This window comes from Mustela erminea, chromosome 3, assembly GCF_009829155.1.
Source record: "Mustela erminea isolate mMusErm1 chromosome 3, mMusErm1.Pri, whole genome shotgun sequence".
NCBI lineage: Eukaryota > Metazoa > Chordata > Mammalia > Carnivora > Mustelidae > Mustela > Mustela erminea.
The window spans coordinates 143065431-143337968 of NC_045616.1; the positions used below are offsets into that span (position 1 = coordinate 143065431).

A 272538-nucleotide genomic window follows, 5' to 3' on the forward strand; every position below is an offset into this window, starting at 1 on the left:
CAGTGTCACTCAACTTTCCCGTCCTTAACCTTGTCAAGGTGTCAGGACTTTGAAGGAGACACAAGTCAGGGGCTGGTTTGATCCTCAACTCCAACCATGCCGTAGCCTCCAACATGTTTCATAAAAATAAAATGCAGTTGAAATTCATTTTTTTTTCCCTAGTAGATAATGCAAGTGCCTAAATGTAAGTTGAGGCATTTCTTGCAACAGATCCTTATTAAAGCATTCATGCAAACATACTATAGGGTAAGTATTACAGTTCCCTGTACTAAATCTCCCTTCTCCCAACTCTTTCCTTCACATGATCAAGTCTTTATTTATTTTTTTAAAGATTTTATTTATTTATTTGACAGACAGAGATCACAAGTAGGCAGAGAGGCAGGCAGAGAGAGAGAGGAGAAAGCAGGCTCCCCACGGAGCAGAGAGCCCGATGTGGGGCTCGATCCCAGGACCCTGGGATCATGACCTGAGCCGAAGGCAGAGGCTTTAACCCACTGAGCCACCCAGGCGCCCTGATCAAGTCTTTATTTAAAGTCATTTATATACCTGGTGTTATAAGCAGATGCTGGAGTTATCCTGACAAATATTCTAGACAAAATACACCTTTATTTTTTGTAATGAGCTCACATATTGGATTGCTTTAAGGAAATACACATCCATAATATCTCTCAGAATTATTCATGACAAAAACTCATATTCATAATATGATATCTTCAGAGCAAGCAGTATAGAAATTTAGTGTTAATGATAGTAATTTATTACAGCAGTATCACAAACAATAAAAATGCACTAGTTTCAGAAATATATAAATTTTGATCCCCCAAACTAGACATCGTACTTGATATTCAAATCTTTAATAGTTACTGGTAGTTAAAAAATTAAATATGAATAAGAGACTTTGAGGTTTTATTTCCTCTTAGAGCCTTTTTTCCCTCCTAAATCACCATGGACAGAATGCATTAACTTCTGTAATGTGCACAATTTCTCTTTGTGAAATGGCAAATGACATTGGAAATACCACTTTTTGGTTGCCAGAGGTTATGTTAACTCCCTCATTAGAACATTTTCCTTTTAAAAGTGCGTATATATTGGGGTCCCTGGGTGGCCCCGTTGGTTAAATATCTCTCTCAGGGGGTGAGATCAAGTCCTCCACACTGCCCTGGCAAGCCCCATGTGGAGTGGAGTTCCATATGTAGCCCCGTGCTGGGGGTGAAGCCTTCTTAGGATTCTCTCTCTTCCTCCGTCCCTCCCCCCACCGCAAGTAAAACTAAATAAAAATATGTATAGATAAATAAATAAATGTGTATATGTATTAAGAAGTGAGCATATAACAGATAGCTCATAAAATGAACTCCACTGATTCAAAGTAGCTGGAGAAAAGATCAGTCTGAATTAGAAGAATGGCTAAAATGTAGCTTTATGGCTTTCAAATAGAATAAATGAAAGAAATACTTAAATATTTTTCATTAATATGTCAATAAGTGGAATGTAAAAAGAGAGTTTTGAGTGCTGGCAGAGTTTGGTGTCTGATGTAACACCATCTCCCTTAACAATCTTGTTTGCAAATATGTGTTTCTTGAACAGCTTGACTTCATTAGATAATGATGCTATTTTCCCCCTTTGCTATTTCCCAGTTAAATATGAAAATCTGCCTAGTTTTGCATTAGTTTACTTTCTATTACACACTTCTTTTTTTGGTAACTCTTACTTAATGTATCCCAATATAGTTTCTAACTATAAAAATAAGATATATCCTCGGGTAGGGATGCCTGGGTACTCACTAAGTCAGTTAAATGTCTTCCTTCCACTTGGGTCATGATCCCAGGATCCTAAGATTGAGTCCCTTGATGGGCTCCTTGCTTAGCAGATGGTCTCCTTGCTTCTCCCTCTGCCTGCCATTGCCCCTCCTTGTGCTTTCTCTCTCTCTCTGACAAATAAACACATAAATAAAATCTTAAAAACAAACAAACAACCAAAAAATAAAAAAAAAAAAAAACAGATACATTCCAGGGTAGGATGTGGCTTTCCATCAAAAAAGGATTAAGGAACTCAAACCATTAGCCCTCCATCTGAATGTGTTACCTCTCTACGCATACAGAAGTTCATACGGAGGCAAATTGATACTCCTGGAAATGTCATCCTATTATTTTAGTCACATTGCATACAGCAAGATTGGGTTTTTGATTGGAGAAAAATGAAAAAAAAAAAAACAGCAAGTGCTATTTCTGGTGACATTTCTAGGATTGCTTCCAATTGATTTTCAGGATGACTTTAACTGATCTTCGGTCCGTCCCAAAGAAGAATTTCAGGAAGTAAAGCTTTGCATCACCTCCTCAGACTTGTGTCCCTATTTTATTTATTGTGGGTTGGAATTGCCTTAAAATAATTAAGAAATTTGCATGTGTTATCAGAAATGTTATACTAATACACAGTTACCTTTAACAAATTGTCTCTGAAAGAATGAACCCATCAAGAATTTACTGAAGCTGACTGATGAAATGCATCTGCTCAAAATATTAGTAGTCTATAATAGCAAAATGTCATCAGATTGCTTGATTTCAAGTCTGTCCTTAATCAGTAGGTAAAACTTTGAAAAATCACTAAGTAACAGCATCATTATCCATAAAGTGGCGATAATATTAAAGCCCTTCTTCTAAGACTGTTCCAACAACTAAATGTAAAAATTCTTAGACTAGTGAATTACACACAATTTAGAATCAGCAAATAGCAATCACAAAACCTGATATTCAGGGCATTGACACCTTATGTGATTTAAGTTCAAATGTTTAACATGCTAATATATTTCTTAATTATCCCTTAATTATTTTGCCACAACTTGATTTAGCTACAACTTGATCATTTGTTAAGCTAATTTATTTGAGAGAGCTGTAAGAATTCAGTAACTAAACTGTAGTGGTAATTAATGCAGACAATTTCCCTTAAATAATTGAAAAACAACTGCACATATGACATTTTCCTAGACTTTTATCAGAGAATACCAAAACACCAAATAAATTACTACCTTAGGCCACATATGTTACTATGAGTATCTAGAGGAAACGTTTTAGAAACCCCAATAACCTATGGGATATATATCAGGAAAACTAAGAGGTTATTATCCTCATTTTTTCACAGAGGGACGAAGCTCCGTTTGGAGCAGGACAAGGTGCCTTTTTAAAAATTGCTTTTGGGGCATCTGGTTGGCTCAGTTGGTAGAGCATGAGACTCTTGATCTTGGGGTTGTAAGCTTGAGCCCCATATTGGGTGCAGAGATTACTTAAAAATAAAATTAAAAATATATCATAATCTTTGTTTTAAAAAATTGCTTTTATTGTTGAACTTCACAAGAAAAATTGGAAGTGGAGTTTTTAGTCTTGTTCCATTCCAAGGCTCAAGTTATGATAAATATACACATAGTTATCACTTGTTCAACATTATAAAAATAGAAGTAGGTATGCATATAGTCAGTTCTAATGCAAAATGCAGATATCTTTAGTAGATAATGCCAAAGAGTTTTTTAAGGTTTATTTGTATTTGTAAGTGGTTTTTTTGGTTTGTTTATTTGGAGAACGTGGTTAATTCATAGTAACAATCATTTGTTTTTACACTTTTATCTATTAATGTAACATAGTAGTACCTTAATAAACATATTAGTGTTGAAGATTTTACAAAATTCTATAATAAAGTTTGCTTGGACATTTGATTAGTACTCTGATAAATTTGCTTTTCTCAATGCGTAATATAAGCTTTTTTTACAAAAAATATGCATAACTGAGTTTGTTCTAATATTTAACTTTTGTGTATCTGCTTTTCTTGTTTTGTTATTAGTACAATTCCAGTCTAGCTACATAAATTGAGAATATTTCAGTTATTATATTATTTTGAAATTTTGAAAGAATATAATTTCTTGTGTAAATAAATGCATGGTGGAACTATGTTAAATCTGGGAATAGATTTTTTTTTTTTTGCCACTACTATTTAAATTAAATGTTTTCTACTTGGTCTTTAAAAAATTTTCAGCATTAAAATTTCCTGGAAATAAAAAAAAAATTCCTAGAAATTCAATGATTATGGTTTTCAAGTGTAATCATACAAATGTATGTTAAAATCTCTGAAATGTTTAAAAATGATCAGTATGTAGAATCAAGTCTTTTTTTTTTTTTAAGTCTAATGGTGTGTATTTATGTTCTTCCCCTACGTGTTAAATTTCACTCTTTTTAGACAGTTTCTATGTGATTTTTGTTGCAGGGTTGCAGGATTCTTGTCTCAAAGAGTCAAAGAATGGGGGCGCCTGGGTGGCTCAGTGGGTTAAGCCTCTGCCTTCGGCCCAGGTCATGATCTCAGGGTCCTGGGATCGAGCCCCTCATCGGGCTCTCTGAGCAGCAGGGAGCTTGCTTCCCCATTTCTCTCTACCTCTGCCTATTTGTGATCCCTCTCTGTCAAATAAATAAATAAAATCTTTAAAAATAAATAAATAAATAAAGAGCCAAACAATGAACCACATGGACGCAAAAGGGTGACGTGATAGTTTATTAAGTGAAGATGAGAACAGAAAGAAAGCTTTCTAGAGTGAGAGGGGTTTCTTCATGGTCACCAAATGATGTAGTTTTGGAATATTGGTGAGGTCCAGAGCCCACAGCCAAGGAAGATATCTTTGGTGTAAAAAGGTGGCTTTATTAAAGCATAGGGACACGACTCAAGGGCGGAAAGAGTTGCACTGCAGGCATGAAAAGTGGCCCATTATGTACTTTCAAACTGAGAGGGTGTTAGGTATAGCACAAGCCTCCAAGGTATTTTGAGAAAAAGGCTTCCAGGACTTTAGGGGACTAGCTATTATGAGGAAAAGTCATTTTTTATGGTCTAACAAAACCTTAGTTAGGAGACTCTTCAGATGTATATCAGTGGGTCATATGCTTGAGGGATACATGCCAACATGTATCTTAGGAGGGGAGAGATCAAGGAAGTTTCCAAAGGAATGTTCATGTGTTAAAGTAGACTCACAGGATACTGGGGGTCGGGCTAAGATTGCCTTTTACCCTTAGCCAAGTGTCAACATCCAGGTAATTCAGTCATTAGAGGAGGGTCACTTTGCCTGTTTCAAGAACTTGCCAATGGGCTGTGAGTAATAAGGAAATGTAATAATTTTTTTTTTCTGCCTTTGTTTCCCGCATCACTATTATATAGAACCTGAAACTGACTTTTTCTATGGTATTAATGCTTTATCTTTGCAATTTCACACTGGAGTTATTTTGATAGTCCCTTTATTATTTGTTACGTTATGTACTTACTAGAATAATTTTTCAAGTTATATTTCTAATAAAATTTTGCTTCTATGGAATTTGTTCCTAAAATGGCTTTATAATATGCAGATCTGTTATTATAATTTATGTCTATTTATAATCTGCTTAAATTTCTAATTTTTGAGTTCTTCAAATTATATTTTTACTTTCTAAGTGAAAAGGATAAGTTAATTACAATTTATTGTTATTTTCTAATTGTATTGAATGGTTTTCAATCTGTAATATATTTGTAATTTAGAATATGTTAGATATAGTATTTGCTTTCTTTCTTTTTTAATTTTTAATATGCCATTTGTTTCTAGAATTATTTGCTTTTTAATCATGTCATTTAGTAATATTTGAATATATGTATGTATATTGTACTTTATTTTTTGCTTACTACAAAATGCAAATGTTCTGTCTTATTTGGATTGGTTAAATATTCTTTATTTCATTCTTTTTCTTTTATTTCTTTCATATAAGGATGGTAAAATTTTTACTTAAAGGGCAAAACTGTAAATATTCTAAGCTTTTTGGGCCACATGTAATCTTTGTTATATATTCCTCTTTTTAATTTTTTTTCTTTACCACCCAATTAAGTTGTAAAAATGATTGTTCACTTGCTGGACATACTTTGTTAACCCCAGCATTGGGTGTTTACTGTTAAATTTTAATACTCAAGCTTAAGCATTTCTCTTCCAAAATATATAGTTAAAAATGCTCTTTCCCCTACATAAAAATCTAAGAATTATTCCACTTTTATCATTTTTCCATACTTCCCTCTAATTTTCTAATTCCACTTTTATCATTTTTCCATACCTCCCTCTACTTTTCTAAATTCCATTTGAGATCATCTAGGGACCTAGGGTCTAGGATTGTTGTAAATTAAGTATTAAAGTATATTTTCTTATGGGTATTAACACATTCATTTTCATAATAATAGGTAGATGTGATTGCTCTATGCCATTTTACAAATGAGTAAAATTGAGAGTACATGCTCTTAACCATTTAGACTTCACTATAAATATTTTCAGTTTTCTTGCTTATCACTGTCTAAATCAATTGAGATTCTCCCCCACCTACTTCTTTTTAACCACCCATCTTCTTTTAATTTATTTAGAGAAGATCCATAGTAAATGTTATCTCCGTATTTTTTTTTTTAAGATTTTATTTATTTATTTGACAGACAGAGATTACAAGTAGAGAGAGAGAGAGAGGGAGGGGGAAGCAGGCTCATCGCTGAGCAGAGAGCCCGATGCGGGACTTGATCCCAGGACCCTGAGATCATGACCTGAGCTGCAGGCAGAGGCTTTAACCCACTGAGCCACCCAGGCACCCCTCTCCGTATTTTTAATTCTCATACTATTGTCTTTTATCCTTAAATTGGGTGATAGTTGGACAAAGACTACACACAAATCTATTTTCATTTTTTTCCCAAACCACTGAAGTTAATGATCAAGTATCTTCTAGCATGAATTGCTTCTGGGAGAAAATTAAAATGATACAGTTTTTATCATTGACTCTAGGTAGAGTGTTGTACAGCATATCTCTGGAGCTTACTCATCTTGCTTAATTGAAACTCTATGTCCATTGATTAGTAATGTAGTTATTCTTGGATTTCTTTGTGATCGTGTGTGTGTGTGTGTGTGTGTGTGTGTGTGTGTGTATAAATGTGCTGTCATTATTTTACTTCTGGAAACATTTTTTAATTTCTCTTGACTCATGTTTTCATAGGATGTGGCAACAATGGATCTTTAGGTTTGAATGCAGAAATAAGTATTATTTTGTTTTGTTTAAGTTAAAGAAAAGATCTGAGAATTTACTTTTCGTTTAATTTCAATTTTATTTTATTCTGGTTTATCATAGTAACACTTTCTTTTTTGAATTTAAAAATATTAACTGGTGTATTTTTGTACTTCTTTGAGTTGAATATGTTGTTGTTTCTTTTTGTTTCTTTCTTTCTCTAATGAATGCACTTAAGATATCAATTGTCCCTCTACATAGGGATTTGGCTGCATTCCACTGTCTTTGTTTTACTCTTCCCTGACAATAAAGCAAAATACATAAATTGGCAAATTGATACAGACAAAAAGCAGGGCTATATTGAATCAGTATAGTAATGCAAATATTGCCCCAATTTTCAATATAAAATAAGAGTGAAACTTAAAACTTACAGGCCCAAAGTGCTGGTGGATCCACAGCAAAAGTAGAGTAATATTTATCTTCCCAGTAGGAGTATTATATTTTACCATTCAACATGTTTATTTTTTATAATTCCCTTACTGTGGCTCATCTTTTAAGATTCAGCCAATAAGGTAGTATTTCAAAATTTGTCTTAATAATATGGAAAAAAGTTAAAAGTTTAAAAAAGGTGAATATAAATGAGAGCAGGGATAAGGACACCTAAAATCTACACTTATTTCAAATTCATATTGGCAGTGTAATCTTGGTCAACTACATATATTTTTAACATCTTCACAGTTGAAGTAAAAGTTTTTAATTATTTAATTGCTGGGCTTTGTTTCTCAGATGTTGAAGTTTAGGTTGGAGAAAGATTTATTTCCTTTGTTATGCAGAAGCTTCTTAGTTTGAGGCAATCTCATTTATCTATTTTTACTTTTGCTGCCTTGGCTTTCCGTGTTATATCCAAGAAGCTTTCTCATGTTTTCTTCCAGTAGTTTTACAGCTTCAGGTTTTATGTTTAAGTCTTTAATCCACTTTAAGTTGCTTTTGTATGGAGTGTGAGATAAAGGTCCAAATACATTTTTTCTGCATGTGTATATACAGTCTCCCTAACATCATTTATTGAACAGACTATCCTTTCCCCATTGGATGTTCCTGGCACCCTTGTTGAAGATCTGTTGTCTGTAGATGTGTGGGTTTATTTCTGGCTTCTTTATCCTGTTTCATTGGCCTTTATGTCTGTTTTTATTAGTTTGATTATGGTAATCATTCCATGATTTACACATATGACAAAACATCATGTACACCTTTAATATAAAGGTTTGGGGAAAAAGAACTTAATAATAAAATGGCTTGTATTGACTGTATTTTTAAAAACGTAGATTTACTATGTTATGGAACATAAAATCCAAGACCAACACCAGAAATTGCAATATGCTTAAAGGACCAAAATGCATACTCAAGAGGGAGACAACAGGACCTTGAATTAAAGGAAAGCCTGAGGTTGATCTAGGTGACAGAAGGACTAAGCAGAAGAAAGACACTCAAGAAACAGAATAAACATGGTAGGGAACAAATTAGAGAATGACACTTTCGGGGACTGGAAGTCATGTAGAGTTGCTAGAATTTACAAGGAAGTTGGAAAAAAGTGAGAGATGAGATAGAATAAGAAATGATAAGTGGACAGCTCTGGAGAATAGTTTAAGGTACAATAACTTAAGTGGACATTAAAGGCAATAAGAAAGGTTTTTAGTGGGAAAGAGGTAGAATTCATAAGAGAAAAAATAAATAAAAAAATAGAAATTCACAACGGTAATCATAGTAGACAAAATATTAGTTGGTTTTTTGTTTGTTTGTTTGTTTGTTTGTTTTGTTTTGTTTTTTCCCCTCATCTTTCCAAAGTTGGTGGCATCACAATTCCGGACTTCAAGCGCTATTACAAAGCTGTCATCACCAAGACAGCATGGTACTGGCACAAAAACAGACACATAGATCAATGGAACAGAATAGAGAACCCAGAAATAGACCCTCAACTCTATGGTCAACTAATCTTCGACAAAGCAGGAAAGAATGTCCAGTGGAAAAAAATACAGCCTCTTCAATAAATGGTGTTGGGAAAATTGGACAGCCACATGCAGAAAAATGAAATTGGACCATTTCCTTACACCACACACGAAAATAGACTCAAAATGGATGAAGGACCTCAATGTGCGAAAGGAATCCATCAAAATCCTTGAGGAGAACACAGGCAGCAACCTCTTCGACCTCAGCCGCAGCAACATCTTCCTAGGAACAATGCCAAAGGCAAGGGAAGCAAGGGCAAAAATGAACTATTGGGATTTCATCAAGACAAAATATTAGTTTTAAGCATTATAACCCAAAATTACTTTTTTTCCTCCAGTGACGATACTTATCTACTGAAGCTACATTGTAATAATTTATTTACATCCCCCACATATAAAAGTTGAAAGCTGTTTTAGCATCAAACAAAATCACATATACCTATAATTCATTTTGAGAGGCTATTTCAAAATATATCTTACATTTGGCAAATCCCTAAATTATCTTTTTGTAAGGATTATTAAAATGAAACATTATTTGGATAATTGGATGAAGAAAAAAACTTAGAAGATCCCATACTATTAAAAACAGAAAAGAAGGCACAGTGCAGATTTGAATATATATGTATATGTATTGATTTAATAAACCATTGTTGTGAGGTAATTTGCCAAGGGCTTCCTACATTCTAATGTGTAGGAGCACATTGATATTGCAAGGCTATGACTACTCTTTTATCCAGGTCCTTTTTTTTTTTTCTCCTCTGGATGTTTGTGCATCTAGAAATGCTAAAGAGTTGAGATAATGTCTCATTCTGGGCAAAAATGATAAACATAAAAATGATGGATTCTGTGACTCAGGATCCCTTTGTGTGCAAAAGCCCCTTAGTGTGCAATACACTGTCCACACAGGCTTTATCTGGCTGCCCGTGAAACCTCCCATGATATGGAAGCAAAGGAAACTTGCAGAAGTTTCTGCCATTCCTAGTATTGGTGGTATCATAAAGTCACTTTTCTCTGACCCAGGAGTTTCACATCTTCTGTCAGTATCCCTGGAACTATGACAGGCCAACTCATTAAGTTGTATGAAAGGTAAAATCCATCTCCTCATAATTATACAAAATAATACAATTAGATTTGAAAGCATAAATAAAATGTTTAATATTCTAGAAAATGCTAAGTCCACTCAGAATTTAAAATACAAATAGATTATTTTATTTTACAGAAATTAAATAAGTTATCAAAAAATTACCCTAACTGGGGTGCCTGGTGGCTCAGTGGTTAAAGCCTCTGTCTCTGACTCAGGTCATGATCCCAGGGTCCCAGGATGGTGCAGAACAACAGGCTCTCTGCTCAGTGGGGAGCCTGCTTCCTCCTCTCTCCACCTGCCTCTCTGCCTACTTGTGATCTCTGTCTGTCGAATAAATAAATAAAAATCTTAAAAAAAATATTACCCTGACAAATACCTCAAACACTGAACATTTTTGGAGAATTTTTAAGATTGAAGATTCTTAATGACAAAACTCTTTTCATGGTGGGGGGAGGGAGAAGATTAAGAAAAAGCATGGTTATTATAATACCATAAGTATTAGAAGGAATAAACTATGATCAATTCATAGTCTCAATTATGAACTTGACGATGAAAATAACAAACAATTATCAGTTTGGTATATGAATCAAATAATGATGTACAGTGTACATATGCCCTCAGGTATCAATTTATAAAACTCCAGAAGTATTCAAACAAATAATAATTTTAGTAACTGATTTGACTAGAGATATAGCAGAGATAATTCTGGATTGGGATTTGTGTCCGTTAACAAATATTCATCTTTTAAATATATTTATTAGTTAAAAATTCAGTTATAGATTTTACCAAAAATATATTTGGTTCATTTTCCTTAACATTTGGAAAATTTTTAGCCTTTAATATTAACAATAAATAAACTTTCTGAACATCTACTATGGGCCTCATGTTTTATTGAGTGCATTAAGCATTACGTATTTTTATATTCACTGCAGGAGACATAGAAAGTGAAACTCAGAGAGGTTATGTACACTTGACTTCCTCATTTGCAGTAGGAAGAATTTATGTTGTTATTTTTAGTTTTGCAATGCAAATGTTATATAAAAACGTTAATTATCTCAAATAAATCCATGAATCCAAAGAAATTCCATTAAAATTCTCATTAGGGATTTCTAAGATAACTACCACTTAGGTGAAAGATTAAAAATGTAAGAATATCCAACAACATGTTGAAAAAATGAAAAGGAGAATTTAAAGAAGAAAGAAGTGATGGAGGAGAAGGATTGGGGAAACTAAGGAGTAGGAAGAAATGGGACTGAGCCTGATTTATATAAAAAGTAAAATAAAACTAAACTCAGTGAACTGGCTAAAATGTTTCTGGTGAGTTAACTCAGAGCCCAGTGTACCTAGAAAATAAAGGAGCATATTAGAAAATAACAATGTATGCAAAAAAATACTTAAATTTTGTGGGCCATGTTAACATGTTAAGAAGACTATTTTTTTTTCTAAATATAATGAGAAAGTTGAGTTATGTGGAAGATAGTGTAGCATAAAATACATGTTTTGGAGAAGATAACTCCATCTGTAGCAAGTCAATAAGTTGAAGAGGAACAAAAGCACTTGGGGAAAATCAATTATTAGGCTCTTGTGGTAGTACAGATGAATAAACTATATAATTCCTTCAGGTTAATAATTAAACCTTTGAAGTATTTCTATATTTCTCAGACTTGAGTAAGGTCACTGGCGCTTTCTGGCATGTGGTATTGAATGAACGTGTTTTCAGTATGCTGACAGTTTACCTCGGCCCAAGATTCATTAACCAATATGTTTCATTTCTTTTGATACCATTCATTCAGGAAAAAAAAAAATTGAAATAGCAAAAGGCACTAAGATGACAAACAAATCTAGTGAAAATTTGAATATCAGCTGAGAACCTAGTGTTCATGATTGTGTCTATTTCTATTATTAATCAAAAACAAAGTTATAGTGCTTGCTTCGGCAGCACATATACTAAAATTGGAACGATACAGAGAAGATTAGCATGGCCCCTGTGCAAGGATGACACGCAAAAACAAAGTTATAAAGCATATTGAGTATGCACATTTGTCCACAGAGTTTACTATTTTAGGATATTCTGTTAGGTGTATATATTAAAGAAAGGATAAACACTTAAACTACTTATACGTACTGTGATTGAATGAGAACTATTTCTAGGGATTAATCAAGTTTCATCAATATGGGGAAAAAATTTCATCAATACGAGAAGTCCAGTGACTCTTTCACAGCATGACTTTCAGTCAATATCCTAAAAGTCAAGTAAATGCATAAGCAGGATCAGGGATATTAATTTCCAGATAGATGCACCTACAGTATAGTCTTATGGCTACATAGGGTTCTTTTGTTAAAGGGTATTATAAAGAGAAAATTATGGATGGTAAAAGCAAGACAGCAAGATCAGGAGAAATTAGTTTATATGTGACAGTCTAGCTTCTTAAATTTGCTCTAAGTTTCACATACAAACCTGCATGGGGATATTTATAGCCCCTTTACTTACAGTCATTGACAACTGAAATCAACAAAGAGGTCCAATAGCTGAATGGATAAACAAACCATGGTACATCCATTTAATGGAATGTTATTCCATGATAAAAAAAAAAAAAATGAACTACAGAAAAACATGGAGGAAACTGAAGTGCAAAAATCTGTATAAAAATCTGAAACTTCTGGGGCGCCTGGGGGGTTCAGTGGGTTAAAGCCTCTGCCTTCAGCTCAGGTCATGATCCCAGGGTCCTGGCATCGAGCCCCGCATCAGGCTCTCTGCTCTTCGGGGAGCCTGCTTCCTCTGTTACTCTGCCTGCCTCTCTGCCTACTTGTGATCTCTGTCAAATAATAAATAAAATCTTTAAAAACAAACAAAAATCTGAAACTGTATTGTATGACTGCAACTATCTACATTCTGGAAAAGGCAAAACTAGAATAGAGTAAACTGATCAATGATTACCAAGGGGGTTGGGGTGGAGGCTAAAGGATGAGTAGGTGAAGTAAAGGGATTTGGAGGGCAGTGACACTATCCTGTATGATACCCTAATGGATTCAGGGTAGATCCATGTCATTACAAATTTATAATATTCATAAATATGTACAACATAAAGAGTGCAACTTGATATAAATTATGGATTTTGGTTAATAATATATCAATGTTAACTTATTAATTGTAACAAGTGTACCACATTAATATGTTAAGAGTAGAAGAAACTATGTATTGGGGTAAGTGATCTATGAGAATGCTATTATCTACTCCATTTTTTGTAAATCTAAAACCTTTCAAAAATGAAGTCTATTAATATAAAAATAAAGAAAACCAATTTTTAAAAATTGCTCTGAAGAGAGGACTGGCTGTGTAATATTATGTATATTTAAACTGGGTAAAGCAAGAACTTGTTGGGAATTTCAGAGGCATGGATTTAAGTGATCCCATGCCTATCATTTCCTCCTTTGCACATTGTAATTAAAAGCAATTGGCTAATAAAAAAACAGGTCCAGTGATTGTTCAAATACTTTTTAGTTATAAGGAAATGCTGTAGTTATGTGTGTGCATGTGTTCACACACAGATGTGTTTTTTTTGGGTATATGTTTGTGTAATACAACAGAGGAATAGGTATATCATACCAAGTAAAACTACCACAGATTAAATATTTACTATGTTCTTAATTCTGGATATAGAGATGACATGATAAAACAGCTAAACTATTTTCTCTGGATCAGGTTTCTGTGCTTAACATGAATGGCTAATACATCCCTTTCAATGAGTCTGCAAAAAACTAGTAAAAGCCCTTTATGGCTTCTGCAGCATTTATGAAAAAGACATTTGTTGCGTGTCCTGTATTCTATTTTCACAAAAACTCAGCTGTCTAAAGATTCGATACCAAAATATCACAGAAATCCATATTCACACACATACACACTCCATTTTCAAAATGTAGCAAGTATTTATATTCCTCCATCTCTTTCTATGTTAGCCTCTAAGCTTGTTTCAAAAATGGAAATAAGTTGATTTGTAACAATTCTGCAATATCTAATGGTCATGTATCTTATTTCTATATGTATGACTTTTCCTCCATGCCCTATAACCTCATGAAAAAAGAGAATGTTTTAGCCAAAGGACGAACAGATTTGTTGCTCAGGGATGGAACCTACTTATTGTTCCTAGGTGTTCAATTACATGTGGTGGAAGACATAACCAATATTATAGCTTGTGAAGCCACACAGTTTGGAAAAAAAAAAAGAAAAAACATAAAATGTCTTCAGCCAGGTTTTCTAATCCCTGTGGTGACATGTAATAAAGAAACACAGCACACTGCCATCAACTTCAGTCACTTACACATACTGCTGAGGCTGGCTTTAAGATAGATCCTTTCTTCCATCTGAAAAAACAAATGAGCAAACCCAAACCAAACAACCACCTTCTCCCCGCCCCAAAACAAACAAACAAACAAAGCAAAAATCGAAGATCAAAAACTTGTTTTTTATCAAATTAATTTTTCTGGCAAGGGAAAACCTAAAGATGAGAAAAAGGGTTGTTCATGGGAATAAAACACTCATTGTTGCATTCCAAGCTCACCGCCTGAAGACTGACTGTGTAATATGTCCCCTTACTAGCAGATTTCTGGAGTGAAAAAGGCCATCGGGAATAAGGTCAGACCAATTAATACTGATACTTCCATCCTATGAATTAGGATGGGACCCCAGGCAATCACTCCCAAACCCAAGCCCTTCCCAACACGGTCTGCCCCTAATCCACAGAATCAACCCCATTATATCCCTCATCCTTGTATGCAGTAACCACAAGAACTCCCAGACTCAGTCATTCCTCATCTCCCTGAATCCAATCTTTTTTAAATCTTTGTAATTCCTTATTCTTCTGGTTATTCTACCGTCTAAGTTCCTGATACCCTTGTACAATGTCCACGGAATTACTTTACATTCTGAGATAAAATTCTTCTTTCACCATTCCTTTCAGATTATTTTTCTGATGGAAACATGGATCTATGACACACCTTCCACCACTGACTTCTCAGTGATAGATGATTTTGTTCCCATAGCTCCTGTGCCAGTGAATCTGGATATTTTCTTTACATTTTATTCATGGTATTAGGCCATTTTCCCTTTCTTCTCCCTAAAGACTTTGGTTTTGATTCTCACACATATTGTCAAATCCTTTGACCTACTAAGCCCATTGTTGCTTACATCTACAAATTCCTGGTTCCATTCCCATAGTCTGCTTAATAGCTCAAAAATTTTAGCACTGGTTCCATTGCTACTCCTGCCTTAATTATCTGTGATTACAACAAATACATAGATGATCCTTCCAAACCTGACAGTTCAGCTCCTTGAACTCCATTTCTCTAATTTTTTGTCTTCATCTCAGTGATAATCTTTCAATGCTTTACTCATTAGTCTATATCTTTTGATTACCAGCAATTATAAAACTCCATAATTTAAGTTTCTTAGATCTTATTCTTTGACCACCACCTCTTCTCCCTAATTCATTCCATCATGCTGACCTAAACAAAACTTCATATCCATTAAGACCTCCATTCCATTACCTTAAGAACTTTTTTATAAAGTTTTAATTTATTTTTTTGACAGAGAGAGATCACAAGTAGGCAGAGAGGAAGGCTGAGAGAGAGGGGGAAGCAGGCTCCCCACTGAGCAGAGAGCCCAATGTAGGGCTCGATCCTAGGACCCTGAGATCATGACCTGAGCCAAAGGCAGAGGCTTGACCCACTGAGCCACCCAGGTGCCCCTTGTTTTTCTTTTACTTGATATCTTACACTACTCATTCCTCAGCTTTAATTCCATGACCATTAATTAACTCAACAGATATTCACTATTTGCTAGGCACTATTTTATGTGCTTCAGACATATTTGTAAGCAAAGACAAAAGGACCTCCACTTTCATGAATCTTGAATTATAATCATATGTATTCTAGTGCATCAGTCATTTGGGGCTAAATTATCCTGTGATAACAAATGACACCCAAATATTTGTGAATTCTTAAAACAAAGCTTTGAATCATATCCATATTTTTGTGTATTGAGTTGGCTTAGGTTTTCATTCATCAAACCAGGATCAGGATTATTTGAATTTGTCAATCATAGTAGAGAGAGAGGAAATATGGCACATTGATGTGTCAGTTCTAAAAGTTCCTACTTCTGAGTGGAATGTGATACCTCCACTAAAATGTTATTGACCCAAATAAATAATGAGCCACAACTGAAAAGATAACACACTTAAGGATGAGGACCACAAGAAAGGGCCTGCTAGACTTTTTTTCTTTTCTCAGTGGTTAACCTTACTTGATAAAACTGCAGCCTTAACTAATTCCAACTATCTCTGCTTACTTTCATCTGCACTCATACAGCTAAATATGGCTTGAGAAAAGAAAAAAAAAAGTATACCAACTCATGCCTGGTTAAGTTTTAAGTGGATGACTATGAATATCGAATGGTTTATTAATGATGCCAAGAAATACAACCATAGATCTGTTATGTTAAATCTATCCCCCCTGCCAAAGTTCATGATGCTGATATCACAACCCCTAGTATGTCAGAATGGGATCTAATTCAGAGACAGGATCTTTACAAAATAATTAAGTTGACCCTAGGCATTACTATTTTGACCCTAATCCAATATGACTGGTATCCTTATAAAAAGGCAACATTTGGGGACAGAAACACACATAGAAGGAAGATGCCACATGAACACACACAGAGTAAAGACAACCATCTATAAGCCACATAAGGGGGTATGGAACAGATTCTTCTCTGATCCCCAGAAGGAATCAACTATGTTGACACATTGATTTGGGGCTTCCAGCATCCAGAACCATGAGATAGTAAATTTCTCTTTTTCAAGTCCCTTCCTGAAGCTGACTTCAGTGAACTGATGACTTCACTTCCTACTACTCTGACCATTGAAGTCATCAGAAAATATCAGAAGGAGCCCTCTTCAGTCTCTCTACAAAAGACCCTTACCTAACACCTACATTAACATACTCTGCATTATTGCCAAATGCCATAGATGGAATAGTCTTGTTTCTATCTAAAAATCAATCCCTTCACCTACCTTCTTTCATCTATTCAAGGGTGTCACTGTGGCCATTCTCTCTCCCTTCTACATAATCCGTTTTCCTTGTCCACTGCAGTATCTTCATGGCCACACAACCTTTCATCAAAAAAAGGTAATAATACTTTTATCTCACTTCCCTTATCAGATACAACCCTATTTCCTTTGTTTGTATTTGTAGCAAAACTCATTGATATTATCGACAATCCCCACTGTTTCCAGTTCCTCTTTCATTTTATTTTAAATTTGCTCATATCAGACTTTGTTACTTAAATCTACTGAAGCTACTCTCATCGTGATGGACACAAAATTAAAAAGAACCTTACAGTCCCTGCCTCCTAATATGTCCTTGTGTAATGTCTCCTCCTTCAGTGTGCATAGGAATTGTGACTGGCTTTTAATCATTACTTTGTGGCAAAGGCAGTGGGTTGTATGGGATTATATATACCCATCTCATGTGAACCTCTTGCTAAGAGGCTTTGTTGATGGTTTTGATGAAACAAGTGACCATGTTAAAGAGGTTCATGTGTCATGGAACTGCTGGACAACTTCCAGCTAACAAAAACTGAGGGCAGCCTCTGGCCAACAGCAAAATATAATGACTCTCAGTTTAATAATCCATGAGGAATTGACTTCTGTCAGCAATGACATGAACTTGGAAAATGAGCCTTTCACAGTTGAGAAGGGACCCAGCTGGCACCTCGTTTGTGTCAGTCAGATAATGTCATATAGCAGACAACCTAGGAAAGTCATCAGAGATTCTTGACTCTCCCTCTTATTCTCTGGTCTCTGTAGCCTGGCTTACTGTCTCTCTGCATCTCTGTCCCTACAGCCCCCTCTCCAACTCTGAGATCACTTTCTTCCCCCAGCTTCAGTGCCAGATATGCGTATTTTCTTATTCTAGAATCTGTGTAAAAAGCTTAAAAGGACTCCAGTAGTTTTTTCCTGGATGCTGGCAAGAGAAAGTTCACTTGGAAAACATGACTTTAGCTATAGGTAAAGAGAAGCTTCATGCAGCAGGAGTTGCACTTTGGCATATTAAAAAGAAAAAAAAAAAAGGAGAAAAGGGTGAATACCACATACAATAGTAAACTCTACTAATTTTTAGCTTTTCTCATCAGTGAAATGCTTAGTTTTGAAATATGCTTCCTGAAATCTAGAATAATAGTAATAACAATAAAAATATTATTTATATTAGCTTATTTTATCTCACTACACATCATGAACATTGTGAACATTTTATAAGTATCTCATATGATCTGAAGGAACCCTTAAAATTATAGATACTATTATTATTCTCATTAGCACATGAAGAAATCCAGCAAACTCAAGTAATTGTCCAAAGTTACCTCTTTTATTAATAATTAGAGCTGAGGTTTAAATATAGACAGACAGCCTGATGCCAAACTCATATGTTGTATATACTACCCTCCCCAAAAGTGTGCATATGTTGATGTCTGTTTCTTTGTTTATGAGAGCAGGTGTCTCCTAGCAATTAAAGCATGGGCTTTGACATCAAATAGTTCTGGGTTTTGAAATGCATCTTATGTTTCTTAATCATGTAGCTTAGTCAACTTTATTTAACGTTTTCTGTGTGCCTTATTTCTCAATAGGATAACTAGGTAATGGATCAAGACTGCCTACATATGATAAACTTAAAAAATTAATGCAGTTATAGGCTTTCTTACCATGTAAAGTGTTCACTATTAATAATTATTATTGTGAACATTAAGATGTCAGAGTCACTTTCTCCCAAGCAGGTGTATTTCACCTTTTCAATCTGTGTTTTTTTTTTCTTAAAAATAGAATTAATTTTTAATTTTAATTAATTTTTAATCACCTGACTAAATTTTAAGGAAAGTGCAACTGAACAGACACAGGTTGACACAAAAAACTGAGGAGGCAGAGGTTAATGGCAACTTATCTGAACACTGGGAACCAGTTATTTCAAGTCAATCAGACTGCGTTATAAATCTCAATTCGGCACCCACTTCAAACTATTACCTATCCTTTGACCTCATAGTATCTCATACTAAGTGATGAAGTTACATACCCTTCCCTTGACTTTGGGTTCAACCATGTGGCCCAGTTTAGTTAATAGAAGAACACGGAAATTATGACAGGCCATCCTGACCCATGGTCTCACATTTTACTACTTTCCTTCTTATGTCACTATTGTTTTCTATCAGAAAAACACATCAAGGATAGTTCATTTGATCCAAAAGGTGGGTAACATACACTTGGAACAAAATTGCACCCAACCCCAGTAAGGTTAATAAGCCTAATCAAGATCAGTGGACCTTCTAGCTAAGCTCAGTCAAATTCTGCTAACAGTCACCAAATCTATAGGTCCATAACATTAAATTCTCACTTAGCAGCTAGTTTGGGAGTGGTATGTTGCATATCATTTCTATGACAAATGGTATGGGTTAAAACTCTCCTAGATATATAAGTATATATAAATACAGAGATATATAGCTATAGATATACACATATACATATATTTATAGAATCAATGCATAGAAATATGTTTCTATAAGAGAGAGAGAATAGGTGTATGTATTATACATTATGTCTCCATGCCTAGTTACATAAACTCAAATCAAATAACAATATACATCACACTTTATAACTGGCTGGCTCACTAATTAAAGAAGATTTTTTTTTTCCTGGGTTGGACAGGGAGTCTTCAGAATATGGTTGACCTTACACCCAACTGATCAACAGCCATAACCACTACATTATTAAAAGTTATCTCCTTCATATTCAACCTCAGTCAATAATAAATAATGAACTTTGTTCATCAAATTATTGAATTTTGTTCAAATGTTAAACCTTTGCTGTAGAAAGTCACTCCATATGAAATTTGGCTTAAAAGTTTAAAGTAGTATTTTAAGTAAATTCCACTGGCTTTATAAACTCTTCTTTGCATTCTTTTTGTGACTAAACTAATCAAGTTCAAGTAACCATATTTTAAAAGACTCATATGGGGTTTGAGACCATCATCTTTACCCCTTAAGAATGGTGGGGGAGAATGGGATGATTTGACTAATTCATTACCTTTGCAAATCAGTAGCAATGAATTGAATTATAGACTGATGATCATGCCTTTAAGCAGAACACATTTTATTTAATTCTTTCATCAGTTTGTATTGGCTAATTACGTATGAGGAGTTTAATTCTTTTATTTCAAAGGCTTGTCAATGTGTGGGATGAAAGTACAGAGAAAGAGAGCAGTTCTTTTTAATTGCTCCCAGCACTGAATGCTCTTTTGTGCATAGTTGGAATTGAAATAATTTGATCCTCCTTGCTTCTATCTAAACAAATTTAGACAATGAAATGAAGATATATCAACAAATATACAAAGACACTAATGCTTTAACATGGTTCCCATTAATCCAGTAAGATAGACACTAAAATAAAAGCATAGGTACAGATGAGTTGGTTCAAATAATTGTTGGAGAAGAGACTGAAAATTTTTGTTGAAATTTTTCTTTGACTTTTATAATACAGTGACTCAAATGCCAAAGTCTGCTGTGTAAATAAGATCTAGTTAACTTAGAGTTCTCTAAATACTTACTTTTAAAAATTTAGATGAAAAATAAATGCTGGTATTCATGCTAAATGTTTCCTTGTGATTAATTTTACCATCCTCCAAATGTATTTTTTGCTTATGCATTCTTATTCGAAAACAGTCATCTAAAAGTCAAACTATAAAACTATTCAGTAATTTGAGTTATTTTTTAAAATAAAGCCAGTTCAATAATCTGTGTTGGTAAGTATATATAGAGATATATTTTCAATAACTTATTGAAATGGTTGGTACAGTAAATATGCTATGAAATACATGAATTTTAATTTAAAATGACTTTAATTTCTGGCCAAAATGACTATGATTTCCTAGACATCCCTGTATCAATGTACAGAACAAACAAACAAATGAAAGTTATAATGAAACTCAGCTTCTACTGAAACATTTTCTCCAGGATAGGAAAATCAGTACATTTTTAAAAGTTTAAGATGTACCCAAATAGTATATATAGCACAATTGACTCTAAAATGACAAAAGATAAAATATATATGATTTAAGTTGTGCCCTTCCTAGTTCTGGCTACAGTTCTTTGTGTCATCCTCATTTTTATGGCTTCTTAGTATCAGGCTATGTGAGTGTTTGGTCACTATTTTTATCTATTTTGGGAAGTAATTTTTCTCTCTGATACCTCTTACTCACTTAGCAACTGAACAGTAGCAGCCAACTCCAGGTTGACGTCACATCCAGTCTCAGCAATGGGAGTAGCTGAATTAATAGCCCACAACTCTATCTTCAGTTATTTAGGAAAATAGGTGGTTTGGAAACTCTCATATATAGCAAAACAACACAAGTAGAATTATATACCCAAATGTGTGTGTGTGTGTGTGTGTGTGTGTGTGTGTGTGTGTGTGTGTGTTTAAATCTCCAAAGCTTGTATCCCATTGCATCTTGTGATTTTTGTTCTGGTTTGTGAGTAATTGTTTCCTTTCTTCTGCTTTCTCTTTTGAAGATTTTACTAATCGTTTGTGTTTGTTTGCATGTGTCTATTTATTTAAAATTTGTTGACTTTTATAAGAAAAGTTATATTCAGAAATACTCTTTGGAACATAATTTTGAGTTTTAATTGTTATATCAAACCCCCTAATATTTGAAATTTGTTGATTTGCTCTCTAAAGTAATTATTTTCATGAGCTGTGTTTTCTTTTTATGTCCATAATTTACATTTAGAATTGAGCCACACAAGTTTTAATGTTCCATTCAGGATGATTTTACATGCAAGTAAACACAAAATCTGGCTCAAAGTGGCTGATTCAGTATGGGAGTTGATTTATGCTAATATTTTAGGTAGGAATTCATGGTCATTTTGAGGGAGCATTAACATTAAAGATCTATTATCTTTACTTTTGTCTGCCTTGCCTTTAGCTTCAAACTGGATCTTTGTGGTTGCAAGAAGACTGTATACAATTTCAGGACCACAAGATAAATCATTCAAGACTAGAAGAAAAAGACATTTCCCATTTAAAAGTTAAAGGAAGTAAAGGCCATGACTTTTCTCATCTGTTTCTCTACTCAACCTGGAAGCTATTGCTGTTATGGTCCAGCGAGGATTATGCTAATAGGCTATTCCAACCAGATTTATCTCTGAAGGTCTGGATGTGACCCACCATAAGCCCATAGTAAGTAGGGACATATGACAGTGCAAATTACATTACTCAGAACTGGTAAGAGATAACTGTAACTAACATTTTATAAGTGTTTCAATTTATTAACTATCTGCTGGACATCTTAAAAATCTTACAATTCGGGGCGCCTGGGTGGCTCAGTGGGTTAAAGGCTCTGCCTTCGGCTCGGGTCATGATCCCAGGGTCCTGGGATCGAGCCCCACATTGGGCTCTCCGCTCCATGGAGAGCCTGCTTCCTCCTCTCTCTCTCTCTGCCTACTTCTGATCTCTGTCTGTCAAATAAATAAATAAAATCTTTAAACAAAAAAAATCTTACAATTCCATCCTGTAAATAAATCCTATGACATAGATAATGTGCAAAAATAATTGTTCCAGAGATTATTATGAACTTTGTCATTCAATATAAGAATACATATATTTTTATCTATCTCTATATATATGAATTCTGTAAGAAATTTCTTTCAGATTTAGATGCTGGGAAAGATACATTTTCTCCTGAGGTATGAAATATATTATTTTCCCTCATAAATAATAAAAATATCTTATGTATAATTTATAATCTTATATATTGTTTTTCCTGATAAATAAAAATATCATATACAATACATATTATATATATAATAACTCCATAAGATAAAAAATAAAATTATTTAATTGACTAAATTTTCTATTGCAAGAAGCTCAGGACCAAATTTGGTGCTAAATCTTAGTAACCATGTGTGACCCTACTGCCTATACGTTAATAATGTAATTTTCCTTCAGTTTCAATCATCCATTAAGATGATATTTGAGAGCAGCAACAACCGGATTTAAAATTTGTTTCTTACCCTTTTGAAACAAAGAAAAAATCAAGAAGAGCAATAAATACCAGGACACAGAGTACACCACAACTCTAGATAATCTTTAAATAGAAGAAGGTGGGGGAAAAAAATCCCAACTGAACATCAACCACCATTTTAAGTCTGTTTTCATCCCATGGGTATAGAAAGCTTAAAAGAGGATGTGGAAAGACTCCATGACAAAGAGCAGCCAGGAGCAGAGGACTTTGAGGAAACATACAGTGCCATTCTCAGAAAGATGAAGTGAAATAATAAACATAAATCTACTGAACATAAGCTGAGAATTTGGTTTGTTCATAGTATTCACAGAGCTGGTTGCAGAATCATAGCAACAGCTTTAGAGAAACTCTACTTTTGGAGAAGAATCAGAGAAGAGATGGCATGCCTTGGAGATGAGGTAATGGAGAAAATGAAGAAAATGCCGGGGGATTAAGTCACATGCAGAAATGTAACAGAAAAAACACCAATTTTTCCTTTCTCATAATCATAAAATAAAATACACAGGATTGGGCAGAACTGATAGAAAACTCTTTAATAGCAACCTGCACTCTCCATAAGAATAGAAAAAGACTGAAAACATCAATATAAAACTTCTGTACATAGTCAGATTCTGTAAAATGCAGACTGTCTGCTGGCAGAAGATCTCAGCAATAAATAAACTACAAAGCTGAAGAAAACTCATACATTGCAAAGTGAACTAAATGTTATACAAATTTTAGAAATATAAATTATCAACCTGAATAAGAAATGTAAAATCTGGGAGGCCTGGGTGGCTCGGTGGGTTAAAGCCTCTGCCTTCGGCTCAGGTCATGGTCCCAGGGTCCTGGGATCGAGCCCCACATCGGGCTCTCTGCTCAGCGGAGAGCCTGCTTCCTCCTCTCTCTGCCTGCCTCTCTGACTACTTGTGATCTCTGTCAAATAAATAAATAAAATGTTTAAAAAAAAGAAATATAAAATCTAAGAACAGATATACAAAAAAGAAAGAAGGAAAGAAAGAAAGAAAGAAAGAAAGAAAGAAAGAAAAAAGGAAAGTTGAAATCAAGAAAGAAATATATATAAAAGACAAAATGGTATTGAGAATGTAGGCAAAATTACAAAATGTTCAAGATAGAATAGATATGAATGAACTCTTAATGAGGAATGTTGAATCAAGGCAGAAAAACAATCAAGGTAGTAAATCTGAGATTTAAAAAAGAGGTACAATGAACCAGAGCAAAAGTGGTTGAGATGGAAAACAGGGACAGGAGGTGGAACTTCTGTATTATTGGTTTCCCTGAAGAAAAATATCAAAATAATGGATCAGTACTAGTATTTCAAACTATAATCCAGAAAGAATTCCAAAAATAAAAGTAGATAATATTTGCAGTCTATCCTGTTATATTTGGATATTGCTATGCTATTCCTTCTGACCAATGGACTGTGCATAAAAGTATTTGGGGAAACATTTGGAAAATAATCACTTAATATTTTTGTGACTTTTCATGACTTTCCTCCTGCCCCAATGATCTTAAAATCCCATATCTAGACAGAGATGTAAAGAGATCAATGCCTCTTGGAATACCTAACCACGACATGGACATTTGAAGAGAGATTTGCTTAGACTCAGTCTGAACTTTGAAGGAAAGAAACTATTTTACTGTACCATTGGAAATTTGATGTTTCTTGTTGTAACACACCTGAACCTATTCTGCCTGATACAATTATTCACATTAAAAATATGAAACCCCCCAAAATGTAACTGACATATGATTTTGTGAAATAATTCATATAAAATAAATGGTAAAATAAATTTCAGATTCTAAAATTGCTGAACTCTGGCCTGTTACATCAGAATACCTTTGGGCAAAGCCTACGCACTGTTATTTTTAAAACCTTTTCCAAGTTCATAGCTATGGCTGAAGACTGCCTTTAGTGAAATGAAGTCTGTACATAATTATGAAATGTTTCAGTGAAAATCTGTTTCAAAACAAAATACATGGAAAATTTATCATTACAGAAATCGTTATTTTTCCTCTCTAGAAGATAATTATTTCAATGTGATTCCATATCATCATGTATGATTTGCACCTGTTGATGTTTTGCAAAATTCTCCGTTTCTAAGATGATTGCTTTGTGTAGTTTGCACTTCTGCTATTTGAATTTGCATCATCCTCTGAAAAACTACTTGTTTCTGAACTAGGGTTCTCATTAAAGTTTTCGTGGCTGATTGCAGTTGAAGTGTACTGTATAATCACAAAGCTTAGTCACATTGCTTGGAACAAGTATGGCATCTAGTCTTTCTTAGAAAGTAATTAGGTAAAATTTAACATCTTTAAAACTAAAATCGCCTTTTCTTTAAAATAAAAGCTCTTTTCCACCTGTCTTCAATTTCATTTTCATGTCACATTTTAGCTTTTTTTTAAATCCCCTTAATGATTCTTCTTTCTATGTTTTTCTATTTTTATTTGTTTTGACTCAGCATCTTCAGTAACTTCTGCATCTTTTGAAAATATTATATTTTATCAATTCCCTTGGAAAAATAACTTCAGTGGATTGTGATCTAAAAATTTATCTTAATTGTCCATCTTCTCTGTCATGAGAATTCTTCTCATTGATAATACCATCATTTAAATATAATCTTCCATGTAGCAGCTCCGAATAGTAATATTTTTCATCATTTATCTCATCCCATGTAAGATCTGGTTCCTTATTTAGGGAGATTTTCTTTCAATTCATTTATAAACAAGAAGTATACAAGCTTACCATACAATTTGTATGTTGACCAACAATTCAAAATGAGGACCTGGATAGAGTACTTTAAAGGGTGGTAAAGAAGACAATATTCCAAAGAATAATCCATGTCCTACACAAGCCAGCATGCAATTTCATGACCTTACTAGTATTTTCTAAGTCCATTGCATTTTTTTTTTTAAGAGAGGAAGAGGGGCAGAAGGACAGGTGGAGAGAATCTTATTTTTTTTTAAGATTTTATTTATTTATTTGATAGACAGAGATCACAAGTAGGCAGAGAGGCAGGCAGAGAGAGAGGAAGAAGAGGCTCCCTGCTTCCAAAGCCAAAGTTAGATGCTTAACCGACTGAGCTACCCAGGCGCCCTGACCATAGTAATTTTTCATCTTCTATGAGTTTTGAAATAATCCTACATATCTAAGGTTATGTTTTATAAATACTAAAAATAAAAATTTTTCACTGATTTATTAATGAATATATCTTTTAAATAGAAATGTTTTAACTGTTTCTAGAAGTTTTTATGCTTTGGGCAAAATTTTAAAAAGTCCCTTTTTTTAAAAATATGTTGGTCGTGTATATAATTAGCTTTCTCTGTGCCTGAAAAATTATTGTTATTATAAAATCTAGTTATACCCCAATAGATATCACAGTATTTGATTATGGATTGTATTAATAGATTTTACTTATTAGAATATAGTTTATTTTTCCCTATACACATTTGCTTTGTGTTAGATAGGAAGCAAGAGCTTCAGGGCACCTTTACATCTTACTTGAACTTTTGCAAAAATCTTTTAAATGGTCACTGTGTTTTTCACAACCTCACATTTCTAAACTCTTATATTTTACTGACAGAGCTACTTCCCTAAACCAGATATCTAATGAACCGTGTCATTATTCTGCTCACAAATCTCCAGTGATTCGTCGATGCCTACATCGGAGTGCAGACTCTCTCCTATGTCTGTCATATGGTCCCAGCACATCAGTTTTAGTCTCTTGTCTTGTCCTCCATCTACCCCTCCCATCGCTCTCTACTTTATCAAAAATAACATAAAAAATGAATATAATGGTATTTAAAGCCCTGATTCTCAAGCCCTCACATATTCATGAACATGCATGCATACACATACACCCCAGTGCCATGAACATAGTCAATCAATCATACCTTCTTTGTTTCTCAGGATACTATTTTTATTCTTGTTCACACCACAGTGGACTTCCTGCCAATTTCTACATATGTCGTACACATGTCTTTTTGTCTCTCTTTATTTGACACTCTTACCCTTGTGCCCTTACTCATCCTTCTCTGTGGCTCAAAATTCCACATGTATTTCAAAACAGAGCTATGTGCAACCCTCTCAATGACATTTGCTCTAATGATTTCTGCCAGGATTGTGCTTCCATGAGACTTTTTTCTTTTTTATAAACCCTTGCTATATCTACAATTCATGATTTTTATTTCATATTGGTGAATTCAACTGTCTCCATAACAGATTGTAAACATTGTGAAAGCAGAAATTATTCTATTTATTTTCTCTCTTCTATAGGGTAATAATTCAAATGTTCAATGAGTAAAAAGAAAATATACATATTATTCATCTCATCTATTATTAAATTACTATAGGACCCCAGAATCCATGATTTTAATACAATCTATTTTAGGTACCTTTTGGAAATAAATAAAATTGAAATCAGTTATGGAAACTGTGTATTTCAGAAGAATAGTCATATTTTATTTGGAAATGTTGCAATCCCTTTGATATCAAGAATGAATTAAATTCACTAGAAGATTGAAGAGTGTACACAAACACTAGCCGAGGTTGTAATTAATTCACATAAAAATCATCAGCATTGGCTTTTAACTATCTCCAAATCTAAAGACACCCTGAAGGCAAGCCATGTAGTATCTCACAGCCAGACCAAATGTTCTGAAACATTGCTTTCTGCTTCCATCTCTATATCAACTGTCATAACTCTTTTCTACCTAAATCATATAGCCCTACTAAAGCTCTAGCCTTCAGATCTCTCATAGCCAGTCTGCGTGTCTCCAAATTCATCACTCACTACCTCCCTAAGTGAATTCTTTACTTTACAAAATTGATTTAATATTTTCCCCATAAAATGTGCCACAAATCCCTGGCTCTGTTCCATTGCTTACTTCATTCCTACCACCTGGAACGTCCTTGCCTTTTCTCTTCTCTCATTAAAGTTGAACTCTCCATGGAAATTTCACTTAACTGGAGTAATCCACAGTGATGCTTCTCTACCCTGAACTCTTAGGGAATTTATTACCTGAGCTACTAATTAGTCAAAAACCATGAGCACTATCATGCAAGTCAACCTTTTTTTTTTTCCCCTTTGTGGATGTGTAATTTTCTGCTCAAATTAATTTTTAACAATAATTTCTATACTTTTCTTTTTATCTCCAGGCTTTTTTAAACACAGTGTTTGACATATAGCTTTAAAGCTATATTTGGAGAAATGTAAACACCTATTTTAAAACATCTGAGAATAGGATTTTTTAATTAATTATATGCTACTTTTCATGGATAGCTACTTAAATAATGACATATGGGTTTTGCACTACAAAAGGTTATTGACCAATAGTAAGAACATATAGTAAGTTGAAATCAAATAATGAATACCATATTAGATGTGCATAGAAACTGTGATAAATCTCACAAGTTGCGGAGGGAAGAAATACATGTAAAATTCCTCAGTGTGTCTGCAAACACAGTTTATCAGACTAGTAAAATCAGAGATCAGGAAAAAATATATGGATCAGAAGTATCAGAAGTAAAAAGAGAAAGAGACGAGGAAAATCAAAGGAAATATGGTTGTTTTGTTCACAGAAATATGCACGCCTTTCATTCTTAGAGTACTATCTGGCACATAGCAAGTACTCAGAAATTGAATGCATAAAATGGTGGATTACCCGAGGTCTGTGCAGGATTCCAAACTCTTGAGCTATATAGTAACTTGTTTATAGCTCATCACAACTTTGTCAGGTATTATTTCCACTTTACAAATCAGGAAACTGAAACCCAGTGAAATGACATTGCTCGAGGTATAGGTAAGAGGAAGAACCTGGATTATATTCAGATTTATCTAAATCCTAGCCATATGTCTTTACTATACATCATCCACCTCTCAGCTTGCCACAGGATTGTAAAAGAAGATGACATACACAAGCAAATGTGAAAAGTTGAATCAGTGTTTGCTTACATTACAAACAAAGCCGAGTTAAGAGCAGGTAGTCGGAGGCACGCTGTGAAGGCTGTGACCGCCAAGTGAAGGCACAGACGTTGTTTTATAGGCTGTGTCACACCATTCAAGAATTTGAAGGAGATTTATTTATGTTAAATCTCACTGTACACACTGTGGGAAAGGGACTAGTGAGGGAAGAGATTGAGGGTGTTAAGCCGTTAGGAGCATACAAAATGACATAGCTTTGGGGAGAAAAAGTAAGGGTTTAACTAAATACTGGAAATAGAAATGAAGAGAAAAAGAACCATGCTGTTTAGGTGGCAGAAAGTATAGAACTATGAAACAGGTCAGCTGTGACAACCAAGAGAGTATTGCAAATTTTAGGACAATGTACAGGCTTTAACACCTGTGTGGCAATAATGTTTAATTTAGAAAAGGACTGTAGGTGGAAGGATTCTAGTCTTGTAAGGTGTGCTAGCTTAGAGAGGATCATGGGATATTGGGCGACACTTCTAGATACACTGGGGAAATTTGGGTCTATATCAAAGTGGAAATATAAAAATTAAATGGGAGAATTAGGAGTATATGAGTAGTGCTTCATATTTAATTGAGTTCGGGGTACCTGGGTGGCTCAGTGGGTTAAAGCCTCTGCCTTCAGCTCAGGTCATGATCCCAGGGTCCTGGGATCCAGCCCCACATCGGGCTCTCTGCTCGGTGGGGAGCCTGCTTCCCCCTCTCTCTCTGCCTGCCTCTCTGCCTACTTGTGATCTCTGTCAAATAAATAAATAAAATCTTAAAAAAAAAAAAAAAAAGATTTGATTGAGTTCATCCAAAGGAGAGCATATAGAGAAGCTTCATGACCCATAGGTTTTAGATGTTCTCAAATAAATTGCGAAGAGGCAATCAAAGAAATAGGTGGAAACAGGGGTCACGATTTTACTGAAGAGAAGAGGTAGAGTGTTTCAAGGTGGGAATCCTCCGTAGTATATGTAGTTGCAATTTCATTAGGCACTGCAATGAGATTTACTTATTTTAAATTTTTTTTTATGAATAGTTTTTATTTATTTCAGTGTTGCTTCCAATTTATTAAAATTTTTTTAAAGGTGTTATTTGTTTATTTGAAAGAGAGTGAGCAGGAGAGAGCAGGAGAGGGGGGAGGATCAGAGGGTGAAGCAGAATCCCTGCGGAGCAGGGAGCCCCATGGGGTCTCCATCCTGGGACTCCATCCTGGAACTCCGGCCGGGATCATGACCTGAGCCAAGGGCAGTCACTTAACTGACTGAGCCACCCAGGCACCATGCAATGAAATTTAAAATGGAAAAATTTTAGAGGACATTGGTAACTTAGTAAGAGCAACTGTAGTGAAGTAATAGGAACAGAAAACTAAATGTATTGGATCGATAAAATGTTCTTAGAAGTAACTTGCTTGTAAAAATGGAAAGTAAAACAGGAAATTGGCCAGATTGGTATTAGAGAAATAAAAAGAGAATGGAAATGTAGCTTCAAAGCATCAGTCAGGCTTTAGGTTGTCACCTAAAAACAAAAAAAGAATAGTGAATGTATATAAAATCCTGATTTGGTATCTGAGTTTTCAAAAGGATGGCTGCTAGTTCATCAACTAATGAATAGAAGTGCTGTGTTGACAATATATTTATATTATCACTTCTATTGATACATTCTGTTATTTCAGTGAACAGTTAATATTCTTTTTGACTTCTCAGAATGTGAACCATTTTCCTATGCATGGAGAATTCTTCTCTTAAGCCTCTTAGTTGAAAACAAAGTTCCCTTTAAAGACTAGAGTGCAAGCACTAGACCAATGCTCAGTTCATTGCCTAAAAGGCCACGAACTTTCAGTCAGAAGACAGTTACACAAAAAAGTCACACCAGAAAAATTTATTTGTGGGTAGTAGTATCTGGGTCAACAAATTCAAGTTTGTAAAAATAGCACTAGGGCTGATGTTTGTTGTAGCTTTCAGTATCCAATGGCAGCTGTGTTGGCAGCAGAAAGAATAGGATTTGTACATGTGGAGGCTGCAGTAATTCTGTATTATAATTTCCGTGTTTTTTTGAAGGTGCCTCAAAGCCTATTTCTCCTGAACCCTTATTTCTCTTAAATCCCCATTTCATTTCTTTCTTTTTTTTTTTTAAGATTTTATTTATTTATTTGACAGAGAGAGACACAGACAGAGAGAGAGAGAGGGAGAGAGAACACAACCAGTGGGAGTGGGGGAGGGAGAGGCAGGCTTCTCACCAAGCAGGGAGTCCGATGCCGGGCTTGGTCCCAGGACCCTGGGATCCTGACCTGAGCTGAAGACAGCCGCTTAACCAATTGGGCCGCCCAAGCGTCCCGCATTTTTTTTCTATTTTAAATGAATAGACTATTATTTGAGCAATTTGAGGTTTATACAAAATCGAAGCAGAAAGTACAGAGTTCTCATAACCTCCTGAACACCACCATCCCCACTGCAGTCAACTTTGTTATTAACGTGTTGAATTAGTGTGGTACATTGATTATAACTGAGTAACCAATATGGACACACTGGTGCCAAACTCAAGTTCATAGGTTACATTGAGGTTCGGTCTTTGCATTGACTCTTCTGTGTGTTTTGACAGCGGTATGACATGCGTCCAGCATTAGAGTGTCACAGAGAGTAGTGTCACTACCCCCAGACCCTCTGTGCTCCATCTGTTCTTTCCTCTCTCCCCTCTTTCCAACCCATCAGCCACTGAATTTTTTGCTGTCTCCTTAGTCTTAGCTTTTCCTGAATGTTATGTAGTTGAAGTCATACAATATGTAGCATTTTCAGACTGACTTTTTCATTTAGCAGTATGTATTTAAGGTCAGTCTGTGTCTTTTTATGGCTTGATAGCTCATTTCTTCATTTTGTTGAATAATATCCCATTGCTTGGATGTACCAGTTTGCTTATCCATTTACTGTTGAGGGACATCTTGGTTGCTTCCAAGCTTGGACAATTATAACTAAAGCTGCTATGTGCAGGTTTTTGTGAAGATGTAAATTTTCAACTCATTTAAATAAATACCAAGAAGTGTGATTGATAGAACTAATCAATTTTTATATCAGTAATAAATTAATATATTTCTATAAATAACAATGTCAAGGTAAGGAAATAAGGCCAATTCTAATTATTCACAGCAGTTGTATTCTACAAAGTCTCAGAGAACACAGAATTAGTAAACACTGAATCATTGCTCTGAGGCGAAATATAGTATTAGGTTCTCTGGTCACAACATTTTTGCCAACCAATCAAAACATAACCTTTTATTTATTTATTTAATTTTATTTGAGAGAGTAGTCACAAGTAGGCAGAGAGGCAGACAGGGGTGGGGTTGGAGCAGGCTCCTCGCCAAGCAGAGAGCATGATGCAGGGCTCGATCCCAGTACCCTGAGATCATGACCTGAGCCGAAAGCAGAGGCTTAACCCACTGAGCCACCCAGGTGCCCCAATACATAACCTTTTGTTATGTGTGCTTCTGTATATAGATACTACACACACACACACAGAGTTGACTCATCAATGCTGGACTCACATCCAACAGTACTATAACTCCTGTGTATATGAGGCTTACCTGATGTACATATTTTCTCCATATGGCTAATTACAATCTACTTGTGCTTATACACTAGACAGTACCTCAGCACTAAGCTTGGGAGCCATTTTAAACAGTGAAATCACCAACAAAAATTTCATAATGTGGTACTAGCTAGGGTGCCTGGGTGGCTCAGTGGGTTAAAGCCTCTGCCTTCGGCTCAGGTCATGATCTCAGGGTCCTGGGATCGAGCCCCACATCGGGCTCTCTGCTCAGCAGGGAGCCTGCTTCCTCCTCTTTCTCTGCCTGCCTCTCTGCCTACTTGTGATCTCTCTCTGTCAAATAAATAAATAAAAATCTTAAAAAAAAATGTGGTACTAGCTAGACTGCAAAAAGGATATTCATTTATAGTGTGAGAGCTGAGATAAGAAGGCAAAATGCCACTTTGTTCCGTCTCAGCTGGGTCTGCTAAGCGTTCAGTGACTCAAGTTTTCACTGCATGTGCATGTCTGCAAATGGTCACAAAAGTGCCATGAAAATTGGTTTGGGGCAACAAACTAATTTTAGCAAGTTAGTAAATTCACAAATTCAGAATCCATGAATAAGGAGGATCAACTTTCCCAGTTGGTAAAGTTCCAGGATTTATAACACATATTATTTATCATACATTCTCAATGTGGACCTTTCTCTAGTAAAATTTTCCTACCCATTATGGCAACAGTGAAGAGAATGCCTCAATATTTCTTGTTAATATGAGCAAAATGAAGAGACTGAGTTGCTTCATCAATATGAGGAATATTCATTTGTTTATATTTTTTTATTCACTTATTTGCTTATTTTGCAACAGTTTTGCAATTACATATGACCAATGACTTCGTAGTAGTGCAGTCCATAAATACAATTTCATTTGCAAAAGTGGTGTGATTTTTATAACTGAAATTTTATAAATTTAGTTAGCCAAGACATGCTCTAGGAAAGTTCCACTGTAACATGTCATTTAGATGTGGCCACAAGTTACCAAATAATTTTTTTTATATATTTTCCAATGCAACCACATTATTGATTTTTTTTTTCCCAAAGATCCTTCAGATTTCCCATGAGTACATCAAATATCAAAATAATTAATAAATCAGGGCACCTGGGTGGGTCAGTTGGTTAATCACCTACCTTCAGCTCAGGTCATGATCTCTACATCCTGGAACTAAGCCCCACAATGGGCTCCTTGTTCCACAGGAAGCCTACTTCTCTCTCTCTCTCTCTCTCTTTCTCTCCCTCCACTCCTCACCATTGCCTGTTCTCTCTCTCCAATAAATAAATAAAATCTTAAAGAAAGAGAAGTATTTAATAAATCAGAATGATGAAAGCCATCTATAGGATTCCTACATGTTACTTTAGATTACATAAATGCATTGAATCCCTTATACAATTACATCATTAAATTCCCATAACAAATTAGATGAGGAAATTATGACTCAAGTATGTTAATTAACTTCTTAAAAATCATATGTTTAAATAATTGAAAATGAAGCTTTTTACTTTGTTCTCCTACATTCTATATGTTGTATTACTTCTGCAGTACAAAGCCCATATTTTTAGGTTTTTCAACTTGTACTGATTGGGATTTTTTGACACCACATAGAGTTCATGGCTGTCAAAGCCACTTTTGGAAGTGTGGTAGAGAATTGGAAGATCAGGCCTTCACAAATTGTTCACAAATGGTTCATTATTGGGAAAATGTTTACAGAATAAAGATTATGTATTCCTAACCTGAACTATATATTTGGAATTTTAAAAATAAAGTATCTGAGAATCAACAAAAAGTATCATAGGTTAAATAAATTTAGATATAAAAAATTTCTTAAAAATTATACTGTACTGGGCGTTATTTATACAAAACTTGTGAAATAAGATTTATTTTGAAACAATATATTAATATATAACTTATTTAATGTGTAAGTGTGTTTTGGAGGAATTTGATGGAATATTAAATTGAAAACCCTAACTTTTTGAGTATCGAATATTTAAAGACATTTTGGATATCCATAAAATGACAATCTCTTCAGTCACATTAGCACTTAAAATGTGATTGCTTCTTTCATAATTTGCTTCAGATTTTTGCTTCCAGAGAGATTAATCCTATAAAGAGTAGAGATATTCTAAACCTTTGACAGTTCTGCTGAACTTGTTGTTTCTCCCCCTAGAGTTTTATAATAATACACTCAATTAGCTTCTTTGTCCCAGATTTCATACAATAATTGCGAGAATTTTATCTGGTCCTTATGAGTCAGAAGCGTTTATTCTTTTAGAGGATGTTTTCTGGAGATTTTAATACTTTCTTTGCAAAGTAAAAAAATAAATTTAAATTGAAGCCAATTAATAGTTCCAATTTTTGAATTACTGTTTTATGTTTAAATTAAGCATATAAATGCCTGATACTTTTTATAAAAATATCCCTTTTCATATCCTCTTAACACAATTTTACTACCAATTTTCCCCATTATCCAGGACCAATGTACATTACTAATACTCCTGTGATTTTTTAGGCTAATTTTATTATTTTCAGAGACCTAGTTTTATTAATAAATACTATTCACATTCATTTGCAATACCAAGTTATAAGAATTGACTATCAATTAAAAAAAACAGATTTAGATGAAACAACTCAATGGATATATACATACATTAACATCAAATTCTATTTGCATTTGTCATTCTAAAAAAAACACCAGCTAGTTGATGTTTAGTAACCCTCTATAAATAAAGATTGATTTTCAAAGCCTCAATAAACATTCTACTCTTTGTAAGCAGGATGCCAATTTTATAAGCCATAAAGTTTAATAGAACATTTACTTATTAATAAATGAAAAGGGTTTAGGGACTAAAATATGCCTAAACAAGGATGAAAAATATGACCCTGTGTAAAGTAACATTTATCATTAACAAAAACTTCTTTTATTCATTTTAAAGAGCTAGACAGAAGTGCCATAAGAATGTAAAAACTTATCTCTCTTTGCTGGAAAAGATTATACTAACTTGTAAAGGAAGGATATTTTAAACTTTTATAATTAACATCCATTTTTAATTAGTATCACTGTTGCTGTTAGGAAAAATGAAGACCTAGAGAGAGTTCAAAAAGAGATGAACTATCCCAGTGTAATTACCACAACTCCCAGCAGGATCTTCTCTCATCTGATTAACACCACAGCAGGATAGTCATCCTAGCGCACGGCTAACTGCCATAATCACGAGGAAAATAACAGGGGTGAGAAGACTCAAAAAAGAATTTCTCTGACATTTAAAATTAAGAATCTAAACTTCTTCGTGTTGTTATGAGTAAACTCATAATTTCAAACATTTCTAGGAAATCCAAACCAGTAGTAATCTCAAACAATTTTAAATAAATTTAAAAGACCTAAAGATGACTGTTTCAATAAAATAAAACAGACCGTGTTAAAATGACTTATTGGGGTGCCTGGGTGTCTCAGTGGATTAAACTTCTGCCTTCCTGGGGTTGAGTCCCGCATCGGGCTCTCTCTCGGTAGAGAGCCTGCTTCCCCTCTCTCTCTGCCTGCCTCTCTGCCTACTTGTGATTTCTCTCTCTGTGTGTCAAATAAATAAGTAAAATCTTTAATAAAAAATGACTTATTCCTCTCATATCAAGGAAGTATTTTAACTACCAATCGACTATTCTGTTGTGGTTATTTGTACCTCTTATCAAGACCTGTACTGAAATCATTTCTTCAGTAATTCATAGTCATGGTTGTTCCAGCCTGCTTTGTGGAGGACATCTGCTGATGCACATTTGTAAGATTTCACGGGTACTTAAAAGTCTATTAATACAAACTCAAATGGCATTTCCAATGTTCATTGTCATATTGTAGTGATTGTCATGCTTCAGATTAGTGTGATACTACTTGAAACTCTACTCCAGGAAGCTGATTTTCAAATTGTTGTTTTGTGGGTTTTTAAAATTTATTTATTTATTTGAGAGAGAGTGAGAGAGAGCACGAGAGATCATGAGCAGGGGAAGAGGCAGAGGGCAAAGCACGCTGCCTGCTGAGCAGGGAGCCCAATGCGGGGCAGATCCCAGGACCCTGGGACCATGATCTGATCCGAAGGCAGATGCTTAACCACCTAGGTGACTTTTGTTTTGTGCTTTTATTTTTGTTTTTGTCAAGTCCATTTTTTCTTTAATATTTTATGGTCAGTTAACTATCTAACATTCTTAACTTTCAAAAATGACAATTTTAATAATGTGTTCCAAAAATGCTAGTCAAAATATTTGAAGACAGGTGTGAAATAAGCATTGGCCAATTCGAATAGTTGCTCAACAAAACATAGTGGGCAGCACCCAGTCAGTTATATTGCTATGCATTGTCTGAGTGTTCTACACATTAGTTTGATTTTTATTTTTTTAAATTGATGTATAGTTAACATATAAGGTTATATTAGTTTCAGGTGTACAGAATATAATGATTCAGCAATATTATACCTTACTCAGTGCTCATCAAGATTTGTGTACTCTTAATCCCTATCACCTATTTCAACAACCACCCCACTCACCTCATCCCTTGTAACCACCAATTCATTTTCTGTGTTTAAGAGTCTGCATTTTTGTTGCTCTCTTTTTTCTTTTTTCTTTTTTTTCTTAAATTCCACATAGGAGTGAAATCGTGTGGTATTTGTCTTTCCCTGATTTATTTCACTTAGTATTATACTCTCTAGGTCCAATTATGTTGCTGCGGATGGCAAGAGCTCACTTTTTATGACTGAATAATATTCCATTGTGTGTGGGTATCACATTTTGTTTATCCATAAATAATTTTTCAAAATTTATGCTTATGAAGGTAAATATAATTGTTGTATTACTAACATATTGTTATGATATACCCAAAACAAAAGCAAAAAGCAAAATAGGATAAACTGCAATACCAATGGAGTATTTTGGGGGACAGTAGCACCAAAAACTCCCAACAAGATGTGACTCAAACTGGATAGATTATTATTGTTAACTGGTGTATCAGTTTCCCAGGGCTACTGTAACAAGGTATGTGGCCTAAAACAACAGAAATTTATTCTCTCACTGTACTCAAGGCTAACCATCCAAAATCAGGTTGTTCAAAAGGCAGTATTCTCTCTGAAGTTTCTGCTGGGTGGGGAAGAATCTGATTTGCTCTTGGTTTCTGGTGTGGGAGTCTTCAGGATTCCTTGCCTTGCGGCTGTGCAACTCCAATCTCGGCCTCCATCAGCATCAGGATCATCGCCCTCCATCATCATCATCACATGGCATCCTCTTCATCTTCTCTTCTAAGGACACCAGTCGTACTGGGCTGTGGGCCCCACCTAATTCAGACTGACCTCATCTTAACTAATTACAGAGGCAATGACCTTATTTCCAACTAAGATCACATCCTGCTGTAGCATGTATTAGTAATTCATCATATCCTATCGGTGGCACAATTAAATCCATAACAACTGGCTTATTAATAAAACCTTGAAAAATTTATAGCTTCTAATCATAATAGACATCTTCAGGAGACTAATAATTCAACATGTGGAATTTCCCTTGAATTCATTATTAAGAAAACAATAGACAGGGCTCCTGGGTTTGGGTGGTTAAATGTCTGATTCTTGATTTCAGCTCAGGTCATGATCTCAGGGTTGTGGGATTGAGCCTCACGCTGGCTCCATGCTAGGCATGGAGGCCACTTAAGATTCTCTCTTCCTGGGGTGCCTGGGTGGCTCAGTGAGTTAAAGCCTCTGCCTTCAACTCAGGTCACGATCCCAGGGTTCTGGGATCAAGTCCGCATCAGGCTCCCTGCTCAGTGGGGATCCTGCTTCTCCTTCTGCCTCTGTACTCCCTGCTCATCATCTCTTACTCACACTCTCCCTATCTCAAATAAACAAACAAAATCTTTGAAAAAAAAAAGAAATACTGTAGTCAAACACATGTAAAGTCAAGTTATTCCTTTAAAGATATATTCCTCTTGGGTAAATATAAGCTTTTATTGGTGATGTATTGTTTTCAGTTCAACTATAAAATGTTATAAGAAGTATATTTTGTTTTTTATATGTGTACAATAATTTTGAATTCTGAGCAAATTCAAAAAGCTAAAATCCTCAACATAGAACTAGCAGTTTGTATATTAGAAGTGGTGATACCTTTATAAATAATGCATTCAACTGAAGTAGGAATGGGATATAACAAGCATGGATTGCAACAGTCCTTACCGATCAGCTACTGTTTCTGAGGACAGGGTTGTGGTGGTCAAATGACATTTCGTTGCCACTTAACTGATGGTGGAACTAGGACAAGATCCTAGGACTTAGCTCCTTCTAGGCTTCCTTTCTCCTTACATTGAGATTTTATGATTTAGATTGCCATGCTATCACCTAGATTTATATACTCTGTTTTAATTTGAAGAATTATTAAACCTCAAAATAATGTTTTTCCAGGTTTCCTCACTAAAAACAGTGTGTTTCATAATTAAGTAGATATTCTTTTTTTTAAATAAGATTTTATTTATTTATTTGACAGACAGAGATCACAAATAGACAGAGAGGCAGGCAGAGAGAGAAGGGAAGCAGGCTCCCTGCTGAGCAGAGAGCCCGATGTGGGACTAGATCCCAGGACCCTGGGATCATGACCTGAGCCGAAGGCAGAGGCTTCAACCCACTGAGCCACCCAGGCGCCCCAGTACATATTATTAACTTACTATTAATATGATGACACTTTAATTGGAAAGCTTTATTTTACCGGCACTTAAAAGAGTTAAAAGTTGACAAAGAAAATATAGGTTCAACTAATTTTATCTGTTGTAAAATCAAATGTTGTGAAATGTTCTTTATAAACTTGATAGTGTCTTCATCTTGCCAGTTACCTAATTTTAACTGCCTTGCAAGATATTTCATGGGTGTTACTTTTCATAGTATTTATTTTTCTTATAATTAAGGAAGAACTTTATTTTTTAATATAGTTTGCAAATGTTTTGCAAAAATATACATATGTCTTTCCTATCTTTAGAATACTTAGCACATAAAATTAACTCCCATAGATTTAGTTCTATTCCAGAAATCTTCAGCAATATTTTATGTATTGTTCTCCCCACCGTGTGGAATATATGCAAGGATTTATAATTCTAGACTTTTCCAGGCATACTATCAGGACTATAATAATTTTTCATTTGAATTTAGCTCTTTGATTATTTTCTAAAATGTACATTGTCTTTTTTTATAAATTTACATTAGGATTATTTGTACATTTTTTAAAAAAATATTTTATTTACTTATTTGACAAAGACAAAGACAGCGAGAGAGGGAATACAAGCAGTGGGAGAGGGAGAAGAAGGCTTCCTGCTGAGCAAGGAGGCCAATGCGGGGCTCGATCCCAGAACCCTGGGCTCATCACCCGAGCTGAGGGCAGACGCTTAATGACCAAGCCACCCAGGGCACTCCTAGATATATGTCTCTGTTTAATGGAATATATTTAATGCAAAGTGTGTGTATGTGTATATTGGTTATATATATGTATATTGGTTATATATATGTTATAACAATTATATATATGTATTATATACATGTAATTAGTATATTGGTAAATATATAATTGGTATAATATATATAGGCATAATATAGGGGTGTGTGTGTGTGTGTGTGTGTGTGTGTGTGTATATATATCCATGGATGGATATTAGGATACATATATGTATCCTAATAGATATATATATATATATAGATAGATAGATAGAGAGATATATAGATGTATCTATATATCTTAATACAGAAGGACAAAGATAAGGTTTATACCATCTTCTCATCATGAAAGTTGAACAAAATATCATTCCCATTCCCTTTCCTGAAATCATGTCTTCAGATAGTGTTGCCTGATGAACTGCTGGTGGAGTTACCTACTCAAGGGGGTGAAGACAGTGAACATGAATTATGTCAGTTACATTCTTGAAACTGTGCATATATGCAAACCACAGCTCTGCATGTGCATTACCTACTTTTCTTTTTAATGTTAAAGACAAAAGCTTATAAAGGTGAATTTTTTAACCAAGGGTTAAAATGAGAGTAAGAATTTGGAAAGCTGAGAGTCAAGCCCCATCTGTGGGGTTTCAGAATTAGTTTTCTTTTTTATCTTTCTACTGTTACCCTGACGCTGAAAATGAAAATTATCTGAATATGGTAAGGTATAATATTTAAGAATGTCTTATCTGCTTTTCAAATTGGGTGTATGCGTTGCTAGGGCTGCCATAACAAAATACCACAGACTGTCGGCCTTGAACAGAAATTTATCTTTTCTCATAGTTCTAGAAGCTGCAAATCTAAAATCAAGGCATGAGCAGGTTTCATCTCCTTCTGTGGCCCCTTCTCCTAGACTTAAAGATGGCCTCTTTTTACTGCGTCCTCACGTGGCCTTTCCTTACTGTGCGAACATATCTGATGTGTCTTTGTGAGTACAGTTTTGTTGTTGTGTTTTTGTTTTTGTTTTTGTTTTTTGTTTTTTGGGGGTTTTTTTTGAGTACAAATTTATTCTTCTTATAAGGACACCAGTCTTCTTATAAGGACACCAGCCTCTTTTAAACTTGATTAACCCTCCACAGGCCATATTTAAAAACACAGTCACATTCTGAGGTACTGGGGTTTAGGGCTTCAACATATGAATTTGGAGGGGACAAAATTCAGTCCATAATTCAGCTCATTCAGAATGTAATTAATTGTTAAGTCAAAAAGCATTAAACTTGAAGTCAGAAAATCTGTGTTAAAAAGTTTTCATGACATTTAGTAAGCAACTCAGCATCTCTGAAAACCAATTTGCCAGGATATGAGAATAATACCCATCTCAAGGTAATTTTTCTATGATAACACGTATAGAAAACCTGCCATATGGCTTTATCCATATTCATAATAGATTTACTAAGTGTGTATATTGTATCAATGTCACCATACATTTTCGTACCTCCTATGATTAAGGGGATAATATGATAGAAATGTTGAAATTTAAATAGTGTTTTCATTTTGCTTTTGTAAGCAAGACTTTTTTGTGTGTGAAGAATGAATTTGAGCATAATATATTAAATGTGTCCTAAAATTATGATAACATTTTTGAATAGCTCAAATTCAAACCCTTTATTTCTACTTAGTCCTTCATAAAGCTCTTTTCATGCATCATTGATTTGTAGACATTTGTCACAAACAAGATAGACCCATATGTTAAAAGCATTGCCATTTTTTTTTTTTTTTGTGACTGCCTTCAATCAGATTCAACAGATTAACGATTGTATCGGCCATCCTTATTTTCAACTCTATGGTCTTAATTATTTTACTATATCAGGTTTGTCCCTTTATCTAAATCACAAAACTCTTTAGGATTTATTAAAGCCTCTTTTTAGGCATACTGATCTCCATCTGATTTGTACCTCTTTTGTAATGCCTTTTTCTAGCTTGAATTTTCATAGCAAAGTATTCTTGTTGATTGATGTGTTGGTGTGTTGTTACATTGCTTCACCTTAAATGCCTTTTTTCCCCTCACCAAACCTCCTTGAGTCCACTATTCTAAACACTTTAACCTCTTATATGTCTTTGTAATGTCCTTCCATGTAAGATCAGGTACAGTGGGCTGACTGTATTTTCTAGTGCAAATTAAAAGCCCATTTGTTCAGCTTGACTTATGCTTAGTGACAGCTCTGTGTATTTTTATGCTTAGTGACAGCTCTGTGTATTCACATGTGATATGAATACATGAAGGACACAGCATAGAAACTCAGTGCATTATACTCCATCTGCATTGTGAGGTAAATGTGGAGTAATTACGACTGTCTAAGTTTTTATTCATTTTTTCATTAAAGCTGCTATCATGCCAGGGACAGGATAAATAATACCCAATACCTGGCTTTTATTAGTTTCTGTCTTTGTTAAATGTGAATGACATGAATGGCAATAAGTAAGGCTGTAAGAAATCATAAATAAAACATTAGCACATTTTTAATAGTGCAGGTGTAAATGTCACTAATGAAGTAAGAATAAATATGTTATGTTAATTACGCTGGTTTGCCTAAGTGTAAAATGTGAAAGGAAATGTACTTCTTGACAAGAATGAAAACAGGAAAATCAATTTTTTCTTACCATAGGAAATAGTCATTTGTTTTAATACTCACCATACAAGAGTAGATTATAATACAGATTTGGCCATGTGTTAGACCTGTTTTATACAGTGATATTCTGAGCACAATAAGTCACATATGGCCATTATACTTTCACCAGCTGGCCCCAAACAGTACCTACATATATAGACTGTATTCTAAAGTATGTTTTTCTCTCTGTTTCTTCAGGGTCAAAGAGCACATAGCACTTGCTCCAACAATGCTTCATATCCTTTTCTTCGACAAATCCCTTCCTGTTATATAGCAATTATTCTTTTTTCTAGTATGTAAAGAGACAGGAAAACCAGGTGTATTCGAATTACATCTAACCAAGTCAAAGTAGATTAGGAAATGACATTTTAAAAGCCAACTGATAAAGTTCATGAACTATAAACAATAATTTTAAAAAATTGTTTTATGTGTTCCTCTGCTTAATCTAGAAAGAAAAAAAAAAACTGTGTTGTTGGAGTTCATGGCTCACTTTTGAGTATCTCATTGTATCCATTAGCATGTGTTGGGAAGATAGACTACTACTTCACCCTTAGATAGAGTAGACAGAAACACAAAGACCAAATTTGACTAATTCCTCCAAGAGATTAACTTATTCTTATTAACCTATTCTTCTTTGCTCATCAAAAGCCACTGTATCCAGAAAACAAACCAAAACAAAATAAAACAAATAAAACAAAAAATCCAAGGGTCATTTCGCTTGTTTTATAAATTTTATGCTCTGTTTTATATGCAACAATGGTAAAATTGAGCAGGTTTCGTTCATATATAAATAAAAGTCCCCATTATAGAGATGAATAATCTTTGGATGTGAGGGGATTATATACTCTTCCAATTTCACAGAGTCACAAGTCTGAAAATCAGAATTCAATTTGGAATCAACACATTTGTAACCAACCTTCAAGGCTCATGGGCCCCAAAGGATTATCTCTACCCCAGACCTATGTCTTGAGGATCACGACCACTTACATATCATCACACGGCTTCTCAACATACTCTTTTGGATAGTGCAAGCATGTCTTAACCCTAAAGGGCTAAAAGTCTGTCTTCTTCAACTTTTACTTATGTCATTGAATGACACCACCATGAAACCAGTTTCTTAAACTGAGAATCCAGCTTTCACTTCTCACAACTCCTTCTCCCCTGATCACAACATCCATATATCACTTTGTCCTGTCATCTTTGTCTGACAGATATTTCTTACATCCATTCACATTCGTTCATAAACACGGACATCACTGATTCTTGCAGAACACTTTCCTCCTCTCTTTCACAGCTGCCCAGATACTGTAGTGGGTCCTAACAGTTCGCCACGGACATCATCTTGTCTCCTTTCAATCATTTCTTGACACTGCAGTTAAATGATTTAAGGCCGGCCATACCACTCCTCTTTCATTCTACAACATTTTTCTCCGTACTGTGATTCAACCATTCTAGATTTCTTTAAGTTTCTCAGATAAAACCCACTAACTCCTGCCACAGTGCCTTTGCATACATTGTCCTATCCGGAGAGGTGTTTGCTACCAAACGCTTACTTGGCCTTTGCCTACATCTATTCTTCTGTCTTACACAAGTTCAAATATGATTTGTTTAAGCTAACATTAATTGAGGTTCAGATTAATATAACCTCCATTTTGTACTGTCACACAATGAAAAGATCCTGTTTTATAGCATTTTGTTTATAACTGAATATTTACTTTTGTGATTTTTTTTAATGTTTACCTACTTTGTGTACTAATACAGTTTATGAAGAAAATGAACATGTCTTATTTTTCTCATTTTTATATTCAATGTGTTTAGCACAGTGCCCAGGACAAATTATATAATGATAAAAAACATATTGAAGTACTAAAGTCATGTTTTATGCTAAAGTTAATGTTTTTATTTTATATCTAATATTGTAAAAATATCAAGCTAGAAATATTGTCTATTTTCAACTGCTTATTGTGAAAATCTTTTCCTTGAATATATTTTGAAGGATACTGTGGACACTACTATAATGCTCACTAAATTTCATTATATTTTTTAACTTTAGGCAATACTTGCTTCATCTAGCTTCCTTTCTCATTCTTTTCTTTTTTCTTTTCTGAATCACTTGAAAGAAAGTTGTACACAGCATGACATGTACCTTATTCCTAATTACTCAAACATGTATTCCTTTGTTTAACTTAATATTAATTTAATTTAATTTAACTTATTTAGAGAACACAAGCAGGGGAGGGAGGGTAGAGAGAGAATCTTAAGCAGGCCATGTCCACCATGGAGCCTGATATGAGGATCCATCTCACAATCCCAAGATCATGACCTGAGCATAAATCAAGAGTCAGACATCTAAGCGACTGAGCCACTCAGGCACCCCTTGAACATGTATTTCTTTTTTCTTTTTCTTTCTTTTTCTTTAAGATTTTATTTATTTATTTGAGAGAGAGAGAGAGAGCATGCGCATGAGTGAGTGGGGAGGGTTGGGGAGGGGGAAGAAGACTCCTTGATGATCAGAGAGTCTGACATGGGGCTTGACCCTAGGACCCTGAAATCATATCATGACCTGAGCTGAAGGCATACATTTAACTGACTGAGACAACCAGGTACCCCAAACATGTGTTTCTTAAGAACAAAAATATCCTTATCTAGATTCTATATACCATTATCACATTCAAGACCTATAAAAATAGAAGATTATAATGTCTTGGAGGTTATAATAAAATAATTCAAATATGCTTTGGATTTCATTACAAATCTGTTATATAAGATACATAAAATGCATAGCATTATCTATATTACAATATGATAGAAAATGAAATTGATAGTTTAGCTTGCTATGAACAGACTAAGTGTCAAAAAGATTATTCAAATTGAGGTCTACACAGCTCCAAAGCATATTATTATTAAACTATATCATTAAAAATCGGGATGATGTTATTGACATTGTTTCTAGAATTAACTGGAAATTGGGCAATATTTTGAGAGTTTACATAGAAATACAGTGTTCTGGGGGGGAGATGTGGGGGTGACTAGGTGGCTCAGTCGGTAAAGCATATACCTTCAGCTCAGGTTATGGTCCATGCGTCTTGGGATGGAGTCTTGCCTTCACCTCCCTGCTCAGTGAGGAGTCTGCTTCTCCTTCAGCACCCACATCTACTGCTCTCTCTCAAGTGCTCTCTCTCTTTCATTCTCTCTCTCAAATAAATAAAATCTTAAAAAAAGAAAAAAGAAATGCTGTAGGAAGGCTTACTATGCACAACTAAAGGTCAAGTGTATAGTAGGAGACATTCCCAGTTCAGTAAGATATTTTCTTCTCTCAAACTGGCTCTGTTACTGTATGTGAATATATGACATTTTTCTGAGCCCACTTTAGTGTAACAATCACTGATATTGTCTATAGTTAGAAGTGGAATATTAAAATTTGTGAGATTAACATATAATTCAAGGAAGGAAGGAAGGAAGGAAAAAAGAAGGAAGGAAGGAAGGAAGAGTAGAAATAAAATACGGACTAAGAAACCAGAAAAGATCAATAAAACCAAGAGCTTGTTCTTTAAAAAAATAAACAAATGGTAATCCTTTATTTCACCGGACTCATCAAGGAAAAAAAAAAAAAAGAGGACTCCAATAAATAAAATTAGAAATGAAAGAGGAGTGACAGAACATAAATACAAAGGATTACAAAAGACTACTCTGAAAAATTGTATGCTAATAAATTGACAACCTGGAAGACATGGATACTCTTGTGGAAGCATACAATCTTCCAAAACTGAATCAGGATGAAATAGAACATCTGAACAGATAGATTGATTAGTAGTAACAGTTGAATTGATAATCAAAAAACTCCCAACAAACAAAAGTCCAGGACCAGACAGACACAAGAGAATTCTACCAAATATTTAAAGAAAAGTTATTTTTCTTTTTTTTCTTTTTTTTTTTTAAAGATTTTATTTATTTATTTGACAGAGAGAAATCACAAGTAGATGGAGAGGCAGGCAGAGAGAGAGAGGGAAGCAGGCTCCCTGCTGAGCAGAGAGCCCAATGCGGGGCTCGATCCCAGGACCCTGAGATCATGACCTGAGCCGAAGGCAGCGGCTTAACCCACTGAGCCACCCAGGCTCCCCTAAAGAAAAGTTATTTTTCTTAAAATATTTCAGAAATAGGACATCTGAACAGATAGACTGATTAGTAGTAATCTAGTAATCTAGATAGTAATCTAATCTAGACAGACAGAAGAGAATTCTACCAAATATTTAAAGAAGAGTTATTTTTCTTAAAATATTTCAAAAAAATAGAAGTGGAAGGAAAGCTTCCAAATTCATTCTATGAGGCTCACATTATCTTGTTACTCAAAATAGACAGACACCCCCCCCAAAAAAAAAACTCAAGGCCAATATCCCTGATATACATAGAAGCAAATCCAAGCAAATATTGGCAAACCAAACGCAACAATACATGAAAGGATTAGTCACCATATCCAAGTGGGATGTATTCTAGGGATGCAAGGTTGGTTTAATATCTACAAGTCAATCAATTTGATACATCAATTAATAAAATGAAAGTTAAGAACTACATGATCATCTCAACAGATGTAAGAAAAAGCATTTGGCAAAATTCATCATCTGTTTATGATTAAAAACTCAATAAAGTGAGTTTAGAGGGAACATATTTCAAAATAATAAAGGTCATATACGACAAACCCACAGCTAACATCATTCTCAATGGGGAAAAGCTGAAAGCTTCTTCTTTAAGATCAGAAATAAGACAAAAAAGTCTACTCTTACTACTTTTATTCAAAATAGTACTAGAAGTCCTAGACATGGCAAACAGGAAAAATAAATAAAAGACTTCTAAATTGGTAAAGAAGAAGTAAAACTGCCACTCTTTGCAAATGACTAAAGACTCAAGCAAAAAAGCTATTAGAACTAAGAAATTAATTCAATAAATTTGTGGGATATAAAATTAATATTCAGAAATCTGTTGCATTTCTACACACTAACAATAAAGTAGCAGAAAGAGAAATTGAAAAAAAAAAACATATAAAATTGCACCAAAAAGAATAAAATACCCAGGAATAAATTTAGCCAAGTAGTTGAAAGACCTGTATTCAGAATAATAAACCATAGATGAGAGAAACTGAAGACAACAAAAAAGAATAGAAAGATATTCCATGTTTATGAATTGGAAGAATTAATATTTTTAACATGTCATTACTACCCAAAGTAATCCACAGATTCAATACATTCTCTATCAAAATACCAATAGCGTTTTGGGTTTTTTTTTCCACACAACTAGAACAAATAATCCTACAATTTGTATGGAACCAAAAAAGATGTCAAATAGCCAATGGAATTTTAAGAAAGAACAAAGCAGGAGCCATAACAATCCCAGGCTTCACTGCATACTATAAAGCTCTAATAACTGAAACAATGTGTTATGAGCACAAAAAAGGACACATAGATCAGGAGAATGAGTTAGATTGCTCATCAAATTACCCACAATTATGTGGTTAGTTAACCTATGAAAAAAGTGGTAAGAATATAAATAGAGAAAAGACAGTCATTTTAATAATTGGTATTGGGGAAAGTGGACAGCTACCAGCAAAAGAAAGAATTTAGGTCACTTTCTTATACCACACACAATAAATAAACTGAAAATTTATCAAAGACCTAAACGTGAGATCAGAAACCATAAAACTCTTGGGGGGGGGGTAAAAACATAGGTAGTAAATTCTTTGACATTAGGCTTAGCAACAAATTATAGACATGTCTCCTCAGACTAAGGAAACAAAAGCAAAAAAAAATAATAATCTACTGGGGATATGGTGAAATAAAAAGCTTTTGCACAGAGAAGAAAGCCATGAACAAAAGAAAAAGACAAACTAATGAATGGGAGAAAATATTTGCAAATGATATCTGATGAGAGGTTAGTGTCCAAAATATATAAAGAAATTATATAACTCAATAGTAAAAACACTAACAATCTTATTGAAAAATGAGCAGAGGACCTGAATTGACATTTTTTTCAGAAGTCATACAGATAGCTGAAAGACACATGAAAAGATACTGAACATAGCTCATCATCAGGGAACTACAAATCAAAACTACAATGAGATATCTCCTTACAACTGTCAGAATGGCTACTATCAAAAACATAAGACATAACAAGTATTGGTGAGGATGGGGAGGGAAAAAAAAAAACCCTCATGCATTGTTGATGGAAATGTAAATTCCTTCAACCACTTGAAAAACATGTTGAAGTACTGCAAAAAATTAAAAATAAAAATAACATATGATTCATAAATTCCACTGCTGGGTATTAATCTTTAAAAAAACAAAATACTAATTCACAATGATATATGTACCCTTATATTTATGGAAACATTATTTACAGTAGCTAAGATGTGGAAGCAACCTAAGTGTCCATTGGTAGATAAATAGATAAAGAAAATGTGGTATATATGTACAATGGAATTTTACTCAGCCATAAAGAAGAATGAGTTCTTGTTATTTATGACAACGTGAATGGACCTAGAGGGTATTATGCTAAGTGAAATAAGTCAGACAGAGAAAGACAAATGGCATATGACTTCACTTGTATGCAGAATCTAAAAAACAGAAACAAATTTAAAAACAGATAAAGATCATAAACAAAGAGAACTGTTGGAGGAAGAAGGTTGGAGAAGGAGTGAAATAGATGGAGGGGATTAAGAGGTATAGACTCCCAGTTATAAAATAAGTAAATCCTATTAAAAAAGTACTGCACAGGGAATCAGCCAACAATGTTTTAATAACATTGTATGATGACAGACGGGGACTATACTTATCATGATGAGTATTGCATAATGCATAGAATTGTTCAATCACTATATAGTACACCTGAAACCAATATAACATTGTAGGTCAACTATACTTCAGTAAAAAATGTACTTAAACAATTACTCATTCACTCCTGGAATAGTATTGAGTAGAGCTGACCAGAAGATTCAATCCAGTAAAAAAAAAACCAAAAAAAAAAAACCAAAAAACAAACGCGTACTGCATTTTAAGTCATATCATCTGAAAGAGCTGTTGTTCCTGCCATGGGAAACTTTTAGTTCCATAATTCATAGAATTGAACACCCTCTTAAAATGTATGGGTCTCTACCGGGAAACTCTCTCTCCAAGCATAAATGCCCTTCATTTACAGTGAATCTCTGACTAAGGTAGAAGCTGAAAATATAAGGGTTTTTTTCGTTGTTGTTGTTGTTGTTGTTTTTCTACCACTCCATCTTTAGCAAGTAAAGAATGGTCTCTAGTTATGGGGGGGGAGGGGGAAGCAGATAAACTGAAAAATCAGAATGAAAAGTCTGTGGAGGAACATCATAGAATTAGACCAAGAACTCATAAGGACATATGAAAAGGGTGTTTCTGGGACGAATATATGATTATCACAGGACCCCAGAAATTTTGTTTTTATAAATTTGTATTATGCTTCTTGAAGAAGGATTCTTAAATTATATAAGCTTCAGGCCTGAAAAAAGATACATATTCCTATAGGAGACTTTAAAAATATTAATAGATGAATTCAAAGAGTTATCATTACTGAACTTTGAATTGCTACTTTGAGAGATACCTCATTAAAAAAGCACATTCCAAAAAAAAGAAAAAAAAATGGAAACCACAGGTAAAAAGCAAAAGAGAGAGTACATGTTCAGTGTAACTAATATAAAAATGTTAAGGTTTATGAAATGTCAGATTAAAAAAGAACCGAATTAAAAGAATGATCACATTTACAATGTAAGAAAGCTTCTTACTTGTTGAAAAACTCATCCCTATAGACTGAAAGTAGATAATGAGCACAGCAATATTTAATTGACTCATTGAATGAAACCATATTGGGCATCTTCAATTAGTCAAGCAGAATTCTAAGCACTGGGGATTCAGCAGTAGAGAAAAGAAGCCAGGCTTTCTCCTTTCACAGAATTGAATATACTCAGGGGAGCCATCAATAAATGAATAAAATATTGCACAAGATCATTTCAGGTCAGTATACATCCTGAAATAGGAGAACATGGTCTGAAATGGCAGCCAGTGGTTGGAAGTACAAACAATTGTAAAGTTGAAATATAATCAGTAAGCACATAGAAAATATTGAAGGGAGCCTGGAAAATGGGTTTTTCAGGAGTGAGCCTTACCAAAACAGACAGAAGCAAAGGGAGCCAGGGCTCCTGAGTGGATCTGTAGGCAAATAGGCCAATGGCCGACATAACATAGAATGAAGAAGAAAAACATGTGAGATTGACACTGATAAGAATTCAAGTGTGAAATATTAGATGGGGAAAAAAATAATACTAAATGCACAAGTTTACTGAAAATCTATCTTTTACAATGAGAAAAAATTTTTACTCACTGAGTTACAGTTTAGAGAATCTTCCAATGATAACATAATTCTCATCTCATTAAAATTATTTTGAGGGGCATCAGGCACCTTGCTCATGTACTCTCTCTCTCTCTCAAATAGATAATAAATATCTGTAAAAATATTTTGCATTCAAGAATTTTAAAAAACAATGTTAGGCAGTTATCATAAATTTATTAACATTTTATTAAACATAACTCAGAGTAAAAACATAATCCAATGGTATTTATGAGCCTCTCAGTAAATGGTTGGGTTTCTCTTCCTTTCTTGAGCTATAGAGGCTATTTCAAAAGATCTAAACTAATGTATTTCAACTGCATTTCATTCAAATCATGTATTTGTATGAAGGCTTATTTTTTTTCTTTCTTCCTGGAATGGTTCAGACTTTCTTTTATCTCATTCTATATCTTGTACATAAAAGCCCTTAATCTTTCTTTAAGGGCATTCTAGGATAGTATCTCAGATCACTTTAATCTGTTTGCAATACTTACTTTTTAGAGTTTTTTAATGCACATCTGCCACACTTTAATTAAAAGCAAATCTTATTTTATAAAATAAATTTTGCCATGGTTGACTTGAGGAAAAAACATGTTTTATAAAGTATTTAAGGCAGTAAGTGCATTTACTAAGTGCTCATTAAAGTTTTAATTTATATTTATGATAGAGAGTTTGAGGAACTTACTGAAAAACAAGATATAAAATTGCTACTTACTGGCCATTAGCCAAGAATGGAATAAGTTTAAAAATCCTATTTACAATAGTAACAAAAATCCATAAAATTACTTAAAAAATACAACTCAAAAATAGATGACTTATAAATAAATAACATTACTAAAATACCATTAAAATTCAATAAAATCCTGGGGCGCCTGGGTGGCTCAGTGGGTTAAGTGTCTGCCTTGGGCTCAGGTCATGATCCCAGCATCCTGGGATCAAGCCCCGCATTGGGCTCTCTGCTCAGCCGGGAGCCTGCTTCCCTTCCTCTCTCTCTCTCTCTCTGCCTACTTGTGATCTCTGTCTGTCAAATAAATAAATAAAATCTTTTAAAAAAATTCAATAAAATCCAGAATAGAAAGAGCAATTAATACTCCTAAAGATTTTAATATTGGAAGATAAGTTTTTGCAAATTGCAATTTATAAATACACATTAACAAAATAAAAATGTTAAAATAATTATTTTTTATGTTGGATTAAATTTTCAGAACTGAATATACTCTCTTGAAAACAGTAATTGAATTTCAGTGAAATATTTTTTTATGTGCCATAGAATGGATTTTTATAGTGTATAACTCAGCAATTCCATTTTGGTATATAATGCAAATAAATTTTCATAGAAGGAACTATGAAATACAAAAGAACATTTAAAGCATAAGAATTTTTTTTTAAAAGCAATATATTGGAAACAAACTCTTATGTTCATTAATAACAAAATGTATAATCATACAATTAAATACTATGTGTTGATATATATAAATTAGACCACACTGATGAACACCATAAACATGGTACTAATGATCAAAAAACTTTCCAAAAGCATACAATCATTCTAGCATTGTTTTCATAAGGTTAAAAATATTTTTAAAAAGTGCCATATGATATTTATGCATGTATTTAATTATATACATTATAAGATATTCAGAAATGTATGGTAATAAGAAACATCAAATTCAAGATAATTGTTATCTTTGTCAAAAGGATTTTATGAAATAAAGAGTGCAAAGATATCTTAAACTGACTTGGTAATATATATTTAAACTGGATGGTGGGTACACAGATGTTTTTAGAAATAATTTCACAAAGTTCTTGAATTCTTTAATATTTTATAAGGTATTTTTAAAGAACAGATCTCTTAATATACATTATTTACATACATACCTTAGATCAAAATTTAATTTTCAAGGGATTGGTAAAACATCAAAACTTATTTCATTTACACATGTGTTTATTACTATTGTTGTTATTATTGTCTATAAGCCACTTCTATGATGAGTTCTTGATAATGTATACCTGTTTCACATCCTATAGTCATGTGTGATGGTAAGAACACAGTATTTGGAAAGCTTCAGGTATAAATGCATGTCTTCTATGGTATCCCTAGCATTATAACATTTACTTTGGATATTCATATTAAATAACAAACACTGAAGAGGATGTGGATACGAGGAAGGCATTTTCTATCAGATGATAAATCTTTCTATAAAGCCCAGTAATCAAAAGAGAATGGATTTGTACACAAGCAAATAGATAACCAGAAAAGGTTGGTGCCAAAAGATGAAACTATATATGAAGGGGGGACCTGGTTGGCTCAGTTTTTTAAGCATCTGACTTTGGCTTAAGTCATGATCATGGGGTCCTAGGATTTATCCCTTCTCCCTTTGCCCCTCTCCCAGTTTGTGCTCTCTCTTACTCACATAAATAAAATCCTATAAAAGAGAAACAAACAAAAAAAAGTACATATGAAGATTTAAGAAACACAAATATTATAAACAGTAGTATTAATCTTAATGGAACTCATATACATATATGGGAAACTTAACATGACCAGACATTAATTGTTGAATGCATATTAAAACATTAATGAGTTATTTGCTGTTCACTAGGAAAGGTGATCTTCTGGGCAATAGCTAACCTCATGCATTCTACTGTTAATGATCATTGTTAAAACTCATTTGGAAAAAATGTGGGAGAGTATATTAATATTTAAAATATACTTTTTAGGGGTGACTTGGTCAGTTTGGCATCCAGCTCTTGATTTCAGCCCAAGTTGTGATCTCAGCATCCTAGGATTGAGCTGCGTGGGGTTCTCCCCACTCAGTGTGGAGTCGACTTGTTTCCTTCTCCCTCTGTCCCTCTCCCTGCTTGCACTCTCTCTCTCTCAAATAAATAAATGGATCATAAAATAAAATAAAATATATACTTTTTAAAAAATTGAAGTTCAACATTTTGGACTATCTACATAGAAATCAAAAACAAAAAAAAAAATTTCCTAAATGAAAAGATGCAGATTAATTGTTACCTAGAAAAGAAGTTTGTAAATGTAAAATGTGTATAACTACTTGAATTTTCATAAACAGGAGAACAATAGAGGATAGAGAACATTTAAAAATCACAAAAAATATAGAGAAAGAATATATCTGTTGAAAAATCAAGTTGCTAACTTTTGGCAAGTTACAGGTCAAAGATATTTAAGAGGGTAAGTAAATATTTAAGTCTATCTTTTTAAAATAAAATAAACTGGGCATGCATGTGTCTTTATGTGTGTTTGTGATCACAGGAAAAGGGGTAAGGGTACACATAAATCTATGTTCAATGGAAACCTAAGAAGTCTGCACTGCAAGGAGAAATGAATACATAAGTATTTCTATATATTATTATTATTTCCTTTATTACCATTAACATTTACTTGCTTGGGAATACTTTAAAAGTCAAAAGGGAGGGTACCTGGGTGGTTCAGTTGGTGGTTAAGCATGTGCCTTTGGCTCAGGTCATGATCTCAGAGTCCAGAGATAGAGCCCTAGACTGGGCGCCCTGCTCAGCAGGGAGCCTGATTCTCCTCTCCTTCTGCCAGCCACTCGCCCTGTTTGTGCTCCCTCTCTATCAAATATGTAAATAAAATCTTTTTTTTTTTTAAGTCAAACAACTACATGCAGAAGAATGAAACTGGACCATTTCCCTATACCACACACAACAATAGACTCAAAATGGATGAAAGACCTCAATGTGAGACAGGAATCCATCAAAATCCTTGAGGAGAACACAGGCAGCAACCTCTGTGACCTCAGCTGCAGCAACTACTTCCTAGAAACATCACCAAAGGCAAGGGAAGCAAAGGCAAAAATGAACTACTGGGACTTGATCAAGATCAAAAGCTTTTGCACAGCAAAGAAAACAGTCAACAAAACCAAAAGACAACCGACAGAAATGGGAGAAGATATTTGCAAATGGCATGTCAGAGAAAGGGCTAGTATCCAAAATCTATAAAGAACTCATCAAACTCAACACCCAAAGAACAAATAATCCAATCAAGAAATGGGCAGATGACATGAACAGACATTTCTGCAAAGAAGATATCCAAATGGCCAAAAGACATATGAAAAAGTACTCAACATCACTCAACATTAGGGTAATACGAATCAAAACCACAGAGAGATGTCACCTCACACCAGTCAGAATGGCTAAAATTAACATGTCAGGAAACAACAGATATTGGCGAGGATGCAGAGAAAGGGGAACCCTCCTACACTGTTGGTGGGAATGCAAGCTGGTGCAGTCATTCTGGAAAACGGTATGGAGTTTCTGCAGAAATTAGAGGTGAAAAATTTTCTACAGAAAATAGAGCTACTCTATGACCCAGCAATTGCACTACTGGGTATCTACCCTAAAGATACAAATGCAATGATCCGAAGGGGCACGTGCACCTGAATGTTTATAGCAGCGATGTCCACAATAGCCAAACTATGGAAGGAATCTTGCCATTTGCAATGACGTGGATGCAACTAGAGGGTATTATGCTAAGTAAAATAAGTCAATCAGAGAAAGACAATTATATGATCTCTCTGATATAAGGAATTTGAGAGGCAGGGTGGAGGGTCATAGTGGGTAGGGAGGGAAAAATGAAACAAGATGGGATTGGGAGGGAGACAAACCATAAGAAACTCTTAATCTCAGGAAACAAACTGTGGCTTGCTGGTGGATAGGGGCATAGGGAGAGGGTGGCTGGGTGATGGACATTGGGGAGGGTATGTGCTATGGTGAGTGCTGTGAATTGTGTAAGACTGATGATTCACAGACCTCTACCCCTGAAGCAAATAATACATTACAGTAAATAAGAGAGAGAAAAAAAAAAGGAAACAGAAAGTCAAATAGCACACAAAGTAAGTGAAGAGTCATGATCGTGATATACTTTTGAAGAGATCATAAGTCAAGTAGTTCAAAGGAAATTCATATGCTTTAGAAACAGAAGGATATAAAGTAAAATTTGTCTTTTACTGTATTAGTATGCAATGTTTAACTCTTTGGAATATACATATATTCTTCTTAAGACTTATCTCTGTAGGATATACATATATTCCTCTGTAGAATTTACATATATTCTGTTTCCTCCTGTTTTTTACTCATGCTATATGATGGTGATTAACATCTGGGAATGGAGATGACTGAAATGACAACTGGAAAACCAAAAGAAGCTTATATTCATTTGTCCAAATTAAGCCTTTTGATAATGATTGCAGACATGATGTGAAATGCTTATTGTTAGTGAATCATAGCTGGCCTGAGAATATTTTGCTACCAAAAAGCTTCTTGATTCTTTTTTGTAGTGCACACACTTGTGCACCTTTGTTTTTCTTAAAGATTTCATTTATTTACTAACTTACTTATTTACTTATTTATATTTCATTTATTTATTTATTTATTTATTTAGTAAGTGACCATATGTGAGCAGGGGGAGGGGCAGAAGACAAGGCAAAGAGAGAGAATCTCAAACTGACTCCACATGGAGTGTGGAGCCTGACTCAGGGCTCAATCCCTCCACCCTGAGATCATGACCTGAGCAGAAATCAAGAATCTGACACTGAACCGACTGAGCCATTCTGGTATCCCTGCTTCTCTAACTTTTAATAAGAAATAGAGGGCTCAGTCTGGCAAATCAAAAACTTGGAGTAGAGCAATATAACATTGCCTTTCCTGAGGCTGAACCCACTTAATAATGTACTCAATAAAAGTGAACCTAATGCAAAAAGGGTACAGGCCTGAATAAACAAAAAAGATCTCCTTCATTTTGTAAGCCTTTCAACAGAGTTATGGATTAGAAGCTAAATAATACAAGGATGGAAAAGTATCCAGGTTTACAAAGGCATGGGTTCATTCTTTGAAGACTGAAAGGGACCTCGCTGGCAAGGCTCTCACATACTCGACACTTTCATCACCTCATCCCGTCAGTTTCTACTTCTTCTGTACACAACTGAAGTACATTTCTATTTCCATTTTAAGCAAAATCCTTGAAAGGCTATCTGAAATTGTTGAGAAAGAGGGCTTTGGGGGAGTCGGCAGAGCCATTAAGTTTCAAGGAATAAAAAGATGAAAATAGATTCACAAATATAACAACAGCCATGATTTTAAACATCAGCATGTTTAGAAAATTGAAGAAACCAAGAGTGATCTAAAACTAAAAACAGAATGAAAGCCATGAGCCCTGCATTTCTATCTCAACGAGGTATATACTTCACATTTTCCTAAGTGATGAAATTCTTTGCTGTAGCTAAAATCTAAGGGAGAAAAATGAAATAAAATTTAAAATAAATATAATATTACAATTCATAGATTCCTTCAATCATGGAGATAGAATCATTGGAAAGGAGCTTAGATATGATTTAGCCAAATCCCTCAGGGAAACTGGGGCACAGAGAAGTGAAGAGATTTACACATATTTATGAGGGGAAATCAGTCATTATTGGAAAAGGTATTAAATGTAGGATTGCTAACCCTTTTTGGTGATATTTTGGAATGTATTTTTAAAAAGAAATAATAAAGCACTTTATTTATCCATTTAAAAAATAAATATTTATTGGACACATCTTATTAATCAGCTATTTCCCAGGACTGAGGATGGAATTGAGTACAAAGATATGTTTCTTGTTGGAATATAGTTTAGATTGTAATAGGGGAGACACGTAATTAAAAAGAGGGGGGCAGAGGATGCAAAATAATAATACCAAATGATTGTAGCGTAATAAACAGAATAAAATAGTGAATATAATTTGGCATTATTGTAAAGTGTTGTTGACTTGAAAAGAGTAGTTTTATAGTAAAGGATGGCAGGATATTATATGAGATTGTTTATGATGCTTGTACAAATAAGAAAGACTTGAAACAATCTGAAGGAAAGACATTTGAGAAGGACTGTTAATAGGTTTCATTTAGTTTGCATTAACTTCATGATTTGAGAAATTTCAATGACATTTTCAATGAGGAAAATCTGGCCCTATATAATTAACCTAAAAAATTCATCTAGGCAAAAAGGTTAACACTGACGGAAATGAAAGTTAAATCATAACTATTCAAGTGAAATAAATAGTCCTGCTTCACTGTATAAAATAATTGGCTCAAAAAATGATGTACAAAGTCAGTATGCTGGTTAAAGAGAACATCACATGGTTGATTACATGATATATAAAATTACTCAGAACTATAAGAATAATAGGTAACAACTCTGCTTGATTTCTATTTTATTTTTCAACCCATTTAAAAATGTATTGTTTTTCAATTTATTTTATTATGTTTTTAAAATATATCACTAGATGTTGAGACAGGCACATTTCCAAGATTTAATTCACTCTAGAAATAAGATAGGCTGCAGGATAGTTATTCTTTTTTAGCAATTCCAAATATCCCCCACATAAGTTGCTTTCCCTGCAGGAGAAGCTCCCCTAGTCAATTATGGAGGTGATCCCATAGTTCTGTCCTGATTAAAGATAGCTTTGTTTCATTTGTTAGAACCATCATAGTGCTTTGAGAATACAAAGTACTTCCATTGTATTCAGAGAATCTAAAAGTTACCCTCAAAGAATAGGAACTGAACTTTATTCTGCCACTAAATACACTGTTAACTCATTTAGTGAACATTGTTGGCTTGGGTAGGTGATATTGAACCAATACAAACAACAATAACAACAAAAAAAGTGGCTATTTTTAATGATTCAAGCTTATCTTGGAATGGAACTCCAACTAATTGCAGGAACTAATTATGAGTAATTTACATTTTGTATGCAATAAGGCTCCCCTTCCCACCTCCATGATAGGCACTCATTTTCTGCATATTAGGAAAATAAGGTATATTGAAGGGATGCTTATTCAGGGACAACATACATCCAACCCCAGAATCTTCATGTATCCCATGTATCTATGATGCAAATGATTCTTAGAGCTATCAAATTAATTAATTTGAATTTCTACTCCCTTTCTTCCTGTAGGGTCTCCAGAGAGAACTGTAGGACAGCTTTCAAAAACATAGGATTAAGTATCCTGATTTATAGTCTTGCTTTGTTGTCTTGAGAAAGACCCATAATGCATATACTCATTTTGTCTTTAATAAGAGTGGCTTGACTTCAAAACAACCGAGGGACTTTGTCCACTTAAAAAAAGGCACATATCCTAACACCGATTTTTACTGGAAGATACGCACCTTAAAGATCTTCAAATGGATTTGTTATCTGTAACAAATGCATGAGTTAGGGCATATGATTTTAGAATAGAAACCTATAAAGTTAAAAGCAGAGAATTGAAATACTACCCACTGAAAGGTAGACTCCAACTGTTCATAATTGCTTGTGAATGCAGAAAGTGAGAAAAAAGAAAAAAAAAAAAAGCCCTAATATTTCTGATTCATTTTCATGATCCATTGGCCAGCTGCTATGAAGAGAATCACTAATGAAGCATGGGGTTTCATGCTGTTTGGCCCCACAGCATGAGCTATGCTTCACCTTATGGTCACATTCTTTACCCGTTCCTAACACCAAAAAGGTCCATGTGTTCTGAACACATTAAAATAAGATATGTACATATTATTCAGCTTTCTTTGAAAATCACTGACAGCTACCATACCATTTGCGAGAGTGACAGCGTTCAGCAGAGCATTGTTCTGTGAAATAGAGTACAGAATCACATAGTGTGAAAGGAAAAATGTAAAATCAAAAGTTTTCCAGAAGCTATTATTTAGTAAGGTTTTTGTTAAGGAGTTAATACTGTAATAGCTCACCTGTAATTTTTGTTTCTTCTTCTGAGAAAAACTGGGTTTTGCAAACAATTAGACTGTAGTGTTTATTACATGTTTTTGATGTTCCCCTCACTTATACTTTTGTGTTGCATTTCCCAGCACTGTAAAAAACTGTGGGGTCTTTGACATCACAGCTCACAACTGAGTGTTGACAGCATAACAATGAGATTTTCTTACTAAGTTATTCTTACAAGTAATAAAAATGAAATTCATAAATGTCAAAAGTAAACAGCATTGTTTCTTCTTAAGTTATCTACAGGTGATAAGAGATTGTTCAGTTGATCTGATAAATGTATATATGGAGCTCTTTTTTTTTTTTTCCTTTTTTCTCTCTCTGCATCTTGTCCTGGTTTTGAAATTGGGATTGATTTTCAAATGCAAACAATTTGTAGAAATCCATCTGTGAATACTAGCTGTCATTATAAGATGAGCATGTAGCCTATATTTATCTACTAAAACATGCCTTAACTGAGAATGTTTAATCTAAGTTAGAAAAGCCATTAAGTGGGCTTTCTTACATTATTTAGTTCATTATATCATGGGTTTGTTCTATGAATAATACATTATGTATATAAGGAAATTAAAGAAATTAGAGTAACACAGAAGGCCATACTCATGGCACTAGCTGAGTTAAAATTACAGCCAAAGCACTTGGATATTATAGATAAAATATAAATTTGCTGTGGTTATAATTATTATAGAAAGCATGATGGTAATTTTTTAAATCCTTAGAAATGTCATAGTTTTGTTTTCTCTCAGAACCTGTCATCTTGGGTTTCCCAATGATAGGATCTGAAGACCTGAAACCAACGGGAAGGCAATCTATGGAGACGTGTTCTCAGAAAGGTCGCCTGCTGAGAGCAGTGAAATAGGACCAGACAGAGTGGGGAGAAGCACTTGGATACTGTGGCAACAGAGGACTCACCTGGGACAAAGGTCAGCGTGGGAGGTAGGATGGACCTTGAGGCAACAAGGCTAGGACTTTAAACCCAGAAGAATTAGGAAGTGGATGTGGAACAAGACATAGCCTTGGGCAAGATGTGCCTCTTTCCCTAAGAAAAACTCTCAGCAAGGAGTCTCAGCTTTCACCATCCTGGCAAATGTGTATCTACCAAAATTATTTTGCATGAATTTAGGCAGGTTCAAAACTTCAGCCTATTATTTAAAGTTTAGCATTGTTTTCATAATTAACAATATGTAATAGTGCCTTAAAGATGAGAAGGGACCAGAAAAGTATTTATCCTTTTTAAATAATGAAAATGCTATTTATTAATTTTTTTATGCTGCTGCTGATGTTGTTGGCTCATAAATATGTAGGTCGTTAATGTGGAGTATTAACATTTGCCAAAGAAGCATTCATTACAAAAATTTTTGGTTAGAAAATACACAAAATGTTTTGTTGGAGTTCGAACATGTGTTTAACCAATACACAGATATTAACATGAAAAAAATTTTTTGAAAAAACCTTAGAGAACATACAGCATTTGAAATGTCTGAGTATATTTTATTATGAAAAATATGCTAAGTAAATTTGAAAAAGAAAAATAGCTATAATCTAAATCACCCAATAAACTGGCATCAAAATGTCACATTGGTGCTTAGCAAGGCGATAGTATTCTAGAATTCAGTAATCCATCAACTCTTCAAAACTCCTGGAAGTTATCTTTATATTATATGCTTCTTGCCAATATTTCATAGGGTCTAAGTGATTATCCACTTTTTACAAAGAAGTAAACTGACATTCAATGCGGATAAATAAGTTTGCCATTTAGGTTAAGACATGAAAGATGTGAACATGCCCCCCATATTCTCTTGAGACACTTTCATTTAAAATCAGTGAAATCCTTTGTGCCAGCAGAAAGAAAAGATGGAGGGGGTAAAAAAATAACAACAGGAAAAAAAAAAAAAAGAGGAAAGGAGACACTGCCTCTGTACACTAAAATAGTGTAACATATATATGGTAATGTCAGAGGAACACATGAATATGCCTTGATTTGAAGATCATCACCCCGTATGTTGAGTTGTAATTACTTAGTTAAGTAGTTCTACAAAAGTTAGCACCTGTTTTGTGCTAAGGACAGATAACTGTTGACCCTTGAACAATGTAGGGGTTGGGTGTGTTGACTTTCCATGCAGTTGAAAAACAGTGATTTACTTTCAACTCCCCTGAAACTGAAGCGAATTACTTTCAACTCCCCTGAAGCTGGAAGCTTTACCAAAAACTGGTTGTGTTATAAAATAGCACATATTTTGTTTGTCATATGTGTCATCTTAAAATAAAGTAAACTAGAGTAAAAAAATATAATTAAGAAAATTATGAAGAAAACACATTTATAATCATGTATGTACAAGTCTGTGTATAAGTGGAATCATGCAGTCCCAACCCATGTTGTTCAAGAGCCAAGTGTACCAAGTATCTTGCACTCACAGGAGCCAACTTCTTTTTTTTTTTTTAAAGATTTTATTTATTTATTTGACAGAGAGAGATCACAAGTAGGCAGAGAGGCAGGCAGAGAAACAGGAGGAAGCAGGCTCCCTGCTGAGCAGAGAGCCCGATGCGGAACTCGATCCCAGGACCCTGAGATCATGACCTGAGCCGAAGGCAGCGGCTTAACCCACTGAGCCACCCAGGCGCCCCAAGGAGCCAACTTCTTGAAACTAAGGATTCCTTGATTTAATTAGAGTTTCTTTATCTTTAAAAACGCTCTGGTATAAGAATAACTTTTTTTTTTTTTTTTTCAGAAAGTTTGCTTGGTTTGTTGTTTTTTTCTTTAAAAAGCTTATGTAATAATTGCTAAGTTATATGGGCACTGTGATGTTAGGAAAATCATTCAATACATGTAAAAATAATTATGAGTTTAGAATTTTACAAAATCTATCTGTGATTGAATACATGGTGACATTTTGTTTTTGACTTATTGAAATCATTTTATTTCTTGCACTCAGCTGATGATTTGGTAGTAGGCAGAATTACCGTACCTCTTTCAAAAAGATACATTGTACATTCCTACAGTGCAGTTTTTGTCTCTTTGATATACAGACTTAATTCTAGTGTAACTTCCAGAGGATTTTATATGAGGCTTCCCCTCTGGCTTCTCCATGTTCTGAAATTGAGCAAGAAAATTTACATAAAATGTTAATGTTTAGATATAAAATTCTGAATACAAAGTCATGTGAGAAAAGTAAACATGATTTCTGAAACTTAATGGTTGTCAAAATAGTAGAACACAGAATAAAGATTAAATCACTTCTCATATGTAATTTTTAGAGGTATTGGTCTAAAGCCTAAGGAAGAGGAAAAAAAAAGTAAAGAAACTTATAAAATAGTATGCATGTGTACAGAGAAAATTCTATATTTTCCCAACATTTTATTTAAGATGTTCAAGTATTCTGCAAGGGAGAAAGAAATTTACAGTGAATACTCATCACTTACCATTAATATTTTACTATAATATTTTACATTAGTATTTTAATATCTTTGACTTAATATATATCTATCCATTTATCTTGCTCCCTTCCAACCATCCTTCTTTTTTTCTTTTTTCCAAAATTTTATTTATTTATTTGAGAGAGAGAGTGAGTGAAAGAAAGAAAGAGAGCACATGAGCAGGGCAGGAGTAGAGAGAGAGGTATTAGCAGACTCCCCGCTGAGCAGGGAGCCCATTTCAGGGGGCTCAATCCTGGGACTCCAGGATCATGACCTGAGTTGAAGGCAGACGCCTAACTAATTGAGCCATCCAAGCGGCCCTCTTTTTTTGTTTTTAATGTTAATTATGTTATGATTTTAAATTACTAGTCAAGATTCTCATGATAGTTATGCAGATCATTGCAAACATTTTTTATATCTTGCCTTAAACACTCTATTCTACTTAAAATTATAATCCTTCCAACACAAACAACCACACACATGAACATATGCATGCTGGCATGGGTGAACACACACACACAAACACACACATACATATACACACATACACATATGGGCTCCAAATTTCCATTGCACCATCTTCATTTTTACAAAACCTTATCATTTCTCAACTTACTATGGGAATATAAACATCGTAAAGGCATTTATTTGGTAGCAATTTGTCTTTTGCTTTCTAATTTATTTCAGAGTTCTAAAAGGCAACCTGATTCATAATATGAACCTGATTCATAATATGAACCCAGTATATATTGTTTATATTTTATTGTGTGTATATGTGATGACACAAGATGTCTCACTGTACAGTGTCCTTAAGTTAACACATTTCCATGTGTAATTATATGATTTTAAGATACCTATATAACTCTACAAATTGATCCCAAAGTCCCTTTCCAATAATGTCTTTCGTTAATCTTAAAACTTTTTTTTTCCATTTTCTTTCTAAAGTTTTACTTTTGTCCTGAAGATGTAACTTCCAAGTTAACATTTTAATTAAGAGTAATGGCATATAAACTGATTTTATCCTTAGTATGCCATTACTGTCATTATTGTCATTATCTATCTGTTGATTTTGCTATTATCTATTGTCAAGTGTCTACCACTTGCTTCTCCTTTTTAATTTGGTTGTTTCTACTATCTTAACACAGATATTAAAATTAATAAAGTAATTGAAAGCCACAGGCATATAAACATAGTTTCTCTTTCCTTCCTTTCTCTCTCTGTCTCTCTCCTTCTCTGTCTCTGACTCTAGAGTTATCTATGAAAGACCAATAAACTTTCAAGATCAAAAGATAATGTTAGAATGACAAAGCAGTAGGTTAGGTTTTTGAGGGCCCCCCTACCCTCTGTCATGCCCTCAAACCAACACAAAGCCTCCTCCTAAGCTTCCTATCTAAGCTATGGAATACTTTGCTGTTTTGACAATCTGTTTATTATGATGAGGTCTCAGCTTTGACTTAATCTTGACATCAGTTGGCTTTTAGCTGAAAATCTGCAATTGAGATGGTGGAGCTGTCACTCTTGTTGACCTTTTAACAGCCTGGTGACAGAGACTCATTTCCTTTTGCTAGACTTTAGTTAACCGGAGATTCTGTGGGCCAGTTTAAATCAGAGATTTGGAAACACAAGCTAACAACCTGACAAACAGGATTAAAACATTCAATGTGTGAAAACATGCTTGTTATTCCAGCAGATGATAGAAGAATTTGGGGTTGGCTTATATAAGCTGCTTTTCAAAGCATATGAGCCAAATTCAGCAGATAAATTTTCATTTCTCCCTTTGATTTTGCTTGCATTAGATTCCTTCTGAAAGTAAAACTGTTTAATTCTAGAGAACAGAATATTTTTCCTTGTAAAATTCAAGGGCAATGGAAATTAGTTATCACAACTTAAAAAAAAAGTGTATAAATGAGAGGGTTTACTATGGCGTCAATAGAAAATATTTTTATATATTGTAAAGATAAATGTTCTCAAATTATTTAAACATAAAACATCCATAACAGCCAATGATAGTTTCAAAATACATAATATGAATTGCTTATATAGTAATTCTCTAGTTATATTACTATAAACTAAATTTAAAATCCTGACTATATTAAAATACTTATTGATATTTATTCCCTATGTTTAGGTACACATTTATAAGAAAGAGGACTGGGGCATCTGGGAGGCTCAGTGGGTTAAGCCTCTGTTTTTGGCTCAGGTCACAATCTCAGGGTCCTGGGATCAAGCCCCGCATCAGGCTCTCTGCTCAGCGGTGAGCCTGCTTCCCCTCTCTCTCTCTGCCTGCCTCTCTGCCTGCTTGTGATCTCTCTCTCTGTCAAATAAATAAATAAAATCTTAAAAAAATTTGTTTATAGAAAGAGGACCTATGCTATATGTTTCATATTTATCTAAATACCTTATTCTCTTAAAATTGGTACAATTACCCTATGACATTCTTAGAAAAATCGTATTAATGATCCATACTTGGGATCATATTTTCTCTTCTTTCCTTCCGCTTTCCCCTTGCAATCCTTTCCCACTACATGCCTAATTCATATTAATCCCTTAATAGCAATTCTACCTCATCATTATAATAAATCATTTTAATGAGCATTTTAAAAAACACTTCTGACATTCTTATCAAGCATTTAATAGCACAAATTAAGTAAATGGCAAATTATGATTTCATTTGTGTTCATTGTAATGTTATTCATCAGACATTATTTTGGCATTTGTGTGAATGCAGCTCTCTATTTCCATGGAAATTTATTTTTATTTTGCTCTTAATTGAGTCAACTTGACTCATTGTTTTAGATGGTTTAGTTAGCTGGCTTAGAGTACCTAAGAAATAATTCAGGTAGACATGGGAGAAAAGAACCTCCACACGTTTAACAAGGGTTTTGTTTGGACTATTCAATGTTTAAAAAGGTATTAATAATTAAAATTTGGGAAAATTTGCATAGCCTTCAGAATTTCTGCCTTATCCTCATAAAGATGTTTTGGGGGTTGCAGGGATAAATTTTGCATTTAGAGTGTCTTCTCCAGTTTTAAGATCCATTAAATTTTCATACTGTGCTTGCTTCACTATTTTTTATTAGCTTCTTATCTCTTGCAGGCCAATGAGATTGCACTGTCTACAACACAGACTTTCTTAAAGAGTCCTGGGGACATTTTGTGCCTTTGTCACCTGTTAAGATTGTTTCACCACCCATCAAGATCGGTTCTAATCTCAGTCTAGGTACACGACCTTATGTAACTAATACTGTTACCAGTAGACAGATAATTAGGCAAAGTTCAATTTATTAGGGTTTTAGTAAACCCAGAAGGAAATATTTGTAATACAATGAACCATTTCCCTGGACTAATCTCCTGGTCTTGATTACAGGCAGGATACTCTCTCACCAGATGGATGTTGTGGAAAATGGATTAGCTACTTGTGATTCCCTGTGTTCGTGACAATTGCTAGATCCTGGAAAACAATGTTTGAATTGGGAAAATGTTCTGCAACTGATTTGGTTTTTAAGGCATTGTCAGGAGAAAAAGAATTAAATATTCCAACTATTATAGCCACTGATGGTGACCATGTTTTGTCTTGTTTTTTACTTTTCCTGACATTTTAAGAATACACTTTGATGATATCTACACAGTGAATTATTCTTAACTTTAGGAAATACAGTGATTACTCCTTTACTTTAGCTGACCTTGTGCATTCTATTTAGTCTTTTCAGAGATGAGCGTGGGCCAGCTGGAACAGAATTAACAACCAGTACCAAAGTTGAAAGGAAAGAGAAGAACTATTTTGGGGCAAATGGGAGGCATCTGTACAACCATCACTGGAAACTGGACAGGTACTGTTTTTGTGTCTATCTGAAATTCACCCAAAAGATGTAGGAGACACTGGACTTCCAAACTACAAATCTTGAACTGGGATTGATACAAAAGAGAGTGACATAAATCTGAAGGGACCATGTCAGAGAAGTATCGAGACATTATTGTTACTAAATCAGAGCAGAACCGTTTAGAGAGCAGAAAGCAGAACCCGAGTGATTCCTTAAAATGAAATGTAACGGATAATGGTTGTAGAGATGGATCTTTTGTTTCTTGTCTGTTTGTTTGCAGCAGGGTATTTTCAGACTCATTCACAGAGGGAACAAGCTGTTAAGGAAACCGAGCCAGTTCAGAAAAAGAAAGGAAAAGAAGACCTGGGATCAAGGCAGGGTCTGAATAGTGAACTTTCAGGCTAATTAATTATGAAGAGTCTACTTTGGCTCCATGTAAGCCTAATAATATTCCTTAAACCTGTTTTCCTACAATTTAATGAAAGAACTATATATTTAGATAGTGACTCTTCAAGCAAAAACACTCTTTAAGAAATGACTATATATTTGATAAAATAATGACAGAATGATGACAAAAATGAATTACAATTATTGAATAGGTATTACGTTCAACACATTGTGCCAAGTAGTGTATGAACATATTCTTAAAACACTTAAAACACTTCTTAAACCTTAAAACACTTAAAACCCCTCTTAAAACACTTCTAATCACCATTTCATTAAAAAAAAAAAAAAATCGAATCCTGGAAGCATTATGTCATTTGACCAATGTCCGTGAGTACTACAAAAAGCTCGAACATAGGCCAGGGATGTCCATTTCTCTTCTTCTGAGCAACGGAATTTCCTACTACTCACAATCCATCTCGTCCTGTATGTTTACTTTGAAGGTAACTACTTTGTGGGTAACTTTTTGCAACCCTTCATAGAGAAAGCTGTTTATTTTTCTATGAAAATTCATCTTAAGGTCTTTTTATGTATTCTCACTGAAATACCCAAGCACGTATCAACTGAATAAGTTTTATGTGCACAAACTAAAGTCAAAAAAACAAATATTAATAGAAGCTTTTCATGCATTCATGACACAGTATTCAGAAGAACTCAATACAAGGAAAATGAGTTGAAGTTTTCCTTTTTATTTTAAATAATTACCTTCTGACTACCTAACGTTTTGGGGGGCAGATTCAGAAATATTTTGCCGCCCCTGGACTTGGTGTTTGTTCTAATTTATATAATATAAAGCAGAATAAGTTTTATTATTAAAGCTCCCTACACAACAAAGGAACATTTTTAGGTTAGATGAAAAAGCATGTATTCTGCTAGTCGTGAAACCAGAATTATTTTCCTTCATGCTTAATAAAATGCTTTTTAGAATATAAAATATTTTACCTTTAAGTAACAAACATTTGATTTTTTTCTTCAATCCTCTCTAAATCTTTTGTGGTACTTCTAGGTATTTCTAAATAGACTTCTATTTGAAAATAGACATTAGTATTTCTGTATTATGGAAAAGAAAGGTGTTTTATTTAACTTTGCTTCCTTTCTTATTCTATAGCTTATATTTGACTCTGGACATGAAGTTATGAAACATAAGTATTTCAGGCCAGTAATTACTAACACAATTTTAACCACAAAGGAACTTGGTAGTTGGTGTCAAGTTTCCAGATAACTATTAATTTGACTGTGAAAATATGACTGGATATCATGTTAGAAGTCATGTACTTAGAAAAAAAAAGGAGATGTTTATGCAATTAAAAAAATAGTGCTTTGGTGAGTGCTGTGAAGTGTGTAAACCTGGTGATTCACAGACCTGTACCCCTGGGGATAAAAATATATGTTTATAAAAAATAAAAAATTTAAAAATTAAGGAAAGAAAAAAAAAATAGTCTTCATCCTAACGTTGGCTCATATCATCCATTCAAATTAACCTCCTGAAACAGAAAATCCTTTGGGAAGCACAGTTCTTATACATAGTTAAGGTCATAACCACTAATATCTGTATTTTTCTTGGACTTCTAATCAGAAGTGGCTTTATCAATATCTCATGTTAAATCTGGAATCCTCGGGGGGGGGGGCAACTTATGGTTTTGTTTTCTCAGTAGACCAAAGTGTTAGTTCTTACCCAAGTTTATACCTCAAAAGTCTTACCCATGAATTTATCATCACTATTTTTTTTTCTCATACTGCTTGCATATGAGACATTATTTAAGTAGACTTGGAGCAAAACTAATACAACAGATCATGACATATAGATATTCAAATGCCAAGATAGATCTAAAAGAAAAGTAAGCCTCCATATGAGGAAAATATTCTAGATTACTCTAAATTCTCAAATGTATACAATCATCTCTAGCTCTGAAAAACAAATCTAGATTTCTACCTGAGTGGTTCTTGACTAGTTTTTAGCTAAGTTTGTCATTAAAATAAAAATATAAAGAATACTTCAAAGAAGATACCAAATAATTACTAATCTATTGTGTTAAATTAATTTGTTAGATTAATTTAAGTGAAAAAGTTAAATAAAGAACTTTCCATATAAGAATAGCAAGTATGTTTATAAGGATGGAGGAATATAATAAAGCCATTCAAATAGCGAAAATTCCATCTCAATGACAATTAAAAGGCAGAGATCATTATACTTGGGGGGGAGAAATTCCACATGATTTGCTGCTTATAAAGACAGAATGAACATAAAATAATATGAAAATAAAGATAAAACATGGAAGCATTCATTATAAGGAACACTGTAGTAGCTTTAACAATTTCAGGCAAAAAGTAAACTACAAGAAAGAGAATATTTCCATGGAAAAAACTGAACACTTCATCACAATAAAAGACTTAATTAAAAGAGTGCTATGAAGTGTGTAAACCTGGTGATTCACAGACCTGTACCCCTGGGGATAAAAATATATGTTTATAAAAAATAAAAAATTAATTAAAAAAAAAGATATTCAAAAAGCCCTAACTCTGCTTTATTAATAAAATAGCTAAAAATCAATAAAATATATAATGGACAAGTGATATAGAAAATCAGTGAAATTAAAGATGGTTTTTGAAAACATCAATAAAATCAGTAAATCTCTAAGAAAATATAGATGATACAAGTTCCTAATATCAATAATGTAAAAGGAGTAAGAAATCCTGTTATTTTATAAAACCAGAATTACTGTTCTACAAATTCAACCAAAATATTTTAAGAGAGGAAAAAACCATGAACGTCTCAAGAATGTGGGAGGGTGGGAAGAAAAATGAAAAAGTATTTCATCAAATTCAAGAGCCAGAAAACTAGAAACAAAGGAAACCTTCTTCTACCTGAAGGACAATAGGAAAAACCAGTAGCAACCACCATAATTAATAGTGAAAAATGTAACATGTGCTCCAAATAACTGAATATAAGACAATGATTTCCACTCGAGCTCTTATTCAATTTTTCATTGCGGGCCCCACCCAGTAAAATAAGGCAAGAAAAAGGAGGAAAATACATATAGATTATAAGATATAAAACTTACATATACTTAAATATACTAAATACATGTGAATATCCTAAGAAGTCTAGAAGAACCTATTAGAAATAAGCTAATTAGTAAGGCCACAGGCTATAAAACAAATACACAATAAGTAAAAGAAAACACAAATATTAGAGTTAAATATAAGAAGCCAGAATTTAAAAAAAAAAATTAAATAAAGAATGAGGGTGGAGGTCCTAACCTCCTTGATATCAAGATATACTGTAAAGCCACAGTAATCAAGACACCATTGCATCAGTATAGACATAAATATCAAATGAACAGAACAGAAGGCTCACAAAAACATTCATACACATAATCATCTGAAACTCTATAAAAGTGTCAATATAATTCAATTGGGGAAAACTTTCTTACCAAAAAAGGAGGGGGAGTTTGAACTTCTGTGTACTCATATGATAAAAACAGAAATCTTTACCTATATCTCACACCACCCACAAAATTCACCTCCATTTAACAATATGTAAACATGGACACTATAATCTGGAGTTGTACAAATTTTTTATATCCTGAGATACTCTTTAGCCATAAAGAGAAACAGACTACTGATTCACATAAAACATTATGCTGAAGACATCAGATGTAAAAAAGAAACACTTTACATGATCACATCTATGTAAAGTTCTAGAATAGGGGAAAACACCTTTATATCAATTCTTATTAATCTTCAGAAACAAATAAGGTTTGTTTAGGTCAATACATCACATTAGGTCTTTGATTTTCCTATGTTAATAAATCCTTACAAACCAGTTCTTAAAACAGGAGATCTGTGACAGATTTCATTGATTTGTAGTTAAGTTACTTTTGCTACTTTTGTCCACTGTTTTTTTAACTCCTGGAATCTCAAAAATTTCTTTATTCTGTGTAGGTGAAACTTCTTATAATTTTGACTTGGTTAAAAATTCTGGAACAACAACAATGATTAAAGAATTGGTTTTGCTTTCAATTTGGTAAAAAATGAGCATCTCCAATGAGAAGTTTTTACCTGAGCCAACACTAAAAATATTAAAAGTGTAAGTGTATGAATATTGTCAAAATTTTCACCCATTCCTCTGCTTTTTTTTTGGTACTGCTTCAGATTTCAGTCTGCCATTGTATAGGACAGGAAGTTACAGATTTGAAGAAATGAAGAAATAAAAAAGGTAGCAGCTTTGCATAGGTAGTGCTTGGAGAGAAGAAAATGTACAGGAGGAGAAAGAATTTGGACATAGGAAGAACAAAGGGAGAAATAACAGAGTAAGTGACTATGGAAAGTATTTGGATTATAGAAAAATGAGACATGAATAGAAGAACTAACCTGATGTGGAACACCACTCAGGAGGAGGATTTTAAAGATAGTTTGCTACATGTCCTATGTTACCCTTTTCCTTTTTTTCTTCTCCTTCTCAAGACATATTTAGTGTCTGGCTACATTAATTTATACTTAAAAAAATCAGATTATGGTTATTTTTTATCTGTTCTTATGGAGAACTTCTCTTCAAGTCACTCAATTTCAATTGTATCCCTCATATATTCAGTTAGGATATGGCATTACAAAATTTAGGCATTTTGATGCCTTTGTGCTTGTTCATCAGAAATTGTCCCTCTCATTCCTGATTGTAACTTTTTTTGAATTTTGAAAATTGGGTCTAATTTTTAGTTAAGTAGTTCGGTTAAAAACACCACTCATAATAGTAAGTATTTAGAAATAAACTTCTTACAATAGGAAAATTGTTGATGGAGTAAGGTTGGTTAAAAAAATATATCATATATACAGAAAGCAAAAATTATGAAAATTGATAGCTATGATAATGTTGTTTTTACTATTTTGTATGAAATCATTGCCAAAACCTTAAATTAAAATCCCATCAAGTATACCTCAATAGCAAAACTTATATACTTTTTCATTTCCCTTTAACTTTATAGCTTTTTTTATTGTGAAAGGAAGGCAATAAGAAAATAGGGATACGACATATTCATAAAAAAATATTATGGATACAACAAAAGAACATACAGAACAATCAGGATCTCAGTCATTTTATGTTGGGTATGGTGCTGCTCCTTCTTTATTCCTTTACTTGTATATCATAATTAATAGTATTATTGTATAAAATATATTGCACATGATATGCATGAATTTTCCATAATCAGTTTAACCAGTCTTTTAAATTGAGGCCTTTAGGTTTTATTTTAGGTTAGTGTGAGATGACCGAATTACTAAGATTGGGAGTTGTATTCACCAACTTCCCCATATTCCTTTGGCCAGATTTTAGTCACATGGGTGTGCCCAGGAGCAGGGGACATGAGAAGTGTGACCTAACAGTTCGGGTGCCTCTAGCCTTCCCAACTGTGAGCAGAAAGCACAAAATAGAAATAATTCCCTAAAATTTAACATCTATAAGGTAAATCAGTCAAAATAAAACAAAACTAATAAACTTATTTAAAATACATACCAGTATAAATTTCTCAAACTAGTATATTAAAAATTAAATGTGGATAATTATGTTGACCAATCATAATTATGATTATAATTTGATAAAATTATAATTTGATAAAGCATAATCTAATCAATTCCTAAGGTTCATTTTATCTATACTTACCCTATGCAGTATTTTAAAAAAATATCCAATGTACCCATTGTATTCCTTGTATTTATAAAGACTCAGGTTTAAGAACTTAAAAATGACACAAAAATATCATAAAAGAGTTTTTTTTTTTTTTTTTAACTTCCAAAGAGTTCAGAAGTAAGGGGGAAAAATCCTTCAGTTTAATCAGTGTTACATTCTCTCTGTTATTCAGTTTCTCCTTGATAAATTTTTTCCTGCAGCAAAGGATTCTGCCAGAATCAAGTGTAATTACAAAAAAAGAGAAATTATTTCCTTTTCTACAAAGGATGCCACACTATATTTGAAACCATACGCAACCTTGAATTGTTGTCTTTCTTATTCAACACATGCCTATTGATTAGTTTGTGAATTTTGTCACAACTGTGACCCTTTGTAGATAGTGATTGTTTAAAAATACCATTGTGCCACACTTCCCATCCTGTCCTGATGGTAAATAAAATTAGAATCAGAGTAGTTCATGAGGACAATAGTTTGGGTCAACATAAAGTTAGAATACATCTCACAAACCTAAGGTGTATGAGAACTGAAGCATTGTCTTGTTCATGGCTCTATCCTTGGCACTTCTATTTCCTATCATATAGTAAGTGCTAAATAAATATTTGATAAATGAGATAGTGAGCTTTCTTGTCCTGCTAATTTTGAGATGTATATTTTAGACTTTTGTTTGGGAAATAAATGACATATCTTTCTATGGTTTTGTTACGTATCTGAAACAATGATTATACAGTGGCCCTTATGGTTTATTATGGAGTTAGACTACCTGAGTGCAAATCTCTGCTCTGCCATTTATCAATTGTATAATCAAAAGATGCTACCTTCTGGGTCATGATTTTTCAACTAGGAAAATGGGAGATAATAGCTCTTACCTAATATGGCTGAAGTGATAATCTTACATGTTCATATCAGCACTTGAGACAGTGAGCACTAAAGGGACATTATGTAGCTCATTTAGTGAAACTGGTAGCTAAGTCGGATGCCTACTTAGGTCCACATTCTAGTACAACTTGTTTTGTATGACATCAAATATAGACAATATAAAATTGTTAGTGTTCTATAAATTAAGCACTGGTTTATCTTTTAAATACCTTTTTTAAAAAAAAGTGTCTAGGTGGTTTACATTTCTAAAATATTTTGAAAACAATTACCTACTCATGTTTTTCTTTTAATATAAGCATGCTTCTCAATAACTTTCCTATGTCAATCAAATGAGATCACTTGTTATCATATTTTAGAACAACTAGCAGCAATAAAATTACAGATAGGTTTCAGAAACTAATGATATCAATTATAAAATTTTTGTCCAAATGCCAAGGGCAAGAATATAGTTTTCAGGGTGCTACATAATGAAAATATGAAGAATATAGATTACTTTCAATATAGTAGTATACTTTTAAACTCCATTTTCTTTAGAAATTATGAATATAGATTCTATTTGGGCTTGTGTCAAAATAATTTTCTGGGGTAGGAATCTTTCTGCTAGTCATTTTTATTCATTTTTATTTGTTTGGATTCACTTATTCAGTGAAAAATTACACACTGCTTTCAGGATTTTCTCTGTTGAATGAACATAGTAAACCCAATCCCCAAGTTGCCGAAGTGAAAAGGTAACCGTTAATGTCATCAGAACTAGGAATGTGAAGCTGAAATCGGTGACATATAGGCAGTGCTGGTAGTCATTTTCCATATAGAAATATTATTCAAGGGTCTCTAAGAAGTTTCTAAAGAGAATAATAAAACAACTTTCCATTGTATAAATGAACCATTTTTAAAAAAGAAAACATAGCAGTTGTTCTAAAAGTTGGAAAAGTCAATTGATTGTATAGTTGTGTGAGGAGAGTAAATAGTAGAGTGTGGTGGTCTTGGTAACCGGCTTGAGGTCACATTATTATCACTCTCACCCTACCGCTCTCAGGCAAAAGCTGATACAAAAATTTAGGGACTTTACCTTTTACCTGGTGCTTCAAAAGGCTCCAAGAAAAGAAACCTGTCATTTTTAAGCTAAGAAAACTTTTTCAATGAACACATTCGATATGAATACATTTTTTTGAATTGTTAGTCTTTTAGATAGAGTCTTATAATATTACCTCTTACTCCTTGTATCCCAAGATACCAATATAAAAATTTAAACACATTTGAGGAAATGTGCAATTCACTTTACTCATTATAGAATATTTACATCACAGTTCATTGTGCCCATTTGAAAAACATGCAATTATTTGAGATCTCCAATGGGTATTCTAATACTCAGATAATAACCAAATAAGGACAAGATAATCATATATTCTTAGAAATCAGTTACATAGGTTGCAAAAATTTTATAGCGGGATTAAAAAAAATAGTCCAGTGATCGGACAGTTAATTTCTAACTGATGTAAAGACTACCAACAGTGTAGTGAAGAACACAGATTTTTGAGCTATGTCAACTTGGATTAATATCTTCAGTTCTGCCTACCAACTACCAGCAAACAGGTTTTTCCAAGTAATTTAGTCCCTTTATTTTGTTTCTTGAGCACTAAAATTAGAATAATGATATTGTAATGATATCATGAAATTGTTATGAGGATTTTATGAGATAATTATCTGGATTTAATGAGATTATAAATGACTGGTCCAGAGAAATCATTTTCTAATTCATAATCATGAAGATTTATCATAGATATATTTGCCTTTCATCTTCTTATACTTAGTTCCTGAAGTGGAGAAGATATTCTTATTTCCAATATTGAGTTAGCTTTTAATGAGAATCTAATAATTACTGAATCACCACAAAATGGGATGATACTAAAAATTTTGTGACTGGTAAGATATTAGGCATGGCCAAATCAAAATAGATGCCAAGTACGAACTTCCAGTAAGAAGGGACTGTAACAAGCCAAGTGAATATTGGCCTAGCAGAAAGATAAACACATAGAAAAAGAAAATAAGTCATGCTTTCAAAATGGAGAAAAGAACATTAATAAATAACTACTGAGGGGCACCTGGGTGGGTCAGGTTGTTAAGGGTCTGCATCTGGCTCGGGTTGAGAGCCTAGGGTCCTGGGATCAAGCCCAGCAGGGAGCCAGTTTTCCCACTCCCTCTGCCTTTCCCCTTGTTTGTGCTCTCTCTATCAGATAAATAAATAAAATCTTTAAAAAAAAAATAGTAACTATTGAAAATGTGTCCTTTGACACCATTTTTTTCTGGTTTTGTTTTTGTTTTTGTTTCTGGCTCTACTTGGGTTTTTCTGATAATCTAATATACTTTGTGATAGGTGATCTTGCTTAACATGATACCTGACAGTTTGTCAAGTGAATGTACAGAAAAATATAACTTATTTTTATTTTTTACAAATATATTGGTAGTATACTATTAATAATTCAATTGAAATTTTTTTGAAGATTTTATTTATTCATTTCACAGAGAGAGCACAAGCAGGGGAGCAGCAAGCAGAGGGAGAGGGAGAAGCAAGCTTCCTGCGGATCAGGGAGCCTGACCCAGGGCTCCATCCTGGGACTCTGGGATCAGGACCTGAACAGAAGGCAGATGCTTAATGAAATGGGACACCCAGGCACCCAATAATTCAATCAATTTTAAGAAATGTCTTCTTTCCTATAGTGAAGTCATTGTTACATGGGGTTTCATACAAATTCTACTATCTCCTTCCAATTAAAATTTTTTAATTATTCAAATCCCTACTTTACATTAGGTTTCACTCTGAGCATTGTACAAACCATAGTTTTGACAAATGTGTAATGACATGTATCCACTTTTATAGTATCATACAGTCCTCTGTGCTCTGTCTAGTCATCCTTCCCTCCCCCAGACTCCTTAGCAACCACCTATCTTTTCACTGTCTCTGTTGTTTTGCTTCTTCCAAACTGTCATATTGTTGGAATCATAGAGTATGTAGCCTTTTCAGACTGACTTCTTTCATCTAGTAATATGCATTTAGGATTCCCTCATATCTTTTCATGTCTTGGTAGCACATTTCTTTTTAGCACTGAATAATATTTCATTTTTTGCATATACCGGTTTATTCATCTATTGATCAACACCTTGCTTGCTTCCAAGTTTTGGCAATTATGAATAAAGCTGCAATAAACATACTTGTGCACGTTTTTCTATGGATATAAATTTTCAACTCCTATGGGTAAATACCAAGGAGCAACACTGCTGGATCCTATGGTAAGACAGCCAAACTCCTCCCAAGGACCTACACCACTTTGCATTTCCATCAACAATGAATGAGAGTTCCGTTGTCCCTCATCCTTGCCAGCAATTGATGTTGTCCACGGTTTTGGATTCTCACCATCCTAGCAGGTGTGCAGTGGTATCTCATTACTATTTTAATATGTAGTTCCCTAACGACATGTGATCTTGAGTACCTTTTAATATGCTTATTTGCCATCTGTAGATCTCTTTAGTGAGATGTCTATTTGAGTCTTTTGCTCATTTTTAAATTGCTCATTTTCTTATTTTTTAGTTTTAAGAGTTAGTTATATATTTTGGTTTACAGTCCTTTATCAAGTATGTCTTTTTCACAAATATTTTGTCCTAGTATGTGGCTTGTCTTCACAGTCTCTTGACAATCACCTTTCACAGAGTAAAAGGTTTTTTGTTTTTTTTTTTTAAGATTTTATTTATTTATTTGACAGACAGAGATCACAGGTAGGCAGAGAGACAGGCAGAGAGAGAGGAAGGGAAGCAGGCTCCCTGCTGAGCAGAGAGCCCAATGCAGAACTCGATCCCAGGACCCTGGGACCATGACCTGAGCCAAAGGCAGAGGCTTTAATGCACTGAGCCACCCAGGCGCCCCAATAGTTTTTTGTTGTTGTTGTTGTTGTTTTTACTTAATGAAATACAGTGTGGGGCACCTGGGTGGCTCAGTTGTTAAGCATCTGCCTTCAGCTGGGGTTCTATCTCAGTGTCCTGGGATAAAACCCTGAGGAAGCCTGCTTCTCCCTCTCCCACTCTTCCTGTTTGTGTTCCCTCTCTCGCTGGGTCTCTCTCTGTCAAATAAAATCTTAAAAAAAAAAAAAAAAAAGAAATGCGGCTTATTAGTTTCTTCTTTCATAGATTGTACCTTTAGTGTTGTATCTAAAAAGTCATCACTTTATCCAAGCTCACCTAGATTTTCTCCCAGGGTATCTTCTAGGAGTTTGATAGTTTTGCATTTACTATTTAGGTCTATGATCCACTTCGAGTTTATTTTTGTGGAGGGTGTAAGGTCTGTGTCTAGATTCATGTTTGTGCTTGTGGATGCCTAGTTGTTCCAGTACCATTTGTTGAAAAGACTATCTTTTCTCCACTGTATTACATTTTCTCCTTTGTCAAAGATAAGCTAACTATTTATGTGGGTCTATTTCTGGTCTCTCTATTATGATCCATTGATTTCCTTGTCTATTCTTTTGCCAATACCACACTGTTTCCAATACTGTCATTTTATGTAAGTCTTGAATTTGAGTAGTGTCAGGTCTTTGACTTTGTTCTTCTTTAATCTGTGTTAGAAAAAATATTATTTTAATAAAATCTGGACAGAGAATTGTTTTGCAAGTATACTTTATATTCTAAAGCAATAAATGACAAATTTTTTTTAATAAAAGAGACAGTATATGTTATAGGCTTGCACACAGCAATGTCTCTGTTTCAACTATTCAATTCTGCTGTTTCAAGTAAAGCAGACTCAAAACATGTAAATGGCTTAGAGTGCTTATGTTACAATAAATCTTGATTTGCAGGAACAGGCGCTGGATCACAGTTTCCTGAAACCTGTTTTAGAGGTATTTTTCCAACAGCAGGAACATTTATGGAAAAGGGACCTTATTTGTTTTGTTTACTGTTTTATAACTTGTATCAAAGTGTTGGGCATATCCTGCAGATTTAGTAAGTGTGTGGTGAGGAGAGAAATAAAGGAACATTTTTCATTGGAAACATCTATTAATACATTTTTATTTTATTTTTAAAAAGTTTTTATTTAAACATTAGTTAATGTACAGTGTGTATAATAGAGTAATTTATCACTTCCCTACAAACATGGTGCTTATCACAGCAAGGGCACTTCTTAATTCCTATCACCTCCCTTCCAAATGGTAACCACCAGTTTGTTCTCTACAGTGAAGGGTCTATTTCTTGGTTTATCTCCCTCTCTTTTTTTCCCCCCATTTACTCCTTTGTTTTGTTTCTTAAATTCCATATATGAGTGAAAACATATGGTTTTTGTCTTTCTCTGACTTATTTTACTTAGTATAACACTCTCTTGCTCCATCCACATTGTTGCCAATGGCAAAATTTCACTCTTTTTGATGGCTGAGTAATATTTTATATTTGTTTCCATATATTTATTTCCTTAATTTGGCTAATATAGACAGTGCTGCTATAAACATCAGGATGCATGTATCTCTTTGAATCAGTATTTTTATAACCTATGGGTAAATGCCCTTTAGTGTAATTGCTGGATTGTAGGGTAGTTTTATTTTTAACTTTTGAGGAAACTCCATACTGGTTTCCAGAGTGGCTGCACAAGTTTTCATTCCCCAAAACAGAGCAAGAGGGCTCCCCTTTCCCTACATTTTCACTAACAACTATTGTTTCTTGTGTTGTTGATTTCAGCCATTCTGAGAGATGTTGAGGTGATATCTCATTGTAGTTCCATTTGTATTTCCCTGATGATGAATGATGTTGAACATCTTATCTTATGTCTATTAAAAGACCTGTATGTCTTTTTTGGAAAAAATGTCTACTCATGTCCTCTGCCCATTTTTTAACTGAATATTTATTTGGGTATTGAGCTTGATAAGTTCTTTATATGTTTTAGATACTATCCCTTTATCAGATATTCTTTTTGCAAATATCTGCTTCCAATTCCAAAGGTTGCCTATTAGTTCTGTTGATTGTTTCCTTTGCTGTCCAGAAGCTTTTTATTTTAATGAAGTTTATTTTTGCTTTGCCTTCCTTGCCTCTAGAGACTTATCTAGTAAGAAGTTGCTATGGTTAGTGTCAAAGAGGTTATTACTATGTTCTGTTCTAGAATTTTTATGGTTGCAAGTCTCATGCTTGGGTCTTAAATCCATTTTGAATTTATCTTATAGTATAAGAAAGTGGTCTAATTTTTTGCATGTTGGTATCCAGTATTCCCAGCATCATTTCCTGAAGGACTGTCTTTTTCCCCACTGGATATTCTTTCCTGCTTTACCAAAGATTAGCTGATCATATAATTGTGAGTTCATTTCTGGGTTTTTTATTTTGTTCTATTGATCTTTGTGTCTATTATTTGTGCCAGTACCATACAGTTTTGAGTACTACAGCTTTGTAATATAAGTTGAAATCCATAATTGTGATGCCTCTAGCTTTGGTTTTCCTTTTGAAGGTTGCTTTGGCTATTTGAAGTTGGTTTTTTTTTTTTTTTTTTGTGGTTCCATACAAATTTTAAGATTGTTTGTTCTAGCTCTGTGAAAAATGCTCTTGGTATTTGATAGGGATTGTTTTGGGTAGTAGCACAGATATTTTAACAGTATTTGGTCTTCCAATCCATGAGCATGGAAATGTTTTCCCATTTGTTTGTGTCATCTTCAATTTCTCTCATTGGTGTTTTATAGTTTTCAGAGTATAGGTTTTTCACCTCTTTGGTTTATCTGTAGGTATCTTATTATTTTTGGTGTAATTGTAAGTGGAATTGATTCCTTGATTTCTCTTACTGCTGCTTCATTATTGGTGTATAAAAATGCCACAGATTTCTGTATGTTGATTTTGTATCCTGCAACATCACTGCATCTGTGTATCAGTTCCAGCAAGTTTTGGGGGTTTTTCAGGGTTTCCACATAGATTATTATGTCACCTGCAAATAGTAAAAGTTTAACTTCTTCCTTGCTAACTTGGATGTCTTTTATTTCTTTTTGTTGTCTGATTGCTGAGACCAGAGTTCCAGTATAATGTTAAATAGCAATGATGAGAGTGGAGATTTCTATCTTGTTCCTGACTGTAGAGGCAAAGTTCTTAGTATTTTACCTATAATCCAGTAGTGTATATCCTATTTTCAGCAAAGCTTAAACTCCATTAAAAGAATTCTGGTTACCAGAAGCTAAGAATTAATGTGTACCTCTCAGTAAGAAGAGAACTATTGCATATTACTTTATGTATAATGTATACAATCATCCACATCTACTAGTAATAGTTTGTACAATTTGATAAGGAGTCCATAACATAAGAAGAAGGAAAACAGGTAATATTCCTATTAGGTAAACTTAATATCTATGTTTAATACTCATGACTCTATACATTTGTAATGGAAAAATATATTTACCTAAAATACATATTGTATATATAAGCTTATCATGGTTCTGAAATAGATATTCTCAAACACAATATGCAATAATAACATTTTTCAGTAAATTTCACTGCATAAGAGAGAAATTTCTTCTGAAAACTGTTTATTTCATGTTTTAATTTAGCATTTCAAAATGTCTGTAAAAACTTATTTAGAAGCACATTTATTTCTGTAAATTGCAGTTTATTTTAGTAGTCAATTGTAGTATTAATATTCATATTTAATTCTAGTCTGCTAATATTCCTTATTCTAATCAGAATATGCAAACCTTTGTTATTTTTCACTGCTAATATCCATTAACAAATCACATGGGAAAAAATGTTCTTTAGCACATTGAGAGTGCAATGTGAAAGAGGGATTGTTTTTTCCTTGTGGAATCCAAGAGGCATACTGGTATAAGTCATCAAAAATGATCTAAAGGAGTGTTTTCTTTTTGGCTCAAGAAAAATTATACTTATGGAATAATATTTTACTTATTAACATGGATATACAGGAGAAATACCAGTGTATAAGAGAATTATGTAGGGGCTTTTCTTTTCTTTTAATAAAATCAATCTCAATAAATAATTATCTCTTAGAAATTGGAAATTTTTCTTATCACAAGTTTCACTTTACAATTAAAATTTAAAATTTTAATGCTTGTACTATTGAAAAATGATTAAGCTCAAAGAAGCTCCAAGAATTATCTGAATATTAATGTAACATCTTTTGGGGGGACTGTAATGTTATCATACGTATTGGTGTTATTTTTCACTTGGAGAAAGCAACACAAATGATCTATAATAAAAATTCTTAGGACAAATTCTCTGCAATAGCCATGGAATTTGCAAGCAAATATCTTAATGCATTTCATTAGTGTGAACATGGATCCACTATTTTAAGTAAATTCTTCATGCAGAGTGGGCTAATTGGTCATGTCTAATATCAGCCATTATGGTTTCCGAATCTGTTTCCACAGTAGCATTTTTAGATCCATGATAAATAAAGGATTTCTTTATACCTTATATTACTAATGAATAAGGGCTAAAGATGTTAAAGATTTTTTTTAAAAAAGATTTAACATAGTCTATTGAACTACAATTCCCTTATGTTTTAACAAAAAGATGCACAGGCACAAGTTATGATGTTCAGTGCTGTGGCACTCCAGTCCAGCTTTCCGACACTGACCTTACATATGAAACCTAATATCATCTCTTGAGCAATTTATAAGGCATTTCCACCTTGAATGTGCTGCCTTTGACTCAAAGTGCATGGTTTAAAAACTGACACCATATTTTTTTCTTTCTTTCTTGACATTCCCATCTCCTAATAAATAAGTCTAGAAAGGTTAAGTTTTCCTTTAGGGCAAGTCCAAACAACAATTATAGATGCTTCAAAAATTTAACCTTCCCTATGATCTGCATTGAAATATTGTCTGTGGGTTTGGACTCTAGCTCTTCATAAAGAAGGTATCCAGTGAACAAAAACTTTAATTATAATCCTCAAAATATCAGAAGGGTTGATATTAACCTGATTGATGTAAGAACTGAGGCTTAGAGAGCTTTGCCAGGTTGCTCAAAATTGCATTGCTGATGGGACTGCAAGAGGTTTTAAGAGAAAAGTAGCAGATATTTAGGGAGAAAAATTAGAAGGGAGTGTCTGTGTGAGAGACAAGAGTACACAATTGAGAAAGTAGCAGAAAAGACAGTGAGGTATTGCACATGTCAATTGAGCAGTATTATCAAATATTGATAATTAAATATTAACACTATTAATGCTGAAGAATACAGGCCAATTTTCTTTACATTTAAAGTTTTTTTTTCAAAACTGGTTAATTTGACTTCAAATTATTTTCTCTGATTGAGTCAATATAATTACTTACCTACCATGTATGAATTTGTATAATTTTTAGGATTTTGATTATGTTCTTGACAATGTTCTCCCTACATTGATTTCTCATTCTTGGTCATTTCAATACTTCTAAATCAGAGCAGTACATGAGAACTTTCTGCTCTAATATGGTAGACAGTACTCACTTGTGACTATTAAAATTTGGCTGGTGAGATGGAGGAAATAAAAATGAATTAAAATTAAATAAAATTAAAAATTAAGTGAAAACATTCTGAATTATAATCTGACAAATGACAGTCTTGTTCCTAGTCTATGTTACCTTAACAATTTAAATATTATTTTTTTCCTCTTATCACTGCTTTATGGATGTGTGTGTGTCTGTGAATGTGTATAATTTGGGGTCTTGCAGAAAATGCAAAGATTTACTGGTAGTTAACAGCTGGGAAAGACAGAGAGGAAAGGAAAGAAGAGCAGGCTGGGGAGACTACAGGCTGAGATGCAGCTCCTGCATGTGATAGGAAAAGGAGAATGAATCAGAAAGACTCAGATTTAGTAAAGTTCTGAAAATGTTTACGTCAGCCCAGTAGGGATTTGAGAATAAAGATGACCCATTAGAGGAGTCTTGTCCTGAGCAGGAATTGTCAGAAACTGGTACTCCCACCATAACCACTTACCTGGGTGTTACCTGGGGGAAAGTGGAGATAGCTCATGCTACAATAGATTCTGAAGGCGGCTGGAGAGCACAAGATCATGGTTTCCTTTTTGTAAATTCTTGGAAATTTGTGAATTTTGTCTACTCTTGTTTTTCACTGCAAATGCCTCCAGAGAATAATGATTTTTCCTTCTCTTGTGCTTTCCAAATGTTATAGGAATATTTTTCATTGTTACCTGTGATCTGGAATTACACAGGGAAAAGAACTGCAGGAAATATAATTCCTGAATTCTTTAATGCAGTACAGAGGTCAGAGATCATAGAAGGAAGTCATAGTGAGGCCAAGCTGCAGACAGATATAGGACAAATCAACCCATTATCCACTCAATATATACACACATATCCTTTAACCATTTTTAGTTTCAGAGTAAAGTAAAAACAAATTATTCTTCCAAACTTGGTGTGACTCTTCTTTATATACCAAAAATGTACTTGCACTTTTCCTAAAAATGGAGACACTAAGTTCTATATTTAATTTTATCCATCTCTGAGTGGTGATCATATATTTGGTAGCTCAGTCACAAAGATTCTTAGACATATTATAAGTTAAATATTAAATTATGCAATTAAAAATAATCACTCCATATTAACTCAAGGTGACTGTGTAAAGAGACCACTGGTTATATATAATCTATGAATAACAAAATGAGAATGAAAATACACTTAGCTACCACCATATTCACTTTTGCAATGGCCATACAGACAGAATTTGTACTTAAAATTTCCTTTTTAAAAAATATTTTATTTATTTATTTTGAAAGAGAGAGAGCATGGGGTGAAGGGCAGAGAGAGAGGGAGAGAAAGTCTTAAGCAGGCTCCATGCTGAGTGTAGAGCCGGACACAGGGCTTGACCTCATAATTCTGAGATTATGACCTGAACCGAAATCAAGAACAGGACACTTACCTGACTAAGCCACTCAGGTACCTCTATTTTTTTTTTAAATTTCTTTATAAAATTCTGCATTTCTTATTTCCTTTCCCTTTGCTGGCACCTCGCTTGACTGTTATTTCTTTCCTGGGGAGGTAACTAAAACCTTGTTTTTGAAGGGGTTTTACTATCAACAATCTTGCCTGTATTGAATGACTAATTTTCATTCATTGCTATCTATGGGAATAGAATAGAAAGAGAAGTCTCAGAGAAGCTGCTGGATTCCAGACATATCTCCTCTTGCTCCCATTGTAGAGTAACAATTTTATTGTATTCTCCCCTGATAATCATGACCAAACCACTTAGTGTAGTAACTTCTTTATCTATAATTTCAGTAGCAAGACTAGTCCAAAATGTTTGGATGTCTATCTCAGCTTCCAGGTCAAGAAAACCTTGTTGGGTTTCTCTAATGTATCAGATCCCAGGGTTTGGAGATGGGAAACAGCTTTTGGTTTTGTTTTCCCTAGCATGTAACTGGGAGTAATAGAGAAAGCAGTCATTTCCATTTCCACATCTCTGTTCAGAATACATTCTGATATTCTGGCTTGGGGGAAAAAGCCATTGTATCTGTTGCTGGTAAAAACCACATGCTACATCGCAGGATGACTATTCAACTCTAAGAGTTTCCTGCACCCACTGGTGCTAAAACTGAGTCAACAAAAGGCCATTCTATCAGGTGAACTGACCTGGGGCAAGGGTTATGTAGAATGCTTATAAAACTCTCTGAGTTTAACTCATCATCTCACTTTACTTTCTCTAAAATGTGTTCCCTCTAAAATGCATTCCTTGGTCAAAAGTGAAGACGGACAAAGTATTATATAAATACACTAACAGTGATTTTGACAAAAGTACTGTGAATCAAAAGGTAAATCTATATCCAGAAACAGAAGTTATTCTAGTGAAGACAAATCAATGCCTGCTCTATAGTGAAAGGATCCAAGGTAGTCAACATGCAACCACATGGCTAGATGATCCTTTTGCAGAAGATTAGAATATGGGAAGCCAGTGTAATTCTCTGCTGTTAACAGGTTGGAGCTAAGCAGTGGCCAGGTGTACCCTGGTGAGGTTTGGTATTGTTATATGGACTTCTTTGTTCAGAAGAGGCCATTAAAAATCCAGCAACCTTATGAGCATTTCATTATTAAGGCCGAATAACATGCCAAATAATATATAAACTGCATCCAGAATATAAAGAACCTCCTAAGCATGATAAGTTTTTCTTGGTGACAAGAAATGTCAGTTACAGCACGTTCTTACTATTCTAGTGCAGATCCCAACATACCTGCATCCACTAAAACAGAAACACTACTGAACTAATAGGTTTTTGATTTAATAGGTTATATTTCTCACTTTCTACATACTTGTTTCTCAACAACACATAAAAGGTATTCACTAATTCTTGGTTACTGGTTCTAATCAACGTTCTTATCTAATCTTGACTGCACACCTAACCAAATTTCTACTGCTAGCCTGAATGCTTTCTCTGAGGACACTTGGCTACATATTCAACAGACTGAAAATCCTGTGGCATTGACACCATTCCTCAGGAGCGGAGCTCAACCAAAGACTGAAGGAAGACAGAATAGGCATTGTCCAGCTCACCTGCCTTTTCAACAGAATAATTCCTAAATATATGTTTTATTCTGTTCCCTGGACTTCCCACATGTCATTAGGCTTCAAGTAAAACTAGTGGTAACTTGACTGACAACAATCCATTTCAATATAATGCGATGAGATAAATACCTATGGATTTCATGGAGTTCTAGAAGATTCTCTCTCTTTTTTTTTTTTTAAGATTTTATTTATTTACTTGACAAAAAGAGATCACAAGTAGGCAGAGAAGCAGGCAGAGAGAGAGAGAGACAAACAAGGAAGCAGTTTCCCTGCTGAGCAGAGAGCCCAATGCGGGGCTCGATCCCAGGACCCCGGGATCATAACCTGAGCTGAAGGCAGAGGCTTAACCCACTGAGCCACCCAGGTGCCCGAGAAGATTCTCTTTTTAACTGGTTTAATATCTTGGTAACTCATATCACAGGAAAATTCAGTAGTTTACTACTAATGCAGTAAACTGAGGAGATAAATATATAAATCTAAAGTTATTAAAAAACCTAAATTCCATCTACTTTTTTCTCTTAAAATATTATGGATAATTATAACACCTAAGTCAGATTTATTACTTCCTATTACAGCTAATAAAAGCATCCCTTTGAATCTGGTAACTACATCCTAAAATGTTGGATTATGGCAAGTGTATCAAATTTTAGGCCTATCCTCCTCGCTTTTCTTTTTAAATTTGTTTATAAAGACATGCATGGAGTTTGCATCCTACTTTTAGGAAGCAAATCAGAATTGCTCATAAAGTTTGTGCACACACACACACACACACACTCATGATAACTTGTAGTGCCAGCAATGGTGTTGGAAAGCAATTCAGTAATGGACAGTGGGAATAAAAACAGTGACAAACTTGTGAGGAAATATATGGCAGCAGAAATTAACATTAAACATGAACATTACCTTTGATATATCAAGCCAGATTTTAGAATTCTAACAGAAATGATAACACTATGCATATACCTTGTAAAACTACAGTGAGAAAACATGAGAAATAAATTAAATGTCCATCAGTGGGGAATTGTTGACCTTTTCTATATCCATTCTATGAAACTGAAATACCATCTATCCGTGTCAAGCCATCATAACTAAGTATGAAAGCATGCTGCACAATTAAATACATAAGAGAGGGAAAGGAGGAGAAGGGAGGTAAGACAATGGAAAAATAACAAAGAAGAAGAAAAAGATGGCTACCAAAGCTACCAGAGGGGCTGAGAGGCTAATAGAGACTCTTAAAAAAATTAATACTATAAAAATTAATATCATAACCATACTTAAAATCCAAAAACAAATAAGCAAAGCAGTATAGTAAATAAAACATGCACATGGATTTCTTAATGCAAGTATTAAGAACCCTCATTTAAATACAGAATTTGATAAAGAGAAGCAAACAAACCTCTTCCTATCCTCTGTAAATACACAATTATGCACACAGTCAACCTTTAACCTACTTAACCTCTGAAAGTTAATCAATCATTTTGGGGGAGCGGGCATTTTTATTAATAACAGGAAAATATTATTCACCTTAGTAAGTTAAAAAAGAGATCTGGTGATGTTTTCCTCCTAAATACCTTGGGGGGACAGCTATGACAGGCTCAAAAAAAAAAAAAGTCTTTATGAAGTCAAAACAGAGTGGAACCATTTTTATAAAATACACCTTGCCATGAAACAAGAAATAAAAAAAATTTTCCTTCAATACTTTAATGGTTACCAGATAGTTCAACACCATTGTTTAAAAAGATCATGGGAAAATTAGTGACTTCAATAAATATAGAAGTTTATATTCAAAACTAATCTCACATTTAAATTACACTTTGAGAATTTACTTGATCAAGAATAAGAAACATTTCCCAGATTCTTTTATTCATTTTTAATTTACAGCATTATAAAGTCAAATTTTGACTGTTGAAAACAGTTGCAACAGATGAAAATGTTTTCCAACTGAATTTTCATAGTCATTACAAAGTTAGGTTTATAGTGCAATTGCTGACAGGCTTTTAGCATTTTGATGTTCAATATTCATTTCTGCTACAAGGGAACTCAAACTAAAAACTTTTTTTTGGTAGCTGACACTGTTCGATGTTTGACTTCAAGGCTATTTTAAGACAATCAAAAGGAATGACATCATACAAAAACTGATCTGATTTAATAGACACGATTTTGGAAAGGAATAATTTAACATAACGCAAAAGAAAAGTCTTGTCTGTTTACTTAAGGACAAAAAAGCCCACAGATAAGCAGATGTGCAAATACTTCCCTTTGGTATTTTGCTCTTTAAAAGACTAAACAAAGTTAATACAACATATCTTTTCATGTCTACTAATTTTCATTCCTTCTGTCTCTGTATCTTTTTATTTTTTTTTTTACTTTTTCTTGTAGTTTCAAGTTTTAATTTAAATTTTAGTTAGTTAACATAGTGTAATATTAGTTTCAGAAGTAGAATTTAGTTATTCATCATTTAAATACAATACCTGATGCTCATCACAAGTATCCTCCTTAATACCCCTCACCCATCTACCATTTAGCCATCTCCCCACCCCCACGGTGCCCTCCCTTCCAGCATCTCTGCTTCTCCTCTATAGTCAACAGTATTCTATGGCCTTCCTCTCTCTTTTTCCCCTTATGTTCATCTTTTTAAAATTTCTCAAATTCTACAAATGAGTGAATTCATATGGTATTTGTCCCTCTGGCTGACTTGTTTTACTTAGCATAATATGCTCTACCTCTATCCATGTTACTGCATTGGCAGGATTTCATACTTTTTATGGCTGAGTAATATTCCATTATTCGTATGTATAATATATTTTATACACACACACACACACCACCACACACACACACCACACTACATCTTCCTTACCCATTTGTCAATCAATGAACATATACGTGTTTTCCACAATTTGGCTATTGTTAATAATGTTACTGTAAACATCAGTGTGCATGTATCCCTTCAAATCAGTATTTTGCATCCTTTGGGTAAATACTTAGTAGTGAAATTGCTAGATTGCAGGGTAGTTCTATTTTTAAATCTTTGAGGACCCTTCCTATTGGTTTCCAGAGTGGCTACACAAGTTTGCATTCCCGCCAACAGTGCAAGAGGGTTCCCCTTTCTCCACAACCTTGTCAATGCTTGTTTCTTGTGTTGTTGATTTTAGCCACTCTGAAAGGTGTTGAGGTGATATCTCATTGCAGTTTTGATTGGTATTTACCCAATGATGAGTGTTTTTGAGAATCCTATCATCTGTCTGTAAGCAATCTGGATATCTTTTTTGGAAAAATGTCTATTCATGTTTTCTGCCCACTTTTTAACTGGATTATTTGTTTTTGGGGCTTTGAGCTTGATAAGTTCTTTATATATTTTGGATACTAACCCTTTATCAAGTATGCCATTTGCAAATATCTTTTCCCATTCTGAAGGATGACATTTGGTTTTGTTGATTGTTTCCTTCATTGCGCAGATTTTTATCTTGATGAATTCCCTATAGTTTATTTTTGCTTTTGTTTCTCTTGCCTCCAGAGACATATCTTTTAAGAAGTTGCTACAGCCAATGTCAAAGAGGTTACCGCCTCTGTTCCCCTCTAAGATTTTGATGTTTTCCTGTCTCACACTTGGGTCTTTAATCCACTTTGAATTTATTTTTGTGTACAGCATAAGAAAGTTGTCCAGTTTCATTCTTTTGCTGATGGCTGCCCAGGTTTCCCAGTAATACTTGTTTAAGAGACTGTCTTTTTTCCACTGGATATTCTTCCTTACTTTGCCAAAGATTAGTTGTCATACAGCTGTGGGTCCATTTCTGGGTTTTCTATTCTGTCTATTGATCTATGAGTCTGCTTTTGTGCTAAGACCATGCTGTCTTAATCACCACAGCTTTGTAATATAATTTGAAGACCAGAATCATAATGCTTCCAGCTTTGCTTTCCTTTTCCAAGTTTACTTTTGCTGTTTAGGGTCTTTTGTGGTTCCATACAAATATTAGGATTGTTTGTTCTAGCTCTGTGATAAATGCTATTTGTATTTTGATAGGGACTGCCTTAAATGTGTAGATTGTTTTGTGTATATAGACATTTAAATACTGTTTGTTCTTCCAATCCATGAGCATGGGATGTGTTTTCATTTCTTTATGTCATCTCCAAGGCCAGATGACTTCACAGGGAGATTCTATCAAACATCTAAGGAAGAGTTAATACCTATTCTTCTCAAACTATTCCAAAGAACAGAAATGGAAGCAAAACTTCCGAATTCATTCTATGATGCCATCATTACCTTGATTCCAAAACCAAAGAAAGACCCCACTAAAAATGAGAACTACAGGCAGATATCCCCAGTGAACCTGGATGTAAAAATCCTCAACAAAGACTAGCAAATTGAATCCAACAGTACATTAAAAATTCACCACGATCAGGTAAGATTTATTCCTGTGTTGCCAGGGTGGTTCAATATTGGCAAATCAAACAACATGATGCACCATGTTAATAAAATAAAAGATAAGAGCCCTATGATCCTCTTAATGGATGCATAAAAAGCATTTGGCAAAATGCAGAATCCATTCTTGATGAAAACCCTCAACAAAGTAGGAATAAAAGAAACATGCCTCAATATCATAAAGGCCATATATGAAAGACCCACAGTTAATATCATCCACAAGGGGGAAAAACTGAGAGTTTTTCCTCTATGCCCTGGAACAAGACAGGAATGTCCATTCTCACCACTGTTACTTTACATATTACTGGTTGTCCTAGCCTCAGCAGTCAGGCAACAAAAAGAAATAAAAGAAATCCAAATCAGGAGGGAAGAAGTCAAAATTTCTCTATTTGCAGATGACATGATGCTCTATGTACAAAACCCAAAAGACTTCCAAAGAATTTCTAGAATTGATACAAGAATTTTGTAAAGGTGCAGGACACAAAATCAACATATGGAAATCTGTTCCATTCCTATACACCAGTAATGAAGTAGTCGAAAGAGAAATTAAGGAATTGATTCCATTTACAATTGTATCCCCCCTCCTCCCGCCAAAAAAACCCCATAAAATACCTAGGAATAAACCTAACCAAAGGGGTAAAAGATCTGCACTCTGAAAAGTATAAAACACTTATTTCTATATCTTTTTAGAAACTGTGTCTGTGGGATTCTATATAGACTACAGCCTTTCAGTAAGATACAGAAAATGCAAAATATTAAATTTAATTTTTCCAGTCATAGCAGTAGTTGATTACACAATCTAATTTTGTGACATTTGTACTTTTGTGTGAATATTGGTATATCTAAGGAATTGGGAAAACCTGTTTTATTTTCACATTGAAATTAAACTGCTATCATAGATGCAATGATTTCATGGTTAGTTGCTATTTGCCAATAATGTTTCCCAAACTAGAAATCACTCCAAGCAAAAAGAGGGGGGAGAAAACACAAGAAAAAAAGAAAGAGAGAGAAAGGCAAAGACATTTCTGCACAAAGAAATTTGAAATTGTGTCAATTACTTGAAAAAATCAATTTAATAGTAAGCAGGTCACAGTGTGTTTGGTAGCTCGAGTTTAGATAACCATTTATAAAGTGTATCACTGCAACTTTGGTTTAATCAGTAGTATTATGTAATGGCAGGAGAAAAGTCTAAGGGTGCTGAAATCTGAAACAGTTTTGACTTTCTATGTGATTGATAAAACCTCTTTGAAACAGAAAAGTTAATTCTATTGTCAAATGCAGTATCAGTGAGAAGCCTTATTTCATTTTCATGGTAGAACAATAGGAGATATATAATTCTGCCTAAATTTGTCTCACTGTTCAGCTCATAATTAAACACACTGTCACAAGTGCTTGTTCTACTTTTATATTAGTGATTAACAAAAGAATGATTACACCTAAATAGTACAAATTGCTATTCAAATGGAATGATTCCTTTATATCTGTATATATAAATCATCTACACTTAACTTTTCTCTAAAATTTTGATAAAAATTATGTGTACACATTTATAAAAGTTAAGACATTTGCTTTGTTATAAGGGTTATATTTTTATAAATTTTAAGAGGTAACAGTTAAATTAGTAACATACGTCTTCAAATCATACAAACATATTTTGTATATGTGCCTTCAAATTCTGAAAAATTCTGAATATATTATTTACATTTTCAGAGAGTCATGTTTCCCTTGAGTTCATGAGTTTTACTGTAAGAAATGAATATGGAAGTCTACATTTTCTAAAAAAAAATGTGTATGTGTCTGCATTAAGAGTTTACACTCAAACTAATACACTTTGATGATTCTACTCTACTTTTCTGGATTATAACACAGGATTAAAAGTTTTTTTAATATTGGATTGTCTTAATACATCATCTGCATCATTTAAAATAATAATAATTTTGCTAAAATTTCCATTCAAATGGAGAATTATATAGTCAATTTTAGTTAGTGGATAGAATATGGATTCTAGAGTCTTAAAGAAACAGTTTCTCAGTACTGGATTCATGGCTACCTATTATGGGAACTTTCTCTCCTTCAGTTTTGTTCTTTTTCTTTTTTAATCTTGCATTGGAAAGTTAGGTTAATTAAAGGTATTTCATGTAAAGCACTAAATATATCAATATTGCTTAAGAAATAAAATGTGTTATTGTTTTTATTCAGATGGCCATTAATTTTTTACCTAACAAATATTAATTAGTACCTCCTCCCATGTCCTTGTTATAGTGGGAGAGAAAGGAACACAAATAATAGAACAAAGAGATTTTTGCTTGAAAAGCATAAGTTTCATTTGCCACATGTTAAACAGGAAAATGCTGATTTAGATTTATGTTTAATATTTTGGGAGCATAAAGCAGGGTGCTCCTAATTCTGCTTGTACAAGGAGGAGAAAGAGTTAAAAAGAAGGTAGTATTTGAGCTATGTCTTGGGGGTTGAGTATGTGTTTGTTCTTCAGGTAGATTGAGTTTAAAGGTAGAATAGTCAGGGAGGGAGAGATTAAAATGAACTGGAAACTTTCTAGGCAGAGGGATAAGCATATGGAGGTAAAAAATAAACTGACATATACAGCTACCTGAAAATAAGAGCACATGGCTCAGATTCAGCCATGTGTGCAAGAGATGAAATTTTATACCATAAGGAGTCACATAAGCCATCTGTAAAGAAAAGAGATAGCAGATCTGTGAGTCACCCCTTCCCTACTTGAGGTTAATTTAATTGAGACACCAATTTTTCTAGAGGACAATAACCAATTCAGTGCTATGATAACTTGAGATAAGAAAAGCATAAAAAGTGAGCTCCACATTTATCTCAGCTTTCTTTCTGGGTGTGTTTTCCAAAGGTGCACAGGAAAATGGAGTATAAGCAGAAATGACTATATTGCTGTACAAATGAAACAGATTAGAAACCAGGGTAACTAAATTTTGGAGACAGGATATGAGAAAGGTAGAAATTACATATAAGGATTCTCCAAAATATATATAAAAATTTCCCTGGTGTCCTTGGCTGTACATATTCAAAGCAAAACTCTGGGATGCCTAGGACAGAACAGATGCTGGGAATCTAAAGAGCCAAATGGAAATGTCAGTGTTTTCACAGTGCTGAAATATTTTGGTGTATGAACCCAGCCAGCGAGAACACTGAAGATTCTGACTATCAGTTGAGACTGTGAAAGGCACTGGGAGAAAGATTAAACTGTTAATAAATCTGCCCTAATGGGCCTAGAACTCAGTTTCAACAAGATCAAAGTGATCCATGAGAGTCAGACCGCACAACAGAGCAAACATCAATACCTTTTAGAAGAAGACTGCACAATTCACATTCTCAGGACATATTTTCCACAATGTTCAGTATAAACAAAAAATCTCTAGACAGGTTAGGAGATAAAATAGACCAGCGATATTTAGGAGGTGAAACTGTCAGTGAAAGCATAAAAGTATACTTGAAAATAATACAGATATTAGAGTAAGCACAGCATCAAAAGAGTGAGGATTAATTTGTTAAAAGGGAATTGGTTGCCAAATGATTCAATAAGATGAGCTAATACCAGGCTGGTATTAACAAACAAAAAATAGGATTAGAAAAATTGAGACTAGTTTATTAGAAAATATCTTATCTGATATAGAGAAAGAAAAATGTAATGGGAAAGAGAGAGCATAAGAAAAATGTAGCATTTGATAAAAAAAATGAACACTCATGTAATGGAGGTCACAGATGAAGAGAGTGGGAGAGTGGAACAGATGTAATTTTTATAAGAAATACTGAGAATTGATTTTCCAAATATAAAATGATACATCAAATCACATATTCAAAAAAGTGAGTAAATAAACCACAAGAAGCAGAGAAAACTACAACTAGAAAGGTCATAACCAAACCTCAGAGAATGAAATACAGAAAATAAATTGCAAAATAAGCCAGAGAAAAAAGAAATGTTATCTTTCATAATCAATAAAAAAGAAAACTGATTTCTTGGGGCGCCTGGGTGGCTCAGTGGGTTAGGCCTCTGCCTTCAGCTCAGGTCATGATGTCAGGGTCCCAGGATCAAGCCCCGCATTAGGCTCTCTGCTCCAGGGAGCCTGCTTCCCCTTCCCTCTCTGCCTGCTGCTCTGCCTACTTGTGATCTCTCTCTCTCTCTCTTTGTGTCAAATAAATAAACTAAATCTTAAAAAAATAAAAAAAAAGAAAACTGATTTCTCAACAGAAACTTTATCTCAGTAGAAGATAAAGAAATATTATTTTTCAAGCACTGAAAGAAAATAGAACAGTTAATAAAGAATTCTATATCCAGCAAAAATATCCTTCAAAAATGAAGATGAAATAAATATAGTCTCAGAAAAACAAAAGCTGAGATAATTTGTTTGCAAGTATACCTCCACTGCAGGATATGCTTTATCTCAAATGGAAGTAGGCGAGTCTAAGGAGGAATAAACAGTATATTTCACCACAGAAGTGGTAAATACATGATTAAATATAAAGTACTATTCATTATTCCATACAAAATTAAGTACAATGCCTTATGCTTTATAAATACATAAAAATAAAATACATAACAATTGCACAAAAAAGGGACACAGGAAATAACATTATTCCACTATCGCTATTTTTTTTGTTATATTATATGCTGTAGAAATACTAATTTATTGTCTCTATTAATAAAAAATATGTATTGTTTATAATATATTTTTAATTTCTAAGAAAAGCAGCAGGGAATAATAATGAAATATATTAAAAAAAAAAAAAGACAACTAGTAGAAGAGTGGCACCTGGGTGGCTCTGTCACCTGAGCATCCAACTCTTGATTTTGGCTCAGGTCATGATCTCGCCCTTGTGAGATGGAGCCAGCCATAAGGCTTCCTGCTCAGCAGGGAGTTAGCCTGGGATTCTCTCTCTCTCTCTCCCTGCCTCTCCCCATGCTTGCATTTTGTCTCTCTCTCTCCCTGAAATAAATAAATCTTAAGGAAGACTAGAAAAGAGAGAAATGAAATAAATGAAACTGACAAAGTATCTACTATAAAGAATTGCAAGGAAAGAAGAATCAAAAAGAAAGTGACAAATAGAAAACAAAGAGCAATCATGATAGATTTAAACCCAACTATGTTAACAATTATATGAATTCTAAATGATCTAAACATTCCAATTAAAACACAACTGTCATCAGACAGGATTTTTAAAATGGATAACTCAAGCTGTCTTAAAAACGTACACACATTTAATGTAATAAATTATATATGAAGCGGACATACCCAGAGTCATGCCCTACTCTAACCATGTGCCGTCTACAAAAGCATGACTCTAACGCTGATGACATTGTTCATGCAGCTGGTTACTACTGTGCTTTTCTCACCGAGAAGTCAGGAGATATGCTCTCTTGTTTGCACATTGCAGAGGCTCATTAAATACAATTTGTATTCCCTCCTTTGGTTTCCTCTATAACCATGTTGGCAGATTCTCTTTTTCCTACATGCAAAGGAGTGATTTTTCCCCGTCATCTAGTCCTTGCCGCATTTTCATAATTAATATTCCATGAGCAGGCTTTGTCAATGTTAGCTTTCAGTGTTAGTCTGGAATCCCAAAATGAAAAAAAAAAAAAAAAATCAGACATCTGAGATTTCAGCTTTGAGTGAACAGATACAAAATCAAATGTTGGTCTTGGCTCAGAACCCAAACTAGAGGAATAGACAGGATAGGATTATCTGTAGGCCACTGAAATGAGAAGAATTCTTGAAATGATCAGAACGTTGTCCCTATAGATGCACTTCTGTCTCTTTTAAAAGCAAAAATTCCAAACTTGGTATTAGTGACAAACTTCATTCTCTGTTGCTACGTCATTGCCTCATTTGGTCCTCACAGAGGGATCCTTTGATCAGTTTCTTGTTTGTTGTGTTAAAACAGGCTGTGAGACACGGAGTAACTTGCTCAGATTCATACATTCACTACATAGAAAACTTGGAATTGTTATCTAAATTATTAAACCCATTCCGCTAAAGCATGGACAACAGAGAAAATCAGACAAACGTGCCCAGAATATGTAATCTGTATTCTCGCGTCTATAGCACACTGGAAATAACAAGTGTCAGGGGAAAAAAAAAAAAAGACAAAGTTGAGTTTGATAACAATTGTGCCACCTGCCGAGTGTGTGATTTGACCATTATATTTGACCATTTCTGAGCCTACATTTATTTGTTGTGAGAAAATTCATGCATGCCTCTTTATATTATTGTGCAGTTCCAATGAGGTAAATTTAAGAGGTACTTAATGTAATAACCATCATGGTTGGTTTTCAAACTATGGTAGCTTTTACTGTGGAAAAACAAGATCAATTATACTTAGGTACAGTCTAGTTCGTCTGTGCCCATTTTTCAGCTTATGACGTGAAATTAATATATAGGTATTAAGATATTAATCCCCATATACAATAGTGTTGACTAATGTTATATTTCTTTTTGAGGTATGTTTATAATAAATATTAATCTATATTTGCTTGTTAAATTATTCTACGTATAAGGTTAGCCATACTTTGCAGATAATAAGGTGATTACAGACAACTCTTTCTTTTAGGAAAAAAATAAAACTGAGGTCTCTACATATTAAACAATTGGCTAATTTAAAAATTTTACAGCACCCTTTATGAGCCCCACTATACGACAGCAGCTAATAGTATGTGTGCCGGTAATGTCACCATGTGTAAATAAGGAAAGATTTTAGCCTCTAAGGAACTTAATAGTCTGATGGAAAGAGATGGACCTGTCAACAACAAATACAAACACAAAACACAGAAAGAAATGTATGTCCATTAGTGATATTGAGGAGGAGTGGTAATTGTTACCTTTGCTGAAGAGTAGTAAGGGTATCTTCACTGAAGGAACGACACCTTCACTGAAATGAAATTAAAAAAAAAAAAATACAGAGAACAGAAAGATTTTCCTGGCAGAAGGAACAATGACAAATATGCAAAACAAACAAAACGTGGTATGTTCAAGGAAGTGTGAAAAATTCCATTTACCTTGAGCACTGCAATATTGGGATTGGAAGCACTGGAACCTGAAGTCTTAGGAGATCTCTAGACATCACATACTTAGACCTTCTGAACATAACCAGGGGCTGAATTTGTAACCCCATTCTCAGATCAGTTCCCAAAACTGTGATTGTTATCTGATCAGTCTGCTCCTTGGAATCACCAGGGAGCTATTGAAATTGCCAGGGGTTGGGCTTTACCCTAAAACAATTGAATCCGAATCTCAGGATGAGGAGCCCACACTCACATGATTCTTATGTGTGGCCAGGGACAAGAACCACTGATACAGTTCCTCCAACCAGGGTTAGATGCTAATAGACATCAGGTTTAAATCAAAAGTCTGTCCTGTTTGTGAGTTTAAAACGAAAATGTGTCAAGGTTATTTTCACTCTAGGGTTGTAAACTATTCCTTTGGTTTCTTGAAAGAAGAAACTCAGACTTTCTACTTTGCTATTTCAGTGCTTCTAGCAAAGTACCATGTATGTGAAGGTACTCTTTAAAGGTTTGCTTGTTTACAAAGATGATGTTAAAGTCACTGTTAAATTCAGAGCTTTCAATCTTTTCTTGGCTTTTGGCTGTACACTTAAGATATAAACATACCTTTTTGTAACATATTAATTATAATTTTTGTACAATTTATACAACTGACACTATGATCACATTATAATACAATGTGTTGTATTTTCATTGTTGAATACACAATACAGCAATTTGCAAGGATGAAATAAACACTTTAAAAAATTCAACTTAAAATAAAATTTAAAAAAAAGAGTACTAAAAATGTAAAATAGATTTTTATCTTTAAAAGACTTAAGAAACAGACAAAAGGATTATCGTTAGCTGGAAACTTTGCAAAACATTTATATTAAAGCATGGATGGAAGTCTCTTCATGAGCCACCCATTAGAAATTGTTGTTTACTAAATCAAAACATGACACACACAGAGAAATAAGTAGTGGCTTATTTACAGGGAAACGTTTTTCTTCCTTCAATATTCTACAATTCATGCTATTTGCATGAGCAGATTATTACAAAGTCATTTGACTTAAGGGTCAATGTTTTTTAGAATTTAAATTCTATATATCAGGCTTTTAACTATCAGTTTTTCAATTTATATTTTTCTTGTGAAATTTTGTAGAGCAAATGCCATTATTTTTTGTTCTTCCATTCATTAATAAATAAAACCTAAATATAGAACCTATATTACTCTGAAGACTGAATACAGATATATAATTTCCTATCTAACAACAACAACAACAAAACCCTAAAGCAAATAAGCAAAAGGAACCAAAAGGTATTCTACGGGAGGAAATAGCAGACGAGGAGGAGACAGTGAGTAAATTTTAGAAGTTTGAAAGTGGATGAAGTATTTTACCAAGAAAAACAAATCCCAAATTTTCAATTGTAAAAGCTGATACAAACTTTACAAAAAGTAAGTGTCCATAAATAGTAAATAGAATAGCTAATGCCTTTGAACAATGTTTATCAATAGAATTACAGAAGTGTCCACAATATTTTAAGTAGAAAAGCAAGATGAAGAGAAGTTAATAAAATATGCTGTTTATTTTTAATGAAAACACTAAGGGTAACATATAAACAATATAGATAGTAGAGTGATAGGTAGAGAGGCAAAACATAGGTACGCAGATACAAAGATAGATACATATATAGATAATAGATTTTAAATATAATTATATGAAGTATGAAAAATTATACAAGAATCTGTTGATGTCAGTACCTACATTGAAAGAAGGGGTAGTAAAAGCAGAAAGGAACATGGATGACCACAAGAAAGAGGAAAAAAAAAACCAACAGTGTTAAAACAAAAATATTTAACATATCCATAATAAAAATAGTACACAGGATATGATCCCATTTATTTAAAATTAATTGTGTCTGTGATGTTAAATGATAGCAAAAGAAATGTTCTTTGTGTTATCAAGTAATTTTATTTTACAACTTCTCGGATGAATGCAGTGTTCATTTACAAGTTTATAACAAAATATTTTAATTAAAATTAAAATAAATGACTAAATGCTTTTATTAGATTTAAATTGTGTTTGAAACTTACATAAAGCACACAGCCAACCATTTACTGGCTAACTACTCTGTGCTTGGCTGTGTGCTAAAAAGATACAAAGATGAATAAAACTCTAGGGTTTTACAACTATATTTTTCTTTAATGTAGGTGTCAGTGTAATTTTTGCTATAACATGTTCTTTTTAGAATACTTTTCTGACTAACATAATCTGGACAAGCATTTGTAAGTATTTCCAGAGATTCATCCAAGAGCCAAAAAAAAACCTTTAAATTATGTTTAATACTTATAAATCATTCATAAATTGGCAGGTTTTTCTAACCTTGTTCCTTACTAGAATTTATGCTAAATCTAAATGCACATTTCTTATATGTCATATTTTAAATCTTTTTGGCAAAGATAAACATTTATTATTATTATTATTTTAGAGGTGGGAGAGCATAAGGAAAGAGAGAATCCCAAGCAAGCTCCACACCCAATGCAGAGCCCAACATGAGGCTCCATCCCACAACCCCAAGATCATGACCTTACCCAAAATCAACAGTCACCCAACTGACAGAGCTACCCAGGTGCCCCAAAGATAAACAGTTTACATAGAATTCTATATTGTATAAAATTTGAGGATAAGAAATCTCTCTCGAGGATAAACAATATTCCCTTTACCTTTGCCCATTAGTGCCTGAGTTGTGATGCATGGTGTGGCCAGCAGGCAAATGAGGGAGGTATACAGTAAGTATAGTGCTTAAAAGGATGGGCGTTAAACTTAAATAGAACTTGTTTCTGCTCTAGATTCTATCAACTGCCTAGTTAAGTGGATTTTGATGAATAACTTCATTACCCATAAGTTTCCTTGCATGATATCAAGAAAAAAATCTATCTTGCAGAGTTGTTTTAAGACATTTATAAAATGGCTGCAGTTAATGCAAGTATACAATAAATCATAGCAGTTGCTATTGTTCAAATTAGTGGTATTATCCTGGCCTGTGATAGCAGGAGCTAATTTAATAATGGGCATGGTAGTATTCACGTAATAAGTATAACTATAACAGAATTTTTTTTTTTTAAATGGCAGAGGACTTGTACCAGCTATCCATGTTCTGCATGGTTTATAAATATCCAAGGACAGACTTCAAGGATTTTGTGAAGTTCCTAAACTTTTATCTTCTGTATGAAGCCTGGAATATGTCAAGGCTCTCTGAGCTATGAAGAAAAAACAAAGAGCAACTAAGACAGTCACTCTGACTCTAAAATTCTATTCCAGCTGCATTAGTTGGTGGATGGCTCACCCCAGGACCCCAGAATCCCTGGTCCATGTTTCTTTGCCACAGCTTGACACAGAGCTCCTTTCCTTTATATTTTTTTCAGCATTCTCTTAAAAAAACAAACAAACAAACAAACAAAGTTACTATCTGGAGACAGTGTGTGTGTAGTCATGGAGTGAGAAACTGAACAACGGAGTATGCTATGCAATGGAGTAGTTTTGATAATGACTCATGGGATCAAACACGAGTGACCAGAGACGTGAGAACCTCAGAGGAGTGACAAACATTAAAAATGATGTGGGTTTGATGCATGAGAGGTCCTGAAGGGAGGTAGAATTGCTCACATCAAGGTAAGAAAGAGAGTGATTTGAAAGTAGGAGTCAGAATAGCAAAATTGGGATTTCTGAAAAAAACATATTCATGCCATTTTTGGTGGTTACAAGTATAGATACTAAGTTATAGGTTAGGAGCAAACACCAGTTAGTGACATGTACAGAGGTGCAAGGTAAGGTTTATCCAGGAAAAACAATCTTACAGGGAAAAAAAGTCAATATACTATTGCTATGTCGGAATGTTTTTATTTCTCCATAATTCATAGGTTGAAATCCTAAAGCCCAAGATGATGCTGTTAAGAGGTGGGGCCCCTGAGCAGTAATTAGGTCATGAAGGTGGAGCCTTAATGAATAAGATTACTGCCCTGATAAACAGAACACAGGGAATTCCCTCAGATGTTCCACTACATGAGGACATAGCAAAACGATATAAAGCAAGCTCTTTCCAGACACCAAATTTGTTGGCAACTTAGTCTTGAACTTCCAGCCTCCAGAACTGTGAGAATTGAATTTATATTACTTATAAACCATCTAGTCAATAGTATTTTGTTATAACAACCCAAAAAAGACAGATACATCTTTTTATTGTCTCTGTTTTCCCCATTTTATAGGGAGGGTTGTTTGGTCTGGGAACCCTAGGTAATTAGCCAGAAGAAAATCTTTGTTCTAGGAGGGGGCCTGTGGGCACCAGATCCTTTGATCTTTCTGGTTGAGATAAGGCTACATGCATGAAAAGATCATTCTCTCTCCTCTGACACTGTCCTTTAGAGACATCCATTTACCCATCATTAAAGGAAAGTAGGAATCTAGTACCTTTACTGTTAATTGAGGTGGTTTGGGGTTTTTTAGGTTTTTAAAAAAAAAAATTTTTAAAGTTAACATGTGCATAGAGGGAAACTGAAGGCACAAAAAGCAAAGAACAAAGTCATTCATAATCGCAAGCAATTTACAGTTTGACTTCTAGGTCCCATGTGGGTATCTACACAAGTAAGCATTTTAATGTGATTAAGATCATAAAGGTACGTTCATGCTTTTTTACACATCATGAATATTTACCATTTCAAAGTCCCCAAATTATGAGTATTTTATAACCAAGAATACACTACCAACTCTATCTGAAAGAAAAAACATAATCCTGCCTTTCTTGCTGAGTTCTGTTTTACTGAGTCAACACATTGCTATTCTACCTTGAGGCACAGAATGGAGGAAGAGCTATCAGGGTTGTCCAGAAAGGAGAAAAAAAAAGTGTGTGTGTGTGTGTGTGTGTGTGTGTGTGTTTCCTCTTCTAGATACGGTATGACAATGAGATTGTAGCTGAAGAGGAAAGGAGGAAATCATCACTGTAAATGAAAAATCAAGGGAAGAGGAGTAAATTGTTGTGTACATCATTTAAGTGATTGCTGAATTTAAGAATGATGAGAGCAGTGGTTAAAATCCAAAACAACAACAACAACAATAACAAAAACAATAACAACATAATAATGAAGGAGGAGGAGGAGGAAGTAAAGTTGGGGAGGAGAAGGAGGGAGGAAGAGGAAGAGAGAAAGAACGAGGAGGGGAAGAAGAAGTAGGAGAAATTAAACTATGCTTATACTAAGCTTCAATGAATGAGGAACAATCATCTCATTTTTAAATGATTTCAACAGGAGGAGTTAGACACGATAATATCTGTGGCAAGCATGGGTAAAGGAGTGAGAGAAAATGGTCTAGCAATGACAACCAAGGAGATTCATTCATTCCCACTGTAGGTCCTGTTGCACATGTGCTATGGGATTAATATTATCTTTCATGTATGACATACGAAATAGAAAAGAACCCTCAGACAATAGCTATCTTTGAGGCAGAGCTGGGAAGGAATGTTCAAAGAAAAGGCTGAGGATAAAAAAAAAAAAAAAAAAAAAAAAAAATTCTGATGTTAAACAGATTCACCAGTGGGCATAACTGGTCTATGGAATGCTGACGAATTGTGGGAAGATCTCAGAGCCCATAATGACGAGCATCATGGTAACGGGAAACGATGGGGGCATGCTGTAAGTAGCAATGAAGCAATGACTGGACGAAAATTGATCGTTTTTAGGAAAGAGGGAATGATTTCTAAATTTTGCCCCATTCTTGATAATAGTTTAATCTTCAGATTGTAGTAGCAAAGTCTTGACTTCAAGGTCTGGTGGTGGTTATTCACAGCAGTTGCAAGCAAAAGTCATTATACAAAGATGTGAGCTGAGAAGGCAGGAGCAGCTCTTATCAGGAGCACATGTTGGTTTTATATCCCAGGATGGTCCTATGAGTCAGGTCATGGCACAGGGAACATCTCACAGTTGTCTCAGGGCAAAACCATGTCTTTATGGTCCTCTCTGAATGCCGCAGGACTAAGTGTATGCCTAACAACTCATCTGAGTATAAAGTTTATTTTACTTATTAATTCATCCTTTTTTATTTTCCATTTCAGTGCAAGATAAACTAGCATTGTGACTACTTTTTGAAAAGTTCTCAACAAGCTGTCAAGTTATTATAACACAAAATGAAAACATTTGGAGTTGTCTATATAGCAGAGTAAATAGGTCTGGTACCAATTCTAACATAGAACCAGGGAGGTTCACCACATTAACATGTAATTCTTGGGACACCAGTCGGTTGTCCTATAATTTAACTTAATTCTGACATTATCTATCTGAAGTTTGCATCATATTCCATAGGTTAAGGGTTCAGTTCCAGGAAACCGCCTCCCTCCTTTCAGATGCCAGTTACAAGTTCGGTTGTTACCTTTACCTCTGACCAAGTGGCTATAAATCAGAGGTTCCCACAAGCCCTGCCTTAGGTTCAATTAATTTGCTAGAGGGGCTCACAGAACATAAGACAAACATTTTACTTACTATATCCCCAGTCTATTATAAAAGGATATAACTCAGAAAGACCCAGATGGAAGAGATGCATAAGCTACAAAAGCCATTGATCTGTCCCAAGGTGCTACTCTTCCAAATCTCCAAGTGTTCATTATAGTACCCAGCAGCTCTCTGAACCCTGTCTTTTGGGGAGTCTTCTTTACATAGGTATAATTGACTAAACCATTTTGCTTATCGGCAACTGATTCAACCTCCACCCCTTCTCCTCTCCCCAGAAATCAGAGGTGCAGGACTAAAAGTTCTAACCTTCTAATCACATGGTTGGTTCTCTTGGCAATCAGCCCCCATCCTTGGTGGTGTTCAGAAAGTCATTTCATTAACATAACAAAAGACAACCTAATGCTCTCACCACTTAGAAAATTTCAAGGTTGTAGGAGGAGTTCAGTGCCAGAAATCTGGATGAAGACTAAATGTTTATTTTTTATCATGACTCACAAGGATGAGCAGTTATTTTGATAGATGGAGTCCTCAAGTATGGAGATGCATTATATTCAAAGAAAAAGAAAAGAGAAAAATTCAAAGACCATGTGTTTTGTTTTGTTTTGCTATGGTACTACATTTGTTGCTATGACTGGGGAGACCCAGGACCTTGAGCCCTCAACCCTGCCATCCCCACGACATCACCAGAGGACCTTGCTCTCATCATGAGAAAGAATTCAAGGATAGACACAACACAGTGGAGGAGCAACACAGGCAAGGAAGTTTATTAAAGCAACAGCACATCCTCTGGATGTGAGAGCATGTGAGCTTGAGAGACAAAGACAAAGCCACAAAAAGCTGCACACCTGGGGCTCAGGTTTTCAGATATCTTTTATGCACAGTTATTAACAAGGGGTTGGAATATTCATTACTTGAGGCTGGGATTCCTCGGAAGCAGGGTTTTGTATTTTTTTCTTCCCTATTTGGTCAAGGGTTTCCAGACTTGGCATCTTGGGCCTATGTGGTTTGATCCCACATCTTGTGGCCTTGTTTTAGAGGGCTGCCAGGACAGGCCTCTGACTTTCCCCATAGCTGGCATGACTTGCTCTTTGCCGGCTGCTATAACTGCCTACCCAACACATGTACAGCACCAAATGATTAAAAGAAGTTAATTCGTGCTAAAATAATCTTGGAAAGAATAGTTCAAATAATATTTTACATTTACTGTTAATGATTTTGATGTCTGAAGCATCAGAAAATATACATTATTATAAATAATGATGATTAATAATTTTGTGTAAGTCTGTTGGCTAAAATTCGTAAACATTATTCTAAGACTTGAAACCTGTTCTATATAATAGAGAATTCCACTTAAATTTGAAAGCCTGCAAGTAGGGATACGTAAGATGTAAAAGAATTTTTAAAAATTCCAAGGTTTAGGCCCTCTGTTTTCAAATGCTCCATAATCGGTATAACCGAGAAGGGAAGGACAGAAGATTCCTGACAGAATAACCATCTTTTACATGGTAACACTTCCCCCACTCCTTTTCTAGGAGTAGCAAAAATAACTTTAAATCAGGTAATAAAAAGCTCTGTTGGACTATAGATTTCACACAAAACAGTCTTTTCTTACAGTTAGGTTTCGGTGGGAAATGAAATGTATTCAACTTTAGGGATTTAAAGCTTTTATTTGTGAATATTTACCTTAAACTATGATAAAATATTTTGTTTGGTTTCTTTTCCCATTTTATGTATAGTACTTTATCTCAGCATTAACGAAGAGACTTCAACAATATACATTTTTATTTTAAGGATCAAGTACACCTGGAAGAAATGAGTATAAAAGGGTGTGTGAATTTTATATTAAATATCTTTGCCTCAAGAAAACACTCTTAGCTTCCATGAAGAATTCACTGAGCTGTTCTTAACCGCTTGGATCCATCTAGCCCTGGACAATATGCTTAAAGTTTTTTTCCTTCTTTCTGTTCTTCATTTGTAGATGGGCAAAACAAGTCCCTTTTTTGGGTCCATTTCCTACATTTCAGATTCACAATTATTTAAAAACCATGTACTCCAAGTTCAATTACCATACATTGGTAGTGCCATGTTGTATTTGGGGATTTGTAAAACGGTATTTTCTAAGTATTTGTTTTCCCTTTTAAGAAATGAATTTCTATACTGCTCATGCTAAAAATAGGCATCTCTATTATCTATACTTCATGGATAAATGTCATCATTGGGGGGACAGGTGGCAAATTTTATTTTTATTTTCTATTGTCAGTTTTCCTTTGAAGCATCAAATAGGATATTGATATTTTTTGGCGCTTAAGCTATTTACTTACTGTGACTTAACGAGCCGTTATAAAGTGAGCCATAGTCCCACCGTGCATTTCATACAACTATTACTAGAACTTCTTTTCAGAAGGATTTATCTACAATCAATATCCTTCTTATTGTGCCATTTCCAGAAGTCCTAAAGAGACTTCTCTTCTGAAACGGGGTTTGACTTTCTTATGTTTTACTCTCTCTCTAACAGTTGTACAGTGTACGGCAGCGGATCTAACAGGTGGACTGCGTAGTTCTTACGATGTGGCTATGGACACAGTTATTTTTGGACATTTCTGGGGAAGGTGAAAATCCCTCAATTGCATTATCAAATAAAAAACGGTTGTAGATACTTGAAATTATACTTGAAATCATTCTCTTTCTTAAAAAGTACATGGTAGGACATCGGTTATTAGATATTTTTCAATTACTGTTTTTGAAAGATTAGTTTACAAACTCAGAGACACAGATAAAAATTCATCATTATCAATGATATATGTGATCTGGATTCCTTCCCTTCATTTTCTTAAACTCAGAATTTTGGTATTGAACTGAAAGAGGTAGTCGTGAATTCTGCAGGGGCTATGCCCCAAATCTCTTTGGAGCAACAGCAATCTCCATGTGATATATATTTTCTACAGATGGTTTACAGGTTAGGGACAGGCTGTGACCTCTCTCCCAATGGCAAACAGATTAAGCAGAGCTGATTAACCGAGCCGAAAACACTGGGTGATTTTCTCCTGGGGGGGTCTCTGACAAAGCCCTCCCTTCTGAACCCTCCCACTTCATTCGCTTGCAAATCACTGTGCCTGAAGAGGTCTTACTCCCCCAGCCCCAGCCCTCCAGCCCTGCAGCGCCATCAGCGGCAATATCTTCCTACGTGAGGGACGTCTCTTATTAATCAGAAACGCTGAATGGAAACCAATCAGACAGAGAGTTTCTTTGGCTTCAGCTTCCTGCCTGTCTGAGTTAAAAGTGATGCTCGAAGAGGGAGGCACGCTGAGATGCATGAAGCTTCAGCTGTGAAGATACTATAAAAAGAGAAGAGTAGGAATGAGACAGAAGCAACACCGGAATTGTCAGCGCTGAGCAGGGCTAAACTCCGTTCCGCTACTAAACAAGGTAAATGCTATTTACTTTACCTGACAATATAAGCTATTCAGTTTTTGCTTTCTTAAAATGAAGTAGTACAAATACTGCTTTTCTTCTGGTTGCTTTATTTTGTACTCTCTCTGTCTTTCTCTCTCTCTTCCTTCCCTCAACATTTTTTTGGAAGCAGGTAAGAATGCATTTTGTAGTATTTGAATAAGATATTAAGATGCTCACTGAGAAAACTTGCAATGCTTGCTTCATATTTTACTTTTACAAAACTGATACCTATCAGAGCTCTTTTCATAGTGCTCAAATTTGCATATGGAGGATTATTATAAAAATAAAACTAAACTTCACATTGTGTTAGTTGATTTGGGGGGGTCTTGAATTACTCACATATTAATGTATACATGGATGCTATTATTATATTAATTCAAATGTCCTCCTGGTTTTTTCATAACTTTTGTTTATAAAATCTGAGTCAGAACTGTCAAAAATAAAGGCATCTTTATTCATAATTTAATAAGAAATGGTTTCCTTATTTTTCATATTAAAATAAGACAATATAGAAATAGTACAAAGAACACATGGACAGATGGACATAGGCTGTCCGGATTAAAGTGATCACTATACCTAGCCAAGATTTCTTCACATATTTGTGGTTCTTACTCAAGTCAACATTCTGAATGTGTACCTCTGTTGGCTATAATTGCTCTCCATTATCACAGGCAAATGTATCTTAATGTAGTAAAGACTGGATGCAAACCACAGGAGGGAGAACTTACTTCAAAGGCAAAATTGTCATGTTTTTCTGAAATGATATGGAAAATGCAATGATTTGATGAAGCAGTGTTTTATTTTTCTTTGCATACTCAACATAACCATTCACATCAATTAAATTTTTAAGCACACCAATCTCAAAAAAGGCAAGATTAATTTTAACTATAAGATGGCCAGTATTTTATAGTTTTTACTTTTAGATACTGTTAACAGTGTGTGTTCTCAGAATCTACTTTGAATACCAATGGTGCACTAAAAGAAAAGTGATCACCTGTAGTAGATAAGTTCACATTTATTTGTATGATCAACTTTTGATAAGAATGTAGTGGCTTATAGATTTGAGGAGAAGCTGGAGGTCTTTTCTGAAGATTATTTCTGAATATAAAGATATATATATATATATATATATAAAGATATTTTATGTTATAGATCTATGAGATTACTAATACAGATTTTTTTCACAAGGGTTTTGTAATCTATGTAGCATGAGAAAAAATGATTTTGTGACAGCAAAAAGTGGCAACTTTGTATGACGGGAGGAAATCTTCATTTGCCTCTTGATCTATGGAATAAGAAGAGTTACCCATCTTCAGCCACAGCTGACTAAGAATGAATTTGATCATTTGATGCCCTTAAGTTAAAAAGAAATGTGTATAAAATCTCCTGCATTGAATGGTGGCTAAATCCTATTTTCAGATTCAGACACTGTCTCATTGCCTAGGCAATGCTATGTCTCATGTAGAATACATTTGTGTAACTATGAATATGCTTAATCCAGGTTTGAATGGTGGGTCTTTTAAAAGATCAGGAAAATGAAATAACATGCAATTTCAGCACGTAACAGCAAAGAACTTAGGCATAACATGAACAGCATATGTTTGTGATCTTGTCCTCAAACATATTATGAATTCAACTGAAGTTTTCCCAAAGAGAGAGTACAAACTAATTATATCCCCTTAATAGATGTCTACTAAGATGTTAAAATACTGTCATCTCTGTATTTGTTTGTTTTGAAACATGAGAAAATGCAAGGTAAAGTGCATGGTATGAGCAAATCTAATTCTGGAAATAATGAAGAAAAAAATGCCTTACAGGAAGCAGATAGTAGTCTCAATTTAAAAGTAATTCACTAACTTTATGTCAGATAGATTGGGCAAGACTAATAAAGCAAGTCATATCAGATAATATTTTCTGGGATGAAAAAATATGATTTTTCCCTTTATTACACTAGGTGATAGCTTTTTAAAACAATTTTGAAATGATCTGCATAATCATTTACCATTATTGTATTCATTGCATATGAATAAGACGTAAAGACGTCTTATGCCATTGCCTGTGTGCAGCAAAACCACAGTATTAAAGTTGGCTTTGAAATGATGTCTTTAAATGTTGTGCTGCTTGACTTGACAAATTGTATGCTGGATCAGAAGCCCTTCTGAATGTCACCTTCCATGAAAAGATTTCATTTGGTATTTTCCTGCGACCCCTGTATATACAAAGTTTAGCCAGTAGAGTGTCCCTTCTATGGTGCATTCACCAAATGGGATTCAAAAAAACAATAACTGGAGAATTTTTTTTCCCCACTGGCTTACTTCTCTTTAGACAGTAGTAGTGATTTGAAGCAGATACGCATTTTCTACAATATTTGCACAATGTATAGGTATAGTTAATCAGAATGCTTTGGACAATGCTTGAAATTATATAACATAAAATACATGAGTAATATGGCAATATATTGTAGCAAGAAAGTATAAATTTACATTTAAGTTAATTTAAAGAATGCATGTGAATATGTCATGAATAAACATTGATTGTAATTTGTTCTCTATGAACGTGAACAGCCTACATGGATAATTACTTACCATTAATACAGATGTTTCAATGTGATGGATCATTAGTTTGCTATATTCTTTAAGACTAATTTTTTTCTGCAAATGGAAATTTAAATCTAAAGTATAAATAAATCTAACATTTGAAAAAACAGAATGTGGTACTTTATAAAATGTCCAATATGATGTTTTAAGTATTTATACTTATGACTTCAAGGATATATGTGTGTATATAAATAGATAGATATAGATATATATCTATATATATATTCAAAAAATATATATGTGTATATGTATATATAGATATATATTCTATATATGTATAAATCTATATATATTCAAAATATTTATATCCCATTATATTTATATTACCATATTATATATATCAAATCAATAGTCATATTAACTGTAGAGTAAGTTTGGTTTATTGTATTTATTGTGAGGTATTTTATTATAAAAAGTCTAGTTAAGATCTTGGGTATTTACGTCTTAAATTATCTACTTAATTAAAATTAAGCTTTCTTTTTTTAAAATTTTTATTTAAGCTTTCTTAAGAAAGAGGACAGGATGTGGAATAGGATCAAAAAGACATTGGTTTTAATTGGCTTTGTCTTTACCTGATGCTAATTAATAGTCATTTCTCAATGTAGAACATATGCTTCCTCAGATAAAGCAATTTTGTTTATTGTATCTTTCATATTTGTTTTCAGATATGAGTTGTGACTTAAAATATGTCCCCCCAAAGTCTCTTAATACCCATGACATTTTATTTAGGTTTTTAAATAAAACTCTAGAACTTTAGAAAAGGGATTATAACCACCTTCAACTCTGATGTTACACAAGAAAATGGAGGTTTAGAAAGGTAAGGTTATATATCCAGAGTTGTCAAATCTATATGAAAAATTGGCAACATTGTGTGAAAATATATAATGTTGAATCATGAAAATCATATTAGGTGTGCACACAAACACACATACATACACACAGTGTTTAGGTGAGAACAACATCTCCTGGATTGTTTTAAACATTCTGAAAAAGTTTTTCTCTTATGACTCACTTTGAATTCCTCAGCCTGGAACCAATAATATCCTTATCATTAAAACATAGTAGGAAATGCAGAGTGAGGAGAGTGTCTTTACGCACTTACACATTTCCATAGCAGTCCTAATATGTTAATGCACTTATCCCTACATTTAGCACTAGTAAGAGATGGTCTTACAGCCACATTAAGAATGCAAAGTGCCTGAATAAAAGCACGCTGATCTCTGGAGCCTCACCAAGACATTTTATATTAGCACTACCAAGAAACACCTCCCAAAACATAAAAGTCATGATAATGGATCTTACTGCTTATGAAGGGAAAATGGAAACCTCATAAAGTGTTGTTTTTGCTGCTGTGAGGTATGTATGTGCGTATGGGTAGGAGAGAAAGAGACAGAGAGAGAGACAGAGAGGGAGACACACACCCGTACAGAGGGAAAGAAAGGGAGATTTGTTTTTAAGAGGAAAGGTAGGGAAAAGGAGAAGACTTGAATATTTCCTTAAGTAACATGCAGGGGTTTTCCTTTTGTTCCTTTTCTGTGCTTTTGGATTACTTTGCCAAATTATAAATCAGTTGCTGGAGAAATGAGTGCTCTTGTATTCTCTATTTCTCTTCAAGAATTAGATAAGTCTTGGTCTTTTGAATTGATCAAAGAAACACCAGAATGCATGACTGTTTCATAAGTAAGAATTAAAAAGCTTGTCTTTCCTATCATTTCTTGAGATTAGCCTTATAGTTGTGAAGAGCATGGATGATTTCATAATTTTTTTCCTCTAAACACTTATTCAAATTATAATGGGAACGGCAATGACTAATAGTTATTATTTGATTTTTGAGTTTAAAGATGAATGTGTTCCTAAATGTATTTAAGAAATAGATATACCTGACAATTTATATTAGAATATACTAAGCTTACTATACTTTATTACTAATTAAGTATCCAATGCATAATGAACTTTTTCCCTTAGTTACTGAAACCCAATCTTAAGAAAGTCCTAACAAGAAATATTCACAAGAAGCCAGTATAACAAGGGAGATGACAACACATATAACAATGTGTAGTCTAAGCAAATAAATACCAATAATCACTTCCTGGGACAAAAGACATCATGTGAAATATTCCACTTTAATAAAACTGGGACAATTGAACCTGAAAGTTTCCAAAGGGAGTTTTCCCCCAGACAATCAAGTAACTTCTTCATCATCTATTTTTTTGCCCACTAAAGCAGGTTACTGTAATAATTAATGTAGTTTCCAGAAATTTTTTTAAAATATTCACTTCTATGTGTTATAAATACTTCAAAGTACAGAAAATGTACCATGAATTCAAGAAATTCAAATCTCTTTTTCACTGTAATGGTAATTAAGTCACAGATGAAACATCTGAGGAAACTTATAAGTTGAATTACAAAGTAACATCTATATATCTGTATCTTCTTATATCTGTGTTCCCATTCATAATTCTGTGTACCTGTATCTGTAATTATCTCCATGTACATGTATGTTTATATGTTTGTGTGTGTAGACTCAAAAATAAGTGGAAAACAGAAAGGGGAAATAATTACTTCAATGTATAAATCAATTAGTTTTAAATTTTTAAGATGGTGTAACATTATATACTATAAAGTTCTTTTGTCAGGTAATTATAGGTACGATATTATGAAGTAGTAAAGTAGCAATTATATATATATTTCTTAATTTTGGAAAAAGTTAAACTCAGTTGTAGTCCATGTGTTATGGCTGATTCGGATAAGTTTTGAATAGGGAGTATTAGACTTTCATTTCTTAAAACTGTAAGCAGAAATAATTGTTCTCCTTTCAATGTCCACAACTCTTGAAGACCTCATAAAATATAACCTCTTTACCCACTCTTATGATGGGAGGAAAAGTGTTATATAAAGTAGGAATTATATTGCTATCTCAAAACATATTGGTAAAAGTTAGATTATTATAACTATCAGAAAATAAAATCCTTATTATTTTTCACTTGTTATATATAGTACAAAGAAAGGACAGTTAAATGGTAAAATTTTATAGGAATTACTTGGCCATTTTCCCTACCTGAGGATTAGATAAATAGGCATTTTAGAATTATTATATTATTCGGTAAATTATTTGCTTAATGCTTTATATCAATTGCTTTATATTAAAAATGTAATACTAAGACTAAATATCATTTCCTTATATCTAGTAAGATATATGCCATACTTAATACCAAAGTCAAGGATAAATGTTTGTATTATGGTCACTCCTTCGAGATTAATGTTATAACCTATTAGCACATTATAAATCAACTACATATGCATGTACTGAGCAGGGGTTAGACTAGGTTTAACTATCAGAAGAGAGAATATTTTTCCTTCTCTCCCAAATCTTGCCACTCTTGATAATGTGATATTTTACATAGATTCAATTCTGTTATGTTTTTAAACATAAGGTTCAGATTTGTATTTCTGGCAATACTTACATTCTTCCAAAAATTAAATAATGTACTATTATAATAACATGTATGGTTATGTATGCAAATCATATTTGTCTGACTTTTATGTTCAGCTTAGAACTGAGATCTCTGATATAATCATTTACAATGAAGAATGTTGTTATCAAACCTACAATAAATATACTTTTCCTTACAATTAAAATTAATTTTGGTTAGCTTAAAATAACCAGTTCTATTAAAATAGAAACTGTGACTATTAATAACAAACATCCTTTTTAATATGTGTTATTTTGCACAATAAAATGAAGAGTTTTTATCAGTACTGTCTATATATCTATTTATCTCTATATATCTATAAAGATATATAGATATGTATGATGTATCTCAACTTCACTACTTTGGACTTTAAACCCATGTTAAATTTCATTTTCAATAACTAAATATAGAATGCTATGTAAGTAGGAAGAAATCTCTAACTTTGGAAATATTTTGTGATTTTTGAAAATTAAAAGAATTGTTCTGCTAGAATTAAAAAAAATAGGTATATATTAGGAAACTACTTGAGGCTATAATTATTTACACCCAAAGATGAATATCAAAACAAATGGAGTCCAAATGATAGAATGGAGTCTAGGAAGTGGTGGGATTCCATCACAGAGACAGCAGTAGAGTCACACAACAATGTGAATTTACTAGTGATGACTCATGGTTGTCTGACATCTCTCCAGACCTATGCTGCTTTTAGGCTTTCTGCTTAACAAATGAAGCATTGCCTATGGGATCACCAACCTTTTATTTAAACCACCTTTTATTAAATCACCGACACTTTATTTAATGTAAGAGTTCAGATTCTTCTTCATTATACCCAAGACTGAATTGTGTTTATGGAAGTGAGTTTTAACTGTATTCAAGGAGGAACAAAATGTTACTTCAGAATAAAACTGTCACTGGTATATGTCTTGCATTTATTTCATTCACCATATTTATAAGTTGTACTCTTCTGAAATTAAAAGAAAATGTAGGTAAGCAGCCCATAGAAAAGAATGTGAGGAACTTTTACCTGGAATAAAAATTTTATCCGGATTATGGGTTTGGACAAACACATCTCCAACTATTTATAAGCAGTATTTTGTTCTATAAAATATGGATTTGAAAGCAGATTTTTTGAAAATAAGTACCTTTAAATTATAAAATTCTATACATATTTAATACAATAGCTTTCTATTAATAAGAGATGTCTTATAAGCCTATAAGATGTCATATATGTATATAGATATAGATATATCTTGCTAAAACTGCAGTTGTAGATAGTTTTTCTAGATGTAATTATCTGATGTTTTTATTATTTTGTATTCCTTGCATTTTGACTTCTGTCATCTCAAACTCATATGATAATTGCTCTTCAATTATCTCCTTTAGGAGAAAAATTTAAAGTATTAACAAATCAATCTGCTACAAGTGTATTTTCAACCAATTTAGTATTTGGAAAGTAAGCATATGTTAAGATGACAGAAGGGATTCTTAGTATTTAGTATGTGATTAAAAATTCTAAACATAAAAAAAAAAAATTCTAAACATATATAATAATAAAAGGTATCAAATGATATACTAGTATAGAACTATTAATGTATATATGATAAACCAATTAAGTTACTCTTTCTAATATGCTTGGTGACATGTTTTATGTTCAAAGTGTAACATGTATTTTCTCCTTTAATTATAATCATGGGGGAAGATATTACTCATACCCATTTTCTTTTATCCTTTCTCTTATGCTTTAATTTTAAATCATTTGGTGCTAACGCAGACTTTACTTAAGCTTTGCATTGTCCACTGCCTTCTACCAAATTAAGTACAAATTTATGGTGATTCACAGAAAGCAGATTGATTATTTTTTTCCACGCAATGAACGTGATGATTTATTTCTTTTGCTGTTTTTATATTTTAAGGATTTTATTTATTTATTTGACAGACAGAGATCACAAGTAGGCGGAGAGGCAGGCAGAGGCGATTGGTGGGGGGAGGGGGCAGAAAGGCAGGCAGAGGTGGCTAGAGGGGGGAGAGAGGTTCCCTTCTGAGCAGAGAGCACCATGTAGGGCTGGATAACAGGACCCTGGGATCATGTCCTGAGCTGAAACCAGAGTCTTTAACCCACTGAGCCACCCAGGCGCCCCTCTTTTGCTGTTTTTAACTAATGTGTGCTTTCTTACCCTCACTGCAACTTCAGCTTTGCTGCTATTTCCATTTTCACATTTACTGCTTTGCTTCTTTCCCCTTATCATTATTCCCCACCCCCACTCCACTTCTATTCTGAAGACAGAATATATTTAACTACAGGTGCCTATCTTCCTTAACTTGGCTTGCATTGTGGGAGATGATTCAGTGAACTGTGACAGAAAAGTAGCTTTTCCAACATGAGAAACTCCCTAGATGTGGAGCTAATAAAAATTGGTCAATATATTCTAGGATGATGTTAGAAATTCTTCTCCATTCCACCTCTCTCCTACTTTCACTTTCTAATTGACTGGAAGTGGGTCTTACCAGGAGTGCAGTAGGACCAAGATCACAATTCATTAAGAGAGGAGTAGAACAAGGAGAATTACTGCTACTGACAAGAGGGTTGGACTGGAAGTCTGGGAATATAGCCCTGCTATATTCCTCCAAATAAGGAATTTGGAGAATTGTTAAGAAAAACTGGGGCTGGAAAACCTAAAGCTATCCTTATATACTGGAGTTTCGTAAGGTTTGTGTATGAGGAGACAAACTGGAAATTTATTTTGATATTGACTGTTTGGCCTCAGAAGTCCCACAACTGATGCATACAAACTTTTCACATTAAGAAGCTGATCTCTGCCCCATTCCCATGTAGTAGAAATGACAGTTCATCCTACAGTTTGCAGGTGCCAGTGGAAGCGATGCATTTCATCATGTTAGTACAATAATGTAGTATCCTAAATATGTATAGTCTGTTCAGAATCCTATATGCACCTTTTGTTCTTTTCTTTTAAACTCACCATCAGGAGAAAGACCTTCGGATTATTTGCAATAATTAATTCACCCACTGGATGATTATTTCATTTTCTTACCTTTGAATTATTCATTATTGAATACCTGCTCAGCCTCCTGGCTCTGTGCTATGGGAAACGTGTGCTGGGGAGAACTTCTCATGGAAGCCACCGTTGTTTCCAAACAACTTCCCTTGTTGGAGATTCTCTTCTTGCCATATGTGACAAAATTTATCTGCTTGTAACTTCACTTTTTATTTTGTCTTAGCGTAGCCTATATAGTTTGGAATCTTTAATCCACTGCTATCTAATAGCATTAAACTCATAAAAGAAAAATCTCTGTCAATCCTGTGCCTGCTTTTCAAGTATAAATGTCCCTCATTACTTCAGTTCTAAAATAAGGAACGTTTTACAGATTGCTCTCTCATTCCAGTCACCCTGTGTGAAATGAATTCTTGTTTGATATTGTCTCAAAAACTGAAATAAAAAATCCTAATGTGAAATAGAGAGCTCACAGTAACTGGGACCAAAACTCCCTTTTAAAAGAAGTTTAAATTAATTTAAGTTAATTTAAGACCAGTTTTTACCCTTCCTCACTACTTCCATTAGACATACACAGAAAAAAATTCTTTATGACTTGTAATTATTTCTTATAAGGTTTTTCCAAATTCTTAGAGATATAACCCTTGTCACATCTTACATTGGTCTCTTCCTGTCCAGTCCTTGGGGCACTTTTCCTATAAGAACCTTAGTATCTCTTTGCTGTATTATTTTAATAACCTTTTAATTGCTCACTTAGCCAACAATTTCCTTAACAACTGATACTTTCCACAAAGTATAATAAATTAAGAATATGCTCAAGTAACCCTCTCTCCTGTTACCCCCAGCCCATACCCCATCACATCTGGATATAAATCAATACTCCTTAGCCTTGAATCCAAGTTCTTCAGCAGCTGGTTTATCTTATATTTTAACTTTTTCTGCTAAGTTTAGAGTCTTAAAAATATAGCCACAGCCTTAAGGAGCCCAAAGTTTAGGTCTCAAATGATTGAAACTATTCTGAATCTTTACAGAAATATTGTATTTATGATTTAATATGAGTTCCCTGGAAAACAGTCCAAAGCATTCATGATATTCATGGAATTTTAATATCACCCCAAAAAAGACATGGACTGTTTAGGTCCATATATTAAAATATCAATATTTAATAATATCACTGTATTGGAATCAGAGTTAAAAACTCAGTAGACTGGTGATGTGAGCAAACAAAGAGCTTCTTCCCAGCTCCATTCATTTGTTCTGTTTTGTGGGTAGCTTATCTTCATTTCTGGATGCAAATTGTCTCATATATAAAATTCAATAAGCAAAAAAGTTTTCATAGGTAATATTTTATGATTGGAGAGGGCAAGAAGAGTCCTGGGGTCAGACATCCAAAGTATATGAGTTTGAGAAAGTCTTTTAATGCCTCGTAGCTCTAGGAGATTCCTGTGTTAAGATATTAGCAGTATTTACATTGTAATGTAATGTAAAGGACATATAATATAATGTAATATAATATAATGTCCATTATATTATATGTCCTTTACATTACATTATACATTAGTAATAATAATAGATATAAGTAAGTATATAATAATGTATGAGGAAGCATGATTGTTTCTAGGTCAAGATTACTGGGACTGTCCATATAAAAAAGCACAAAAGGGACGCATGGATGGCTCAGTCATTTAAGTGTCTGCCTTCCGCTCAGGTCCTGGTTCAAGTCCCACATTGGAATCCTTGCTCAGTGGGGAGCCTGCTTCTCCCTCTAACTTCTGCTCCCCTGCTGTGCTCTCTCTCTTTCTCTGGTAAATAAATACAAAAAATCTTTGGGGAAAAAAAAAGAAAATAAAATCACAAGAGACCTAGCTTAATTTGATGAGTAATTTCTTTGTTCTTGAAAATTAGGTAAGATACGTCTAGAGGTCATTTACAACATCATGAATGTACATTGTCACATATATCATATGGCTCCTTAAGTTGACATAACATGCAATTAAATATTTTGTGTTGTAAATTTATACATATTAAAATTAATATAGAATATTTACTATCATGAATAGAATACTAGAAGGTTTATTGCTTGATGTTGGAAGGAGTATATTACACTTGGATTTTGGAGACATAAGTAAGTTATAAAAGTCTTTTAGATATAAGTAACATTTGGTAAATCATTAATGGTAATAAAATTTCATAGTGTCTCATATCATCACTTTTTTTTTTTTAATCACATGTTTTAATGCCAGGTATTTAACTTTTCTTTTTCTAGCATTTTTATGGTTTCCCCCTTTTATTCATTGAATTATGATGAGTATAAAGTGAATGACATTCTTGACTTTAAAATGAATACACTTTATAAAGGTGGTTTATTTGTATAAGAATTTTACTCTGGTGTAAAAAACAAAAAAAGAGCTCAAACAAAAATAGTGGTAATGATGGTAATGATTACATGTTTGTGAATAACATTCATTAATAATAACTTGAAAGTTATTTTTGTGGTGCATGCTAACAATTTGATAGTTTATCCATAATCTCTGTAAAACAGAGTTAATGTCATTTGAAACATAGAAACAATTTTAAGTTATATTATTTAGTAAATTTGTTCTATAATCAGGTATGGATGCCAAATATTTATTCAACCTTTACCATCACGCAGCATTTTCTGGGTGCTGAGGTTATAGCAGTAAACATGATACAAAGAGATTCTAATCATAAGAACTTACTCTCCAGAGGAGTGATACAAATAATAAATAGGATAAATATGGTATTGATAAGTGCTAAGAAGAAAGGTCATGTGATGGAGAGTTACTGAAGGGGTAGATGGAATAGGGTGTATGGGAGAAGATTTTTTTTTGAAAAAGTGAAATTTGAATTGATTTTGAAATTTGAATTGATTTTGGACGGAGAAAAGGAAATATTATGAGAAAAACGATTTTAGGTAGAAAAATGGCAGACTCAAAAGTCTAGAATGTTAACAAATTTTGCTAACTTTATAATATAATCTGAATTATAACTTTAATTTTAATATATAAACATTACATTGTTATATTATGCCTATTTAGATACTTATAAACTTATAATAAGAATGTGTACTGCACATTTTCCAGTTTTCATAGTAATGTTGTTTTAACAATAACCTGCATTCTTTTCTTTTTACTTCATTAAATACTTAGTTTCAATATAATATATATATATATTTTATGTATACAAAGTTAGACTTTCATTAAATGTTACTATTTATATAGTAGTGGGAATTTCAGACAGCTGCAGTAGAATATTTAAATATTAACTATGAGTATTCAAATTATTAAGTTCTCTAGTTTCTCCCATTATAAATAGAAGATTCAGGCTGAGGCAGGGAGGAGTATCTAATTGTGAGGAATGCTAATATGCCTGTATATATCTTTGTATATTTCTATATTATCATCTATAGTGAAAAGGGACAGTCTTACAACTCTTTCCTCCCATCCCCCCAAAAAAGAAATCCATAATAGGATTGATCCTCCTTTATCCTGAATTTTGAGGGAGATGCTCCTCTTTTTGAAAGAATGAGAAATAGCAGAATCTGTCCTAGAATTTTCTCAAATGTCTTTAGATGTGGATTTCTTCCTATCTGTGTGATTTTTATCTTAGACATGATTTTCATACTTCTAATATAGTTTCCAAAAGAAAGAATCTGATTATGTGACTCAAATTCTTCTCTACTTCTGAGGATCTGCTTTCTGTAGGTTCTGTTTCCATCACTTTGTCTGTTAGGTCATGTCTACCTTTATTTTCTGGTGCTTTTCTGGCTTCTCCTTCTTTTTTTTACTGATTTCTTCTCTTCAACGATCTCGAGTTAAATTTTCTGAGATAACTGTATTAAACCAAATTTTATTTCTTTGTAACAGAGCCCTAAACAGTCTTTTGATTAGTTTTCAGTATCTTCCTAACCATATCTAAGTTAGATGACCCCTTCATTTTCTCTTGGGTCCTGGATATATCCATCTACGGAAAAAGTGACCTTTAATCTCACAAAGAGTGGCTGGACACCCATCTTTAAAAGGATCCATGAGGACATCTGGGTGACGCAGTCAGTTAAGAGTCTGGGTTGTGGTTTCTGCTCCGGTTGTGATGGCAGGGTCAGGGGATCAGCCTCAGGAAGGGCTCTGTGCTCACTGCAGAGACCACCAAAGACCCTCTCTGCCCTCCCCCTCCTCTCTCTCTCTCTCAAATAAATAAATATTTAAAAAAAAATAAAAGTACCTGTGGACATGGTATTCAATATATATGAAGAGGTCTATAGCATTTGCACAAAGTAAACAATTATAATGACAACATTCTCTCCCCAAGTGAAGTGTAGATAATATGCTTCTCATCCTACATAATAGTGTCCATTTGTCTGAAATGTATTTTATAGTTGTAAAATAAAAAAGGAAATATGACAATTTGGAGTCTTAAGATGGTATCATAAAAATTTGTTGGTGGTTTTCAATGAGGAAACAACGTGTTATGGGTGAACCATGTTTTGCTAAATTATTCCTTTAGTACATTTTACATTGCTTAATTATGAAACTGATTGATATGCCACATTGGAAGGTACATATTTGTAACTTTTGGTCTGACCCTAATTTTATATCTCATAATTCCCTGCTTCTCTTTTTGCTAATAACCAAAATCTGCCTGACCTTCTCTTGAGTTACAGAGTTAGGGAACAAATCCCCACAGAGTAGGGAAAAAAATGTTTACTTAACTGTTAACTAAAATGATTAAGAATGCAGATTCTTGAACTAGGAAGACCGGCTCTACCTCTTGCCTCCAGCATGGTCTCAATTAATTTACTTTATCTTCCTAAATTTCAGTTTCCTCATGTGAAAATCTGGATAATTGTATTCATTTGGATTGTTGTCAAGAATGATTATGATATGGGCTCCTGGGTGGCTCAGTGGGTTAAGCCGCTGCCTTCGGCTCAGGGTCCTGGGATCGAGTCCCGCATCGGGCTCTCTGCTCAGCAGGGAGCCTGCTTCCCTCTCTCTCTCTCTGCCTGCCTCTCCATCTACTTGTGATTTCTCTCTGTCAAATAAATAAATAAAATCTTTAAAAAAAAAAAAGAATGATCATGATAATACATGCATCAAAGTGCTTATCATAGTAGCTACTTAATAGATACTAATTTTGTTTATTATGATTATTAGTAGTAAGAGTAGTATACTCACAATATACTCAAACTGTCAGTTTCCAAAACCATTTTAAGAGAGTTTTACCATGGGGTGTGGGAAAAGTAATTAAACATTCTGTAAATGTTTTAGGACTTTCCTTGTCTAGACTCCTAAAAGAAGTTAAAAATTAAAAATAATTATACCTCCAAATAATTGATGAAAAGAAGCTTTTGGCCTATGCTGATTTTACTTGATTCGACAACGTATTTTCTCCAAAGAAATATACACTGACTTTTAAAAATACCATATGATCAATCATGTATGCAGAGAGTAGGAGTAACAATATGAACATATTGGAAAAGTTGAAGAAATGTTAAAAATTATGTAAGCAATCACACTTTCAAAAGGCATTGGACATTAAAAAAACCACTCCCAATTATAAAAGCATGAAAAATAAGTTTGAAAATATTATGAAAAATTTGAGTCTTGGAAAATATTTAACTTTTTATTTTTTTTTAAGATTTTATTTGTTAGACAGACAGAGATCACAGGTAGGGAGAGAGACAGACCGAGAGAGAGGAAGGAAAGCAGGCTCCCTGCCAAGCAGAGAGCCCAATGTGGGGCTCGATCCCAGGACCCTGGAATCCCAGGACCCTGAGCCAAAGGCAGAGGCTTTAACCCACTGAGCCACCCAGGCGCCCCTGACTTTCATTATTAATAAAAATAGAGTCAAGTTATGATAATGGTTTCTAATGATATTACATGCTATTTTAAAGTGAGAAAAAAAAAAACATATATTCTATAAAATGTGATCTTTCTCTTGGAAGAGAGATTTTAAATTGGGAAAAGTACAATTCAATATAACTAAGGATTAGTACAGCAAGAACTGACATTTTGTTTAATTGACTGATTTTACAGATAAGGATAGCAAAACACTAGGAAATTTGTTCAAAGTGATCCTACAGGAAAAAAAAAAAAAAAAAAAACCAAGAGTAGAATATAGGTCTCCAGGAATACACTATGTGAATAAGATAAGTTTACCAATGGCAATCATTATATTTTTACATAGTTGTTTTTGATTCATAACGCTTCATATGTAAAATACAGCATGCTAGTAGACTCGGTGGCTAAATAATGACAGCAATTGATTCACCTCTGTGGTTGGGCCTAGATGTCTCCACAAATCTTGCTGAAAGAATAGGATGAACCTATGGAATTGTGCATGTAGAGAAATAAAAACAGATTCGTGCCAAGCAATATGCTCTCTGCGAGCAGTAAGAGGCAGGTGACTAATTATTTCCCAAATTTTATAGGGTGGAATGACATTCCAGTCTGTTGTAATAAACGAACAGTGGATTAGAAGTAAAATGACAGAGAATGGGGGTGTACATTCATTTGTCAAGCTGGAGTTTAATTTCTTCACCTTAAAAATTATAGACTAGAAAATATCTAAGGGCTTTTTCAGTTCCAAAGTCAACAGATCTTTGCTTTAAATAATTATACTAAACTTCCAATTGTTTCTCAAACAAGCTTCCATCCTGTGGGGGGAAAATATAACATTAGAATGATGGAGACTTTGGGAGTATCCAAAGGCCTGGATATCCTGTTCTCACACCTGGTCCTCTTGAACACATTTTCTGAGATGTGGATACTTCTGCGTTAGGTCTAATTGCATCTGTTCAATTAACCTGCTCCATATTGCCTAAGTGTCCTCCACTGATATCAGAATTTCCATGTATAAAAAGAATATGACTTAGAATTTAATTATTGTCCACAAATATTCAGAACTGTATTTCTTGGTCATGTCTACCCCATCATTTTTTTCCAAACATTCTGTCAGCCTATTCACCTATAACAATGAGTTCAAATTATCAATCACCAAAAGAAATTCAAGTTTCAGTCATGTGTTTTAAATCATTTTTTGTATGTAGATAATTCAAATAGTGTAATCTACTCATTTAGTTGAGCTTATATATATTTCTACAGTTATACAATTGTGCTACTTCTACATTATTTATATATACAAATTATTTCTATATTAAAGCAAAGATTGAGTGATATTGTCCAATTTGTTAATACAACTGCTCCATCATGAGGAAAAAAAGAAAGTATGTCAGTTCACTAGTTTTATTTATTTTATTTTTTAAAAAGATGTTGTTTAGTTATTTGACAGAAATCACAAGTAGGCAGAGAGGCAGGCAGAGAGCTAGAGAGAGGGGGAAGCCGGCTCCCTGCTGAGCAGAGAGCCCAACGTGGGGCTCAGTCCCAGGACCCTGAGATCATGACCTGAGTGAAGGCAAAGGCTTAACCCACTGAGCTACCCAGGTGCCCCAGTTCACTAGTTTTAAAGATAAAATTCATTTGAAGGTCAAATGATTCTAATGTCAAATGAATCCCCAAAAGACATTCAATTTGTAAAAGACCACATTTTTTAAAAAAGGGTTTAAAAGCTAGTTGTTTCTTTGGGACATTGTATAGTGGCATATTTTAATAAATCTATCCTTGGATACCATTTCATTGGTTTATGCCAACAAATAATCTATCAGAAACTTTAGGTTTTAGACCCCTCAGTTAAACCTACAAGAAATTACTATCCGTAGCCATGTTTTATCTACAGTGTTACGAGAGTAATAAGAAAAGCATGAGTGCATAAGATAAGTTCTCCCAAACCACAAAAGAGCAACACCCTCTGTTTCAATGTAATGTCTTGAGAAAATATAACAATACAAATATCTGATAGTCAATTAAACATTTTGCCTTCACAATTCATTTACATGAAAATTAATTATTTATAGGTAAATTATCTCCTCTCTTTTTGATTTCCTACTGGAGTTAGATTTCTTTCTGATGTTCTGAAGAAGGAAATTAATCTATTCATTAATTAAATTAACCTCATTGTAAAATAACATTCTGTAATAAGGAAGTACAGATTCTGATATTCTTAGGCAATGAACTTTTATTTATAATGTTATCTTGTCCCAGTCTATGGGAAAAATAGATAGCAGCTGTGTTAGACAAACCACGCACACAATTAGAATATAGGATCTCTTTGCCAATGATATTGCTGAAGTTATGTAAAATATCATATATTCCTCATATAGGTTTTACAGATACATCATATTTTATATTACTTTGAAGTGCTTTCATGTACATGGAAACAACTTCAATATTATTAGTTCTATTTATATAAATGTGGAGAAAAATCAAGTGATTCAATTTACACAAGGCTTATGTGATTCCTTTCCTTCCTACAGACCCACTATTAAGAGTTTTACTTAATATTCCTTCCATATTTTGTAATTTATTTTTGTAATTATATGATCATTGAAAAAATAATTTTCTTCTAGGGGAATATACAATCTTAGGACCATAAGTTAAGTATAGGACATGTGTCAGTGTTAGTAAGCCAACCTCAGACCCAATTAAATTTACATCTAAACACAGTGTGCAATTCATGTATGAATCTGATCCAAAAATCTCAAAGTCATAAAATCAAGCTATTTAGCACAATACTTTAGCTCCCTCTTTTGGATGGCTCAGACTGCAGTACGAAAATATGAGAAAATGTCTTAATATGTTTTCTTTTCAACTGAGATTTTATATTTGAGATAAACTTATTCCTTTATTAAACTGTGTAAGATTAATCATTTTAATCTGTTTTCTAATAAAAATAAGTCAAATTTACTTCTGGAACTTTTTTTTACTAGTTGAAAGCTAAGTTATTGAACACTTCATTTTGAAGATGTATTTTGACAAAGTGTTTTAATATGTATTGTTTAGAATGAATTAATGTGTACTCAATTTTATAAGGACTTTTCAGTACTATTTCTCCAAATAAAATATTTGAGCTCAGTTGTCTCATAAATTATGTACTAGTTATCCTTAAAACATGTAATAACCAAGAAAGACTTTTTTAAAGTATTGATCATCAGACAGTATAAATTTGGTGAATTCTTATTTTAAACACTCATAACTACTTTTAGTAATGACATAAACAATAACACATCAAGATGCATAAAACAAGTAATTTGTGTTATCCTTTAGACATGTATGTTATGCAAAGTATGTGTTGTGTGTGTATATATATATATATACATGTATATATATGCATATGTATATTACACACATACAGTTAATATTTGAAGAACAGAGATTTGACTTTTTAAAATAAATACAGTATAGTACTATAAGTGTATGTTCTCTTATGATTTTCTTAATACCATCTTCTTCTCTAGCTTACTTTATTATAAGAATACAGAATATGATTCATATATGAAACATGTGCTAATTGACTATTTGTGTTACTGGTAAGGCTCTGGTCAGCAGTAGCTATTAGTAGTTAACTTTTTGAGAAGTCAAAAGTTATGCACCAATCTTCAACTAGGTGGAGGTTTATTGCCCCTAACCCCCACATTGTTCAAGAGTCAGTTGCGTATAAAATATTTAAAAATACATATTATTATGCATATCTTTTATCTTATGCTATTACATTATCACTGAAAATAGTTTAATATTAACACTAAATAATTCAAGCACCTGCAACTGAGGTGACAATATTTTGTTTTAAGCTTTTTTATTTCTTGCAGTGATTGAACTCTATGCCTTAAAGCATTTAATATCGAATAGCCTAAGTGTCAATTATATGGTTACACATAATTGGTGGAATTTTTGCCTTCCAAAAAAAAAAGGTTAAGTTATAATTTTACATATCTGAAAATATAAACGAAGGTGTATATTTTTTGTAGTTTTTTGCAACTGAAATTTATTTCTTTAGCTTTATTTTGAAAATAGAAAACTTTAAGAAATTAAATTTTTAAACACTTAATTTCCACTATACTCAATATAGTAGACAATTAAGACAAATTTAGATATTAAAATATCTTAATTTTTTAAAAAAATTACATTTTGAAATACAAATACTGTATCTAATTATGGAAAATGAATTATCATGGGTTTGTCATCACAGGACAGTCAAAAAGGAATAAATTTTATCCCATCTATTCCAGTTATATCTATTTCCTAAACCCAATCTCTCAGTAGAATAACACTTCTTCTAATGCATTTGATTTTGCTGCTACTTGAAATTGCAATTAGTTTTGAATAACTCAAAAATATGAAAATATCTTCTAGGGTGTCTGGGTGGGTCAGTCAATTAAAGGTCTGATTGTTGATTTTGGCTCAGGTCATGCTCTCAGGACTGTGAGAGCCCATGCTCTGCACTGGGCATGGAACCTGCTTAAGATTCTCTCTCTCCCCCCATCGGGCTCCCTGCTTGGTGGGAGGCCTGCTTCTCCCTCTCCCACTCCTCCTGCTTGTATTCCCTCTCTCCCTGTCTCTCTGTCAAATAAAATCTTAAAAAGAAAAATTCTCTCTCTCCCTCTCCCTTTGCCCCTCCCTCCAACTCTCTTTCTCTTTTGAAAAAACAAAAACAAAACAAAAAAACCTATTAATGTTATAAAAAATTATATATTTCCCAAAGTCCATATATGGTAGATGAAATTAGAAATCTTTGCATGTAGGGGAATAACTCTCACTCTTTATTAAATATACTATTTTTAAAATATATAAATATTGAAGGGTATTTAAAATCATTCTAATGAATGAATTTAATAATCTACTTCACCTGTGCTTATTTATATATTGTTTTTATATTTCTTTATTAAATAGACCTTTTTTTTCCAGTTAAATGTGAGTTGGCTCTCATATTTGTACTAGTTTTTCTGCTGTGTGTTCTGTTGAAGTAGAAATTAAATACCAAATATGCAGAAGCTTCACCATCAGCTTGATTTCAGCATGTATAAATGCTACATATGGCAATTACATATTGTAATTGATTGTAATTACATATTACATTGTCAGTCTATTCACAAAATGGCACCAAGATCATATGAAGACAAAACCAGCACATTTACTAATATTTTCTAAATATAGAGGCAGAAAAGAGTGAAATATTTAGAGAAATGGACTGAAACTAGTTCTGAATTATGAAATGTGTTCATTAATATGATATTTCATATACATAGTAAGACAAACTGAGCATTTTAGAAAAACCAAAGAATTAAAAAAAGAAAAACCAAAGAATAACAAATATTTTAAAAATGGAAAATTTCGGGGTGCCTCGGTGGTTCAGTGGGTTAAAGCTTCTGCCTTCGGCTCAGGTCATGATCTCAGGGTCCTGGGATCCAGCCCTACATTGGGCTCTCTGATCAGCAGCGAGCCTGCTTCCTCTTCAATCTCTCTCTCTCTCTGCCTGCCTCTCTGCCTACTTGTGATCTCTGTCTGTCAAATAAATAAATAAAAAATCTTAAAAAAATAAAAAAAAATTAAAAAATGGAAAATTTCATCACTTAGAGATGGCCATACAAAACTGCGAGCATATGTTTCACATGTATCAATTCTCAACCTATCAACATGAGCCTCTCCAAATCTATACTCTCATCTGTAAGAACAGATGTGTACCTAATTTTTCTAACCTTTAAAGTTATTCTTTCCTTTCGTATTCAAATACCTAATTCTAGTTGCATGCTATAAGTAAACCTAATCCACCCCATCAATTATTTCTTTAAAATACCTAGAAGTTTCTTAAAAATCCTGGATTTCACCTGTTACCATTTGCTACGGATTGCTCTTCAATTTTCTCAGCCCATCTCAATGCCTAGCCCTAATGAGGCTCCTTCTTGTTTCCCTCAGCCCTACTAATACTAGCACAATATAGTGATGGATAATAATAATATAATTTAACACCCCTGACAGAAGGATAAAGAGAATGAAGATAATGTTAGGGAACCAGAAGGCATCTAGAAAGAAAAAAATTTACATGCAGCACATTACTGCTCACTCTAAATACCAAAGGCCCTGTAGCTTCCCAGAACTTGCCTCCTGGCCACCTCCATCCTTTGCTCTCAGGTTGCTGCCATGAAACTGGGGAACTCTTTTCCAATCAACATGTATTACCTTGACAGTAACTGTTATTTGGGAGTATGAGGAAGTATTTTAAAAAGTAAAATAATTTACTGGTAACATTATCTGAGAGATGCCAACTTTTAAATAAAATTTTACGTTATTAAAGAGGAAGATTAATGTCCCTGTAGGACATATGAGCATTTGTATTTTTCCATCAGAAAGCCTAGGGCCATCACTTAACCTACATCTACATTTTGTGGTGAGTGACGTATTTTTTCATCAAACGACAATCTCTCTTGCTTTCCTCCCTCACCTCAACCTAGTACAGCCCATTGATTCCAGTACTATGTTGTAGAAATGACTTGTGAATGTATGGCCAAAAACCACACTTGATTCAGCACCAATGTTCTGGAAAAAATAAGATAAAGTTTCCTAATAGTAGGTACTCATGCTGGTACTGTCTATTAGAGATGCTACAGTATCAATTTCTGAGGATGGATGCAGTCAAGGGAAAAAGTAAAATCTTCAAATTCTGTAAAATGTAGAGATGTTAAAGGAAAGATTATCTAACAAATGAATATTATATAAAACGTCAGTATACATTGTATTTGTCTTTATACATCCCCTCTGCCTGTTTACCTACATTAGTTCTAATGCTGATGGTGATGATAATCATATGAGATGAAGATTATGGTGGTGGTGGTGGTGGTGGTGGTGGTCTCGTTAGAGTAGGATGACAAAATCATGCACTAAAAATACTTCTTCACTGAGCTATCACCAGGAGATTATAACATACTGAATATCCTGAGTCACAGTATTGTTGACGCAGATGACCCTTATAGGCTTAATAAGCAGGATCCTATTAATAAAAGACAGCTGTGTCAAGTTTTGGCAGAGTATACAGTTATAGTATTATGCAACAAAACATTAATTAATTCCGTGAATTTCTCTTAATGTTAAAGTGACCAGATCATACATTTTAGAATTTATATTTAGTAACAGACACCTTCCTAAGAGGCAATATTTAAAGACCAGTTTTTGGCTCTGATGAATATATTTCATATCTCCGGTGCTTAATGATGCTATTTAAGCAGCAAACATACGCTCCTTTGGCAAATATATAGAGGAAAAATAAAAATAAACTGGTCTTATCATGTGACAGATTTAAATGAGTTTCCTACAGAAAAGGACCCATAGCACGAGGGGTAAAAAACTTTAATAAGGCCTAATATTAGGAGGTTAACTGATGCATTTTTGCCTTTTAGTTTTCTGTTTACAGCAAAGAAAATATGTCCTAATGAAGATCAGTAGTGAGAGGCATGATTTATTGTGAAAATAATATTCTCCCTTAGGAATGCAGTGGGAGGTAGAGATAATTAAGTCCTTTATTAACCTCTTTGGTTGTGCAGGATTTCTTAAATAAATTTTAAGCATTTCAAACTTTACAGTCCTTAAAAAAATTAGATTCAGTTATGTGCAAATGTGTAAAGTGAAAGATAACATGTTCAAATTATTGAAATAGTTACAGTTAGGTATTCCTTTTTTTTGTACTTTATTTGTTTATTTATTTATTTTTGTCAAGTTTTTATTTACATTCTAGTTAGTTAACATGTAGTGTTTCAGGAGTAGAATTTAGTGATTCAGCACTTACATATAACAGCCAGTGTTCCAGTAAGGCATTCCATCGTATCCCACCTCATAGGCAAAGACTGAACACACTGAATCATTTGAACTCTTGATTCATTATTCCTCCACCAAATCAGATCATAGTTCTGCACAAACCTCTGGGTACATTATAAGAGTAGTTAATTTTTATTGTAAAACCCTTTTGTTTTTTGTGTTTTGTTTTTTTTTTAAGATTTTATTTATTTATTTGACAGAGAGAGATCACAAGTAGGCAGAGAGGCAGGCAGAGAGAGAGAGAGGAAGAAGCAGGCTCCCTGCCGAGCAGAGAGCCCGATGTGGGACTCGATCCCAGGACCCTGCCGAAGGCAGCGGCTTAACCCACTAAGCCACCCAGGCGCCCCTTTTGTGGGGTTTTTAAGTTTTTTTTTTTTTTTTAAATTATTTATTTGACAGAGAGAGAGAGAGATCACAAGCAGGCAAAGAGGCAGACAGAGAGAGAGGGGGAAGCAGGCTCCCTGCCAAGCAGAGAGCCCCATTTGGGCTCGATCCCATGATTCTGAGATCATGACCTGAGCTGAAGGCAGCGGCTTAACCCACTGAGCCACCCAGGTGCCCCTGTAAAACCCTTTTGATTCACAGATTATTTGTGAAAAATCTCGGAAAATTGGGGTAGCTTATATTGAGAGTAGCTTAAATTGAGAGTAGCTTATAAAAATAAAAAATAAATCAATGAAATAAGAAAAGGTCCTTGTATGAACAAACAATAAGACGGGAGTATAATTGATTCAACCCTCTGCATTGAAGTTGGGGCAGTGAGGTGGGAACTAAGCCAAGTCCTCAACAAATTTTCCTTATAAATTTATATATGTATCATCCATATCTATATCTCCACACACACCACAATAAATCCTATCAGTGCTAATTTTGCCACACTGTTTGATATTTTAATTCAAATCCCTTGATTTGTTCAGTAAAAGAAAGAAAATAGTCTATGTTAATTACCTTATTAATTATCAATATTCATACTCCTTTAGTTGGATTAAAGCACAGTGGTGTATCATGGGTACTAGAGCCAGACTCCCCAAGTATAAATCTTACCTACCACTGGAAAAGCTCAATGCCCTCCCCCACAAAAAAGGAAAAGTCAATGCTTCAAAGACCACAGAGAACACAACTGGCTGTCAAAGTTAGGTGTATTAACTTCTTGCGATAAGGCATACTGCCCATCATGGGGAAATTGGAAATAATCTGGTTACAGAGAGTTAAGATAGGCTTATTATAGAATTTGGGAATATGCTGAGGCATTTGGGAAGTTCTTATGCAAGCAGAGATCAGAAATTGATTGGGTACTATCAGGAAATCAGGGCAATTCTATAGACATATATTAATTTCTATGTAGGAACCTGGAAAAATAGTTTGAAGTTGTCTTTGATAAAGAAGTAGTAGTAACCAAGAAAGGAAGATATCTGGTCATTGTGGGTCTATCTAGTGCCTCTGCTTTTGCCTTGTTCTAATTCACAACTATTGAGTGAGTTCATCTGATGATGATATTCTGCTAAATTGTTGGTGTTCGGCAGGGGATACGATAGCTTAGTTCTTAGTCACCAGGCCAGGTACCAGCTGTCAGCTCTCAGAGCTGATTTTTATTTCTCCCTCACCACCTAACAGATGTTCACCTTGGACAATTTATTTTAACACTGTGAACTTTCGTATTTTTCATGTAAAGAATGGGAACAATTGCACCTTCATCAAGGAGATTTTGAAAGTATGATTTAAGTGGTATGTGTGATGCTAAATATATTCATCAGTCCTAAAGGCCTAGGGTGTACAGGTGGTTTCAGACAAAAGGTTTCTTTTTTTTCTCCCATTATATATCCATCACTCTTTGGCTTGTGGGAATATGGGGAAGCCCATTTTGTCTTTATTTTGGGTTGTAGGCTGGAAAGTCTTGCCATACTTGGTGTGGCAAAGCGAGAAAGATCACGGCAGGATCATGCAGCAGTTCATAGACGTTCTTCTCAGCAGGAGTACGCGTAACACTCACCCAAACCTCACTGCCAAATAGCCACAGGAAACTTAGAGATGGAGGTGAAATAATGCCAGTGGATAGGAAGAGGAAGACATGAGCTCTCTCAAAACAGAATGAATGCTTAGCGAAATAAGTCAAGCAGAGAAAGACAACTATCATATCATCTCCCTGATATGAGGAAGTGGTGATGCAACATGGGGGCTTAAGTGGGTAGGAGAAGAATCAATGAAACAAGATGGGATCGGGAGGGAGACAAACCATAAGTGACTCCTAATCTCACAAAACAAACTGAGGGTTGCTGGGGGGAGGGGGGTTGGGGGAAGGGGGGTAGGGTTATGGACATTGGGGAGGGTATGTGCTTTGGTGAGTGCTGTGAAGTGTGTAAACCGGGCGATTCACAGAACTGTACCCCTGGGGGTAAAAATATATGTTTATTAAAAAAAAAAATAAAAAAAAAAAAAACAACAGAATGAATGATTACCAAAGCTGTGAGGCACTTAGAACAGTGCCTGGTCAGTAACATCTACTTAACAAATGCGAGATAGAACAATAGTGAATGACTATTATGTTATTATCATCTCCAGTTTTCCTCCTGTTTTAAGATTTAATAATAACAAATTACTTATTATATGTTAGCTTATTTTCAGATAGAATTTCCAGATGATACAAACATCTGGATGATAGAAACTGGATTTTTTGGGTGTCTGGTGGCTCAGTTGGTTAACCGTCCAACTCTTGATTTCGGCTCAGGTCATAATCTCAGGGTCATGAGATGGAGCCCCACCTCGGGCACTGCACTGGGCATGGAGCCTGCTTAAAATATTCTATCTTCCTCTCCCTGTGCCTGCCCCCCACCCCCACACCCCCCACCCTTGCTCGCACATGTGTACACTCTCTCTCTCTCTCCCCACTGGATTTTTAATAACAGTATCTGACAATGATGGATTAAGGAAAAGTTTTTGTAACTGTGTTGTGCTTGAATAGGTGAATTGCAAAGGTAAATGTGCTAATGAGTTTTTACACTAAAATATTTTTATTTTTTTTTTAAGATTTTATTTATTTATTTGACAGAGAGAGATCACAAGTAGGCAGAGAGGCAGGCAGAGAGAGAGGGGGAAGCAGGTTCCCCGCTGAGCAGAGAGCCTGATGTGGGGCTTGATCCCAGGATGCTGGGATCATGACCTGAGCCAAAGGCAGAGGCTTAACCCACTGAGTCACCCAGGCACCCCAACACTAAAATTTTTTAAACTTTAGTCAGAGAGTATTTGAAATTTGAAACCTAGGAATAGCTCATGGTTGTTGCTTGTTTCACTCTTTTCTTTTCTTTATTTGGTCTGTTTAGATTTTATTTGACTGGTAAAATTAAATAATCTGTAGATCCATTTTGAAGTTGCCAAATGGTACACCAGACTCATGTTATGCTGTGACTGTGTAACACTAATTGAAAACATTACCATGGGTGATTGCTACAATAACATTTAAATTGGCATCAGTGCCAAGAAATCTTTACTATCGATCTGATAGAACTCATTCACAGTGCATTTCAAGAACATAACTGGAATTTTGCTGGTGCTTTTATTCATATAAGCTGAGTTAAAAGAAAAAAATATGTTTTAAAAATAAAAACATGTATTTAAAAATAAAACATATATACATGTTTTAAAAATAATATATATGTTTTAAAATAAAAATACATTTTTAGAGAAATGCTTAGTGCAAATGGTTGTGATTTTTATATAATTCTATATTCCAATATGTGAGTAGCTCATATAATTTTCTTCTACATTGTTATTTTTCAAAATTGAATTTTAAAAATAATGTAAAATAATATATGTAATTCAATACACTGAATATTAAGTATTTAACTTAATTAAATAATCTAGTCCACATATTTTTTAATCTTGTGCTCTGCACTGTGCAAGATGATTTAATACAGTTGAAAAAGTCACTATTCTGATTTTGAATCATAGTCAAAAGTCAAAAATCATAGTCAAAAGAGATAGTTGTAAGTAATTTAAAAATATCTAAACTTAATTGAACATTTTTCTAACCTTTTAACAGAATTAGCAACAGAATTATTATATTATGATAATATAATTATTATTATTATTATAACTCTGTTTTATAAATCAACAGATAGAGAGAGAGGTTAGTGTCTTACCAAAAGTTATATAATAGCCTTCCAAAACACTTCCAAGTCTCTGGTCTCGAAAATGCTTCATGTTAACTCTCTGACCTTAATATTATGGACTCGATGTTGAACCACAGAGAAAAAATCTTTTACTTTTACCTGATAAAGTCAAGCAAATATTACAAACTGATAATAAACACATATATTTCAATAGCACTGTGTTAGTTTCCTAGGACTGCTATAACAAAATACAAGTGGGTAGGTTCAAACAACTTAAATGTATTCTTCTACAGCAATGGAGGCTATACACGAAAATCAAGGTGTTGGAGATCTAGATCCGGTCCGCTAACTCTAGTAGAGGATACTTCTTTATTTCTTCCAGCCTCTGATATCTTGGTTTATGCCAGCATTCTCTACCTCCTCCTTCACATGGCTCTCTTTGCTCTATATTTGTGTCTCTTCTTATAAGAACACCATTGGATTAGGGTCCCTTCTAATTCAGGATGGCTTCATCTTAACTTGATAACATCCTCAATGACCATATTTCCAAATAAGTTCATATTCATAGGTACCAGGTGTGAGGAGTTGAATATATCTTATTGGAAGAAACAATTCAACCCAAAGCAAACATTCTCATATACTACTGAAGCAATCATCAGAACCCTTGTCCATGGGCATCTGGGTGGCTCAGTCCTGGGGTTAAACCATGCATCAGGCTCCCTGCTTAGTGGGAAGCTTCCTTCTCCCTCTCTCTCTGTTGCTCCCCCTGCTTATTCTCTCTCTCTGTGTCAAATAAATAAATAAATAGTAAATAAATAAATAAATAAACTCTTTAACCAAAAAAAAGAACTCTTTCCAAAAGTTTCTGGATTTCTTTCTTCCAAACAAAATTCTTTGTAAGATTATCCTTCTCCCCTATCTCTGAATTTAGACATAACCATGGGACTTGCTTTGCCCACTTAAATGTGGGTGCAAGTGGGTGCAAGGCCCTCTGTGTAGAAGGGCCAACGTGGATTCTCCCTGTTTCCTCTCTCTTCTGTTGGCAGTCATGGAGCGTGGCGATAGAACTTCCCTTGCCTTGGGTTCCTGGCAATAAGGTTTATCATAACCTCTCAGAAAAATAGCAATGGTCCTATGCAAGAATAAGCATTTGTTTCTAAAGCCACTGCGATTTTGGTTATTTTCTGTTACTACAGCATAATATGACAGGTGCATAAATAACTACTGCAATTGATATGCTGTCCTAAAAACAATAAGTCACAAAATCTGTAGCACTGACTTAAGGCCTAGCCATCCAACTGTAAAGAAAGCTGAATCAGAGGTTCAAAAGTGAAAATCCATTTCCTTCAAAGGTGTAATATTTGTGATAACTTGGATGGCAGATCCTGAGTCCAGTGAACTTGTAGTCCTAAGGAAAATGTGGGAAATCAGAGTGAGGGAAGGGTGTATTTGTCCATATGGCTTTATTGTCAAAATACTATTAAAAAAGAGATAAATCCAGAAAACTATTGTCCGTGTGGTGGTAAAAAATTTAGTGAAATGCAAATTACATGAATAGGGGACTGACTGACATATTGAGAGGAAGAGACAACCTTTTTAATGCTCTTTGTTAAAAGAGAAATAATAGTTTGGTGTGCAAATGGATGATTGAAACTTTTATAGCAAAACGCAAATTGAAAGAATGACAATCATGGCTATTTAAAAATTTCTAAATGGATGATATCAGCAAGATTAGGACTTAATTAAGTGTTTGATTCTCAATAATCCTTACACTCAGATAAATTGTCTCATGTTAAAGATATTGAGGCTATAATTCACCAGTAAAGCCCAATAAGAGCAAGAAACCTATAATTAAGTAGATATAGCAAGACTTGCTGTATAGTGTGGTACAAAAAAATAAATATAGAAAATCTAAGAAGTAATGTTTAAACAGAAAATATTTCCATGGAGTGACTCTTGTCACATGAAACTGACTGGAGCCAGACAGGAAAAAAAAAAAAAAAAAAAGGATTTAGTCTTTAAGAACTTTAAGAAGCCACCAAGCCAGACCAAACAGATCTGGGTGTCACTGAGGTTAAGATGATTCTGGGGCTATCAAGTTGCTTGGTCAGTAAGCTGGCCAAAAAATTTGTTCAACTTGCAGAGTGATACTATCTACTGCCTTCTTCAGCAGTGGTCAGTGAGGTCAACGAATATGAAAGAATTTCAGAAGGTAAAGGGGTACAAACAATAGTAGAAAAGGATGCCCCTTGTAAGGTAGCAAAACTGAAGAAAAAGGTCTAAATATGGCTTAATTCTCCTCGCCAGAATCATAGGACAAGCAAACAGAACTTCAAAATTGCCATAATTTTCTGAAGAAAATTTGTTGTGCTTATACTTCTCCCATGTCACACACAGTATCTTTTAGTTCATTAGTCTCTATCATGAAAAGCCTCACATAGTTCTGATATAGAAACTACTGCATGTGTTATTTCTTCCATACTCCCTCAATTTGAACTTAAACGCATGTCTGGATGTGACTTGTGAATTGTACCTGCATATTTTTTCTCCAGGAAGAAGAATGAGCCTTGTATTTGGTAAGAAGGGCTTGAATTGTCATAATCATCTTTGTTATTTACCAAATATTACTAACTTCTAAGTCTTTAATAGGAAGGTGTTTTACCAGTAACTTTGAAGTTAGACAATGTACCCTGATTTGGTCAATGAAAAGATCTTCTAATTGATGGGTAGAGATCCTAGGTGGAGATGTTAAAGGCCTGAAGGCCAATTGCAAAGTTGTTTTGTTTTGTTGTTTTGTTTTTCTTGCCTTGGCAAATGTGGAAGTACAGAGCAAAGCATGTCTCCCTTAGTCTGAAATTCTGATAAAGATGAGGTGGAACTAACAACAAAACTAAAAGATGGCCTGCTAAATGGGAGAAGGTATTTACAGATGATAGTTTTCCAGGCTGACTTCACAGAAAAGAGAAATCAAGACACATAGAGGAATATTCACACATTTATTTGTCACTAAAAAAGATTGTAGTGTGTTCTAGGAATTTAACATTAGATCATTTGACAATCTGAATATTTAGAGATCATTTGAAAAGTCCAGGTACAGGAAGAATATATTTACTCATAAAAGCATTGCGATATATATTCAGTACGTAGTGAAGATTTTCATTTAAATTCAATGGTCAATTTCCAGTCCCCATATTTCTGATCACTTGGTTTGATGTCACTATCTTTTACTTTCTGTCCTTTCTGCGATGTAGAACCTCCCTCCCCCAGCCTGTCCTCTCCTCCCCTTCACTTACCTTTTTCAGACACGACTAAAGCAAGCCAGGCACTCCATTGCTCTAGCACCTTTGCATTTACTCTGCCTGAAAATATTTCCCACACATATCTACTTGTATAACGCCCCTTACTTCAAATTTTTCACTCAAATAGCACCTTCCCAATGAGGCCAACCTGGAATTTCTTTTCCCTCCCCTTCCCTTTCCTTCCCTCCCCTTCCCTTCCCTGGCCCCAATGTTCAGATCCCACTATATTGCCCTATTATTCTCAATAGCACTGAAAACCTTCTCTCTGCTGTTTTCATATTTATTACATTTATTAGGTAGTGCTTGTCTTTCCTGCTTAAATGTAAGTTACATAAGGGCAGGAGTCTTTGTATATTTTCTTTGTATCTCAAACACACCCATGGGTCTCACGAAAGTAGGCACCAAATAAATATTTGGAAAATAACTGGATGGCTCACTTCTAACAGAGTCGAAGTTCATTCAGGCCATATATACAATCTTATGTGTTTCCCCAGAAAGTCTGAGACTTGTATTTGGGTATAAGTGATTGATTAAAAATGTGATTTTCAGAGGAAAACTGTAAAAAAGGGAATAAAACAGGAGAGAGAAGGAGAAAATAAGCTGGCAATCTCAGACTGAGTGTAGCCTTGCCTGATCCACAGAGAGAAGGTTCCAGGCATAAAAGGGAATAGAGAGTTGACCCACCTTGAGGTGAAGGATCTGACTATTAGTACCTCATTGTCACTGATCATAGTGGTGAGCTTAGTTTGATGGTTCTCACCAGTTCAGAAAAGTTCTTAGAAGAGGCTAGCTATAAGCAGTTAGCAGCTAAACCCAACAATAGCTGTCTAGTGAGTACATTGGCTTGGTGCATGGAATCTGTGTGGAACCCAATAGTGTCTACCACAGAATTCAGAGTAACACTTAAACTATGGATGTACTTTTACCTTTAAAAAGCTTAATGTAATAGTTTACAATGACCCTCTAAAGCTCATTTATAGTTTCCTAAGCAAATGCATACTGTTTTACTGCACATTAATAGAATATAATTATTTAATGACCTAATCGATAGTTTCAGTCCAAAGGAAAGGAAGACTATAATTATATATTATGAATCTATTGTATTTCAGGTTCTTTCTATACTCATGGTTTTATTTAATTATTTTACCTCCTTATAAGGTAAGCCTATGATTCCCATTCCAGATATAATGAAAATAAAACGTAAACTTGCCTAAGCTCATTAAGAGAGTGACAAACTCAGAATATTAATCCATATGTCCTCCCTCTGGGTTTACTGTTCATTCCACTCTTCTGCCTACATCTATAATGTCATTGTAAAATTACCTATTTTTCCAAATTTAAGTCCCTTTTATTTTGAAACTAGTCCTAAGCAATCTTAACATAGAATTTATATATTTAAGCTGAAAAATATTACATCAGTATTTGTACTAGTCTCCATCTGAAATTTAGCATCTCTCTCAATTATATTTATGAATATCAATACATAGAAGTATTAGAGGTCCTGTGACTTTATCATCAGCAGAAATTAAAGATCATACTAAGTACCTTGTATGTTCATTTTTTTCTTTGACACTACGGGACTAATCAGATCTGCTGCTGGGTTTTTGTTATTTATTGCATTAGTTAAGAAGCATATGTATTATTTTACCAAAATCAGTTTTTAAAAATAATTTGATAGCTATATTTTAATAAAATTGATTTTCTTTTTAATACTTATATCCTGTATCTTAATTCATGCTTTAAAAACATTATTTTGTCAGACTGACAAAGTGTTCATGAAACAAAAAACTGAAATTCCTTTTTAAATTCCATAATACTTTGTTGAATATTTGAAATATTTAAAATATTTAATTAAAAAATTAAAGATAGTAAATATTTAAGATATTAACTTACCTGTATCTCCACTGTGGAAATTATTATAAATGTTTGGATATTTGTGTTATAATTTGCTATTCCAGAGCTATTTAATTTCCCTTTCTCTCCTCAGTACTGCCGAGCACATCCTACCACCAATCACTTGGTCTCCATTTTCCCTCTCCCCATTCTAAGACATAAGCTGGCCAACAGTTTTGTCCGAACTATTGGTTCTGTACCTAACTCAGGAAGGAAGCTCTGTCAAATCAAATACAGTTTTAAATATGGACACTTTTTAGTACTATGCACTCTTTCTTAAATGAGAAATACTTAGTGTAGGCTGATGGCATGTGAAACACTCATTAACTTACACCTGACAGACTGTGATGTTCATTTCTATCACTGGAAGCTGACATGAAACCACAGGCAGGAAATTCACTTACACCTTTCTCTACCAATTAAAAATTTGAGATATAAATTTAAGGTTTTCTTTCATTTTTCCAGTAGATTAACTATTATTAAATAAATTCAATATATGAGATATATATGTGACATGCATACATATATATATGTATATACATATATATATCATATATAGTGAAACATTAAGCCATGAAAAGTGATATCTTGTCATTTGTGACAACATGGATGTACCTAGAGGTTGTTACACTAAGTGAAATGAAATAAATAAAAAGAGAAAGAAAAATGTGTGATATCACTTCTATGTGGAATTTAAGAAAAATAAAAAAAACAGCAGCAACAGCAACAACAACAAAACCTAACAGAAAGAGACTCATAGATAGAGAGGGGGAAAAAATGATTCTATTGTCAGTGATCTCTTCAGAGGTGTGTCACAAATAACTCCTGTTATATATGTATAGAATGTATACATTCCTAGAATGTAAACTCCTCAGGGAATCTGCTATTCTTTTCACCTAAAAAAATGTCCAGAAGCTAGGCATTTTGTGTATATTTGGTGAAGGAATTAGTATGTAGATTTTTCTGATAAATTCATGATGTCATTATATTACATGCAAGTTGCACTATTTAGTTATCTTTCCCCTACTTTAAGACATTTAGCTCATTTCCAACTTTTCTCCAATGTTTCTGTCAAGATGTTTTCAGGAAACAGATGACATACTCAGTGATTGGGAAAGGTTTAATAGAGGGTGGGAGCGGGGTTAAAGGAACTGATTAGGGTTAGTGCCATAGCAGGAATTCACATTAGCATATACCTGTTATCCCTCCCAGCCCTAAAGGAACATGGTGCTGGATAGACACTACTTCAGAGAGAGTACTGGTTCTTCTAACAGAACCCCAGCTATCTGAAAGGAGCCTTGGCTCATTGTAGAGAAAAGCCACCAGCTCTTTGGGGTGCACTGTGGAGGAACCTACTTCCTTCCTCCTGCCCTCCATCTCCTGCCCGTGCCTCACTCACACTGGCTAAATTCAAACAAGGACCAGTGAGCCCACTGATGTAGTTCCTATAAATTTATCTCCTGCTGTACTGAGCAAAGTAAGAACTGAGAGTGGATCTGAAGGCACAGACATAAAATTTCCAGTACATCTAATAATATATAATATTTAGATATACATGCTTATACCTCAATCTCTCTTTTAAAAGCCTAATTTCTTAAGAAACTTTCCTAGAATTTGAATTACTTAGTCAAACACTGTAAACCATTTTAAGGCTTTGATGTTTATTGACAAATTACTTACAACAAAATTTTATGCATTTTACTCTCATCAATAGTAATCATCTTTTTTCATACCAAGAACTATGCCCATCCTGCTACCCCTTAACAGCACTGAATACTCTCCTTGTTTTTGTTTTTTTCAGTGTTGCAGCTTTCATTGTCAACTATTACATCATGTAACCTTCAACCTTAATTATAAGGGTTATAATTTTAACTTTAATTAAAATCTGTATTTTCTTATTTTCCATTGAAACTGAAGCTATTCCTTTTTTCTTCTTTTTTTTTTAGATTTTTTTTTTTTTACTTTAAAGTAATCTCTACACTCACTGTGGGACTCAAACTCACAACTGGAGATCAAGGCTAACTGAGCCAGCCGGGCACCCCAAGCCCGTATTCTTATTTTTGTACTTCATGTGGAAGTACAAAATTAACACTCTCATCTCTTTAATAACCATGGAGTATACTGATGAAACTCAATATTCTGTCAGTCCTGACAAGTCCTTAAATTCCAGACTTGAATGTCCAAATGCATATGGGCGTGTTCTAAATCAAAGCCTAGTTTCCCTACTGCCACACACAACCTGAATTTCTCCAACGCCTCTCATGAGCAAATGGCAGCTCTAACCTGATGTTCCAGCCAAAGCCTTGGATTCATTCCTACCTCTTCCATTTTCACTAATTCCATCCCAGTGAGAATAATCACCTCACCATTTTCTCTGTCTCCTTTCTTGCCTCGTAAAGTCCATTTTTCACATGCCATTCAGTTACCCCTTCAACATTAAGTTATGTCAGGATTCTCCTCTGCCACAAACCCTCATGTGATTTCAATGTTATAGAAGTTAAAGCTCCTTATCATGCCTTGTAAGATTCTAGAAGTCTACTGCCTCTCAAAGCTTGTCATCTGTGACTATCCCCTTGTTAGGGGATACACTTAGTCCTTTCAACTGTAGATACACTCAACTGTAGATACAACTGTAGATACACTTAGTCCTTTCTATGACTTGAAAGCTTCTAGCATGAACATGCTTTCCTCCCCCACCCCTTCAGCGCTAAGTGTCTGCATTTTGTTAGATCCTTTCTCAGGACACTGTTCCCACTGAAATCCTTATAACTCTCCTTAAGTCCCTTCAGCTTTCTGCTCAAATATCACCATAATCAAGACTCCTGCTCTTTGACCATATTATCAAAGATAACAGTACCTCTCCCAGCACACATAATTTATCCTCTCTACCCATTAAACTCACTTTATTTTTCTTAAATAGTGTTTTTTGGGTTTATTCGTTTTTTGTTTTTTGTTTTTTTAGAATACATTTAGATTCACATTTTGGCTACTGTGGACATTGCTATGAACACAGAAAAATCAAGAACACGACATAATGTTCCAATATATGCTTTACTTAGTTTCATTTATTATTAACATATATTAGCATAATCCTTTTTTTTTTACAATTAATGACTCTATTTTGATATATTGTTAGTAACTGAAGTCTATAGTTTATTCAGATGTCCTTTGTTTGTATCTAATAATTTTTCTGTTTCAGAATTCCATCCAGGATACCACATTTCATTAAGTAGTCATGTTGTTTGAGGCTTCTCTTGGCAAAGACAGTTCCTAAGACTTCTTTCTTTTTTTTTTTCTTTTGACTTCTCTTTCTTTTACTGACCTAGATAGATTTGGGGAGTGCTGGACAGGTATTTTGTTGGGTGCCCCTCTATTGGAATCTTTCTGATGTTCTCTGATCAGCCTGTGTTTGGCTTAGAGGAGACCATGGAGGCAAAATCCCACTTTCATGATACCATATCAAAGAAACTTACTATCAGCTTGATTTAATGTTGTTGATACTGACTTTGATCACCTGGCAGAGAGGATTTTTCAGGTTTCTAAACTGAAAAAAATTAAAAATAATAATAATAAATAAATAAATACTTTTGCCTCCAATTTTTATGCTATCCTCTTTGGAAAGAAGTTACTATGTTCATCATACATTTATGAAGTAGGAATATAGGACCTTCTTGCTTGAGGGCAGTTTCTATATAAATTGTTTGGAATTTATACCTAAGGGAGATTTGTGTTCTCTTCCTCAATTATGTATTGATCGAATCATTTATTTATATCAACCTGAATTAGTGGATATTCTTATTACCCATGCAGTTATAATGCAATACTTTAGTTTCTTGCTCAGATTAATCCAGTTTTGGTCATTGAGAGTTTTTTTGTTCTGTGAGCCCTTGACATATTCCTGTCAATGTAATGTGTGTGCTCGTGTGTTTGTTAAGCACTCCTTTACCTTCTGGCCTTACGATATGCTCCTGGCTCATGGTGTAGTCATCTAACCCTAAAATCAGCTATTTCCTTCAAGAAGCCTTGGTTCCTTTAATTGGAAAATTATATTAGAAACAAGCTCTGGATGCCAGATGAGTTTATTGGTACTGGGCAGCACTGCTGCTAGGCCATCTCAGCTGTTAGAACAAAGAATAAATACGTGTACATACTAACTTGTATATATGCACATGCCTATAATTACTTAAATATATAGCCACCCATAAATATATCAGAGTATATGAGTTTTCGACAATGCCTCCAACTCTAATCCATCGCCACATGAATTGTACTCTTCTCCTCCCTTTGTTTATCTATAAATTCCCATAACAACAGTAAGAAACCCAATGTCTGTCATCATTTACTTAATTGTTCAGTTTCAGTGTGTCCATGTATAGCAGTATGAGAATTGTTCACCTATATGCTCTGGAGACACAACTTCATGAGCTAGAATGCAGTGCATATGTGCAATTCCTTTCCATTTAGTCTTAGAGACTCTACTCACTTCCAGAGTTATGCAAGTCAGCACATTTTCTTCCCCCTCTCTTCAGTGCAGTTGTTTCAAACAACTGTAGTAAGTTAGATTCCCTTGTCACAGTTTGCATTCCTTCTTGGAGCTCCATTCCTCCAGCTCCCAACTCCAAAGTGATTTCTTATTTGCATACACGATTGTTCACTCTGTGTTGTGAAGATGTGTGGGTTTTGACAAGTGCATAATATCACATAGAATTCACTGCTCAAAAGTTCCTCTTTGTTCACCAGTTTATCCCTATACCCCTACCTACCCTCAACTCAAACCATTGGGAGCCACTGATCTTTTTACTGTCTTTATAGCTTTGCTTATTCCAAAATATCATATATGTAGTTTGGATCAATGTGTATATAACCTTTTCAGGCTGGATTCTCCTGCTTAGCACTATTTATTTAAGTTATTATTAATTTTTGGATACTTGATAGTTCATTTTATCTCTGATAATATTCTATTAAGTGAATATACCACAATTTGTTTATCCATTCACCTATATTTTATACCACTCTCAACCTATCCATAACCAATATCGTAAACTGACCAGGTCTTATGATTCTTAGATTAAAAGGCCCTTCAGCAATAACCATCTGGAGACTTTGGGGGTTTGTAGTCACAGCTCCTGGAATGCACAAGGAATGCACAAAGAGCACCTGGGGCATCAATGAGGTTCTGGGGAGGAGGTAAAGGTGGGTGGGGAGGAACGAAGAACAGAGCTGGGTGGGGGGTGGGGAGACTGAGATTCTGCATTTACTGTGGTTGACGGTGAGAGCACAGGGTTTCTGAGGTTCACCATTTACTGGTGATTTTAAAACGTAAGATTGGGAATTTAACACTGGTGAAGAGAAACGCAAGCAACCTAAATGATCAGTTACCTAAATCAAACATCATCTCTAAAACAAAGGATCCTCAGAGGAGGGTAAGGAGGAATCTTGTTCTTTTTCTAGTTATGTGACTGGCAATGTGTTTATTTGAGATAACCATAGTTGGAGTGGAGAGTCACACAATTGCATTACAGAAGTAAAAAAAGGGAGAAAGAGAAAAAAAGGAAACCCAACCGTCAGGGCTGACACTACAACGTACTAACCTCCACCCTCCCACCCCACCCTCGTTTTTGGAGATTTTGAATAAAAATCTTTATAGGCATTAATGTGAGTTTTTGTATAGACATTATTTTTCAGGCAATTAGTTATACACCTGCTACGTTTGGCTTTGTAAAAGACTTCCAAATAGTGTTTTAGCCTGCTTGGATCACAGTACATTCCCACTAGCAATGAAGGCAAGATCCTGTTTTTTACACAGCCACATCAGTTTTTGAATTAAAACCATTTTGAATTAATCTGTGTGTAAGAGACACGTTTTGTAAAGTATTTGCATGTGGACATCCAGCTGTTTCTGCAAAATTTATTGAGAAAGTATCTTTTCTCCACCGAACTGCCTTTGCCCTGTTACAAATATTTTTTCACTAAATTTTTGTGGATCAAATTCTGTACTGTCCATTCTATTCAGTCGAGGTACATGTCTGTCCTTTTGCCAAAACCACGCTGTCCTGATCTATGTAAATTTATAATAAGTTTTGAAATTATCTGCCAGTTTGTTGTTGATGATAATTTGTCTTCCGCTACGATTTCTACAAGGTAAAGCACGTTGTTTAATTCATTGCTATGTCCTCAGAGCCTAGAACAGTCTTTGCAGTGGGCGTGATTTTTTATCAATTTGTTTAGAAAATGAATGGATACATGTCCATGATTCCTTTTTAAATACTTATATTTAAAGTCCACTATTTTGTCACTAGCTTTAAGAATAGTTCTTATTTATCAATGTAATTCACTCAATCTCCATAAAATTTGTTGTCTTTTTTTCTCCTTTTGTCCGTTATTTAAGAGGTTCACCTGATGGTGAGAGGTGTTGGGATTCTAGCGTTCTTGCATCTACACTAGCTTAACTGCTCTTCCTCACTTAGAGCCCTCTCTGCATCTGCCTTCCTCCATTTTCATGGACTCACTCTTGTGCTTTGTGAGGTGTTTTTTGTTTTGTTTTGTTTTTCTGTGTGTGTGTGTTTACCTTCAGGTAAAGGTAAGCACACAGCATGTGCTTGTGTGATAGGATGGTGCGCATTCCCAGAGGCTTTATTATAACCCAATTTCATGCAGTATATTATGTCCTTTTCCCATACCAACTTTTAAATTTTTCATCTAGTTTCTAGTAACTAAGAACACATTGACTAAAAATGCCACTATTTGTTTATGATACTCTCAAATCCTACCTGCCTCCCTACACCATGAATACCTCATTAGTCAATATTTTTAAGTCCTGAATATAGACAGCTCTTACTTTAAAGTCAATTCGTCCTTCTCTGACACTAACTAAAATGATACACTTGTAAGGCATATCTCCAAATTGATATATACAAAATAGTACCCCTACATTGTCTCCTTTCCTCCTCAGTCCTGTTATATTATAGGGCGTGCATATTTTGAATAGATACAATAATATTGGGGCAAACTCCAAAGGTGGTATCTTTGTAGAAGATTATACAAAAGTTTTAATTCTTTTGATCCCCTGATTCGGGGTACCAATACTGGGAAAAACTTTCTTGTCTATTTCTTTTCCATTGGAAGTTGATGGATTTTTTTTATGTATCAGAGAGTTATCAATCATTATTTATTTTCCTGTCTAGCTTCACTATCCTTACAGACTGTGATTATTTTTCTCAGATTCTGGAAATAGGTTGTTCACTTGTCTTTATATTATATAATTCTGTATATTTCATATATGTCATTATACTATGTACAGTGTTACTATTGTTCTTTTGATAGGACACTGGGAAACCTGACTCAAGAGCTTCTCTTTGATACCAGTTTATCTTGCCAGTTTTCTACTGACCTAAAGCTAAATACTAAAAGCTGAGAGTTTACTTACGCTAACTATTCAGAAATCCTTACACAGAGGTAGCAGCTCATATTTCTTCCAACAATGTCTGTTTTTCTTGAGATCATTGTATAACATTTATTGAGGCAAGGGTAAAATCACAAATTGCAATGCGACAATAATTGAAAGTGAGATTGCTGAAAAAATCCATAAATGATTTGAGGGACCTCTAATACATATTGAATAAACATAGCAAACTAATAATCAACTATATATATATTCACATGTATGCACACATATGTTTATATAATAAATGCAAGAATCATCAATTACTATGAAAAACAGATATGTTAAAACATATATCCCTAAATAATTTCTTAATTATGTAAGACTCGTAATTTTAATGTCTATTCACATTACAGAATTTGTTCTTATTATATATGTGTCACTTACCTAACTGAGCTGTCAGACTCGTCTCTCCAACTGATATAAAGAGCCCACATAGTATGTTGGGATGAATCAAACAACATGAATACCACTTTTGCTTAAGTCACAAAATAATTGGTAGTCAAAACAGCTTTCTTCACCTCTCCAATCCTCATATATCTTATTCAGAAAAAGATTTAAATTGCATGACTATATCCACATTTTTTAAAAAGATAAACAAGTTGATTTGGAAGTACTTTGTTGATTATAAATAGTATAAGATACTAAAATTAATCATATACACTTGTATTATATATACATTTCATCTGAGAAACTGCCTAAAAAAAAAGATGGAAATTTTTACAATAGTTTATCTGAGTTTACACTATAGGGATAAGAAATAATGATATAATTTAAATTTAGACGTGGATTTTACATGCTGAACATCCTACTTAATTACAGCAATGCACTTTTTTTGATTCACAAATAGCCAAGAGCCATTTTTCTCAAATGCAATTGAAATACAATTATGGGGACAAGGGACTAATAATAAAACAATTTTCAGTTTTTAAAGTTAACAAGATTCAAGTGAATTCCAAAACCAAATTCAAAACCAATTCAAGTGAATTACAAAACCAAAATTAAAGCAAATTTAAAATATTGTACTTTATAATGCATCTGATGGTATTTATTTATCAACAAAAATATGATTAAAATGCAGAACATTTAAGGTTGATAGAGATAATTAAGCATAGAAAATTTAGTAATCAGTTTGTTGCTATTGAATGAATAAAGGATGGGAAGAACTTTTAATAAATCCCATGAGATAAGAGCTTGCTAACTTTAAAACAAAACGCAATAAAAACATTTTATAATGTGTACTTTTGTCTAAGAGCAGAGGGATGTACGGGTGTTACATTGGCCACAGGAGGGGTATACTAATATTTCCTAAATGTGAAAGAATTATGAGGAAAATAAAGAATATATTTACTGAAAGGGATTCAAGTTCAAACAGTCTATAATTTATACCAACCCTATACTGAAGCTCATACTTAATCTCACGTAATGCACATTTTTACACATATTACTCCTATTTCACTGGAAATATGGATTGTAGTTCATTTGTTAGGGAAAAACCCACTAGAGTTCTTTCACAGGCACATTTCCCCCTAGCTCAATTCTTTCCATATCTCTATTAGCTTGTTTATGCAATGGACTTTCAAATCAATCTAATTTGTGATCTCAGACTTAAGCTGAGGATTATCTATTTAAGCATGAGTCAATTAATTTTATAAATACATATTAAGTACATACTATGTATCAATAACTATTTTATGCAGAACACAGTGATATACAAAATGTCCCACCACCATACAAGTTACACTCTTACTAGAGGAAACAGTCAATAAACATATAATCCACTAAATGAAAGACATCCTTAAAATCATGGTAAACAATATAGTAAATAAATGGATAGGATGAAAGAAATCAATAGAAACCAAAATAGGGTAAGCTATTTTTGAAAAAGTTGAACAGAATATGACAGAGAGACTGAAAATAATGATGTGGGGATGGCTCTAGATGAACCAGGTAAGGTCGTTCCAGCTCAGATTGTAAATAAAGACCCTGAATTGGGCAAGTGCTTAAAGTATGTGAAGGAGGCGCTGGTGGGCACATATGGAGCAACATTACTTAGGAGCAGTGCAATTAATATCAGGATTATTGACATCAGTCCAACAGAATCCAAATTCTGGATGCCTTCCATCTTCCCCACAGGTGCCTACCACCTTGTGGTATTAACAGGTTACTTCAACAAGCAAAGCCTCAGTTTACTCCTCTGTCTAATGTTTTCATACCTTCCTCATAGCATTTCTGTGATGGGACTTAAATACACAGTGCTTGAAAAAAAAGTTACTAAAACACAGAATGCAAGTTAAAATAAATGTTCGTTGCCAGCTGTGGAGCTCAATGCGAGGGCATACCTGAATTTAATTCTCAATGCTTCTGTCTCTACTTATATAAACTTGGGAAAGTCATTTCACCTCTCTTTGCCTCAGTTTCCTTATCATAATATGAGGGATTATAGAAGAACCCATTTTAAATAGTTGTCATAAATATACAAATTGCATTAAATTAGATTAATAGCACAGTGAATCATTTTGCTTCCTATGATTTATATGCAGAAATGCTATTAATAGTAGCAGAATAAAAGTGACCACATATAAGATAAAAAAACTTAGTTCTTTGTTTTTCTAATAGATCTTTTCCCTGCTATAAACAACACTCCCCAAAATGGCACAATAATCGACTCCATTCACAAACTAATAATCTAAAAGTTATATTTTAGTTGTCTTTTTGGCACCTTCAATAATTAATATATGAGAAGGTAGTATCTACTCTTCTTGATATGTCAATATGTGGTTTATATTCACATCATGGGTCTTGAGACCTAAGTAAGAAGTGGATCCTGAGGCGAGGACTTGGATGCAAGTGATTGGTTAATAAATTGCTTCCAGGTCAGCAAATGAGAGGGAGCATGGGAAAGCAATACAGAAAGAAGAATCCAAACAGGGTGTCATTTTGAAGTTCCAGCCTCAGAATAATTCTTGTAGGGGAACTATGGGATGTAAATATAAAGTGTGAATTTCCATACTTCTGCACCTGTTAGACCATGGCTTGGGATTTCATGGGAGGTGACTGTAAACTTGTAGGCACTTTAGGGATCCCTCGGGGTGCATGTGAGCAAAGTGGTTCCAGTAGCCAAGGGAAGTCTTCCAAAGAGAGTTGCAGGTGCAGGTCATTAGAGGCAAAAGCATGCAGAAATTGTAGTGCATGTAGTGTGCGTGCATGGGTGTGTGTGCATATTAAAGAATGAAAGAGAACCTGACATTAGCAACAGTGTCCACCACAAACCATTTCTCCATATGTCATTGCCATCACTTTCTTGACTAGACAGATAGACTAACTGATCCCCCTCCTTAACCAGATTTCTTGCCTGCTCTCCAACTCTTGTCCATTCTGCAGTGAAGCTGATCTTTTCTAAACATTCTGTGTTACAATTTTCCAACTGATTTCCATTGCACTGAAATGAGTGCAGATTTTCTACTCCAGCTTACAAAGACCGACAGGATCCTGGCTTCTGCCTAAGTCTCTGGCTTCATCTAATACAACTGGGTTTCTCTGCTTCAAGGCTTCTATTCTACCCAAAATGGGCATCAGAGTTAGAACAGACCCAGGAAATGAAAAATGCTCTCCAATTTCTTTTGCAAGAGAGATCAGTAAGGATGATGGTCAAAAGAGACCTCGCGGTGGGGAAGAAACAAGTGACCAGTGTGGTCAGCTAAGGAATTTGTTGTATTTTATCAAAGTGAGACACCAGCTGTTCTTGAGATTCTCTGGCTGCTCTTTTCCCACAGCACCAACACTGTTCAACAAAATGCAGGGCATGTTCTGAGCTAGTGGCCACTAGAGGGTACTTTGCTATTGCACTTTTTCCAGACACTTTCTGATTATAGTTTTCTGATATTTATTTCAGAGCTTTACATCTGCTGTGGTTAAATTTACCAATTTCCTGCAGTTTATAGTATTATGAATAGCCACATAAAGTCTTGCTAAAAGATAAGTACCATCACCTGAGATTTCAGAGTCAAAAAGTGATGTGATTTTCATTTCTCTTATGTCAAATCATGTGGATTTGTGACCATACACATGTATTTTGTTAAGATTAAAACAACAACAACAACAAAAGATATGGGAATTAGAGTACATATGCGCTGGACAGAGCCCATAGCTCTGGACTATAGCAAATATCCATACTATTATCTGCCAATCATCATTCCCTATCTGATATACGTTTACATATACAAATACACACACGCGCGCACACACACACACACACACACACGGTTATAATAGAAGCAACCATGGTTGATGATGATGATGACATTAACATGTTCAAAATTTGTATCCTAGCACTATACTAACTTGTTTACATAGCTTATCTTTTGTAAAACATACTATTTAAGGCTGTGTGTCTAAAAATTTGTTCCAGTACTTATTATCTGTGCATTTGTTAAATTACTTAGATACTTCACACTTGAGTTTCCTTGTAGGTATATGTTGTTGTATAAATAAAATAAAGTCCTTGAGATACAAATAACTATTACTTTGTATTGACTGAAGTTCAAAATAAATTTAATAACAATACCTTGTGAGTCAGATATCAATTATTCTCTTTTATGGGAAGAAGTAGTTGAGACTGAGTAAATATCCCCAAATCTCAAGACAATAAAGGATGAAACCAGGCTAAAGGCATGTGTTTGACCTTTATGCCTCGATAACAACAACCGACTCCAGAGATGGATGGTCCAGTGTTAGGCATCTGGCCCAAGCCAGGTAAATTAGAGTCCATTCCCAGAATTTTTCAGAATCTATTTAGATAATACTATCTGTTGTTTTCTGGATTGGAAGATGTTAAATCTGAATTTTATATATTTCTCTATTGATCAGGTTGGGGAGGCTTAGTTGAAAGCAAGAGAGGAGAGAGGAATGAGCTAGAGAGAATAGTACTAAAGTACCTAAACCCTTAATTCTTGTTTTCATGAGCAGAAAGGCCCAGTTGCTTCTTTGCTCCTTTCCTTCTTCCCTTTCCACACTTAATTTGATTTGATAATCCAATGAATTCTTCTTTTGCCTATACTAGTTTGATGGGTTTCAGTTGCTTACCAAAGGCATTACCAGCAGCAGCATTACTATAATTTTATATCTTCTAAATAAAATGTTTCACAAAAACCAATTTTCTAATAAATAAAATTAATTCTGAAATACCAAATGAACTATTTTTTTTTTACTTCAAGAAGAATCAACTTACTATCTCGACTGAGAGACATTCTTGATTGCAAAATTCCAGATCAAATTACCCCATAGCTGAGACCTCATATCTAATATTACCATATCAATTTTGTGTGCTCATTTTTCCTATTATTTTAGGAAATAAATATGTGTTGTTATTTTGAATTATCAGGTAATATGTTTCCATTTAGAGATTGCTTTCTTCAGAATCCAATTAAATTTGAGTAACTTACTCAACTGATTGTAAAAATAAATATAGCTATCAGTTACAAAGGATTGACATAGTATGGTGCTAGGTATTGCAAGACACAATCCTAAGTACATTCGATATAATTTAATTTGTCTTGAGGGAACATCTTATCATGTTACAGAAGAACAAGGAAGAGGAAGAAGAGGAAGAGGAGAAATGAGAGGAGGAGGAAGAGGAGGAGAAGAAACACATTATAGAAGTTGACAAATTGTGTGCAGAAAACAGTGTTATTTAAAATATATAAGCACATATATATGTATATATTAATAAATACACTACTTTTATTGGTCTTAAAGACTTTAGGAACACTCAGTATAATCTTTAGTATACGATAGGGCTTAATTTTTTTCAAACATTTAGTATTTTAAATTACAAATATCTTCTCATTTATATGCTGCAATATATGTGATGTTAAAGTCAGCTGTTCATTTCCTGTTTACTTGTGCTACACAGGTCTCCTTACATAGCCAGGTGATACATGAGGTTTTAATGATAGCTCACTGATATAACATGGAAAAATAATGTATATCTAACATATTATTTCTAAAATTTTAGTAACGTTTAGAAAAGTTTTATAGTTTACAGGTTATGTGAAAATGAAATACAACATGATAAACCACTTTTCTTCCTCTAGTCCTCAGGGGCATCAGACAATATACTGAATTTGATATCCTGCTGAAGCTGTTTATAATGAGGACTTACTACTGCCTATCACTATTCATCTGGACCTATATGTCGCACATAGTTGATGCTATCCCACTACAAGAAAAAGCTAACAGTGATTTACCAAGCAAAAGGGTAGTGGATCTGACGAAAGATGATGGTAAAATATTACATCGCACCAAGCGTGGCTGGATGTGGAATCAGTTCTTCTTGTTGGAAGAGTACACAGGTACAGATACACAATATGTTGGCAAGGTAAGAAAAGAAATTAAAAAGTGGTAGCAATGTAGTCGGTTTTATAGCAACTTCCTGTGCTGATTGTTTAAAACAATGATTATTTCAAAGTATCTGACTAATTACGATGTTCAGAAGGCATAATATTGCAAATGTTCGTAGCAGGGTAGAATGGGGAATGTGATTTATTCAGGTAGCTAAGTGCAATTCAGTATCCATAGTGAGCCTCAACATAAAACATCATCTGTGGACTTGATTCATTATTAATCGGCTACATTTGACTTAATTTTATGTGTGTGCATTTAGAAGATTTTAAAAACTTTCTTCGAAATTTAATTTAACATCATGTAAAATAATAACTTAGTGTGCTGTGTGAGGCAAAAAACCACAAAAATATAGTCAAAAATTATATTGGTCCCTACTAACGAACAATTTATCTTAAGTTGAATAGTCAGTAGTGTATGAGAGTAAGTATAAATACTTCTATGTAGATGGTCTGTTTCTTAGTCTCGGTCGAACTGAACTACTTCCTGCCTGTAAGCCAGACCAAAGGACTCAAGGAGAAGGAGAAGGAAAACAGAAGTAGAAAGAAGGCAATACCTTTGGGATGAGCCGTCCTAGTAGCAGCAACAGGAGCTCATTAGCAGTCTGGAACAAATGGCAATAGAGAAGACGTAACTCTCCCTTCTTATATTCAACATTGGGAAAACAGATTCACAATCTTTGTCTTCCTGCTTCTTCTCTGTCTCAAAATAGAGGGCATGATCTTGCCAGTGTCCAGAATTTTCTATTATCCATCTTTGCCTTACCAGTTTCACTCATACCATTCTGTATATAGGACAATTCCTTGTTCACTTCATTGTCCCACATACGTGCCTAACTAATGCTCAGATACTTTCACATTCTAAGAATAAAACGAAATAAACAGTGATGAATGCTAACACTGTCCAGAAATCATATATATTGTCTTCTTGATTCTTTGTACATGATGCTAGAAGTGACTGGGATGGTCTGAGTATTTTTTGACGTATTGTCAACACAAGGCAGAGAAGATAGAACAGGCCAAAAATAAAAATATAAAAAGTACCTGATATCACAAAGTCATGGCTATTCCTTTTAAGCCAGAAATACATTTATTCTGTGAAATTGCCAAAATCTTGATTTAATTTTTCATTTTGTGTGTGTGACAGTATTTTTTCAAACATAGCTTTTTATTGGAAGCCTATTATTTCCTCTTCTTTTGATATCTGTCTCCCCTGGTTCCATAGGTCATATTCATTTTGCCCCACAGAGTTCACTTGCTGATTCCTTTTTCCCTCTTATTTCTCCTCAGGTTAGTCATAGGGCATCCCCCTGCACTCCTCATTTAACATCACTTTCCACACTATAGTTAATAACTAACATCAGGATATTTCAAGTTCAACTGACAAATGTTTGTGTCTAAGGACTTGAAATTGCCTTGTGATTCTTTTTCTAAGGCAGTGTATAAAGGACACATCCAGTTCATGAGGTCTCACATAGAGGGTTTTATCCTTGGGGATTCACAGATGCAGAAGAACAGCCACAGATAAAGAGAGATACTCAGTCACAAGGCGATCAAGGCTCTACTGCAGGCATTTACTTTTAGCTATCAACAAAAATGCTTCTTTCTAAAAATTGAGTGTGCATTGATTAACAGACACCATTATTGCACTGATATTTTAAAATATACACTAAGCTTTGGATCTTTTTGTACCATCCTGCTTATTTTTAATTAGTTCAATAATCTGTCAAAAATAGTTACTAAATGCGTGCATAGTTTTATTTAATTAGTCTTCATAAAATATTTTATCACTTGTATTTGGAAAATAACCTTTTTTTTTTTTAAATCCATGGACAAGTTAAGGTGTCGGATTTCTGTGCCTACTATCCTTGACAACCAGATTATGAACCAAAAGTGCAACACCATTATAATAATCAGAATTTGTGTGAAATGAAGATAGTCAAACCCAAACTGTGTCAACTATCTTCAAATTATACTTGGAAAGAAACATGTATATATGAAAGAGAAACTTCAACAAATAAAATGCATGCACTTCTTTTTGGAAAAAAAAAAAAAAAAAGGGGCGCCTGGGTGGCTCAGTGGGTTAAGCCGCTGCCTTCGGCTCAGGTCATGATCTCAGGGTCCTGGGATCGAGTCCCGCATCGGGCTCTCTGCTCAGCAGGGAGCCTGCTTCCTCCTCTCTTTCTCTGCCTGCCTCTCTGCCTACTTGTAATCTCTCTCTGTCAAATAAATAAATAAAATCTTAAAAAAAAAAAAAAAAAAACAGGATTTCTCTGTTTTGTATCAGGGCCTTGTCTTAGATTTGCCATGCACCATATAGCTAGTTCAGATAAAAGTAGGCTTCCAAGGACTTCCTAGGATTCATTAAGTTCTTAAGGGTCTATGAACTCTCCTAACCTGTTCTTTTAGCTTCTGACCTCATTATTCATTTGCATATGCAGAAACTAACTAGGCCTTTGCCCTCAACTTGGTCAAACATATGAGTTCTCTGGAGGATTTAACTTTTTGAACGCCAAACAAATTATTTTCTTTTTGACCACGCTACTCTGTTTCCCTCGTCTTCAAGGACCCACAACATTGGCTACCTTCATGTGATGTAAATACCTACCATATTTCCATGCACCATGATTCAAAGAGAATATGTAGCTTCTGATGTAAAGAGATTTTCATATTTTTTCTTAGTTTTACAGAAGGTTGGTATTACAGACAACCTTAAGACCTCTTTTAATTTATAGGTGATATAAAATTGTATAAAGTTGGAAGGATATATAATCCTTGGATGTAAAATTTAGGGTTTGATTCTAAATTTAAAGGAAGGAGTTTTAAAACAAATAATAAAGTAGTAGCAGCAAAATTTAATAAAATATACTTGTGCATGCACTGAAACACGAAATTTACAAGGGTCAGTCCTGATTATGCCATTCAGTAACTGTGCAGAACTTTAGAAGTTAATTAAACTTTCCAAACCTCAAATTCTTGTTAGGTTAAATTGTCACTGAGATTTCTTTAACTCCAAAATTCTGGTGTATTCTAGGATTATGGATGCAACTGCATTTGAGGGCAAGAGCAGCTAGTATAAATTTTAATCAAATTTGCATGTGGATAAATCCAAGGAGGTGAGATTGCATATGGCAGGTGTGCATGTGAAACACACATGCAAACACACAAACACACACACACACACAGACTAGCCTAACACGATAAAGTTAGATCACTACTGTAAAAGGCCCAGAATTCCATGCTGAGTTGTTTTTACATACAGCATGGAAAGTGAGTCCTATTGAAAGTTTTTGTACTTATTTTCAATGTATCACAAGTATGGAATGCTCAGTTTGCTTTGGTGTCAGGATGGACTGGAGAAGCAACAAAATGAATAACAATGATATTTTTATAAGAAAAACTAGGGAATATTTCTGTATGTCATTTCAGACTTTTGCAATACAGGACAGAAAATTGAGGCATGTTGAAATTAAGAGTAATTTTTGTATTTTAACTATACTGGATTTAAAATTAAAGAAATAAATTACGAGTAACTTTGGCTTTCCACAATAATGCAGACTGAAGTTTGGTTGCTCGTTGTTGATGGAAGCTATCACAGATTTATTAATTCTGTTTTTTGTAATGAGGGAACTTCTTGGTTCTTACTTAAGAGGACTACAAAGTTATGACAATTGCCATGTAGTTTCCCTGTGATTTGAATAGAGACATGTGACTGAATTACTGAGCCAAAAGAGTAATACTGCTCAAGAGAAGAATTTAAATAAATTTAATAAGAAGCATAGCAAAGGCTCCTACCATTCTGTTAGAGAAACTTCATATACATTGGATTTCTTACACATTAGATCTAGATCCTGAGAAAATGTCCTCAGGACAATCCTGAGTTGTCATGGATTAATAATTAACTGATCATATGCCTATTATGGAGAATTGATATTGGATATCTAGTTATTAAAGCACATTTATTATGCAGAGAGATACCAAACTTACAGGTATAATGTTTATTCCTTTTAAAGGAAAACATTAGCATTCATAAAATAATTTGAAATATCAGCTTATTTGACCATTACATTTCAATTCAAGGCATTAGCTTTGCTCAGAGAAATCAACATCATGCCGTGGAACTGTCTATAACTAGGCACCATTTAAATACAATATATTTTTTTATAGAGTTAGCTCTACATTTTTAATAGTTTTAATTCAAAAACTTTTACTGTTCCAGAGCTGAAAACATCAAGAGTGTAATTACAGAATCCCAGAATGGAAGAGGACTTTTAACATTTATCAAGATCTTGGTTACAACTGGGTACAACTGATTTAGGAGTTAACTAAAACAAAGGGAAACACAGGTACCAACAGGAGAGCAGATAGGAGTCTGATTTCTAACAGACTGAGTGATGAACCTCTCTTTTGTACTTACGGTTATTGACATATGCACTAAATATTGATATTTCTCCAAAGCATACATAAAATAATGTATTTGGACAGGCAGTGTTCTCTTAGGCTTTCAGAAAATGGCAGGTTGATGTGTACAGAAACAGAAATAAAGTCTCAAAGTTCCTGAAGGATGTTTGATAAATGTTTATATTATATTACAGTGTTTTTCAGAATCTAAATAAATTACAAAGCTTTAGTTGGGCTGCAATACTTGTGGTAGCTGTTTCAGATTTATGGGCACATTGTATCCCAAAAATGCTCTTTCTAGGTTAGTTGTTTAAAGCTAAAAACACATGAGAAAAATATTAAGCATTAAGTCTAGGTTTTCTGGATAGTCTACAAAGGCTTATTTCACACTGAGCTCTCTAAAACTTTGCTTTTCAAATAGAGTGCTGTCATTTAATTCTGACTGCCAATTTCCTCGCTGCTAGCACTCTATCACCACTTCACTGAGCCACTGTGTTAGCGCACTAACTGGACTTTTTAGTTGACTTCATTATTTTGCAATTCTTAAAAACATACAACACACTCTTTGTTTCTTTCTTTCTTTCTTTCATGTTATGTGAGTCACCATACAGTACATCATTAGTTTTTGATGTAGTGTCTCTTGCATGATGCCAATCTCCAGGTCAACCTATCTATAGAAAAATAACCCAAATTCACTAAAGTAGAATCCCCAACACTGGATATCGTCCCTACAACTATGGTTTTAGCTCTGGGCAAAGGAAAATCTTTTCTCTTCCATATGCTTGACTTCTATTTCATCAGGGTCACAGACCTTTTTCGGAGAGTATCTAAGCCCTTTTTCATAATTTCATCTCTTCTCCTTGCTTTCAGTCCTACCTCAAGTGAGTCCTCATACAAAATGCCCACTGTCATTCTCCCCAGCTAGAATTTCCCGTCAAAGTTATACTACCTCTCAACTTATTCAAGGCATAATTTTAATTATTTTGGTCTAATAATTTTACCATCTAGAATCTGTGAATTTGGGGCTCTGAATCTGTGTTGGATTTCATTTTTTCTTACCCGAAATGTTTGACTTAATGTATTTATTTACTCAAAATTAATATTCAGTTGCTCTCAATATATCTCTATTGGCCATTTATTACTCTGGGTCCTGAGGTATTGACACTACAAAACATTAAAAGAGCAGAGAAAGTTAAAAAAAAAAATCCCACTTTCCTGACACATGTTGCACCAAGGTCAATTTCTTTCCCGTATTGCCGTTATACTTGGGGCTCCTAATTGCAACCCAAGATCCTCCCATTTTACTGTATGCCCTCAAACAGCACAAACTTAAGAATCCCTTTTACTTCAAAAAAATCTCTATGTCTTTAATATAGCTAATTTTAACCAGGAATTAAGAATTAAAAGATAAGGGGTGCCTAGGTGGCTCAGTGGGTTAAGGCCTCTGCCTTCAGCTCAGGTCATGATCTCAGGGTCCTGGGATCAAGCCCTGCATCGGGCTCTCTGCTCAGCAGGCTCTCTGCTCAGCAGGGAGCCTGCTTCCTCCTCTCTCTCTGCCTGCTTCTCTGCCTACTTGTGATCTCTGCCTGTCAAATAAATAAATAAAATATTTAAAAAAAATTAAAATCTTTTAAAAAAAAAGATAAGATTAAATAAATTCTGACTTTGATTAAGGAACTGTAACTACTTCTAGAAAAGTTTATATTTAAAATTTAAGTAAATTTTTTTTCTGGAATATAGCAACTGTTAAACCATTCAAAAAATATTAGAGTATGGCAGAAAATATTTATTAGTAAGATTGCCAAATATATGTGTGATTTTTTCCTGATACCTTCCACCAATTTCAATGCTTGAACTATTTCTAATATTTCAACATTCTCTTGCTCTACTTTAATACTTGTAGAAGATCACATCCACCCTTGTATATCCATCAGTGTTTCAAAAAGAAAAAAATAAGTAAAAGGAAGAAACTTAAAAAGAAGTTATAGCATCTCCAGGATGGTCTAGAGGGAGGATTGTGAAAAAATATTTAAGCACAAACATCATCTATTATTATTATTATTATTATACAAGTAATTTGTGCTCCTTACAATGAACTAGGTCCATAAAACAAAAAATTAATGTAAAAAATATCAAAGATTAAGTATAACCACACTACGAAGATAAGGTTAAAATGATTACATTTTTGTTTATTTTCTTGTTACATATATTAATACTGTAGATTTTACATTACTTCTATATATTTTACTTTGTCTTTCTCAGTTAATTCTGTGTTTCTGCACATTGTTAAAATTTCAATGTTAGCCATATGGTTTCATATATATATAGTTTTTGATTAAATTAATTTTATATCTTTTCTGAAATTTCTATATAGAATAGTTTTACACACACATACCCTTTGGTGACGATAATTTGGTAGCTGATAATTTTTAGTGTATTTTAAATTATGCTTACTAGATTACTTTGTTAACTGGAAGTGGAATTCCAAGAGTCAAAGATAACCATTTTAAAGCTCTGGGTATGCACTAGTCAACTGTATTTCAGAAAATTGATAACACTAATCTTCCAAAATATGCCAACATGGGACATTATAGGTAAGCTGGATATTTATTTGTAAAGTTATGACTATATTAATGTGGATTTTAGACCTATGTATTATTATTCAATTAATTTTAAAAACTGACCACCTACAATGTGGGACATCAGGTGGAGTCCTAAAAATAAGAGTAAATAAAATGAAACTGTCTGCATTTTAGAAATAGATATATGTAAGTTATTGTAGATTTAGTAGTCTCTATCTATAAAAAAACAAAATGCTGTTATCACTGGACTGCTGGAGAAAGACTGATAGAAATCTCAGTTTAGATGAAGGATGATCCTTTTTTCCTTAATCAATAGACTGAATTCCTAATACCTAAGTTCTACTTAGCCTAATTTAGCATTAAGATCACTCTTCAGGGGCACCTGGGTGGCTCAGTGGGTTAAAGCCTCTGCCTTCGGCTCAGGTCATGATCCCAGGGTCCTGGGATGGAGCCCCACATCGGGCTCTCTACTCTGTGGAGAGCCTGCTTCCTCCTCTCTCTCTCTTTGCCTGCCTCTCTGCCTACTTGTGATCTGTCAAATAAATAAATTTAAAAAAATCTTTAAAAAAAAAAAAAAGATCACTCTCCAAATTAAAAATGGATGCATTGTTGGTTTATTTGTTCATTTAAGACTATCATATTTCCCTATTCGCATGAACACAGACTTTTTTTTACCAGATTTTCATAAAATAACCAAACTTTGCTTGTGCAAACATTTTCATAGGTTGTCCACAGTAAATTAGTAAATTCTAATAACTCGTATTAATAGTCTTATAGCTATGGTGGTATTATTCATGGAAAAGGACTTAGGACAAAATTCTAAAAGATGTTAAGGCTTCTTTTTTTTTTTTAAGGTATTATTTATTTATTTGACAGAGAGAGCAAGAGCACAAGCAGGGGGAGCAGCAGGCAGAGGGAGAGGGAGAAGCAGGCTCCCTTCTGAATAAGGAGCCCAATGTGGGGTTCTATTCCAGGACTCTGGGATCTTGACCTGAGCCAAAGGCAGACTTTTAACTGACTGAGGTGATTAGGTTTCCCAGGATCAAGACTCCTTACACTGATTTCATACTATAATTGAGGTTATTCTAGATATGTTATTGAATATACACTTAGTGGAATTCCCTGAGTAAATATCCTATTTCAGAGCCATCTTTTTTTAGGGAAATGATTACAAAAAATCATCATACTCAGACCTTTACATGAACAGAGACACAAAAATGAGTTCAAGATCAAAGAATAAGTGACTTGGTAAATCTAAGGGGAAAGAGGCCTTTTTTTTTTTTCCCCCTAAAAATGGAAAGGGATATATTTGTAGGTGGCAATTTTGTGGAAGTTTTAGCTTCTTCAGTGGTTTCTATAACAATAGCTTTTCTTGAAAAATTAAAAGATTCTTCCACAGTTTATGTTTTATTGATCTTCCTCTATAAACAATAAGATCTATTGCTATTATGTGTTAATGGTTTTAGAAAAAAATGCACTTAAAAAAACTATTTTGCTAAATTTGTTTTACATACTTAAAAAAGAATGTGTATTGCACACTTACTGGGTATAGTACTTTGCAATCTTATGTAAACTTGATGGTATTATTCAGTTCTCTATGGTTATAAGTTTTGTGTCACCTTATTCCAATACTTATTGTGAAAATTCCTCTCTTTACCTCTGTCAAGTTTTCTTTATTTTTTTATGCCATTATTAGATGCATGGCCAACCATCTTTTATGTTTCTGATTAATTGATGCTTTGTTGTTATGAAATATCACTTTTTATCTTTCATAATACTACTTGCTTGAAGTTTACTTTGCCTGATACAAACTTAGCCACGCCAATCATTTGTGATTATGTTTGTACAGTTTGTAATTTACATCCTTTTGCTTTCAGCCTTTTTGTACAATTCTATTTGAAACACAGGTCTTGTAAACATCTCAGAGGTGATTTGTTTGTTTTTGCTTTCCTACCATGTTTTGGGTCAATTGAGTTTTTTTTTAAAATATCTGAATTTGTTCTTTACAATTCATCCTTTACCTATTATAATATAAATCTAATAAATATATATTTTAGTATGCAATACAATAATCTTAGAACAATATAATTTTATTCCCTCTGTCAGTCTTTATATTTCTCATATATTTTCCATCTGTATATGTTATAAACTGTACCATATGTTGCTAATTTTCATTATTTAAGCACTTCATTATTTACTAAAAACCTAAAAAGAAAATATAATTTTGTATTATATTATATTTTACTTATGTAATTACCATTTCCAGTCAGTGCTTTTGACTCTTTCATATTGATCTGGATTTCTGCATGCTGTCATTTCCTTTCAACCTGAAGACTTCCTGTAGCATAATTTGTAGTTTGGATCTGATGGAAATAAATTTTCTCAGCTTTTTTTTTAAATCTGAAAATATAATTATTTCATTTCTAATTTTGAAAAATATTTTAAGTGGCTATATATTTAAGTGATTATAGATTGATCTATAACTGCTTGTTTGTTTGTTTTTTCTCTTAGCACTTAAAATTTTTGCTATATTGCATTGTGGATTTTATTACTTTTAGTAGGAAGTCAGTCATTATTCTTATCATTGTTGTCCTATATGTTATGTGTCTTTGTCTCTGGTTGCTCTTAAGGTTCTGTCTGTGTCTTTTGCTCTCTTGACAGTCCGTTTCAACATGGGTTGTGCTTTGATACCTGGCTGTGTTTTTGTTCTGTTTTTTTCAAGATTTTATTTACTTATTTGTTTAGATAGCACATGTTGGGGGGAGCAGCAGAGGGAGAGAACTAATCTCCGTGCTGATGCAAACCAGATGCATGGCTCAATCTCACAACCCTGAGATTATGACCTGAGCTGACACCAAGAGTTAGATGCTTAACCAACTGAGCCACCCAGTTACCCCTAAATGTGTTTTGCTTAACCTCCTTGGGATTCACTGTCCTTTTTAGATCAGTGGGTCTTTTTTCATTAAACCTTTAAATTGTATGCTCATTTTTATGATCTGCTATATATATTTATTTATTTATTTTTTGCAGAGGAAGAACTCCAAATACAAGTATATTAGGGTGTTCCACATTTTCTCCTACATGACTGAGACTATCTTATATTTTTTTCAGAATAGTTCTATATCTGTGCTTTAATTTGGTTAATTAATTTTTAGTGTCATCAAATTTATTGTTTCTTTTGTTTCTGTGTCTAATCTACTGCTACAGGTTTTTATTACAGAAGATATAATTTCCAGTTCTAGGTTTCCTTTTCTGTTTGATTTTTAATATAATTTATGAAATCCCTTAATCATTATTTTAGTGTGTCCTATAAATTCTTTGGTATACTTATGATAGTTATTTTTAAAGTCTTTGTTAAATTTAACATCTGAGTTACTTTTACCTATTTCTATTATTCTCTTGCTATATTTTTCTGCTCTTCAAATTTATATAAAATTTAGATTACATTCTGGGTATTATGGTTAACACATCGTGGAGATTCTGGATTTTATTTTCTTCCTCTGAAGATTGTTGAGTGTTGTCCGAGCAGGAAGTGAAATTGTGGGATTCTACTTTGATTCTATGTAGGCTTTTAAAATTTTCATGGCAGACTATTTTGTTTATTCCCTTTGTCCTGTTGTAACCGTATACCCTAGTACGTCACCCAAGCTTCTAAGTTATCACTTTTCTGCCGTTTTATTGGATGTCTCAAAGTGTTCACTGAACACATTTACCTACAAGGAGCATTAATCTTAAAATCTTCATTCCTAGTATTTGGTATGGCTAAAATCTCTGCTTAATTTTTAACTTTCAGACTGTTCCTCTTCTCTGGATTCCTTAGAGTCTTAGTCTATAGATGGCCAGTTTAGAAGTCACCTACATGTTACATGTAGCATGTTTTCAAGGTTTAGGGCTTTCTCCTCTGTGGCTTTCTCTACTCCTGAATATCTTCCCAATTTTTAGCCATTATGGCATCCCTGAATCCTGACCTCGGATTCCTTAATTTGTAAAGACTGCTGCTTTCTGATTGAATTCTGTCTTCTGCATGGCACATGAAAAGCAGGATACTTGCAAGGAAAATGGAATTAATATGTAAATCACTTTAACCCCTATCTGCTAGTAATCTTCCCAGTTTGTGTTCCTGGTTTTTATCTACTGACTTTATAAAGTCTTAAAAAAAAAAAAAAAAAAGCTAGTTTGTAAGGAGTTAATTATTTCCACAATAAGAGTGTTGTTCCCAGACAAGCTATTTTCTGCAACTGGAATCAGAACTCCTACATATTTTTTCCTTATAAACTTGTGTTTCCTATAAATAAACGTCTTATGATTGAATGCATGTATAAAATGAAGTCCTCTAAGACCAAATCAACAATGCAAATATGGTTTAGAGCATATTGGCTAAAAATTATTTCATTCCATTTTTTTTCTTTCTTTTTCTTTTTTTAAAGATTTTATTTCTTTGACAGAATAAAAAAAAATATTTATTTTTTTAAAGATTTATTTATTTGACAGAGAGAGAGATCACAAGTAGACAGAGAGGCCGGCCAAGAGAGAGAGGGAAGCAGGCTCCCTGCTAAGCAGAAAGCCCGATGCCAGGCTCGATCACAGGACCCTGAGAACATGACCTGAGCTGAAGGCAGCTTAACCCACTGAGCCACTCAGGTGCCCCTCCATTTTCTTTTCTTGAGTAATTTTTCTTTTCCACAGCATAAGAGGAACTGAAGAAGGACCTGAGCATTCTTATAAAGTACTCTAAGAATACCACATAACAATTTTTAAGTTCCTGCTTTAAATGACTTTTTTCAGATTTTTAATTAAAATAGTATAGTCAATTTGTTAAGACGGATGGTTGAAGGTAGCAAATTGTTTGAGGAGAATATTAAATCATTAGCATATGTTATTCCAAACACTACATGGGGATAATGGCAGTGACTAGGCAGAAGTATGTATTTGGATGTAACCCTTCTTTGTATTCACCACTTTTCCTGGGTTTATTGTTTAATTAATCTTCAACCACTGTTGAAATTCAGCCTGTATACTTATAAGTTAAAGGATAATAAACATTTAGGGAAAAAAATGTCAGAAGCAACTCTATTTCAATCAATAACTACTTTCCACTAATTATGTTGATGTATGTTGTGAAAACACATTTTTTTATGTTCTTACTTGCTTAGAAAATCACTTTTTGTAGTCACTGTAGTATATTTCAGATTAATAAAAATCAATAAAAATGAAATATTAAATATCTTTAAAGTTGTAAAATACTAGGTTATTTGCTGTGGTAAAGACTTTTACAAATCTTGAAAGAAAAAGCTTTATTGACTTTTCTATGGTTACCCCAATAAAGCATGTTAAACTTCCTTTTAAAAAAGTCTTCATTTCAAGTGAGTAAAGTCATTTTTTTATGTGTACATGAAAAAAATAAAAGTGTCTTGGTCAAATGACAACAAAAAAGTATTTGTTTACATACATTATGAAACCAGTTTTCTAATATACAACCAAACAACATAGACTCTATACTTCATTTGTCCCAAGTTTATCATGAAATATACTGATTTTTATAATAAATTTTAAATTTTAATTTACAATGACCTAAATATGTGTTTCGCACAAATAAATATACATGTTTTACTTCAAAATTAATGTAAACAAAGGAATGGTGAAATTTTATTATAAAATGAGTATTAGGGAAATAATTAAAAGGAATATAATGAGAGATCATAATACAAAGTTATGTCAGTGTTTCCCATAAATTTATTATAAGAGCAGCTCTGAAGTTAAGGCAGGAAATTTCAGTATCTGTCCTCAAATTACATAGACTGGGGATACTAGAAAATTTTCATTTTTTTTTCTTCCTACTCATGTTAGTCTAATATTAGCAAAGAACAACTTGTGTTGCTGGTGATAAATTGGAAGATCAAACTGAAAGTCAGAATCTTTGACCATCCTCAGCTTGGGGAAGAAAAACAGAGATGAGAAGGGTAGATATGCTCTTAGGCACTGCCTAGCTTTTATCTCCAAGAAGTACTTTGTCCGGTCAGTGTTTATGGGAAGAACACATAAAAAATGCTACAGTCAAAACTGGGGGTTTTTTTTGTTTGTTTGTTTGTTTGTTTTTGTATAGTTCCAGTAGTTTATTTTTGCTTTTGTTTCCCCTGCCTGAAGAAAAATATCTATAAATATGTTGCTACGGCTGATGGTCAAGTGATTGCTGCCTGGTTTTATATTAGGAGACTTATGTTTTCAGGCCCCACATTTAGGTCTTCAATACATTTCGAGCTTATTTTTGTGTGTGGTACAGAAAATTCTGTTTCATTATTTTGCATGTAGCTGTCCAGTTTTTCAAACACTATTTATTAAAAAGACTGTCTTTTTTCCATTGCATATTCTTGCCTCCTTTGGTGTAGAATAATTGACTGGTTAAGCATGGATTTATTTCTGGGCTCTCTATCCTGTTCTGTTGATCCATGTGTCTGTTTTTATGCCAGTACCATACTCTTCTGATTACTATAGCATTTTAGCATATCTCGAAATCTGGGATTGTGATACCTCCAGCTTTGTCCTTCTTTCATAAGATTGTTTTGGCTACTTAAGGTCTTTGGTGGTTCCATATAATTTTAGGATTACTTATTCTAGTTCTGTGAAAAGTGCTATTGGTATCTTAACAGGAATTGTATTGAATCTATAGATTGCTTTGGGTAGTATGGACACTTTAATAACATTAGTTCTTCCAATCCATGAGCATCATGTATCTTCGCATTTAGTTGTGTCATCTTGAAATTCTTTCATCGGTGTCTTAGTTTTCAGAGTATAGGTTTTTCACCCCCTTGACTTAATTTATTCTTAGGTATTTTATTCTTTTTGGTGCAATTGTAAATGGGATCATTTTCTTAATTTCTCTCTCTGCTACTTTGTTAATAGTGTACAGAAGTGCAACAGATTTCTGTATAATAATTTCATGTTCTGCAACCTTAATGAATTCATTTATTCTAAAACTAGCTACTGATGGAATGAATGGATAAAGAAGATGATGTCTATATATGCAATGGAATATTATTCATCCATAAAAAGAGTGAAATATTGCTATTTGCAATAACATGGATAGACCTGAATGGTATTATGCCAAGTGAAATAGGAAGAGAAAAGCAAATACCATATGACTTTACTTACATATGATATCTAAACAACAGAACAAACAAACAATAGGCTCTTAAATAGAGAGGAGAAGTACAGGGAATGGGCAAAATGGTTGAAGGGGATCAAGAGGTATAGTTTTCTGGTTATAAAATAAATAACTCATGGAGATAAAAATACAGCATAATTGATAACATAATAATGTTGTATAATGACAGACGGTGGCAACACTTATCACAGTGAGTATTGAGTAATATACAGAATTGTCAGATCACCATGTTGTACACCCGAAGCTAATATGACATTGAATGTTAACTATACTTTAATAATATTTTTTAATGTCCTAAAACTGTGTGACGTGCAGAGAGCCATTAAGTTCAAGACAATAGTACCAGAGTGGTTGATTATGGTAACCAATAACATTTAGAATTAATTTCATAGAGATTATTTTTTGACCATTTATTAGCTTTAGAGAAATTGAAAGAAAGTTGGTGAGGCATAAACACACATTCAAAAATAACTCTTAGAGATACCAGGAAATTTGCGCTACATATCCATTCCCCAGATTTTGCCTGCTAATTTTATTCTTTGCCTTGGATCACTCATCCATTATTACTGTGTCCTTTGCTACTCTCTTTAAGTTCTAAGTCAAAGGCAGTAATACAAAATGTTAAGATTTAGAGTGAGAGTGCAAAAACTGCAGCTAGAAAATTGTGAATAATTAGAGTTGATCAATAATAAAACAGCCTCCTTTCTAAAGTAATAAAACTCCTTCTTTCAAAGTGTTCAAAGAGAGGATAAATGTACATTGATAATGGAGCATTTATAAATGATGAAAAAAGGTAAAGAAGAAAATGTAACTCCCAAATTCACTGATAACCATGGTTATGATGAGATAAATTCCTCTGGCATTATTTTTTTTTGTCCCAAAATTTGTATATAGTAAGTATCTGCAAAATACAAATAGTGTTCTCCCTGTGCACCTAAGATTAAAGTGTGAGCATATTTTGATGCCCTAAAATGATTTTCTAGAAATAGTTTATAATTGCTATGTGATACTGTTTCAAATAGAAAAGAATATTATGAAGAACCCTGTTAGAAAAAAAAAAAAAAGACTGTCATAAATAATTCTGGAATAACAGATAAGGTTTTCAATGAATGGATGTAAGTTTGTATGGGTATGTGTTGCCAACTTGGTTTGGTTAAGATGTATATGTACAAACTAATGTATGTGCATCTTTTTTTTTTCTAAGATTTTATTTATTTATTTGACAGAGAGAGATCACAAGTAGGCAGGGAGGCAGGCAGAGAGAGAGAGAGAGAGGAGGAAGCAGGCTCCCCGCTGAGCAGAGAGCCCGATGCGGGACTCGATCCCAGGACCCTGAGATCATGACCTGAGCCGAAGGCAGTGGCTTAACCCACTGAGCCACCCAGGCGCCCTGTATGTGCATCTTAATTGCACAGTTCAATGAGATTTTTATTCACCTATTTGCCATTTCTATTTAGCTATGTTAATATAACCAATATCACAATATAAACAATGTTGGCATCCAAGAAGAAACCCTCTCATTTAGCCCTTTCTAATCAGTGCCCTCCCAGAGGTTACCACTTTGCTGACCCCAATCGATATTGATAAGTTTGCAAGTAGTTGAGTTTTATATACCTGGGATTACACAGTGTATCTGACTTCTGTATTTCAGCTTTATGCAGGACAAATTTATACATGACATTATATGTAGGATTAATTGTTGATAATTATACAGTATTCCATTGTTTAAATATGACACAATTAATTTGATCTATTGACAAATAACTGATATTCTTCTAACTGTACATGATTATATACAAAAAGTGTGATAAAGATTCTTGCACATTTTTATTGTTACATGTTGTTTCATTTCCTTTGGATGTATTTGAAGAGTGGGATTGCTGAACCACAGAGTGGCATAGATTTATCTTTAGTAGATGCTCATAAAGTGTTTTCAAAGAGATTGTACCAAGTTACATTTCCTCCAGAAATTTGTGAATGTTCTATTTATTCCATATATTTACTAATGTTTCTATTATTAACTTTGCCTTGACACTTTATAAAGGTTTTTGTATATACAAGCCATTTTTCGAGAGATATTAAAATTATTTTCTCCTAACTTCAGCTTACTTCTTCATTACTATTATAGCGTCTTTTAATGAAGAAGACTTCTTATTTTTAATTTGTTTCTATATATCAACATCTTCCTTTGAGTTTAGTAATTTTGGTGTCCTATTGAAGAGACATCATTTGCCCATCATTAAGATAGTATCTTTTGCTTTTTTTTTTTTTTTTTTTTTGGAAACTTCATTGTTTTATCTACCATGTTTAGGTCTTACAAGCCAATTTAAATTTACTTATGGACTAGATGTAAAGTAGAGATCAAAGAGCTCATACAGACCTAGATTTACTCTAGCATTTCTTTTTTTAAAGACTACTCTGTATCTAATTCTAATTTATAACTTTTTGCATAATTCATGTGGCTGTTTATGTGTGCATGTGTTTGTTGAACTTTTCATTTATCCTTATGTTATACCAGGTTGTGTTAATTCTCAAAGCATTATTGTTTTGTTTTTTAATCTAGTCATATAAGTCCCTCAACCATGTTCCTCTTCTTCAAGATCACTGCGGCTTCTGAGGTCCTTTGCATTTTCATAAACTTTTAAAATTAGCTTGTCAGTTTCCACTAGTCTCAGGAACAATTTCTGATTCAAGAGACTAAAATGACAAACCTGTTTTAGGAAATGTGTGACCCTGGACTGAATGCTGAATTTTGGTAGCATACGATCACAAATTCATTATTAGAACAATTGGCATATTTGAAGAGGGACTGTTTATCTTAATGTTAAATGCAATTATATTATTGTTTCTTTAACTTTATAATTATACCATGATTATATTAGATAATTTTCTTGTTCTTAGGTTATAGATGCTGAAGTATTTATTTGGAGGTGTAAGTTGATAAAATGTCTACAAATTGATAAAGGCAATTTTAATACATATACAAAATGCTGTAATAAGTATGACAAATATCATATGCCTATAGAAGTACATAAATCAGTAAGGACAAGATGAACAGGCAAATATGAAAATGAGCAAAATGACTGACTAGTTATTTCACAAAAGATGATACCAAAGTGGCCAATTAGCGTATATATAAAAAGGTGCTCAGCTCACTAGGGAATGCAGATTTAAACCACTCAAACACCAGAATGACTAGGAGTAAAAAACAATAAATAAATAAACCCCAAGGGGAAATCATGACATGAACAAACTGGAACTCTCACAGATTCAGGATGATCTACAAATGCTAGAAACACTGAAGGAGACTAATCCGGAAAAATACAACACACCTTGATGTTAGAAGACTAAAATTTCCTCTAAAGATTAAATGCCATCCTAATCAATACCCTTGTATATTTCTTTTAAGTCTAGTTTGACATAATTTTAAACTTCCAGAGGGCCACTCAAGTTGTTCAAAGAACTTCCATACACCATTCAGCAGGATTTACCAATAATCAATATTGTCAATTTGTTTTGTCCCTCTTCCTGCATGTACAGATTTCGTATTATGGCAGAACTAGTTCAATGTTGTCATTACTTTCGGGACTTTTCCCTTCTTGAGCTCTACAGAAGGTCTGCAGTATTTGCAAATGCACACTAAGTTGGCAATAACAAATCTAATTTCTGTTTCCTACTGATGGAATCTGTTCAGTTTCTTAGCCTTCTTGCTGACATTTTCTAGTAAGTATTTTGGAGTTGGATCTTGAGCATATGAAGTTTAGACATCAACTTGGAAATGTTAGTAGGGACCTGGAGGCTACGTTCCCTGTGACTCCTCCCCAAGATTGTGCTCTCTAATTTCTAGATCCTCTGGCAAACTCAAACTCTGACCACTGTCTTCTCAGCCAAATAATACTGCTTCTCTCTGCATGGGCTCTAAATATATTGTCACTAACCCTGTAACTGCCAAGTACCCTTAGAGGAAGAGTCTGGTAATAGAATAGGCCATAAAAAGCATAACTCAAGGTCATACCCTTTGTAATATTCCCTCTTTTGATTGGTCATCAGTTTTGCCTGTCTCCATAACTGTTTGTTTTGACCATGTTTTCACAATTATTCCCAGTGGGTATATTTGTCCAATGCAGCGAAATACCAAGACTGCTTTTGAAAAAATCCTCATAATGTGAATGCAGGGTTCGTGCACCACTATGGCTTATCATATTGTAAGATTTAAGTATTTTTCCAATGTGCCTCTTCAAAATAAGATATACCTATTTTTTTGTTATTATTATTTATTTGAGAGAGTTAGTGCGAGAAACAGTGAGAGAGAGCAAAAGAGAGCACCAGCGAGGGTAGGAAGAGGGACAAGCAGACTATCCACTGAGCAGCGAACCTCATGTGGGACTCAATCCCAAGACGTGGGGATCATGATCAGAGGCAAGGGCAGATGCTTGACTGAGCCACCCAGGTGCCCCAAGATATACCTATTATTTCTGTTTCTTGTTTTATTATGTTAGGTAAAACTTTCAGAGTGTTTTTTTTTTTTTTAAGTCATAGATGATAGTGGGAATGGATTCCTTTTTGTGATATGTCATTCTAAAGGATAAATCATTGGTATTTTGAGATTTTCTAGCTTGTTAAGAAACATGGTGGTTCACTCTTTCCTTCTTGGAAAACTCGGACTTCCAAATGAAAATCTGCAGTGGCCATTTGTAAATATTTTCTATTCATTTCTTGTCTGGACCAGCAGGTCTGATTTAGGTTTATACTTCTGCCTTTCCAGTCACAGTATCTCAAACACCCTATGAGATCAGTGATTAGTGACCCTTCTTTCCAGGGCAATTTTGAACACCCCCACTCATCCCATCAATACATCAGTGACAATGTGAGGGCAAGAACTCAGGTGTCACCAACTAGCCTTTATCTTTTGAACTACCTAATCTTTCATTCTCCTGTATATGTAACAAAATTATGTAAAATAAAAACCAACATCACCATTTTGTTTTTACTGCATTTTATAAAAACACTGCTATTATATCTATTCAGGTGGTTTACTCTTTGAAAATATAGATTTTTTTTTCTTACAGTTCAGTGCCTGGTACATATGAGCACTCAGTTCAATGCTGATTTTAATCCAGGTTTTTGAGCACAGGACTGTGATATTATTATCACTATTGTTATCACTACACTCATTAAGCACAAGACAGCTAAACTAAACAGGCAGATATTTTCCCTACTCCCTAAATTGTTTTAGTGGAGTTTTGCTAACTCCAACATATATAACATTATATATATCATGCTTACTTACTTACTTGTCTTCATAAGCACAAAAATCATCATTCTTCTCACTAAATATGACCTTAACATGAAGACATGATCTTAACACAATGAAGCAGAAGAGACAATAAATTAAGTCTTAAAATATATTATGTAAGATAATTACATAAAATCGAGAGCCATATAAATTAATATAAACATCACATATTATTTGGTTGATATTTCAATGTACTTTAAGTTGTAAAAATGTATTATAAACACTGTTTTGGACCTTAAATTCAGTAATAATACTATATTAAACAATGTGATCACAATATAAAATGAAAAAAAAATCCACTAAAAGAAATATTAACAGATATTCCCTAAGTTGTATTAGGATAGAGAGACACTCAAACTGGTGAAACTTGTTAGAATCACTTGAAAAGTTTCAATCATGGAAGAGGCTGAAATTGATGGATAATACTCTATAATTATATACTTGTGATAAAACTTAAATTCAGTCTGTACTGGATATCAATAGTTAATATGGCTTGCACAGCTTATCTTCAAGGAACTTTTTTCAATAAGAGACTGCAAGATAAAATAGTTGCCATGAAAGTGACTGCAAGCAAAAGAACAAAAGCAAATAATATACTTATGCAATCAGATTCCTAGCACAACATTTTAAAAGTTACAGACCATGGGTAGCTTAGGTTCTCCAAATTCTTAAGCCATTAACTGAACCCACAGTATAGAGCTAATATAGACAGCACTCTCAATAATCAATTTAAAGCCCATCTCATAACCAGGTATCATTTTAAAGTTGGATAAAAAATAGAAGGTTACTTGCTGCAGCTAGCAATCCTAAAATTAAGAATCATCATTCCCACTTTTTAGTTTCTTCCTCCTACCCCAACCTGCAACTAAAGTGCAGAACCAGAAGATATTTTTAAATGTGTGACCATATGCTGTGAGTCCTGATGAAAATGCTTTTAACATTTGGCCTGATGCGGCCATCGAAAAGCATTTAATATACAAAATAGATTAAAGAAAAACAAATGCATGAGTATATACCTCTTTGGTGATTGATCGGTTTCTATTCATTTATCTTCCAAACTCGTAAGTGTGGAGACATATGTGTTTCCACCGTAAGTCCTCTCTCCGCGTCTCTCATCAGCTTTCTTGTATTAAATCTCCAACCGGTCCTATTCCCTCTGACTTTCATTTTGTCTTTCAAATTACCTTTATATACTCTATGAGAGTACTTTTTCTAAACCATGTTTAGAAACCATGTTATCATCTTCAAACATTTTTAATGGTTCTTGCCTAAGGTAAAACTCAAATATGTTGAGTTTACTGTTATTTCAAAACCATTAATAAGGGGGTCCCTGGGTAGCTCAGTGGGTTAAAGCCTCTGCCTTCGGCTCAGGTCATGATCCCAGGGTCCTGGGATTGAGCCCCGCATCAGGCTCTCTGCTCAGCGGGAAACCTGCTTCCTCCTCTCTCTCTGCCTGCTTGTGACCTCTGTCTGTCAAATAAATAAATAAAATCTTTAAAAAAACAAAACAAAACATGAATAGGGCATTCACTATTCTTCATAACATAATCACCCCATATTTAACTTACCATTTAATCCCCACATCTCTACAGTTTATTTATACCTTCCAATTTATTCTCTGCATAGTAAATCCTGTTCAAATGTAAAAGTTTACATTTGATATTGTTCTTACGAGCTGTTTACCATCTGCCAGTCAGTGGGGTTGCCATTCTCTGTCCTATTTCACTATATAGCGTTTTTATATCTTCTTATCACACAGTTGTCTCTGTGTGTGTGTGTGTACATGCATGTGCACATGTATGAGTTCTTGTGCTCGTGTATGTTGCGAGTTGTTTTTGTGCTGGCTATGAAAAGAAAAATTCTGTAATCTTTTACATTCCAATGCCCTGGCACAGCGGCAGGTGGATGCATACATGTATGCATGTGCACACGTGCACTCGTGTGTACACATACACACATGCACACACACATTACAAAAATAAGAACAGCTTTCTTTGAAAAGAGACTAAGCATCTTGAGCAAATATCCTAAGGAAAATCCACTTGCCATAGTGTATTTCAGCCATTAGTTGATTTTAACAACATATACAAATAATAAGTTGCATGAAAATGATTTGCTCTGAACTCCCTTCTTTTTTACTTAAAATAAATTTTGTGCATTGAGGCCACAAAGGATAATACCATTTAAAGTTGTTCCTACTGAACAGGTATTTCTCTAAAGTTGGAATGAAAGAGTGGGAGTGAGAATACATTGCTGTAGTTAGCACTCCCCAGAGTATAATAATTGCCTCTTAAAAATGATGTGTTCAAGGCAATAACCTTCATTTGTATTCTATGAGATATAATATGACCAATGAGTGAATCCTAATTTTCTCTCATGTCATTTCACTCCTGGTAATATGTGCTTCGTCTTGACCATTTTCATGGTGAATAATGCTAGAATCATACAGTACACATTCTCTTTTCTGACTTTGTGGTCAAGGCTAGAAATAGAGGTTCCCATTTTAGCTTTGCATAAAGCTGAAAAGAAGCAGAGTTTGCATTTATGTCAAAGGAACTTCGTAGAATAAAAGGTAGCTGAAATGTGTGAATTGTGATAAGAATAGCCTCTTCTATGTCAGGAGCATTTCTGAGGTTTTTACTGCTAACATTCTTTTCCCCACTATGGATCAGAAAATTTAAAGGAATTGAAAGTTTATGTTCATATTCAATTTGAATAATATGTAAAGATCTCAGGACCATTTTTATTATATTCACCCTAGACATTTGAATCACTGTAGGATTTGCAACATTTATGAGAAAAATCATCTTATTTACATGGACACAGGTATACAAGACAAGGTCAAATTTGCAAAATGAGTTTTTTCTCAAATAAGTAAGATCTAGTCTATGTAAGTCATTGGAAAGAAAATTCAGTGAAGGCAGAGGAATGAAGGTTCTGATTATTAATGCAAAAACTTCAGGATGTACTCAGTTATTCTATCATACTTCTTTGGAGTTGTTAAAATCATTTATTTATTTATTTATTTATTTTAGATTAATAACCCTGGTAAGTATGATCTAACTTGAAGAACAAAGCTTGATCATGAATAGCCAAGCAATGCAATACTGGGAAACCATTTATATGAAAATGGAACCATATACATCATGTGCACGTATATATATTAACCTCACTAAGGTTATTTCTTTTCATGAATTTCTAAGGTTAGGCAAGTTGTTAAAAAATACAATAAATAAACTGATGATTTATTTTACTTTTAAAACAACATGCTTTATCTTCATTTCTCCACTAAGATATTTGAAAAAGTTTAACTGATAAGGAAAAACATTAATTTAAGGTCAGTAACTATAAATTAACATGTATGTAGTATAAAGAAAAAGACAATGACTACTTTAGCTTTGTGACATTTCCATAAAATCAAAAACCTAACATCCCTTGAATTACTAGAATTTAAAATTTACATTTAAAATTTTATTTTAATTAAAAATTTTAACTTATAAATTTAAAAAATTATCACTACAAATTTTCAATAATTTAAAATTGGTTTTTATGAAGAAGTTTTGAAACTCAAAAGACTTACTTTGAAAAAGGTATATAAATAAATATGTATACATATGTAATTATATATAATTTTCAATATACTAGTAAAAACAGCAGACTAAGAAAAATAAAATATAGAGCTCTTAATGTCTGAAATAAGAGAAGGAAAAGATAATTAAAAGAAATAATAAGTACAGATATCAAGAGAAGGGAATTTTGAATTTCTAAACTATCAATACAATCCCATTAAACTCTACAATTATGTACTGATATGTTTTAGACATTATGCTAAGATAGCTCAGGTTTACAGTGTATGTTTACAAGAATCACATAATCCAACAGCCATAGGAATATGAGCATACATACAAAGGGAAAAGTTTTTTTCACTCGAATTTATTAACTGATATTTCAATGATTTTAAATGATTATCATTCTGAAAAGCCTTTTTGACCAATTAGCATTAGAACAGATTCTCTACCCACAATAGTAAAAATAATATCAAAACAATAGTGAAATGCTGTTGTTCTTCAATGATCCTTGTAAAAATGAAAAAGCCTGACACTTGGCGTGAGATTTTGAAGTACCTTCTATCTATAAGTATCAGAAACTAACACAAGAATAAAATGATAGTTAATAACTGATACAGCAATTCCCACACTACCGATTTGCCCAAGAGATATATTCTTAGACATATATGAAGATGTATAGACCAGAGTATTCATTTTAGCACTTGATATATTAACCAATGACAACAAAAAAGGAACAAAGCTAAATATCCATTCCATGAAGATTACTTAAACAAGTACTTCATTGTGGAAAACAAGTGCAGGAAACTATATGAAATAATACAAGAAGCTAGCTGAGATAAATTAGTAAAAAAAAATTTTTTTCAAATGCAAGAGATTTTAAGTTTCAGGAGGATAAACAACATCGGTTAATAGTTATGTATTTATACCTCTGATTTATTAGACTATGTTTCAGGTCAGTGAGGTGAGGACAGACAGGGTCTTTATATTTACTTTGGTTTACATTCTTGTCTAATATCTCGATTCTCTCTCATTTGCATGTATTGCTTTTACAGTAAGACAAAGTACTGACATTTCTATCTAACTTGTGTGGCATGAAAACCTGTCCAGACCTGGCCCCATCACTCTTTTTTAAATTCTAGCCACTACCCCTGCCAAAGGTTAGACTTCTGACCATACTGAAACGGTTATTGTCTTCAGATCATGTCATGTTTCTATACCTCTGGCATTTTATAAATGGTTTATTCTTTTTAATTGTTCTTTAAATAAAAAATATTTTATTTATTTATTTGACAGAGAGCTAGTACAAGTAGGCAGAGAGGCAGGCAGAGGGAAAGGGAGAAGCAGGCTCTCTGCCAAGCAGGGAGCCTGATGCGGGGCTTGATCCCAGGAAGCCAGGATCATGACCTGAGCTAAAGGCAGCCACTTAACAACTGAGCAACCCAAGTGCCCCTATTCTTTTTTAAGTGTTCTAAACCACCTCCCACCTCTCTGGTTTGCTGTTTACTTAATACAACATTTAGTCATTTATCAAAATTCACCTCATATACCATCAATTCCAGAAAAAATTTCCCTCAAATCTCTCCAGCTTTCTTTTCACTTCTGAACATACTTCTAGATGTACTCTAATAATACCATTTTATATTCCCTTTGTTTGGATACCTAGCATTCCATTCAAATGTAATGAAATCTATTAAATTAATGTTATTTTTTATCTCTCAGATACAATGTATTGCATAGTTGATGGTTCACAGTGGGTCTATAATTTGTATCTTTAATGACAAATAAAGGCCATATGAAATAAAAAATAGAGTTTGAAAAGTATGGATTTAATGTAAAATAGGATGTGAGTACCTCTCACTGTTCTCCCTAGTAGAATATAAGTTCCATTTAGCAGGCATTTTCACATGCATGGTTTATTGCTATATGCACAGTGCCTAAAAAAGTGCCTGGAATGTATTTTGATACTAAACAAATGAACACATTCATAAGTACTCTTTCTGAGGAAATTTATAGTTCAAGTAATTAACTTTCTCAAGGATTTTGATTTATAATCAATTTAAATTTGGATAGATACAGTTTCAATTTCCAGAGAAGCAATCCAACAGGACTTGGTTTTGAATCTTTTTTGTTGTTGTTGTTGTTGACTTCATCTTCAATATTACAAGCAAGGATACTCTTTCAGAAAAACTTACTCAGGAAAATATGGTGTTTGATGACACTGACAGGAATTAAATTACCAGGGCAACAAGCACAGGGAGAAAAGACAAGAGAAGAGAACAGTAGAGAAGACAACAGAAGAGACTCTAAGACAGAAACTAAGGAGTGAATGCATTTTCAGAGCAAGATTAAGAAAAATAGTCAGATAGAGACAGACTCTGGGAGAATCAGAAAAGTTCAATGTTATAAAGCTCAAGCAAGGATAATTTGCAATAACTGTGTAGTAAATGATGTCACAGTAATGTATTTTTTTAGCTGGACTAAGGGAAATACTGGGCTTGTTAACTGAAAAAAAGCATTTCAATTTTGTGGGTAGAAGCCAAATTGTAAAGAACTCTCTTGGGAATGTTAGAAGAGTAAGTGGAGAATGTAAGTAGAGACTCCCTCGTTTATTGTAGGAAAAAAGAAAAGGGAAAACAAGTAATAGCGTTACCAAAATTAAATATTTTGTTCTTTGGGTGGACACATGGAAGAAATCAGACGATATACGTTTAGAATACTCTGAATATGGATTGCATCTTAGATGTTTTCCTACAACAGCAGATCCTGAGACAGAGCTTTATATGAAGATCTCTCAGGAAACACTTTGAACCAGAACTATAAGGAAGTAAAGATACAGGATTGGACAGAGGAAATTGAACAGTAACATGGTATGAAAGCCAATTCCATGAAGAGTTCTAGATCTGCAACTGCCCTTCTGAGCTACCCCAGACTGAAATAAGGAGTGTGGAACTTTGCACTGTGAATCAAGCATTGGCTGTGGGGAGCCCTAGGGAAAGGGTTGAACTTTTGGTGAGGTGGTTCCCTTTCACTGAGCTGCAGTGCACAACAGATCTTTGTCAGTGACCTGAGGAAGAGTTCCCTAGTTCTGAAGAGGAGAGCAGGTTGATCAGAACATAGAGGTCTATAGCATAGAAGTCGGTTGGCAAAAATAGTACATAATATTATGATATCATAGTAGTATGTATATGTTTAAACCCACCAAAAAGATTTATAGAGTTAACTTTTAACTGCTTATGAAAATATAAAATGTTTTGCTTTATTTTATATGGCCATAGAATTAATTTAAAATCTTTAACTTTGTTGTTACTGCTGCTGCAATGCTTTTGAATCAGTTCTACATAGAAAATGAGAGAAAATCTAGTACTCTGGTTCATTCTGTCACTATGAATTCCACATTTCTTGGGATAAAACCAAAAGTGTTCACATAATTAGGCTAAAATAATGAATTCAGTTTCTAGTTGTCCAATTACTGTTTCCTGATCATAAAGCTCATAAGTGTATTACCAACTACAAAAGAGAGATATTTTATTTTAATGATGTAATATGAAAACTACTATACAAATATAGCCAAGTTAAAAGTCAATGTTTGCTGGATGTCTTAATTATAAGACTCTATTTTTTAAATAGATTTATAACTGTTCTGTTAAAAAGGAAGATCATGGGTAAAGGATATTATGCCAGTCTCTAGTAACTGATTGATCTCTTCATTGTCTGTCCCAGTAAAAATCACTAGGAGACAAATAAGAATTGAAGTTATTAGCTGGAAGGAAATAAGTGATTGGAATTTTGCTAGATCAGAAGCCATTCTACTTATCTCTTATAAATAATTACAAGGCCTCGATATAATGTCACTGAGAAAATCTATTTGATTCATGAAGGCGAAATTCTTTTATTCAATCAACACACTATTTTTCTGGGAACAGAGAAAGATTAATGGAAAAAATAGCACATAATTTAGAGTTTTATATATTTTCTGACTTTGACTCCTGTGCATTCATCGAGAAAGGATATGCCATAACTCAATAGACCAAATTTCTAGAGAGTAGAAATAACAGTTTCCTTGTGATGATCTTAGAAGTTTTGGCTTTAGTAAAATACAGATTTAAAAAAAATTCTCAATCAACATGTTCTAAAATGTGTATGTGTGTGTATGCATGTATGAATCAACATAGAGACTTTCTCTAGATTGAACATAAATTTTATGAGGAGAATCTTCCCTTGAACAAAACAATTAAACAAATCACAATGACACCTCTATTACAAAGCTTATGAAAGTACTACTCACAATTTCTTGATTATATTTAACATGAATGCTCACACCTTTTTTTTTTTCCTTTTAATGGAAAACTAATGTGAATGTTGCCATGAACCTTGAATATAATTTGGTAAAAGCCCTTCAATTTAGTGAGATGGATTAAATGTCTTTTCCAAAATCATATTAGCATTTATTCAGAAAGACTTTTAAACTCCTAATCAGTGCTATTTCTTTCTAATAAACTTTAAGTTCAAGTTAAAATCACATTTTCCCATATTCTCATTTTATTATTCAATTAACATTCATTGAGTTACCTAATCTCTGGGAGTAACTTTGCAATACACTGAAATGTATCATTTTTTAAAGAGTAACAAAGACATAATCACCAATCTGCACTAATGTTCAGGGATACATGATAAGAGTCAATTTGCACTTGTGCTCATCATTCTAGAAAAAATATATACAATAATGATGTTAATACTCCCAGATTTCACTATTTTAGAATCTTTTGAGAGAACAGTAATGGTGCTCATTCATTCATTCATTCATTCATTCATTCATCGGTGCTGATTTTATCCTATAATGTTCTGGCTAGGCTCAAAACTCAGCAGAGAACTGTTGCTGTTAGCATGCACTAGGAAACACAGAAGTGGCATTCATTGTCTTTGTGCTTACCCTTAATTTTCTATATGCTGTGAGAGAGTCTGAGATGTAAGTGACATATCAAAATTAACTTAAAAGTCCAGTAGATAGCTTCTCACAGGGGATTAGAGTCAGAAGCCGATACACCGCTAAACTACAAAGGAATGTAAATTATTCTGATACTATATTATTTTTTACATTTTGCTCTAAGCAAAGCAAACACTATCCTTGAAAAGGACAATTCCCAAATGCTATAGATTGAAGATATCACTACCAGTAGTTCTAAGTGATCAATTCTAATATGATTTAATGAGTTCTGATCAATTGTCAGAGTATTTTTGTGTATTATAGTAATTGTTTTTGCAAACAATAGTAATCTAGGTAATTGTGTAACTTCTTTCATATTCTCATGAAATCACTGTGCAGATTAATTGTTCAAAGAGAGGAGATTTGGGGGGGTAGGAAACTATATTGACTTAGATGTCAGGAAGATTCTTTTTATTAAGGAAATAATTTTTGTTTACAAATTATTTGATAAACTGATTACAGACTGAGATCTTTAGGGCAGAATCTAAATCAACAAAACACAGTTAAAAGGATAAAGTTTGGAGTTTTTCCTGTTGATGGGTTCTCCACCAAAGGAGGTAGAGATCAGGGGGATTATTGGTGACAGGAGGCTGTTTTGAACTGTGAAGAATCAGTAAAAGTCAGAAAGAAAACCTTGGGTTTGATAGCAAAAAGGGCTTAAGCATAGTGAACACATAATGAATACTAGATTTCTGTGTATGGGGTCAAAGTGAGTGTGCCTGGGCTTATGTAATAAATACTCTTAGCTTTTTTGTTGTTGATTTTGTGTTATAATGCACATTACTCTGTTTTATGATAAGCTCGATTTTTAATAACTATATCAATGATGAAATATTATAGTACATTGTATGTGTTTCCTGAAATCAAGTAATAAGAGAGTTAAAAAAAAATGAAAACAAAACTGACAAATTTCTGATAAATATAGAACTTGAGAATTAAAAATAAAACAAAACAAAAATAACAAAAAATCATGGGTCTGTTTGTTTATTTGGTTTAATAATATTAAAGATTTTATTTTCATATGCCCCAAATAATTAAGTATGTAAATAAGAAGCTCATCCTGCCAAATTGAGGCATATTCTGCATTGAAGTACCTCTGTAATCTTTCACATACGAAATGATACTAAACCTTATCTCATTTGGGACAAAAATAAACAGAAAATACTAAAATAAGAAGAGTTGCTATAAAGAAGGAGACATTTTCAGAAGATGATAAAAAAAGTTTTTGCTTCCTCATTAGGCCTTTCAGCCAACATCTATAATGCAAGTCATTATCTTGAGTGGTTCCAGAGTCTCCTGGTGATGGTTAGTCTTCTATGTGGCCAGCACAGGTCTTGCCCTCAACTGTGCCTCCTTTTTTTGCTTTTGGATCAGATTAAATAAATAAATAAATAAGTAAATAAATAAATAAATAATCTCCTCCAATAAAATAAAAATAGTATATGGGTCTGTTAGTAGGTCTGTTGGCTGGTTCACTGATTAGTTTGGTTGGAAATTAAGCGGGTTAACTGTTTCCTTATTTTCTCTACTTAAGGAATTATATCTGAGATGACTTGGAAAACATACAAGAGAGGAGTAGAAGTGATGGAGTATAAGCACTTTTGATAATTGTTTAGCTAATGGAGAGGGCTTTGGATTTTAATAGCACAGTAAAAGGCGATTTGTGTAGTTTTAGCTAAAATATCAAGGTCTAAACGTATCAGCTAATACCCAACTTACAATTGGAGTTATAATCTACATTTGAAAATCAATGTCACCTAAATGACCAATTAAAATATTCAAAGCTTCTTGACTCGGGTCATGGTCTCAGGGTCCTGGGATCAAGCCCTGCATCACATCATTGGGCTCTCTGCTCAGCAGGGAGCCTGCTTCCACCTCTCTCTCTACCTGCCTCTCTGCCTACTTGTGATCTCTGTCAAAAACAAATAAAACCTTAAAAAAAAATTCAAAGCTTCAAAATCATATGAATTTTCTTCTCTTCCTATTTACCAGTTATTAAAACCATGCTACCTTTTAGTTTGTTTTCTAACTGAACTGTGAATACGTTCCAGAGATTTTTGTTTATAGTTAACTAGTTGTTTTCTTTTATGTTGAGAAAATTTACAAATACCATTCTCAACAAAAAAGTCTCCTGTATCATAATTATATTATTAATTTTATTATTAATTGAAAATCTAATATGATGTCTAAACTTTTCAGTTGTTTTATGAATGACACATAGTGGTAAACTCTCTGTGTTCATGCATCAATTATCTCATTTTATCTTCTCCTTTAATTAATAATTTTACTGAGTATGGAATTCAGTTTCAAAATAATTTGAACATGAACATAAGCATGCACAACAAAGATCACTCATTTATCTTTTAGTGTCCAAGATTGTTGATGACAAGTCTACTGTTTGCATAATGCATACTCCCGGGCAAGTGAACTCCTCACTGGAAGCATCTAGGATGCCTTCTATTTATGCAGCGTTGTAAAAGTTCATGATAACAGAAAAGAAAGGAAATCAAATTAAAGAGGATCCAAATGATTATTTTATCACTTGATCTTTCTTTAACTTTTTATGGAAGTATTGTTAACATAAAATTAACCATTTTGATGTATATAATTCGGCAGAATTTAGTACACTTCCAATGTACAACTATCACTTCTATCTAGTTCCAAAACATTTTCATTACTCCAAAAAGAAAACCCATACTTTTTAAGTACTCACTCAGTAGTCCCTCTGTCTCCAGTCCCTGTCAACCACTAACTTATTTTCCATCTCCTTAAATTTATCTGTTCTGGATATCTCATATAAATGTAATCATGTATTATGTCATCTTTTATTTCTGGATTCTTTCACTTGGCATAATATTTTTGAGACTCATTTACACTGTAGCACATATCAGTATTTTCTTTATCTTCTCTCTTTTTATAGTTGAGTAATATTCCATTGTATAAATATACCACATTTTGTTTATCCCTTCATACACTAATGGATCTTTGGTTCCACCTTTTTGCTATCGTGAATAATGCTGCTATGAACATTCATGTATAAGTATGTTTTTTAATACCCAGAATCTGCGACTTTGGCATATTTATGTGGCAAAAGAGAACTGAGGTTGGTAATCAGCTGACCTTGAGATGGTTGGGGAGGAGGAACGAGGGAAAAAGAAAGGGATGAAAGGAGGGAGAGAGAAACACAAAAGTTTCAGACAGCTGCCATGTGAAAATCGCTTGACCTGGTATCACTGGTTTTGATGACAGAGGAGGGGCCTATGAGCCAAGGAACCAGGCAGCCTCTAGAAACTTAATAAGGGAGGAAATGGATTCTCCCTTAGAACTTCCAGAAGGGAATGTGACTCTACTGATACCCTGATTATAGCCTGATTAGACCTGTCAGACTTCTGACCTAGAGAATTGTAAAAACCAAAGATAATAAATTTGTGTTAGTTTAGGCCATTGAGATTGTGGTAAATTGTTACAGCAGTGACAGGAAATTAATACAGAGTGTAACTAAGGGCTTCTGGATATTGTAACATTTAGCCTGAACTTTGAACAGCAATCAGAAATTAATACTGCAAAGACATGAGGAGGAGACATTTCAGATAGTGAGAGCTAATGTTTGAAACGAGAAATGAAGCCAACAGCTAAAAAGAAAAAGAATAGTTGAGGAACTAGAGATTATTGATGTTTGGTTTTAGTTCACAGTGAGTACTTTATAGCTTGTTATGGACATATTCTAACAGTCCAATATAAATTGTTATTAAAATTGAATTTTATGATGACATACATGACATAGCCAGCATTTGGTTTTATGAAGTTTTGTCACTATTATAATTTAAAAACTATCATTTATTTTTCTTTCTTTACATCACAATTCTTTTTATCTTCACTACAGGAGAGAAGGTTTTAAAATCCAAAGAATAATAGTTTAGTTTTTCAAGAATGGGAAAAATTGGGCAGTTACCAAGGGAAAAGCTCTAACTTTTTCTAAATCTAGTTGGAGTATGAATATTCATAATTGATGACTGATCACAAATGAAGGAAGTTATGGTGAATGTTGTTAATTGGAATTTAGGTATTTATAGAAAAGAATGAAAAATGATTAGTCATTTTTCCACAAAAAAATTCTAACGTGACCTTAAGCAAGATGGTCAATCTGTCATTATAATTGAAGAGTTTTTGATCAATTATATTGAAATCCATGATGAAAAAAGAAAGCAAATGCAGATGTAGCTCAGTGATTGAAGAGAGAAGTAAGGAGAGGTATAAAGAGGTAAGGTCAGGTAGGTTCTTGAAAGCCATGGTAATCTATTGGTTTTCTTTGTGTTTTGTTTTTATTATTTACTATTGATGTGTCTGTGTGTTTGTGTGTAATCTAGTGCAATGAAAACCCATGGATGTATTTTAAGCACGTGATTCATATAAACTGATTGTTTTGAAACGAATCAGTCTGGTTGATGTATGGAACATGGATCCTTTTTTTTTTTTTTTTTGAACATGGATTCTAATGGAGAATGAGATTCAAGGAGACTGAGTGGGAGGCCAATGAAGCAATTAAGGTGGTCAACAGTGCTGGCAAAGATAAACTAAGTTGAACTAAGATGTTAACAGAAGAATTGAGACCATAAGAAGGAGAGAAACTAACTTTAGTTTGATCAATCGTACATAGGATAGCACTATTTACCACAGTGGAAAAAGCCGGGTGAAGGGATCAGTAATAGATGGCTCAGAGAGAAATAGAGAATCTTGTTTGGCCATATAAAGTTTTACTTTATTATTATTATTATTAAAGATTTTATTTATTTATTTGAGATAGAGAGAACACCAGCAACAAGGAGGGCAAGAGGAAAAGCAGACTCCCTGCTTAGCTGGGAGCCTGATGTTGGACTAGATCCCAGGACCCTGGGATCATGACCTGAGCGGAAGGCAGACATTTAACCAACTGAGCCTCCCAAGTGCTCTGGCCATATATTGTTTCAAATGGCCTATTTGACACATTGATAGGTAGAAAAGGCAGGCATTTAAATATTAGATTTGAAAAGACAGTAGAAAAATTAGGGATGAAGATACGTATAATTAGCATCTAAAGTCATTTGACTAAGTAAACTACTTAGGAAGAAAGTATAAATAAAAGACTGGGATAAGGATTCGTATTATATAATGATAAATTCACTAAGGTGGTATGGCAATATCTAGGAAAGAATGCTTTGTGAGTGCACTTGCATTATATTAGTACATAAGTTTTATTTTTAATAAAATTTTTGAAGTATAATAGAGAAATTTTAATAGAATAATAGTTAAAATTTCAAATTTACTCCATAACAATTGAACCTAAATTATGTCTTTATATATGTCAAGTTACTAACTTATTAGGTTTTCTAAAAAAGAATGTTTGATATATTACTAAGAATGAACTATAATCTTTTCCAATAAAAATGAAGAAATGTATTGCAGAATTTTAAAAGCTTCTATAAACACTGAGATTCCACTGAAGTTAATGTGAGGAATCTACCACAGGCAGTATGTTTAATGCTGCGACTGCATAGAATATCAATTATAGAACATGCTTCCGAAATATATATTTATTTTAATTTCTTTACTGTTTTTAAAATCTCCTCACTATTCAACTTTGTTCTCTCTTTAAACTGTGTGTTCTTTAGGAAATGGAGACGTTTGGGTTGACTAAATGAGAATTAGTCTTAGAACAACAAAATTCCTAGGAATTTTCTTTTCTTTTAAACTGAACCTATGTGTTGAAGATGAAAGTTTTGAGAGGACTTCTGAACCAAGAAAAAAAGATACCTGTGAGAAAAGCATTAGGATGTCTCTGATTAAGGAATTATAAGTAATTCTTCTTCCCTTCTGAGCGAAGACAAGTGATTGGGAATTGTCAAATCAGACTTGCATTGATCAGACATATTTACCCAATATCAAGCCTTACTAATAATTTCAAGGATACACGCAATCTATAGAAATACACGAAGGAGAGAGAGATAGAGGGATTCAGTGCAGCAACCCATCCAGAGCATGGATCTCCAGCCCATGTCCAAAGAATAGGTCTCTAAGTGAAAAGACTAGTCACCTGCTCTAGAAAACTGAGTGCCTTTAGGTTTTGAAGCATCTCCATTTTGTACTGAAATAGCTCACATAGACTCACATGGGATATTTCCACAGAGCACACCTCATTAATCATGGATTTTTTTTTTGTCATTCATTTAATTACTATAGGCACACCTAAACCAGAGATAGTTCATTAAAGCATTTAAAAAAGAAGTCTTCTCCTCCTACCAAATGCTGTTAGTTTGTTTTCAGAACCTATATTCTTAGCGTATTTACAATGAGGTTAGGTCATGTTCACATGCCTTTTTTAACCTAAGGAGGGTCTCTCTAATAATGCAAAAGAAACACATTCTAGGTAAACTGTTTAACTTCCTAGACTAATCTCTATCTTCAGTCAATATCTTCATATTTCTAAGATACATTTTTATTATCTGTTTTATATCTTGAGCTATATTTTCTACAAAGATTAATCTTACTAGCAACATGACAATGAATCGGATTTAACTCATGCAATTTTAAATAGGAATTTCCTTTGCAAATCTTGTTAAACATGATGATATCCCCTTTGAGTTGTTCTAATATTCTTTTGTAAGTGTAATTACTCTTATCCCCCTAGCGACAACAGTCATTTGAGCTTTTTATACATTGATGTAAGCATTTATTGAATGTGCAATTTTTATAAAGCCAACTTTACTTCCTTTTCTGGGAAACCATTTTCAGAGGCCTTTCATCAAGTGGTGGCTTCAGGTTAGATCATAAAATATTTCCTCCACCTGGAAAATTATTATTTACACAAGTCTGGTTCTAATTTAATTCTCTAAATCATGTTTTCATCAAGTAGCTCTGTCAGAGAAATTAATGTACTAATTTCCCTATGTACCATACCTTCTGGCCAACCGAGATGGTGATGAAAGGACATTAGTCTGTGAATTCTGGGTTGTGTTTGGGTTTGTGGACATGAAAATGTTCCAGTTACCATAGGAAAGGGTTCAGGACACAGGCTTTCACATGTCAGCTCTGTTCACTACATCTCCTATTCCACCCATACCCAGTAGAGATGACTAAATTTTACCCCACTACTCAAACTCAGTGACTTGCACCATAGTGAACTCTATTGTGTAATATTCAGGCCATCAGAAAATGATGATAAAACAAACAAACAAACAAAAAACACTTCTTTGTGATGACCCCACTATCACTTAAAATTCATCTAGTATTCACACAATTGAAATTCCTATTCACTTCTCTAGGCCACAAAGTCATCAACCTTTAAAAGCATCAGAGATCATGGTATCTGGTAGTCTTTCCTTGTAATGAATAAACTCTCTGTCCTAAATAAGCTGTCTTATTGATAGCTCTGGTAAAGTTATTATTAAATTAAGCCATATAGGGGCACCTGGGTAGCTCAGTTGTTGTGTCTGCGTTTGACTCAGGTCATGATCCCAGGGTCCTGGGATCTGCTTCCTCCTTTCTCCCTGCGTGTGTTCGCTGTCTCTCTCTCTCTGTGTCAAATAAATAAATAAAATATTTCAATAAATAAGTTAATTAAGACATATAATTAGAGCTTTATCTTCTCTCAAGTCCAATTGCTAGCATTGCCAGTCTCCCGGAAAAGAGCATTTTCTACTGTCCCTATTGGATAAGCAATATGTTTTCATCATGCTGACAGCCTTCTAGGAAAGTTATTTCAATCCTACTCAGAATGTCCAGGTGAGCTTTTCACATACCCACAGAACATTCAAAACAGTGGGTCCAGGGCTTACAAGGCAGCACATATGTTTCTGCCCGAGGAGAATGAACAGGAGATCAATATTTCTTCTGTGGGAATAATAAGTCTTGAGTTTTCTCCTTCTACCCACCCGTGGTCATCATTACCTCTGAAAGGGATAACTAAAAGTGTATGCTCTTGCTCTGAGATGTTCACTTGGAAATTGCACAGTTGCATTCCTTGCTGGTATATTAATCTTTTTCAGGGATACCTTTTCCATTTGGTATGTCTCCCATTTCTGTTTATTACTTTTTCACCTAAGGTTGACTTTTAAACTTAGCAAGCAAGTTATTTACCTACAGAGCTGGTAATAAAAGCTGCTTTTTTAACACTTCTTACCGACCCCTGCCCCCAGCTCTAGGCAGATTTCAAATTTGACAGGTAGAGAGTATTGGATAAGCCCTGCTCTTTGATAATGAAATTGCATTTATAGGTATCCCTAATCAGGCCACAAGGATTGATGTTATGACTCATCCCAAAATACCTTTAAAAATATGCACTGGTAAAGTCAGTGACATTAAAATTTGGTCTTAGGCATTCTTTACATATACAAAATTTTTAATATGGATAAAGAATTGTGGAAGAAAAAAATTTTATAGATAGAAAGATGAAGAGCTTTGTAATTTCATTTCCTCATACATCCATTCCTATCTCTAGAGTCTACAAATGATTCTTGTGAAGATCTAACTTTTACTTCCTCTCATACTGGAACTTAAGGACATGTCCACTTAAACTATTTGACAACCCATAGAGACTTTTCAGTCATCTGTTTTGAATAACAAGTGTTTCAATGGCCTATTGACTAGAGCACTTCTCTGTGTGTGATAAGTACTGTGATATGCTTACAGATTGTATGTTTCCTTGATTCTATCTATAACAGCATAAAATCATGTATAGCTTCCGTAGAAGATATATACCCCTGTAGTCCACACTGATGGAATTTGCTGTTCTAATTCTTTAAATGTTTTCTTTGATGCCATATCTGTTACACAAATGATTAACAAAACTGAACTAAGAATGAGTGTCAGGCCCCAATTATATGTTTGTACCCCCAGGGCTGTAGGTTGTGTGGTGTGCAGGACGTCTTGCCCTAGTACTTCAGAACTTTAGTCACAGCCATTTCAAGCAATTATTTTTCTGTTGATATTGGATGGAATTGTGGACACATTAGATAGTTTGTTGGATGCCAAAGGCATTTGTTATCTCCCATCACATCAGTGACTGGCTGAGCCCTCGCGTGTCCTTTCATTTTATAAACCCAAATGGCTAGTTCCAGAAATCTGACTGAGGCACTGCCTTGGTATTCCATGGCCTTTACAAGCTGTTATCTGCCTTTATAGTTGTTTAAGGAACACCATTTTATAGTAATTTTAAGTCGTCATTTACACACAGCAGAAAGCAAAGCTATTCTTAAGAGCTTGATGATGTCATATATGTTTATATGTACTTACACACATACACATGCTCACACACAAACCCATAAGTGACTACCTCTCAGGCCAAGGTATAGAGAATCTCCGTCATTTCTGAAAGTGTCATTTTAACTTTTCCAATCAATACAGCAATACTCTGGTTTATATCATCATAAATAAATTTTGCTTGTTTTTGACCTTTATATAAATGAACTCATAAGTATTTTTAAAACTTTTCTAGTCACTGTAAAGTTTTTCAGATGCATACATGTTGCTGAATGCATCGGCATTTTGTTTTTTAATTCTGGGCAGTACTGAATTTTATTGATATACATAACTTATTTATCATTTCTATCTACTCTTGGTTATCAGACTACTATAAATAAAATCTACATGAACAAATTTATACAAGTGTTTGAAAGGGGCATTGGCATATATGGATCTATTACAAGGAGTACCTACCCTTGATCTTAGCATAGGTAGATAACTGATTTTATTAGAAAGTGCAAAAAAGTTTATCAGATCGGTAAAACAAATTACCCTTCAAATTGAACCGTGTTTTTCACGGTCTAAACTTATCAGGTTAACTTATAATTTCAGGTATTCTGGAATACCTGAGATTTCACAGTCAAGCATTTTGATGAACAGTAATGCTGTTGAGAACATTCTATATGTTTACTGACTATTCAAGTATCTACTTTTATGAATGCCTGTTGTCCTTTGACCCACTTTGTAATGGTTGGATTCTTTGTCTTTTGTTTATTGACTTGTAGTATTTTCATATTCATGGAGATGAGTCCTTTGTTGTCATACACTCTGCTGTATATGGCTTGATTTTCACATTCTTTACATGGACTTTTTTTATATAACTTTGTACGTTTTGTTTTGTTTTTAAATAATATATTTTCTTTTCAGAGCAGTTTGGGGTTTGAGAAAATAGATAAGAATGTGTGGAGTTCCTTCTCCAATCACACCATACAATAGTGTGCTACATTTGTTACAAGTGACATTAGCAATATTATTACCTTATAACTAATGTCCATAGTTTGCAGTTGACTTCACTCTGTATTGTACATTCTATGGATTTTGACAAGTGATTGGCCTTCTGTATTCCCATCCAGTGTCATATAGAGTAGTTTGTCTGCCCTAAAAATCCCCCGTGTTCTATCTATTCATTCCTTCCTCACTCCTGAATCTGCAGTAACCACTGGTATTTTTATTATCTCTAACGTTTTGTCTCTTCCAGAATATCACAAAGTTAGAATCATACAGTGTGTAGTCTTTTCAGATTAGCTTCTTCCACTTAGTAATACACATTCAAAGTTCCTTCATGTCTGCTTTTTAAAGACTTATAATTGATATGCTAAAAGTAGAGAGAATATGGAATATAGAAAATGCTCAATAAAACCAGAAAAGGCAGAAAAAGATCAGACAAACAAATAAACAAGAAAGAAGTAAAGAACCAGGTATTAAAGGAATGTAAAAGGAAATAATTAGAAATATAGTAGATATTAAATCAGCAGCACCAGGCAAACTCATTTTAAATGTGAATGGTCTAAATACATCAATGGTAGAGAAAATGGATTAAAAAAATCAAAACTCCACTATGTTGTCTAAAACCAACCCACTTTAAATATAAAGACACAGACAGATTAAAAGTAAAGAGATGGAGAAAGATATTTCAAGCTAACGATAATCTAAAGAAAGTTGGAGTAGCTGTATGAACTTCAGATGCAGCCAATACCAGAAAAAGAACATTAATAAGGGATAAATAGAAACATTACATGACAAAAAGGTCAGTCCTCCAAAAAGATAGCAATCCTTAACATGTATGTGCCTAACAGCAGAGCCTCAAAATACACTGCCTTCTGATGAGTGTATTTTAATTTTATTAAATAAAAATATTGTTTTTATTATATTTATTGTTAGCACCTATTGATTTTGTGTAACAAATATTTGCCTGTCTCAGTGTCATGAAGGCAAGGTCATGTTTTTTCCAAGACTTTTTTTTTGTTTCAGCTATTATATTTAAGTCTGTAATATATCTCAAATTAATTAGATCATGTATGGTATGAATGAAGTGTCTCCATTTTTTAAAATACTGATGATCAATTAAATTGCTCAAGAATTTTGAGAATTTGTCCACAAAATTGCATTGGTACCTAAATTCAAGTGACTGCGTATCCATGTGCTTATTTCTAGATTTTTCATTTTGCTCTCATTTGTCAATTTAATACTTCACTGTCTTCATTACTGAAATACACAGTAAGTTCTGAAATGTAATAACCAAGTTGTCCTACATATTTCTTCTTCAGAATTATCTAGGCTACTCTAGCTTTGCATTCCATGACAATTTTAATTTTAGGTTATCAATTTGTTACAAAATATAAGTGACTGAAATTTTGATAGGGAGAGCAATGACTCTATATATGATATATAATACAAGGCATTTTATGTATATATACATATATATGTGGGGGAGGATAGATATAATACAGAATCTACATCAACAGGCTGTGGACCAGCTACTTTGGTCAACTGCAACCCAATTTAATATATAGTATAACCTGATGATTGTAACATATGTACTTGAAAAGAATGCATATAATGGATATTTTGGGTATTGTGCTATAGAAATATTATTATGATTGATTTGGTTAATAGCATTGCCCAAATATTCTATTCTTTATTATTTGTCTTTCTGTTCTCTACTTACTGAAAATAGTATGTTAAAATATCCAAATATAGATATCTGAATGAACTTTGTATTGATACAGCTAGTTTCATACACACACACACACACACACATATATATGTATATATACACAAATTAGTATTCAGTCATATATCATTGTTCTGTCAGCTGAGAGATTCTAAAAGCAACAACAACCCAATAACAATAAGCATATCTAGCATTCAGATCTTGATTTCTAATGTCATTCTCCAGTAAAAGGAATGAGGGCATCTTGAAAAACTGGCTGATTCTAGGACTAGAACAGAAAATACACAAGATGATTGTGGAATATCTTGTGCTCCCAGAAATTAAGGAAATGCACACATGCAAAAACACATAACAAAGAGGGATGTGGCAAGAAGATGCAAGAGTTGACTGTAAGAGCTCCCAATAGGCAAGTAAGTAATCAAAAATAAGTAAATGGGAGAAAATAAATAGGTCTCCCATGTAGAGCAATTCCAAATCATACATGAAGATATCGCCCCTTCAAAGAGGTATAACTCCTCACTCCTTAAATGTTGGCAGAACATAGTGACTTCCTTCTGGAGAATACAGTAAGAAAAGGGGGAAATAAATGACTTTATAGTGGAGACACTGGAAAACCACCAAGCCAACTAAGTTAACATTAACAATGACATATCATGTTGACAGTATACACCCTTGATATGATGTGATAAAAATTGAACTTTACTACTGTGGTCTTTCTCCCCAAGACACATAATCCTAGTATAATCATGAGAAAAAATGCAAGATAGATCCCAATAAAAGGACATATTACTAAATACATGATATACTATATCCTTAAAACTGTGGAGGTAATAAAAAACTGTCACAGTACAGAGGAGCCTAAGGAGCATGAAGACGATATGTATGTGGATCAGGTAGAAGATGTCAGATGAGAAGTAAAGGACTCTGAATAAGATACAGACTTTAATGAATACTTTGTCAGTGTCGGTTCATTACTGTAACAAATGTACCACAGTAATACCAGGTTAATAAAAGAGAAACTAGGTGTAAGGTAGATGGGAACTGACTGAGATAGCTTTGTACTTTTTCTGTAAATTAAAAATATTCTAAAAACATTATCAGTGGAAAAAAGACAGTCTCTTCAATAAATGGTGCTCGGAAACTAGACAGCTATATGTAGAAGAATGAAACTCGACCGTTCTCTTACACCGTACACAAAGATAAACTCAAAATGGATAAAAGACTTCAACATGAGACAGGAATCCATCAGAATCCTAGAGGAGAATATAGGCAGTAACCTCTTTGATATCAGCCACAGCAACTTCTTTCAAGATACGTCTCCAAAAGCAAAGGAAACAAAAGCGAAAATGAACTTTTGGGACTTCATCAAAATCAAAAGCTTCTGCACAGTAAAGGAAACAGTCTACAAAACAAAGAGGCAACCCACGGAATGGAAGAAGATATTTGCAAATGACAGTACAGACAAAAGGTTGATATCCAGGATCTATAAAGAACTCTTCAAACTCAACACACCCAAAACAGACAATCATTTAAAAAAATGGGCAGAAGATATGAACAGACACTTCTCCAAAGAAGACATACAAATGGCTATCAGACACATGAAAAAATGTTCATCATCACTAGCCATCAGGGAGATTCAAATTAAAACCACATTGAGATACCACCTTACACCAGTTAGAATGGCCAAAATTAGCAAGACAAGAAACAACATGTGTTGGAGAGGATGTGGAGAAAGGGGAACCCTCTTACACTGTTGGTGGGAATGGAAGTTGGTGCAGCCACTTTGGGGAACAGTGTGGAGATTCCTCAAGAAATTAAAAATAGAGCTTCCCTATGACCCTGCAATTGCACTACTGGGTATTTACCCCAAAGATACAGATGTAGTGAAAAGAAGGGCCATCTGTACCCCAATGTTCATAGCAGCAATGGCCACAGTCACCAAACTGTGGAAAAAACCAAGATGCCCTTCAGCGGACGAATGGATAAGGAAGATGTGGTCCATATACACTATGGAGTATTATGCCTCCATCAGAAAGGACGAATACCCAACTTTTGTAGCAACATGGACGGGACGGGAAGAGATTATGCTGAGTGAAATAAGTCAAGCAGAGAGTATCAATTATCATATGGTTTCACTTATTCGTGGAACTTAACAAATAGCATGGAGGACAAGGGGAGTTAGAGAGGAGAAGGGAGTTGAGGGAAATTGGAAGGGGAGGTGAACCATGAGAGACTATGGACTCTGAAAAACAATCTGAGGGGTCTAAAAGGGTGGGAGGTGGGAGGTTGGGGGAGTAAGGTGGTGGATATTAGAGAGGGCACGATTGCATGGAGCACTGGGTGTGGTGCAAAAGCAATGAATACTGTTACGCTGAAAATAAATTTTAAAAATTAAAAGAAAAACATTATCAATGTACATGTACAGCACTAGAAGAACATGCTTATTGTTTGTATATTTATTTTTATTTGCTTTAATGATATACAGATAGTATAACATCTCACTGTAATCATCTGTTCTAAAATCTCATAATTTTAATTATATGTATACAATGTATTAGTTTCTTTTTTTTGTATTTTTTTTTAATTTATTTTCAGCATAACAGTATTCATTATTTTTGCACCACACCCAGTGCTCCATGCAATCCGTGCCCTCTCTAATACCAACCACCTGGTTCCCCCAATCTCCTACCCCCTGCCACTTCAAACCCCTCAGATTGTTTTTCAGAGTCCATAGTCTCTCATGGTTCACCTCCCCTTCCAATGTATTAGTTTCTTATAAGAAACAAAAGCTAATCATTTCCACAATAAAATCAAACTGCAATTTGGATATGTCTACTACTTCTTTTAGTTTTATGAAAAATGATTCATTTTGAAATTTATTGTTAGTGCCATGAACAATAATGTTTGTTATATCTTTGTGAGATAGTGCCCTCCTTATCATTACGAAGTTTCCTCTGTATCATTTTTAAAAATATGTATTTATTTATTTATTTATTTTCATTAACATATAATGTGTTGTTTCATTTATTAAAGTTTATTTTGTCTAGGGGCGCCTGGGTGGCTCAGTGGGTTAAGCCGCTGCCTTTGGCTCAGGTCATGATCCCAGGGTCCTGGGATCGAGTCCCGCATCGGGATCTCTGCTCAGTAGGGAGCCTGCTTCCCCCTCTCTCTCTCTGCCTGCCTCTCTGCCTGCTTGTGATCTCTCTCTCTGTCAAATAAATAAATAAAAATATTTAAAATAAATAAATAAATAATAAAGTTTATTTTGTCTAACATTAATATAGCCCCAGGTTTCCTTATAATTAGTATTTACAAGGTTTTTATTTCTTTAAATTTTTTTGCAGTCATATTGAAGACATGACTCTTGTAATCTACATATAATTAAGTACCTTTTTTTTAGTGGATTCTGACAATCTCCTTACCAGAGGTTCTAGACCACTAATATCAATGTAATCACCAATGTTTGTGTTTTTAATCTACTGCTGGCTTTCTTGTTTTATGTTTGTTCTAATTATTCTTTGTTTATCTCATTTCTTGCCTTTTTTACAGAAAAATAACTCTGTCTCATCTTTCTCTTTTTTCGACTACTTAGTATTCCATTTTATTTCTACAATTACCATTTTAGCTTTATTACTTTGTATTATTTAGCGCTTGCTGTAAGGATATACAAAATTATAAGCATAAAGATAATATGCATCCTTAATTTATTTAAGTCCAACCGGAATATGATGTCATCACCACATAATGTTAAAACTTTGTAAAAGTACAATTCCATTTACTTTGCTATTATTGTTATATATTTTATGCTTACTATGTTACATAAAACTTAAAATATATTGATACCATACAAGATTTAAACACCTGATTTTCTTTAAGGAATACTTTAAAACAATCTTTTAGGGGCATCTGGGTGGCTCAGGCAGTTAAGCTTCTGCCTTTGGCTCAGGTCATGATCCTGGGGTCATGGAATTGAGTCCTGCAAGGGGTTCCCTGCTCAGGGGGGAACCTGCTTCTCCCTCTCCCTCTGCCCTCCCCTCTTCAGCTTGTGCTCGCTCTCTCTCTCAAATAAATAAATAAATTATGGGGGGGGGTGGGGTTATGGACATTGGGGAGGGTATGTGCTTTGGTGAGTGCTGATTCACAGACCTGTACCCTTGGGGATAAAAATACATGTTTATAAAAAAAAATAATAAAAAATCAAATAAATAAATAAATTCTTTAAAACACATACACACACACAATATGTTACATTTACCAGCTCTTTGGAAGGCTCCTCATTTCTTTCTTTAAGTCAAGGATTCAATTTAGGATTATTTCCATTCAGTCTAAAGACATTTATTTTAAATATTTTTATTTATTTATTTGACATACAAAGATCATAAGTAGGCAGAGAGGCAGGCAGAGAGAGGGGGAAGCAGGCTCCCTGCCAAGCAGAGCCTGATGCGGCGCTCGATTCCAGGACCCTGATCACGACCTGAGCCGAAGGCAGAGGCTTTAACTCACTGAGCCACCCAGTGCCCTCAAAATATTTCTTAATGTTTGGATGTTATTTTTAGTAAACAATTATAGCTTCCACTTTTCTAATGCAAAATCAGCTGTCTTTCCTAGTCTAATTTTTCACCCTAAACTTACGTTTATTCTTTTGATGCTTTTAAGAATTTTTTAAAATATTTTATTTATTTATTTATTTATTTGACAGAGAGAGAGATCACAAGTAGGCAGAGAGGCAGGCAGAGAGAGAGGGGGATGCAAGCTCCCCTCTGAGCAGAGAGCCTGATGCGGGGCTTGATCCCAGTACCCTGAGACCATGACCTGAACCGAAGGCAGAGGACTAACCCATTGAGCCACCTAGGTGCCACTTAAGAATTTTTTAACCATTATTTCTTTTAGAAAAAAATATTCTGTCATTTTTTTTTCCCTTTTACAACTGCAAGTATACACACATTATTCTAATAACATGTATGTCTGTTAGTAGTTCACTCTCAGGATTATCTGTTTCTGTTTCTATTGGAGAGCTATAAATATACACATTTCAAAACACATTCTCCCGGAACTTAATAATTGATTTAGACTACTATATTCTGGGCATTGTAGATGATACAATGTTCTGTCAAGTCTTGTTTTAAAAACAGTTTGAATGGGTCTATTTTAGTTTGCCTTTTTTTTAAAGAAAGAATTCTTATTCTCCTTTTTTAAGTTTTATTAAATCCAGTTGATTTTTCTTTAAGTAAGCTCTATACCCAACTCACGACCCCAAGATCAAGAGTTTCATGCTCTACCAACTGAACCAGGCATACACCCAGTCCTTTTTCCTCGGGATGTATTCTTTACTCATAGACACAGTCCCTTGTCCTAAGACATGACTTTTCCCAATTCCTAACACTTCTAGAACCGAACTCTAGGCCAGCACAGCATAAGGTCTAAGGAACGGGGAGTACAAATTTTGCTAGTGGGTCACTAGGGATAATAGTGAGAGATGCTGCTCCCATTTCCACTCCTTAATTCTTGGACCTGTGAATCCTGAAACAGCACCATTTACTGGACGCTGATTCAGAGCACATGAAGCCTTCAAAAGAAACCCATCCCAGCCCTGCAAGGTATCAGTGCCTAGATGTCACAGTATCAGGGTCTTCAAAAGGTCACTCCATCATTGTGTCAGATCAGCGGCTTTAGGATCATGGTAAGACCAGTGAATTCCATGAGCATTTACCTATTGCCACACTTGTTTTGATATGAAGTGATTACCTTTATCAGAACGAATGCTGTGCAGAATACCAAGACGAGGGATAAGACATTCTATAAGTCTATGGATGGTAATTTTGGCAGAATTACTGTGTGCCAGCAAGGCAAATCCATACCCAGAGTAAGCATCTATTCCAGGAATAAAACAGAAAAAGAAAACAAAACAAAACAAAAAAATCTTCCCTGCCAGGATGGAAGCAGTCCAGTGTAACTCAACAACCACCAGGAAGCTGGATGATTATGAGGTAATGATACTGGAAGTTCAATGTTGGTCTCTACTGCTAGTGCACCGGGCATTCAGCAGTGACTATAGCCAGACAGTCCTTAGTGAGTGAGTCCACGTTGCTGAGCCCATACATAACTTCCATTCCCGCCACCCTGGCCACTTTGTTCACGAGTCCATTAGGAAATGACAGGACTGGCTGAGAATCGAGATTGGTATACACAAAACAGTTATCCTATCCACCTGATTATGATTCCAGTCTGCTGAAGTCACCCCGTGGTGAACATTCACATGGGACATAAATATTTCCACGTTTTTGCACATTCAGAGTGGTGTACCCAGATCTCTCTTTCCCAAATTCTCTTGTCAACAATTTTCCAATAACGTTTCTTCCAGTTCCTGAATGTCCAGCCAAACCATTAGTGACAGCTCATGAATTGGTATATAATCACAAATCTGGCCATTTTTCGTTCCAAATAAGTGAACAGGCAGGTGCACTGACAGAAGCTCTGTCCACGGAGAGGCTTATTCTTCACCATTGCCCTTCAAAAATGTCCCAGAAGGGGACTATAGTGCTACAGCTGTCCACTTTACAGTGATGATTGAATATCTTACAGAATTATCTCTAAACCAGGCCCTAGACTCTTCTTTTTGGGTCAACTGATTAAAAGATCTCCTCATGAGGCCATAGGTACAGGCTGGGAAAGAGAAGGCAGTGCAACACGAGGAGGGACCATGGGCATTTGGCCACTTCTTCCTGTAAATTAACTTATGCTCCCAGGGCATGCGCAGGCATGATGGCACCTGTTTCGATGAGTTGCTGCTGTGCACACTCAACCTTATGGCTTGTGGGGTCAGATAACATGCAGTTCATGAGTGGTAGCATAGGCTGCATGGTAAGTTGGTGGCCCATGGTTAAATATTCAGTTTCTAAGGCCAGTACCAGGCCAAGAGCTGCTTCTCAAAAGGAGATTATATCCAGAGGATAGTAGGTCTCTGCTCCAAAATCCTAACGGCCAGTGTTCACCTACAGGAGCCTGTCAAAGGCTCTAAGCAACATCTCCCTCTGTCACTGACACTTCAAGCACAGTTGGATCTGTTGGATTATATGGCCCAAGTGGTAGAACAGCTCCCACAGCAGTCGAGACCTCTTGTAGAGGTTTTTTCAAGTTCTGGGTCCCACATAAAACTAACAGCTTTTCAGGTGTTGAAGTAAATGGATAGAAATAACATACCCAAGTGAAAGAATATGTTACCTCTAGAATCCAAAGAGGACCACAAGGTATTGTGCTCCCTTTCTGGTTGTGGGATGGGACAGATGTAACAATTTATCTTTCACTACAGGATGGGCTTAGGATCCCACTGGGCCCATTATGTGACACATGTCAGATAAAACTCCATCGATTACCTGACTTCCACATACCTCTACTCTTGCTGGCAGATCACACTGATTTTTTGAGTCTCCTGGAATCAATAAGAATTCAGAGCTAGTGTCCAGTATTCCCCAAATGTCTGATTATTTCCTTATTTTCAGTGCATAGTTTGGTAAAAGACATAGGTCCATTTGGGGAAGGCCAGGAGAAAGACCGAAAGACTAACAGTATGAATGTTTGGGCATGTACTGGGGACATTCCTCAAGGAGACTTCAGCATATCCTTCATTCAAAGGGTCTGGGTCTGTAAACTGGTTCAAGTCTGGGGACGGACTGAGGCATCATGACACTGTTTTTAAGGTTCGGTTAGTCTTTTGTTTTCTTGAACTTCAACTCTTCTGCTTTTACAGATCACATGAGAATTTAGTAGACTTCCTATCTATTGCACTTCTAGGAACACCATGATCAACTAGCCAATGTCTGAGTGAGTCTAATTATTCTGACCACTGCTTTGACTCTACTATCCTTTACAGTAATCCTGCTACCTTCCTTCAGGCATCTGAGTGTTGCCACTTGGCTCCAAACTCTCTGGGATCCAATCGCTCCCATTACATTTAGATGCCCCATTTCAGTGACTGCATAGCTTCCCATGGTAAGCTATGGCCTACAGAGAGGAATGATTGCAGAGCTCTTCAATGATGCTGGATTCCCACACAAATTTATTTCTCCCAGTAGTGGTAGGTTTATTTTATGGACCCTTTCAGCAAGCATGTGTATGTCTTAAAACATTGCAGACATAATTTAAATTTTTAGCTTATTTTGAGTGCAATTTTTTTTTCTTTTTTTCAAATTTCTTAAAAACAAATAAATGTTTTGGTAGCCTGCAACCATGATGCTGTTGATACTGTACAAAAATGATACTATTGGAAAATAACAGCATTTCAAAACATTATCTAGGATTTATTGTGTTATCAGGGTTTCATTCAAGTTTAGAAGAGGCAAGTAAGTTTCATCCAGGGAGGGAGGACTACTTGGTACATTGAGAGCTAAAGAAAATAACTATATTTGGGTACTCATATTTCTTTAGGAATTTTATGTGGCCTTTGTTCTATAATAGATGAGCAATATTCATAACATTACTACTTTATTTTGTTTTCATTGATCCTATAAAATTGTTGAGTTTCAGGTTCATGCATAAGAGGTTATTTATAGTTAGGTTATGGTACAATAGATTTTACTATTGATTTCTATCAACTCTAAATGTATAACTTAAAATTAATAATGTACATGACTAAAAACCCCAGTATTTTAAGATAGTATTTTTTAGTTTGTTTTTTTCTTAACTTGCATCAGAAAATAAGTATTGTGAATTTTCATTCTCAAAATGGAATCGTATAAAGACCTGCTTTAAAATATGTGATGTGGGGGTGCCTGGGTGGCTCAGTGGGTTAAAGCCTCTGCCTTCGGCTCAGGTCATGATCCCAGGGTCCTGGGATCAAGCCCCGCATTGGGCTCTCTGCTCAGCAGGGAGCCTGCTTCCTCCTTTCTCTCTGCCTCTTTCTCTCTGATCTCTGTCTGTCAAATAAATAAATAAAATCTTAAAATAAAATAAAATAAAATGTGTGATTTTATGTAGCATAATTCTTTTAAAATGGCATTTAAATGAGTATATATAAAATATCATAGCAGGAATTAGAACAGGTAAGAATAAGACATAAATCTAAATTATAATCATTTTAATGTATGAATGACTAAAATAATATTATCATTTTGTTGCAAGTATTTTATTTAATTAAAATTCAAAACATACTTGTTCTGAAAATCTTGTAAAATTCATATGCATGCATATTTCCGTATATTGTATATAATCTGAAAACCTATAGCTAATTTAATTTCTCTCTGGACCCCATATTCAGTCCCAGCAGCACAATTTTCATATGGAACTTTCCTTGAAATATTTAAAATAAAATGTAAAATCATTCAGAGAAAAGTGTTGTGATTATGATTATTATGCTGGTTAAATACTTTTCCAGAGTTCAAAATACTTTAAATGAAAAGAAAATGTTTGAAAAGTGAACTGTTTCCACAGGTATTTGAATGTAAGTGAGATAGAAAAATATATCTCCCACACCTACCACTGTTGCAGCCTACATAACCTACAAGAAGAAAGATCTCTTCCTGCTCCCGCAACAACACACTAACCACCACTTGCAGCCGATGAGAAACGGTCACAACCTCAAATTCTTGTTCTTCTCCCACAGACTTTGGTTTAAAACAACCTTCCTCGATCTTCTCCTCAAACTTAATAAAAGCTGACTTTCCCTTTTTCTCCTCAGATTTGCCTATGGCTTGCTATAGTTTGCTTGTCCTGAATTAGAGTTCCTCTGCTAGTCCCAAATACATTAATTTTGGTGATAAGGTAACTGGCTATTTTTTTAGGTTGACATACTATCATTATGTTAAATACATAGAAAACTGATAAGGAAGTATACAGAAAAAATTAAAAATAATTTTAATTCATGTGTACGTATGTAAAATTTTCATTGGCATTTTTCTCAAGTTTGGTTTTTTTTTTTTTTTTTAAGATTGTATTTATTTATTGGACAGACAGAGATCACAAGTAGGCAGAGAGGCAGGCAGAGAGAGAGGGAGGAAAGCAGGCTCCCTGCTGAGCAGAGATCCTGATGCAGGACTCGATCCCAGGACTCTGAGATCATGACCTGAGCCAAAAGCAGAGGCTTTAACTCACTGAGCGACCCAGGCGCCCCAACATTTTTCTCAAGTTTTAATTTAAATTACAGTTTAGTAAACTTGCAGTGTAATATTAGTCTCAGTTTTAGAATTTAGTGATTCAATACTTTCATAAAATACCAGATGTTCATCACAACAAATGCCCTCCTTAACCCCCATTTTACCCCTCCCCTCATCCACCTCCCCTCTGGTAACCATTAGTTAGTTCCTTATAGTTAAGCATCTGTTTCTTGGCTTTCCTCTCTTTCCCCCTCCATGTTCTTTTATTTTATTCATTAAATTCCACATGTGAATGAAATCATATGATACACACACACCCGCATCTTCTTTATCCATTTAGCAGTCTATGGACATTTGGGGTCTCCCTATAATTTGGTTATTGCAGATAATCTTGCTCTAAACATCAGTGTTCATATGTCCCTATAAGTCAGTATTTTTGTATTCTTTGGGTAAATACCTGATAGTGTAATTGGTGGATCATAGGATAGTTCTATTTTTAACTTTTTGAGGAAACTCCATACTGTTTTCCAGAATGGCTGTGCCAGTTTGCATTCCCACCTATATTACAAGAGAACTCGTGTTTCTTCACAGCCTCACCAACACCTATTGCTTCTTGTGTTGTTGATTTTCCCCATTGTGACAGGTGTAAGGTGATATCTCATTGTAATTTTGATTTGTATTTCCCTGATGATGAGCAATGTGGAGCATTTTTCATGTGTCTGCTAGCCGTCTGTATGTCTTCTTTGGAAAATTTTAAATTGGATTTTTTGTTCTTTGGGTGTTGAGTTATAAGTTCTTAATGCAGTTTGGATACTAACCCTTTATCAGAAATGGCATTTACAGATACCTTTCCTCCCATTTCGAAGGTTGCCTTGTAGTTTTACTTATTGTTTCCTTCACCATACAGAAGCTTTTTAGTTTGATGAAGTCACAATAGTTTACTTTTGCTTTTGTTTCCCTTGCCTCAGGAGACACATCTAGTAAGAAGTTGCTAGAGGAAATGTCAAAGAAGTTACTTCCTATGTTTTCCTCTAGGATTTTTATGGTTTTAGGTTTTTCATCCATTATGAATTATTTTATGTATGGTGTAGAATGCTGTCCAGTTAAATTCTTCTGCATGTTGCTGTCCAGTTTTTTCAAAACCATCTATTGAAGACTGTCTTTTTCCCATTGGGTATTCCTGAGTTCTCATTTGAAGATTAATTGACCATACAGTTGTGTGTTCATTTCTGGGTTTTCTATTCTGTTCCATTGATATATGTGTCTGTTTTTGTGCTGGTACCATATTACTTTGATTACTACAGCTTTGTAATATAACTCAAAATCTGGAATTGTGATTTCTCCAGTTTTGCTCTTCTTTTTCAAGGCTTCTTTAGCTATTGGAGTTGTTTGTGGTTCCATAAAAAGTTTAGGATTGCTTGCTCAAGCTCTGTGAAAAATGCTGGTCATATTTTGATAGAGATTACATTAAATGTATATAGATTGCTTTGGATAGTATAGACATTTTAACAATATTTTTTTCTTTCAACCTGTGAGCATGGAATGCCCTTCCATTTTTATGTCATCTTCAATGAAATCCTAATAATTTAAAAGAAAAATACCAATCTTTCTCTTTTATATTTTACAGTTTAGTGGGCATGGTATATAATTTCACCAAATGTGTGAGTATAATGATAGGGCACTGAAATGTGCTTTGTAATTACACAGCTGACATATCTGTTCTAATCTAGAGAATCAGAGAAGTGCACAAAAGACTTATGTACTCTGTAATAGTACAGATATGCCAGTAGGTATGACTGGCATAGATATATACCAATAGAACAGATATGCCAGCTGTGTAATAGTACAAAGCCCATTTTAAGTGAGTTATGATAAATATTTAGATAGGAAACAAAGCAGAGAAGGGGAAGAGTATTAAAAGGTAAGAGGAAAATACGCAAACATCAAGTATGAAAGCTGAAACAGGCCCTCTGAAAATGAAGAAGATAGTACAAGACAAAACAATACAATTGGTCTGTACAGAATGATAATGAAGTGGGTAAAGGTGGCAGAGATGCCTCTGGAGACGAGGATGAAATTATGGAAGATGTATAAATAAGGTGGTAGAGTCTAAACAACTAGAACAATAATAAAAATGAAGATTATTTTTAAAAGAACACTATGTCCTTTTAATAGAATAAGTTTAGATTAAACACATATACAGTGTGCCCAATATAACACAAAAATTTGCACGAGACTAACCCAGGTTTGTAAGACTTTAGATTCATGTTTCTGTTACACCGTAACTTATTGAAGAATTTTATGTTAAGAGGTAACATGACCAGACTTTTAATGTAAAAAATCACCTTCTTTAGAATGGAAAATTGTCTGGAATAGAGCAACTGGGGAGGCAGACGTCCATTAGGAGATTACTACAGTGGTCCAGATAAGACATCATGGAAGACAACCCCAGGTGACAGTCATAGAGATGGAGACATACAGATGAGTGGGAAAGAGATTTCTGAGAAGAAAAGACTGCATTTGATTATTTTAGCTTTGGGATTAAAAGTAAAGAGGAATAAAATCTGAATCACAAGTTTGTTATTTTGGCTACTATAAAAAAACACTAAATAGTCAAATAATTCAAAGATGGAATGGGACCTCAAAGAAATAGGTGGATGTAATGGGAATTGTGAGTATATGATGGAAGACAACATACAGGGATAGGCTAGTTAAGAATCAAGTTTTAGAATAGTGTTAGATTTGAAAAAAAAGTTAAGATCTTTGCAATTCCTAAATTTCTGTGAACATATGATCTATTTGTCTGTTTTAAGTACTCAATGGACAGCCTCCTTTTAAGATAGGTATGTATCAGAAGAAGAAAGATAATTTATGAAAAAATATTCATATGGCCAGTGGAAAGGCCCTGGTTTTTTTGGTATCAATTGGATTTTAAATATGTCTATAAATATGTTGACTTCCAAAAAATGTGAGAACATCATGTTTGAAAGTGTACTTTCCCGAAGTCATACAGAGAAGAATCTTTGAAATTAAAATTAAAATTCTCTCTCTGTTTGATGTCTCTGAAGACAGAGCCCCTGATGCTACAAACAATATCATACTGAAGTGAGGTAAAATCAGTTTACAATTATGGTGGTATTCTAAACTTATCAACAAAAGTTCAAAATGTCTCACATCATCTCTTTGAGTTGAATGATGTTGAATTTAATCAGGAATGTATCTACCCCAGTTCTAGATTTATGGATCTTTTTTTCTTGTTTATGTACATCTTTGAACCATTCAAAACTTTGTTTCAAAAGATATATTCATTTTTAGCTATCTTTAAATTTAGCCCCTTATGATGTGTAAACATAGTTATTTAAAATTTTTGAGAGTGGTAAAACTGAAATGTTTAGTATTCTCACACTGAAACTTAAGATAACCATTGTAATCATTGTTCCTGTGATATTATGGAGATCCATTGATATGAGCCAAAATTAATTTTTTTCTGTAATAACAATGCATGTATTTATAGAACTTTTCTTTTCTGCCTCTCTGAAGCTTCACACTGACCAAGATAAAGGAGATGGAAATTTAAAATACATATTAACAGGAGATGGGGCTGGCAGTCTATTCGTTATAGATGAAAATACAGGAGATATTCATGCTGCAAAGAAACTAGACAGAGAAGAAAAATCCCTATACATTCTTCGTGCCAAGGCTATAGACAGAAAGACTGGGCGGCAGGTGGAACCTGAATCTGAATTTATTATTAAGATCCATGATATCAATGACAACGAACCAAAATTCACAAAAGACTTATACACTGCCAGTGTTCCTGAAATGTCTGGAGTCGGTAGGTATATGTTATTCCACTTAACGTCTTTGTTTATTTGCTAAGGTGATTATTACGGACATACGGTTAACGTATGTAGCCCCTTCCAAGATAAGAATTATATATAACTGAGGTACTCAATAAACATGTTGATTGAAAAAAAAATTATATATATCTGAAGACTACTATTGAAACTATCTCACTTCTAATTATTTTCAATTTTAAATATTTTAATAATTCCTGCAATGTTGTAACTTATACCTAATGATACCTAAAATATTATCTAAATGATATCTAAAAATATGATCTAAAAATATGATGACTGAGAACAGTTACTCCATTGCATTTCTTTTTTTTTTTTTTCCATTGTATTTCAACCAACATCTTTACCTTTATTCAACTGCCATTCAAACGACAGTCAAGCTGAATGTATTTTTGCCTGAAATAAAAAAGGGATATCAAATAGTGTCAGCAGTTTTGGACAGTTTTGGACAGTTTTGCTTGCATTATTTTGCATAACAACTAACCTTGCATTTGACAAATTTCTTTTGATCATCTTATTTGATCACTGAAAGAACTTCATGGGGAAGGCATGGGAAATAGAACTTTAAATCCCCATTCTGTTAATTAGGAACTCAGGATTCTGAAAGATTAAGTAACTGAATTAAGATCAAATAACCTGGTAGCATAATAACAATATGCCAAGTCTTTTAATGTTATTTTAGCTGAGTTCCACTACTGAATAATATTTTATTATGCAAACTGAAAAGATGTTTCATTTTTAAGGGTCCTCACAATTTTAAATACTATTTGTTATTATGCAATTTTTACCTGCATGTGTAAGTTTATATTTGTTAATGAGATAAGAATTAAGTCATAACATGTTAAAAAAGAAGTGATATAAACTTACTATAATATCCAAATTATACAACCAATTTTCAAAATTTGATAGTTTAGTTGAATATTATTTCAAAATCAGTTTTCAGTGATTAACTTTGAAATTATTATAATTAATCATGTTTCAGTCTAAAATGGTTTCTTTATGAGGAAAACCAAACTTATATCTACCTTTACTGAGTTAACGATACAAAATTATTTCTTAACTATGTGTGTCATCTAGCCAGAAGAACCAGGTGTTTGTAAAGAAGTTATTTCCTCTCAATGCACTTGAAATCTCATCTATCTGAGAAAAGTGCAGTTCAGTTGCCTTTTCAGGTATTCATTCTAATAATATGAAAGAGAGTTATCAAATTAGACAGGAGTCCTATGAAATCAGAAAGCCTAGGATGAAATATGAGTGGTTGTGTTTTCTTTAACATTTTAAAATATCTGCTAGCCTGGTATAGTTCCATGGAAAGTACTGGATAGGTTCATATAGGTCGACCAGTGGGCTGAGGTAAGTATGTCTCATGATCCCTAAATGACTTATATTTGAGATGAAGATACATTAAATTTATACACTCTATTTCAACTTCCTACTGATGAGCATTCTAAAGTAGTTTGGTTTCCTGGTTAAGACACTTTAACTTTTATAAAACATTATTGTTTAGTCTGTTTGTATGTTATTTTCCCAGATAGTTTTTTAAAGATTTTATTTATTTATTTATTTGAGAGGGAGAGAGATTGAAAGGAAGAGAGAGTGTGAGCAGGGGGAGGAACGGAGGGGGAATGAGAAGAAAAGGGAAGGAGCCCCAAGCAGATTCTACACTGAGGGACTGGACTCCATCTCAGGATCCTGAGACCATCATCTGAGCCAATACCAAGAGCTGGATGCCTAACTGACTGAGCCACCCCGGCATCCCTACTTTGTCAGATATTTTGACACTTAATAATACAAAAGCTTTCATTTATCCTTCTGGAAATAGATTTTATATACCTATAGGAATAAAAAGTAGAGTTTTGATGACAGGTATTTGACTATGACACATTTTGATAATAACTGACTTAGAGTTGAATAACTTTTAAACTTTTCAAAGAATTACCTCATTTCAAAAACCAGAATATTTACTTATCAGACTGTTAATATTGAAAGTCAAATAACCTGTATTTTCCATGTATTATTTTGTGCTGTTTAATGGAATATTATCTCTCTACTCTGTGTATTCCTATCATCTACCTAATTCAAATATATTCTATTTCATTGCTTTATTAATATTTATCAAGTATGTAATAAGAATAGCAATGGAATAAGTACTTGAATATTTTATTAAATATAAAAGACTTAAGTTGTTCAATACCCATAATAATATACAGAATACATAAATTTATACATGGAAGAAGGCCTGGAGATTACCTTTTCCAAAAAGCCCTTCCTGTAAGGCAATCTGTATTTCATTTATATAAACTTTAAATTGTGGGCAGTACAATTTCTGGTTATTGCAAGTCTTAAAAATGAGAATTTAGGTCCTTTCAATGGCACTTCCTCTGTGTCTACAATTCCAACAAAACTGAAAAAAAAGAAGAAACATATAGAAGGTAGCTATATTGCTCTGGTTGCAGCTTTTCATATCAGTAAAAGAAGATTTAAAAACTACCAGTAAATCTTGGGGCACCTGGGAGGCCCATATGGTTAAGTGTTGACCCTTGGTTTTGGCTCAGGTCACGATCTCGGGATCCTGGGTTGGAGCCCTGTGATGATATCTGCACTCTGCTCAGAGTTGGCTTAAGATTCATTCTCTCTCACTCTCTCTCTCTCAAATAAATAAATAAATAAAATCATAATAATAAATAGATAAAAACTACAGGTAAATCTTGACCCTATTTATGGAAGATAGTTATTATTATTACTAAGATTGGCATCACCACATTAATTTCTTCCTGTTTGACCCACAGACAGACTTCATATGTGTGATTATTTTTAAATATCAATGCATATATTATACACAAATACACACACACATACACCCACACAAAAGTACCATATTACCCCTCTTCTAATAAATAAGTAAAAACCAGCTCAAAAGAGGTAAACTGACTTGCTCCAAAACACACAATTTATTACTACACTAGTTATAAAAAGAGAAAAAAAAAAGGTTAATAAAAAGCAGGGAAAACTAGATAATTTTAATGCCTTAGTATTATTCCCCACTCTAAAATACTTGTGCTTATTATGGAAAACTTCTAATTTTATGAGATTCTTAGTAATTCCTCAAAAGAAGCAGTTTTCTTTTTTAATTTAAATTCAGTTAGCCAGGGGCCTGGGTGTCTCAGAGGGCTAAAGTCTCTGCTTTCAGCTCAGGTCATGACCCCAGGGTCTTGGGATCCAGCCCTGCATCGCATCGGCTCTCTGCTTAGCAGGAAGCCTGCTTCCCCCCTCTCTAACTGCCTGTCTCTCTACCTACTTGTGATCTCTGTCTGTCAAATAAGTAAATAAATAAAATCTTTTAAAAAAATTCAATTAGCCAACATATGATACATCATTAGTTTTTGGTATAGTGTTCATTGATTCATTAGCTGCATAAAATGCCCAATGGTCATAACAACATATGCCCTCCTTAATGTCCATCACCCAGTTAGTTACCCCACAGCATTTTTTCTTATTTTATTCTTTTAATTCAAATGCCCTTATCAATAAAGTTAAATCCTGAAACAGAAAGGGGAGTGACTGCATTTTACAGTAAGATTTTAGATCTATTAATGTATAAAATATCTAAATTAAAAGTCTATTAATTATACATATAAATAAAATATATATTCATATTATATATATTTATGTATATAAATAATACATATTTATATATGTGTTATATATATATATATTTTATTGGAGGGGGAAACGAACCATGAGACACTGTGGACTCTGAGAAACAAACTGAGGGTTTTAGAGGAGAGGGGGTGGAAGGTTGGGTGAGCCTGGTGGTGGGTATTATGGAGGTCACGTACTGCATGGAGCACTGGGTATGGTACATAAAGAATGAATTTTGGAACACTGAAAAAATAAAATTAAAAAATATATATTTTTTAAATTATATTTTAGTATATAACTCTGTTTAAAGGAAAATTAATATTAACTCAGTATAATTTTGTAGATGTAATTGTCTCTGTTTTTACCTATACAAAAAACTAAATGATGATACTTGAGAACTTTTTCAAGCTGTGTGTAACCCATATACTAAGAGTTAAAGCCCATACATAATCAAATAATAAAGAATTCATCTTGATATCTTCCAATGTTCTCCTCCATATTGTCCCCTTTCCCTGTTTATTTTTGTCCTAATTATGTCTTTTTTGTTCCTGTCTCACCAACTCCTCTCCTTGTTTATTTATCCCTCTACCCCTGCTTCTGTCAAAACCACATGCCATATTCCATTGTGTTTCTCAGAATCACATGCTTCTCTCCTGTTCAAAAGTTAAAATCAAGTGATTCCAAATGTTGAAATCTGAAATGCATTAGCATTTTCTCATCAGAACACATAAACTGGACAATATATAAGGATATATAACGAAGGAAAATGAGATACACTGATTTAAATATTTATATTTAAATATATTTAAATATCAAATATTTATGGCTGATCCCATAGATACTCTTTTTATTTTTTGTGGTCATCATACTTCGATTAAAGATTATCTATCACCCTTCCATATCTGCATGCATTCATCTTCATCTAGGCAATGTCCTACTGTGTAAATTTGCGGGGTTTGATGCGTGCTTTCTCATAGACGGGGTATTTCCCAAAATCAGTCTTTCAAAAACTTACCCAGTTCCCCTTCCACAGCATCTCCTCAACAAGAAATTCCTCTGTAAATTTTCTCAAATCACACATAGAACTCACCAATGAATTCCTTATGACTTAATCCAAGCCAGTGAGTGTTCATTGCCTGTGGATTCAAGAATGTATCTAATCATAGCCAAATGCCAGACCAGCCCTTTAGTGAAGCAGTTAGAATACTGCTTCTTTCCTCAGACTGTCTAGGTTGATCTCTATCACCTTTTCTCTCACCTTCTATCCCTTCTCACCTTCTAGATGTGTGGCCCTGAGCAGCAACCTCTCTCTGTCTCAAGGCCTTCATTGCATGCATCTCCTGAGAATAAAGTAATCATGTAAATTAAGGGCTGAATATTCTGCCTAGCCTACCTGAAGTGTTCTGTAAATGTTCATTCTTATTATGACTTTCTGCTAGAAACTGTGCTGGGCTTCAAAGATAAAATGTTGAATAAAATAGACATGGCCCCTGCCTTTGGGGAGTTTACACACAGGACAAAGCCTACAAATAACAAATACAATAAATTTGTCATTCAGGCTTCACTCTAAGTTATTTTTTAAATCTTTGTTTAATGTAAAAGTAGAACACTTATTTTAAATTATTTGAGAATAAATGAAAATTATAAGTATTTCAGAAAATTCAGAGGGATATAAAAATCACAATCTTTTAATCCATCTGTATAATAAACACAATTATAAAATCTATGCATTTTATATATATATATAAATAGAAACTACTTTCTAACTTTATTACTAAATAGTATTAATTGTGCAATAAGTTCATGAAAAAAATACAACCTATGAAATAAATACAATATCTATTCCCTAAAATCCAACACACTAGGTATTTCTATTTTCTTATTCTACCATTAGAAATACCACAATAATATGCTGTCAGTGTTCATCAGTGTTTAACAGCATTCCTAATCATTACCATGATTCTAAGGGAAGGGACAGTACTAGTACTATATGAGTGTTTATAACATTTTAGTCGCATTCCAAGATTGAGTTTTATTCTCTAGATTAAATTTTCTGTCTTTTTTAGGTCAAGTATTTTTGGATATGTTCTAAGATCACACACCCACAATAAAAGCAAACAACAGAAAACAAATTTAACCACAAAACATACTATTAAAAGTGTCAAAAGTTTTAGAGGAGTATTTTTACCTGTTTTCACTATGAAGTGACATCCACAGTAAAAGAAAAATGAAACTGTTAGCAAAATACATGTCATGAAATTGATGAATTAACCACTTGCATTTAGCATATTGATTACACTGAATAATTCATATTTCAAATAATCCTCAACTATGAAAACAATTCTTATTCTAACGAACATAGGTTCACATAGGTTTATGTAAAAAGTTCAATATAAATCAGAAAACCACTTTAGTTTAACTTCTTAATGTTATTGTGGGGAAGTGGAGATCACTTTATTACTTCTGCTTTGGCCTGGCTAAGATGGGAGGGGGTGTTTTTTAAATGACAAAGGAGAACAGCTAGGATCCACTGAGTAAGTCACAGTGTGTCCTCACAAAGGATGTACCAAGGCCTCAAGAGAAAGAGCTCAAGTTCTCTTGTTAATTAATTTTGAAAAAAAAACATAAAAAGACTGCTGCAAAATTCATGCGTTAGTATTCAGATACATTGATGGGAAATGAGCTGTTAGTTTAATCTCAATGTACAATTACTTAATTTTTAGGCTTTGCATATGTACATACATGCAAATTTTGAGAAACATTCACTACAAGTCAAAGAGACAAGCTCTGTGTGTGTAACATATGAGGTGTTCAAGTAGGAGACACAGCCAGGATGGAACTTGCCCTGTGCTAAGGAATTTTAAAATCTATGTAAGAATCGGAGTCAAACTTTGGAAAACTTACATGTAGTATACTAGAAAATGTCATATAAACTCATTTTGCCCAAGGGATACTTAGTAGGTTTTAGTTAATAGTAGTTTCACAATCATACTTTGGATCTTTATAGAGATTAGGGAAATATTAGAAAAGCCCATTACGTTAAGCTCCTGAAACTAGCACCTAAAAAATCCTTTTATCTTTTAAAGACAATTTATGATAAAATAAAAATAGAATGGTTTTATTTTTATAAAATAAAATTAAACAGATATTAGTATTAAATTACAGTATTGTATGTGACAGAACTGAATACTTTCTTAATTTTGGGGGGAAATATCTACTAATTTCATTATGTGCAGCAAATAATAGGTAGCATACCAATAAATACAAACATATATGACTTTGGTAACTACATTTTATAGGGAGACACAGATGCTTAATAATCATTTATATCTTAAACACACAAAAATTACAGGTCAATTTTATGTCAGTTTGTTTTTTATTAAAATAGGGCCCCTCTATTTTTTTATTCTATTTACAATATACAGTTAACTTACCAGAGCAAAAAGCAGCCTGAGTGTTACCAATGCTGGTTTTATCTTTGAATACATATTTTCAGTTAGCAGTAACTGCATTAATTGAAAATTGCATGTGCATTGTATTCAGTGAAAAATTTTTCCTTACAGTATTTTTTTTTAAAGATTTTTATTTATTTGATAGAGAGAAAGATCACAGGTAGGCAGAGAGGCAGGCAGAGAGAGAGGGGGAAGCAGGCTCCCTGCTGAGCAGAGAGCCCGATGATGCCGGGCTTGATCCCAGGACCCTGAGATCATGACCTGAGCTGAAAGCAGAGGCTTAACCCACTAAGCCACCCAGGTGCCCCTCCTTACAGTATTTTTGATCAACTAAAAATGCAGTGCATTTGTTTCATTATGTTCATTTTTATGATAAAATACTTTGCTGATTTTTTTTTCAAATAGCTCAAACCATAAAATTAAGGGATATTGAAATTTTAAAAAAGGAATGAAAAAGAAAAGTGTGGGTTTTTTGAGGCAGCATCACTTAAAAAAATTTGTTTAAATATATACCATTGTCTAACACACCACACAACTAGCAGTAATTTTCAGAAAGACAATTTTCAAAGTTGGAAGTATTTAGGTGTCTGTGTTTGGGTGGGGATTCGTGTAGGTACATCAGTTATACAAGTGACGGCGACAGATGCAGATGATGCCAACTATGGAAACAGTGCCAAAGTGGTCTACAGCATATTGCAAGGACAGCCATATTTCTCAGTGGACCCAGAATCAGGTAATAACCTTTAAGACTTGGTCTCTTTTTCACGTTATAATACATCTGGATGCACAATTATAGATTTTTCTGTATTTTAAAAGCTATTGACTCGGCATCATGCTTTCATTTATTCCCTACAGGTATTCCATGGAAATAAAAGCAAATTTCGTATTATTTATGTAGATTATTTGAACTGTTAGCTTTTGAGACTATTACTTACTGAATTTAAATTCATGACACCAAATACAAAACTTCAGAGATTTGGCACTTTACGTGTCATAGGAAACACTCAAAACCTAAGGAATGTGACGATCATCAAAATCAAGCAAGCTTATTAATCTGAAGATTTCTGGATGAAGTTAATTTGCTTAATCAAAAAGATAATTAAATTGATTTAGCAAACTCATTCCCTGTACAACAGCCAGTGGAAGATTTCTTTCTGTTCTGTCAATTACAATTTAATATTTATGGATTTCATCCATTTAGGTACACCAACTTTTTATCTGTTTGTTATGACGAGCTTCTGTAAAATAGATCTTGCATAGGTTAATCTTAAAACTCAATTATTGAATTGTAAAATATTTGTCTACTTTCTCTAAAAGGCATAATAAAAACTGCACTACCAGACATGAGCAGAGAAAATAAAGAGCAGTACCAAGTGGTTATACAAGCCAAAGACATGGGCGGCCAGATGGGAGGCCTTTCTGGAACCACCACAGTAAACATCACTCTGACGGATGTCAACAACAATCCTCCTCGATTTCCCCAGAGTAAGGAAGGTTTTATTTGTCTCATGTTGGAAGCCTACTCCAACACACTACGAACAGAGGCTAATATTTGTACGAGTATTTTCACTATCAGTTTATGAAGAAAGGCAAATCCACAACCAGTCCCCCTGACAAAATATCACAATTTCCAAAAATTGATTTCCCAATATTCACTATGACCATTCAATCTTTTTCTTATATCTTTTATGGTTCACAGTGTGGACTCTCAATTCTGACTGCCTGGTTTCAAATCCATGTCTGTCACTTGTCTTACCTCAGTTATCTTGTCTGTATATAATAATATTCTCTTATTTATTTATTTACTTATTTTTTTTTATTACATACAGTTGATTGTAAAACACACACTTGATGTTTTAAAGTCTCTGAAATCCGATACTATATCAAAATCAAGGCAATTCGGGTTTAATTGGCAGGATTTGTTTTTCCAAATGGCTCATCGAATTATGGCATATCTTAGTTCTGATGTCATCAAGACATGTTAAAGTTTCCTAATATCTGTTACATATTTATAAAGATTAAATTAGTCAATACCCCTTTAGTCACCACCATTTTAGGCATGTATGTTAAACCATAGATGCTTTCCATGCCATGAGTTCTCATAAAAACAGATTCTAATCCTTTGCTGGGAATGTTTCCTTTTTGCAGTGAATAAAAATATAAAGGGCCCTATTTTTGAATTGTTCAATGAAAGGGTCTCAAATTTAAATTTATGATACTGAATCCAATACATGAGAGTATTTTCCACACTATCCACATTTAAAACATTTGATGATTCAACTTTGGATGTTTGACATATACATCCGAAAAATGTTTTTTAAAAAGTTTGCTAAGAATATAAATAATAAGATTAATGATCATAAATCTATACTTCACATTCAGTTTCCTTAAATATAAACTGAAAGAGTATGACTTGAATTCTTACATGTTTTGTCACTCTGTAATTCCATGATCTATTATATCTTAGCAAAAGGTTTAGAACTATTATAGTAGTAATAAAAACATTTAAGAACGAGCCATGGAGTAAATATATTAAGGACATAATTTCATTTAATTCTCATTAAAAAAAAAAAAAAAAAAAAAAAAAAAAACCTGTGAGCTAATTCTTGACATTATCACCCTATTCTTATAGAAATCAAGGGTTAGAGAACTGAACTTGCTCAGTAATAAGAATTCCAATGCAGGCAGTTGGATTTGGAAGTCCTTCTTTATCACCAAGAAAATTGGGAAGAGTATAGACTTTGAAGTCAGAGAGACTTAGTTATTAATCCTGCGTTTCTCAATTTCATAGGATGATCTTGAGCCCTATGCTTGAAGATCATGTACCTACTACCTTGGTCTTATGAGGACTAGGTTTAGAATTAAATTAATTAATATAGAGAGCCTTTCCTTATACAGAGTTCAGCACATATTAAATGTTTAAAAACATGGTGGCTATTATGGAGGGCACGTATTGCATGAAGCACTGGGTGTGGTGCATAAACAATGAATTCTGTTACGCTGAAAAGAAATTTTTAAAAATGCTTAAAAACAATTCTAACTTTCATTAACTCTTTTTGTAACTTTTTCTCACTGTCTTTTGAATAAAAACTCACAAACTAAAATCCTTTCAAGGACAGCACAAGGCAATATAATGACTGGCTGAAAACTGTAGGAAATAGAAACATTCATATACCACTTAAAGGCCTTAAGAATCAAAAAAGGAAGGAAGGGAGGGAGAGAGGGAGGGAGAAAGAAAGGAAGGAAGGAAGGAAAGTTCCTGTGAATGGATTTAACGTTCTATCCCTGACTTAAGATATAAAAATAAGTCCATGTTTTTTAAGTAATTTAAAGAAAAATACAGGTAAAAATATAGAATGATAATATCGAAGGCTCTAGATATGTAGTAAATAGTCAGTTTTTCTTGCCCTCTGGAGCAAAAGTTCTGGAATCTAATAACATGTCTACCATCTACTTTCTGAATAACCTTGGAGCATTCACTTAATCCTGAGCTTACATTTCTCATTTACATAATGACAGTGTTCTGCCTTCATGAATTATTTTTCCAACTTAATAAACCTATAATTTTTGACAGTTTACAATTCCAATTCAATACGATGAGAACCTCTCCCAATTTAAAGTTAATGTACTGAAGTAAAAAAGGCAGAGGAAAGAAGACTTTTGTTATCTAAAGACGAAATGTCAAAACATCTCTGCTTTAATTTTCAGGTACGTATCAATTTAATTCTCCCGAGTCTGTACCTCTTGGAACCCATCTTGGAAGGATAAAAGCCAATGACCCTGATGTGGGGGAAAATGCTGAGATGGAATACAGCATTGCTGAAGGAGATGGCGCAGACATGTTTGATGTCATCACTGACCAGGATACACAGGAAGGGATTATAACTGTCAAACAGGTTTCTTTACGCTGTCTTCATTTTTCCATTGAGCGCTTACAGTTTATTTTTGCTTTTCAGTTAAGGGAAGAAGAGCCTAGGATTTATTTTTCCCATCCTTTACACACTGTCCAGTTTTCATAGAAGTGGGTATGGTTGTGATTTCATCTCAAATAACTAAACTAACTTCATCACTGACACTTAAAAAGTGATACAAAACCTTAACTGCTTATAGTAGACGACCCAATTAGGATTGGATAGCCTCAAAAGTACTTATTTTACATTTTCTGTGGCCCAAAAAATAGGCATGCAGCCATAACTTTACTTCATGTACTTTTCAAAATATTTAAATTAGCCTCTTTAAGCTGATGAAACCTGAAGATGCTGCATGTTTTTTTTATGTTGGATGCAGTGGGAGAGAATATTATAAAACTTTACATACTATAATCCAGAGAAATGTGGATTAAATTCAGACTTATTGATCTTTCTGTTTTCATTCATATCTTGCTTTCCATAGTGTTCAGTGTTCTTTCTAAAATAACAGTTTTAGATGTGTTGGAACTAAGGAAGCAATTTATATGAATAGTTTGCTGCATCGCTACTTTTTTTCTATATTTTCTCTCATTTTAACTTTGTTTAACTTTGATAATAACAATAAATAATCTATATGTCCATTAGATAATACATTTTGCCTGTAACCATCAAAATGTGAAATGCATTACCAAGTGGGAATTGATCTTAATGTACATACCATTATATTCAGTTACCCTCTACGAATAAGTATAAGACAAAATAAAAAATTACTGATTTATTCGATATACCTAAAAAGCAATAATTGGGGAAGTTTTTTAACCATAGTTACTGGTACCATTAACAGAGCCTGTTTTTACATTTTAATATTGTCTTCCATTGTCATGTCTGCTATATTATACTAATTTTTCTTATTTAACTTCAGAATTTAGATTTTGAAAACAAAATGCTGTACACTTTAAGAGTGGATGCAAGTAACACTCACCCTGATCCACGATTCCTCCACCTGGGACCCTTCAAAGACACAGCCGTGGTCAAAATAGCTGTGGAAGATGTAGATGAGCCTCCTGTATTCAGTAAACTTTTCTACTTGATAGAAGTAGATGAAGATGTGAAGGAAGGCAGCATTATCGGACAGGTCACAGCGTATGACCCAGATGCCATGAACAATTTAATAAAGTAAGTATTTTGTAAGTCTGCAGAAAAATAATCAGCTTTTCACTATTTATAAGCATGTGTGGAAAAAATGATGCTGTACTATGTATGATCAAGTACAGTAACAAGACTAAACACTTCCATAACGACTCTTAGCTGGACTGCCTTCTAAGTGATTTTATTGCATTTGACTCATCACTTTACAAGGTAGATGCGATTATTATACCTGTCTGCAGGTTTTAGATTAAGGTACCAAGCATTTAAATAACCTGCCAAACAATTAGTGGGTGGCAAAGCTGGGTTTGAGAATCAGGCCATCTGGCTCCAGAGTCCATGACTTTAATCCTTTAGCTACTGTGATTCTTATCTCATTGTCTTTCTTGGAGAAATTGTAGTCCAATAATAAGTGATCTAAACAAATAAATCAGGAAAACATTGTTCTAGAAATGTTATGAAGAGGTAATTTGAAAATGTTGAAAAATCTTTTTTGTTTGTTTATACACTATGTTTTTTCAACTTTTTATTTAAATTCTAGTCAGTTAACATACAGTGCAATACTGGTTTCTCCTTTAAAAACAGTTACTCAGGGGCGCCTGGGTGGCTCAGTGGGTTAAGCCGCTGCCTTCGGCTCAGGTCATGATCTCAGGATCCTGGGATCGAGTCCCACATCGGGCTCTCTGCTCAGCAGGGAGCCTGCTTCCCCCCTCTCTCTCTCTGCCTGCCTCTCTCCCTACTGTGATCTCTCTCTGTCAAATAAATAAATAAATAAATAAATAAAATCTAAAAAAAAAAAAAAAAAAAACAGTTACTCAGCATACCATTTATTAAAATTTTGGGAAAAAATAGTATGTCAATTATATTCTAATAGTAACAGAGAATTAGTAAAGAAAAAAACGATATTTGAGAATTGCAAACATTAAAATTAATATGGTATTGTGAAGTATAGTGTAATACTTTCCCCAAGTTTAAAATTGTATTAACCTTTTCAAAACTTTCAAATATTCTGGAATCTTAAGTGATTACTACGTGTGGTTCTTAAAGGGGATGCAAATATAGTTATAAATGGTTAGGTTGGGTGGGTGAGGATGGATATAGCTATACGCAACTGTGGCATTAAATTCATGATACCAGACCATCAAACATTTTGCCTATCCCTTCCTCTGTAAAATTACTGTTACCATTTATTGAGCACTTGCTATAAGCTAGAGAGTCTAAAGAGATTTATATTTATTAGCTCAGTTAAGCCTTACCATAACTTTATTAGGCAGGTATAACTGTTACCACCCAAATTTTATACAAGAATAAATTGAGATTCGAAGGGTTAAAGGACACACAAGTACACAAATAAACAGACTGGGGATTCAAACTATTGCTGATCCGAATGCATAGCCAGTTCTTTGGCAGACATACCTTTCTTTCTTAATGACCTGTTTACTAATTAGAGATAATTAATATAATGTTCCTCATTTGTAGACTAATTGGACTGACTTCAGTTATACAAGGCAGATCCCTCAGGGACAAAATTATGCAAAGGCAAAACATGGTTTTTGTCTCTCAGAATTTGGTCTAGTTTTCCTTCATTTTTCCCATTGCCCACAATAGGGAATTTCATAAGCTCCAACTATAGACATGTTAACTTAGAAAATTACAGTCTTTTTATTCTTTTTAAACAAATGTATTGAGGTATTACTGACTAACAATAAATGGCACAACTTTAATTTGTATGATTTGATCAACTTTTGTATATTCATATGCCCACTAAAACATCAGCAAAATCAAGATAATGAACATATATCTTAAAGTTTGCTCATGTGCTTTTTAATACCTCCCTCCTAAACTTCCTAAAACCCATCCTCCACCCCCCAGGCAAATACTGATCAGGTTTCTGTCAATATAGATTAGATTAGATTAGATTGGGTTTTCTTGAATTTGTACAAACACAATCATAAAGTATTCTCTGTTGTCTAACTTGTTTTACTTACATAACCATATTGAGATATTTCCATGTTGTTATGTGCATTAATAGTTTATCCCTCCAACTGCTGAAAAGTATTTCATTGTTCAGAGATGCCACAATTTGCTTATCTGCTCACTGATCAATTTTAAGTTGTTTCAAATACTTGGATATTGCAATACCTTTATATACATTTGTATTTAAGTATATATACAAACATTTGTGCGTCAGAATTTGCATAGTTAACATGTTTTCACTTTTCTTGAGTAAATAACTATTAGAGTTATGATTGGACCATAAAAAGTCAGCCTTTTTAATCACAGCCATTCTAATAGGTGTATAATAGTACCTTATTGGCATGTGACCAACGATGTTGAACATTTTCTGTATGCTTAATGTGCCACTCATATGTGCTCTCTGATGAAGTATTTATTCACTACTTGCTTAGATTTTACTGTGTGACTTCCTTATTATTGATTTGGAGATACATACACACACATACCTACACACGCACCACTTCGCACAATGGATACAAGTCCTTTATCAGATATGTGATTACAAAGATTTTCTCTCACTTAGTGCCCTGTATTTACATTCCCATAAACTTTCAAAACATTCAATTTTGATGAAATCTAATTTATTAACTTTTAATTTATGGATGAGTTTTTAGTGCCTTATATACAAAACATCTGCCTGATTCCAGAATTCTTATTCCATGTTTTCTTCTGGAAGATTACTGTTTTCAGTATTATATTTACATCTATGATTTTAAGCTAATTTTCTATTGTATGAGGTATGGATCAAAGTTCTTTCGGTTTTTAGTATATGGATCCCCAACGTTTCTAGCATCATGAGTTGCAAAAACTATTCTTGTCACTGAATAGCCTTCCCACTATTGTTAAAATTCAATTGCACACGTATATATGGGTCTAAGTCTGGACTCTCTTTTCTATTCCAATTATGTATTTATCTATGTTTGCAAAATCACAGTTTTCTGTACCTTTATAAAAAGTCTTGAAATTAAATATTATTTGTCATTTAACTTTTTTTTTTCTTTTCTAAGTTTGTTTGGTAATTCTAGGTCCTTTTTATTTTCATATATAAACTGCTACAAAAGAGTCTGCTAGGATTTTGATTTGAGTTGTGTTAAGTGTGTAGAGTAATGTGCGCAGAATTGATGCCATCCTAATGAACTGAATCTATTAACCCCAAAGAATATATTTTCTCTGCTTACAGAGGGATTTTTTTCAGCTGTGTTTTGTGTTTTTTTATGTCTACAAAAAATGTTTTTTTATATTTCTCTTTATTGCTTTATTGCACTGGCAAAAACCTCCAAAATGATATTAAGAAGAAGTAATAAGAGCAGATATCCTTAACCTTCTACCTTGTCTTATGATGAAATCATTTAGTCTTTCATCATTCAGTGTGATACCATCTGCAGGGTCAATTTTATTCTATTCCTTTTGTTCTAAGTATTTTTATCAGGAACAGAGTTTGGATTTTGTCAAATGGTATTCTCTGTGTTTACTGAGGTGGCCATATAGTAACATGATGTATTATTTGATTTATTTTTTAAATATTGAACAAGCTCTGTATTATTGTGATAAAGGCCACTTAGCCGCATTATACTATAATCATTATACACTGTTGAATTCAGTTTACTGAAGTTTAAAAATAATTTTGCACCTATTTTTACAGGGACATTAGTTTACAGTTTGGTTTTCATGTAATGTCTGTTTGGGTTTGGTGTCACGGTAATACTGTCTCACACAATGCAGCCATAAGTATAAGAGGCTCTTTTAATTTTTTTGAAGAGTTTGCGTAGAATTGATGTTATTTTTCCTTAAACATTTGGCAGAATTTAAAGGCAAAGGACTGCATTATCTTTTTTATATGAGTTATAGCTACAAATTCTGTTTCCTTAGTAGCTGTAAGGCTCTTCAGGTTTTCTTTATTCTTGCATGATCTGGTTTGGCTTTTTTTCCCCCTTTTCTTCATCTTTCAGGGAATTTTTGAATTTCATCACAGTTGAAAAAAGTTGTTCATAATATTTATATTATCCTTTGATACTCTAGTAATGATAGCCATTAGTGATATTGTTAATTTGTAGCTACTTTCTTTTTTTTTTGTGGGCCAGCGTGACTAGACTTTTTAGTTGATTGATTTTCCCAAGGAACAAGTTATATTGGTTTTTCAGTAGTTTTTTTTCTCTTTTTTACTCCGATCTTCATTCTTTTTTTCTGCTTACATTGAGTTTCATTTGCTCTTCTTGTCTATGTCTTTGAGTCAGAAACCGAGGTCATTGATTTGAGACCTGCTATTGTTCTCGTATGTGCATTTTAGTGATAAATAAATTTCCCTCTAGGTACACCTTTAGATGTGTTGTTGGATTTTGTACCAATACAATAAAAATTTTGCATTGTCCTTAATGTTTATTTTTCTCTTCCTGTCAGTTGTGTCACAGGATGCTCTTAGCTTCTGTCACTGGTTTTAGCAATTTGGATTATGATGTAACTTTCTATAATATGCTTCAATTATTTTGTACTTGAAGTTTATAAAGCTTCCTGAATCTGTGATTTTTATGGCCTTCCTCAAACTTGGAAAAGTTTCCAGCAAGTCCCTTTAATATTTTTTGCCCTATATTCTTCTCTTTAAGGGCATTTAATTATAAATATGCTAGGTCTCCTATATGTGCAATACAGTGCACTGGTGCTGTTTATCTTCTTTTTTCCCTTTTAGCCATTCTAAATCATTCCCATTATCTTCATCTTCATGTTTACTAATCTTTTTTTCTTTCAATATCTAACCTGCTTTAATTCCATCTAGAGTATTTTTTCATTTCGTAGATTATAATCTCTTCTCTGGAAGAGTTATTTCTGGGTTGTTTTCGATTGACAGATTTTTCCTGGAAGTCATATTTTCTTGTTTTTTGCATGACTGTAATTTTTGACTTGATGACAAACACTGTGGTTTTACTGTGTTTAGTGTTAAGTAGCTCTGCATTTACTTTTTTTTTTTTTAGCTTTGCATCTTCATATATACTCTTGAGTTGCATTCAGATGTGTTTAATTTTTTTTATTTATTTGAGAGAGAGCATGAGTGAGAGAGAGAGAGGAGAGAGAGAGAGAGTCCGCACAAGCAGGGGGAGGAGGAGGGGCAGAGGGAGAAGCAAACACCCTGCTGAGCAGGATCCTGGGATCATGACCTGAGCCAAAAGGCAGATGCTCAATCGCTTAACCGAGCCGTCCAGGCATCCCTCAGATGTGTGTTTAAATTACTCACAATATCTTAATCTTTTGGACCTGGCTTTTGTGCTTTATTAGCAGCCCTTTTTTCTAGACCTAATTTTGCCCCGTAAATCAAGTGACCTTCCTGAGTAGTCTACCAAAGCCCCACGAGTTACGAATTTCTCCTCTTCGGTTGGTGGAAACAGAACTATTCCCAGTAACATGCCAGTTCACAGTTTTGCTCCCTCCTAATCCTTGTGATTGATTACTTCTATTGTTTCACTTTAGCTGTATCCAAATATGTTCTGATCAGAACTTAGCTGAAAACTTAAGTTATATTTTCTTCAAATTTCAGTAGTTCCCGCTTTGTGGAGCTCTCTCCCATGAATTACTCAGCCTTTCAAATTCTAGACTTTGTCCTCGACATGGACTACCAGCTTGAACGCAGGGGATTGACAGACTCCATCTGGGATCTCATTTCCTGTATTATTGTCTGGAACCTCTCCCTGGCAGCAAACTAGGAAGTTTTATGGATCACATCCTATCTTTCTCTTTTCTCTGGGATTATGGTCATTGTTCGCTGGTGTGTAATCCTTCAAAAATAATTTTCATTTAGTTTCATATATTCATTTAGTGTTAGTGGGGTGTGTGTGTGTGTGTGTGTGTGTATGCACGTGCATGCGTGTGGGGGGGCGACTAGTAAATCCATTCCTTGTTATTTTACAGTTGCTAAAAAGGGACATTCAAAATATTTTTAAAACATATTTTTAGTTATATAATTTGGTCACTTGTATAGGAAGTTTTGCAGTGAAGAAGACATCTATTAAATTGTTCTCTCAATAGATACTTCAGTGGTATTTTACTCTATTTTTATCAGGTATTGAAAGTTTCCATTTATCAATCACCTAACCAACTTTAGTAAGTAGAGATCCTTATAATATACATATAGGTTTATGTATTTTTATTAATTGTAAATATTTGATAATGCCATTAACCTTCTCAATAAACTCCTATTGTATAAATAACACACTATTGTGTAGGGGATACATGATTGCTGGAAATTTAGTTGCAGTCTGTCTTTATATATCATATATATAATGTATATATATACATATATATGTATATGGGTTAGATATAGATACAGATATAGAAATAGATATGGATACATAATCCACCCAGTCCCTTCCTATACAGGTATATCCCTTCCTATATCTGGAATTTCCTCAGGATGAGGACAGGCTGGTTCCTGTTTATATAAAGAAATACACACACACACACACACACACACACACACACACACTCACACGCACACACACAAAACCTTTAGATATCTTACTACACTGTGAGAATCTAGCAATAATTCAACAAGAAGACAACATGTAATATGTGACACTTTCGTTTGCTCCTATAGAATTTATAAGGAGGATTGATCCCCACAGCAGAAATGGGCTACGATAAGCAACATGCAGAAATATTTTCCAGGGAAATCTTAGGAACTATTTCTCACCCACCAGTAAATCTGTTCATCAAACATATTTTCTGAAATACATCTGCCGCTTGCAACATGAGATTATGATTACAATTAGCAGCTGTTGTCAGCTCTGCTTCACCTCATTAGTAATCATGGATTTCCCAAGTTATAGGGCTGATTATAGCTTTACAGGTTCTGAAAGAACATGTTGTCTCATTTCACACCTATTTAATGCTCAACATATTTAAAGTTCAGTAAATTTTAGAAGAAATCTTTTCTACTGCAGTCAAACTGAGAAGTAAGTACACAAAAAACTTGCTGGAAAGAAACGCTTCTATGCTTCAATAAATGTACATGATTCTACCCTAAGCTGAAATGAGTGAATAAATGGATGTGTGTGTGTGTGTGTGTGTGTGTGTGTGTGAGTGTTTCTCTAATATTCTAATACTTTGATTTTATTAGAGAGAGTAAAATAATATTCATTTATTTTAAAATCATGCCATTAATATTTGGAAAAAAAAGATTTGAACTATTTGCTCAAGTACTATATAGTCACATTCTCTTTTTGAAGAGCAATGAAAGTTTCATCGTTCATAGATAGAAAACACATTTCTGGAATGCAGTAGCTGGAAAGGAAAGAGCAAACTAATAGCCTAATAATATTGATTTAGTGAGTAGAAGATGTACGCGGCATTCAGTAAAGGAAGAGAAGTACTAGCCCTGACACACTTCTGCATACTACTGATTTGTTCTGGTGTTTGTAATTTAATTGACGTGTTTTATTGTGATGGATGAAAATACAGGGATCTGATATGTGTTGGATTCTTAACAGTAGAACATGAAAAATGAAAAGCAAACAAACTGAAGCAGAGTTCAGCTTCCACAGGGTCAGTTCTCTTGTGCTCTTTTGCATTTATTTGCTGTTTCTGAAGATCTTGTTTCACTTAAGAAGTTATGCCAGCAGCCTTCTTTTTGTTTAACTGATCGAAATTAAATGTAAGGAGATGAATAAAATAGTGTTGTTTTAATAGGCCATCTGCTGGAATATGAAAATAGCTTTGTCCTGTGCTGTTTATCAAGCTCTTTCTGGTCATCTGCAGTAATCCAGTGTTCTTACTACTAATAGGTAAACCAGAATGTCCCATTCTGTGGTGAAAACAGAATGTGGACTGCTGAATAAAAGACAGTTATCACTGGGCTTTGACAAATTGTGAGACATCATTTGCACTAGGGCAAATTTCTGAATATATACCTGGAAGTGTTCAGTGTTAGTGTTATAGTGAGCCATTTCTAAATTGTCGAAGTGGTTCTTCACCATGAATTCTTCACTTGGAAGGTGGTACTTTTCAAGATTGAATCTACAAATAGGATAGCCAGAAACTTATTCTGATACCACATAAGCTCCAAGCATGTCAAAGCTGCACTTGCATAAAGTTAGAATTGTTATCTATTCCTCAATCATAGAAAGCCCCATGCAAATCTCCAGGGCAAGTAACAATGAGTACAAAGGAATTTTATTTTTCATTTTGATCTTTAATGCTAACAGTAGGAAAAAAATCCAATGTCTGATTAGCCATAGCGGATAATGGCTAGCTACTGACTTCTCCAACAATCAAAAGAAATATATTTAGGCAAATATTGTAAATTGAATTCCATTCAATACATAGATGTGGTTGAGTTGTATATATATATATATTTTTTTTTTTTTTTTGCACTGCTTTCTTTGTGTTCATTTTAGGTTTGTTTTATTCATTAGCAGAATTTGGTAAAGTATTTAATTATTTAAGTAAAACAACATTTAAAAATGTTCTACTGGCTTTCCTAGCCCATGTCAGGAACTAAAGTTGTATGAGGCTTGACACCTAGAGATAGGAAGCACTGTACTTTTTTCCATGTCAGCATTTATTAAGCAATAGAGATTTAGAAGAGAAAATTTAACATGACTGCCATCCTCAATTTTAGTACATTAATAGTTATTTTTTTAATAAGCTTTCAGATCCTTGTCTAGAATGAATTGCTGGTTAAAACCTGATATAAATTTTGCTTGTAGGAGATACACATATACACCATGTGTATTTTATATATTTATTTTTGTGTCTAGCTTCTAGCTATCTTCTATCTCTTTAGGAGTTCCCACACCAGAAGTACAGCTACTTTTCAGCAGTGACCATAAATCATATAATCAATAATTTGACCAAATATCAAAAATCTCCCCATAACACCTCTCATAACACCATGTAGGAAAATTACACTTATGATTATTGAAAAAGTGAGAAGATACCACCATTCTTCCGTGGCTCTATTGCCCACCGCACAACCCTTCCAAAGGACAAGAAGGTGAAGGGTCTGGTTTTATATTTTGAGACTAGGTACAGAAAGGAACCTAAAACCAACTATGTAAAGCTTTTAGCTATTCCATATTTGAGATAAATTATATACGGGCGCCTGTGTGCCTCTGGTTAAGTGTCTGCCTTAAGCTCAGGTCACGATCCCAGTGGGATCGAACCCTGCATCAGGCTCCCTCCTCGGCAGAGAGTCTGCTTCTCCCTATGTCCACTGCTCCCTAGTTCTTGTTCTTTTTCTCTCTGCTAATAAATAAATAAAATGTTTTATAAAAATCCAGTATATGTATATATTTTGCCCACATGCTCAAATACTCACTTTGAAATGCTATCTGTCAGTGTGAGAAACTCTTTTGATAAAGTTTAGCAGAAAATAAATCAGGCAAACCCCGTGATGTTAAGCTATTACAATTATTTTGGAAAGCTGAGTTTACTAATGGATCTCTTAATTTCAGTATAGTTCTTATAACAATAGACTACGTCATGGATTCTTTATTAGAACAACCAAGGCAAACAAACAAACAAACAAACAAAAATCAAAGAATTTAGATAAATAGATTTTCATCCAATATTTTTTAAAATTACAAATATTTCATGTTTATAACATTGGCTGCTCAATATCTATTACTTACATGTTTGTCAAAGTCAGTGCCTGATACTGAATATATTACATTTCTAATGGGAGTTGTAATTTCCCAATTCACCAGATCAAAAAGGAGTTCATTTGCTAACTGAAGTTAATAAGATACCTAGAAAAATGAGAACTATACCGGATGCTGTTTAGTCTGTTAGTTTTCTCCTTTTTTTTTTCCTTTTTCTGTCTTTACTCTAATCAGTTTATTCCATTGTATATGACCTTACTGTGTAAGCCTTGTCCATAGGCTTATAACCATGCAATTGGCCTAGGATGTTTGTTAGAAATAAAAATCCAGCTCCAAAACCCGACATACTGAATCAGAATCTGTTCTTAACAAGATCCTAATGTAATTCATTTGAACAGTAATGTTTAAGAAAAACTTGTTTTCCTATACGGCTTAATTAGACACTCAGCAGAAATCTCAAACAGACATAAAGTGTTAGCATAGCCTAATCCGGCCTGACATAATGAAAGGATTTTATTATAAGCTGGTTTTTTAAAAGATCTTTCTTATAAGTATACTGAAGCCTTCCATTGCTGTCATTAAAAATTACCATAAACTTGCTGCTTAAAGCAACTCAAATTTATTGTCTTACCGTTTTATAGGTCAGAGAGCTGGGATGAGTCTCACTGGACTGAAGTCATGGTGTTTATGTGGACAGGGCCACATTCCTGACTGGAAACTGTAGGAGATAAATCGTTTCCTTGCTCACTCAAGTTATTAGCAGATTTCAGTTCTTTGCAGCTGTAGGTCTGAAATTCTTATTTTCTTGCTGTCAGCTCAAGGTTCATTCTGAGTTTCTAGAGCCCACCTGTATTCTTTGGCATGCGGTCCCTTTCCACTGTCCTCAAACCAGCAGTGAGAGGTTAAGTCCTTTTCATACTTTAAATCTCTTTTTTTCCTCCTGTCTTATTTCTCAAGACCCCATCTCTGCCTTTTTCTTGCACTTTAAATGGTTCATATGATTAGTTTAGGCCTATATAGATAATCCAGAATAATCTCCCTTCTTGGTGACTTTAAGCTTAATCACATCTACAAAGTTACTTTCACCTGGTAAAGTAACAGAGTCCCAGGTTTCAGGGATTAGGAGGTGGGCATCCTTTGGGGGAGGCGGGGAGGCATTATTTTGCCAACCACGGAGTGATACAAAGTTTATGATGACATCGTCCATAGCCAGCCTTGAAGAAAAGAGTTATAAAACTCTGTGTAATATGTCATTTCATTTTTATTTGCAATAGCTCAGAGGAATAGATTGGAGGATAACCTTTGATTCATCTGAGATGTTCCTTGAATAGAGGGCCATTCAAGAGCAATGTACTTTACAGCAGCTTTTCTCTATTCACTTACAGTCATAAGGACTCCGTGGACACATGTTCTTATGTTTTTTAGCATAATTTTAATTTATCTAATGCAATTGACTCTATCAAATTTAATATGACTGATTACTATGTTTCAGGCACTGCAACAGGTCTATGATAGGTTAAGCAAATCAAGTGACAATTAAAAACTCATTTAAAGGTTGCCACAAGGACTCAGGAGTATAAATAATAACTCTAAAGTACATATAATCATAGAAGAGTAATGATGGAAAAGGCCAAATATATCAAACGATGTAAATGACAATTATATTAAGCAAAAATTCTTGAAAGTTGTCAGCATTTTACTGGTCATGACTCTATGAGAACATTGCTTAAATTGCCTATAACATTAAGACATAGCAGATGAATTAAGAATCTTAATGCCTAGATTCATGAATCTCTTTTCTGCCAGATACTCTATTGATCGGCATACTGATATGGACCGGATTTTTAGCATTCACTCCGAAAATGGCTCTATTTTCACTTTGAAACCCCTCGATCGGGAATCATCTCCTTGGCACAACATCACCATTACAGCCACAGAAATAAGTGAGTGGGAAATAATCCACCTGAACACTGAAGTGGTAAAATAATAACATTAAGTAGACTCTATTTCTTGAATGATTTTATCATTAGCAACATCAGACTGTGTTGGATACTTGTATTATTTTAATGACTATCGAATATCCACTTTTTAAACTTGATATTCTTTTATGCCTTACTCTAGGATAGAAATACAGTCTAACCTCCTAAAAATAATTAGTCTAGGAAAATTATGTCTGACAAATAATACTTCATTCTCAGTCATATTCTCCTCTTTTTAATCATGCTTTCCATCTGGACCATGTAAGAAAGCTCAACTATTCATCAGCAATCCAATTGAGAAAGTGAATACCACAGAAATGATCTGTTGCTAAGTTACAAATGGGGTGAGTGGTATCACCGCTTCTCTGGAAATGAGCCTGAAGTCTTACTCGTGTTCTCGTTGCAGATAACTCAAAACAAAGTAGCCACATCCCTGTCTTCATCAGAATTCTAGATATAAATGACCATGCTCCGGAATTTGCCATGTACTATGAAACATTTGTTTGTGAAAATGCAAAACCTGGGCAGGTAAATACAATTATTATAAACTTTAAAAATGTATCTCCTCTTCACAACGGCAGATAACATTATATTAATTCACTCGCACCAACTTTTTTTTATGCAAACCCTCATCAATCCTCTTGGTCACATGTTCATCTACCCTTACCAAAACACTCACAGTGATCTAATCAGTTGACTTCTGAAGTTGTTCTTATTATGAAAGTCATATGTCATAGGAAAAGTTTTAATATATGCTTTAATTTATATACTGGGTATATAATGAATATATATATATATGGAAAGTTCTTCCCTGGATTCATAATTATGCTGATACTGAGTTATATTCAAGAATAGAATGGAAATATATTACTAAATAAAACATGAAGAATGAAAATGAAATTGTTCTGGGTTAGCATAAAGGGAATCACAATAATTGTCTCATTGATTATATTTTTCCTCTTTTAATCTCAGGCAGGATATTTTGGTTGGATAAATTATACTTTGTGATTTTTCAACTTTCACATTATTGAGATAAAATGAGATTGTACAAGAGTCACAAAGTCCTCTTGCAAAGTCCCCCTAATATATAAGAGACCTCTAAAGTAAGTTTAAGCAAATGCAGAGTATGTTCATTTTTGGCACTACTATGGTATTTTATAAATGACAGCTACTGCACAAATTTCACAGAAAGAAATTTTAACAAGTTATTTAGATACTCCTTTAAAGAAAAAGTAGATAGATGTTAAGAATCATATATAATTCTATTGTGTCTATTTAAATATAGAAAATAAAAGTGAAGTACTATCTTCCTCTTCTTCTCCAGTGAGGATTGCAATGGACCAAATGTTCATCTGAAGCCCTAGCCCCCAATATGGCTATATTTAGCGATGGAGCTTCTAAGGAAGCAATGAATGTTAAATGAGATCCTAAGGTTGGGGCTTTGATTGGAGAGGATTAATGTCCTTCAAAGGAGAGACACCAGAGAGATCACGGTCTCTCTCTCTCCTTGCACACACTCAAAGGAAAGGCAATGTGAGAAGGTAGCAAAGATGTCTGCAGGCCAGAAAGAGAGCTCTCATCAAAAACCTGCTAAGCTGGCACCTTGATCTCAGACTTCCAGTCTCCAGAACTGTGAGAAAATAAATTTCCGTTATTGAAACCATCCAGGCTGCAGTGATTTTCATGGCAGCCCAAACAAGCAGACCAAGACAGAGATTCCACTTGCATACACAAGAATAAAGATGGGGTATTGTCATTATTTGCCAAAAAGAATCAGTTATTTGGATTAAAAATTGTTTTTCTTTTTTTTCACTTTGCAACATGTAATGGACATACTCTCAATTTAGTACATGATTCTTTTTAATTTGATGCTGAATTTTTACAGTACAGCTATACATTAGGTCATTCAACTATCCACTTACTAACAGAAATTTGGTTTATAAACACAATGTTACTCTAGCAGATAGCACTATAATGAGCATTATAATACATTTCTATTTATACACTACCTGGTACTCTTTTCCTTTGATACAACCTTTGAAGCAAGAATAATTAAACTGTATATATAAATACTCACCAATGCCTCCGAACAGCTTCCCAAATAGGTCATTTACCTAGTGTTTTGCCTATTTATTGGAACACTAGACTTTAAGTGTCCACCCAATGTTAATATCTCATAATAATTTTAACATGGATTCTTCCCAAATTATTCAGGCTGAACATTTTTTCATAAATGTGTGGCCATTTTAAAATAATCTTCACAGATGTATTAGTTTCCTAAGGCTACTATGAGAAACTACCACAAACTAGAGAGCTTAAAATAACAGAGATGTGGTCTCCCACAGTTCTGGAGGCTAGAGGTCTGAAATCAATGGTGTCAACAGTCTGTCCTCTCTGTAAAGACTCTAGGAGAGGACTCTGTTTCCTAACTTCTGGAATTGCCAGAAATCACTGGCATTCCTTGGATTCTAAGAATTACTCCAAATCTCTGTGCACACTGTCCCATGACATTCATTTTCTATTTCTCTGTATCCACATTTCCCTCATCTTATGAGACTCCATTCATTGGTTTAGGGCCCACACTAATTGTACGGCATCATCTTAACTTGATGGCATCTACAAAGAGTCTGTTTCCAAATAAGATCACATTCACAGGTACTGGGAATTAGGATCTGAACATATATTTTGGAGAGACAAGTCAATTGACAACAGCATATACATAGTCTTGACTTATTTGCCTGTTAATATGCTTTTCTTCTGGTGACCCATGTGAGCAATTGATACACATTAAAATTAGTATTTGACAATGATAAAGTATATTGATATTAACTAATAATTATTTTAATATATACTATTAAAATTTCTGTCACTGCTCATACACTTGGTGGAAATCGATTTGCTTGTTGAAATTAACAAGGCTGAAAATATAGTTTAAGCTTACTGATATGTATTCTCTGTTAAAATATGCATAAACAGTGGCTCACCTAATCATTTTAAGAACTCAGCCATATAACCATAGGACTGATGTTGTATGTCTAAAATATTCCTAAAAATTAGACATATCATTGCCAATCTGGAACAGGAGGTTAAACAAAAGTATTTAAGTACTAAAAGTATTTTTTTCTAGGTCATGACCCAATTTCCTAAAGAGAAAATGTGCATTATATTTGTATTAATAATTGTGCACCTTCAGAAGCATTGTATAAACAAAAGTAAGGTTCCATGACACTCTGCCAATAAAATGAATGAAATCCTAGTTAATATTAAATTAAAGGGGAAACGGTATTGACTAGTGAGTACTCAGGTTAGTATGGCTGTAGAGGGTACACAATAACCGAGACAATAGGTATGTCAAACTGCTGTGAGATTCCAATAATTGTTCATCACAGAAGTTGCACTGTTACACCGGAAGTGGTGCAACTCTTTTTGTGGAAAAGAAATCTGAAAGTAAGAGTAATTAAATGGCTGTTGATTTCAAGTCACACCAGATTGCAGACCCATGACTAGAAAAACAAGCACCCCGATGTGTAGTGCTTTTCCCCTATAAAATGCTCAATGGGATTTTTCTGACTGACTTGTTATTTGCTGCTCCCTCTTCACAGTAAGGCACACAGTGAGTACAGTTAAGAGGTGTTGTAATTTCTCAACTTTGACCTAATTTTATGAAATATTAAAGGCATTATTTGTATATCTTCCTACACTTTACAGATATCATTAAAAGAAAAACCAAAACTTTGAATAAAATATGCAATATGATCGTAGTCAGATTGTCCTATCGCTTTAGAATCTTTTGCTTTCTGGTATTATGTACCATATTGCTTATTTTTCCAAAACTATATTTATAGTGTTCTTGATCTGTAGGAGTAGCTGTGCTAATCACTTTTGTTTTTTTAAAAAATGCATCTGTTATGTTCTCTGCCTTTGAGACAATTGTTAGTAGAGACAACAGATTAGTAATTAATTATTAATAAAACAGACTGGTGCTTTCTAACAATGTTAAAAAAAGATAGATGTTGGAGGGATTAAATTGTTCTTTGAGGTTGGATATTCCAGGGGCCAAGAATCAGAAAGTGATCATAGAGACACCTCACACAGTCATACTTGATGAACATATTTTAACCTTAACTGATTGTTACACTACACTGAACCATAAAAAGCTTTGGCATAATTTCTGAAAATGGCCTGTTCTTTCTTTCTTTAATGTCAATGATATCTTTAAAACACAAACACTGACTTAAAATGTCCTATAACAACAAGAGTTGCTTTTCGTTGTGCCTTATTTAATTTATTGATTTGGTTTCAGTTGATTCAGACTGTCAGTGTCATGGACAAAGATGACCCTCCCCGAGGCCACAAATTTTTCTTTGAACCGGTACCAGAATTTCCTCTCAATCCGAACTTCACCATTGTAGATAATAAAGGTATAGAACATTTTTTAAGCGAAAACTGAGACCTTCAGATGCAAAATTAAAAACTGGTCTGAGTTTTTTCTCCCTCACTTTTTTTTTTTTGCCCCCTAGATAATACAGCAGGAATCATGACTCGAAAGGATGGTTACAGCCGCAACAAAATGAGCACCTATCTGCTGCCGATTTTAATCTTTGACAATGATTATCCAATTCAGAGCAGTACGGGCACACTCACTATCCGCGTGTGCGCCTGTGACCATCAAGGAAACATGCAGTCCTGCAATGCAGAGGCCTTGGTCCTAGCAGCTGGCCTGAGCACGGGGGCCCTCATCGCCATCCTTCTTTGTGTCGTCATCCTACTTGGTAAGCCCCACTTCCGAATGCTCACTTCGCTCTCCTAAGTCTCTCCCTTCTCGTTCAGGGATGCTGCAACCAAATAGCACACTTCTTTAAGGCTAACGGTTGAAATAGTTAACTTTTTATAAAATGGTTCTTTCTATTAGAAAAAAAAATGAGTTCTCTCTGAGACAGGTCTAGCTTTCCAGAGATTAAAAAACAGATAAGGGCGCCTGGGTGGCTCAGTTGCTTGAGTGACTGCCTTCGGCTCAGGTCATGATCCCGGAGTCCTGGGATCGAGTCCCACATCAGGCTCCCAGCTCCATGGGGCGTCTGCTTCTCCCTCTGACCTCCCCTCTCATGATCTCTCACTCTGTCTCTCTCTCTCAAATAAATAAATAAAATCTTAAAAAAAAAAAAGATAATAGCTAGTGCTATATACACATATACAGACACATATTTTAAATCTATTTTATATAATACTGCTTAATGCTAATGAACCATGGCCACTGTTCTAAGATATTTAATTTTATAACTGATTTAATTTTCATATCAACTGTGTAAGATAAATACTTTGATTCTTCTCAAGAAAGACTAACATATAAATTCACTCATTTAGAAAGGTTTTAACGAGCATTCAAACTCAGATAAGTCTATTTCAGAATTTTCCTTCTAAACCATTATTCTCAAAAACAAAGACTACCTTTACTAATAAAACTACATACAAAATTACTAATAAAACTACTAAACAAAATTACTAATATACAAAATATTAAATTGTGTATATTAGACACTTAATTGGCAAGTGCATTTAAATTGTCAAGATATGATAAACTTTTTATTCATGTAATTTGTGAAACATAGGTGTAAAATAAAAGTTTAAGTTTATTTTTTAAAAATATCACTATGACATTGTGGTCATACCTAGTCCCGCAATGTATTCTAAAGTCATGCTTTCAATAGCAAATGTTTTATTTGAGCATGCCCTCACAGGACAACAATTTAATTCAATTAAACAGTTGTTCCACTGTAAAACATTCCCCCCAAAATTGTTTCCATCAAATATTCATCCAAAATGCTTATGCTTAGGGCGTGAGAGGCAGCCAAATTTATGTTCCAGTGCTCATATGTGCTGGCTCCTTTTCACTGCAAATCCTTTCAAGCTATCTGGATGAAATCCCTTTGGCCAGATACCCTTGCAGGACTTCAGTGGGGGACTGATGAAAAGTGAGGGGAAAACATTTGTCTCAGCTAAAGTGATCCAACTATTTAGAAAAACATTTTCTCAGGGTGCTTTAGAATATTCATACCACCAATCCACATCTCAGAACTGCTGCTGGAAAGTTCAGCTCTTCTGTAAAATATTTTTGTCTCCCCACGGAAAATAAATTTTGGCTCCCCTTTCGGCTAAGTGCTCCTGATACTATACTTTATTTGCTCACACAGTTCTACTTTCCTAATTTCTAACAACATGGAAATACCTATATTACAAATTGGATTTTTAACATTTCTATATTAAGATAATACACACAGACATAAAGATAAGCATGCGCAAATTGGGGGAACAAAAGCACCCCCAAAACAAGCTGAGATACCATAACATTAGGAAACTAAACTGCATTATGCAGAAATCCTAGAAGGCTGTTTCATTATTCTGAGAAGTCTTCCCCCTTTCTTCCCTTCTACCTTCCCAACTGGCTGCTTATATATGGAGTGTTTTTCTATTATTTTACTTTAAAATTGGTTCTAATGCAGGTTTTGTTATCACACTTCCTAAAGCATTTTTGCTGTGATTTCTTCTTTTCTTTAAGTTTTTATTCAAATTCAACTTAGTTAACATACAGTGTAATATTAGTTTCAGGTGTACAATGTAGTGATTCAACCTTCCATACAACACCCAGAGCTCATCACAGCAAGTGCCCGCCTTCACCCCCATCACCCATTTAACTTATCCCCTTCCCCACCTGTCTTCCAGCATCTCTCAGTGTGTTCTCTATAGTATGAGTCTGTATTATGTATGGTTTGCTTCCCTCTTTTGTTCATCTGTTTTGTTTCTTAAATTCCACATATGAACGAAACCACATGGTATTTGTCTTTCTCTGACTTATTTCACTTAGCATAATACTCTCTAGCTCCATCCATGTCATTGCAAATGACAGGATTTCATTCTTTTTTATGTCCGAGTAATAGCCACAGTATAGATATATACCACCTCTTTATCCATTTGTCAGATACTTGCACTGTTTGCATAATTTGGCTATTGTGGATAATGCAGCTATACACTGTGGTGCATATATCCCCTCGAATTAGTATTTTTGTATCCTCTGGTAAATACCTAATAGTGTAATTGCTGGATCATAGGGTAGTTCTATTTTTAACTTGTACTGTTTTCCAGAGTGGCTACCCCAGTCTGTATTCCCACCAACACTGCACAAGCGTTCCCCTTCTCCACATCCTCGCCAGCAACTGTTGTTTGCACACAGTTACTAAATTTCTAAGTTTCTATAGTAAAGAGAGACTACTCTTAGCAGGAGAGTGATATAGCATGGACAATGATACTTTAAACCTACCCATTAGAGTCTGAAGAAATGTAGTTCTTAGAGTTTGTCTATGTTACAAGGCAAAGTCAAAGACTAAAACCTGAGGCAGGACTTTTATAATTTTTTTGGTTCCTTAAGACACCTTGGGAGTCAGAGGAAGCTTATGGGAACTATTTAGAATAATAATTTAAATTAATGTATCAGACAAAATGTATCAGATGTATCAGACAAAAGGAAATGTGTGCATCCAATTAAACAAGAAATAAAAGCAAAATGTGCTTATTGTCATATGTACCCTGTTCTAGTGCAAGTCTAATGATCATTTGAGATATGTCATAACTAAAATGCAATATAAAATATCCCTGCTTTCTAGTAATTTAATAGTCACACATAACTCTTACTATCACTATAGTAACTGTATATTCTGATATTCAAAATAGAAATAAATTTCAGTTACAGATTAATGAACATAATAATACACTTTTTCTATTCCTTATCTTAACCTTTCTAAATTCCATTCAATAAATAACCTCAGGCTGGGGAAACAAAGTAGCTGATTTTGACCCAACAGAGGAGAAAAAAAACTTAGAATATTCTAAGGTTCACTTGTGGGAGTTAATAAATATTATATTAGCTAAGAAACCCTTAAAACAATTTGACTATATTGTTGTTCTTTTATAGTGAGAATTTATAAAAATTTTGAGAAAAGTAGAGAATTTATAAATTAATTTAATATTAAATTTAGAAGGGGCATTTTTTTACACCATGATTCACTAGATTGGTGGGTTTCAGATCTATCTTGGAATTAATTAACTTATTTTCATCCTTTAATAGGGAAGAGTACAAATATGTTCCATTTTTATTGAAAAAGTCTCTTTTTTTTAATTGTCTCCAAGATGATTCTGAATATAATACCTCAGCACCCATAACCTATTCTGTGGAGGTTAACTGAAGATGCTTCAAATGAATTTTTTTTAATTCTTTCTACCAATTAGTAGGAGCTAAGGAAAGTGTGTTGGTCAATATGATAATAGCATTGGACAGGCTTTTAATGGAGTTATAAGGCACTCAAAGGCCTTGGTGAAATGTGGTCTTAATGTAAATGAGTTTGCTTTGTGTAATTACAATACAAAAATTGAGAAAAGAAATGGCAGGTTTTGAGCCAACATTTTCTTCTTTTTTATTAAAACAGAAATAGTATTGACAAAACATTTAGCTGCCCAAAGTAAGGGGAACCTGTTTTTTATTTCCCCCATGCAATGTGCAAGGGTGCTTTAGCGGAATTAACTTTATTTCCTAACATTTCTTATATATAAAATTAGGGACTTGGTCCATTTCCAATGAGAAACTTATATCCTGGGTATCATGTGGTTTTTTTTTTCATATTTTTAAGTGCATGTGTAAATTGCAGAGCATATTTATTTTGCATACATTCACTGTCACATATACACATATGTTAAATTTCAGTAATATAGAAAAAACAAGAAAGTATATTCTCTGTGGGGAAGTTCACAGTTAGCCTGATACTATGGGTATGTAAATAATAAAAACAATACATTGAATAGTGAATAGAGGGATTATAATTAACATATTAGCCAGAAAGTTCCAAAGCAACTGTATATGTCAAGGAAATCTTCAGTAACCAGATAATTCGTCTGAGCTGTCTTGTAAGACGAGTACAGGTTAAAGACAAGTTAGACTGAATTTTATATTGTCATTTATAGAGTTATAGTTCAGATTTTAAGTAGGCTTTCAACACCAAGTCAATAAAGGAATTTAAACAGATTTGAGCAGGGGGATGGGAGGATGTGTGAGTCCAGTGATGGGTATGAAGAAGGGCACGGACTGCACGGAGCACGGGGTGTTATATGCAAACAAAGAATCATGGAACACTACATCGAAAACTAATGATGTCCTGTACGGTGACTAACATAACATAATAAAAATAAGTAAAAAATAAACAGATATGAGCTACTGGAAGGAATTAGATCAGTAGCATGTATATATTTACGTGTATCTATACACACATATCTATATGCATATGTGTAATATATGCACATACATAATGCATACATATGCATATATGTGAATAATGTTTTGTATATATACCCGTGAGTCATTAAGAAAATATTAAATTGGTGCTCAATTTCTCTTGGAATACTAATGACTGTAGTTTTAGAATTTTATTGTGTTTAAGCAAGCTTACTGTTGAGAGGAATGAGGAATCACATAATTAACAGTTGGCTAAATGAATTAGCCATAACTGAAAAAGGCCTTTGCAATGTCAGAAATCTAAGGATAGGAGTCTTGAAAGTAAATAAAGGGATTGTAGTATCTATTGCTTTACCAATGCAGAACATTTAGTCATTGGCCCAAGGCACCCTGTATCTGCGTAGGGTAGTTACTCTGTCCAAATAAATCTCAGCATCTCATACCACACAAACGTCCTTCAGCAAAGTGTGCTATATTTAATTTAAACCTGAATCATGGAATCTCACTATTTTCTCTTTGTTGTTGTTGTTGTTGTTGTTCATAGTTTTAGTTGTACTGTTTGCTGCACTGAAGAGGCAGAGGAAAAAGGAACCTCTGATCATTTCAAAAGACGATGTCCGGGACAACATCGTGACCTACAATGATGAAGGGGGCGGGGAAGAAGATACCCAAGCTTTTGACATTGGCACATTAAGGAACCCAGAAGCAAGAGAAGACAGTAAACTTAGAAGGGATGTAATGCCTGAAACTATATTTCAGATAAGGAGGACTGTGCCTCTGTGGGAAAATATTGATGTACAAGATTTTATCCACCGAAGATTAAAAGAAAATGACTCAGACCCAAGTGCACCACCGTATGATTCACTGGCAACATATGCCTATGAAGGGAATGATTCCATTGCAGATTCACTCAGTTCTTTGGAGTCTCTCACAGCAGATTGTAACCAAGATTATGATTACCTCAGCGACTGGGGGCCTCGTTTTAAAAAGCTTGCCGATATGTATGGGGGTGATGACAGCGACCGAGATTAAGAGTATTGTAGGACTTGATCCATGTTTTTGGAAGTACTCTCCTTGTTACTAGATTGAGTGGCCCGCATTCTCTTCCTTGGAGGAAATTCTTAAAAATTTGAAATTACAAACAATACGTAGGTGTTGTCTTAGTAAGGGTTTGCTTAATCAGTAAGTTTCTGTGAATGAATACGAATGATATAGATTTTTTAAAAAAGTAATAATAACCAGTTCACTCTCTTTGCCTAACAATCTCTGAAGGAAAGTATATCACATCAATAATCAATAAAAATTACATAAAAGGCTTTTTGTGCCTTTCCTTAACTATAAAGACTTTATAAATGTTTTCTTAACTGACTTACAGTCACCTTTACTATTAAACATTGTGCAACTGCTTTGTAAATTAATATGAAAAAGTATATCCCTAAAGAAATAGGAATGACTATTACTGCCATATTTATTTAGTTGAAGAATGTCTTTGTGTTAATTCATTCATATTTTTATAAATGTATATTTATATTTTTGTATTTTTATGAAATAAACTAGTATTTATAAAAATAAATATCATTTTATTTAATTTCTAGAAGCAGTTCTGCTCTCACTTATATCAGAAATTTTTTACATCTTTATAGGCAAAACAAGATTCACTCAGGGAAAAAAAACAGTTAAGTTACTGCATGTGATTTAGAATTAGAATGTAGCAAGACTGTAAAAGAGCTTTAGTATAAGTAATGATGTTTTTCTTCTGCTACTTAAATATGGAAAAGGGTTTATTGAACCACTCATATCTACCCATCGATAAGATGTGAGATTTCTGAAATACAAACTATTATAAATATGCTTGGAAATGATTAACTTTTTTGTATACTGTTTTTTTTTTTTCTGTAGAATCAACCAGTGAATTTTATTGGAGAGTGTATGAAGTGTATGTAAGGAATGTTATGCAGATAACAAAAAAATCTAAATCACTCTTCCTTCAATAGAATAGTTTTCAGAACGAAAAGTAATAGTTCTGATTTTTTTTCTCCACAATCAGGTAATTCATGGGATATAATCTGGGTGACATTTAAAATGTGTATCAACAGAGAGGAGTTTGGGGTTTTTTTAATTGAAAATTTGACTGAGGAGATTCAAAGTCACTGTATATTTGAGAAAATCTCAAAAGAACTAGTGACATGTCCATTGGAGATAAGAAGCCTTAGGGAATGTGAAGTTTTACTAATGATGGGACTTGTCCAGAAAACAGAATACACATGGGAAAGAAAGAGAAGAGAGAAAGGAAGAATTGTACATAATAATTATTAGTAAATCTTTAAAAGACTTCCAGAAAACTTGCCTTGGTTTAATCTGGAGGATAAAACCTAAACCAAAAGATAGAAACTTCATAAGGAAGTAGCATGTTCCTCTTTTTCTGTGCCATGAATTAACCTTTTCTTTCCCTTTTATTATTCATCTTTAAAGGAGCAAATGTCATGCCCAGGGCGATTCCTAGAGTGGAATTTATATAGAAATTTAACATCAGCTAGTCTGTTACCAAGTCTTTTTAAAGAGCAAATATCAATTATGAGCAAACTTACGTATTTTGTTAGTATGTTATAAAGTTTTTGAAGACCATTTCAACATCTTTACCACCAGAGGCTAACACATATTTAATGCTGAGAAAATAAGACATACTTCGCACTTAGGAAATATTTGAAGTACTTCTAATCATTGGAATTTCCCAGAAAAGGGCAAGTTTTTAGTTTTAGTTTTCATTTAGAAAGTCTTAGTTTTCACTTTAGAAGGTAATTCGTTTTCCCATTGCTAGAGTTATTTCAGCACGAATCAGACAAATATTTGAGAAGGATGATACTGAGTGGCCTAAAGTAGTAAAAACAAAAACAAAAAAATGAATTCGGTATCTGTTCAGACCTCTTATAATCACTTTATTCTACAATCACTAGAAGAGTAGGAGGCAATAAGTTAGCAAATTAAAAAGAGGCGTGTAATGACTATGTGCAACACCTGCTTTTTAAAATTATGTTGAGTCAGAAAAGGGAAATTGATAGTCACATGTGCCTGGGTTTACCACGCTTTAAATACTAAGCGCATCACCATAAACCAAGTTACCTGAAAGTTGTAAACCTACAAATCCTATGAGAAAATCATATTGCGACTACACAGAATAAGACACATGAAATTTTTAAGCTTGATTATGAAGAAGAGTTCATTTGACTACTGTTTTTCAGCACTTTAATAAAACTGGTTTGAGTTCTCCCTTTCCTGGATCTGAGAATGACTGATAAACTGAGTGTTTATGAGGACAGAGCCAACTGCTTTCATTCTTAATAAGTATATGACTATTTCTGCTATAAATCAAAGAGTAGGATTTGATCAAAATTACCAGATCTGTGAAATACTAACACTTCCTATAGTTTTCTAATAATCTATGACATTCTTATAATGGGAAAAATGCGCTTAGATGTCTCATCAGCTTTTTAAATTTCCTCATGAACTGTGGCATTGGTAAAATTTGAGTGAAATTAATTCCTAATGTATTTACTTTCCAAACAAAATAAATCAGCTAGCTTTGACTGTTTAAACTTAAGATAGAATTGAAGCTAGTTTAGTCACCATTTTTTCCAAATACAATTAAAACTTAATCCTTGTTTTAATTTGTATATTCAACAATTTTCAGAATTATATGTTTATATTTATGTTTGAAAGTTTTTTTCAGAGAGAGGAAACTATCTACATTATTTGAACTTTAATAAGTAGTCTGGAGAGTATTACCTTCTACACTACTCTCAGGCATATGAAATAGATTTCAGTGATTTAAAAATCAATTTAGTAAAGAAAAATAACCAGCATTAACAACAAGAGCAAGCAAACAAATAAGAAAAAAAAAGTAAGCACCAGAGCTGGCTTGCAGATCCTTTATTATGCTGGTTATTCTTTTACTTTCCTCACTCTCCCTAACTGGCTTTCTAACTCTATTTTAGAGTGGTCCACGTCCTCATCTTTCTTTTCTTTTTTTTTTTTTTAATTTAAATTTTGGCTCTTAGTGATGTATCCACCCTCCCAGTTATGACATATGTATCTATATCAATATCTATGTAGACATATGGACATATCAATACAGAGATAAATTGAAAATACCCAAACAAAGACCTCATCTCTGCCTCATTTTTACAATCCAAACACATTTCCAACAAACTATTCTACATTTCCACTTGGATGCCTAATTAAGTAGGGTACACCCTAATTCTAACCTCCAGTTTTCATCCCTAAATCTGCTCTACTCTCAACTTGGCCCAAGTTGATAGAAAGAAGGCAAGAAAGAAAGAAGGAGGGAAGGAAGAAAAAGAAAGAAAGAAAGAAAGAAAGAAAGAAAGAAAGAAAGAAAGAAAGAAAGAAAGGAAGGAAGGAAGGAAGGAAGGAAGGAAGGAAGAAAGAAAAAGAAGAGCGAGCGAGCGAGCAATAACATCTTACTCACTTGTCCAGGCCAAAAATCTTGAAGTCATCCTTCATCCCTATTATTCTATAATCCTTCATATCCTATATTTGGGAAATCCTATAGACTATACCTTCAAAATTTGTCTGGTATAGCGTTTTTTTTTTTAAGATTTTATTTATTTATTTGACAGAGAAAGACAGTAAGAGAGAAAGAAAGAGAAAGATCACAAGGAAGGGGAGTAGCAGAGGGAGAGGAAGAAGCAGGGTCTCCACTGAGTAATGAGCCCCATGCAGGGCTGGGTTCCAGGAACTTGGGATCATGACCTGAGCTGAAGGCGGAGGCTTCATGACTGAGCCACGCAGGCGTCCCTAGAATGATTTTTTTCTTCACATCCCCTGCTAGAATCCTGGCCTAAAAGGCTTATCTGGATTATTGCAGTGTACTTCTAACTGTTCTTTCTGACTAGCTTTTGCCCCTACTGTCTATTTTGAACACAGACTACAGAATGGGTTGCATTTCTTGAGCTCACCCCCTTCCTTCCTTCTTCCCTCCCTCCCTGCCTTCCTTACTCCCTTTTAATTAAGTGTGAGCCTCTCATTTCTCTATTCAAAATTTATCAACTGCTCTTCACAGTGAAAGTCAGTCCTCACAAAGGATCTACCACGTCACAGATCAAGTGCTCATTACCTCTTTGATCTTATTCTCTATTTCCTTAACACATTTTACTTTACTTATTCTGGACCCCTTGTTGTTCCTTAAAAATGCTAAGCATTTTCCCTTTGAACTAACTTATCACTATTCTTGGAATTATTTTCCCCCAGATACCCATGAAGTTAACCATAGGTCTTCCTGCAAGTCCTGGTTAAAATACCCCTTTTAAAACTATAATCCCCCAAACCCATTTCTCTTTTCCCAACCTGTTAAAAAATATATATTTTCCACAGCAAATATTGCCACTGAACATGATACATAATTTGTTTATTATTTAATTTTTTCATCTGCCCACTTCTACTAGAATGATTGTTGGTTCACAACTGGCTCCTCTACACAGAGGGAAAGGGGAGATGGAAGAAAGAGGCGGGCCACTCCAGATTGGTAGGTGGCAGCTTTAATAAGGAAGGGACCTTACATCTGAAGCTTGTCTTGGGCAGCAACAGGACATGTAGATCTCTGCCCTTGCCTGCCAGAATCTTCAATGTTTATACAGAGGATTTAACTGAATTCAGTCATACACTTAGTCTAGATAGTCTCAGATACTCCCTCCTCTCTTAAGGCTGTATTACTGAAACAACTCCTAGTGTGGAAATGGTGGGAAGAAGGTACATTCCAAGGACAGGGGAGGGTTGTGTGAGCAGCTACTGACTCCCCAGAGTCCAGTCTTTGGGACAACCTGAGGTCACATCCTCTCAATGACCTCCTCCAAATACCTGGTCCCCAAATCATACCTTATTGACATGCAGCAAATATTTGTTAAAGGTTAAGTGACATGCTCGATATTTAGATTTGACACTTTTCTTAATTTGGTAAAATATTATAAATATAGAGGAGATTAAAATAAAACAAATGTAAACAAAAAAGAATTATACTCAAATTCATAACAATGTACATGCTTTCAACACAGTATTGATTATGGCCTAAATTGTTAAATCTAGTTACTGTATGCTGAATTCTGGTTGATCATAATTAGGTCACTATTTAAAAAGATCTTTTCAAAATTACAGAAAAGCACGACTAATTTTTTTCAGTTTTTAAAAAAAGCCTTATTAAACTAAAATTGTATTTGATGATCTGTGCTTCTAAAAGAATATGGTCTTGGGATTTTACTGGATTTCAGGCCATCAGTTCTAAATGTCAGAATCAAAACACAAGCCAACACAAAAAATGAATCAAATAAATAGCCTTATCCCTTCAGTTTTAATTATCCTTATAATCACCTACTTATTGGGCTGTTCTTGGTTCTCTTGTCTCACACTTGGTAATAGTTTGTGAGTAAAGGCAAGCTGAACAATGCTATGAACATGTTTTCTTACTATGTTTAATTTCATTATAAATTTCAGTAATAATGTGTATTTTTTAAATAAATATTGTTTGATAATGGTTTATATGGAATAGGAAACCAGCCATTTAAGCCATTATGTTAAAACTAGCAGTGTAGACATTGGGCCTTATCCTATCTGCAGTCTTTGTTATAGTTGTTGTTTGACGGAATATTATTACCTAATATATTATTAAGAAACAAAAATCACCATAGTATTGCTAGCATTTAAAAGTCAAGATAGTTCCCTCATAAATAATTCCCTCTCAATTTTCTTATGGAATTGACTAGTGAAATTAGGTAGTTTTCCATTATTTTTATGTGTCATTCAGTAAATTTCACAAATTGCCAGTGCATGGCTGGTATTTTCTTATTGTTTCTAAACACAAAATTGGGTAATTTTTATAATAGTCATTTTTCAATGACTTATACTATAAATCTCTTTCACATCTATGTGACTGTGTTTTCAGTGTAATTAATTTCAATGTAACCAAAATTATATATACTATGGTTTATGCTTTCCCAGCTATTTTTTTTTTTTTGGCTTGGTTTTCTATGTATTCTTACTACTAATTCAACTCCAAACTGTCAATTGTCTAATTTTTCTCTCAAGATATTCAGAAGCATAAAAAAGTAGAGAGCTAATGTGAACTCCTTGAAGAAATCTTTCCTTCCATCCCTGAACTGCTCTAGCGAGAGGGATTAATTGCCTTCTATGCTGCGTGCCTCCTGGTAGCTCCTATAGCCGTTCACCTGGGTAGTCCCTGGATCTCTCCTTCAGAATTGGAGTCCTGAGTCCTGTATCCCATGTCAAGCCCTTTGTTTGTTTTTCTTGTTCCTTCTGTCCTTCATGTTAAGGATATTTGGTCTAGTTATCTCTTCAACGATACTGCATATCTGTGTCCAATATTATAGTTCCACTGTTTTAAACAAACAGAAATTCTTTAGTAATCTATTGTCTTTTTGCTCTATTTGGTACCCTGAAGTTGCACCAGTTTGAAGGAAGTGTTTCAGCTCCTTGATGACCAGAAATTTCTCTATGGATATTTTCACAAGTCCTTCAGTAATTTATATGACCTGACTGCTCCTCATACGCATTAAGCATTTGAGTTTGTAATTCCTATTCTCCAACATTGACCAGAACTCTAAAATATTTATGAAAGCTATTATTACTATATGCTATTTATATTATTTTAACTGTTATAAATTTAACATATAATCCTTACACTAATCAATAATAACCTTACATATATGTTTCATAAGGAAATACATTCTTGAGATGAATTTAAACATTCAGGTCTGGTTTTGTCTATTTGGCTTTATTACATCCATTCAATACTACTTTTCAGTGTGTATTATTCTATAAAATTCATTGAAAACCTTTTACATACTTGGAAATTTGGTACGCTTACATTCATTTAATAATCTGCTCTAGAACAGTATGCATATAAACAGAAACTGAAGCCAAATAAAGCATATATCTCTATGCATTTAGCTGAATTAAAACTTAAAACCATCAGAGTATATCACATTTATAAACTCTCTAATACCAACTTTTAAAGAATGACTCAGTTGTGTGATATGTTAGTTTCAAATTTATTTTTTCATAGGAGACATACTCATGCCTTTTCCTATTAATTACAGGAATAGTATGCTAAGAGATGCTTTTAATGAAAAGTATTCATTCAAATTATCACTTACCTTTTTCAGTATGATATATCAACCAAGACACTTCATTGATAGGATATTAGATAACCTAATAATTAATTTATTAATTTTGTAATAATAGCTAGCATTATGAGACTAATTGAAAAATAAAAACAAAAATAGTACAATGCAGAACCCATTCCTTTTAAAAAGACTTTAGAATTCAATTCAACAGATAAAACATAAACACAAGTAACTAACTATAATGAGGTATGTGATTAGGATTTAGAAATGGTATAAAGTTAAAGGATAAAATGGTATTTTTTGGCTTCACATGTGTTTCACAATTATATCTTTTAAAAATAGGTAAATGAGGGGTGCCTGGGTGGCTCAGTGGTTTAGGCCTGTGCCTTCAGCTCAGGTCATGATCTCAGGGTCCTGGGATCGAGCCCCACATCGAGCTCTCCGCTCAGCGGGGAGCCTGCTTCCCCTTCTCTCTCTGCCTGCCTCTCTGCCTACTTGTGATCTCTCTCTGTCTATCAAATAAATAAATAAAAATCTTTAAAAAAATAAAAAAATAAAAATAGGTAAATGAGAATTACTATATCCAGTATAAAGCAATCAAAGGAATCTCTGAATAGAATATGGTAAGAAACTGTATCTACTTCATCGAACTCTGTAAATTTTGGATACTGAAGTTTAAGGTTACAGTACAATGAGGACACTGTCACCATTTTTTGACTTTTGACTACTGACAGTTTTACTATCTCACCCTTCCATCTTCTTTGAGTCCCACATCTAGAAAACTGATAAGAAAGTCTGGGTGTTCCTTCCTTGGGCACAGGCAGGAAATTCAATTCACTTACATCCTACCCATAGAAGCAACCTTTCATCCAGCCCTACTCTCTAGCCACAATAAAAGCAGTCATTTTGGACTTACTCGAGAGGCTATCAGTGTTCTCTCTAGAGGACTCAATCGCAGAAATAACAAAGTTTTTCATACCTCATTGGTGTGTTTGCATGGAATCTTTGGTCTCCACATCCAAATTACACTTTGAGCGAGAATCCATTTTCCTATACTGGAGAATGCAACACACAAATTACAACTAAGCTTTTGATATATAAAAATGGTAATTTGATAAATCTAAAAACAGATAAAATGATGTTTTGTTTTGTTTTTTTAACTTTTATTTATTTATTTATTTATTTATTCAGGGCATGAGGTGGGGAGAGGTAGAGGGAGAGACAGAATTTCAGGCAGACTCCAACCTGGTTGTGGAGCCCAAGTGTGAAGCGTCATCTTATGACCCTGAGATCATGACCTGAGCTGAAATTAAGAGTCATATGCTTAACTAGCTGAGGCCTCCTGGTGCCCTAAAATGTGTTTTTATAAACATTTAAAAATAAGCATTTATCACTACCTTCTTATCCCTATCTTCTTAGTACTTTAGAGATACCTAGGAGATATCTAGAAATTGCTTTATTGAGGTAACATAAAATTCCTTAAATTATCATTGTATTCTTTTATTAAATGCAATCATTTAGTATAGAGCATATTTGTATGATGTGCATTTGGTTACCGATAGACCAAGGAAGTTGGGAGATAGAGAAACAGAATAGCTACATTAATGTGCATTGATGTTTACATGTGCTAGGCACTGTACTTAGCATTTTACAATGATTATTCACTTAAGTCTCAAAAGTCTTTTATTTAGGCATTACCCTTGTCTTCATTATACAAAACAGGGAACTAAAACCAAAAAAGGTTACAAGTTAGTAAAATATGAAGGAAAGCTTTAACTCTTGGCAACCTGAGTAGGGAAGGCTCTGTTTTTAGCCAGTACTCTATATTGGATCATCATTTATGAAACTGAAAGCATGGTAGTAGCACTGAGCTAGGAACTGTTTAATCATCTATTTGTCTCTGATAATATCAACAATATTCATTTTGATTAAAAATTTAATGAGATGTCTGGCTTAGTTGGTAGAGCATGAGACTTGATCTCAGGGCTGTAAATTCAAGTCCACATTGGGTGTAGAGATTATTTAAAAATAAAATCTTTTTAAAAATAACAAAATGTCCAACAAGAGTTTGGGGTTTTTCAAAATGAAAGGATATAAAATATTTTTTTTGGAAATGAAAGCATCTGAAATTATACAAGCAAGTTCGAGATAAGGACAATAACTGAATCTAAAGACATACGATATCTAAGAATAAATAGCAAAAGCTAACAAAATTGCAGTATATAAGAAATGTATTAAAAATTGATACTCTCCTATAGTATTAAATAAGTGGTTCAGCACAGTACATACAACAGAGATTTACTGTGTACTTTTAGTGAGCCAGGAACTGAATCTACAGTGCTTGCTTCGGCAGCACATATACTAAAACAGGAACTGAATCTACATTATCATTCCTTAATGGCATGAACTTCAAAAATAAGCTGAATGGAGCAATGGGACTTTCATCATTGAAATGCTTACTATTAAATAATAACATGAATAATAATCTCTATTAAAAAAAGAATCCAATGAGTTTTACTAATTATATAGACATGGCACAATGTTAGGATAATGTCCAAAAAATAATAATAATCATTAAATGTAAACATCATTAATGTAAACATCATAATGATGTTTACATCATTAAAATGTAAAATGCCACAATATGGACAAGATTTCTGTTGGTTATCTTATTTTTAGATGGGGGAATTAACCTGTGATTGGGGGAAACTCCCACAGAATTTTATATATTATTAGTATGCCTTGGAAAATAAGTCATATGGAGCATGTGTAGGTATGGCTACTTTTCCTTAAAAAATAAAATATATTTGGATGTATTTTTAATCTTCTGTTAACACTAGTAATAATCAGTAAATTTGTATTGACAACTTGAAGCCAGGTAATAGTAGGGAATGTGCCCTGTTCTCTTGCATAGGACTGGGGCAGAGGCACTAGAAAGCACCAGCATTAAACACAAAGAGTTGAGGTCAGAAGTGATGACTTCATGTCTTGCATTTCCATATCATGCTTTCAAACCTTTGAAATATAATTCAGACCACTTCTGAATTAATCTATAGAGCAAGCAAATTAAAATGGTGCCTGGCAGTGATTAAATCTAATCCCAAGAAGGAATATTGAACATCACAATTATCATTAGCCCCTTTCATTCTAAGTAGACCAATTTGGAATTTAGGAACATCTTACCAGGATGAAAGAATAGAGGTATGGACAAGGGAGACACTAGTCCCATTGCCTTTTCCTCTGGACACTGATTAAAATATATGGCTTCTTTTCCCATGCTTATTCAATTAAAGCAAATCACAGAGGTGAGCCAGGGAGACTTTTGATGGCTCTCCATTCTGCTCTACACACATATCCACATATTCCCCAAGCATGATTAGTTTTCATATTTTTGTTACTTGAGTATAGTTGACACACAATATCACATTATTTTCAGGTGTACAACATAGGGATTCAACTTCTCTTTATGTTATGCTATGTTCACAACAAGTGTACCTACCATCCGTCACCATACAATGCTACTATAATACCACTGACGACATTATCTATGCTATGCCTTTTATTCCTGGGACTTTTTCATTCTTGTATCTCCTCAATGATGGAAAACTTCACACATTGCCAAGGGAAAAACCAGAATACATGTAATCTAGATAGATAGGTACATAGACAGATATAATATTTATATCTATAATATATGCATATTAAAGCATCTATATAGGGGCGCCTGGGTGGCTCAGTGGTTTGGGCTGCTGCCTTCGGATCGGGTCATGATCTCAGGGTCCTGGGATCGAGCCCTGCATCGGGCTCCCTGCTCCACAGGAAGCCTGCTTCCCTCTCTCTCTCTCTCTCTCTGCCTGCCTCTCTGCCTACTTGTGATCTCTGTCTGTCAAATAAATAAATAAAATCTTAAAAAAAAGAAAAAGCATCTATATAATAATATCTTCCAAAAGTGTAGAAGATCATCCATATATGTCATCTGAGAGTATTTTTACACTCAGACTTTAATTTTTTAAAAAAAATCATACTTTGAATTACAACTCTCCCAATCAATAAGAAAGAACTGGTGGTGAGGCTTATAGTATTCTAAATATTCCCCTTATTTTCTCGGTGAACAGTAGCTTCCTGTATTGATGGCATCATGCTAATAAATTGAGTAACTTACAAAAAATGTTGCTAAAAATTCGCACTTGTCTCAGTTTTAAAACTGTTGATGTATTTGGTTAATGAAATAAGGCATCTTATCAAGAAATAATCATGTAATATGATGTAGTTCTTACTTGGGTATTTATTTATTGAATTATGTTAACCTAATGAACTGCTGGAAATGTCGATCTAGTGCTACTAGATCAGAGAACAGACATGCTCTGAATAGGAGAGTTGATTATACTGATCTAAGCATCAGTTAATAAAATAGTGGGGAAGTTATTTCCATTTCATGGTCTGTAAAATTAATTCCTTAACCTTCCAGCTATAATGAAAGATCGTATTTTGCATTTTTTCATTATTAATCTACTCTCATACTTACTTATTCTCATGAAATTATATTAAATATTCTCAACCTTTATTCATTAAAACTTTAATGCAATAACCATCAGTTTTACCCACTGAATAACAAATAATTTAGAAACAATGTTAAAAGATATTTAAATGCAATTCTCTGTTAAATGAAAGAATGATCTGAATTCCTAAAAAAATTACTTAAAAATCTACTCTAATTCAGTTGAAACTAATAGACCTAAACTGCTTGCTGTTAGATCATATATGACTAATTAATTAATTAACAGGATTTGTATTTGTTTTCAGCAGTATAACAAAAAATATGATTTATTCTCTAAATACTATATTCATTTTCCTTTTAAGAATAAATATACATGTCACCAAGCAACAGAAACCTATAAGTAAAATATTATTTCAGAAGAAAAACTAATGTGTACTTAACAATTTTAGGCATATATTTTTGGTAAATTTCTGTATATGCAGCAAAAACACCTTTGTGAATTGGGATCAAGGAAGTGAACTTAAGATTAAGAGGAAATTCTCATCTTTGAGAGAAAAGCTCTTTTTATAGATTCCTATGAAAGGTCCAAGAGGAAAAGCAGTAAATGTAAGTGATCAAAAAGAAAAGCTCCAAGCTAAAAAAATATGCTATAAATCTCAAAGGGTAGTTGCATTTTCAAGATTTTTTTAAAAGTAGAATTCTATTCCAAGCTAAAAAGAAGAAAGTTCATCCTTATTCTTCAATTTATGAGGAAAAGTAAATTACCTCATTAAAATTTAATTTAAAATTAAATCCCAAATAGAACAAAATCAACCATAGAAATGAGTTAAGTTCTAATCCACTGAGAACAAAGATGACAATGATTTAAGGAATAATATGCTCATAGAATAGTTTTTATGTGCTCTTAACAGCATTCATTCTCTTTCATTGTACAACTGTCCTTTTATCAATACAAAGCCTAGCAATGCATTTTGATAGGAGAAAAAATAAGTAGCTAGAGAGACAATAAACAAGAAGGAACGCATACCTTTCCATGGTTTATCTTGCCTATCTTACTTAAATCATATTTTTTACCACTTCCATTTTAGAAGTTGCCAAGTGTCTATCATCACTAGTTTACTGAGTTTACTATGAAAGTATTATCTCCTTGCCTTTAGGCACTGAGTCACTTTTTGCATAGTACCATTTACTGATTTGACCAACTATCTTCTTACAGATCAAAGTTTCCTATTTTCTAGAGATCATTAGTCTTTACTACAGACAAATTTTCTCTGCTTTCTGTGCTCATTCACATGGTATTTCAGAAGTTCTAAGATATTCTTTGCCCTCTATGGGTCATAGAGAAGGGTACAGAGAATGTAGGGGAAGAGGGAGGAATTGAGAAACTGGAAGATAGCCTCCACCTTTTCTGGAGCTACTCTGTTAATCTATACTTTATTCTTAGACCACTGTTATGGACTATTTCATTATCAAAGCTTTAATCATCTAGACAGTAATGGAAAGGGCCTCCAGAATTTTGCCCACTCTTTAAAATTACAAGATACCTGTTGGACTTTTCCAAAATCATCCTGTTCTATTCTCCCTGTTCTGTGATGATAACAATAAAGCAACCTCCATATTCAGGATCTTAGTCAACATCTAACTAAGAAGAGAGAGGAAGCTAGATTGTATTTTTGTTAATATATCTCTGATATGTTTCTGTGACTTTCGTTTGATTCTCATTGAGCAACATGTCCACCTGACGCTGGGAGGTATGACTATGGTACATCGAAAAATTGGACATAAATTGCCTACAACTTCTCCCTTCAAGAATTGTAATCTATTCCCCTATGCCATGAATTAAGGCTGCTGGCTGGCATTTGTACCCATTTACTATAACAGAATATGGCAGAAGTGACTTGTACAAGTTCTGTGCTTATCTTTCAAAAAGACTTGCAATTCTACCCTTGCCCTGAGAAATAGTCCTCCCTCATATGAACAAGCACAGCTACTCTCCTGGAGGATAAGAGATATATACAGAGGGCCTCTAGCTACTCCAACTAATCCCCCAGAACTGTGATCAAGCCCTGAAAATAATATCCAGGCCAATATGAGGAGGACAACCCACTTGAACCTTGACCAAATTGCCAATCCACGGAATGGTGAGTTAAGAGAAATGCTTTTGTTTTATACCCATACATTTGGGTATAAACACTTATAGCAACAGGTAGCAGATACACTGAGAAAGAATCATTTCCTCCCCTGCACCTGGAGGAAGGGAATCAAAATGTCAGTTTTCCATGAACAACAACTTTTGTAACCTTTGACATCTCATGACTACCCCTCTGCTTCCCTGCAATTTTAAGTACATAAAATTAGGTGAAGAGTAGGTGTTTGGTGATTAGAGGGCAGAGATGTTTCAAAAGTCTCTTTGTAAGCCTCAAAGGAGTATTTAATGATGCATTTTTGTCTCATATTTAATTCATCAAAAAAGAACGATGTCATATTCAGCATGTTCAATATGTTTAACCAAAGAAAAGGATTATGTGCAAAAGAGAGGACAGAGTTAAGGAAACCAACAAGGGAGAGTGAATAACAATGAGAAGACTTTTCACCCATAGTTCAAAAATAATAAGGAGACAAGCAGTGTGACAGGAACAAAGTTTGGAATAGGGTCCCTGTGGGTAAAGAAATCTGTTTCATAACACACTCATGGCAAACAGAGAGGGACATCAGTATTTTGATCTGTCTTCTTATACTCGTATCTATTTCTGGTGCTTCCCATCAGCTAAACCCAATGAAAAGCTAAAAGATAAGCATATAGATGAAAGCACCTTGTAGCACAAAGTAGATCAACACAAAGCAGATCAGCAAAGTTTGCAAAATTGGTCTGGAGAGACAACAGAAATGAACCATCAGGTTGTTGATTATGAGACCTTATGAGTCCCTTTCAACCTCCATAACACTCTACACATATAAAATTAATGTTTCCTGAGTAAACGTATGTGGCAGGTATTGTGCTAAGTGTTCTATGCATTTATTGCCCTTGGCAACAGTGTGAGGTTAGTTCCATTGCTATCTTTATTCCATGGTTGAGGAAACCAAAGCACAGAGAGTTATTTCCCAAGGTCATAGAGCAAAAAGGAAGATTCAAATAAAGGATACTCTGGCTTCAGAATATACAATTTTGTTACTCTTCTGAATTGCTTAATTACTGGTGAAGTGAATAATAGAGACAGCCCTGGAAACTTAGAACCAAAAAACTAAGAGGGTTTTCAAAAGGAACCCAAATTCTAGAGGTGCATGGACTAACATCCTATCATTTCCCACAAACACTGAGCAGACTCGGCCTGGAATTGCCTTTCCAGATATGCTCAGTCAGTTTGGAAGAGATGGTCATGCTCGTTCTACCCCTACCCTACATAAATTATCCCCTAAAAGCCAGATGCAAACTCTAAGACAGTGCTTTGTACGAAAACTTGTTTAATATATACCTTGTAGTTGTTGAGTCAGCAAATCACTCAACTGCCTTAAGCATGTCTCCTAAAAATCTCCTAAGGGGATTCTGAACAAGCTGAACGACTATATGTGTCAATTCTTTCCAAAGGACCCAACCCTAGGAAGTATTCTTAGAGCTCAAGGCAGATAGCACCTCTTATCAACCTGAAGATAATATTATAGGGCTATGATTTGCTTCAGAAACTTTAAAAGAAAATTTCCTATTGTTCATAAATCAAAGATTATTCTCAAGAGAAAATTATTTCAAATTATTTTATTTTAAGGTTTTATTTATTTATTTGAGAGAAGGAGAGTAAGGGAGCGAGCACAAGTGGAGGCAGGGGCAGAGAGAGAGGGACAGGCAGACTCCTGGCTGAACAGGAAGTCCAATGCAGGGCCCTATCACAGGATCCTAAGACCTGAGCTGAAGTCAGACACTCAACCAACAGAGTCACCCAGGTGCCCCTATTTCAAATTATTTTAGAAAGATATTATCAAAATAGCCAATCTATATAAATTCTTATGATTTCAATTTTCATAAGAAATGTGGAAATTTAATTTATTCCCAATTCTAAATGCCTGGGATGGAACTACAAACTCCTATATAAATTTTAATAACATTCTGACTAATCAAACATATGTAAGAAAGCAATTAACTTACATGTACAGATGTCTATTATTAGAAAATATTCTGAAGGTCAAACTACAATTATGTAATTATTCCACAGTCCAAAAAATATATACTATACCAAAAATTAAAGATCATTTGGGGGAAGTATTAGATTTTAGCATTATGATAAAACTTCCTAATGTTAATAAACCTGTAGATAATGTAAAGACTTTTGGATTTTCCTGAAGTCTGAAACTTAATAAATTTCTCATGAAATGTGACCATGATGATCAATGATGAATTGGCAGCCTTCTGTAGTTTATTAATCTTGGCACTGTTTCAGTAGAAAATATGAGAAAGAAGGATCCTTTATCTAAAATAAATGATTCCTATTTCTCGGTAGCAGACTGCCTTTTACAATACAGTGACTGAAAGTAAAATAAGGGGCATTCAGAGTTCAAAAGTCAACTGAAATAATATGCTGGATGAATATATACATTTTCTTTTGTTTTTCAAAAATTTAATAAATTAGGTCCCTTTAATGCACTAGCTATACACCTTACTTTTTTTCAACTTCAGCCATCTCTCACACTACTGCAGTGACTCCAAGAGAACAGAGAGTAAGTTCTATTTACCCTTGGCACACAGCATATGCTAATACTATGGAATTAGTAATATATGTATTTGTTGGCTACCTGAATAGAAATATTTGGGATGACTATTCCTTGTCTTCAAAGAGGAGAGCAGACTAGGAAACCTTACCTCATAAAACTCAGGGAATATTCAAAATGATACTGTAGGAAGAAAATTAAGTTGAGTGACAATTTTTCCAAAGGGACTGTCTCCACTGAAAAAGACTTACTGAATAATAATGGTAAGGTCAAAGCTCATTTTCCTGTCCTCTGTCAGCGAAAAAAGTAACAAAAAGACAATCAGTGTCAAAGAACCTGTGAAGCTCTTTCTTAGCAACAGTGCCTATAAGATCATTGCACCTATGCCTGAGAGAAGTACTGCTGTTCTGAGACAGGATGGCAAAAATAATTCATTTAAATAAAGACCATATCTGGATGGAACCATGTTTCTGAGAGGTTTACTGAGTGACAGGCCTTTTAAATAATATCTCTTTTCTAAAAGAAAGACATGAGTAATTGATCACAGAGAAACTGGCTTACTTGATTTTATATCTAAAGAACACTTTCTCTAAATCACTAGGATGAATCACCAGTTGGCATTCACTGCAGTCATACGCCAGTGAGAGCAGATGGAATATAAAATGGTATGAAACATGTCTACTGAGAAAACAAGCATTTTAAAAGTTAATGAAAGACAAAATAACAAGGGTATAAAGTAGGCTTACTGAATGTTAATGTAATTACAGCATAAAGAGAACCCCTACACTTTTAATGATTACCCAAATGGGAAGCAATAATAGTAGTAATAATAATACCAGTAATAGATTCATCACTTTTCTAATTATCATCTTAAGCACTTTAGGTATATCATATTACCTGATCCTAAAATAATATTTGAGAGGTGTGCTTTTAGTAATCCTATTTTATTGAGGAGGCAAATGTGACTCAGAAGTTAAATAAACCTTTAGGGGTTTGAAGATCCAGCATTCAAATTACACGGATTCATCCAAGTAAGTTCGGAAACATTATGCTATATCAGTTACATTAAACCATATTTTGAGTATTGGGTTCTTTGTATTAACAAATAGATAAATGGAAGAATATTTTGTGAAATGCCTCAATATTTATTAACTCAAACATTTCAGTGCTTACTATTTACCAGGCCTTTGGGGTATCAGAGATAAAACAGTAAACAAAAAAGACAACATCTTACCTTACTTTACCTCAAGTTAGTTAATATTCTAGTAGACAGTACTCAGTATTATTTATTATGGCTTTGCTACTATTCTGGGCTCCTTAAATCTATTATTGATTTAATATATCATTGAGGTATGACTATTTTTTTTTAAAGATGTATTTATTAGAGAGAGAGAAAAAGCATGAGCCAGGGGAGGAGCGGGAGAGGGTGAGAGAGGGAATCTCAAGCAGACTCCGTGTGCTGAGCCTGGAGCCCAACACAGGGCTTAGTCTCACGATCCTGAGATCATGATCAGAACTGAAACCAAGAGTCCAGTGCTTAACCCACTGAGCTACCTGGTGCCCCTGAGGTATGATTATTATTACATGAATTTCTGATATGAGTAAACAGGTAAGGAGACATTAAATAGCTTGCTTAAGTTCTCACAGTTAATAAATAATAAAGCTGAAAATATGTCCAGGCAGTCTGCCTCTAGATCTGCAGATGTGACTATTATATAATAATCCAGTATTTTATCAGAAGGCTTTCACAGTTTCTAAACTACTTATTTTAGTCAACCCAAAAATCTGCTTCCTTCAGGATGAATTAAATAATGGACTCTAAAGATAAAAAAAAAAAAAAGAGTTTCTGAATAAGTTAGTCTACAATGGAAAGATAAACCAGCCTCAAGTGTCAGCCAGAATTTGTGGAGCTGGAGATCAGGGAGGACACAGCCATGCTTCTGTGGGGCAGAGCTGTCCGTCTGCCAACTATAATACTGACCATGATTTAGTACATGAAAGACAAAGGTTCTCCTATCCTTTTTAAGTAGCTAAATTATTGTTGTATCTCTGTTACAGCCTAACTTCACCACGACCAAAAAAAGATGATTATTAAATAATTTAATTCGTCTTCTCATTACAAAAGGGTATAATTAACTACCAAAGAAACCATGTATTTGGAAGAAAAAACTGAATCTAGCTTATGTATTAGCCATCCTCCAAATATAGAATAGGAGCAATTTTAGATTTGCGAACATTTACCAAATGTTATCCTTAGGGGAACTGGAATCCTAATGCCTTTTAGATGAAACGCCCTGTACTTAGTAAATTCTCTCTAGAAACCCAGCCAAGGTTTTAGTATCCTATTCATTTTGCTATTTCCCAGCCTGTGTTATTTATTTAAATATCAGAATAGGGACCTGCATTTCTACGAACTTTTCTTATAACTCTTTTCTCTTTTAATACATCCTGAATTTACAAAAATGATATGGTATTAATTCTGTTTTGATTTTGATCTAGACTAAGGTCATTCAGTAAGTTTGCCATCCTAGTAAAAGGGCTGAGTTCAGCTGTGTACATGTTACCTGCAGTCAGATCTTGTGTATTTTTCAATACCAGAGGTATTTTTAACCACAAGTATTTCATGAACTATTGGTATGTTTTCCACACTACATATAATGAGACAGAAGGATCTGAAAGATAAGCATTATTGGTATTGGCTTGCTTCTGCTTCTGTATTCTAATGTCAGAAATGGAAGTAGGGGCAAAGGGGTCCCTGTCTGGTTCCAATGGTTTGGCAACAACTCTTGATTTCAGCTCAGGTCATGATCTCAGGATTGTGAGATGGAACCCCGTATCGGGCTCTCCACTGGGGGTTGAGTCTGCTTAAAATTCTCTCTTTCCATCTGCCCCTCCTCTCCATGATCTATAAATAAAGAAAAAAGAAAGGCAATAATATCAGGTTGTGCACACCTACTCCAAGCCTCTCCTGACAGAGTCAGGGTTGCATTATGGCTTTCATGAGCCATAAGAAGTTCTGTTTTTGTGGGTCCCTTCTTCTATAAAATAATTTAAATTTCTATTTTACATCTTGAAATATATATTTCATAACCATGAAATTTACCCATTTAGTGTGTATTAATCCAGTATTTTTAGTATTTTCACAAAATTATGCATCCATTAATACATTTTGTTTCTACTACCACATGTCCAAGAAATTTTAGGACATTTTATTATCTCCCCCAAAATGCCACTCCTCTTAGCCATTACCCTTCTATTTCCCTAATATATGTTGAACCACCAAAATGGTATTCCTTGCCTGTTCTACTATCGCTAATGTAGTACAGGTGGAAATAATGGATAAAAGTAAATTACTAGGGATAATGACATAAGAAATTGATGGAGCAGAGTCAGTACAGTAGGTCAGATGGCATAAAGATATGATAAAGAAACAAACCTTTACCTTTATATGATAAGAAATAAAACTCTATCTTGCACATAGGTACGTATGTAGTAAGTTTCCCTCCCAAACTTAGGCAAACAGTAACATACTTTCTGCCTCTATTGGTTTGCCTATTCTGTGCATTCCATATAAATAGAATCATACAATATGTGGCCTCTTATGACTTGCTTATTTCATTTAGTACATTTGTCAATGTTTATCCATGCTATGGCATGTTATCAGCACTCATTTCTTTTTATTGCTAAATATTATTTCATTGTTTGGATATATCAAATGTGTTCATCCATTCATCAATCTGTTTCTACTTTTTGACTATTATGAATAATACTGCTACATACATTTGCTTACAGGCTTTTTTGTGAAGATAGCTTTATTTCTTGAGAATATCAAGATTTTTGTTAGTTGTTGGTTTTTCTATTTTATTAAAGACTATTTTTAGCAATTTTAGGTTGACAGAAAAACGGGAAACAACCACATGGAACAGGTACCTAATGCACCATACTAACTGGATTTTCTCCCAACCACTCCTTCATGCTCACAGGACACACCAACTAGCCAAAAACAAGTTCATGGCTTATGTTTATTTTATCTTTGTCACTAGTGGCAACTATACTCAATATAGTTCTGACACAAGAAAATTAGATGGGCCAGGAGCTGGAAGCAAGAGACTTTTTATTTTGTTTTCCTGAGTGTGATAGGAGTAAAATACTCTCAGTAGAACCATGCCACTGTGAATTAAACAAGGGAGAGAAAATAAAGAAAGGAAAATGACACAGGTAAAAAATTCCATCAAGAAATTTGGGGTTCATTTTAGAAAAGGTTTTTTTTGTTGTGTTTATTGAATTGACTTCTTTTTTTTTATTTTTTCTTTAAGATTTTATTTATTTGACAGAGAGAGATCACAAGTAGGCAGAGAGAGAGAGAGAAAGAGAGAGAGGGAAGCAGGCTCCCCACTGAGCAGAGAGCCCGATGAGGGACTCGATCTCAGGACCCTAAGACCATGACTGGAGCCGAAGGCAGCAGCCTAACCCACTGAGCCACCCAGGCACCCCCCGAGTTGACTTCTTTTTTTAAAGTCATTTCTTTGTATGTATTACTAGTATATTGAAGACAGGTCACTTGTGGGATATAATGAAAATGGAATTACCTCTTTAAAGTTAGTTTACTAAAAAATAGAACAAACTTCCAGGGTTTTTTTTTTTTTTAATTTGTTTACTTAATTTTGAGAGAGAAGGTGTGCAAGAGTGCATATGAGTGGGGAGACGGGCAAAGGGACAGAATCTCAAGCAGATACCCCATTGAGCACAGAGCAGCGCCTGATATCACTACCCTGAGATCATGACCTGAGCCAAAATCAAGAGTCAGATAATTAACTGACTGAGCCACTCGGGTGCTCCTACTAATTGTTAGTTTTAGTTTAGTATTTGTTACTGCCTTTTAGAGTAGTAACATTTTCAGCCTAGCAAATGGCCATGCACAATAAATATAATATCCTAATGCCCCTTGCACCTAGTATGGAATATCCACCTTGCAAGATGCACTATTAAAAAAAAAAATTCTGTGGTTAAATGTAGAAATGTAGAAAGTATTAACCTGCATACTCAATGAAGATTCTCGCATGGTATTACCATATCACAAGGTATAACAAGGTCCAGATTTTGGTGCTGAGATTGGACATGTCACCCAATGTTTAACGCAGTGATTCATCAAAAACATTTAAAATTATTTCTTTGATCACAGTTGATCCCTGAATAACATGGATTTGAACCGCACTGGCTCACAAAGGGGTGTATTTTTTTTTAAATTTTTTATTTTTTATAAACATATATTTTTTTTTTTTAAATATTTAATTTATTTATTTTTTTTTATTTCCAGCATAACAGTATTCATTATTTTTGCACCACACCCCGTGCTCCATGCAATCCGTGCCCTCTATAATACCCACCACCTGGTACCCCAACCTCCCACCCCCCGTCCCTTCAAAACCCTCAGATTGTTTTTCAGAGTCCATAGTCTCTCATGGTTCACCTCCCCTTCCAATTTCCCCCAACTCCCTTCTCCACTCTAAGTCCCCATGTCCTCCATGCTATTTGTTATGCTCCACAAATAAGTGAAACCATATGATAATTGACTCTCTCTGCTTGACTTATTTCACTCAGCATAATCTCTTCCAGTCCCGTCCATGTTGCTACAAAAGTTGGTTATTCATCCTTTACATATATTTTTATCCCCAGGGGTACAGGTCTGTGAATCACCACGTTTACACACTTCACAGCACTCACCAAAGCACATACCCTCCCCAATGTCCATAACCCCACCCCCCTTCTCCCAACCCCCCCTCCCCCCAGCAACCCTCAGTTTGTTTTCTGAGATTAAGAGTCACTTATGGTTTTTTTAACAGTACAGTACTGTAAATGCATTGCCCCTCCTTTATGACTTCCTTAATAACATTTTCTTTTCTTTGACTTACTTTATTGTAAGGATAGAGTTTATACAGTATGTAACAAAGTATGTGTTAATCAATTGTTTATACTATCAGTAAGGCTTCCAGTCAACAATAGCCTCTTGGTAGTTAAGTAAAAAGTTAAAAGTAAAGTTAAAAGTTAAAAAGTTAAAAGTTTAAAAAGTTTAAAAAGTTAAAAGTTAAAAGTAAAAGTAAAGAGTAAAAAGTTATACAGGAATTTTTGACTATGTGGGAGGTCGACACTCCTAACCCCTGTGTTATTCAGGCGTCAACTGGGTTTCTATTTAAACACCACTGAATTTAGCATTTTATATAAACCCTATGAGAAAGCAGTCTTCTTAACATATTTCCTCAAGTACTAGCAATTATTATGACATTCTCAAAAATTTAAAAAAATAGATTATGTGCATCCAATTTGTCCTCTCTCTAGACATAGAAACATCAAGCACAACAATTATCTCAAGCCTTAAAATGGCCAAGCTGAATGGATATGTGGATGATTGTGGACTGACTCACTTTCAGTATGTGAGAACATAGTGGCAAGAAGAAAAAATACATAGAGGTTATGTTAAGTGCAAGCTTGTTTTCTTAGCATCTAGGAGATTTATGTTTACTTTTGAACACCAAAACCCATAGTCATATTTTTCCTAGATCTGACTGGAATAAATTTACTATTTCCTATGAGGTTAGTTTATCAGAAGCCCATGGTGAAATGACTGGCCCATCACATTTCAGATTGAGAAAAAAAGGGGACTAAGAGAAAAATCCCTTGAGGCTTACAGGATATTATGGTTATTTATTGAAGCAAGGGTTCCTAATGTATTCATTTAAGAAGACAAAGGAATTCTTCAAGACCAGATGAAATAAAATGTTTCCCCAAAAGCTGCAGAAATAACTGAATAGGTCAACTTAATGGCATCAGTTACAATCTCACGTAAATTCAACCTTTTTGCACAAGCCCACAAACTATTTTGCATTAATAACCACATAAGGCAATTATCCCCCCAGAAGGGATTGTGATAATCTGTAGTAATTCTCTGGATAATATAATCTTAAATTCTCATTTTTTTCTAAATTCTGAGAACTATGTGATATATCAATTGATGCTGTGCAATTTATTGCGTTTGAAATTCTAAGTTCAAGTTTATAATAAAATTCCATGTTTGTCTTTCTAGATGCCAACCTGACAATTTGTGCACATAAAACAATTATTTAAAAATAACAGCTTACATTTTACAGGACGAATAAGAGAACTGCATTATCAATCCAGTCAATAGTTCCAGGGATAAAAAAATGCTTTAAACACCAAACTAAGTTGTTATTCATTATGGTTTTATGACAACTATGAACAGCAGAAAAATAATAATATTTAAAGTTATTTGCTCAGTTTACCTCAATTCCACTGACACGACATGTGTCCCCATTTTAAGCCAACCAAAATGTTTTGTATGAGCTACCCAACATAAAATGTAGAACAAAGAACTTAGCTTATGATAAAATTTATAATTATATTTATGCTCATTACATTAAATATTATACATTTTGTATGAATAAAAAAAGCAAGGGAATTCTAAAAGTACAAACTTCCAGTTATAAAATAAGTAAGTTACAAGGATATAATAATGTACAGCATAGTGACTATATATAATAATAATATTGTGCTTCATATTTGAAAGTTGCTAAGAGAACAGATCTTTGAAGTTCTCATCACAAGACCAAAAACAAACGAACAAAGAAAAAAAAAACCCAAAACAAAAAGGAACCCCACTTATTATGGCAATATGTTTAAAGTGTAGTCATTCCATTTTGTGTCAAACTAGGTAGTTGGTCAGGCTCTATTTAGAGATGAATTTTATGAATCTCTTTCTTTTTTCTGATCCATGTTCATCCAAATTGTCTTCTGTTCCTCTATTGTCTTTTGCCACAATTCTGTTTGCTCTGAAAAGGCTCTCTGCAATGCCTCTCTCTGAAATGATCCAATGTGTAAAAAGGTTTAACGCCGTGAAACCTCTACAGTAGTCACTGAGAAAATTTCTACCTTTGTATATCCTTTGCTCACATTTTTTTTAATGCTTTTATTTTGCTCTTTGAAGATTCTGCTTGTACCACTTATCATGTCTCTTTTCTCATCTTGCAGTTCCGTCTCACTTCTTGTAATACTAACATCACTACGAAATAGATAATTCATTAGGTAGTGTGATCCCTTTAAAACTTTACATTTGAAGGATAGTTAATTTACTCTTTCTGCACAGTAAGAATATTATATATTTTTTCTTAAGGATTCGCTCATCATATTTGAATTTAAAAAATGATTCTTGGCAAAATACCAAAAGAATCATCATACCCTCAGGAAACAAAATTACCCCCCTGTCAATGAAACTCTGGTTATCTCACTCCAAAGTGTCCCAATTATAGCTTCTGAGCAAGATCAAAGAAGCTATTAGAGTCAGGGAAAGTAGGAAATGGAATCAGAACACTTTCACTTTTAACTTTTTATGGCCCACCACGTGTAGATTTAAGTGGTACAACATAATCTCGGATCTGCATTGGCAGATGTCTCTACCCATCAGCATTCAGTAGTGTTCTTCACAGTTTTTAGATAAATGTAGTCATAAGCATTAAACAAAAGGCTCTTGTACTAAATGTATGGTAATAAAATCAAAGATATAGGCTTACCCTTAGAAAAACATGGTTAAAGCCTTTTGTGATCATGCCACTTTGAGAAACATGACAATAGAGGCAGTTTTAAAACTTCTTGAAGGCTTGGCCATCAAAAAATTTAATACATTCATTTTTTTAAGTGGCATCTTTGTCCAGCTGGTGCATTAAGCAAGTGTTTAGTCTTTCTAATAGTTAAATCTGTAAAGCCTAAAGACCATGTGAAATACCTCTGCTAAGCAAACTCCATTTTTTAAAAAAAAAGACTTATTTATGTGAGAGACTGAGAAAGAGACAGAGAAAGAGAGCAAGGGAGCACAGGGAGGAGCAGAGAGAGGGAGACAATTAGACTCTCCACTGAGCAGGGTACCTGACATGGGGCTCAATCCCAGGACCCTGAGATCATTACTTGAGCCGCAGTCATACACTTAACCAACTAAGACACTTAGGTACTCCACTGATAAGCATACTTTAAAACTATGCTCTCCAATAATAGCACTTATTCTTCTGTATAGAAATTGATTGATGGGAGCACCTGGGTGGTGCAGTCAGTTAGGCATCCGACTCTTGGTTTCAGCTCAGGTCGTGATCTCAGGGTCCTACGATGAAGCCCCACATCAGGCTCTGAGCTCATCCCAGAGTCTGCTTCAGATTCTCTCTCCCTCTCCTTCTGCCCCTCCTGCTCTGTGTTCTCTCTTTCTCATAAGTAAATAAATAAATCTTGAAAAAAATAAAAAAGAAACAATGATTACTGTTTCTCCCGGTCAATGACATCTAGTCTTCACTCATTTTGCATACCAGTTACTTAATGTGATGCCAAGCACATGATGGACATTCAGAAATATTTGTTTATATCAGGAAATCAGAAATGAAATTCAGTCCTAAGACTTTATAGATAAATGTAGAAAAACAGTAATTGTATCTGGTAAAATAATAATTAACCATGTCAATTTTTCTCTTATACAAAAAAAGTGTAGCTATACTCTGAAGTCATTTTATATTTCGAGGCATACTTGGGTTTTTCATAACATCTGAAATCTTATTCACATTGTACCTTTCACTTATTTATTCAGTCTGTCAATTATTTATTTAGCAAATGTTATTATGATATTAATATGTGCTACACACAGACTGTGCATCATTAATGGAGTTGTGAGTAAAAGAGACAACTTCAATGTAGTCATATTCTAGAATGTGGATATAGCTTATATTCTGGTGGAGAAAATATATAAAACAAATACATAAATATAGTATAAAGGAGGGTTGATTAAGAATTAGGGAGAAAACAAAACAGGTTAAGAAGACAGGGATTCTCTTTGATTTTTTTTTAAAGAATTTGTTACTTATTTGAGAGAGGGGCAGAGAGGAGCAGAGAAAGGGGATCTTCAGGTAGACTGATAAGCATTGAGCCTGATGTGGGGCTAGATCTCATGACCCAGGAGATCATGACCTGAGCTAAAACCAACAGTCAGATGCTCAACCATCTGAGCCACACAGGCACCCCAAAAGACAAAGATTCTTAAGTAGTATGTAGTGTTTTATATAAGAGTATTAGGTAAAGGTTCCTCGATATGATGATATTTGAGCAGACACTAGAAGGAAATGAGAGGACAAAAGTGCTTGAAAATTCTGGGAGAGTATTTCCCAGGCAGAAAGATAAAAAACAAAACAAAACAAAACAAAAAAAACAAAAACAAAAACAAATCAACAAAAAACCCCACTAAGTCATCAAGGCAGGGATTTACTTGGCACAATCTTTGGGACAATAAAAAGCACAAATGGGAGTGAGAGAATGAGAATGAAGGAAAGAGGGAAGGAACAGGTTATAGATAATAACAGTGGCTCAGACCATAAATATCCTCAAGGACCTTCTCATGGAATTTGGATTGTAGGAGTAAGTAAAACCCTGAAGAATTTAAGCAATATGGTGAGACTTATTTTTAAAGCATCAGATTTGGTGTCATGGACAATGATGGCTTAAGTGAGGTGGTGAGAACTGGTCAGACAAGGATAAATATCAGTGGAACAATCTATAGCATTGTTGATGTAGAGTATGAAATATTATGGATAAGGCTCAAGGATGATTCCATGGATTTGGTCTGAGCAAGTAAAATGAAGATCTCTCTTCACTGAGATTGGAGCACTACAGAAGTGTAGGTTGGACAGAGGAATTATAGATTCATTTTATACACATTAAATTTCAAGTTCCTTGTAAACAATCAAGTACAAATACCTTTCTGGAGTTAAGGAGTAAGATATGGGCCCAATATAGGAATTTGCAGCTGATCTATATAGACAGCATTTAAAAGTTAAAAGATTGTATAAGATAACTTAGAAAAATATCACTTTTGTCAAATGCTGCTGATAGTTAAGAATGATGAAGTTTTCAAACTGTCCACTGAAGTTGGCATCCCAGGTATATTAGTTATCCTGAGAAGAGCTATGTCCGTGGCATCATGAGAAATGAATCATGACTGAAGAGTTTCCAAAGAAAAGAGAGTAAGCCAGGAGAGTTAAAAATTTAGAAGTTTGTTACTTGGAAGGTGTTCAGAGTAAGAAGAGATATTTTGAGATGTAAGATAGGAAAGCCAAGATGTATATTAATGAAATGATTTAATAGAAGGAAAACATACAGGTGAAGAGATAGAAAGAGGGAACAATTTTTGAAGTAATGGTAGAGAAGGGAGAAGGGAAGACATAAAAATCACAAGTGGATATTTCTGACCTATAAAGGACCTAAGCAGCATATCCACTGTGACAGAAAGACAACAACATAGATTCAGATAGATTTGATAAATGTGACGGTAGATACATGTAGACATTCTCTTCTCATTGCTTCTATTCTCTCTGTAAAAAAAAGTGCTAAAGTTATCTTGGATCAAGGCAGGAAAAGGAAGTCTTAAGTGATTTAGGAGAGAGAAGAAGATGTGACACAGATGCATCTAAGAGAGTGCATCTCTGCCATCAACTGCACTTAAATTTAATTCTCTGTGAAGCAAGAGCACTTACTCCTTTTCACCCCTTTAAGACTCTAACCCTCACCTTCAAGTACAATGGACCACACTTTTCTTTGGGTTAATACTTGACTCTGAATACTGTTCTTTGATCGTACTCTCTGGCACTTTAGCTTTATAGTGGTCTCACTCTGGTAGACAGTGAAGTGCCACAAAGGTAAGAACTCTTATCTTATAGTTTGGGGCATTCCAAGTCCTTTTTACATATTTTCTTACTGCATGTTTTATTGAAGTGATAAAAGATATTTCATCCAATCATGAAGTCTTACTTAAGAGATTCAATTTGAAGCCCTCGTTATAAGCTTTATTCATAATTCCCACAGCCTCGTAATTAGGGAATATTCCAAATTGCACTATTTACACAGTCTCAGAATCTAGGCCACAAGCACCAGTGTCTTTGAAAATCCACTTGGAGTAAGCAAAATGTCTACTTGGTGCCCCTGAAGCCTAAATCTTCACTAACAAAGTAATCAAATGTCCCTGTCTTGGGTGATGAACTTTATTTTGGCAAATACTTGAATCTGTAAGTATAAGAACCTTCCATACAGAGATCACTATTTGTTTTGCTTCAATTAGATTATAATTCTTACTTGAAATTTCAATATGTTCCTAAATAGTAATTTAAAGACCAGCAATAATTTCAGAATAGAAGAGGTATTTACTCATTTGCATAACAGTCATATTTGAGAGTGGATTTCAGATGTGATTACATTAAACTGGCTTGGGATGAACACAGTTTTAATAACTGTTCTATATTGTCAGCCAAAAGTGCTTTCTTTTTTTTTCAAATAAAAGTCACTTCTAGTCAGATCTGCTTCCACATGTAAAACACTTTATCATAAAATACTCATAGCTCTAGACTTACAACCCACTTGCCTACTTGAATCACTCCCTGGCTGACTCAAAGGCAAATTAAACTCAAGACCAAACGAAAGTCACGATCTTTCTACCCTCAGAAGTGATTATCGTTCAGCCTTCTCTATCTTAGTAAATAACAACTGATTCCATCCAGCTATGTAAGCCAGAAAACACAGTATCTCAGACTCTCCCACAGTCTTCATTATCTAATCCATCATCACATTCCTATTCATTTATTTTTCCTCCTAAACACTGTTCAAACACTACATCTACTTCTTTCCACATGCAAAACTACTTCTTACTCCAAGATACCTCCATATCACTCTTGGAGTCAGCAACAGCCTTTTAATTTGATTCTCAGTGCCTTAGGCACTTACAAACCATTTTATCTAGGCTATACTTGGGAAAAATTTTATGAAGTTAAAATTTTATTTATGTTACTCCATATCCCTAAGAATAAAATTTTTAAAAAATTGGGCACCTTGGTGGCTCAGTTGGTTAAGCAGCTGCCTTCAGCTCAGGTCCTGGGATGGAGCCCCACATCGGGCTCCTTGCTCAGCAGGGAGCCTGCTTTTCCCTCTACCTCCCTCTCCCCCTGCTTGTGCACTCGCTCTCTCTCTCATTCTCTGTCTCAAATAAATAAATAAACAAATAAATAAAATATTTAATTTTTTAAATTAAATTAAATTAAAAACAAAAATCAGTGCACTTCCTTTGCTCCTAAACTCTTTAACACAACTTAGAAGATCTGACTCCTTTATGCCTCTTCAGTTTTGCCTCAGATACACTCATTTTCTTTGGATGATAGCCATTTTATCCCTTTTATGTTTCTGCAAATGTGACATGCTTCTGTTCAAAGGGACTTTTTTTTTTTTAAAGATTTTTTATTTATTTGTTTGACAGAGATCACAGGTAGGCAGAGAGAGAGAGAGAGAGAGAGAAAGCAGGTTCCCTGCCGAGCAGAGAGCCCGATGTGGGGCTCGATTCCAGGACCCTGGGACCATGACCTGAGCCGAAAGCAGAGGCCTTAATCCACTGAGCCACCCAGGCGCCCCTCAAAGGGACTTTTAATTGTTGCTTTCATTGCTTGGGACACTATTAACTCTACCTCACACATTCTTCCGCCTTGTGAAATTGTACTCTTCCTTCTAATTTTAACCTAAAGATCACATCTTCAGAGATTTTTCTGGTCTATCAAATGATTAACTCCTCCTCTTATACCATTTAAGGTTATTTATTTTATATTTATTCAAGGTTACAACATGTACTTTTTCATCAGAGCTATGGTAGTTTACATATATTTGTATATTTTTGTGATTATTTGCTTGATTAATCTATTCCATCAGATTGAGACTCCACAAGGTTAAGAACCTTATGTGCTTTGCTTACAATTATCCCATTAATGTACACTTTGAACTGTGCACACAGAATATCTTCATTAAATACTTGTTGAGAGAGAAACTGAATAAAAGTACACAGAAACCCTGATGTAGAACAGTAGAACTCCATAGAATATATGATAATTTCCGTAAGATACAGCCATTATAGGCTTACTGGAAGCATTCTGGTTTTAAGCTGACTTAATTATATATATATAGATAGATGCCTATCTATATATATAGATAGATATATAGATACCCATATATATGGATATCTATAGATATATGAATATAGATATTCATATATCTATAGATATCCATATATATATATAGTTTTTTTGGTTTATTTGTTTTGTTTTG

General features: G+C 34.1%; 1 protein-coding gene and 1 non-coding gene across 2 annotated transcripts; both read left to right on the forward strand.

Annotated features, from left to right (window-relative positions):
* The first annotated feature begins 12032 nt into the window (after window positions 1-12032).
* LOC116587364 lies at window positions 12033-12140 on the forward strand. The gene has a single exon (XR_004284388.1). It is a non-coding gene; the product is annotated as a U6 spliceosomal RNA (small nuclear RNA).
* Window positions 12141-107930: 95790 nt separating this feature from the next.
* On the forward strand, window positions 107931-242472 carry CDH9 (cadherin 9). The gene is made up of 12 exons (XM_032337710.1): window positions 107931-108153; window positions 153814-154097; window positions 207692-207986; window positions 215716-215835; window positions 216420-216587; window positions 218811-218998; window positions 219933-220186; window positions 231565-231701; window positions 232144-232265; window positions 236041-236158; window positions 236258-236509; window positions 241559-242472. Exons 2-12 carry the CDS (start codon window positions 153870-153872, stop codon window positions 242044-242046), a joined length of 2370 nt encoding a protein of 789 aa, XP_032193601.1. The 5' UTR covers window positions 107931-108153; window positions 153814-153869; the 3' UTR covers window positions 242047-242472.
* Window positions 242473-272538: the final 30066 nt, after the last annotated feature.

What these genes read in the sequence shown, in the direction of transcription:
- CDH9 (XM_032337710.1), top strand. Translation starts at nt 153,870, where the DNA reads ATGAGGACTTACTACTGCCTATCACTATTCATCTGGACCTATATGTCG. An exon ending in AAAATGCAAAACCTGGGCAG is followed by an intron (nt 232,266 to 236,040) that starts GTAAATACAATT and finishes ATTTGGTTTCAG; the next exon opens with TTGATTCAGACTGTCAGTGT. An exon ending in CACCATTGTAGATAATAAAG is followed by an intron (nt 236,159 to 236,257) that starts GTATAGAACATT and finishes TTTGCCCCCTAG; the next exon opens with ATAATACAGCAGGAATCATG.